This window comes from Talpa europaea (genome assembly GCF_964194135.1).
Source record: "Talpa europaea genome assembly, chromosome: 14".
Taxonomy (NCBI): domain Eukaryota; kingdom Metazoa; phylum Chordata; class Mammalia; order Eulipotyphla; family Talpidae; genus Talpa; species Talpa europaea.
Window position 1 is genome coordinate 35,216,397 of NC_140082.1, and position 288,358 is coordinate 35,504,754.

Below are 288,358 nucleotides of genomic sequence, written 5' to 3' on the forward strand. Positions count from 1 at the left end.
GGTGGTGCGAGGGGTTAAGACACAACCTATGAAGCTATCTGCAGCCACTGCAGCACGAGTTCAATACCCGGCCAATGAGCTACCCACATGGTGCAGCAGACCTCTCTTGACTCGCCCACTGCTCCCCTCAGCAGTATATTTTGGTCAATCTGCCTGTTCTGCTCCCCACTCTGTCTCTGGTGAATTCTCTCACCCCCCACACCTCTGACCTATACCCCAGTTCTTGTATGCATCAATAAATAAATCTTTAAAAAAAAAAAACCAACATTTAAAAAAGGAAATTCTAATATTAGTTCCCAGGTTCAGTTAGCTTTCAAAGTAAGCATACTAGTACTGACATTTTGCTTTGAGAGTGCTATTACCACACACAATCTTTTTAACTTTCCTGATGTCCTCCTTAGAGTATAAACACAGTTCCAGCAGTGCCCCTTTGAATAACCTTTGGTCTGTGTTCTGATGGATGCCCCTCCTGTCCCAGAGCACTTTCTGCAAACACTCTTCACCTCTAACTACAATCATGCTTCTGTGATCTCTGTACATCAGAACATTTCCATTCTGCATATTCTCTAATAAGGCAAATGCCACACAAAAGGTACCTAGTGACTGTTCACTCATTTAGTGACTTGTCTTCCAATAATGAAGTAGCTTCCTCTCTGGATGGAAAACTAGATTTCCAGAAACATTCTAATGAGCCATCTTTGGCCATCCCGCCCCCAAATTCCTCATTTGAAGGACACACAATACCGTGACCAATCCACATTCAAATAACTTCCTTCCTCTTGCCCTTTTATTCTATGTTATTCATGGGCATCAAATAAGGTTTGCCTGGCATACTGGCAAAGTGTATGAAACAGCCCCATCCCATTCTCATCACATAATCCAACTCCGTCTGTAGGGTCAATTCTCTGAATTTTTCTCAATAGACAAACATTAGCTTGGCACTCACCCTTTCCACGCACCCCTGGCCCAATCCCACAGTGCCCTTGCTTTACTCACCAGCCTGCATGCTAAGCTCCACTAGAAGCCTGATGTAGGAGAGGTTAAGGGGAGTCTGCAACAAATGAAGCTATGAGGTCTGTCTGCTCTTGAACTCCGCTTGATTGGACTCAGAGACTAGATGTGGTGAACTCTCTGGGCAAGGCTTTTGCCAACTCCCCCACCTGCCATCTGCATCCCTGAAGTGCTGTATAGCAAAAATGTAAAAATACCAGATCCATGTACATCAAAGTGATATGAGCTTTTTCATCAGTAGTTTCTATAAGAATACCTTATTACAACATCCACCCAGCATCCCCAGGCACTGAACCAGGTACCAACTTTCCATCTCTACCAACTTCCCTCTCCATGCCCTGGTGGCTGTTCAACTCCACTTCTCCCTCAACTCTTTCTGATCCTCAGTTCTACCTGTGGGAAATATGTGAACTCTAGCTATTGTCACTTTGTACTTGACCTTTTATTAGGTTGCCTCCCTGTTTACATTGTGAATCCCAAAATGACAAAGGCACAGGTTATATCTTAAATGTGTGTGACTCATTTTGTCAGGAAAATCTCATTTTTGATACACCAGTTATGGCCCTAGACATTAAGTGTTAGACTCTGCTTGTTGTATCAAGTGAATAGTGACAGAGATATTGAATAAAGTAAGCAAAAAGAAAGTTGGAGAAAGTTCAAAAACAAGAGTGCTGAAGCCAGGTGTTGCACAGTGGTCTGCCAGTGCTACAGTGCCTGTTTAATTGAAATCTTATAATAAAAGTTTAAATACATAAAATTTTTTTATCAAAAGAACACCCCCCCAGGTCCCCAGTCTGATGCACATGGAGGAGGGGCAGTGGAAACTGGCTACCTACAGGGAACGCAGAAATGACAGGTCCAACTCTCATTGGCGTCTTCCTCAAAAAATGCTCCATGAGTGAATTCAGAGTCTCAGGTGAATGAGCCCTCGGCCCCACACTGGCTTTCTTCAAGTAACTGGAGTCCACACCAGGAATTCTATGCTGTGGAGAATGCACCGCTGGGCTTTCAAAAGACCAGGAAGAGCAGGGCTTCGTGTCTGGGCAGCACTATGTTCTCAACGGTGCGTTCCATGGCACGCACCTGCTCAGGGGAGGCTGTCAAGAAGGCCAGAGGACCGATGCGCTGCTCTGCACAGGAGTGGCAGAGGTGGCCACCCTTGTTTTCCTTCCTGTTGCTCTGCAGTGAGTGATAAGAAAAGGAAATAAGGGGAACACTCAAAGAACAAGGATTTTCCACCAAGAAGCACTGATCTGCTGCTATGATTCTGATGTTTTCAGACCTGGGTGAACCCCTGAGTAATACTTCCCACAGTATGGTCCATCTTGGGAAGACTCAACTCTACCAAATTCTCTTTGAGTAGAAGCCAAAATTTATCAAGGCAGGGGAAAAAAAGCCCAGAGGAACATAATGGGACCCTCCAGGGTAAAGAGCTCTCCTCTGAGTGCCAGCCACTGTGATGATGTGCCAGTCACCCAGATGATGGCCCACATTCTGGACTTGTGGTTGCACTGTCTTTCATACACCACACTGCTCATGCCTTCCATACAGAAAGCCCCTAGTAAGGATTGCACAAATTTCTCTTTTATCTCCCTCACCCACAGCCCAGACAAGCAATAAAATAAGCAAGTGCAATAAAAGGCAAACAAATTTTGGATTCAACTCTGCAGAAAGCGAATGCTGCCACCAAGACCACGTACGTAAGTGATGGGCAGCTTCTTCATGGTAAGCACAGTGTCCACGGGGATGGCGTTGTTGCACTGTCCCACGCAGCAGCGGACTACTCCTGTTTTTAAGACATTACTTGTCAGTTCTGCTTGCAAGAAGTACTCCTGAGAGGAAAAGAGTGAGAAAGAGGATAACAGCAATATTTCTGCCACCTTGCCGGGAAACTCCAGTAATTAAGGAGCTATAAACACAAGTTAAATGTTGTATACATACTGGAGAGAAAAGCACTGAATGTCCATTTCCTTGAGTTTCTACCTTTTTCCCCTGCCTATAAGGTATCCCCAAGAAAGAACACTCAAAGCAGTTCAAATGGCTTCTTAGTGAAAGTGCTTTTTTAAAAGAAAAAAAGGCTTAATGGCAAAACATGTGAAACTATTGGTTCTCATCATAATTTGGGATATTTCTGAATTTTATCTTACGCTACCTGTCCCTGAATCATTAAAAAGTCTTTGTATATTCATTTTACAACCCAGATAAGCTAACACAGAGGACCTTAAAAGATCTACCCACATCAGCACTACACAACATTTCTATCCTCCAAATCTCTGGCTATAGTAGTGGCAAACAATTAACCATTTTCAGCTTCAGTTCTTCAGCTCTAAGGGCAGATCACACGGCACCTACACATCATATGGCTGTTGTGAGGAAGAAATACAACAGAACATGCTAAGCGCCCAGTACCTGCAGTGAGCACCCATTCAAATGTTACCTCCCAGACCAGAAATGTCACAAGCACAGAGACCATGTCCCTGGGGGAGTCTACACAGTTCTGGTATACCAGAAGGACCACAAATAACTGCTTACAAAATAATTATGATGTCTTATTTTCTGAATTACAACTGGCTATGTGCTTTTTTATTTTATTTTATTTTTTTTTTTATAGAGGCATGTTTTCTTTCTTTCTTTCTTTATTTGTTTGTTTGTTTGTTTTGTTTATACATGCACTGGGTACAGTCAGAAGCGCGGGAGGGTGAGAGAATTCACCAGAGCCAGAGTAGGGAGCAGAGCAGGCAGAAGGACCGAAGTACACTGCTGAGGGGAGCAGCGGGCGGCAGGAGAGGTCTGCATGCCATGTGGGACCCTCCTCTGGTGGCCGGGAAGCAGCCGGGGATCGAACTGGCTCTGCAGAGGCTGCGGGCAGCTTCGCAACCCAGTGCTCAACCGCTGCGCCACCGGGGAGGCCCTATGTGCTTTTTTTTATAGTCTATGTGTAATAACTTGTTTTTTTTTTTTTTTCTCTCTTATAAAATGTGCCTATCTGCTACAGAAACATCAGAAATAGTAGTGGCAAACCAATGAGTACTGACAATTAACTATGTGAAATCCTTTCTTAAAAAGAAAAGCATACATTTCCTATCCACTCATAGGATTTTTGCGATAAGGAGGGATTCCATTTGGGCAAATGAGAATTACTGTGATGATTCTCTTCATTTCTCCAAAACTTAAAGAAATAAACACAGGGACAAGAAAGGCTTCTGGTGATTAGCTGCATTTTTACGGGGATTAAAGAAAAAGGAGACAGCCAGATGCACTCTTGGTCATAGAGGAGACAAAAATTGCTCATCACTCTAGGCACGGGGGACAAAGGCACAAAGAAGGTTTTAGTGGTTTCAAACGACTCCAGTCAAACTGTCAAGGAAGGTGAGACTCAGGTGAGTCAAAATTACTTCAGGGAAGATGCATCTGATTTCAAACTCCAGAAATATTCTTACAGTCAAATAAACCTGTCCCAAAGAGGTGTGAAGAAAAATGACAAGGGAGATCTAAGAGAACAAAGCGTGATGAAGACGAAAGGCAATTAGCCAGGGCAAGACAGATCTGCGCAGTCACACAGGGTTTTATCTGCAAAGTTCCTCCTCCTTAAGCTCTGGTATTATCTTCCTCAAAATGTAAAGAGAAATCCTATTTTTTTGTTTGTTGTCTGTCTCTTCATCTAAAATATGGGCTCCATTCTATGAGGTCGAGAATTTTTGTCCAAAATTATAACCTCACTGCCTAGAGATATGCTTGGCACATAGCAGGCAGCCCCCAAAATAATCAATTATGAGCTTTAGCGTTCTGTTTTCCTACCACTGAACAACTCTGTGACAATACACCATTTACTAAAAAAAATGATTCCTGCCCCACACATCTGCCTGCCCCTAAGTTCCAAGTCATTAGTAGTTGCAACACTTAGATTCTACAGCTACAAATATTCTTACCTCCTTGAGAAACATGCAATCTGGAACTTCAACTAAATCATCCTGTTTTACAAAATCTTATATATTTTGGCGAGAGCCAAGAAAGAGTACATTAATTTTTACACTTTGAATTTTAAGTTTCAGGCTTAAGTATCTTTGCTTTAAGGAAAGATGCACTAAGTAGTAACTGTTTGCTCAAATTTCTGTTCAAGTTCTGTTTCTGTTCAAGTAGCAGCCTTGAAAAAGACTAAGTGGCTTATACTACAGCCCATGGAAGGCAGAAAAGAAATAGAAATAAGCGAGTGGAGGAGAAGGCTGGTGTGCCAAGTGTTGAGTGACTGCTGATGCTTTATTGCATCTCAGCCAGATGACAGGAGGCCAGATGGCTCCATGCTCATTCTCCCCTGGCAAGGACATATTCTTTCAGGGAAGTCTATTAGTAACAGCAGCTGCAAGTTCATAAAAGACTAGGGAGTGGGAGGGAGGGGAAGTTTAGACACAGAAAACAATTTTTGCTGTTTTTTGCCTAATAGTTTTGAGAACTGATTGAGCATGGGAGAAGACATTGCTGAATCCAGTTGGTATTTTAAAAAGAACTTTTAAAATTCAATTAGAAAAGAACCAATTTTTCTTTCTTTGGTAAGAGCACTTCCTGTACCATGGGCCATGGACTCTCACGAAAGAGAAGTCTTCTCTTCAAACCAGACACCGAGTCAAAGGTCTTCATAAGCCTGCAGGTTGATTGTTTATTCAAACCTAATAAAACCTGACCATAATTAAATTAACTTGTACTCCAGTTCCTCTTACCCCAGCCAAAGTCAAAATGTTCTCCAATGATTTAGTCATAATAAGACGCTTCTTGGCACGAGTTACTGCAACATACAGTAAATTCCATTCATCCTCAGAAAATGACTCTAAAGAAAGTAAAGAAAAAAATACAGATCAACTCCAAAGCCTACTTATAAAATAACATGTTCTTATGTAAATGTTTACCATCCCTCATCCACTCACCCCAAAAAACCATTCAAGACTTGTTGGCTATATATACAAAATTTTCCTACAAACACCATATCCAAAAATGAACAAAAACCTAACAGACTAGTGGCACAAAATACTGAGTTTTATTTCATGCTGCTACAGGTAAATTCCAGGAATCTGGCCATTGGCACTTCAACTCCTGAGAGGTGCTAGGTATGTGCTTATGGTAATCCTCCCAGCTCTCACCACAACCCTGTGTGGCTGATGGAGAAACTGAAGCTTATGAAGCTTAAGTCACTTAGACAAAACAGGCCCCATCTAGTCAAGGGCCCAGGAGCCAAACCCAAGCCTGCTCATCTCCAATGCCCATCTTTTCTCCATTTCCTGTACTGTGTGTCTGACAGTATGTTCTAGAATTGTCTTATGTTGTGACAGGACAACCAGAGAAGAAAAACACATTTACAAGTCTTTCCTGCCTACCTTACGCCTCTCTTCTCTCATTCACAATACCCCAGCACGATGGAAAGAACTCAATAAAAAGCAGTTGATCTGTGAATATACTAAAAGCCATTAAATTGTATATTTTACATGGGTGGATTGTATGGAATGTGAATTATATCTCAATAAAGATGTTAATCCCAAACAAGTACATGTAATGACCAGCAGGGGGAAAAAAAGTAGCAGTATATTAAATACACCCCTCCTCCCCAATAAAAAGCAACTGTTCTCGCTCTACAACCATTTCATTCCCCACTCCATTCCAATACCATGTCTTCCCCTCACTTATGAAGATATTCATCAGATAAGGAATTTTCAGTACTTGTATTTTAAGCTCTCCAATGTATGCTATCCAAATTTTGAACCCATGGTTAACAAAGAGCTTTAAGGAAACTGTTTGTAGGAAAACTTCAAACCATTTTATCCTAATATAAACCAAAACAATAGCACTGATGTTAGTTTAACAACTAGCATTGAGTATAAGTTTATATAGATGCAAATAAATGAGAGTGCTTACTAGTCCACTCATATGATTTTCTGGCCTCTTTAATAAAAAGGAGAATAATGAAAAAAAAAAAAACCAGCTTGTGAGCAGAAAATAGCACATTTTAAAGCTTTTATGAGGCTGGAGCACCCAATGTCTGACGACAAAAATCCAAAGCTGCAGAGTTAATGAAGGTTAAGTTGGGCTACTCTAAACATAACCACCTGCAGAGAGGTGGACCTTGTGAAGTTTGGTTTTTCGTAAAAATCCACAGTACAGGAGTCACAAGTTTAGGACTAGAAGGAAGTTTAGAAGTAGAAGGTTTTTCTGCTTCTAGAAGGATCCTTCCAAAGGTGCTATACTGTGTAACAAACATCCAGGCAATCCAAAGGCAACCCCACAATCAATTCTCAGAGAGGCCCTCAGTGCAGCCTTACCGACTCTGAAGTGGGGCAGTTGTGCGAGGTTGTGTCTGGCACAAGGCACCTTAACAAAATCATCCAGCACATGCACAGTGTCAAACTCCAAGCCTTTGGCTTTGTGCACAGTGCCCAAAATGTACTCTGGAATAAAAATACAGCATAGTTAGATGAGGGAGTAACAGGGAAGGAAACAAAATGGGGGAAGTAGACATTTCTTCCTATACTGTTGAAATTCAAACCACAATTTTCTTGCCTATGTGCAGCTTTGTGGGAAAAGGGGCAAAGAAGAACCTAAATTAGATGAGAGAGAGTGAGAGAGAAAGGGGGAAGTAAAAACTTAGTTGTAGTTAGCATATCTCAGGATCACAATGAATATCTCAGTGACTTGTTAATCCTGCTATTTTACACACCCAGGCTCAGAAGAGGGGTGAATGGCCTGCCCAAAGTGACAGTGGCTAAAAAGCAACAGAAAGAAAGGGCCCTCAGGAAACACTGCAGGTCTGCTCCCTTCTCTTAGGCAAGGCCAAGAAGGCAGCAGAGCTGCCCCTGGGTACACACGGCAGTCATGCAGGCAGAAAGGAAGCATCAGAAGACACATGTCCTGGGCCTCCCTGGTGGCGCAGCGGTTGAGTGCTGGGTTGCGATGCTGCCCGCAGCCTCCGCGGTGCCGGTTCAATCCCCAGCTGCTCCCCTGCCATCGGAGGAGGGTCCCGCATGGCACGCAGACCTCTCCTGCCGCCCGCTGCTCCCCTCAGCAGTGTACTTCAGTCCTTCTGCCTGCTCTGCAACCCACTCTGGCTCTGGTGAATTCTCTCACCCTTCCGTGCTTCTGACTGTACCCAGTGTTTGTATGAATAAATAAATAAATAAATCTTTAAAAAAATAAAAAAAAAAATCAATGTATATCAAGTCTTTTAAAAAAAAAAAAAAAAAAAAAAAGAAGACACATGTCCTTTCCCCTTGGGGGACGTGAACTGTTTCCTTTACCTGCAAAGTCCCGGTCTTCTATATGGCACTTTTCTATCCTCTCCACCAGTTCTGGAATCCTGATATTATACTTCTCAACAACGGCAATCTTTGCTTCAAGCTCCTTGTCCTCGGCTGCAGTCACATACCTCTTGAAGCCACTAAAGCCTTCTTTGTGCACCCATCTTCTAATAAACTTGTCCTTAATGAAGAGGTTTTCTACGGGGATACACACACAGGTTAACATGACACAGATGACATTGGCAGGCAGTGGCAGTAGCTCCACATTCCTAACCAACAGTGTAATCAATAAATGGTCTTCAAGCTGGGAGATCCGGGTTCTAGTCCCAACTACATCACTAATCTGCTGTGTGTTCCTGGGCAAGTCAGTGAAATGCCTGTGCTTTAGCCTCTCCGTCTCCAAACTGAGGTTAAAGAGCCCTACCCTTGAGATCCTTACCTACTTCACAGGGATTTGAAATAGCACAATAACACAAATGTGCGATCAAAGTGTCAGAAATGACCATGTGGGACTCATGCAGAAGGTTCCATGTGTAAAGTTGCCAAAGCAGACAGATGGTGGGAAAGACAAGCCTAAGGGACTAACATCAGAAAGAAATTTAGACGTCTGAGAGAAGGATCTGGAAAGAACTGTCAGTACCTCTGAAAACAGGTCTCAGGCATTTCACAAAAGCTAGCTTCACCCATTTCCAGAAGAAAATAAGAACACTGACTCAGAACCAGCCCCTCCTTCTCCCATCCCTTGTCACAGGAGTGCTTCTGTCCACTGCATCACAGCCAGGAGGGTACTCACGTTTTTTCCGTTCTTCCTCTGGCTGAAGAAGGATCCAAATATCAATGATTCTGTCCAATCCAAATGATTTAATCCCCTGAAAAAGTTTTTTGGTGGGATTTTTGGTTTTTTGTTGTTGTTCATTTTGTGTTGTTTTTGTTGTTATTTTTACAAAACAAAGTAAAGCAAACATAGAGATGGGATTTTGGGATGAGATGATATCTTTAACACAGATCATATTACACCCAAAGCATAAAGGCAATTTATGGAGAACTTCTTCAAGCACAAGCACTAGCACTAGGCTATTCCCACAGCCTGAAAACAGGATTAACAAGTTTGGGCTGCTACTTAAACTCTCCTTATGTTTTTTTTTAAAGGGGCAAAAGCTAGTTGCCCACTACTTTCTTTCAAAAAGGGCAATTTAAATCATCTACCTAACAGGAATATAAAATGATTGCAATGGAAAATATAAATGGCACCAGATATAAAGTATGGAGTATGAATAACTTACCATTGTTTCTTTTGAAGAAAGAACTAAAGGCTTTCTATAGGTTCAGACTTTTTTATGTTTAAAGGTTAATTTCTGGAGAAGAGTGCCTGATTTTGTCACCATTCAGCCTAATTCTACCTAGAAGCATGTGCTGAGCATGGATGTGGGTGCCCTTACAGAAGAAAGATAATAAGGGCTCCACATTTAAAGAATTTATCTTCTATTGGGGAAGGGTCACATAAAACACTAACGTAAAACAGACCAAAATGAGGGCCTCCCTGGTGGCGCAGGGGGTTAGGACGCAACCTATGAAGCTATCCGCAGCCACTGCAGTATGGGTTCAATCCCCGGCCAGGGAGCTACCCACATGGCGCAGCAGACCTCTCCTGTCTCGCCCGCTGCTCCCCTCAGCAGTGTGTTTCAGTCAGTCCGTTCTGTTCCCCACTCTGTCTCTGGTGAATCCTCTCACCCCCAACACTTGTGGTCTGTACCCCAGTTCTTGTATACATAAATAAATAAGTCTTTAAAAAAAAAAAGACCAAAATGAGACAATATACATTATAATTCGAAACCAGATGTGGTCAAGTACAATGGTGTGTGCTACAGGCAATGAGTAGATGTAAGAGAGGGGAAGAGAGCAACTTACTTTATATCAAGTCCAGCATGGATGATATTCCAAAGGCACTGTTTTCTTACAATAATGAAAATGACTAAATTATGCTACATCTACTAGATAAAATATTGTAAGGTCCTTAAAGCAGCAACATGAAAGAAAACATGCCTATGTGTCCAATGGAAAACAGCAGATATTTTTATGTGCACTGTAACTGCAATTATGTAATCTACCTATATATCAGGACAAAGACATAAGAAATTAGCAAAAGTGAGATTTATTATATGAAACATGGAAATTATGGGTGATTTTTTTCCTTTCAATTTCCAAAATTTCTCTAACTTGATTATATAAGCTTTATAAATGAAGAAAAAAAAAGAGAACATCTTTTATTACACTTCATATTGGGTGCGAACACATAGCAGGCTCTTGAAAGGGTTTTTTTTTTTTTTCCATAAATGAATAAATATCTTTTAGTTCTATGACTTTGCTTTGAAGAGTTAAAAATCCCATAGACATGTCAATCCTAACTTCCCCGTGAAACAGGTAAAGGAAAGGCATTAGTTTTATCTTAGAGATGGAGAGAATGAGGCACACAGAAGTTGTGACTTGCCACAAGCCACACAAAGCTAGTGACAGAACCAGAGCTAGAACCCAGGTGTTCAAACTCTATACATTTGAGCCCACCAGCACTTCCCAGCCATGCTGTCATCTCACTTGCTCTTACACTAATGAACAACATACACAAGAATGCTCGCAGGTAGCCAGCACCCTCATTTGTATAATCGAAGATGAGAAGGGCATTTATATCTTTTATAATGGGAAAAAAAAGTTCCTCTGTCATAATTGGGTCTGATTTTATAGGAATCTATGGTTAGTATAATCACAATGGCAGGGGTGAGGTCTGCGTCACGATGCTGCCTGGTCAAGAGTCAAAAACCCACATGTCCACTTGTATAATAATCCTAGTTAAATTGAACATTTTTATCAACTATGTGTGTCTGCTATGTTTCTGGGCATGAAGCAGTCAACAGAAATGTACTCTTACCCCAATCAAATGGATCCTTGCAGGTACTTCTCCATCAGTCACCCGTACAGCCTCATCAAACACATTGGCATTGGTCCGGGACAACAGAGCCACCTGCCCCTTTACATCGCCTCTAATGCCACCTTTTGGAAGAGAACAAAAACTCTATGGCAAGTCCAAAAAAAAGAGGAAACTAGTTTTTGTAGCAAACGAAAGAAGAGTAACCGAAAGCCTTACTCTGATGGTTTCCTCCAACCAAAGTCTTTTTCCTGACTCTCTTGCAGACATCCAAGATAGTGGCTCCCACATACGCTATTTCTACACCAAATCTAAAACTCTGTTAGAAAACAAAAACGAGTTAGTAATTGCTCCAAGAAGAATGTTAGCACATTTTTTTAAATTTTTTTTTTTAATTTATACAAGCACTGGGTACAGTCAGAAGCGCGGGAGGGTGAGAGAATTCACCAGAGTCAGAGTGGGGAGCAGAGCAGGCAGACTGAGGAAGTACACGGCTGAGGGGAGCAGCAGGCAGCAGGAGAGGTCTGCGTGCCATGTGGGACCCTCGCCGGCAGCCGGGAATTGAACCAGCACTGCAGAGGCTGCAGGCAGCTTTGCAGCCCAGTGCTCAACCGCTGCGCCACCAGGGAAGGCCCATGTTAGCACATTTTTATCATTGTCAAGTCCAGCCTTGCAAAATCCAACTGAATATGCTCAGCTCATCCTACCTGGAAAAGGCATTTGGAAATTCCCACTGCAAATCCTTTGTACCTAAGCAGAAGCTTCACGCTCAAAGAATTACTGACTTTATTTCTACATTTTCTGAATAGCATTTTCTATCTTAAAACATTAATCACCTATTTTTCTTTGCCCCTTCCCCCCAAATCCAAATCTTGACAATTCTTCCAGCATCCTTTCTGCTGTTTTTCGTATTGTTGCTACCTGCTCGGCTCAAACAACCAAACCTCACCTATTCGATCTCTTCCCCTCAAGTCTCCTCCCACTGACAAATGAGTCTCTATAAATTCTGTTAGATGAATCTTTCCCACACTTTCATCAAGACATGTCCTTGCTACAAAAACAGAAGAATAACACAGCAGGTCATCAAATAAAATCATCTTGTTAAAAGTCATTTTGCTTAAAGTCAGCTTATAAGAACATGTGAATGATGAAAAGTAAGGATTTACTTACTTTACCAGAGAAAACAGTGATGGGCTCAGGTTCAAGAGCCCTCACAGCTTGGACAGTCTTACCTCCCACTGTTCTCTGAGAAAAACAAACTTTTCTTTTAAGCAAATTTGCCCTTCTTTTCAAATCAAACCTAACAAAGAAGTTTAAATTATATAAAAGATTAAGGGAGACGAAGGAGGGTCTTTCCCCTTGCTTTTCAGATTCCCTTAAAATAATTAAAAACACTGCCCTATATATTCAGCCCCAAGTATAATAATCATTTCCTAAGCATTATTCAGTATTTCTTACCCTCCTTGGCTGGGCACATATTATTTTCTATCACCCTTTCTCACCTATCAAAATTACTTTCTACTCTCAAAACCTGGTTCAGCAAGCTACTTTCTGGAACAACAGAGATGTAAAGAGACTTTTCTCCCTGAAACTCATGCATTTACAACAATAAAAAATGGTATACTTTAGGCCTCCCCAGTGGCGCAGTGGTTGTGTGCTGGGTTGCAAAGCTGCCCGCAGCCTCTGTAGCGCCGGTTCGATCCCCGGCTGCTCCCCGGCCACGGGAGGAGGGTCCCACATGGTGCACAGACCTCTCCTGCCGCCCGCTGCTCCCCTCAGCAGTGTACCTCGGTCCTTCTGCCTGCTCTGCTCCCCGCTCTGGTGAATTCTCTCACCCTCCCGAGCTTCTGACTGTACCCAGTGCTTGTATAAATAAATAAATCTTTAAAAAAAAAAAATGGTATACTTTAGAGAATACAGTCTAAGGAAAACAATACTATCAACAAACATTCTGAGTGAATGAACCATAACCCAAATTATAAAATAAATATCCCTATATCTATACTGATATAATTTAATTTAATTAAATGAGAGAAAACAAATCTCCTTCAAAGAATTCCAAATAATTTATGTAAATTTTCCAACACTATCCTTGTGTGAGGGCTGGGATAATGATTTCTGACCAAAGCATGCTATATAAAAGGTAAGGGAGAGAGTAACTTGGAGAAGCCTATCCAGCACCACTGAGGCAAGGTGATCAATGCAACAGCAAAAATCACCATCATGTTGACAATATGTGTCCTCTATACAATGTGATGAAAATAACACTTTACTTCTGAGATCTTCCTCCCAAGAACCCATTATATCTGTCTAATTAGAAGAAAACATCAGATGAATTCCAGTTTAGGGACATACTACAAAACACCTCGCCAGTATTCTCAAAGTCATCAAAAACAAGAAAGTCTGAAAAACTGTCACTGTCACAAGGATCACAAGAAGACAATGACAACTAAATATAATGTGGCCAACTAATTAAGATCCTGAAACAGAAAAAGGACATTGCATAAAAACTAAGGAAATCTGAATAAACCATGGAATTTAGTTTATAGTAATGTATCATTCCAGTTCATCAACTGTGCAAAAATACCACACTAATATAAGAAGTTCGTAATAGAGGAAAGTGAGTGCAGGGTAAATGGGAACTTTCTGTTCTATCTTAGTTTTCTATAGCTGTGAAACTGAAAGTAATGTCCACTTAAAAAACTTTACTGTGAGGGCCTCCCTGGTGGCACAAGGGGTTAAGCACTGCACTATGAAGCAATGCACAGCCTCTGCAGCACGAGCTCGATCCCCGACTGATCAGGGAGCAATCCACATGGTGCAGCAGACCTCTTCTGACTCGCCTGCTGCTCCCCTCAGCAGTGTAATCTGCCTGTTCTGTTTCCCACTGTCTCTGGTGAATCCTCTCACTCCCTGCATCTCTGGCCTGTACCCCAGCTCTTGTATGCATAAATAAATAAATCTTTAAAAAAAAAAAAACTTTACTGTGAGCTCATGTAACCCTAAATCACTGTAGCACAGAACAGAAACCTAAAGGAACAGTCACAGAATAGGTGACTATAACAAAACAAAACAGAGTTCAGGTTAAACTGATAAAAAGTGGTGCCTCTTATACCTTATAATTAGAAGTGTTTCTTAAAAGCAGCAGTTCTCAAACCTCCTGGTCTCAGGACTTTTCACACTTTTAAAAATTACAGAAGCCCCTAAGAAGCTTTTATTTATGTAAGTTGTATCTATATAGATTTACCTTATTGTTGTATCTAGTTGTTATATCTATATACAGTTGTATCTATATATATTTACCCTATATATATTTACCCCATGAAAGAAACTCTTTCATTTAAAAATTACAATAAGCTCACTATATGATAACATAAAAAATACATTTTTCAAAACAAACAAAAAAAACCTCAGCAAGAAAAGTAGCTGTTTTATTGTCATTTAAAAAAATCTCTTTAATGCCCAGCTTAATAGAGAACAGTTAGATTCTCATATTTCTGCTGCATTCAATCTGTTTATACATTGTTCTGCTTGAAGTATATGAAGAAAATTCAGCCTCACACAAATACATAATGAAAAGGAGGGGAATGTTTAATGACCTTTTGGGACAATCAAAAACACTGTGAGCTGTCATGCTCACAGTGACAGTCACAAATTTTGGTTTCACTTAAAAGCCAGAATTTTTTTTATCTTTGGCAACTATTTGCCCGTTGTACACTAGAATTCATAGCTTTTGGAAAAAATGCCTAACCCAAGAATTTGAATAACCAGAATTGGTCCGACAGCTGTTCTTTCCAGTACAAATGGTACTACAAGAAAAAAGCATTTTTTTTTCTTGTGCTCTTAGTCAGATGACCATCATACTTCCGTATGTTGCAAAAGTACGTAATGTATACTTGCTACTTCCTCACACAGATCATTAACGAGATATATCCAAGGGTCAGCAATTAGTAAAATTGATCATTTTTTGCTGTGTCATCAAGGACATTTTGAAATGAACTGCTTTTTTTAAACTAAGAGTGTTGCAGTAAAAAGCACAAAGACCACTAGTACTGTTTGGTGCAGTTACCCATCAATGCTTTGCATCATCCATGCAAATATCAACATAGTGAAAAAGGCAACCTACTATTAAGACTGCAGATTCCTTGAGAGCCATAGTAGGAGAATCATTGCTAAAAAGCAAGGACTTGCTACTTATTATAAGCCTGATGCAAAACGTCACACACAATAAACAAAATGGGGAATGATAATATTTGCCTATATGTTTCTGGGGGCTCAGAAGCAGCAAACTCTTACCTGTGTGAGATAGAAGACGTGAGTGTGAGGGACTGTAAATAGAGCATTGACTGCACCACGAAAGGTATAGATCTGCTGGTGTGGGTCCCCTACAAAGATCTTCCCACAGGGCTGAGACAGAACTATATTCATGATGGCTGCAATCAAAAAGAGGGAATGTAAGAAGTCTGAAGAAACACCAACCCACGAGCAAAAAGGAACCCTATTTAAGAAAAAAGAGGGTGAATGGAATATTACTCAGCATTCAAAAAAGATAAACACATGCAATTTGCAGCAACATGGATGGTGCTGGAAGGGATCATGCTCAGCGAAATAAGCCAAAAAGAAAAAGAAAAATACTGGATGGTCTCACTCATAGCAGGAATCTAGAAAACTTAAATAAGGGCCCAGGAAAATGAATAACTATAAGAAAGTAAAAATCAAAATCAACAAAAAACTATGAACCAGAGACACTTTTTGGGGGGTGGGGGGCGGGAGGGGAGGGATTGGGGTCAGAATGGGGGGGGGTTGCAATTGTATGGGGAATATAAAAATAAAATTTATTATTTAAAAAAAAGAAAAGAAAAAAGAGGGTGAAACAATTTCATGACACTAAGCTAGGGCACTCTGGACAACATGCATCTTTTCCTGCAGGATGAACACACTCAATCCAAAGAAACAATTTTATAATGCACAAAAAGAAACAATTTCTATCCCAGGAATGAATAACATTATTTTTAGACCTGGTCAATTATTGAATATAAGAAACCACAAAAGCTAATACAAAATAAAGCAACTGTCTTCTCTCTGAATACTGCACCTTCAGGCCCCAAAATGACCTAGAAAGTCATTGTATTTTCTACTAGCCACTTGAAAAAGATTCAACACAAATTGTTCACTCTAAATTAACACCCTTTTCCGATTCAACCTGAATCGAGGCCACTAACATCTGATCTGCTATGATTAGTCCACATTTTAAGAATAAGCTAAGCAAAACATTTAGAGGAAAATAAATCTGCTTTGGGAGCAGGGTGAGTAAGGGTGAGGGGATGAGGAAGGTCAACTGTTGAAATCCCAAGTCTAATAATAAACATCATTTGCTCCTCTTCGTTATGACAAATAAGAACAATCAACTTATTTCACATACGCGTCCTCTTACATAATCATGATGCTGTTTCTATGTATTTGAGACTACTGATGTCCTGAATAGTTTATCACCTGGGGTACAGTCCTGAGCCTCATCCACAAAGATGGCATCAAAAGAGGCAAGCAAAGGTTTGCTCAGCTGCCAGAGTTTCAAATAGCCTAAAAGAAAGGAGCAGCAAGAGTGAGATTTTGTAGCTAAAAAAACAGGTACATTTAACAGATGTCAAGATCTGGGGACTTCATACCATCATGAGTCATCTGGTAAGCCTCTTCTTTGCACTCCCCCAGCTTCCGCATGTTGTCCCAAAGTCGGCTTGCTTCAAGGACACCGTTCTAGAAAGCAAGTGACATGGCAACTCAATATGAGCCCCTGAAAGGGACAGAACTCTGAAATCACACTTTTGTTTACACACACAGAGGTCAGAGCAAAATCATCATCACAGCAAGACAGGCAGCAACTGCTTCCTAACCTCCCTCCAGAGGCCCAACAGTCTCCCAATAGGGTCAAGTGCCAAGGTGAGTGAGAAGCGGGGGCCATACCAAGCCCAGTGATAGAACATCATTCAGAGAGCAATAAACCTTGAGTGAGTTATTCAGTGTCTGTGCCTCATCTATTTAACGGGAAGACCAGCATGAGGACCAAGTGAGATGTCCATGAGTGTTTTTCACAGAAAACACACAGCTATCACGCTGGGCCTACACCCTCCACCTCCACCTCCTGTGAGCAGCTCTGAAGAAATTAAAGACAAACCTAACACTGAACCAGGCTGACTCTTATTTATCCCCAGAGCCCTAATACTACAGATGTTAGACACTCACCAGTTTTTCATTCGGTTCAACCATGACCCTCTGTCCTTGGCTGTTTTTACACCAAATAGGCACATGATCAATCGTCAGTTCTTCATCAGCAGAGGCAAAGAAGTTTTCTAAAGTCTTACACACTAGCTTGGCCCTTATGAATCCACCTTTCCCTTCAGCAAGGACAGAATTGACCATGAAGGGTGTTAACTTGAAGAGATTCAATTTCTTCTTTGATTGGTACCTGTAATGCATATTCCAAGGGAAGAGTATCTGGCTTTACTGGCAACTCTATAGTGTTTCCCACCACCCAACTCCCTTCTCTCTGATGACAGCGCAAGGTCATGTGGGATGGGGGGAGTAAATCAGAGAAGTTGAACAAGGTCCACATAAGATTTGAATTGGCTTCCTTAGGCTTTCAGGAATTCACCTGTAATAACCCAGAAGATGAAGGAGCTTATGGCAGATTAGACTACTACTCCAAGGTGTGGACCAGAGATCCCCAGGGTGGGGATGGGGGTGGAGGGGGACAGCAGGGCACCAGAAGTTCCCTGAAGTTGTCTGACCAAGGGAATGCTAACTCAAAAGCCTAAATGGACCTGGGTCCAGCATACCTCAGCTGTCTTCTCCCCCTCCCAACCAAGAAAAATATAAAACTGCTCAGATTGGTGATATCCTGAACTTCAGACAATTCATCCTGACGTTTTATGCCTCAATTCCAGAGACATGCGAATGCCCCCTTCTGTAAGATTTTGTTATTCATTATAAAAGTACAAATCATTAACTCTATATTGGGAGAGTAATAAATAAAAGAAAAGAAAAAGCACTGAATTTTCTTAGCATTGTGGTGTAAGTTCACATGTGATGACCACAATGTGAAAACTAGTAATTAGACATAATAATGGTGGCAAGGCAATGCTCACTTCCGCCCGACGTGTACATAGGCCATAGAATGAAAGGTCTTGCAGGTGACGTTGCTGGGGAAGACTCGCTCAGCCTGCTTTGCGATACTCTTGTTGAATGTCACATACAGAAACCTGCTCTCAGACCATTTCTCAGCATACTTGACCAGGGTAGAGGTTTTCCCGGTACCTGAGGGAGCCAAGAGCAAGAGTGGTGAGTCTCTGGCCAGGAGAAGTGTTCCGAAGAATACCCTAGCCAGGTCTTCCCCAAGCTCATCTCACCTCTTGCTTGACACCAGCTAGTCACAGGTTTTCCAACACCAATAAAAATGACATAGTAAAAAGAGCAGCCAATTCTAAGGCAGACTAATGTGGGTGGGTTAGGATCTTGGCTCTGGCAGGTTGTAGTACAGTCTTAAAGGGCAATCCACTTGTCCTCACTGAATTTCAATTTGTGCTTTAGTCATACGTGGGTAACACTCACCTTGCAGGATCTGGTAGGATAAAGACAATCTTCAAGGTATCCAACAGAGGAACTTAATAAGTGGTAGCTCTTACAAAGCCACTAAATGCTTCCAGAGCAAGAACATGCAAATGAGTCTCAAGAACTCCTCTGATGCATTCAGGCCTTTGTCTGTCATATCTCTTCACCATTCATTTGATTATTTAACTGTCATTCTTTTAACAAGTATGGGGCTTGCTTTAGCTCAGGAGTTATTTCTACAAATGCATCAACTGTTATTTAACAAGTATTTGTTAAGCACCTAATGTATGTTTAGCTGGATACTAAGTTCTGGGAGTATAAAGAACATAAAGCAAGGTTCTTACATTACAATCTAGCTAGTAATAAAGTACCAACAAAGTGGAAACAATTAGAACAAAAAGCGTATAAAGAGAAGTTGGTATAGTATTAAAGAATAGGTATGTGGAAACAAAAAAAAAATCTAACTTATGAAAAAGGTAATACAGTACCTTCCTATTAGCTCTACCTAACAGGGCTGTTTTAAAGTTTAATGAGATAATGTGCAAGTATTTATAAAACGCTTGCATTGATTATTCATGTAGTCAGGTACCAAATAGTTATTACAAATGATTAGTTACATTAAGAGCTCAGATATCATACAGAATGCAAAGGCTGCAGCTAAGCCTCTATCAGGAAGGGAGAGAAAGATGGGAGTCAATATAGCAAAGAAAGAGAGGGCAGGAGGAAGGGAGCAGGCTTCCAAGACTGGGCTGAGGGAAGGTGAGGGAAAAGGATAGAATAGGTATGTTTGAGGAGAGAAATATACCCAGCTTTGAATTCAACCTCCAAGCTTATTTGCTTATTTAATCCAAAGAAAGTCAGTAAGTTTAAGCTTCAAGTCTTTATGAAAGAGGGATAACTTACCAATCTCAAAGAATATCATTAAGATTAGCACAATCAAATACTTGGGAATAAATCTAACAAAAGAGGAAAAGGACCTATACAAAGAAAACTATAAAACACTGTTCAAAGAAATAGAAGAACATACAAAGAAATGGAAAGACATCCCCTGCTCATGGATTGGAAGAATAAACATTATTAAAACGGCCATCCTACCAAAAGCAATATACAGATTCAATGCTATTCCAATAAAAATTTCAGTGTCATTCTTCAAAGAAATAGAACAATTATTGATGAAATTCATATGGAATCACCAAAAACCCCGAATAGCCAAAGCTCTCCTGAAAAAAAAGAGAAGGGAATGGAGGCATCACACTCCCAGACTTCAAACTATACTACAAAGCCATAATCATCAAAACTGCATGGTACTGGAATAAGAAGAGACACACAGACCAATGGAATCGAATAGAAAATCCAGAAATAAACCCACAGATTTATGGTCAACTAATATTTGACAAAGTAGCAAAGAATATACACTGGAGCAAAGAAAGTTTGTTCAATAAATGGTGCTGGGAAAACTGGGTCGCTACATGCAAAAGAATGAAGCTTGACTACTACCTCACACCATACACAAAAACCAACTCAAAATGGATTAAAGAACTAGACATAAGACCTGAAACCATAAAATAGATAGAAGGAAATATAGGCAAAACACTACGGGATATGCACATCAAAGACATCTTTACAGACACATCACCCAAAACAGTGATAATGAAGGCAAAGATCAACAGCTGGGACTACATCAAATTAAAGAGCTTCTGCACAGCAAAAGAGACAATAACAAAAACTAAGAGAAACCCCACCAACTGGGAGAACATTTTTGCACACAACACTAATGATAAAGGACTGATCACAAAAATCTGCAAAGAGCTGATGAAACTCAACAACAACAAAGAAAATAATCCTGTCAAAAAAAGGCCAGAAGAGCTAAAAAGAAACATCTCTGAAGAGGAAATACAAATGGCCAACAGGCATATGAAAAAATGTTCAACATTACTTGTAATCAGGGAAATGCAAATCAAAACTACCATGAGATACCATCTAACACCAGTGAGAATGGCACATATTAAAAAAACTAGCAACAACAAATGTTTGTGAGGTTGTAGAGAAAAAGGAACTCTCCTGCACTGTTGGTGGGAGTGCAAACTGGTCCAACCACTATGGAGAGCTGTGTGGAGATTTCTTGACCTACTAAACATAGAGCTTCCATATGATCCAGCAATTCAACTCCTAGGTATTTACCCAAAGGACACAGAAACATCAATTCCAAAGAGCACCTGCACCCCTATGTTAATAGCAGCACTATTTACAATAGCTAAGCTTTGGAAACAACCCAAATGCCCAAAAATAGATGACTGGATCAAGAAGATGTGGTACATACACACCATGGAATATTACTCAGCATTCAAAAAAGATAAACACATGCAATTTGCAGCAACACGGATGGAGCTGGAAGGGATCATGCTCAGCAAAATAAGCCAGAAAGAAAAAGAAAAATACCGGATGGTCTCACTCATAGCAGGAATCTAGAAAACTTAAATAAGGGACCAGGAAAATGAATAACTATAAGAAAGTGAAAATCATAATCAACAAAGAACTATGAGCCAGAGACACTCTATGAGGGGTGGGGGGGGGGAGCGATTGGGGTCAAAATAAGGGGGTTGCAATTGTATGGGGAATATAAAAATAAAATTAAAAATAATAATAATAAAATATTATTGTAACATTAAAGCTTAAAAAAAAAAAGATTAGCACAATAGTGGGCCCATGGAGACATTTAATCAATTTTATTGTGGTTTGTAGTAGGGTGTTTAGGTAGGAAAAAAGCCAGATGGAACTCAGGTAGAGAATACAGTATAAGCAAACGTTAAGACAAAAGAATAACCAAGTACTTTAGGAGACTGTAAGTATAACTAGTTGATTGAGGCAGAAGAATAGTAAACAAAATAGTCAGGAATGTTGGTTAGAACTAAATGGCAAAGGGTCTTCACCCTACAGAAGTCAGGAAGCTACTGAAACATAACCAGCTTCTCCATAAGATCCCAGGGCAGCCATCCCACAGACTGATCTCTATGGACTATTTGTCTCAACAACACCAGTGTGCATATTCCGTGGAGACATAAAAGGCAAGTATTCCTTTTCAGATTAGTTATATTAGTTTAATAGTAAAGGTGAAGATACTCTGATAAGTTGCAAAAAAGGGGTATTATGATAAGAGCAAAGCTGACTATTACAAAATACGGAGTTCCATTACCTGCAAATGCCATAATTTTTACCACCTGAAGAGGTTCCATCTTATGGCTCAGAATCAGTTGTTGTTCATGTGTAAGCTGGATGGTTTTCTTGCTATAAACATTACAAAAGAGATGTTAGAAAAACAAAAGAAAACTGAAAAGACCAGATGCTAAACTATCCAAAAACTAAGCAGGACAATTGCATGAATGGAAAATTTAAACCTCAAAATTTGCAGTCCATGCTCCCAATGCACCCACAAACTAAAGAGAGAAAGTGACATAATTTTAAGTGATTTCTAAAACTGGGTAAGAAAAGATATCATTAATCAATAAGTAATGTCTTTAGATTTAGAAAGCACAAAGATTTTGTGCACGATCAACTGAATTTTATGCTATTTTCTTTTTTTAATGTTAGCCATACCTGAGGAAAGCCAACTTGTAGTTTTATGAATAAATTAAGAAAAACCCCTGACAGCTAAGTGCAGCTAGTACAAATGTAAATGCAATGTCTAAAAAAAAAATTAAACAAAACAAAAATCAATACACTGATGGGTCGATTTTATGTAATGTAAACTATACCTCAATAAAACTTAAAATGTTTCTCCTCACTGAGTAGGAGAGTCAAAAATGGCGTACACCTACATACACACACACACACATCTACCTACATACCCTGGCCAAACTGACGGTTCCTCCTTAACTTCTGTGGCCTGAGTACAGGAATTCTCCTGAAGATACAGGCAATAGAAAATGTTGTAGTGAATCCTAATAAGAAAAAAAAGCAAATTTAGAGATTTTCAAATTGCCACAATCTCTATCTTATTTTTCCCTCAGATGTATTTAGACCAATTACCATTGCTAAAAGAAAACACCTACCACACTTTTATGAAAAAAAAAGAACACAAATCTATCTAAAGTTGACCACAATCCTCTGGAGAGCACTATTCTGGGAAAGATATCTTGCACTAGTGTGTACTGACAAAGGGAGAGGCTAGGAAGTGCTCTTTGGGGAATAAGACATTAGATATGACCATAAGAGACAAATAATCACAAAAATAGCTAGGAATCAGTTGAAAACAAATGAAAATTCTGCTTCCTGCCACAGGATTCTTGTCGGACATCAACTTCATGTCATCTCATCTTTCTGCACCTCCATGGCTCTGTTCCCTGCCTTTTGGTAAAGTGATAATGGTCTAGAACAGGAAGAACATTCTCTTTCAAGGTCTCAATGGTAGGGTGCCACACAGATAACAAAATAGGATTACCAGGGACCAGAAAACATGAAGCTTTTTGATGCATCAAGTACTTCTAAGAACACATTTCAATCTCTGATCTTACCATCTCCTAGGTAAAATAGGAAGTAATTAAAAACACAACAAAACCAAACATGTCCTATCTCCCATTCCTCATCCAAGTCCATGTAAACAAAACATGCAGATAATTTGTGGGTCATAGTTGCAAGGACATTATTCATCAGTTGTTGATTTGACTTGTGTCAATTATGTTATGAAGCTCCCTGCCCCATATCTCAATGACAGAATGGGATACAATGTGAACTACATTTAACCGATGGAAATAAACTCAGAAACATAGCAGGTACTCTGACATTTATGGAGAAAGAATGTTCCATCCATGAGCCTCACCATGGGTGGGTGGGTCACATCAAGGATGCCACCAGTCACGCTCCTCCTAGGGTTCGCTAGTTCCAGAGAAAGGAGTCTGGGGCTTTTGCTTCTCCGGGACCTACTCCATCCTCATGCTGCCTGCCTCCAGCTCAGGGGTGGGCCCTTCCGATAGTGACCCTTTGTAATTTGGATTCCACTCTAATGTCTTCGATGGCCTACAACTTCTTCCCTCTTTGGTTGCTGCTGACTTGTCATAATCTTAAATACGAAGCTCCCTCTTATTCATGACATCCTTATCAGACTAGATTCTTCTATCCTTTGTATACACTGATTAATTCCTGTCTCTAGGCCCTCAGATGATCTATTATTTCTCCTGAAAGGCTCCCCCACCCCGCCACCCCAAATCTCACAATGGCCAGCTCCTCCTCAACTTTCAGGTTTCAACTAAGATGCTACTTCCTCAGAACAGTCCTTTCTCATCCAATCTGAGGTTGTTTCCCCACTTACCTCACCATCACCCTGTTTGTTTTCTTTGCAATGTTTATCACTCACAAAAAGGATCTAGTTTAAACATATTAAGTAGTACTCGTCTCCCTCACTAAAACAGTCCACAAGAGAAAGAATACTAATTCTCTCACAGTGGCAAGTGCCTGGAAAGCTTTCTGACATGTGGTGCCGAATGTACATATCCACTCTCACACTACAAATACGTCATCACTCTGGTAAGTGAGACAAGTAAGGGAATTCTGACTGAGTAATCCACATACCATAACTTTTTCACACTAAGATGACAAGGTGGATAGCACTTAACTACAATTTTTATAGCCTATCCTCAAACAGAGAGAAATGGAGGGACCAGATGCCAAGGTATTCCTGGATGACTACAGTCTCTATGAATAAAGAAGGCTTCTGGGGGGGACGGGGGGGGGGATTGGGAGGGACAGGAGGTGGGGGACGAGGGGGGGGGGACACGGAACTTCACCTCAGGCTTCAGTTGTATAGCAATTTACATACACAAAGCACTCTGACCTGCATGTCTGCGCTTCAGCCTCACAATACCTTCATTTTACACATAAAGGAAAGAGCGGAGCAATGTGAGTGTGTGACTAGCCCAATGTTAAGGTCAGTAAGTGGCAGCAAGTCTAGGACTTTTTACTCTATCACAGTCTCTTGCTCTTCCTCCCACTGCTTTACCGATTGCTGATGTTAATTCCCTTCTCCCTCATGGCATAGAGAAGCACAGCAATGCAGTATAAGGTCTCGGTGATGTCTGGCATAGTCACAGTGGAGCTGGGTCTCCTGAGGCAGAAGAGCAGCTGCTGGATGTCATTCACACTGCTGGACAGCAGGACGATGGCTGCCACCAGAGCCCACACATTGACACCCTGTGGAAGGAGGCAGACCAGGAGACAAGACCCATAACGCTGGTTACCATTAATAAAAATCCTATCAGACAATCAGTGAAGTAAATCACATTCATGGTCCAGGTGCCACACACAGATTGTACAATACAGATTGTATTTGTATGAACTGAATTCAAACTTCCCAAATGATGTTTGGGAACTAATAGGAGGGAACCTTTCCTTTTGCCCTGGATTTCTTTCTTCACATCACTTTTGGAGTTGAGTTCCTAGTGCTCATTAACTGGATAAAATATCTAACATACAGGACTTTGCACAGAGATGATGCTCTCATCTCCCACAGCTCCTTTCCAGGTCAGGTGAGTCCGCGCAGGCACAGAGTGTCAAAACAAGCTTACTGTTAACCAGGTAATAGTAAGTAATAACCTGGAAGGCACAAAGACAGCAATACAAAAGAGAAGACAGTAGTCTTTAGGGAGTAAATCAAGACTGACTATTCCCTGGCATTAAGATGTTACTTTACTATTTATTTTATTGCTTAACAATTACTAAATGTTGAATGTTACATGAATTATTGAAAATTCATTATTATGAATATAGTATGTGCCTCCATTTTAGTAAGAAAATGTTCACTAACACAGAAATAGTCAAGACTGACATACAGCTTTATCATTTTTAACATTATTTCAAATGCCTGTTTTTAAAAAAATGCATTCTAAGAAAGGAATTCTTCTATGACTCTATCACTACAATCACCCTATGAAATAAAACTCACCCCACCTGCTGCAGGGGGCCTTGCTGCCCCAGCCAGATAAGACGCTGGCAAGCAGCTAAGGGCCTCACACCATGGGGCCAAAGACTTTCGTTTTTGTTTTTTTTTTTTAATTTTTAATTTTTTTAAGATTTATTGATTTATTTATTTATACAAGCACTGGGTACAGTCAGAAGCGTGGGAGGATGAGAGCAGAGAGCAGAACAGGCAGAATGACGAAGTACACTGCTGAGGGAAGCAGCGGGCGGCAGGAGAGGTCTGTGCGCCATGTGGGACCCTCACTGGTGGCCGGGGATCGAACCGGTGCTGCAGAGCCTGCAGGAAGCTTCTCAGCCCAGCGCTCAACTACTACCCCACCAGGGGAGGCCCTAGGTCGAAGACTTTCAAAGAGCCTCACACGGTAGGGCTGAAGATTCCTTGTGCCTCACATCATGGGGCTGAAGAATAAACATCCCTTTGTTTTTTGTTCTTGGTCATAACAAGAAAAAACTTCTCGGAAAATACATTGGGCAATAAATTATACGTATAAGAATATTGTAAGCCCATGGCACAGAGAATTACCTGCTTAAAAATTAAATGCTGAACAATTTGGCCCACTTGGCAATGGGACACAATTGTTGTACGAGAGCATGACTGACAAGCAACCCAGAGCTGGCCGCAATTTTCCTTTTATAGAAGTTTCTTAGGGAAGCCTTTTAATGATTCATAAAGTTGATTATGCTAGGAGTTTCTGGGTAGAAAAAGTTCTAATAACTGATAACCAGGAAGCAGCTGATCTTTAGCTGCTGGCCATATAGATAATCTTTTATTATTGTAGCCTTGGCAGATAGGAAGGTACCGAGGACTACAGCTATCTTAGGTAATTGTTTAGGCTGAAATAATGAGTTTAAGTTTTTATTATCTATTAACTTTAAAGGTCAAAACACGCAGGCACCAAATGTCCATGGGAAAGGAATGTACTGATTGTTTCTGTTTTGCTTCTCTGCATATGATGATGTAATCTCACCGCTTGCCTTAATGTATAAATAAAGACCTGCCGAGACCCTCAGCAGGAGATACTTGCTCTAGATAGATTGTCTGTGTCTGCCTCATTCCCTTTCCCCTCCCCTCTCCATTTCACGGACACTGTCTCATCCTTTCGGGAACCCCTGACATGCCATTTTGCCGGAGCTGGCCTTCGGCACCCACCATCACCAGTAATCATTTCACTAAAGATAAAAAGGGATGCCCAAGTTGGATTTCCAGCCCTCTGCTGGCTGCAGAATTCAGGCTGAGGTTGCATGTAGTTTCCAACATAAAATTTAACCATCTCTGATCTAGATGAAGGACCACAAGACTGAATCCAGAAATTTAGGACTATTTTAGTTTCTATTAACTCACTGTATGTCTGCAGCAAGACCATTCAGTTCTCCGCACCTTCCAAATAATTCAATTTGTCAACAAGACAGAGGGCAGTCTTGTAATGTAATATTTATTAATCAAAGATGAAAGCTAGATGAAAATTCCTCGTAAGACTGAGAAATCGGACTAAATGCTTTTTAAAATTCCTTCCAAATATAGGAATCTATAACAATGCAACCTTTTATTTCTCTAATGGAATTAATGACAGGAAATATGCTTGAAAGCAGTGGTTAAAGGGAGATTTTGAAAATAAAGCTAAAGGAACCTGCAGCTGAACTAAGTCACCAAAACACTTTCTTCCAATGAGAAAAGATGTCACCTTCCCCAGTAACCTCCACAGACTCTTCCCGTACCGCAGCAGCAGCATAGAGGTCTGGAAGGTGTTGCCGCACGCACGCCTTTGCCTCTGGAAGGAGGAGATGGTCCCTCAGACTCCATAACGCCCTCCCAGGATCCACACTAGGGGAGCATTTAGTGGTGGCTGTGTATCTGTAAGACATTCACAAAAGAGCCCACGAGAAAGATGATCGTGCATGGCAAAAAATGGAAAAAGACTTCAGAAACACTTCCTCCCAGAAGAAAAGGATCTCACCGGATGAGGTTCAGCACACACAAGTCGGACTCTTTCTCGATGCCACAGTTCAACAGGATACCATCCACTTTGCTGACAGCTTGCTCTTCATTCATCAGGTATCGATGATACAGTTTTTTCCAAGGTATGAACTATACAGTTTTAAAAATACAAAATAAAATACAGACAATAGCTATTAGAAAGCACATTAGGCCACAAACACATAGGATATCTCTCAACAATTAAAAAGCAATTACAGCTCACAATTAAAAAGCTGAGAAAATCAAGTAGAAACATACAAATTTTGGTTGGATACCAGGAGAACTAGGTCTTGATCTTGGTTGTCTCAAAGTAACAACACTAACTTGTTATAGAATCTTGGCAAAGCTAGCACTTCAATTTCCCTGTTTGTAATATCAGGATATTAATGGCTTACAATTTCAATGAGGATTAAATAATATGAGAGCTACGGCTATATTCACATCAGACAAACAGACTTAAAGTCAAAAATACTACCAAAAAAGACAGAGATCATGTAGTGTCAATAAGATTTAACTGTCAAGATGATTTAACCATGAATTTTAAGTTTATATGCACCAAACATCAGAGCTCCTAAATCTAGAAAGCAAACACTGATATAATTGGGTCTCCCAGTGGCGCAGAGGCTAACGTCTCAGCTCTATCAAGCTATCTCCAGCCACTGTGGCATGAGTTTGATCCCCAGCTAGGGAGCTGACCCACAGGGCACAGCAGATCCCTCCTGTCTCGCCTGCTGCTCCCCTCAGAAGTATATTTCAGAAGATTTGCAGGTTGTGTTCCCTACTCTGTCTCTGCTGAATCCCCTCACCACCCCTGCACCTCTGGCCTACACCCCAGTCCTTGTAATCATAAATAAATAAATCTTTAAAAAAAATCAAAACACCGATAGAATTGAAGGGAGAAACAGACAGCAACATAACAGCAACATAACAGAAAATAACTCCCCTCTCCCCTTTCAACCAGCTTGAAAATCAATAATAGAGGACTTGAATAACACTAGACCAATTGGACTTAACACCACCATCTAACAACAGAATATACCTTTCTTGAGTGTACCTGGAATATTCTCTGGGATAGATTACAGAATAGGCCACAAAACAAGTCTTAAAAATTTGAAAGACTGATTGAAGTGTTTTTTCAATCAATAATAGAAGTCAAAAACAGAAAGAAAGCTGAAAAGCCTACAAATATGTGGAAATTAAACAGCACACTCTTAAAATCACCAATGGACCAAAGAAGAAATCACAAAGAAAATACAAAATGGCTTGAGACAAAGAAAAATAAAAACACAACATAACAAAACTCATGGGAAGATGTGAAAGCAATGCTGAGACAAGTTTATAGATCTAAACACATGCATTAAAAAAGGATACCTCAGAATTTCAAGCACCATCAGTCCTTCCAGAGCAGCCACTTTTGAGCAGCAGCTATGGCTCTGCACAACTTATGGCCATGGAACAACAAGAGCCACAAGCTGACCAAGAACAAGCTACTGCATGTGCCTTGCCAAGCGCCCCAAGTTCCTTTGGGACATGATCCAGGAGGTTATGTGGCTTTATGCCCTAAGAGCAGTATCCAATGGAGTTGCTCAGAGTCTCCAAAGACAAGTGGGCCCTCAAGTTCGTCAAAAAGAGAGTGAGAATGGGCAAGGGGGAGACACACATCTGTACCAAGAGGAAGAAAGAGGAGTCACGTGAGGTCTGGATGCCACGAGGAAGGTGGCTACCAAAATAGACTACACCCCTGCATAAATAAAATCTTTTCAGAAAAAAATAAGATCTCAAAGTAACAACCTAACTTGATATATAAAAGAACTAGAAAAAGAAGAATAAACTATGAGAAAGACTAGAGCAGAGAAACGAAACAGAAAATAGAAAAACCAAAATAAGAATGAAACTGAGAGTTTGTATTTCTTGAAGATCAACAAAATTGACAAGCCTTAAGTAGATGAAGGACAAAAAAGAGAAGATTCAAAGAACTGATATCAAAAATGAAAGAGGAACATTACAACTGATGTTGCAGAAATAATAAGCATTATGAAAGAATCGTGAATAACTGTGCACCAATGAATTGGGTAACTTAGAGGAAATGAATAAATTCCTAGAAACACACAACCTACCAATACTGGTCATGAAGAAATAGAAAATCTGAACAGGTGAATAATGACTAAAGAGACTATCAAAACCTCCCAACAAAGAAAAGCCCAGGACTAGACAGCTTCACTGGTGAATTTTACTGAACATTTCAAAAATAATTAATATCTGCCTGAAAATTAAAGAGGAAAATACTTGCAAACTCTTACTATGAAGCCATCATTACCCTGCCACCACAGCCAGTCAAAGACACTACAAGAAATTTAAAAGAAAATGAGATCTATCACAGGTTAACTGAAAATAAAGACATCATGTCACTTGGTCATGTCAAAAATAGCATTATTCAAACATTTCAGGAGAACAGCTTCATAAACTGGATATCTTTCCCAAAATATTCGCAAGTAGAATGGAGATAACCCTCACTTACCCCTATTTATGACTATTCAGTTCATATCAGAGATCTCAATTCGGCAGGTAGAAACACCAAGACACAAAACAAAGTTCACCTCTAAAAGCCAAAAAGTTTTATCTCAGAATTCAGGAGACAAGATCCCATGCAACGAATGAAGAAAGAGTGATGTGAAATTTCCTCCAAGAAATGCTTAAAAGAAAAATGTAAGTCTTGATATTTTCATCTTGCACTTCATCCTCTAAACTTTCAAAACTTCAATATATTTTAAGAGAGTCATCTGGTTTATTCCTAATGGCTAGTCTGAGGAATATAAAAACTAAGCAAATCATTCTCCCAACCCTCAGATTTACCTAAGAATCTGAACCTGGGAAGTAAAGAAATACAATTAAAAAACAAGAAATGGTCAGGGAACCAGGCAGGGCAGTAATATGAATAAGTGTAGCACCACGAAGTCTTTCCGAGAGTATGGGTTGCCCAGCTGTCTACCAAAGAACTAATAATTTACAGGAGGAAGGCTTGATAAAGCCATAAAACAGAATGTGGTAAGTCTGTATAGAGGAAAAATTGCCATAGTAGCACAAAGAAAAGAAAATGAGTGATTTCAATGGAATGAAATGGGAAAGAGTAGTTAGGGTAAGACCAAAGCCTTGAGGGCCTCGCCGGTGGCGCAGCGGTAGAGCGCGAGGTTGCGAGGCTGCCTGCAGCCTCTGCAGCGCCGGTTCGATCCCCGGCTGCCGGACGAGGGTCCCACATGGCATGCAGACCTCTCCTGCCGCCCACTGCTCCCCTCAGCAGTGTACTTCGTCAGTCTGACTGTTCTATTCTCTACTCTGGCTCTGGTGAATTCTCTCACCCTCCCGTGCTTCTGACTGTACCCAGTGCTTGTATAAACAAACAAATAAATAAATAAATGAAAAATATAAATAAATAAAAAAACTTAAAAAAAAAAAGACCGAAGCCTTGAAGAAGAGATCAGAAGTCAACAGAGCTATGACAGGCAGGGGGATCAAGCCAATATACAGAGGCTGAAGACTACAGTAAGGCCTTGGAGAACGTTATTTCATTAAAATACTGTTGAAAGACAAAAATTACTGGCCAGGACCACTGTGTGGACTTTGTATATTCTCCCCATGTCTGTGTGGGTCTTCCTGGGGACTCTAGTTTCCTCCCACATCCCAATGACATGCAAGTGAGGTTCATAGGCATGATTTAAATAGTTCCAGTAAAAGAGAGAGAGAGAGAAAGAGAGAGAGATATGAGCCCTGCAGTAGGAGGGTGTCCTGACTAGCCCTTGGGTCCTGACTTGCCCTTGAGTTGCCAGGAGAGGCTCCTTGATGCTGAACTGGATGGAATAAGTGGGTTGAAAAATAAATGAATAAATAAATACAAATGACTGTTTAATATTTCAAGTGTTTGGATCTTTATTTAGAAGTTTGGTGATATTTTTGTGACCAGAGATTTGCCATAGGAACTTAAGTCTCGTTGATATCAATTAACTTATTGTCAAATTAGTTTTGACATGTTTTGCTGGAATAAAATGTTTTGCTGGAATAAAAGAGTGGGACAAACATGGAAGGCCTGAAAAGCCTCTGGAAGTTTGGATATTATTCTGAAGACAAATAGAAACTGCCATTTCTGAAGAAACATGATAATCAGAAGTAAACATTAAGTAAAAGAAATCATACAACTACAACATTTCACATACCAGCGGATCACTGATTATCTCCTTCCACAGATGGCACACCAAGCTCAGATTCCAGTAGAGATCTTCCACCGGAAGGAAGGCAAAGATGTGCCTCAGAACTTCACTGGGCAGGCTACAGATGTGGCTCTGGGCTTCTTGGCAAGAGGAGGTCCCAAGAAGCCCATAGTAGGAGTCAGGTATGGGATCAGGTCCAATGTCCTCCACTTCCTGGCTGATTTCTCCAGGCTCTGAAGGGAGCCAGAACAGCGAGTTATCTGCTTCAAGTCTGGCTTCTCTAGGCCTCGAGCATGAGAGGGACAAATGATGCCGAGGGATTTTCTTAGGAACTCCATCCCACTGACTGGTCCCTGTTGCTTGATTCCGCTCATCCTCAAAGGCCCGAGAGCGCTTCCGTGCAGGCACAGCAGACCCTGGAGAGCCCAGTCTTTCCTCTCCATCATCCTCCTCAGGCAGGGCACAATTGCTGTCTGCAGCAAAGATCATTTCCCCTTCCGAGTCCTGAGAGCTGTCCTGGCCCACAGAATTGCTTTTGGCCATGTCATTGGTGCACCGCTGCTGGCCAGCTAGGAAGAATTCAGTGATGTGTCTTTGATGTCCTTGACCTGTGGAAAGAATACAGTCAGAATGCACAAGAAATGAACAGAAATGAGCCACTATGGATCCCATGAGAAAAGCTAACTTTCAATTATCTATATTAATAGAGGAAAGAGACAGGAAAAATTTATGGGTCAACTGATCATGTAAACAGCTAAACCAAAAAATGTTTGGCAGTTTCATTGTCAGACACATTTTTGGAAAGAAACAGAGATTGGTCTTCTAGTGTCATGACCACATTATACACAAACCAAATAACTTGAAGGACAGAAAGTAAACAGTAGCTCACATTCACACATCCATGTACAAAACATTCACCACTTCTGGCTTGCTCTTACAGTAGAAAATCTAAATTTGCTTAAGCGGAATAAAGCCACTTTTGGTTGTTAGGATTCAGCAAAACCCACTCTACTCATCTGACAGAGTTTAAATCCTTTTATTTTCATTTCCTCATATAAAAGTGACACATGATTTCTTTTCAAATAGAGTCAGAATTCTCTTTATATGGCTAAAGTGGTGTCTACTCTAGTCTATATATTTTTTCAGTAGGCATTTACTGAGCACCTAAAATTCTGAGACAAATGGAATATCTCTTCAGGCACTTACAGGAGCCCAAATGATGGGCTAAATTTATACATCACCACTAAATTTAACCAATAAAAAAAGTAAATGAAGCAAATCCCTTATCAATATACAACAAAACACATGGTTCCTTCCTAAATGGTTATAGCCAGAATCTTCATTTTGGAAGAGAGCTAAACAAAACTAGGTTTAACCTTTAACAAAATTTATGAAGTTTACTATTTTTTCTGAAGTAGGGGGGAAATTATTACTGTGTCTGGGATAATAATAGAACAAAATTTTGAAGTTAATAGGCCTTGGTTAAATCCTGGTATTTTCTAGTTGTGGAACACAATCACTCCAGTATTTATGCTCAGTGCCAGGACTCCTCATGCTCACAAAGTCCTTGTCAGTAAAGAACTCACAACACATAGAAGATGACTTGCACACACACACACAACAAACAAAATATCAAACAACATAAAGCCATTGACCTTAACATGGCCTCAATTGGTTATAGTAGTTCCAGATAGTGATAAATACATATTACAATATAAAGATAATAAGATTTGAACTGGATTCTGAAATAAGGCAATTCAGGTTATACTCACAGGTACTAATAAAAGTAGCATTTGTATGTAATAAATAATTAATAGCAGGTGCTGGCAAGTTTGAATCTGGGTCCATAATAGTAACAGGGAAACAATTTACTTATGTTCTTGGGACCAGCAGTTCCATGAGAGAAAATGGCATGAAGGAATATTAATGTGATGAGATGTTCTAGCTGATCAGGAGGGTTATAGCAGTAGTCCAGGGATGAGTTGACAAAGGGGAGAGTCTATCATGAAAGCAGTGGACAAGGGGACATTTTAGAGAAAACTAATAACACAGATCACTTAGTGGCAGATTCAACAAAGAGGAATACTGAAGAGATAAAAAATCAGAATGCTTCTAGATTAGAATAGTAGTAACATTAGCATGAGTTTTCCACCATGTCATAATTAAGTAAGCTAATGGAATTCATTCAAGTACATTTTCTGGGACTTTAACCAACTGCTATAATATGCAATGGAATTCTCACAGGAAACTCAAAAATAATGGAAAAGGGTTTAACACTTTTACAACAGGACTACAAAATGACAGTGGCAATATTTACAAATACGGGGAAATATTCAAAGGTCACACAGATTATAGATTCTGAAACACAAGATACTTTTTTGGAAAACATACCCCTAGTCCCTCTTTTTGTTCTGGATCTAGGATAGAGACCGTGATTTGGGTCTCTGTTTGTCCATCTTTGAATGAAGGGCTGGGTCACAGTCAAGTGACTCCGAGCTAAATGTTGGCAGTCGATGGCTGTAAGATGCTTCCGCTTAAATGGTCTCACTGTTTTGTACCAACAGGCAAAAGAAATGGGAAACTCGTTAGTTGTTACCAATTCTACAAGCTAGCCAGCAAATTATACTCAGTTTTCAAAAATACAGTGACTGGCCATTCCAGCCAGTCCCTTCCCCCTCTCCTATATCCCCACCAACTTTAAGTCATTTCACAGTTACTTAGCTTTTCTTCCTTAGAATTTAAGAAGGAATCCTGAAATTAGACCGTAAAACGACTTTTTTGCTTATACTTTCTGGAACCCTAATCTTATGAAATGCTCATTCAAAAGAAGCTGCCACTAATGAATAAATTGACATTTGGTATCTTTCCCTTGATGTCAGCCAGGCCATTTATGTTTGCATAATTACCATAAATATTTAAGAATTGGCTGTAACTTTTCAAAAATAAACTCATTCATCATTCCCTACATAAGCCAGCTTCTCCAAGTCTTAAAGAAGAACACAGTAGCTAATAATAGTCACTGTCAATTACATGAGGAGGCCATACAGTGTTCTTCTAAGCTTCCAGAATATCTAGTACTGAGTGCTGACTTAAAAGGATGGGAGAATTGGGGCCTCCCTGGTGGCGCAGGGGGTTATGACACAACCTATGAAGCTGTCCGCAGGCACTACAACACGAGTTCAATCCCTGGCTGGCTAGGGAGCAACCCACATGGTGCAGTAGACCTCTCCTGTCTCGCCCGCTGCTCCCCTCAGCAGTGCACTTCGGTCCATCTGCCTGTTCTGTTCCCCACTCTGTCTCTGGTGAATCCTCTCACCCCCCACACCTCTCGCCTGTACCCCAGCTCTTGTATGCATAAATAAATAAATCTTTAAAAAAATCTTTGAGTGAAGTGACTCAAATCTACTTCACGGATCTTCAGAAGAGGAAATCTCATATTGTCCCTGAGCAACACATTATAGCAGCAATTGTACCTAGAACTCTGTCTCTAGAGTATTATGAAATATTTAGTTTATATCAGTCATTTTCTGTTTGGTAATTTTCATTTTAAACCAACACTCTTCATGTGTCTGTACCTGTTATTGCATGTAAAGTCTAGCTACCTCCTATGGCATTAAATAGAATAGTTGTTTTACTTCAAAATAGAATAGTTACATTAAAAAAAAAAAAAAAAACCCAGGAGAGCGCAAGAACAGATAAAATAGAACTAAAGTTAACCTTTATAGGAAATGGTTGAGAGAATAAGACCAGTTTCTGCCAGTACCACATTTTCACAGGTCCTAAAAACACTAAGGTCTGGGCCTCCCCGGTGGCGCAGCGGTTGAGCGCTGGGTTGCGAAATGCCCGCGGCCTCTGCGGCGCCGGTTCAATCCCCGGCTGCTCCCCGGCCACCGGAGGAGGGTCCCAAATGGTGAGCAGACCTCTCCTGCCGCCCGCTGCTCCCCTCAGCAGTGTACTTCGGTCCTTCTGCCTGCTCTGCTCCCCGCTCTGGCTCTGGTGAATTCTCTCACCCTCCCGTGCTTCTGACTGTACCCAGTGCATGTATAAACCAAACAAACAAACAAATAATAAATAAATAAATAAGACATGCCTCTAGAAAATTTAAAAAAAAAACAAAACACTAAGGTCAAGGGTGGTCTTAAATGCCACAATCTCACTCATATTTTCCTTTAGGCATGAAAATGGCTAAAACCAACATTCTAAGTCTGAGTTTATATTTATCATTATCCACACCAGTCCTTAGCTTCTTCAATACTGATCCTTCCAAATTCCCATTTACTCTCTCAAGGTTTAACAGAAGTTTTTAACACTTCATGGACACTTTGACTTTTAACAATTATTTCTACACACAAAAATAATTCTATAAGCCCCTTTCAAAAATGCCAGTGGTTGGGCCTCCCTGGTGGCCCAGGCATTAAGTCTCAGTGCTATCACCTCGACAATGATCCCCCGCCAGGATCATAAGACCTCTCCTGTCTCACCTGCTGCTCCCCAATTCTACTGTTTTTCAATAAATTCACCTGTTCTGCTCCCCACTCTATCCTGTTCTGGTCCCTACCCTGTCTTCTAGATCCCAGTTATTACATGCATAAATAAATAAATCTTAAAAAAAATGCTGGAGGTCTTATAACCACCTGAATTTAGAGTTAAGATACAGTAACAAAACTGATCTGCCTTGGAGCAGGAGTTAAAAGTGTGCTGTGGGATAAAAGCAGTACAGTATAGTAAGTGGACAACAGACTTTAAGAAGGGAAACTAGGTGGTGGTGGTGTTTCTCCCTCCAGCCTGGAGCTGTTGGATCCCAGGTCACTCAGCCTAATCTAAGTCTTAGAGGTGTTATAATTACTAAATCAGAAATACAGCCCAAAGCATTTGTTAAACAATCAAGCCCTACACAAATACACTCATCTGCTTAATCTACTTAACAAGGCTTACATATTATCATTTTAATTAAACATTGAAATAACTTTCAAATTCCAAAGATATCATCTAATGGCAAGGAAAAAAAGCAGACTGGCAGTCCAATTACAGCTAATTATATATCACTGAAAATACCTTAAAACAAAAACGTCTAATTACTTATTATACACAGAAAACACCCACTTTATTGCGATGGTCTCATAAAGTTTATTCTTTCATTGTTAAACATATTCCTCTACACAGAAAACATTTTTTTTTTAATATTTATTTATGCATACAAGAGCTGGGGCACAGGCCAGAGATGCAGAGGGTGAGAGGATTCACCAGAGACAGAGCGGGGAACAGAATAGGCAGACTGACTGAAATACACTGCTGAGGGGAGCAGCAGGCGAGACAGGAGAGGCCTGCCTTGCCATGTGGGTTTCTCCCTGGCAGGCCAGGGATAGAACCCTTGCAGCAGAGGCTGTGGATTGCTTCATAGTGCGGTGTTTAACCCCTTGCGCCACCAGGGAGGCCCCTACACAAAAACTTCAGACTTACACCTGGACAGGTAAATAAATGAATGAGGCTTTCTGTTAATTTTTTAAATTTTTCTATGTTAAAAAATAAACTAAGTCTTATTCTAGACTTACTTATACTTGCAAGGGGAAAAACTGAATGTGAGGGTTTTCTATATCAAAAAATAATCACTAACCCAGCCTTCTCCAGCCATATAACAATGATGCCATAATTGAAGACAGAGGCATTGGTAATGACTATCAACTACTCAGTGATGTCTTTTTTTAATAATGTACCTAAGAGTCACAGTGTGCTTCATGATGGTAAGGAACCTGTCTTTTCCAATGCTGTACCCTCTGCCTGAAGCATGGTGGCAGACACATAAATCATGTTCAACAAACACTTTAATGGTAAAGGAGGTTGAGGAGAGCAAGGTAAGGCTGTCAAGGCTGAGGGTACAAGAACCCAAGCCTGGATCACTAGGAATTTGATGCAGAACAGCATCATGTGGAAGTTGGCAAGAGCAGAACACACAGGAGTACTTCCTGCAAGTTATACCAGACAGACAAGAGAACATCAAAAATACCCAAAAGAATTGTTTTGGAAAAGTATACATGGATAGGAGTAGACTTACATATTTATTTTGTAAAGTATGTCTGAATCTTAAATTCTTGTTGAAATAAAACTTTGTGGAATTCTAACACAGGCAGGGAGAAAAGAAAGAGCTAACAGTGTTCTGCCTCCAGTGTTCTGATATATTCCAGGGCTAAGGTTAACAGCTGGGTGAGGGGCCCCTAGACAGGACCCTCTGTCTTCTGGGTACTAGCATAGTTGCCTATATATAATATGTCACCTGAATCATGACTGCTTACCTGGGAGGCAGAGCTAATACATTATTGGATTTACCTTATCAAAAATTACCTTCTGACTTCAGCTAGAGATCATAAAAATGACATTGTATGTCATCTGCCTCTCAGGTCACTGAGAAATGAAGTGTTGCAATTCACTGAGCTGGGAACCAGGAGCCCGGCATCTAACTCTGGAGTTAAATGAGTCATTTAACTAAAAGGCTGTATGGTGTATTCAGATTTGGAAGTGCGGATCTCCTCCACTTGGTAGATGTGTGAATCACTAAAAGCTCTGATTCCCTTATTTATAAAAATGGGGGTTATAACCTGCCACACTGAATTCACAGAATGGTGATGTTTCAAATGCCACAGTACAGATGAATGCCACAGTATAGATGAATTCCATGCCCGTGATACTATCCTGAATGTCCCTAAAACTTATCTACGTTTTATTTAATGGCATTAATGGTCTTTCAAAATTATCTTTAAAAGACCAATGTAAAGTCCTAGCCACCCTTCTATTCTTATGAATATACTTTTAAACCATCTCAAATATAACTTTCTCAAAATAAAGATGCTGAGCTACCTCTTCCTTCCATGAGTCACTCAAATCTTGGGGTGTTCCTCCCTCCCTCCTTTAAGCAGCAACACTGTTTAGAGTTAGCAGTGTAACACTGCTTTTGCAACACAGTTAAAGGGGACTTATTGTTCAAAGCTGCTCATGATTCTTCAAGAAGCAAAGGTAGAAAGTGCTCAGTGATGAATGTGCACAGGTAAAGGGATGCAGAGAGGTGACAACCATTTGTGGGCTTTCAAAACTATACACACCCTAAAGATGATACACTGCATTTCCTCTATAAAAAAGAGGGTACTTGCATCCCTCTCGGAGACTCCATCACAGTGATTCACAGAAATGTCATAGCCCTCAGATGTTAGGAGAGGGGGAAAAAAAAAAACTCAGAGGTGTATGAAAGATATCTTTCTAAACAGAATCTTGTCCAGTCCAATGCTTTTTCCGCAATAACTTTCTTAGATATGCCATCTCCCTGACTCCCGAATCCAGTGGTCCCTGAAGAGAATTCAGCAAATTGGCACCTCAGGATCCTGGTCTCTGCTGCCTAACTTGAAAGTGGTGATTATCTGAACTTTGGCCCTTTACCTATCACTGACTCTCTTTACCTTGATGTCTGTTCCTCTAAGACCCCTCTACTAGCACACCCCATGCACTAGTCAGGCCGTCTGATAAGGGGACAGTCTCTTATCAGCCTTCCTTGAACCACATTTATTCCTCGAAGAATCACTATAATGCCCAAAGAGACAAGAAATATTATTGCTGTTATTATTATTACTATTCCTTAAAGTGCCTGGCACAATACCTTGCAAATAATAGCAATTCAAATATTTGTTAAATATGAATTGTTTGGATATGATCCCTCTATTCTGTTTTAATCTTCCCAGCTTCTTTTCTTAATCTTTACTACAAAACAATTTATTAAACAAGTCATAGGAAGTGCAACAGAATGCTTTTACATGTTTGTGACAAAACTGTGGTTCCTCAACTTCCTCAGTGCACAGCTAACCTACATTTATCTGTCTTAGTTTGCAGGCAGACTGGTCTTGACTGAGCTCCTATCAATGAAATGTGAATAAAGGAGTTTATCTCTTCCAGGTTGGCCCTAAAATCTTGCATGCTTGTTTCCCAATTTCTCTTCCCCTTAGAGATAACAGAAAACTGATTCCTCAGGGGATCCTTATAAGTACACTAAAAAAGAATGTGCCACTGGGCTTCCCAGGTGGCACAGTGGTTGAACGCTGGTTTGCAAGGCTGCCCGCAGCCTCTGCAGCGCCGGTTTGATCCCCAGCCACTGGGCGAGGGTCCCATATGGCACGTAGACCTCTCCTGCCACCCGCTGCTCCCCTCAGCAGTGTATTTCATCACTCTGCCTGTTCTACTCTCCGCTCTGGCTCTGGTGAATTCTCTCACCGTCCCGTGCTTGTGACTGTACCCAGTGCTTGTATAAATAAATAAATAAATAAATCTTAAAAAAAAAAAGAATGTGCCCCTGGCAGTCTGGGTCCTTTTGTTACTGCTTTAAAAAGAGCCACTCCTCTCTCACTTTCACACACACACACACACAGACTCCAACCTGGATAACTTAGACTGTTAAGTGATAGGAAAATAAACTTCAATTGTGAGGTCTTACACATTTGGTTCTATTTGCTCCTACAGCCAAGCTTACCCTAATTATTCAGGATCTTTTGAAACTGCTATCAAAACTTACAGGTTAACCTAAATGGACAAGATGAATATAATAAAAGCCCACAATTCCTGGAGAGAAAGATTATTATTAAAAAAACACCTTCTTTCAAAGAAAATCATCCTGTCAAAAATGGGCAGAAGAGCTAAAAAGAAACATCTCTGAAGAGGAAATACAAATGGCCAACAGGCATATGAAAAAATGTTCAACATTACTTGTAATCAGGGAAATGCAAATCAGAACTACCATGAGATACCATCTTACACCAGTGAGAATGGCACATATTAAAAAAACTAGCAACAACAAATGTTGGCGAGGTTGTGGAGAAAAAGGAACTCTCCTGCACTGCTGGTGGGAGTGCAAACTGGTCCAACCACTATGGAGAGCTGTGTGGAGATTTCTGGACCTACTAAACATAGAGCTTCCATATGATCCAGCAATTCCACTCCTAGGTATTTACCCAAAGGACACAGAAACATCAATTCCAAAGAGCACCTGCACCCCTATGTTTATAGCAGCACTGTTTACAATAGCTAAGCTTTGGAAACAACCCAAATGCCCAAAAATAGATGACTGGATCAAGAAGATGTGGTACATATACACCATGGAATATTACTCAGCATTCAAAAAAGATAAACTCATGCAATTTGCAGCAACATGGATGGAGCTGGAAGGGATCATGCTCAGCGAAATAAGCCAGAAAGAAAAAGAAAAATACCGGATGGTCTCACTCATAGCAGGAATCTAGAAAACTTAAATAAGGGACCAGGAAAATGAATAACTATAAGAAAGTGAAAATCAAAATCAACAAACAACTATGAACCAGAGACACTCTATGGCGGGAAGGAGAGGGATTGGGGTCAAAATAAGGGGGTTGCAATTGTATGGGGAATATAAAAATAAAATTTATTTAAAAAAAAAATAGGTCCGGTAAAACAAACAAAAAAAAAAACACACCTTCTTTGCCCCCCTAAAAAATCACAGTAACACTCCAGTACAGGGAGCTTGACTGGAGAGACAGCATTTAAGAACCACAGAGGGCACTTTTACTAACTAAATCTTACCCTCATCTTCTTCGTTCTCTACAAGTCTCCCACTTTTCTCTGAGGGGCTTTGTGAAGATTAAGAAGTAGACACTTTCCCTCTTCTATTTCTACAGAGAAAGGAGAGGTATACTGCAGTGCAATCCTTATTACAAGGACTCAGGTATTTCACAGGTCAAATTACAAGGTAAAGTGAATCAATGAGACTTCCAATTTAAACATAGTTAACAATGTTATTCCCCAACTCCAGTACTGGAGAAAGTATTCATTCAAGTCCAGAAGCACTTTGCAGTAATAAAATCAACAGTATGTCTGAGATAGTTGTAGCAATGATTTGTAGTACTATTTAGTATGTCCCGTGTACAAATTATTACATTATATATTATTAAAAATTGTGCATTAAGGGGCCTCCCCAGTGGCGCAGCCGTTGAGTGCTGGGCTGCAAAGCTGCCCGCAGCCTCTGCAGCGCCGGTTCAATCCCCGGCCGCCAGCGTGGGTCCCACACAGCGCGACAGACCTCTCCTGCTGTGCCTGCTGCTCCCCTCAGCATTGTATTTCATCAGTCTGCCTGTTCTGCTCCCCGCTCTGGCTCTGGTGAATTCTCTCACCCTCCCGCGCTTCTGACTGTACCCAGTGCTTGTATAAATAAATCAATCTTTAAAAAAAAAAAAAGTGTGCTTTAAAAATATGAACATGTCTTCTACACCTGAACTGAAGGCTTTATGGTCTAGTGTGGGGAAGAAAAAGTGAGGCATTCAGCCCCAGCACCCAATGCTCCACAAATAACTGCCAAATAAATGAACAAATGCATGGCTATAGTGCTTCCCTCTACAGAAGTTGAAGTTGTCTTCTTTGGCTCTGAAATGCTAAATTAGCTGCAAGTTCCTAAGTGCGTCATATTATTTTAAGTTCTTTCCCACGTTCTCATTTGATCTCACTATCCTCTGTTCCACAGCTTACCTGGGGCTCAAAGAAGACTTGCTTAAAGTCACAAGAGAACTTGTGGTAACAAAACTTAGGTTTTCTGAGTCCCCAAGTCCAGCATTCTTTCTACATTCTCCCTTCCATATCCAGAAAGATTTAAAACCGTTTCTAAAAACTTCAGGTTTCATTTGTGTCACTTTTTAAAAATCAAGATGCAATATCATCATCAGACTTAATAACAGGCAAGTAACTTAGAAAATGTAACTAGAAGAAATATACTGTACAATCAAAAAGTAAAATTTAAAAATATTTTGTCCCACTAGCTCTAAAAGAAACAAACAGAAAGAAAGAAACACAGTGCTAGTTCCTTCCCAGAGAGCTCACTCTGCTCACAAAGCCAAGTCCCTCCCAGCACCACATCCTGTTTCTCTTAAAATCCAAAAGATCCAGGCTACAGGCTCAGTGTTCCAGGGAGCCTCATACCTCCTTGCAAACACCTATTCCTCCCCTGGAGACAGCGCTCATTTACTGTAATAAACAAGTGGGAGAATGCTTTTTTCTAAGCATGTTTCTCACAGGGAAAAGGGAATGGTGAAAAGAAAGGAAAGAAAATGATCATGATTTGCAGACCAGAATGTATTTTTATGTTTGAAAGACTTTTTCTAATGTTAACCCATTCCACAACCACTTTTAAGTGCCTACTATGTCTCAAATTCTTTAAAACTGACAGCTTCCTCTGTTAATATCTCTGGAGTCAAATGCCATCTTAGTCTGTAAGGATACAAAAATGACTAAGACTTAGCCAGCCCATAAGGCAGCTACCACAACAAACACAAATTAGCATACATAAGAGGCAATATGAGAGCTACACAAATGTGTTCCTGACGTGCTATGGCTGAGAACAGAGAACAGCTAGGGAAGCCTGCAAAAGGCTTTATCAAGAGTTCAGCCTTGAAAGATGAATAGGATCAAGTAAGGCAAAAGAGGTACGTACAAAATGCAGAGAAAGAACACAGTAGTGGTGTGACAAGGAAGTTGGGTTTCATTAGAGCAAGGTTCCTGAGGAAAAGAAATTAGGAGGCACAGACTGTAAGGTCTTTGGTTATTATGCTAAGTCAACTGAATTTTATCATGCAGGGAATTCAAGGAATCATCTACCTTATCAGCAGTGTGCACACTTTATAACAGAAACTCCAGAGTTTGGGTAGAGGACCAGTTGACACAGAAATTGTCAAAACAGAGAGTAAGCACTTTATTAACTGAAACAAGAATTGGTAAAGACCTGAGAGCTGCTGCAGCAAAAATAGGGAGAAGAGGAAGTGAGGACCAATGTCCTTTTTGAAAAGACAAGAAGAGAAAGAACAGCAAAAACAACTGATATTTCTAGCTAGAAATTAATAATGTCATTACCTTGTAAAGGAGAAACAGTATTTTTTGTTCTAATCACATTTTCCTGGAGTGAAGGCAAGATGAGAATTTTCAGTTTTGAAAATAGTTGTTTTGTTTGTTTTAAAGTTATTTATGGAATGTCAGGTGAAGCTTCAGGAGAACTTTGAAATATGGTCCTCAGAAGACATGTAAGTGACAGCTGAAGACATTAGATCTAAGATGCTTTGGTGATAAATTTCACAGCCAGAAGAGCAAAGTCAGAATCCAAATTCAGTCTTCAAATAAAATCAGCCTAGGAAAGATGGAGGGATATGAGAAACAGAAACGCTGAAGAGATCACATCTGAAATGAGAGAACTAAGTCTAACACCAATGTTTGGTATTCACACACACTCAAATGGTCATGACCTCAATGCCCATCGCTAAATGCCACATGACAGGAAATACAATCCAAGAGAAAGGAAACAGTCAAGTAACAAATCACAATGCTAATGGTGACTACATGAGAAAAGAGATCATAAAGGCCAGACCACAACTCCAAAGTTTGCACAAAAGAAACGGGCAGCCCAACTGGAAAATCAGGAAGACCCAGAAACAGCTTCATCCCGTAGCTTAATGTGTATATCCCTCCCCTCTAGACAGACTTTTGCTCTAGAAACTCATAGGAGCTGTAGAGAGATTCACATAGATGAAAAGGGGAGACACAGACCAAAATAAAAAGAAGGCGGGAGAGGTAGCACTGCATTTGGACCACTGAAGTAAACAATCATCTGGATTTCAAATATTCTGTTATTGTGCATCCATGTGTCCCACTTTTGTCTTAAAAATCAGGGAAACTGGGGCCTCACTTGTAGTTCAGGCAGTTGAGTGCCGAGCTGTGAAGCTATCCGCAGCCTCTGCAGCCCGGGTTAGATCCCAGCCGGCTGGCGAGAATCCCACATGGCGAAGCAGACCTGTCTTGCCCGCTGCTCCCCTCGGTGTATTTCGTTAAGTTTGCCTGTTCTGTTTCCCCCTCTGTCTCTGATGAATCCTCTCACCCTCCCGCGCATCTGGCCTGTACCCTGGTTCTTGCATAAATAAATCTTAAAAAAAAAAAAATCAGGAAAACTGGATACATATGTCAAGAAAAGGTGGGGTTATATGTAATTAGGGTGCCGGGAGCATTAGCTGCAAAAAAGTGTGAACCTACCAGGTGTCTCAACCTCCATTTGCACTCACTCCACCAGCAGCAGTCAGAATAATGCTTGTCATGTTCTAAAACTTTATTCAGTTTAAAGCACATATACATCTTCCTGGTTTTTAAACAGAACATTTTGGCAAAGCCTATATTGGATCTAGTTCTGTCCCCAATGACTATATATTTCAGGAAGTTAAACAAATTCAATCTGCTCATCAGTAAAATAGGCTTGTTTTCATGGGCACGTACCAGAAGACTATTTTCATTTTGTCTCCCTTAATTTATGTGCCCACAATGCGGGCACTAGCAGACATTCACTAAGTAGCATGGTCCTTTCTTCCAGTAGGAAAATCACTAACTTCTTTAGGCCTCAATTTCCACTCCTTGAATGCCTCACAAGGTTATTTGCAGATTAGACCATTAATGTAGTGTTCTGTAAACCAGAGTACAATACGGAATCTAAGCATAATTGCTTATAGGCCTGGCAAGTAGTAGCAACACACATTTTCTCTCTAAAGGAACTGAAAACACCACAAGGTTTAAATGACTAGCACCTAATACAATCAGGTAAAGAATTCAACACCTTACCAGTATCTTTCCCACCACTCCATACAGTTTGCTCAGCTCTCAATACCCTCCACGAGCTCAAGGCCTCCCCCTATCCCAGTAATTTTCTTAATATTCAGGTATAGGGGAGGAAGGGTGCCAAGTGGAAAAGACGTAAAGGGGACACAATAAAATGACTCGCCCAAGGTCAAAATTTAGAGCAGAAAAGGAAATCCTGCCTTGCGGGCAGCCGAGACCACATCCCCCGTGACTCCTACAATCACCGAGAAACCACGAGTGCCCCTCTCCTCCGAGCGCAGGACGCAGCGTGGGGGTGCCCCTCGGCCTCCCCCGGGCACGCCCCGCCGAGCCCCCGCAGGCAGGCCGCCCCCTCCACACTGGCGCTCAGCCGGGAGCCGGACCCCCCACCTCCCCCGCAGACCCGCTCGCTGACCCCGAGGCCGGCTCCCCACTCGGAACCCCAAAAGGCTAAGTGTCCACAGGCAGGGCCCCGCCCGCGCTCCCTGCCACGTCCGCGGCCTCACGCACTATGGCGCTCCAGACCAGCGCTCCAGCCGCCGCCGGCCCCGGGCGCCCGGCCTCCCCGTCCCGGCGTCCCCAGGGCAGCGACAGCCAGAACAGGCCCCGGACTTCCTCCGCCGGCTCCGCCCCTGCCACAGCCCAGGGAAGAGCCCGCCGCCGGACTGGACAGACTGCCCCCGCGGCCAATCGGAGCACGTGTGCGGCGGGGGCGCGAGGACGGACTGTTCGGGCGGCCAATGGGAGCGCGCGCCTGGAGGGGGCGCGGCCGCCGGGCCAGCCCCGCCCCGCCCGTGTTTCCGCTGGGGTCGGGAAGGCGAGTGGAAACTTTCCCAGAGTTCCTCCGAGCTCCCGGGGCCCGCGGCGGGGCGGGGGTGCCAGCGGCGGGGAGAGGGGGGGCTGTGGGTGAGGGGCGCGCGGGCCCCACCCGCCTCCGAGGGCGCGCGGCCAGCCGCGGGGCGGGCTGCTCGGGAGCCTGCCTCCTCCCCCCCGGGCGCTCCCAGAAGGGGTGCGGGTTCCGCGGCAGCACCCCCACTGCCCACTGGTCCCCAAATGAAGCCAGTGTAGGCGGCAGGACGCCAGAGCCCCGGGGATGCACGTTCCCAGCTGCCCACAAGGCGTCGCGTCCGCTTGGGGTCCAGCCCTACCCAGTTAGCAAGGGCGACCTCTGCGCGCGCCGGGCAGGGCAGTCGGGGAAGGGTCCCCCACGGGAAACCGAGGTCCCCGAGCTTCAGACCCGCCCACGGCGAGAAGGACAAGACTAGGAGCGCATGACCGCGCCCAGGGACCCGCGGCGGCTCTGCAGGCTGGTTCAGGAGGGCCGGCTGTGCGCCCTGCGGGAGGAGCTGCAGAGCTCGCGAGGCCCGGCGGGGAGTGGGCCGGCCGGGGACACCCTCCTGCACCTGGCCGCCCGCCACGGGCAGCGCGACGTCCTGGCCTACCTGGTTGAGGCCTGGGACATGGACATCGAGGCCAGCAATCGAGACTACAAGCGGCCTCTGCATGAGGCAGCCTCCATGGGCCACCGGGACTGCGTGCGGTACTTGCTGGGCCGCGGAGCCACGGTCGACTGCCTGAAGAAGGCCGACTGGTAGGTGGGGGGAGTTCAGAAAGAACCGCAGCTCTCTCCCTTTCCCTGCAAAGTGGTAGATGACCATGGACTTCGTCCGCTCCCACACCATAGCCTTTCTCAACGGATTCTCAAGATTAGGCTATTTGATTAGGCTCCTGCACCAGTCTTCTGTTAGAGTAGATGGTCTGCGTTGTTCTTACCCCCGCGGAGGTAACCGTTGGGTCCACGCAGTTGCTTTCCTTTGTAAAGCAGAGACTAGTATAAAATATAACCAAACGGAACATAATCAAATAATAAATTGTCTACTATATGTAGTATGAACTCTTTATGGTTTATAACATAACCAGGTTCCAACCGGTGAGTGATTCCTGATCTGATGTAAACACAGCACACAACCATAAAGAGTTAAATAAACTGCATCTTTCCCCGTGGAGTTGGGGAGAAGGCCTGGTTATATTTTGAGGGTTGCACTTTGGCTGTGATTAAGCACTGCACTGACTTACTGGTGCTGCGGTAAATTGGTTTTAAGACAGTTCAAAAGGTACATTACTTCATATACTCCTGAAAACAGTTTTGTGGATAAGGAAATAGCTTGGGAGCTGGGGAAACATTAAAAGGATAGGTTCATTTGATAATGTTTTGGGAGGTATAGACACAATAGCTATTTTTGTCCATTTCCACTTTTCTGCCTTTCTGAAATATCTTCCCTGCTCGATTCATTCCCTCATGTGAAACCCTTCCAAAAGATTCCAACTCTCATTTATCTGTTTCTTATTTGCTATTCATTACTACATTAAATATATGTGTGTATATATGTATGTAATTATAGTGTTGGTGATTAATGTCATGGCAATCTAGAAGATAGAACATAGAGACTACGTAGATATAATAGACTCCTGCCAATTGCCACACACCAAATTCTAAGGCAAACAAGACTTGCTTTAGCTTTCCAGGATGTCAGCTCCCTCGTTTTGCAAACAAGAAACTGGAAGTTTGTAGAAGTGAAATGACTTACACTGATCCTGGAGAAGATCAGAGCTTGGTATGAATATAGTTTATGCTCTGATAATTGTGGAGACAACTAAGTTCAGAAATTTATTATAATCACATGTTTTGCAAACAAGAAACTGGAAGTTTGTAGAAGTGAAATGACTTACACTGATCCTGGAGAAGATCAGAGCTTGGTATGAATATAGTTTATGCTCTGATAATTGTGGAGACAACTAAGTTCAGAAATTTATTATAATCACACTATTTCATTTGCTTCACCAATGAGCAGGGGCTCTTTATGAACAGGTGCTATGTCAAGTGCTCTTTTCAGACCCATTTTCTGATTGGAGAGTATGCAGAAATTCATGACAGTCTCTATGATTTTGATCAACTCTGTCCCAGTTCACTACCCTGCTAAATATAAACTATTTCAGAAGTAGCTTGGCCTCAGTATTCTCCTTTGCAGGCATGCTCTACATTACAATCATTTTCCCCCTTGTTATTTCTCTCAGGGTCCTCACAGCAGGCAGAGAAGTTGCCAGTGAAAGCTCTTTTCCTGCTTTCCAGATTCCCAATACCTCTAGGTTTTCCATCTCTGCCAAAGATTTGCATTTTTCTAAAAACCTAGCTGCACACTTCTAGTGTTTCAGCTACTCTTCCACCTGACAGCTTGTCTTGATTGGCCTTAGGACGCCTCTGATGATGGCTTGTACAAAGAAGAATCTCGAGGTGATCCAGGACCTTGTAGACCATGGTGCCAATCCACTCCTGAGAAACAAGGATGGTTGGAACAGTTTCCACATTGCCAGCCGAGAAGGTGATCCTCTGGTCCTTCAATACTTGCTCACAACTTGCCCAGCTGCCTGGAAGACAGAGAGCAGAATTGGAAGAACACCTCTTCATACTGCAGGTATGACCTTCAGTTTTGTAGGGACACAAGCAGGATGTACAGCCTGTTTCATCTGCTAATGCAAAACAGCACCTAGACTGAGTCATCCGTGGCAAAATGGAGAGTTTTGGAAAATAGGGGCAGGGAACAAGTAGCTTTGATGTACTTTGGCATACATTTAGTTTCTACAACTAATGTAATTTGGTACTTGAAGTACTCTTGTTTCTCGTATTAGTTCACTTTTCATGTTTATCCCCTCTCTGTCTTCTAACAAGTCATTGACCTGGGACAAGGAACTGTCTCTGAGCAATTTCCCTTATCACCAAAATAATGATAAGGATATTCGTATTACGGGGGTGACACAGGGTGTAAGGAGCAGATATATGTGAATTGCTTAACACGGTGCTTGGCACAGTGGCACAGAACAACTGGCCACATTCTTGGTTATGTTTACTTTATTGTTACTGTTGTTATGATGATGATGATGGTGATGATTAAAGGCAGGAGGGAGAAGTGATACATCCTTATAAGTGCTGATAATTAAATATCTGGGCTTGATTGTAATTTATCTTACCTAGTGATAATGTCAAATATAAATTTGGGAGATAGTGCTCATCAGTAGGAGTATATTCTTTGAATTATCCATTTGTAGATTATTTTATTTTATATTAGTAAAAAGCAAAATTGCTATGGTGTTAGATAAAAATAGATCTTAAGGAGCTCTGGATCAAGAAATATAGAAAATAATTATAGAAAATAAATATAGAAAATAATCTTTAACTTTCTAGGTAAGTGCAGTGAATTATAATACAGAATTTTTATTTTCTCTGAAAATTAATACCAGTGATAGGGTACAGTTCAGGAAACCTGCATAAGATAATACTATTAGCTATAGTGAGCAGTTAGGTACCAAAGAATCCTTTTTAAATCTTTATAAGTAGAACTTTCCTCTGCTTATGAAATGTTTGACTAGCTCCCCTACTCTTTTGGAGAAGCAGTCAGCACCCAGTCATTCATACAAACTAAGGGAGAACAGAGAGTCGAAAGAAATTTTTTTATTATCTATGTTTGTTTTTAGTAGGAGAATTAAATTCCTGATTATTTTGTCATGGGATGCTATTAAAATGTTTTTGCATTTTCTGGGCAAAATCTGACACTATGGATTTGCAGCCCGAAAGTAAGGATTAAAAATTTGCAATGAGGGCCTCCCCAGTGGCGCAGCGCATTGGGCACGGCGCTGTGAAGCTATCCGCAGCCTCTGCGGTGTGGGTTCAATTCTGGCCGGCGAGGATACCACAAGGTGCGGCAGACCTCTCCTGTCTCACCTGCTGCTCCCCTCAGCAGTGTATTTCGTCGTCTGCCTGTTCTGCTCCCCACTCTGTCTCTGGTGGATCCTCTCACCCTCTGGCGCCTCTGGCCTGTACCCCAGCTCTTATATAAAAATAAATAAGTCTTTAAAAAAAAATTTTGCAATGACAATATTCATAAAGACAAGATAATCAGATGTTGGCTATGTGCCTGCAAAATGAAAACATTCTTTACCATTTATCCAGCTAAATTTTTATTATATTTCCAGGATAATAGCGGGATATGTAATTTAATTACTTCTTCCTGCAAGTCAAAGCTAAAAGGATGGGGCAGGGAGAGGAAAGAAACATTCAAAATAGACGCTAAAAAGCTCTCATTCTCAACTCTCTTCTCCCAGCAATGCATGGCTGTTTAGAGGCAGTAAAGGTGCTTCTTCAGAGGTAAGAAAAAACAGCAAACTGAGGAAAATATTTGCTAATTATAATAGAGTTAATAGTGATGCTACATACAATGCTCAGATTGTTCATAAAGAAACTAGACTACCAAAAGAGAAATAAGCGAAGGCTATAAGCAGATAACCCAAAGACTTACAAAACAAAAATAGCTAAGCAATGTGAAAAAAAAAATACATTTACATGTTCATTCAACAAATATTCATTCTGTGCTGAATATAAACTAGCGACTATACCAGGTGCAAGGGCTACAACAGAAAAGAGACCTCAAATGTTGTTTTCCCCCTCAGGATGCTAACAGAAAAGACACTGTACAATGTAAGAATAGCATTACAAGGAATTGGAGAGTCCCTGTGGGAATGTCTGACAGAAGCACCTCATTTGGCCTAGGAGTAAGGACTCAACCCCAGTGATATTTAAACTGTGACCTGAAGGTGGAAAAAGCACAATACATTGGAGAATCTGAAAAAATTCAGTATGTGTAGGGAGAATGGTGTGAGATGAAACTGGGCAGGAAGGGCAGGTTTATAATGCTGGGCATATTTTACAACTCCAGCCATGTGAATGATTTTAGAGGTTTTTTTCTATGAATATAAGATGCCACTGAATATTCTTAAACTGTTTAAGTGGTTGGAAAATAGAAAATAATTTGGAGGAGTAGCAACAGCAGGTGCTGCAAAACCAATTGGGAAAGGTAATAATAGGTGGACTAAAGCTGATTGTAGGGATGAAGAGAAAGATTTGGAGCTACTTAAGGAGTAGACTCAACAAATCTGTGGGAGATGGTGAAGGTGGGGTTGGGTTGACTTTTGGGTTTTTTAAGTAGCTGGCAGTGATGCTGGTTTTTTTTTTACTAAGATGGAGAACACTCAAGGAGGAACAAGCTTGGGGGGGGGTGTAGAATACAATAATTTCACTTTTAGACATGTCGATTGCATACGCCAATGGTACATGCAAGCAAAGATGTCAAGCAGGTGAAGACACAGATCTAAATTTCAAAGAAGTATGGATTAAGATAGAAATGTGTACCTCATCAACATGGAAAGGATGATTGATTCCATAAGAGTAAAAGATATTACCTGAGGAAACAATGTATAGTAAGAAGAGAAGAAGGTTTAATGCAGTGCCTGAAAGCATTGTCTATATGTAGTAGGACTTGCCTCCTACAAATCAGAATATTCTTGATTGTCTTCAAATTTATAAATATACTTTCATTATTCACCCAACAAACATTTTTTGAGGATTTCCTATGTGTCAGGTGCTAGGTGATAAGCAAAACAAACATAAACTTTTCTTTAACTACCTATAGTCTAGTATGGAAGCCAAGTATAGACAAATGTACAAATAGATATAAAATTATAAATTAAACTAATACTACCAAGGAAAAGTACAAAATAAGATGTTACTATAGATTAGGCACAGAAGACAGACCTCTTGAGATGACACTGAAGATTTTATTTGAAGGATGAGTTAGAGTTTGCCAAGTAAAGAATGAAGAAATAATGTTCTAAGCAGAGGGGATCAGCAAGTGCAAAGGTAGCAAAGGGCTGGGCAACTGGAGGAAAAGAAGGTAGGCCAGGAAAGAGTTGGGAGCTGAGGAAGATAGGACCATAAAATAGAACTCATAAAGAAAGTAGGAGCTGATAAATATAGGACAATGAGTAAGGTAGAACCAAGAAGACAATAGGACTGGTAGAAGGCAGGGCCAAGATGGTAGGGTAGGTATTAAGCAGGACTGGCATATGGTAGGAAAGGTAAAAGACAGGAGAGGAAGAAAGTCAGACAGGTAGAGGATTGGACCTAAAGTAGGTAGGACCAGAAGAATGTAGGTCAGGTAGAAGATAGGTACAGGGTGGAAGGATTCTAGAGAATAGGTCTGAGAAGAAAGTAGTACTAGGAAGATGGTAGAACCCATAGAAACTAGGAACAGAAGAATGTAGAAGATGATAAAGGTATAAATGGGAAGAGGTAGGACCAAAAAGAAAATAAAACCAAAAACAAGATTGGAGTAGGAAAATGTAGAGTGTATAAGGTAGGGCTTTTAGAAGGTAGGACCCACAAGATGTTAAGACCAGTAGAAGAACTGAAAGAATATAGGATCAGAAGAGGATAGAATGGAAGAGTATAGGATAAGTAGGGTGCTGGACCAGAAGGAGGTAGGATTAGAAGTGGGAGAGGAAAAAGGAAGTACCAGAAGAAGGTAGGACAGGGGAAATGTAGGATCAAAAACAAGGTGGAAACAGAAGAAGGTAGTATTCCTGGAAGGTAGGGCCAAGAAGATTAAAACAAGAAAAAATGATGACGATAGAAACATGAAGATGTAGGACAAGGAAGACAGGGACAAAAGGTGGAACAATAAAGAAGTTAGAACAGAAGGACTTGTAGAATTCAGCCCAGGTAGAAGATAAGGCCAGGAAAATGGTAGGCTGCAGTAAACACAGGGAGGAAGAAGCTGGCAAGAGGCAAGCAGGTGCAACATCCTGACCATTGGAGGTCTTCTTGAAGTCTGTGGGGGTGTGGAGAGGGAGAAATTAAGAGTACTCCAGATTTTCATAGGATTTTGGAAGGCATGTCATTTACTGTAGGTGGTCAAGTCACTTGATTGAGTTTGAAGCGATGACTTTCTAAGTTCTGTTATTTTGGGTTTGGGATCTAGGTGCCATTACAAACCAGACTGCAGAGACAAGTGTGGTCTCACACCATTTATGGACGCAATTCAGTGTGGTCACATCACGATAGCCAGGCTGCTCCTCGAAACACAAAAGGTATAGAAATGGTTTGGTTCTACTCCTTTGGGTCTTCCTGTAAAATTTAGTCATAGAAAAAGTAGGAAAAATAGTTATTCAAATCCTGGGCTTAAACCCAGCTCTGCCACATCCCCCCTGTGGACCCTTTGACCTCAGTATTTCCATCTGTAAAATGGAGACAAACTGAATCACTATAATGCATTTTACAAAAGGAAAGCTAAAAATCAGCAAAAGATAAAAATCATAATACTGCCAATAGATGCAGAGAAATATTCAGTAACATTTATGATAAAAACTCTGAACAAGAGAAAAATAGAAGGACCTTAATATAATGCAGGTCATATTTTATAACTACAGCCAACAGAATACTTAATGGTGAGAAACTGAGAGCTCCCTCTTTTAAGATCAGTAACAAGACACTATTACACTGTTGGTGGAAATGTCAACTGATGCAACTATTTTGGAAAGTGATCTGGAATTACCTTAACAAATTACAAATGGAAAAAAAAAAAATTACAACTGGAAATAACCCATGACCCAGCAATCCCACTCCTGGGCATCTATCCAAAGAATGTAAAACTATGGACTCAAAAAACTGTTCTACAATGTTGCAGCACTGTTTACAATAGTTAGAGTATAGAAGCAGCCTAAATGCACATCAATCGAAGTTTAGATTAAGGTGTGGTATTCAACACTATGGAATGCTATTCAGCAGTAAAGACAGACAAGGGCCTCCCTGGTGGCGCAGCAGGTTGAGCGCCGCTATGAAGCTGTCTGCAGCCTCTGCAGTGCAGGTTTGATTCCCGGCCGGCCAGGGAGAAATCCACATGGTGCAGCAGACCTCTCCTGTCTCACCCGCTCCTCCCCTCAGCAGTGTCTTCAGTCCGTCTGCCTGTTTTGCTCCCTGCTCTGTCTCTGGTGAATTCTCTCACCCTCCCATGCCTCTGACTGTACCCCAGTTCTTGTATAAATAAATAAATCTTTAAAAAAATAATAAAGACAGACAAAATATTTTCATTTACAGCAAAGTAGGAGTTTGAGCAAGTCGGAATGACAAATATTGGACATTATTAATACAGAGTGGGTGATTTGCCAAGGTAAAATACTTATAAAACTAGTGGCCTTTAATAAACAAAGTGAGGTTTTAAGGTGAAAGGGAAGGGGGAGGGAGAAAGGATCAAAGGGGGGCCTCCCTGGTGGCGCAGCGGTTAAGCACTGGGTTGCAAAGCTGCCCGCAGCCTCTGCAGCACTGGTTCGATCCCCGGCTGCTCCCTGGCCACCAGAGGAGGGTACCACATGGCGTGCAGACCTCTCCTGCCGCCCGCTGCTCCCCTCAGCAGTGTACTTCGGTCCTTCTGCCTGCTCTGCTCCCTGCTCTGGCTCTGGTGAATTCTCTCACCCTCCCGTGCTTCTGGCTGTACCCAGTGCTTGTATAAATAAATAAATCTTGAAAAAAAAAAAAAGGATCAAAGGGGACATAAGGCATGGTCATGGGAAAATAAAAATAAACGAAATAAAATGGTGACAAATTTCACCAAAAGGTTACTGTAATAATTAAATCATATGTATAAAGCAGTTAGCAAAGTTAACATTTACCAAGCTACTTTATAGTTTAATAATAACAACAAATTCCCTACTGACTATGCTTCTGACACTTTCCTAAATGGTTGACTATGAACTTTTTTTTTTGTTTTGCCAAAATCCTTGAAGGATCTGACAAAAACAGTATCATCTGCCCAAAAAACTGTTCATAGACAACAGAATTTTGCCAGAATGTCAAAAAAGAGCCATCGACCAGGGTTCTTCTGCTTATTTTTGTTCTTTCTCCAATCTGTTAGGTTTGTGTTTCTGCTGAAGATTCCCTGGGGGCCCAGGCTATACACAGGGCAGCAGTCACTGGGCAGGATGAAGCCATCCGATTCTTGGTCTCTGAACTTGGCACTGACATAGATGTGAGAGCAAGAGCCACCCACTTCACAGCGCTTCATTATGCAGCTAAGGTCTGTTTCTTTTTGTAGCCGTGTCCCTGCTTCCCTGGGCTTGCCTTATTCTGTTGCTGCTTATTTCCTCCTTAGGGCTGTTTTCTTTAGCTCCATCTATAGAAGAAGCTGCCCATGATATACTCTTGAAATGTTCATGATTCTGTAGCCCTGTGTCCATTTAAGTAGAAACCTGACTTTTCTTTTTCCTTTGTAAAAACTATAAAAAATACCTCTACTCCCTATTAATGCCTGAACTTTGTGTTCCTTCGCACCATTTTTTGTTTCCAGGAATAGTGTTGTTTGCAAAATTGCATGAAATTCCTAGCTTTCAATATTTATACTGAACTTCAGAAAGTTTTCCTTAACTGTAGCAAGAATGCATTTACTGGGCTCTTCAGTGTATAAAATATTTAAGACACACAAACAACTTTTCACAAGGATAATATCTGGTCATGTCCTGTCTTACATGCTAACTGCCTTTACTTGTTTTTCTAGTTGCAGGAATAAAGTTTTTCCTGAGCTCCGCTCTCCTGCCTACATTCTCCCTATGAGAAAGCAGGCATATAGATGAGGGTAGGTTAAGAAGATCATCAGTGGGCTTCCCCGGTGGCATAGCGGTTGAGCGCTTGCTTGCGAAGCTGTCTGCAGCCTCTGCAGTGCCGGTTCGATCCCCAGTGCTTGTATAAATAAATAAATAAATAAATAAATAAATAAATCTTTAAAAAAAAAAAAGATTGTCAGTAACCACAGGGATAAAAAAGCTGGTGGGTCCCTCCATATGAAGAGGGAACCTACAATCTTCATTTTGTCTCACCACATACTTATAGGCTAATGGGCTACACAAGAAGAATATAAATTACTTCATAAATAGTAGTGCCAGCTGTGATAAGAACCCCATCCAAGAGAGGTTATAGTCTTCCTAGTTTATTTCGCCCTAAAGATTTTTGCTGAGTATGTTTGCTTTAGAGATTTGAGAACTATGTGTTCTGTATAAGTCACAAAACTATACTCCTTGTACTTACACCCAATTGTATTGGTTGATAGTTTGGCCTAAAAAGTTGATCATCTGTATTCTAGTAACTAAATGTCACCAACATCTTTACTTAAAAGTGATGTAAATACTGTCCTCCTTTAGATGTGAAAATTCAGTTTTAGCAGTTGAGTATTTTACAAAAAGTACCTAATATACATTTGAGTTTGTGTTTAAAGGCTGCTTTTATCCTCATCATCACAGTGATAACAAGTTTATTTGAACTCTCAGGAAGGACATGTAAGCACAATCCAGACGCTCTTATCCTTGGGTGCTGACATCAGCTCTAAAGATGAAAAAAATAGATCAGGTATGACTTCATTTTGCATCTACCTAGTAAACTGAATGTAAACAATGCATGGACTTATATATTAAAAGCATTGGTTTTAATATTATTTCTCTAGTAATTCAGCAACTTTTCCTTAAAATAACATCTCTGTTTGCAAAGCTCTATTATACTGTTACCACAGCAGCGATGATGCCTACTGCTTACTGCTGCTATTATTGCTGTTTTTATTATTTTAAACCATATGTTTCTTAATCTACAATGACACCAGCTATCACAGATTCTTTATAGGTCCTATCTCTTTGGAATGTATTTAAAAACTATATTCACTATAATTTTTTAAGTTTAGGGATGAGAAAGGTATTTTCAGAGTTAATTATTTAGATTTGAATTTTGTGATAAACCCTCTGGTAACACTGTGTGTATGACCCTCTTGCAAGGGTTTAGTGAATATTAGTGGTGCTTGAAAGACTCACAGATAATGGCATGGGGGGACAATCACAGATTTTCTTCACAAGGATCTCAGAGCAGTCCGGCTTGCCACACATCAGAAACCCTCATTACTGATCTTTAACTAGAATGGGAAATTTAGCAGTAGGTTTTTCTTTTTTTTTTGGTCCCGTCATTTTTATTCATCATGACATTTTCACTTAAATAAAGAATTCACAAAACTTTGAAATTTTCAAAGTTCTCTATACCTTTAAAGTCTCCTATTTCTCATCAGCTCATTTTGTTGCTTTAGACAAATCTCTTAAATCCTCTCCAACCGGTTTTGTTATCTTTAAAACATTTCCTCCCCAGTTCCATAGAAAGGAAAAATGTTTTGATCCCATATAGGCGGAGTCATAGGATGAATTGTGGACATATGATATCTGTAGAATTGAAAAAATCAGTCTTTTTATAAGCAGCAACCCACTCACCAGGTCATTATTGTTCTGGGAGGTCATGCGCTTAGTTCCTGTGGCTTCTGTTTCCAGCCCTGCATCTGGCCTGCACAGGGCAGCACAGGGCCTGTGTTGAGTTTCTTCTGCGGACCGGCCTGAAGGACTCTCCAGACAGCACAGGGACCTGGGCCCAGCAACTCACCCAGAGAGCAGACATTCTGCAGTGCTTCGCCCACTGTGAAAAGACACAAGGGTGTTTCTAAAAGAAGACAATAAGAGGGCTTCCTCTGGTGGCGCAGCGGTGGAGCTCTATTAGATCCCCGACCACCGGCAAGGGTCCCACATGGCGTGCAGACCTCTCCTGCAGCCCGCTGCTCCCCTCAGCAGTGTATTTCGGTCCATCTGACTGTTTTGTTCCCCGCTCTGACTCTGGTGAATTCTCTCACCCTCCCGTGCTTCTGACTGTACCCAGTGCTTGTATAAATAAATAAATCTTAAAAAAAAAAAAAGACAATAAGATGCATGGTCATTTATATCTTGCTTCTCATGTCATTACTGAGTCAGTGAAATCTGTCAGTAGCCACATTTCCCTTCTCTTGCCCCTGCCCTCTCCCCTTCAGTTGAGAATTCCCAGACAATTAGGAGACTGAGTTCTGAGCTGTGTGGCACATTCAGAGATGTACAGCACAATCAGAATCTTTCCATACCTCCATTTCACTTTTTTCCCCATTAAAGTGAAATTAGAAATTACCTTCGAGTAATAAATACACCTAAAAATGTACCAAAGATGTTTTTTAAACTTTGCTATTACTTCAGTTGAAGAATGTGGTGTTTTGCTTTGTTTTATTTTTCTTAAACCCACATGCTGTTTTTTGTCCTCGCCCATCAGTCCACCTGAAGCCTGTGACTATTAGGGAATGAAACACTTGACATTGTAACTTAAAAAATACTGTAGCAACTAAAACAAATTGACAATCATGAGTCTTCAAGCATTTGGATTCTTTTCCTGTTTTTCATTTTATTCTTTTTTATAATTTCTCCTGACTTACAAAGAATGATTATTAGTCCAAGTTAATAAGTCAAAAAAAAATTGTGTATGAATCACAATCAAGAGTTGATCCCTTGGGCCTCCCCGGTGGCACAACAGTTGAGTGCTAGGCTCTGAAGCTGCCCACAGCCTCTGCAGCACCAGTTCGATCCCCAGCTGCGAGGGTCCCACATGGTGTGCAGACCTCTAATGCTATGCCCACTGCTCCCATCAGCAGTGTACTTCGTCAGTCTGCCTGTTCTGCTCCCCGCTCTCACTCTGGTGGATTCTCTCACCCTCCCGCGCTTCTGACTGTACCCAGTGCTTGTATAAATAAATAAATCTTTAAAAAAAAAAAGTGTTGATTCCCCCTATTCAGTGTAATCCAGTAAGAATTTATTAGACACCCACCTATTCTCAGCCTTGTGCTAGACTGGATAACCAGCAAGTATTTCCATGTCTCCTTAATTATTCCCAGATGGTTCTGGCTCATTCCTACCCCTAACAACAAAACAAATGTTCTGGTGGAAACACAGCTTGAGCACAGAATGTCCTGTCTTGTGGCTGCTATGTCACACACTACATGTTCCCTGACTGAAGCGGCAGTTGCCATTTTTCTGTGGTTTCAGAGATGTCTTTTTGTTGACGCCCTTTGGGTCTGAAGATTATGTTATGTGATTGTCCAGACTTGCAGCATGAACAGAGATCAGTCTGGGACTGGCCTTTTCTCTCAGTGCTGCTTTTTTGTTTGCACTGACTCCATGCACAATCCATTCACATCTTAGCTTTGCTTCTGCCCTTATAAACTAGCAATGGTGTCTCAGGTCACTCTTCAGTTTCCCAGGAGTTCTCGTTGTGATTTGCCCTATAATAAAAACTGGGTACTAGACACTGCTGCCCCATCTATTTAAAAGCCAGAGAAAGCAATGATATTAATAGTATATTAACATTTAAAAAATAGTATATTAACATTTACTGTAATAATAATGCTAATGACAAAAATGATATTAGTATTAGTCCCTCATTTCCTTATTATAGTAACTTTTCTTACTTCCTTTAGGCCTTAAACGTCACTTTCTCAGGCCTACCAGGTGGCTCAAGGGGTTAAGACACAACCTATGAAGCTTACTGCAGCCACTGCAGCACGAGTTCGACTGGCCCCCACAGCCCTGCTCCCTCCAGGGGCAACCACTGCTCAGTCTGGGCAGACTCCATCTTCCCAACAGGGGCGTCCAGCTTGCGGGCCTTCTCCAGGCTGCGGTCTCAGCACCAGCCACCCCCCATCCCAGCTGTGCACACTCTGAGGTCTGAGACACTCAGCTCTCCTGGGGGGAAACAGCCCAGCCGTAGGGGTACTCAGTGCGGTCCCCCGGCACCAGGTCTCACCGCTGCTGCCAGGCGCCCTGCGCTCAGGCCAGCCCTTTGCCCGCGGCCGGGTCATGGAGACCGCGCTCCCCGCGGGGGCGCTCCGGGCCCTTCTCCGCCGTGGGGCCCCCCACAGGCCTCGTCCCCACCCGCCCCCAGAGGTTCCTTCACCCTCACCCTCGCTCTGAAGCCAACGGGGCTCGCCCACAGGTGCTGTGAGGGTCCGGGGCTGCGTCCCATAAGCTCGGGGCGCCAGCCCTGGGCGCCCGCTTTTGCCTGGTCTGAGCGGCTTTTTGAGACTCTCCTGCCTGCTGCGGAGAACCGCGCCCCCAGGCCTCGACTCTCCTCTCGGGGGCGCAGAGGATCCCCTCGTTCCCACACCCCCGGGCACCACGGAGAAGGCATCGCCCGCCCCAGCCCCCAGCCTCTGGCGTGGCCGAGTCCCCGCCGTCCGTGGGGGCCCCGGATGGGGCGTCGGGCTCGGGGTCCTGGGGGTCCCGCCGGCAGCTCCCCCCGCCCCGCCAGGTCTCCTCCCGCAGCTCCCGGGCCGCGTCCGCCTTCTGGGGTCCGCGGCGCCTCCAGGGTCGTCCTCCCGGACACCGCAGCTGGGCGCCCGGGGCAGGGCGGGCGGGAGGCGCGGGCCGGGGGTGGGGGAGGCTCCCGGCCCCCGCGAACCCCGACTCCCCAGGCTCTCTGCGCGGGCGCGGGCGCGGGCGGGCGGGGGCCGAGGGGCCGGGGCTGAGGAGCGGGGGGCTGGCAGGGTCTTGCCTCTCTACACCCATCATGGTTGTGAAAACGCGGAGCAGGGGGGACTTGACTCGCTCTGGGCTCTCTCCGGCGCTCCCGCGGGGTCGCGTCCGCCCTCGCTGCGGGGCCCCAGCCCGCGGGAACCGCCGAGACGCCGCCTTCTGTGCTCGGGCCCCGGCTCCGCAGGTGTGCGCCCTCCCCGCCCCCGCGCTCCCGCGGCCAGGGCCCAGGTGGTGGCCCCAGAGCCCCTGGCGCGCGAGCCGGAGAGGCTGCCTCTCCCCGCCCCCCAAGACCCCAGCCCTGGCCCTGAGCCCCACCACGGTGCGCGCCCTGGACCTGCTCCGGGCTTCGCTCCACCAAGCATCGCAGTGTCTTGTCTGTGTTTCGGGAGACACCTCGAAAAGTAACTGACGCTCCAGTGACTGCACACGCGCGGGAGACTGTCTCAGGTGCTCAGGTGCTCCCCCTGTCACTCTCAGAACCCTCCTGTAGGGTAAGGTAAAAGGTATCAGGCTTTTCTGCCTTCCCGCCATCAGGATAGATGAGGGAACCCTGTGGTCCTGAATGCATGCCTGATGGCGGCACCTGGAGTGGGTACACCTGGGCTGAGAGACTGGACTTGTAAGGGCGGCGTCACCGGGACGCCAGCAGCAGCAGAAGCCAAAAGAGAAGCTGAGAAAGAAGTAGCAGAAGCCGAGAGAGAAGCAGAAAACGCCGGAGAGCCCAGGTAGAGTGAGGATTTGCACCCCTGCCTGCTGTGTACCGGGTAAATCCCAATAAAAGACCTGCAAAAAGCCACTGAGGACTCTGACTCCTCCTTTACCCGGTCTGCATGGGATCCTATAAAACCTGCACGGTGGTCCTTCCTGCCACTACACCTCCTCACCGTTGTTAACCTCACACGCAGGACTCTGCGTGTTCTCATCACAACCCTCCACTTTGCACTTAACCAAAATATTCCAGGGCCCAGCACATCGCCCCCCAAAATAAATCATCTCGGTTCCCATGCGGAATCCAATCTCCCGGCCCATTTCAACCGTCAACACCTGCTCCCACTGGGTGAGAGCATCTTCTTCCGTCTGATCAACTTTTCTCTTTGGCAACTGTTCCAGACACTGCTCCTCGTTTCACACCATGATGGGTTTAGTGTGTGCCCCTGCCTGCACTGTGGTGTGTGTGTGTTGGGGGGGGGGGGGCAAGCACTGGGATGTAGACCAGAGGTGGTGGTGGGGGGGAGGCACCAGTGAGAGCAGCGGTCAGAACAGGCGGATCTGCTGAAACACCCTGGTGAGGGGAGCAGCGGGTGGGACTGGAGAGGTCTGCTGCGCCCTTTATGCACTGCTTCTGGTCGGTGGGGGATCCATCTGTTGCTGCAGTGGCAGGGGAGAGCTTGACTGCGCTTTCTTTAACCCCTGCGCCCCCAGGGAGGCCCCGTGAGGGTCCTTTCTGCTAGACTCTTACCCTTTGGATTTCATGTCTGTGCAATTATCTATCTATCTATCTATCTATCTATTTATTTATTTATTTATTTCCCTCATGGCTGCTGATCAGTTTGTTTCCCCAGACTTAGGGCTGACTTCCTAGGTGGTGTCCAACCCAGGGGAAAATCAAATCACCATTCCTATGGCGGTTATCAAATCACCATGACAGAAACAGGGCTGTCTGTCAGCTTTCATTCCACTCTCTCCGCCCCCTCCCCCCACATACACACACAGGCCCTATGAACTTCGCTGACAATAACCACATTTTCCGTGTAGGACTTTGGCACCGGAGGTTTGCTCTGCTTGAAGCGCCCCCTGTGTCACTTCATTCACTGTCAAGTAATTGCTCGTCAAGAGACCCCCCCAACCTCCACCCAAGGTCACTCTGCAATAGTGTTACTGAGAGCCAGCCCCAGTTTCCCTCAGCCAATAAAAGGAAACCGAGTTTGAGGAAAAGGAAAGCGGTTTTATTTGTCGACAAACGAGGAGGGCGGCAGACTCATGTCCGAAAGACCACAGCCCTGCTCTTTGGCAGAGTGCAGGGGTATTTATACAAGGGGGAGATCTGGGCAGGGTTCTGCGAAGGGGTGGGGGAGGGGTCAGCACAGAGACGGGTGTCTCATTTTCCCTCTTTTTAAAAAAAATTTATTTATGCATACAAGAGCTGGGTACAGGCCAGACGTGCAGGGGGAAGATATGTGTGTGTGTGTGAGACAGGATTCACCAGAGACAGAGTGGGAAACAGAACAGGCAGACTGGCTGAAATACACTGCTGAGGAGAGCAGTGGGTGAGACAGGAGAGGTCTGCTGCGCCATGTGGGTCGCTCCTGGCAGCCCGGGGATCGAACTCGTGCTGCAGAGGCTGCAGATTGCTTCATAGTGCGGTGCTTAACCCCTTGAGCCACCAGGGAGGCCCTCATTTTTCTTCTTAAGGGAAGGGAGAAGGGGTCAGCACCTCACCGAGACGGGTGATCACCAGTTTGTTTTCATTAAGGGGAGAGGGAAGCTGCAACAAATGGGGAAAGACAAATTATTAATCTTGTTAATGCCAAATAAGGGGAAATTGCAAGAAATGGGGGAAAGACAAATCTGTTAACTGTATCAATAGCACCCCTGTAACCTCAATCTATTTTCCTGAACTTTCCTTCCAAATACCTGTTAGTCCCTGACATTTTTCCCTTTGGCCTTTCTGCTCTCCCCTTTCCTCTGAGCTCAGTAACCTTGCTTGCTTCTTAGAGTCCATTCTTTTTTCTAGGAATTTTACTTTTCCCCCCTCACCTGCTAAGTCAATGGAGGATATTTGTCTTTGTCATTCTCACTTACTTTCCAACAAAGTGTTGGAGGGCAGGGTGAGGACACCCAAGCACCCCCAAACCTGGCTGCTCTCAATAGGTTCTGCCATCCAGCGCATTGAGACAAGACATCCACTGGCGCGTGAGGCCTTCCGTGGAAAGGAACTTTAATACAATTAGTGTGCAACGAAGAAAAGGGGGCAAATACGGTTTCCAAACCCAGCACCCAGAGTTCCCTGGCCCCTGTGGGGAAAGGCCCAGCCCAATAGGGTTGTCCCAAAGCAGGGCCACTAAAGCCCAAGAGCTGCCCCAAGTCAGAAAAGGGTCCAAAAGAGCCAGAAACCCCCACCCTGGGCCCCGGGGCAGAGGTCCCTCCGTCCACCCCCTCCTGTGCTTCTGGGCTGGGTGTTCTTGTTTCCAAGCCCCACGTTTGCACTGGGAGGTGTGTGGGTCCTGCTCAGCTGCTGTCCCTGGGGCCCACCCGCTGCTGCATCTCAGGAGTCACGCAGTGTTCTCTCTCGGACCCGCACAGCACTCGGGCTCCTCTCCTGCCATTCCTCTTATTCTTCCTATGGTAACAATGGCAAAGTGTCTGCCCAGGTCTCCAGCCGTGGGGTCTCTTCTCTGAGAAGTGCCCACCGGGCTCCTTTGCCTGCCGTGTATCGGGGTCATTGGCTTCACTGCTCTTGTGTGTGTGTCTGTGTCAGTGCTGCAGATGAAGCCCTGGTCAGACACGGGGTGTGCGAACACTTTATCCCTTTCTGGGGGTTGCCTTTTGTGTGTGTGATTTTTTAAAAAGATGTATTTCTTTATGCATACCAGAACTGGACTGCAGACCAGAGATGCAGGGGATGGGGACAGGGGTGAGAAGACTCACCAGAGACAGAGTGGGGAGCAGAACAGGTGGACTGCCTGAAATACACAGCTAAGGGGAGCAGCAGGGAGGCAGGAGAGGCAGGCTGTGCCTTGTGGGTAGCTCCCTGGCCGGCGGGGGATGGAACTTGCGCTGCAGTGGCTGGGAGAGCTTCACAGCGCTGTCTTTAGCCCTTGCGCCACGAAGGAGGCCCGCTTTTTAAGTTTGTATGGATCTCACTTGCTTGGTATCCCTTTGGACAAAGAGAGAAAGGAGGGGTGAAGCTAGAAAACTTGCTCCATCAAGGGCGGCAACAGAGTCTGCCCCCAGGCGCTTCTCAGCTTCAGGATTCCCGGGAGCAGTCATGGAGATGTGGCCTCCTCTTATCAGCAAGGCACAGCTGAGGCCCCTCAGCCACCCAGCAACTTCTGTGGAGGCTTCTCCTGCATCAGTCCTTGGCCCCCTGGCCGGCGTTCCCAGCCATACCTCGGGTTCCCTGGCCAGAGCTCCGAGTGGATTCGAAAGGCACCTCCCTAAGGTTGGGCTCTGACTGCTTGGGTTCTGACTGAGGGAACTGGCAGCTCTGACCTGGGGCAGGAAGGCAAAGTTGCAGCTCACAAGATGGCAGCCAAGCAGGCCGCTCGGGGTTCACAGACCCCTGGGGCCTCATTCCATCAGTGGTAGTCTCATCTGGCCCGCAGGTCTCTCATCCACGCTGACCAAATTTTCAAATGTGGTTTCCAATATATTCTTTCGTTTACCTTTATGATAGCTACTTACTTAATAAAAATAGTGATCTGCCTGCCAAGGTGACATGTTTCGTGTTTAAAGATGGATTCATTGATTATATTTATATAGTTATGACTACCAGCTTAAGTAAAGAACAGTTAACTCAATTATTTTGCAGTGCACGATAGGGTTCTCTTTCAAATAGGGTGTTTCCACTTTGTGTAGAATTTTACATTCTTTTCCATTTGGTTTTAGGTTTCTCCATGATACCAAAAGGCAACCTCAGTTTCCCTCAGCCAATAAAAGGAAACAGAGTTTGAGGAAAAGGAAAGTGGTTGTGCAGCAGACTCATGTCTGAAAGACCACCGTTCTGCTCTTTGGCAGAGGGCAGGGGTCTTTATGCAAATGGGAAAAGTGGGGAAGATGGGCGAGGGTCTGCAAAGGGGAGTGGGAGGGGTGAGCGCCAGTTTGCTTTTTTACAACCTCTGCTGTTTACCGCCATTCTTGGAATGCAAGAAGACAGACCTGTCAAACAAGGGAGAAATTGCAAGAAACATGGGAAAGACAAACTGGTTCATGCTTATCTGAGAGACCATTCATTTGTAACTGCATCATGATCCCCACTCTCTGTTATGACCTTCCATTTCTGTGGGAGAAAGGGACTTGGCATCTTCTGGCTGCTTCCTGCTGAGTGGGGTCTTGGTGGTGGTGGTGGGGGCGGCATTTACCATGGAAGGCCGGCACTTGCTGGTGCCACAGTTCCTGACATGATGTTAAGGCTTTGGTGGTGGTGTGGCTGTAATAAGGTGTAAAACATATCATAGTCCTCAATGTAATAGGGACGGCTTTTTCCCTTCCTCGAGAGGATGACATTGAAGGTACAGACCTCACTGAAGAGGACCAGAGACTTTTATAAATAGTGACTGAGACATCATTTTTCTCTATCCTCATCCCAATTCTGTAAAATTGTAAACCAAATCTAATTTTAAATAATTTTACCTATATTTGCATAATCTTTCTTCTTGGTTTGCTCTTCTCAGCTCAGCTCAAATTTTACTCCCAGGAGAATCTCAATCAAAGCCTTGTAACAAAACAGGTTTTTAATTTTCTAGTTTAAGGAGAAATAAAATTCCCTACTGAGATTATGCAAAGATATTGTCCTGAGAAGTACAAATATTGCCTACACATTTTTGGGGATGAGAAAAGAGAAAAGCAAATGTTCCAGTTGGCTCATAAAAGACGCAATTGCCACTGCTAAGATCATAGCCCAGTTTAAAGATAAGTTCTCTAGAGATAAAAAACAAAACATTAGGGGTCTCCCTGGTGGCGCAAGGGGTTAAGACACAACCTATGAAGCTATCCGCAGCCACTCAGCATGAGTTCAATCCCCAGCCAAGGAGCTACCTACATGGGGCAGCAGACCTCTCCTGTCTCACCTGCTGCTCCCCTCAGCAGTGTATTTTGGTCAATCCACCTGTTCTGCTCCCCACTCTGTCTCTGGTGAATCCTCTCACCCCCCACATCTCTGCCCTGTACCCTAGTTCTTGCATGCATAAATAAATAAAAATCTTTAAAAATAAAAGAAAGTATTTGCAAGACAGTAATGAAAATGGGATTACAAGGTGAAAAAGAAATTATGAAGCTCCAAACAAACAAAAAATTGCTATATGAAGGGAACTCAGAAAAGGAGGAGCAGGCAGTGGAGTAATTTAATTGTGATGGCACTAGAACTCACCAGCAGGTGGCAGGCCAGAGAAATTGCCTTTATTCTCACAGGATGATTTCAGACTCATAAAATCAGAAAACAGTAAAGGAGGAAGCAAAAATAACCTATCCTTCCACCACCCGGAAATAACCAGTTTTATTTCCTCTTTGTATTTTTAAATGTATATAATTGAGATGATGCTGTGGATGCAATATATTTTTCCTGACTCCATACCACAAGCATATCCTATGCTTTTCAAAATTTTGTGAACATTTTTTTTTAAAGATTTATTTATTTATTTATACAAGCACTGGGTACAGTCAGAAGTGCGGGAGGGTGAGAGAATTCACCAGAGCCAGAGTGGGGAACAGAAGAGGCAGACCGACGAAATACACTGCTGAGGGGAGCAGCGGGCGCAGCAGAAGAGGTCTGCACACCATGTGGGAGCCTCACCGGCAGCCGGGGATAGAACTGGCGCTGCAGAGGCTGCGGGCAGCTTCACAGCCCAGCGCTCAACCGCTGCATCACCAGGGGAGGCCCTGAACATTTTTTAAATGGCTATCTAATTGTCAATTTTTTTTTTAATAATAAATCTTTTTTTTTTCCATGTATTTATTTATTTATTTGTTTGTTTGTTTATACAAGCACTGGGTACAGTCAGAAGCGCGGGAGGGTGAGAGGATTCACCAGAGCCAGAGCGGGGAGCAGAGCAGGCAGAAGGACCGAGGTACACTGCTGAGGGGAGCAGTGGGCGGCAGGAGAGGTCTGCGCGCCATGTGGAACCCTCCTCCAGTGGCCGGGGAGCAGCCGGGGATTGAACTGGCGCCGCAGAGGCCGTGGGGAGCTTCGCAACCCAGCGCTCAACCGCTGCACCACCGGGGAGGCCCTAATTGTCAATTTTATTATTATCCATATTTATTTGCTTAGGTTGTCTTGTTTGGGGGTGGTTGGTGTTTTGTTTTTTTTTTTCCAAGATAAATTGTAGGTAGGGTTTATCAGTGAAACTTTTTCAAATTTGAGTAAAATCAAAGGAAGGGGCATGAGCACTAAAAAAAAGGTTATTAGGCTTTTGGATTTAATACCAGGACTTGAGCCAGTGTTTGGGAGTCTGAGGAAATCTGAGGAGGCTTGTGCTTTTTTGGATATGCTGAGTAGTAAAGAAAAAGACTTAAGTTATCAGACAGAAAGTGGACTTCTGTCTATCTGTTCATTGTTAGAGTGAGACCACAGAGTGTTCACAGAGGTGGAGATGGGTCAGGTGTGGGGAGGAAATGAAGCCAGAGAGCCAAGGGCTCGTTTATGGGGCAGATGCTGTGAGAGGTTGAGGGATATAGGTCCCAAAGCCATTGAGCAGGCTCAGCTCCCAGATGCAGAAGAGACATTCAAAAATGAAAACAAGGTGGATGAACACGAGGAGAAAATCTCCAGATGGAGCCCAGGCTTGTATCACATTTAGTATCATTGTCTGCAGGGCGAGGACTAGTGGAACATGCATGTCACATTCTCCACAAGAAGCAATAGTATTAACATCAGATCATCTTTAGACTTTAACATTGCTTTCACAAGTCAGCACGGATGTGGCGAAGGTCAAAACCCAATCAAAGGGTGATGTGATTTTTATTTTTAAAAAAGGAGGTAGATGTGAGCTGAGGTCTGGCCTCTGGCCAGTAGCTGTGGTCAGAAAGGATTTGCTTAACCTGCATGACAAGGCCTTATCATAAGGCATTTCCAGTCTTAACTCCCTTCACCATCACTGAGAAAGGCAATCAACTTCTTAATAAGGGCAGGTCCAGACATTCCTGAGAAAAGCCCAGGGAATAATTATGTTTATCAGCTTCCCAACACAAGCATTTTCTGGTCTGAACACATCCCCCTAAGACTGGGTGCAGCCATTCCAACCAGCATGCTGCCTTCCCCAACCTTATCAGGTAGCTAAATCTCCTTTCACAGTGTTTAAGGGCTCATGGTAAGTGTGCTGGGGGCCTATGGAACAACATTGAAAATAGAGCAATGGCAGTCAACTCTGTACAGGACTTCACTGTTGCAGATATTTTCACAGAGAGGCAGTAAAGCTTGTCTACCAGAGTAGATGAGAATCAGACTTCCTGAGATTTTTACTTCCTCACCATGGAAGATTTAATATCTTGAAGCTCTAGAATACAAGTACCAGTACTATCACAAAGGAACCTACCACAAGGATTAAATGAGATAATTCTCGTTTGTTCATTCAGCAAGCACTTGTGAGCACCTACTAGCAGTCAACTTGGAACACCCTAGATAAAAATTGGACTCAATGCAGTTGAGGGAGACAGACTATAAACCAAAAACTAGTCACACACAGAAGATATGAGATGGTGCTAAGTGCTGTGAGAAAATAGAGCAGTGAAGTATCAAAGCTGGGTGGGGATGTGGGGACTTCTGAGCAAAGAACTGTGCCGGAGAAGGGCAGGGGAGGGTGACAGGAGTGCCGAGGAGGCTGTGCGTGCATGTTAGGGAAGGGAAGGCAGCCAACGTGGCCAGAAATGAGTAAGCAAGGAACAGGGTGGGGAGCCAGGTCGTACAAGCCGTTTTGGGCCATTTTACTCTGGGTAAGAAGAGGAAGCCATTTGAGGGTTTTGAGCAGAGGCAAGATTAAATCTGACCTATTTTTTAATTGGATTGTTCTGAATTTTGGGGTGAAGCAAGACTGTGATGAGAAGACAGTGCAGTCATTTATGTGAGGTACGCTGCAGTGTGGGCCAGGATGGTGGGGCATAGGGATGAGAAGGTTAGGGTTTGCTTCACAAATAGACAACAGGATTTATTGAAGAATTAGATACAAGAATGGAGAGTATAGAGTCAAGACTTTGGGCCCAAGGCAGAGCTGTCATTTACTGGGCCAGGAAGGCTGAGTGTGGAATGGCTGCGGAGGAAGGTCGGGAGTTTAGGTTTAGGTATTTGTTGACTGTGCACTGCCCACTCACTATCTAGTGGGAGTCCAGTAGGCAGGTGGATGGATCTGATGTTGAGGCACAAGATCTCAAGTTCACAGTGTTCAGTGCCAGGGTAGTATCACCAAAGGTGAGAGTACAAATGAGCCACGTAGGAGAACAGGAGTGAATGAACCAGGCAGTGATTTTTGGGCTCACCTGGGGAGCTTGTAGAAGATGGCTATTGACCCATGGAGTTGCCAAGTCAGTAAATGTGGGGAATTTGTGAGGGGAGAGGCTGCGTTTCTAACAAAGCCCCAGAGGATGCTGACATGAAGCTTGCTGGTCCAGAGTCTGCTTTGTGGTCGGCTGCTAACATTCAAATCGTGAACGTTAGATTTCATCAAGACAGGGGTCAAGCAAAGGATTATTCCACACAACTAGTACAGGGTGTATGCCCCCAAACCTAAGTTATTATCCAATATCAGAACAATATCTGCCCTTAGGGTCCCACCTCCCAACAGAGAGGACCCCTTCTTTCAGGCCTATAACTCAGAGATGTTAAGTCACTAGCTCAAGGTCATAGATCCAGTTCCGGGAGTACAGCCCCAGAGTCTGGACTCTTAACTCTGAGCTTCCGTTTCTTCATCCATAAAATGGGACAATAAAAACATTACCTCATAGAGTTGTTAGGAACTTCGCTCAAGACTTTGCAGCCACCCAGCAGTCTCAGGCACATAGTGACAAAAAACGATACGAACCTCTAAAATCTCGGATCCAGTTCATCAACAAATCCTATTGTCTATTTGAGGCAGTGAATGCAAATGAGCTCTGGGCACAGTCTGTTCTTCGGATGCCACAGAGCTAGCTAACCTCTTCCAGAGTCACAGTGAGAAGTCATTTCTCCTCTCTTATTTCTGCTCTGCAGTCTAGCAATGGTCACATGACTTGCCTTGTGTTAGAACTATTTATCTAGGAGTTAGTCAAGTTCTCCAAACTGCAGCCCTACAGGGCAGCAGGTTTTATTATCATTCTTCATCTTCTAACCTCAAGAAGGACTGTGCAGGCTCCCTGGGCCATATTGTACCACAGGAATTATTTATGGATTTGAAATTATCTTCTCTGTGATGTAACACTCATGCATCTCACACCCACTGGGGGTTCAATTCCAGACCGCTGCCATAGAGCGAATCTTGCAATTCAGTGAATCACACAAATATTTTGGTTTCCCAGTGCATATAAAAGTCATGTTTAGGGCCTCCCTGGTGGCGCAAAGGGTTAAGATGCAACCTGTGAAGCGGTCCGCATCCTCTGCAGCACAAGTGTGATCCCCAGAGGGCCTGGGAGCAACCCACATGGCGCAGCAGACCTCTCCTGTCTCACCCGCTGCTCCCCTCAGCAGTGTACTTCAGTCAATATGCTTGTTCTGCTCCCCACTCTGTCTCTGGTGAATCCTCTCACCCTCCACACCTTGGGCCTATACCCCAGTTCTTGTATGCATAAATAAATAAATCTTTTTTAAAAAAGTCATGTTTACATTGGACTGTAGCCTATCAAGTGTGTGATAGCATTATAATTGAAAGACATATACATACCTTACATGTGACAGAGACATGAAATGAGTGTGTGCTATTGGAAATGTGGCCCTAGTAGACTTGCTTGATGCAGGACTGCCACAAACCTTCAATTTATAAAAAATACAGTGTTTGCATAGTGCCATAAAATGAAGTGTTTAATTTTCAATGTTTTTATTATAAAAGAAATGATTCTTTCCATGGTGAAACATAATTCAAAGTGCAAATAAACCCTTAATAGCCTCTTCACTCTCCCAAAGTAATCACCTGAAGGGCTTTCCAAGGAGGGATAAGTATATAGATACATCTCCTTTTTGATTCTAAATAGGATCCTATAACACTCTTCTGCAACGTTTTAATATAACAATGCACTTTGGACATTGTTTCTCTTTAGTTTTTATTGATCTACATCACTGTCTTTAACATTCTGTCATTCATGTGTACCATAATTTGTCTAAACTGGTTCCTTTTGTGGACATAAAAGATATTTTTAAGTTTCTTTTAAATTATTGTAAAGTGTGGTGCAGTGGACACCTCTCTTTGTGTCCTTCTGTGAACAACTGGAAGATTGATTCCTAGAAGTGGATGAAAGGCTAGGTCATGTTCCCTGTTACTTGCTGTATCAGCTAGACAGCAGCACACATCCTGGCCAGCAGACACAGAGGAGACAAGACTTGTCACAGGTACCCTCTGGCATGCAGAGCTATTGGGGCTGCTCACCGTCAGCTCTGGGCTGAATGCCTTCCAGTCACCCTGCAGACTGGCTTCAGGAACAGCTGCTGCCTTTTCAGTGACAGGAATCCTGCTGCCTTGGCCACAGATGAGAAACTGGAACAATCAGGAAGTCTCTGTGTGAAAAACAATGGCAGTATGGTTTCCTCTGTGAAATCCAACAATTAGCAGACTCCAACTCACATCTAGAATCTAGTACTATGAAACCCCAGGAAATGTAGTGTATAATTTTCCTGCTTCTGCCAGGAAATAACTATAAAAGGAGGTGGAGACAGATCTTGGGTGCCACACACCTCCCCACATTTGGTATCGCCAAGATACCTTCCAGAATATACCATGTCTAAAGGTGCTTGATTTCTCCACACCATCACCAAAGCTGCCTGCTATCATACTCTTGATTTCTACTAATGTAATCAAGTATCTCAATGTTTTAAATTTGCATTTTTTAAAGATTTATTTATTTATGCATATAAGAACTGGGGTACCGACCAGAGGTTCAGGGGGTGAGAGGATTCAACAGAGACAGAGTAGGGAACAGAACAGGCAGACTGACTGAAATACACTGCTGAGGTGTGCAGTGGGCAAGGCAGGAGAGGTCTACTGTACCATGTGGGTAGCTCCTGGCTGGCCAGAGATAGAACTCGTACTGTAGAGGCTGCGGATAGCTTCATAGTGTTGGTTTTAACCCCTTGCACCACCAGGGAGGCCCAATATTTGCATTTTTTAAAATTATGAATCAGACTGAAGACCCTCTAGACTTGTTTTTGACCTTTGTATCTCTTTTTTTACTTTTAGCTGTATCAGGTAGCTACTACCTCTTAATAAACTGTCCCAAAACTCAGTGATTTAAAATGAGAACTGTTAATTATTTCTCTTATCTGTAGGTCATCTGGATGATTTTGCTGCTCCTTGCTGAACTCCTTAAACTTACACACCCACATAGACAGGCAGGCACATACACACAGAGGGGATGGGGAGGAATAATATTTTCATTCATTATTGTTCCTTCTCAGAGCTTTCACAGCAGTATTTATACCTGCCTTGTTGCCAGTGTTAGAACATAAATTCCATAGCTAAGACCCAAAATAACAATGGCATACACACAAGTTTATTCCTCTCTATTAGAGGTCTGGGCAAAAGGAACCTAGCTTGAGTTAGGTCAGTTAGGGACACCCCTAATTTTGATGTTGGTGATCCAGGCTCCTCCTGCTGGTTTGCTGCAATGAACAGGACCCTCTTCTATGGAGTCCGGGATTGTTTACCAATTTGTGGAAAGGGATAGGTTGAAAGGGAGGGCTCACCCCTTTTTCAAGAGTTTATGTTTATCCTTTCACTCATATCTCACTGGCCACAACTTAGCCATGTGATCCCTAGAAGAGGATTAAAGTTGGGAGGCAGTGAGGGTCTCTTCCTTGTAGACTGTTCGTACAATCACCTGTCCCCACAACTCTATTTCCCCTCCCCATACACACTTTCTTCTAAACCTCAGATTTTAAAGCCCTAGAGCTTTATAGACTTTGCAGTTGGAAGGGAGCTTAGAGATGATCTGCAAGGTCAGTGCTGGGATGAGAAGCAGGCTCTGCAGCCACAAGGAGCTGGGTATGCAAGGCCATGCTACTTCCCAGCCTCATGACCTGCTGCCAGTTATTTAAACTCCATGCCCTCTCTTCCTGGTGAGCACAGGTAATAACGACATGTCCTTCCGGTGCTTGTTGTAAGGATTAAAAGAATTAACATGCGTGATGTTGGCACAGGGAAGCACCCAGTGAGTTTAGGCATCCTTGTTGTTAATAAAAGAGCCCCAGTTTGTCTCTGTCAATGATGAATGGAAGTCATCATGGTAGACAGCTGGGCATCAAGGGGAAGGGCTGAAAGAAAGTCCTAATGGGTCTTCTGTCCCTCCCATGACTATGTCTTGTCACATTTTTTTTTTAAGATTTGTTTATGCATATAAGAACCGGGGTACAGGCCAGAGGTGTGGGAGGTGATAACATTCACCAGAGACAGAGTGGGGAACAGAATAGGCAGACTGACTGAAATACACTGCGGAGGGGAGCAGCGGGAGAGGCAGGAGAGGTCTGCTGCTCCATATGGGTAGTTCCCTGGCTAGGGATCGAACTCATGCTGCAGAGGCAGCGGATAGCTTCACAGTGCTGTGCTTAACCCCTTGCACCACCAGGGAGGCCCTATGTCTTGTCATTTTTATGTACAGCATCTTAAATAGCTGTACTTCTCCCACGTCCACTGTCACCACACAAGTTCCCAGATTACCCAGATAATAATACCACCCACCCACATTACCCAGATAAAGTCTAAAGATTTCAGTCTAAAGAATTCAGATGGGCACATAGGGATGGCTTTCTCTGCCCTGTGATGCCAGCTGCTCTCAGTGGCCTCTTTCTTCACATGGGCTTTTCCTGGAGCTCTCTGCATAATGGCTAGTGTGAGCTCCTCCCATGACAGAGGCTGGGGTCTGGGGTAGATGAGCATCTAGAGAGGCAAGTGAGCAGGCTGGGCCAAAGGAAACCGAGATGGCTTTCATTTCATTACCTTTCTTTAAAATGACCACTCTGTCTCTGGGGAATCCTCTTCACCGGCCCCCTACCCCCACACCTCTGTCCAGGTATATGCAGAAATAAATCTTTAAAAAATGAATTAATTAAATTAAATGACCCCAGGCAGTGTCAAGACTGTCTCAAAAAAATCTCACCTAGTTTCAAGGGGAAGGGAAATAGACTCCGCCTCTTCATGGGAAGTTGTAAAGTTCTGGCAGAACAGGTAGGACTAGCAGTATTTTGTGGGCCCTTTTCAAACTTAGACTCAGTCACATTTCCCTTGCTGGGAGTTAGTTACCACAGTGGTCTGGCAACTGGTTTTACTACTTCCACTTTCATACTTCTTTCATGTAATTCTCATACAACAGCCTGAAAAAGCTTTGATGGGCATGGTCATGTCCCTCTCCAGCTCACAATTCTTCACCTGGAATAAAGCCAAGTGGTATGACTGCTGGCAAGTCCACGTGGGCCAGCCCAACCCTGCCTCCCCCAGTGGAGTGCTTCTTTCCAGGCCACACCCTCATGTCATACGCCTTCTCTCTCACTTCCCCAAACAGACCAAATTGTTTTCCATCTCAGTATCTTCCTGGAAATTTCTCCTCTTGAGTTGTCATGTGGTTTACTCTTATTCATCCTCTGGTCCTTTAATGTGACGCCCCCAGAGAAGCCTTCCCTTGATCAATTCTAACACTTTATAACACTCTTTCTTATAATTATCCACGATTGTTTGAATACTGCCTGCCTTTCCTATAAAACTTTTAAATCTTCAATATCAATGTCCACATCTGTTTTGTGCTTGCCTTAGCACAAGCCCCTGTAAGTATTTTTTGAAGGGATGATGGTAGGGGCGAGGAGACCGCCTTACCCTCGAGTATCTGAAGCTGAAAGAAGAGCAAGAATTGCCACATACCCTTCTGGCAGACACACCACGACAAGGGCCATCAGGAGCTACACAGGAAGGACTGTAGGGGAGAACATAGAGGAAGTGGCATTTGGGCAGGGACTTGAAGGATGGAAATGATTTTCCTTTGTGGTAGGAAAGGGCCTTCTGAGCATAGTCAACAGTGAGGATGTGATACAATGAGATGGTAAGACGCAGTTAGGTTTGAATTGTGGATAAACAATAAGTAACTCTTTAGTGTAAGTATGTCCCAAAAACTGCATAGAACACACTTATACTAAAAAGGGTACTTTTTTGTTTTTCTGAAATTCAAATATTACTAGGCATCTCATATTTCCATTTGCTAGGCCTGGCAACACTACAGGAGATGCTAATTCACATAGCAACCTTGCCTCTTTTTGTTAAAAGGCTAAATTCATTTGCTCTTTGATTTGTTAGCTAAACACAGAAAAAAATGACTTTGAAGTCCAACATCTCAATCCTTGATGAAATAAAACCTCTCAAAATCTCAGTTGCTTAGCCGAGTAAAGATTAATTCCTCATTTGTAAAACATCCATGGGGGCTGTTCTTAGTGGGGGGCTCTTTGGTGCTTTCTGCTGAAGCAATGAGCTCAAGGACCTACGTTCCTCCTGTGAGTATCTCGAGTCTCAAACTGGGAAGATAGACCAAATGAAAAGTCACATGCCCTTCTGTGGGCAGGCCTGTAAATGGCCGGCAGCAAGCCTGGCCACATTCCAGCAGCAAAACCAGACATAAGGAGGGCCAGGAACTGTCACCTGCCATGTGCCCCAGAGCTTGATGGGTAAAGTCCAGAGCAGGGGGGTAGAATGAATGGAAAGAAGATGGACTTTGGCAGCTGAGAACTCTAAATTGCAGCCTTGTCTTTCACTCTAAGACGTGGGACTGAGTTACTCAATTATTTCATTTGTAACAAGGTCACAATAAGCACCTTGCAGTATTGTCAGAATACAAAGTGAGAAGCTGTTACTGTATGTGGTGTTGGTTTTCCCCTACAGCAACACAAAAGACTAGTATCAACATTTTTCATATCTTAGATTTTTATAGTTGAAAAACCATCCAAAACAGGGAAGGCTCAGCAAAGCTCAATAACTCCACTGAGCTCATGGAGCTAAGGGTCTCAGAATGCAGCTGGCACCCTGCCCTCTTAGTAAACGAGTAGAATGATCACCAAATGTCACCCAGACATTTTCGCATGAAGGGGTCAGGCTGCACTTGGTACTTCTCCCAAATGGTTGGAAAGTGCCCCTTCTTTTTCTTTTAAATATTTTTAAAACATCAGTGAGAATTGTGTCTAGGCTAGAATTTCAGTTTCCCACCACAGTGTCTGCCTTGACCAGCTTCAGCACTACAATTACCTTCTCGGCAGCTCTGAATTTCCCCTCCATAGGTTGAACTCGCGTTTTCCAGCACATATGACACCCCCCACAATAATAACTGAACACTTTTACTGTTTAGCTGTCAATCTGAACTGAAAGTGATGGCTAGTGACAACAGACGATTAAACTGGCTTTAACCACAATTCCCTCTTCTTTGCTTTTTGGTTTTCAACTTGGTTTCAGTTTGCCTTGTTAAAGGAACCAGCTAAGGACGCTGAACCGCCAGTGACCCAACAGCAGAGCCCGTAAATCCTCTCCGGTCAGCATCTGTCTGCGCCGCTCAGCTAATTTATCTTCACCATATTTTCCCAAGTGACGAGGAAAAGAGGGGTCAGGGAGAGAGAAGCAACTGTGACATGAATGTATCAGGTTTCCCAGCTGTGTGATCTATTGTAACAGCCTTGGTTGGTTTATTGTGGCGGCCTTGCCCAGCTGCCACTGTCTAAAAATGAGACAGGAGTGTAAATAAAAATTTCTCCAGATCATTGGAAATAATCATTTCCCCTTTTTTCCTTACCCAAAGGTGAGGTGGTACACTCAGGGAAACAATGTCCCTCAACGATTAACCCACTGAATATTCCTGAACCTTTTCTCCTGGACAAGTGATTTTCAGTGAGTAACAAAATACCATTATCTAGTCTAGCTCTTTCCCCATGGCAAATTACAGTACAGATCATCCACCGAGCAGACTGGCAAGGGGATATGTTCAAGGCTGTATGATAAATTAAATATCTAGTTCTATAGTAAGGCTCTAAAACTACCTTTGAAAAAAATGGTTTATGATTTAGCATGTGCATTCAGAGCAAATATTAGAAAGAGGGAGGGCTGGTCCCTTAAGGCAGTGTGCCCTTGGATTGACCCACATACAGGATGAGAAAAGATGGGTAGGAGTCCCTGAGTCAACATCCAGGCTTCCAAATTGAGGGATTCCTAGAACAGCCCAAAACTCATAGTTTGCCCTCTTAAAAAAAAAAAAAAAACAACATTAAAAGCTTCTCAAGGTAAACCTCATAATAAAGACTAAGTCCAATTGAACGATCCCCTCTGAAATCAGTTAGTCATCTTTCTGACTGCCAAGTATAGCTGCACAATATGCAAAGCTCCCCTCTTTAATAAACAGGGTGGGGGGAGGGAGGGAGAAGAGAGAGGAAATTATTACCTATGCAGATGAAATAGCTGGGGTGTGATCTTATTTTTACTGAGGGAGGAAGGAGAAGCTATTTTGATAGAACAGCTGTTCTTTCCATCATGAGAGCTAGATAATTTGGGGAGATTGTAATTGTTTTCCTCAAATTGTATTGATTTGTCCATCATTTACATAACTATAGTTCTGGGAGTACAGCTTCACTCACCGTCCACCAATGCTCCAGTGCTCCATCTTCTTTCCCTAAACCTTCCTCCACACCCTCGCCCCCTCTGGTCTCCGGATAGTTTTCACAAAGTCTGACAGTTATTTCTGTTGTGTTTTGTTTGTTTTGTTTCCTTCGATTGTTGATATTCCACAAATGAGTAAAACCATCCAGTACTTCTCTTTCACTTTCTAACTTATTTCACTTAGCACAAGCGCCTCAAGTTCCATTCATTTTGTCCCAAATTCCAAGCTCTCTGTTTCCTTGTCTGTACAATGGACTTAGTAATACCTACTTCGGGTGGTAATTACATGAATGAACTGAATCAGCATATGGAAAACACCAAGCTAATGCTGGGTCAAAATAGAACCTCAAGGGCCTCCCCGGTGGCGCAGCGGTTGAGCGCTGGGTTGCGAAGCTGCCCGCAGCCTCTGCAGTGCCAGTTTGATCCCCGGCTGCTCCCCGGCCACCCAAGGAGGGTCCCACATGGCACGCAGACCTCTCCTGCTTCCCGCTGCTCCCCTCAGCAGTGTGCTTCTGTCCTTCTGCCTGCTTTGCTCCCGGCTCTGGCTCTGGTGAATTCTCTCACCCTCCCAAGCTTCTGACTGTACCCAGTGCTTGTATAAATAAATAAATAAATCTTAAAAAAAAAAAAATAGAACCTCAAAACAGTACTTTGAATTTCTGTCAGAAGACTTTGAGAGAACAGAATAATGGGCCACAACAGGTGAAATGGTAACGTGAAGATGAGAAGCCAGGAATGGTCTGGTATGTCTCCAGGGAACTGTCTTAGAAGTGATATCAGCATGGAAAGCCTTACAAGGGAGGAAACACCAGAAATAAAAGGCAGAGAGGAGCTCTAAGGGCAGAAGATGAATTGGCACCCCATTTAAATTCCATCAAGCTAACAATATCAGAGACTCCTTCCAGGGACTCCACATCCTATCACGTTCTGTCTGTTTCTCTCCATCAGTCCTGCAGGGATTTCCAGGAAAGCTTTACCAATGCAGGTGGCCTGAACACTTGACACAATGCAACTCAAAGCGCAAAGGACCTGTTGTTCCCCACTCTGCAGCATGCGGCCTAGACCTGAGTGACACTGTTGTCTATGACCCCTCACACACAAAATGAGGGGCTCTGTGAAATAGAAAGAAATCTTCATGCCTTGCTGGGCCAGCAATTCACCCCCAAAGAAAAATGTACTTTCTAACTGCTTTATCCTCACACAGTGGCCGCTTTGTTCCTGCCTGGTAAACTTGTTGCCCCCAGGGAGGCCAGGCAGGCCAGCAGTGATGGGCAGGGAACACGCAGTCCTTTGATAATAGTCCTTTATCCAGGCCTCTACATCAAAGTAACAAACACACTAAGAATGACTGCAGCAAATACAACCCAGACTCCAGGTCTGACCTTGAAATGAAGATCCACCTCCATGGAGAGAAATCTGGCCTCCCTGGGGAGGAGGCTGTATTGAAAAGTAAAGAGGAACTTCGGATTCTTGCAGTTGGGTTTACCTCAATCACTCAGACAAAACAGATTTACCCAGAAAGACTTTCCAAAGATGCACTTAATCACCTCTCCTCTTCTAGCAACTATTTTCACATGCTTTATGTGACTTTTGTGTAACTTCAAAGGCTTTTTTATTCCCTTTTCTTTTTTTTTTTTGAGGTGAAATTCATATAACATGAAATTAAACATTTAAAGCAACAATTCAGACATTTAATACATGCCGAAGCTATGTAAACACCACCTCTACTTAGTCTCAAAATATGTTCATCACTCTAGATAAAACCCCCAAAGCAGTTACTCATTTTTCCCTGCTCACAGCCCCAGGTAACCACCAATCTGCTTTGCTTCTGTGGATTTACCCATCAGTAGCTCTCACATAAATGGAAAATCATATAACCACGTGTCCTTCTGTGTATGACTTCTTTGCCCCCAAATAGTTTTGGTGCAAACATCACTTCATTCCTTTACATGATATATATAAATATAGATATCTATATCTACATATAATGTGTGTGTGTTTGTGTATGTGTATCCAAATTGTTCAACTATTCACCTATGGATGAACATTTGGGTTTTTTCCCTTTCAATATTGTGAATAATGTTACCATGAATACTGGTGTACAGATGTGGGTTTGAGTACCTGCTTGCAAATTCTTTGGGGTAATACCTAGGAATGGAATTGCTGGGTCATATATCTATAATAATTCTGTTTAACTTTCTTTTTTTAAAAGATTTATTTATATTTGCATACAAGAACTGGGGTATAAGCTAGAGGTGGGGGGGGGGGCCGTGAAAGGATTCAGTAGAGAGTGGTGAGCAAAACAGCAGATCTACTGAAATACACTCCTGAGGGAAGCAGTGGACGAGACAGGAGAGGTCTGCTGCACCATGTGAGTCAGCTCCATGCCCAGGGATCGAACTCATGCTGCAGTGGCTGGCGATAGCTTGATAGCGCTGTGTCACCAGGGAGACCCACTGTAACTTTCTGAGGAACTACCAAGCTGTTTTTTGTGGTGGTCTGGACCATTTTACATTCCTATCAGCAATGTATAGGGTTGCAATTTCTCCATATCATCCTAACACTTGTTTTTGGCTGTTCTGTTTTAATAAGATAGCTACCTCATGGTTTTAAGTTGCATTTCCCTGTCACTAATGACCTTGAACAGCTTTTCCTGGCTGGTTGGCCATCACTGTAGCTTCTTGGAAGGATTGTCTATTACTTGCGCTATTGGCTCCATGTTCCTTGGCTTATGGCTTCCTCACTTCAGTCCCTCTATTCATCTTCCTATAGCCTTTTTTTCCTGTGTGTATGTGTCCTTTTCTCTCTCATGTATAGCCGTTCTGATTAGATTTAGGGACCATCCTAATCCTAATCCAGGGTGATCTCATCTTGAGATCCTTAATTATACCTAACCTTAATTACATCTTTTTACAAATAAGGTTATATTCGGGCCTCCGTGGTAGCCATGGGGTTAAGACGCAACCTATGAAGCTATCTGCAGCCACTGCAGCATGAATTCAATCCCCAGCCAGGGAGATATCCATATGGCACAGCAGTCAATCTGCCCATTCTGTTCCCCGCTCTGTCTCTGGTGAATCCTCTCATCCCCCAACACCGCTGGCCTGTATCCCAGTTCTTGTATGCATAAATAGATATATCTTAAAAAAATAAAATAAAAAAACAAATAAGGTCATATTCACAGGTTTCAGGGGTTAGGTCATGGGACTTCAGGAGGCACCAGTCAACCTACTATATAATCCTTGGTGGGGAAAACATCTTGTCCTGCCATGAATGTAGTACTTTGGCAAAAACATGCAGCTTACTATTTTATTTGGGTGTTTACATTAAGTGTTTCCAAACTGTGTTCCACTTTCTACCTTAATAATGTCTCTGTATCATACCCTAAAAAAAAAAGTGTGACTGAACCATAGTATATTATGTCACAGTCATATCCGTATATGCAGAAATGAAATAATCTGTAAGATATATTAAGTGGAAAAAGGAAAGAGAAGAATAATGTTAAATATGCTGCCATTAAAATTGCCAGGTACATGCACATAGGAGTTTAGGCATGGAGTATTTCTGGGAAGACACCTAAGAGATAGAACACTGGGGACTACAGCTTAGGATAGAAGGAACGCTTGCTTCTTGACATTCTATTCTTAAATGTTACTTGACTGTTTAAACTATGTATGTTATTTTAAAATCAAATGTTAGGGGCCTCCCTGGTGGTGCAAGGGATTAAGAAGCAGCACTATGATGCTATCCACAGCCACTGCAGCATGAGTTAGATCCCCGGCCAGAGAGGTGACCCACATGGCGTAGCAGACCTCTCCTGTCTCGCCCACTGCTCCCCTCAGCAGTGTATTTCAGTCAGTCTGCCTGTTCTATTCCCCACTCTGTCTCTGGTGAATCCTCTCACACACACCCCCAAACACCTCAGGTCTGTACCCCAGTTCTTGTACGCATAAATAAATAAACCTTTCAAAAAAATGGGAAGAGGGAGAAGAGAAAGTGTGAGACAGATGGAGACGGAGAACAGAGGATATGTTTTAATTACCCAGGCAAACCAGATGGCCCACTGGTCATCTTCTAAACCCTTTGCCATCTGTTCTTGCCAGTTACTGCTCCAACGCAAAAGAAAGTGTTACCTAAAACAATAAAGGAAATACTGTCAAAAGAAGCATATGGGCCCAAGGACTCATTTTAAAACTGTATTTTGGTTGCTTTTATTGTTGCATGACCTGTAGGATAGCAAGCAAATCACACAGTCATTTGGACTGAGTCTGTTAGCTTGGGAGTCACCCCTCAAGCACAGATGAAGCACACTGACAACTTTGAGGTGGGAATTGTATCTAGAGTCAGAGGAAGTTAAAGAAACTCTGTGGGTCTGCATTAAAATCTTTAAAGCATGAAGCAAGATTTAATAAAACATACAATGTAGACAGGAACCCACCACAAGAGAAATTTACCTTAATGTCTGAGAGACGGTACAGCTATTCAAACTTTCTTAACCATAGGTTTTCCTCATTCATAAGATAGGGTCACTAAGGGAGTCTCTCAGATGGTTTCCATTCATTCCAGAATCCAATGACTCTAAACTGCAGAGAAGTGTAGAGAGGTGAAATGGAACCAGGCCATTTCTTTACTGTGTGGGGAGACTAAAAGTCTTGTGAAGAAACAAAATACGCTCATCTGCAAGTGAAAAATGGCAAGAATAAAATGACTGCATCTAGTTTACAGATGACAGGAGTGGCTTGAAAGCACTGCTTTGGCAATCAACACAGCTTCCACCAGTTCCTGTTTGGAAGTTGCTTTCTTTTCCAGTTGTTTTCAGGTGTTCACCTGAGTAGCCAGGTATTGCCCTCTGGCCACAGAAAACCAGAGGAACCAGAAAGTGGCTGCAGAGCCACAGAGGCCAGATGAGGCCACCACTTAGCAGCACATCTTTTTTTTTTAATTGTAGCACGAGGTCGTCTTTAGAAGATCCTGACTTTCCCTACAACCTAGTTTTTCATCCGCCAAGTACCCTTTGGATTCCTTCTACTTTTTTAAAGTGAAAATGCCATTTATCTTCAAATGGGCTTTTATCTTAAAAGCATTGTTAAACTTTTGGTTGATTTTTTAAAATAAAGATTGAATTTTTTAGAGCAATTTCAGGTTCACAGCAAAATGGAACTGAAGGTAGAGATTTCCCACATTCCACCATCCCCCCTTTGCTCCCCTAAAACCTCTATCAACATCCAAACCAGAATCCTGTTTGTTTGGATGTGGGTGGTTTTCTCTGTGCTTGATTTTCCAGAATCCAGGACCTTCCTGGTTAAAACCACCCAGAGTCAACCACCGTCTTTTGTTGTGTGGAGGGGTAATGGTAAGAGGGGGTCCAAGAACTCACCATTCCTTGTAATACCTACAGTGACTCTCCTGTTTCTCCCCAGATCCTAGCCTGCCCTTCAGAGGTTCTGATTCCCCCTAACTTCTGGTCTTTCCTGGGGTACCCTAGCTTAAATGAGTTTGCTTCTGGGTGCCTTGCCTCCATGTAGACCCTGCAGTTTTTTTTTATTTTCTCTGGAATGTTAAGTCACATTTGATCATCTGCTTTCTGTCTTTCAAAATTCTATCACCTTCTTGCCTTGACTGATATTTTCTATTGTCTTTGAATTTGGGTTTATATCCTTTTTTTATTCTTTTAACGCCATTTTATGTTTTTTAAAGATTTATTTATTTATGCATACAAGAGCTGGGGTACAGGCCAAAGGTGCAGGGGGTGAGAGGATTCACCAGAGACAGAGTGGGGAAAAGAACAGGCAGAATGACTGAAATACACTGCTGAGGGGAGCAGCGGGCGAGTCAGGAGAGGTCTGCTGCGCCATGTGGGTTGCTCCCTGGCTGGCCAGGGATCAAACTTGTGCTGCAGTGGCTGCGGACAGCTTCATGGGTTGCGTCTTAACCCCTTACGCCACCAGGGAGGCCCTCCTTTAATGCCATTTTATTAGACTTTGGGGAGGGAATCAAGTAAAAGACATGTGTTCAATATGCAAAATGTCATCTCAAGTTTGACGTTTTAAAAGAGTGTTGTTTTCCCACCCTCCTGTCCCCTTACATGTATCCACTCTCTCATTGAATGAATGCATTAAAATCAACCTCCACTTGTGCATTTAAACATAAGTATACGGTCTCCCTGGTGGCACAAGGGATTAAGATGCAAACCTATGAAGCTCACCATAGCCACTGCAGCACAAGTTCGATCCCTGGCCAGGGAGCTACCCATATGGTGCAGCAGACCTCTATCTCACCCGCTGCTCACCTCAGCAGTGTATTTCAGTAGATCTGCCTGTTTTGTTCCCCACTCTGTCTCTGGTGAATCCTCTCATCCTTCACACCTCTGCCCTGTACCCCAGTTCTTGTATGCATAAATAAATCTTTAAAAAAAAAATAGGGACCTCCCTGGTGGCGCAAGGGGTTAAGCATAGCACTGTGAAGCTCTCTGCAGCCTCTGCAGCATGACTTCAATCCCTGGTCAGCTAGGGAGCAACCCACATGGTACAGCAGACCTCTCCTGTCTCGCCCACTGCTTCCCTCAGTGTATTTCAGTCAGTCTGCTTGTTCTGCTCCCCACTCTGTCTCTAGTGAATCCTCTCATCCCCCACCTGGCCTGTATCCCAGTTTTTGTATGCAAAAATAAATAAATCTTTTAAAAAAATGAAAAAATAAAAAATAAACATAAGTATACTTTGGGGGCCTCCCTAGTGGCGCAAGGGGTTAAGAAGCAACCTATGAAGCTATCCACAGTCACTGCAGCATGAGTTCAATCCCTGCGCAGGGAGCTACCCATATGGTGTAGCTGACCTCTCCTGACTCGCCTACTGCTCCCCTCAGCAGTGTATTTCATAATCTACCTGTTCTGTTCCCCACTCTGTCTCTGGTGAATCCTCTTACTCCCCACATCTCTGGCCTCTACCCCAGTTCTTGTATGCATAAATAAATAAAATCTTAAAAAATAAACATAAGTATACTTTGAACAATGCATAACAGCCTCATGTAAATCTTATAGTAATGGTATTTTTACTAAAAATCTCATTCTGTTTCTCACTTGTCTCAATTGTTTTTCAGCTCCATACACCTTGCTACATTGTAGTTTGATGTTTCTGACTGCTCCATGGAGGTTATGTACAACTCTGTGCTATCATATATTAAAATTTGAACTTTAGCGAATCTTCTTATACAACAAAAAATTTCTATTTGATATATGCCCAGGAATAAAGTTGGGATATAGGATTCAAACATGTTCAATTTCATATTAAATACTACCAGATTTCTCTCCAAAAGAGATATGATAGTGAAAACTTCTCATAGTCTTTAATATCGTTCTTGTGACTCTCCCAAAGGAGAACATAATAGGTAGCATTTCTCAAACTTTTAAGACCATGGAACTCTTTCCTTGAAAAGTGTTTTGATATTTCTGGGTTCCACAGAATTCATGGGAGATACTAACATGGAACATGCAGGCCTGGAAGAGAGGCACACTGTTTGGAGTGATGGAGATAGGTAGCTGTAAACATCACTTATTTTTAAAGTAATAATCATTCTGTATAACCTTCACTAGATAGTGAATCCTTACTTGTCAGCTAATTCATAACTTATCTTTCTGTTTTCTGAGAAAAGATGTCCATTCTAATACTTTGTTATTTATTTCTGGCGGGAATCAAGACTAAGCTTGGATTTCCACCCCCGCCCCCCTGCCTCGGCGCCCCCTCCCAGGCTGTGAACATTTGAGATTCAGTGTTCAAAACTGTGACTATTCCAGTAAAACAGGGGCATGTGTTCACAAAATGCTGATAAGAATACCAAGACTAACATTCTGTTCTGACAGGCAGATAACCCCACAGTAGTACACAGGAGAGAATTGATTTAAAAACTTGAAAACAATAAAAAATAATAATTAGATTTCAAAGGTAAAAGAAACTTTGAAAATGGAAAAAAATAAAAAGCTTAATCCAAAGTAGGACCATAGTATTGTAACCACCAAATCAATCTGGAATTAAAACATAACCTCTGTGTAGACAAAACATCTACTTAGTTTACTAAAACCTAGCCCAGAATCTAACTCAGAGGCGATACAATAAATAATTGCTGAAGAAACAAATGAAAAATGTCAGATGCGGGACCTCCCTAGTGGCACAAGGGCTTAAGATGTGCAATCTATGAAGCTGTCCGCAGCCTCTGCAGCACAAGTTCGATTCTCCGGCCAGCCAGGGAGCAACCCACATGGTGTGGCAGACCTCTCCTGTCTCGCCCACTGCTGCCCTCAGCAGTGTACCTTGGTCAGTCTGCCTGTTCTGTTCCCCACTCTGTCTCCGGTGTATCCTCTCATCCCCCGCATCTCTGACCTGTACCCCAGCTCTTGTATGCATAAATAAATAAATCTTAAAAAAAAAAAGAAAAAGAAAAATATCAGATGCTTTTGTTTCCAAAGTGGTGTTGTAGGAAGATTTTTGGGTTAAAAAATTTAAGGAATATAGATATGATAAATATATCTCTGAGAAAAAGTTCCCTTGAACCACTACACAGAATATACCATATACAGTCAGACTAGAAGACATCACTTCTAGGGTTAAGGAAGTGCAATTGATACCTACTAGAAGATCTGTTCAACCCGCTTTTCTGGGAACTGGCTACCCCTCCCACAAGTGTAGACTCCTGGCAGCCATAATCTTGCCACGTGCCTCTGTACCATGGCTCCAGTTAACTGGGTGAAGTTGGACACATTCTCTCTCCTGGAAATCTGATATTGAATTATGAAAACACAGACTGCTTGGGGTAGTAGCTCTCACTCAAGGTGATTGGCAATGTCTGGAGACATTTTGATTATCACGATTGGGAAGGGGGAGAAGTTGGTGCTGTTAGCATCTGGTGGGTAGAGGCCAGGGCTGCTGCTAAACATCCTAGAAAGCACAGGACCACCACACCCACCACAATTTTCTGGCCTAAAATAAGGGTGAGGCTGAGAAACCTTCCTGTAGTAGCACCTGAACAGATATTGTATAACTCCCTTGAGAGGGGCTGCCAGCTGTCACTACCCGCCACAGTCAAAGGAACAAAGTCAATTAGGTAGAGAGAAAATAATAAAGAGGTCATATAGAAAGAAGTTGAACTTAGAGATAATTTTCCAATTCCCAATTCTAGTTCTTTCCAGAGACTTTTATTCTTCCTAAAAACTCTCTGTCTATATTTAAGATAAACTGATATTTCTGTTTGTTGAAACAGAAGTAACTTAACACAAGAAACGCTCAAGTGAATGACTTTAAAGTGATGTAAAATCATGAAGATTTGGGCAGTTTAGAGATCATTCTAGTCTTCTAGAATGGAAGAAATAAATAAAATTAGTCAATTATCATTACTTTTTCATGACAGCCATGTTATTTTCCCACAACTTTACAATTAGGCAATAGACTGTGTTGAAGCTTTTTGAAGGGCAAAGGGATCTAGAATATACCTACATCGTGCTTGTCAGTCTTTGGGGAATCATGACACCTGGCTCACCTGCTCTGTCACTATACCCAAGATCCACCCAAATCCACCAACAACTAATCACTGTACACAAAGCATTCCATAGAGATCCTACTAATTATACTTGCTAGTGGTTTCTCTTTTGCATGTTATGTTTGTATTTCCATGCACGTCGTCAGTTTTGGTACAATTTTATCTCTCTATATACAGGAATTCAATAAAAGTTATGATCTAAAGCAAGCCTCTGAAATGGTCTTTGATACTCAATTTCTTTCTGGAAGTTATATTTTTCTTTGTCTAAGTTGTAAGAATATTCTAAATTCACTCCTTTATCCATATGCGTGGTTTCTTAATTATTTAGGTGTTATTGACCTTTTTGGGAATTTGATGGTGAACCTTCTCTCTGAAAAAATGTACATGTGCACTATATTTTACATACAAATGCAAACTGTTTGACACACCAGTTAGCGGTCATTGTAATTATCCCCCAGGTTATGAACCCCTGCAGTGAATATTTATTTAGTGCCTATTATGGTCTATGTGGTTAGAAAAAAGGATAAATAATGTAGAATTCTCCTTTTGAGAGGAACACAATTTAGTAAGCCTACAGAACTTTAATATCCAACTGCTCCCCAGGTGACAAGTGCTATGATAAGAGAAATAGCACTATGGTAACCTGGAATGATGGAGCTTACTCCAGCTCAGGGATTGAGGAAAGATTCCTGGAAGAAGTAACATCTTCCCTGAGAAATCTAACAAGTAGGAGAAAGCAAGATCTAGGAGAACAAGAGTGGAAGAACATTCTAGGCAAAGGAAAAAGTATGTAAACAAGGGAAAGAGCATGGTGAGTTCATGGAATGCAAAAATGTTTACAGCAGCTGTGCTAGTCATATGTCTGTTGGCTCTTAGTCCATTCTTGCTTTTCTCCATATTTCAGGGGCTGAGTCAGCAAATCACACTCTCCAGATCCCTTTGCCAGCTGGCTTCCGCTAGGTTCTGCCAATGGAGAGCATTATTTAAGACAGAAGACAGGAGTGAGGGAGAAGCCAAGCTCCCTCTGCTGTTGATAGCATCTTCTATTGTGGCAGCAGCAGCAACTGGCAAGTGGGGCTCTGGTTGCCACAGCCACAGCAGTCTTAGTGCAGAGGGGTGAGGTGGCTCAGCATGAGCAGCACCGGTATGCTGGGTGGAACCCTTTGACCTCTTACTCCAGTCTAGAGTTTCAGGCACTTTCTAACCTTGGATAACCTGATTATTTTTATCTCCCTTCCAGATTTTGAAAACAATTCCCTATATTATACTGTCTCTATTTAAAATACCTAGAGTGTTTTTCTGAATGGACACTGACTAATACAACAATGAATCAGAAAATGTGGTGAGGGGTGAGAGATCTGGTTAAATAAGTAACTGAGAGATCATTCAAATTTGTCATAGGAAGTGACTAGGATTTTGGACTTGTTCTAAGAACAGTGGAAACCCATTAAAGATTTTAAAGACATGGTCAAATCAGTTACTTCAGATTTTTACAACTACCACTTGGGCTATAACATAGAGAACAGATTTTGGATACCTAAACTCAAGGTCAGGCATCCAATTAGGAAGCCTTTACAATCATGGAGGAGAAAATTTGATGGTGTCATGCTAGGGTAATGGCACTGAGGTTAGAAAAAAGGGACTGGAAGGATTTTTATGAGGTGAAATGGCTAGAACATAACAGGGTATGGTGGCAGGTTAAAGATGACTACAAATCTATTGACACTATTTTCATTGACAGGTGGGGATCTATAGCTCTTCCTTTTGAAATTACATATAAGTAAAACATGAATAGAGGTGGAAAGAAAGTAGCAGAATCAAGCATGGTATCTAGAATTCTGGTGTCTAGAGTGCAGTCAGTCACTACTGAGATGGAGACTAGGAGCAGATACAGTTTGTGGGAGGGAGGGTGTAGGTAAACAATGTACCATGAGCAAATATATATTTTTGGAGTTTCATTAATTTTTTCTAGACATCTTATTCTTTCAGTATTAGCTATTCACGTTTTAAGTGAATTTATATATTATAGATCTTTATCCTTTAAGACCTTCTAAAATAGTAATTTTAGTATCTTATGCTGTAAGAAAAGCTGTGCTTCTCAAAAGTATCAGGAGGAACTGGTACCTATTTCATCACATTTAGTCCTTGTTGACTTAGGGATCAATTTCCAGGTCTCTTATTATCATTATTTACTCATCATCTACCAGGTTAAGCAGCACTCTTCTGTTAAGGGTATAATTGTGCACAAGATAGATAATATAGGCACCATACTATGAAGCAATCCACTGCCTCTGCAGCACAAGTTCAATTCCTGGCCAGCCAGAGAGTAACCCACATGGCGAAGCAGCCCTCTCCGGTCTTGCCCACTGCTCCCCTCAGCCGTGAATTTCAGTCAGTCTGCCTGTTCTGTTCCCCACTCTGTCTCTGGTGAGTCCTCTCACCCCCTGCTTCTCTGGCCTGCACCCCAGCTCTTGTATGCATAAATAAATCAATCTTTAAAAAAAAAGATAGATAATATCCTGCCCTCTTGGGGTTTACATTCTGATTGGTAAATGAGTAGTAGCAGACAGTAAATGAGTACAGAAAATTACCAATTCGATAAAATGCTATGAAAGAAATAAGCAAGGTGTTGGTAGAGGAAAAAAGTTGAGTGGGACCTACTTTAGATAAGGTGGTCTGGGAAGATTTTTTATTTTATTTATTTATTTTTAAAAGATTTTATTTATACAAGAACCAGGGTATGGGCCAGATGCGCGGGAGGGTGAAAGAATTCACCAGAGACAGAGCAGGGAACAGAACAGGCAGATTGACGAAATAGACTGCTGAGGGGAGCAGCGGGCGAGACAGGAGAGGTCTGCTCACCATGTGGATTGCTCTGAGGTCGGTGGGGATCGAAATGGCACTGCAGAGGCTGCGACAGCTTGGGAAGATTTTTTAAACTGAAGAGTTTAAGGAAGTGGAAAGAACTGCTATGAGAAGAGGTGCAAGAAGGGAAGTAAGGGTGGGTGGCTATAGGACCAGCAAGAGTGCAGAGGCCCTTGGTGGGTAAAAGTTTGATCAAATTCTAGGAACTGAAATAGTAGGGTGTCTGGAGTACTGTGAGCAAGAAGTATATCAGGGCCTCCCTGGTAGTGCAAGGGGTTGAGCACCGCACTATGAGGCAATCCACCGCCTCCGCAGCACGAGTTCGATCCCTGGCCGGCCAGGGAGAAACGTACATGGCGAAGCAGCCCCCTCCTGTCTCGCCCGCTGCTCCCCTCAGCAGCGTATGTCAGTCAGTCTGCCTGCTCTGTTTCCCACTCTGTCTCTGGTGGATCCTCTCACCGGCCACCCCCTCTCCCCGCATCTCTGGCCTGTACCCCAGCTCTTGTATGTGTAAATAAATCTTTTTTAAAAAAAGTGTATCAACTTGGAGAGTTACTCAGAGGGCAGATTAAATGATTCTCGATAGTGCAATCCAAATGTAAGGGATTATATATGGTTCTAAATGTAAAAGATAGGTAGAACAATATGATTCACATTTTAAAAAGTCAGGAGTGAGGAAGCTGGTTGAGAAACTGATGTAGTGGATCAGGGCAGAGAAAGACGGCCTGGACTAAGTGTTACTTTTTTCCTTAGACTTATTCTCTTCTTTGCAAAATGCAAGGGGAGTCTTGGTAGAAACACATTAACAACTATTTCCAGTTACCCAAGTATAACAAACACTCATGGGACTCTTGCTATGTACAAAGATTTGAAATGTTTTCAAGATTGATGCTGCTTTCTACTCATCTCCACCAACTACCCACTTCCCCCAAATCTTAATTTTTACTCCATCAGGAACTAGAATACGTGAGGAGATTTACTAGCCTTCAATTCTTTCATCCAATGTCTTTACGTTTCTTCATAACTCCAACTGAAAATTGATAAAATATCCTTCACTTAGCACATAACAATTCATCTGATATGCGTAAAGTCCTCTTCAATATTCAGAGGCTGCTGGCAATGAGAAAGATGCTCTTTATTGTTATTGCTATGTTTTTTTTTTTAAAAAGGGTCAATATTACATGTCATTTCAAAAAATAGCTAACATTACAAAAGCAATAGAGATCCTATAAGGACACAGAAAAAGTGTGAACTCAGAAGTGAGCAGCACCACATGCAGAATCTGCAGATCAAGAACCTTGATCTTCCTAGAATATTAGATCTTCTCAGATCTCTACAGAACTGTAAGAAATCAATGTCTGTAGTTTAAGTACTTAGATCTCTACAGAACTGTAAGAAATCAATGTCTGTAGTTTAAGTATATATAATTATAACATGAATCCTGATTACTTGGAGAGTAGCAGCAGGACCTTCCCATTGGGGGTATCATTTGTTAGGCCAAAAGAAAATTCATTACATCCACTCAAATAATTAGCTGAGTGCTCTAGTAAACTTTGCACTTGATTTCCATCGACTTTTAAAAATTAATTTGGTCACTAATGCATTAAAATTTTATGTCAATTAAAACTGCTTTCTCTTCCCTCTCCTCAAAAAGGATCCATTGTCCAATATAACTTAAACTCTTATGGGGGAACACTGTAAAAATGGTTACAGTCTTTCCTGACTCTTAATTATTTAAATAGGAAGGAAGTCAGCCTGCCAAGATGTGCTTTGAATAGCTCTTATCCAGCTATATTTGAGAGAAAATCTTGAAGGAAATAGCAACTCTTGTCTGCTGAGTATGCAGACCTAGCACAGGCTGAAAACATTAGTTGACAGCATCCTTAGCAAAATCACTTGTCAAGAAGGTTTCTATAGGATCTACTCTGACTGAGAACACTAGACTCTGCTTACACCTGTCTTCACCTAAAGCTGGAGATTCCAAAGAGAATCCTAAGAAAAGGTGTGTTGGGGGAGGGCAGAGAAAAACAAACAGGGATCATTTTGTCTACACTGGTGGCCTAAACCTTTTCATATACGGGTCAGCAACTATATTTATAAGGTTTAAGTTACAGTTCTCCATAGGTGCAGATCAGCATCCAAATCAAAACTCATGTTCCCCTTTATTTTTGCTGAGTTACTTTTTTTTCCTGTTCAGGAAGCATTTTTATTACTGCTCCAAGGCTAGAATTTGCAATGGCAGAAAACTGACACTTTCAGATAATCTCCTGCATGGCCTCCCTCAGCTTCTTAATCTTGATTTTTACAGAAATATTAATATATTTCTCTCCATTATAGACAATCCTTCCACCTATGTTTGATGGATCAGTCATAACTTCTAATGTCAACACTTGGTTTTTACTTAGGAAGTTCTTCGAGGTTTTTAATTTTGGAAAAGGGGCACCATCTAAAGGAGATGTAGAGAGAACTGTGCAGATAGTGGACACTCATGGCAGAAAAGACTCCAGAGCGATTATTCAGCGAAATCATTTTCGGCCAGAAAATTTATCAGGTTGGACTTAAAGGGAGAAAGCCTTTTTTGTTGTTACAGCATTTAAATTTTTCACTTTAATTAGATCCTTCATGTTGGGGGTTCAGAATAGAAATAGCCATTTTCGGTTCCTTCAAGAGTTGTGCTACATTTCAACTCCTTTTCTACTTGTTCCCGTTTACTGTTCAGATGCAGCAGAATAAAGTGCAGTGGCACAGCGACCACAGACACCATCTCTCTGAACAGGTGGCCTCACAACTTGGCCAACACCCTGACCAGAGAGGTACCGAAGCATCAAACTTGCCGGTAAAGCCCGGAAACTGCCGGGCGCGGCCATCTTCGCCCCCCCCCCCAACTTTCAAAAAGAGATGTTTTATTTTCTAAATTTCCTAAGGCTGCAACCAAACAAAAATAACAGGGTGGAAAACAGGATAAACCCTGTGATTTCTGAACCTGTGTTGGTCCATTTACATCAGAAAACAGAACAGAAAGAAAACATTTTAAGAGTTGCAAACACGAAGACCGCAGAGGTGGTGAGGGGCTCGCACGCGACCATGGCCTGCCCCCCGGCAGCAGAAAAAGGGGGGGTCAGGCCACGTTACGTAACTTGGCGGGACGGAGGGAGGTCGCGGGGCCCAGAGGCTGCAGCCGCGTTCCACGCGCCGCACCCGCCCGCACCCGCCGCCAGCCGTTCCGGTCCACGTGGCCGCCACAGGCTCAAAGTCCCCAAGGGCGGCGGCAGGGCACAGGGACATCGGTTCCCTTTCGGCAACGGGAGAAACGAACTTGACAGCAGTTCTCCGTCCGCCGAAACGCTCGCCCCCCAGCCCTCCAGACCCGCCCGCCGCTCCGCCCTCAACCACCGTGGCAGCGGACCCCTCGCAGAACCGGAACTTAAGATGGACACTGGCCACCTTCTTCTCGCGATAGCTGGGACAGGAAGAAAGTGGGGCGGTGGAGGAGACGCAGCCAATGAAAGTGCGCGAAAGGCGTGATCGACGGCCCTCCGAGCGCCTTCTCTAAGCCCCGCCCCCCTGCGGAGGCCCGGGTCGCCGCCCGCCTCTGCCTTCACTCCCTGCCCTTCCTCCCCCGCCGGCCCGGCTCTTCGCTTTCCGTCTGAGGTGGCGGCCGGCCTCCCTGCTCAGCTGTTTTACCTCTCCTCCCGGCTTCCCTTTTCCTTCAGGCCCGGAGACCAGCCTCGGCGCTTCCTCCGCCTCCTCCGGGTGGCTGTGTAACTCCTGGCCCCTAGACTCCCTGGTCTTTCTCTTTCTTCTCTGGGCTTCGGTCCGCGCCCTGCCCGCCATGAATGAGGAGTACGACGTGATTGTGCTGGGCACCGGCCTGACGGTGAGTTCCGGGCGCCGGCCGAGGAGCGAGGAGAGCGCGCGGGCCGGGGCGGGCCGGGGGCCGGGGGGCTGCGGGGAGGGAGGGCTGGAGGGACTGGGGTTCCGGGGTGGGGGGGGCCAACCGCGGGTGCCCCCCCCTCTTGCTCCTCCCGCGTCCACCCTTTGCGCCCCGGCGCCGCCAGAGGCCGGGCCCCCCGGAGCGGCCGCCGAGTTGCGGGCGGGTGCCCGGCCCCGGAGCTGCGCTTCGGAGCGTTTCCCGGTGGAGACAGTTTCTTCGCGGTTCCGGGTTTTGTTCCGAGGGGAGCGGGCGCGGGGGTGGGGCGCGGGGTGGGCGCGCGCCCCGGAGGCCGGGCTGCGGCGGGGACCGGCGTGCTGGGGCGCGCCGCCCGCAGCCTCGGCGAGGTTGGAGGGCGCCGTCTGTGAATGTGGCAGGAAGCAGCGGGAGGTGGAAACCCGGCCAGGGAATTGACGAATCGTCACGAAGAACTGAAGCAGGTGGTGGTGGTGAATGAGAGTTTCACTTTGCTAAGGAAAAGGAAAAAAAATTTTAAATTCCGTACTGTGGGGTACGGATGTCCTCCACCTCCTTCGGAAACCGAGAAGGCCCCAGGCGGGATGGGGGAGGGTGGAAGTACTCAGAGTTGCATTTCCTATTTAGCCAACAGCCGCTGGAGTCAGCTTTGGCGACCAAAACCGAGGAGACGTTTTGGTGACGAGTTAGGGGACAGGCACTGTTTTGTAATTGTTAAGAGAGTTCGTTTGAGATTTTTGGGGAAATAGGAGAATTTAATCGCCCTCTGCCACTCCAAGTGAGATTATTTGCCCGTATCTGTTAACCACCCTCCCGCTTTGTTGAGCATCTGTCGAGCTGGAAGTGAGTTTTCTCAGAAGTTTTCTGCCAACTGCTTTCTCATTTGACCTTTTCTGTCATTTTCTTTTGTTTGGTCTGCTCCTTGCGTCTATTGTCTCTTCTGGATGCTTTCCCCTAAGAGATGGATGGGCGATGCAGCGCTATAAGCTAGGTTCTCTAGCACTGTACTCTCTTCAGGGAGTTGGAAGATAAATCGATAACTACATAAAGAATACAGTCATCATGTGAATGCATGGTGTTCCTAATGTGGTAAATTAATTTTTTTCTGGGTACCTGTCTTCTAAAGAGATCTTTAAATAATGCTGTGCAGATGATGTAGGCAGGTATTGTGTCTGGTAATTAATTCTCTTTGTGCTTTCTTAAAGAAAATGAAATCTCATCTTGCAAAAGAATTCCATTTGAAGAGTGCACCATTTATATTGCCCGGGTTTTTGTTGGGGGGGGGGGTTCATCGTAAAAAGATAAACACTGTTATAAATCTTGTGTATTCTATGTAAAAACCTGACCTCAAAGTCCAGAGTCACTTAATGTAAACCATCACTTCAGATTTGTTGGATTGTATTCTTCATTTGGGATCAAATTAATACTCATTCCAGGTAACACCCAAAATAACTATTTTAAGATTTCTCTACACAAGAGAAAACCTTTGAACGTTGATTTCACTAATTTTTTTTTAGGTAAAAGCTGTTAAGAATTAAAATAGCATTTCTCTGGCTGGCCATTTTTCTATTTATAGTGAAATATGGTGATTTTTTGGAGAAAACCAATTTATAAATGCTTCATTGTGTTTGATCAGTCCACAAAAAGATATGTGACTCCATAGGAAAAAATACCAAATAGATGAGCTTAATTACTCAGAAAGCTACTGGGTCATTTCGAATATGAGGGATTCAGATGAATTTCTTTTTTGATGGTGAGTTTGAAGACTCTTGGATATCCAAATGAATAGACCTAGCTACTACTGCAGGTTTTTTGTTTGTTTTTAAATTTGTACTATATATGAAGAGCCTAATTGGGATTCTGATTGGGTTTAGTAGTTTGTGGTGGATTTTGTCCATTGGAATGGGCACTGTTGCTGCCAGCATATTGTAAGAGCCAGTTCCTTCCACTGTTATTCTGAGGTTACTCCTGACATTTCATATTTGCTCTTGAATAAGGTAAGTTAAAAATGGACAGAAGAGTGCAAATCCATCATCATGCAGAGAGCTACATACTATGTTACTTCAGAAGCATCACTTTTATCAAAGATGGCACAGACTTAAAAAAAGAGTATTGAAACCAAGTTAATAGAATGCACTTTAAATTTTCATTTGTATGAATTGTGACCTTTTGGATGAGTGATGATTGCATAACTAGAAATCACACCAATTTCTGCTGTCATTACATAGTTGTGATAACTTTAATCCTTATCAGTCTGCTTAGATTGTTTTGTGAGATGTTCTTTGAGAAGACAGTAGTAGTGACAGGATGATTTTGATAGTTTCAAATCTTGCATACTAATTCATTCATTCATTCATTCATTCATTCATTCATTCATTCATTCATTCATTTATTTATTTTGTGGGCTCCTCCCTGGTGGCCTGGGATCAAACTGGCGCTGCAGAGGCTGTGGGCAGCCTAGCCTTGCAACCCAGCGCTCAACTGCTGCGCCACCAGGGGAGGCCCTTTTACACTAATATTTAGATACACAAGGACGTATATTATTTAAATTTAAATTAAGAAACTACTAAAGCTAAAAACCCACAAGGTAGAATTCACTTTGAGTATTTGGAGTGAAGATACCATTTAATTTTCTTAATTTGGGGCTTATAAATACCTCACAGCAGGCATGGCATTTATGGTACCAGATATTACATGATGCCAGTGTGCCAAGTGCTTTTAGTGCTATTAACTTGTTACTTTTAAAAGAAAGTGTAAGGAGTTTATCTTTGTTGCCTAAGGTTGTCATTGTATAAGTTGTTACATCTGAAGTAAGGTAATATTAATCTACAAATACTAATAGAGGCTTCAGTGGAGAAGGCATAAAACAATTTGGTTTAAATTGGCACAATATCTTCATTTTTTTGTCCAGAAGAAATGGTATAGTTCACATAATTGAATTTTCTAGGGAATTGAGTATTACCCTTTAAAGAACTACAACTTTTGGATAAAAGCCTTTCCAAATGATGTCCCAGCTTCTTCAATAAACTAAGGCACATAGTTTACTTGATAACTAAAATTTCACATCATGAAGATTAATTATTGTGCTGTGCTGTAATATAATGAAGCCATTGCAACCCAGTAAGCTTTGTAGGAACTTTAACCTTCTTTAGATTATGATCTCAGTCTGCTCAGCATTGTGAGTTCTTTGTTAATTTACTTTTTATTCCTGCTCATCCCTCTTCCTTGTTGTTAGACGGTTAACTTTCACTTTTCTTTGATTTCAGCTTGTATATATAGCTTCTGATAGTCTAGTTCGCTATTTATAGTTAATGTTGGGCTTGGTTGTAAGTAAACTCATGAATCTTAGAAATAGCATCTAAAGTTAAGCACAGTAGCTTTTCGTGGGTCTCAAGGTATTTTTGTTGTTCTGTTCTACATTATTCTAGTAAGGAGTTATGAATAGAAATGTGTACTTCAGTCTAACCAGATTATTCTCAGCATTATATCTTCAATGAAATTGTTATACATCCCGGACATACTTCCCCCCTTTTAAAATTTTGTGATTTCAAAGATGAGTTTTTGTACTTGATTTTAAAATACTGAACTATAAATTGCCTCTTGGTTTTGCTTTTTGAAAATCCTTGCCATTCCTACGTTGAGTTCTGTAGACAAGGACTTTCTATTAACCATAGTAGTGATTATTGGACCAGTATGTACAAATATCTTTGGAAGATATAAATATCTTGCAGGCAGTTGGTATTTTCAATTAGCCATAAGCATTCTGGCCCAGTAGAATAAGGATCAGATTATAGTCATATTTTAGCATGTAGAGGTAGTAGGGAAACATTTGGTTTGAAATACTTTTTGGTAAATTAAATGTTTTGACTCACATTGTAATCTGCAGTTGCCTCTATTTCCCCTCATAGCACCTAATTAAAAGACTCAACTGGAATAGTAACATGCCCAATTTTAGTTATTTAAGCTAACTGTAACTATTGTGATCCTTTATGGGCAATTACCATTAATCTACATGTAATTATTTTTGAGCATTTCCAGAACCAAAAATTAAGCTACCAAGTCATACCAAAAGAACTTGTTTAGAACAAGTGAGTTGCTTTTGATTAGAGTTGAACTTTGTATTTCAGTTGTGTTTTTCAAGACAACATTGAGGAATTGAAAAGACAAGCTACCAAATGGAAGATATTTGTAATACATAATAACCAGAAAGGTCTTTTACATATCTGGAATATATAAAGAATTTTTTTTTTTTAAGATTTATTTATACAAGAGCTGGGGCGCAGGCCGGAGGCACGGGAGGGTAAGAGGATTCACAGGAGATGGAGCGGGGAGCAGAACAGGCAGACGGACTGAAAGCATTGCTGAGGGGAGCAGTGGGGAGACAGGAGAGGTCTGCTTAGCCATGTGGGTCTCTCCCTGGCCGGCCAGGAATTGAACCCGCGCTGCAGAGGCTGCAGACAGCTTCAAAGCACTGGGCTCAACCTGCTGCACCACCAGGGAGGTCCTATAAAGAATTTTTAATATGGGCCAAACAGCTGGGACTACATCAAATTAAAGAGCTTCTGCACAGCAAAAGAGACAATAACAAAAACAAAGAGAAACCCCACCTACTGGGAGAAAATTTTTGCACACAACACTAATGATAAAGGGCTGATCACAAAAATCTACAAAGAGCTGATGAGACTAAAAAAAACAAAGTAAATAATCCAGTCAAAAAATGGGCAGAAGAGCTAAAAAGAAACTTCTCCAAGGAGAAAATGCAAATGGCCAACAGGCATATGAAAAAATGTTCAATGTCACTTGCAATAAGGGAAATGCAAATCAAAACTACAAATGAGATACCATCTTACACCAGTGAAAATGGCACATATTAAAAAAACAAGCAACAACAAATGTTGGCGAGGGTGTGGAGAAAAAGGAACTCTCCTATACTGTTGGTGGGAGTGCAAACTGGTCCAACCACTATGGAGAGCTGTGTGGAGATTTCTGGACCTACTAAACATAGAGTTTCCATATGATCCAGCAATTCCACATTAATTCCAAAGGGCACCTGCACCCCTATGTTTATAGCAGCACTATTTACAATAGCTAAGCTATGGAAACAACCCAAATGCCCAAAAATAGATGACTGGATCAAGAAGATGTGGTACATATACACCATGGAATATTACTCAGCAATCAAAAAAACATAAACACATGCAGTTAGCAGCAACATGAATGGAGCTAGAAGGGATCATGCTCAGCGAAATAAGTGAGAAAGAAAAAGAAAAATACCGGATGGTCTCACTCATAGCAGGAATTTAGAAAACCTAAATAAGGGACCAGGAAAAAGACTAATTAATACAAAGTAAAAATCAAAATCAGACACACAAGCGGGGGAGGGGCAGGAGCGGGGAGAGGAAGGACTAGGGTCAAAATAAGGGGGGGGTGCAATTGTATGGGGAATATAACCAAAATGAAAATGCATACATTGTGCAAAAATGAAAAATGATGTAAGAATTATATAAAATAAAATATTTTAAAAAAGAATTTTTAATATAACAGTAAGAAAAGCACCATTGTAAAAATGGGCAGATAATTTGAATATTATCAAAAGAAGTTACCATAAATTTATCAGTAAACTATTAAAAAAAATGCTCAGCCTCACTAGTTGTCCGGAAATGCAAATTAAACCACATCCTAACTAGAATGACTAAAATTTAAAAAGACAATACAAGTATTGGGAAAGGATTTGAAACAACAGCAACTTCCATACCCTGCTGACGAAAGTATAAATTGGTACAACCATTTGGAGACCTCTTTGGCAGTATCTGCTGAAGGTGAACATACTTGTACGCCTCTTGATGTGCATCCAACATACACAAAAGACATTTTGAATGTTTTCAAAGTATTATTTGTATTAGTCAAAGAGACTGTCCAGATAGTCTGTCCATGGATAGTAGAATGGATAAGTAGATTGTAGTATATTCATGTAGCAAATTTGTTCCATGATCCTCTACAGCTTTGTTGTCTAGAGTGGTCTACGGGTCAGCTGCTTTGCAACACTTGAGAACTTAACTAGAAATGCAGATTAGGCTTCATCCCAGATATATTGAATTGAAGTATATAGTTTAACATGATACCCAGATGATTCTTAGCTTTAATGAAGTTTGAGCAGCACTGCTTTAGTAGTGATTCTGGAAATTGGTCCTGTACTAGCAGCATCAGCACAAATTGTTAAGAAATGCAAATTCACAGCTCCCAATCCAGACTTTGCTGACTCTGGGATCTCTGAGGATGAGGCCCAGCATTAGGAAGTCCTCCATGTGATGTGGATGTAAACTGTAGTTTGAGAAGCTGCTTAGAATTTATATTTCTAACAGGTTTAGATGTGATAGCAAATTGGGAAGCAGACTTTGAAATCCACTGCTTGCAACTTTAGATAAACTTTCTGTAAAGGTCTAAACAATGAAGATTTTAGGTTTTGCATGCTACAGTCTGTCACAACTACATTGCTGCTCTGGTATGGTGAAAACAGTCATAGGCAATATGTAAATGAATGGCTAGGCATGGGTGTTTACCAGTAAAACTTCCTTTACAAAAAATAGCCCACAGATTGGATTTGATTTAGGTGCTTTGTGGGACTCCTGTTCTATAGCCTCTGTAGTAATGAAATTAAGTAAATTATGGACCACATATAAAACATGGATTAATCTTGTAAGCATAATGTTGAACAAAAAGTATCTGACATATTTCCATTCAGTTCAAAAACAAATCTTTGCTCTTTAGAAGTCAGAGACTGGCTAGGAGTTTGAGGAATTGTGATGACTGGAATAGGACATGAGGGCCTTGTGGAGTTTTAATATACTTCGTGTTTTGATCTAACTAAGAAACTATATACCCTCCTAAAGTAAGATTTGAGACTGATAGCAAGTAATTTAAAACATATAAAAATACTAAAATGAATATGGGTATATTATAGAAAAAAACATGAAATATGTATGAATTTTTAAAATAAAAGTTTCAAAGCCAGATTTGAAAGGGAATGAGATTCTTCTTAATCTGGAGTCTTGGAAAATTTGAGAAACACCACGGATTTATAAAGCTACATGAAATTTCCTTTGTCTTTTTCAAAAAATTATGAGCAGAGTATCATTGTTTTACATCTGAACAACTCTTACAATGTCTGCCTTGAAAGACTGTTTTAGCTAAAGTATATGAAAATAAGTCAGGCCTCATAAAGATAGGTAGTTGGAAAGGGGGGGAATATTAATAGCCTTTCAGATTATTGTGTTTATTCTTTGATTTATGCCAAAACACAAGTGGCAGGATTTTTTTTTTAATGATTAATTGAAGTATGGAATCTGAAACCACATTCGTGAACATTTCATACTCTGTAACATTAAAATCCATTATCTAGCCTGCACTTTGAATTCCTCTTTTATCCCCCTGCGTGATTTGATGGCATCATTCATTGATCATTAGGAAAATACTGAATTACTGAGTAATGTAAATCTTGTGAGTTATTGATACATTTCATTATATATTATCAAAAATTCATGCTTATTAATATCATTGTTGATGTTTGAAAAGAAAGTCCTTTAAGTATTAGGGGTCTGACATGCCAGTGGTGGGCACAACATTTTTATTCAAAATTTTGACCTTTTGGGGGGGGCAACACACTGTGTTACACACCTTGACATCTTAAAATTTTTCATTTTTTAAAATGAGGTAATGTTTAGTGCTTCATGAAGGACATTCTTAAGTGAAACTGGCTTTTTTTTTTTTTTAAATCAATGAGTGTATAATGTCTACTGTAGTTGAGAGCTCTAATGCCTTAATTTGTTTGGCCACCACATGATTGGTCTTGCACCTTCTATGTAAATGTCAACACAGTGAAAAGAGTAAATAATGTCTTAACGCAGTAAAGTTAGTTTTAACCTTGAGACCCACAGGCTTCCATAGACCACACTTGGTTGCTTTAGGGCTTTTTCCTTAAATTACATCACATATTTTGCACATACGTGTATGTGTTATTTATTAGAAGAATATTTAATGACACTTTCTTTAAAGTGCCTGTTTGAAGCATGCCGTAGCACTTTCCTTCTTTTAAAGACACTTCTGTTTTCCCTGTAGGAATGTATCCTGTCAGGCATAATGTCAGTGAATGGAAAGAAAGTTCTTCACATGGATAGAAATCCATACTATGGGGGAGAAAGTGCATCGATAACACCTCTGGAAGATGTAAGTAATAAATTTCTCTTTATAGGTTTTTTTTTTAAGATTGATTTATTTATTTATACATACATACATACATACATACATAGAAGCACTGGGTACAGTCAGAAGCGCGGGAGGGTGAGAGAATTCACCAGAGCCAGAGCGGGGAGCAGAGCAGGCAGAAGGACCGAAATACACTGCTGAGGGGAGCAGCGGGCGGCAGGAGAGGTCTGCGTGCCATGTGGGACCCTCCTCCAGTGGCTGGGGAGCAGCCGGGGATTGAACCAACGCTGCAGAGGCCGCGGGCAGCTTTGCATCCCAGCGCTCAACCGCTGCGCCACCGGGGAGGCCCTTTATAGGTGGTTTTAATTTTATTAGTTAGGTTATCTATAGCATCACAATTTTCAGGAGACCTAGTTTGCGACTTGTAGAAGCTTATGGCCTTTGTTGCCACTTAGAGCAGTTTCTCTCTCTAAATTAATAGGATAAGAAAATAGGCCTCCCTGGTGGCACAGGGGGTTAAGCACAGTACTGTGAAGCTATCTGCAGCCTCTGCAGCAGGAGTTCTATCCCCAGCCAGCTAGGGAGCTACCCACATGGTGCAGCAGACCTCTCCTGTCTCACCCACTGCCCCCTTCAGCAGTGTATGTCAGTCAATCTGCCTGTTCTGCTTCCCATTCTGTCTCTCGTGAATCCTCTCACCCCCACACCTCTGGCCTGTAACCCAGTTTTTGTATGCATAAATAAATAAATCTTTAATCGCTCTTCGGCCTTTTGGCTAAGATGAAGTGTAAAAAAAAAAAAAATAGGATAAGAACGGGAGTATAGAGGATTACCTTTGATGAAGAGCTAATGTATGCCAGGCACAATTCCAGTGTTTTGCCACATGACCTAGTTTATTCTTCCAGTCACTCAAAGAGATCTTTTTATCCTCATTTTTTTGATAACAAAGTAGTGTGGGTGGCCTCCCTGGTGGCACAAGGGGTTAAGTGTCAGCACTATGAGGCTATCCATAGCCACTGCAGCACAAGTTTGATCCCCAGCAAGGGTAGTGACTCACATGGCATAGCACACCTCTTGTGTTTAACCCACTGCTCCCCTTAGCAGTGTATTTCAGTCAGTCTTCCTGTTCTATTCCCCATTCTGTCACTAATGGATCCTCTCCCCCATGCCCACCTTTGGCCTGCACCCCAGCTCTTGTATGCATAAATAAATAAATCTTTAAAATATAAAAGCAAAAAAACAAGTAGTATGGGGTTTAAGTCAAAGAGATGGTTTTGAACCTAGGTATTTGACTCTAAAGCTTAGTTTTCTTTGCTGTACTGCCTTGCCTCGTACTTAAAGAACATGTACACCTTCCTTTCCCCCATTTTCCCTCCCTTCCCTTCTATTCCCCACCACACGCACGTACACACACACACACACACACACACACACACACACACACTTTTTTTGGTGACTACATCTCAAGGACTTTAGGAGGTTTCATTGAGTATATGCCAACTTTGCTTATTCTGTTCTATCATAATAGCGATGATGAGTTGAATACTCTCATATTTTAAACTGCATTTTTTTTTATTTAGAACCTCTCAACTATTATTTAATTGAAGCTAATTTTAATTTTTTTCTGATTTGAAGAATCCAGAATTTATTTTTAACTATACATAAATGATTTGCAAAATTAAGCTTCTGTTTTCATTCAGAGGAGAATGAGTTAAATGATTTCTACAAATAATGTGGGGTGTATCAGCAGTGTTTGATAAATCTGCAACATTGACGGATTGTTTTGTGTTTTTTTTGTGTGTTCTTGGCTTTTCCGCTAATAAAAAAAACCCCAGCATTATTTTTTTAGAATTCATTAGTTTAGTATTTAATTTACATATGTATTGGAACTTTGCTAAAAATTCTGATTAAAAACAAAATGTTCAGTGATATTTTACCTGATAAAATGGTGTGTAGTTATTATACCAAAACCACTTATCATAAAACAGTTATATAATATGATGATTGAAAGTTGAATTTTGTTACATTGTGGGAACTTCTGTTTTGATTTTAGTTATATAAAAGATTTAAACTACCAGGAACACCACCAGCATCAATGGGAAGAGGAAGAGACTGGAATGTTGACTTAATTCCCAAGTTCCTTATGGCTAATGGTAAAGAATTCTAACTTAAATTTGTGACAGTACGTTGAATCAGACTTAAAAGCAGAAACTTATCTTAACAGTATTATTTGAGGTATGTGGGAATGGGTTTTGTTGAATGCCAATGGAAAGGGAGGGTCAGAAAAATAAATGCTCCATTAGAGGTGTAAAGTCAGTAAGTTAAGGATGAAGGGAAGAGGGAGATGACTTCTTAGTAATTGATTCTGAAGAAACAATACATACAAAAAGGCAAACCATTTGTAACTGCCTTTTTCGTCTTTTTGATTTTGTGACAGTCTTAGCTAACTGAATCTTCAAAGGCCGTATAAGGTTTTTCTAGCTTATAGGCTTTGAAAGTTTTCTTCATATTATTTTTTTCTCATTTTTAATTATAGGAACTAGGTGGCTTTTAAAATTGCCATGATATTTGTACTTTTTTTTATGAGAGGACATTGAAAAACTAAATTGTTGGTATAAATATTTATGTTCCATAAAATAAAGCATATACCTCTCCCCCCTTTTTATGCTGAGAGTGCTTCAGTGGAAAGGTCTTATTTGAATTGTCCCTAAAATTTAAAGTTAATTAACTGAAGTCTTTTGAGGTAAATTGTGTAAACACAACTTTTCTTAATTTCATTTGTCACATGAACCTGCTTTACTATATAAATCTATTTTATTAGCCTGTTTGAAAAGTAGTGATTGAAATTTACTTTTCAAAATGAATAATCACTCTTTTTCACTCTAATTTGAACTTTTATAATATTCCTATATATCATCTCTATTGTTTTCCACTAATTGGTGAATTAACATTATTGTACATATACTTTAATATATGGCTGCAAAAACTTTCCATACTTTGTATTTTATTTTCAAAGTTTTTTTTTTTTTTTTGACTGTATATTTATCCTTTCAGATGAGCTTTGAAATAATTGGTTTCTTGAAGTTTGCTATTTTTAGTATACCTACATTTCTAAGGTTTGCAGGCTGATAATATTTTCGTTGTACATCAGGTTTGTCTTTACCAGAAATTAATGTTTAGTTAATATGAATTTATTAAATTTGAAACTGAGAAGCCCAAATTGCTGAAAAATTTTGCCAGTGAATTATCTTTCTTTGAGAAATAATAGGAACCTTAAGGAAACAAACCCATTTGCAATAGCATAATCCTGAACCTCATATTTCTAATAATATTGTATAACATGTTGATAAATCATTAACCTTGAAGTTGTGAAATTAAAAAATACTTCTTAACTGAGCAGTTGGTTTGCATTCTAATTTTCCCATTTAAAATACAACTTTCGAGACTTAGGGTTCAATGGACAGTGTTAAACTGCAAGGTAATTATTATCAGTAAATGTACTTTTATTTCTACTAATTTTTGAAGGAACTGGAGGATTTAAGTTATTCAAATTATGTGGTATTTTTATAGGTCAGCTGGTTAAGATGCTGCTTTATACAGAGGTCACCCGCTATCTGGATTTCAAAGTGATTGAAGGGAGTTTTGTCTATAAGGGAGGAAAAATCTACAAGGTTCCTTCCACTGAAGCAGAAGCCCTGGCATCTAGTAAGTTATTTTGTTACATTTTCTCAGAATATGAAGATTTTTCAATGAAAAGAATCTCAAAGTTAAAACCTAAGCTCCCTTATATTAACCATTCATCTGCTCATGCAGTCAGCTAATATTTATCAAATATCTATTTTGTGCCAAACACTGACTAGCAGTTGGGAATTTATTTTAATTATTTATTTTTGAAGCTTAGTAAGAGTTTAAATGAACATCACTATATCAATGTAACTTTTTTTTTTTGCTATCCCAACCTCTCTTTGATTAGCAAGCATTACTAGAAAAGACCTTTAGTTCTTTAAGATGTTTAGTTGTTACGTAAAGCAGGTTGATGAAGGATAAATTTATACAACTAAAGGGTAGATGAGTTTTATTTTAAGTGCCCTAGGAGTTTACAGGAGAGCAAGGTTTGGATGAGAGTAGGAAAAATGCCAGTAATTCTCCAGTAATTATTTTGGCATAAGTGTAGAAAGTTTTCTCACCTCAAAACCTTATTTCAATCATTTTGGCACTTTCTCTAACTCTGTTAATTTACTTTTTGCCTATCCTAACCTGACCAGAATTCTTAAAGGTACTTTTTATTTTATGATTATTGTGTCTTTCAACATTTGTGGAGAAAATACTGAGCAAAAATGTTGAAAGACACAATAACCATAAAATAAAGTACCTCTAAGATTTTGGCTAGGTTAGGATAGGCTGTTGGGGAAGGAAAAAAATGGCTGTTAATTAAATTGAAGATAGTTAATGATGGGCTAAAAATTCTTTTAAATCTTGTGATAGTGTAAATTTAATCCAGATAAATTATTTCATGGAAATAAATTCCAAAATTTATTCCAGATTTATTTGAAATAAATTCCAAGTTTATAAAAACAATTTGTGGGGTTTTTTTTTTGGAGGGGATGAATATTAAATACTTGTTTATTATACAAAAAATGGTAAAAGTTGGAAGTTGAATTCACTGATCAGATACAGCTTGCCAGGTAAAGCTACTGTACTTTGTGCTTAATAGCGTTATGAACTGAGAATATGCAGAATACATATAATATGTAAATTTACTTCTGTAGCAGAGATGTAGATTATAGCTTGGGAAGATAAAATTTGGTCATGTGACAAAATAATATTGTAGTTGCTCAAAGGTTCAAACTTTTATTCTGTCTAAATGTAGTATGATTCTATATATGTGCATTCACTGTGTGCACACTGGTTGCCATTTTATTTATTTTTTTGAAGATTTACTTTTCTTTATTTATACAAGCACTGGGTACAGTCAGAAGCGCAGGAGGGTGAGAAAATTCACCAGAGCCAGAGCGGGGAGCAGAGCAGGCAGAAGGACCGAAGCACACTGCTGAGGGGAGCAGCGGGCAGCAGGAGAGGTCTGCGCACCATGTGGGACCTTCCTCTGGTGGCTGGGGAGCAGCAGGGGATTGGAGCAGCAGGGGATTGAACCAGCGCTGCAGAGGCTGCGAGCAGCTTCGCAACCCAGCGCTCAACCGCTGCACCACTGGGGAGGCCCTGGTTGCCATTTTAATAGAAGCTGCTCTTTAGATGTTTTTAAAATTTTTACATTACACAGGCTTCTCAGTTTTTGAACTTTTGTATTTGATGTGTGTGTTATGTATATATACACACCTAAAAAACCCAAGACCTTGTTTATAAGTAGAGTTGTCATGCCTTTTTTTTTTTTTTCGCTTTAATTAATAATGGTGAATCTCAGTTATTATTTCTCTTACGTGTTTAAGGAACTGTATGTTCTCAGTATACCCACACAGACAGTTAAGTTGGTAGATAAGTCAAAACACTTATGGAAAGAGGGAGGTAGCTAATGGGAATTAGCAACCTTTTTGTCTATATCATTTCCTGTTTCAACAGGCTGCCTCCCTTTGAAATCATATAGTCATGATGACTATATGAAATCATAGCCAAAGATGAAAATTTTTTACTTTGATGCCTAGTTAGCACAGTCATACATTTACTATAACCACCTTCAACTTGGTTTATTAGGTTTTATAAGATGACAAATACCTTACACTCAGTATATAGTATCAAAATACTGAAGAAACATCTTATAGACATACCTTGGGTTTTTTTTTTTTAATATTAAACATCAACTTCTCTGGACTACATTTCCAGAATGGTCTTATTAACATGTGTTATAAACAGACAGCACAAATAGCAACAATTAAGTCTTTTTCCTATATTTATATCAATTACTGCGATTGATCCTAACATAAACTACTTAAGGCAGCAGAAAGGAGATCTATAACACACTATTAAGAGGTAGAACTACCAGAGCATCTTAGTTATAGAGATTATTTTAAGGTGCAGAAAGAAAAGACTCTGGAAGTTGATGGTGGTATGGGTTTTTAGTTGGAGAAATTTAGTATGTAATGCTAAATTATATAGTACTAAATTAATACCATCAAGGGATTCTCAGAGATCCAAAACCTTAATCCATTATCTTTGGATTATATGCCTGCACCGTCTCTACCATACAATGATTATTCCAGGAATACGACCCACCCCACCCCCCAAAAAAAAACATGTAGATTTTATTTTCAAAGATAACAATTTCATCACTCTGTACTCAACATGGCAGCAATTGTGGTCCACTGGTCAACAATGGGTAAGTAGTAGTCACAGCTTAGGACAGCATCATAATTTCTGTTCTTTTGAAGTAATTGCCACCAGTGACATACAAAGCCTTTCTCCCACAGGACACATGCAGTGCATCCCTCAATGACTGTGGTCATCTGTGCCTTCTGAATCTGTCAGTACCAGGGTTGAAGTATATGAACTTCTTTTGGGAAATTGTTGTTATTGATCTCTCCTGAAATAAATATTACTCCTTTGTATACCGTTCCAGCATGACTCATAGGCTCACTCATTTTGTCATCTTAGTTCCATTGGATAGTTTTTTGGTTGTAACATTCTACTGAAGCAATTTACCAGTTGCATTTCCCTCACTGATAACATAAAGATATCCATTCAGGGCACTTAAGTGGAGGAGAGTGTGCTTTTTTGTAAATATGCATCTCACCAATATTGTATTGATGATCAAATCTGAAGGTTGTATCAACTACAATTTTTCCTTTTGTTCATGATTACTCTGTCCACCAAAGAAATTTCCAAATGATGTTAGTGTCATACTGGTTTCTTAGGACATTCATGGGGGCTCATGGTTTCCATTTGTGGGCTTTTACATCATATATGCTAAATTCCTTGTTAACAACCAGCTGCTTCCTCAACACACCTTAACAGCTGTGGACTAGGAAAAATATGGACTAGTAGTAGGAAGAGCTAAGGGTTTTTAATGTGATAGCTGTTTCCTCATCTGTTTTTATAGTGTGCAGAGTGATAAACTGATAATCTAGGACTTTACATTAAAGTGACTAGTAGCCTAATCAGCATTTTATTTTGAGTTCATTTGTTCTTGGTATCTAAGCTTCTTTTCTGTTTAATACCAAGAGTGTATCAGCATACAAAAAAGAAAAGAGCTTTCAGAATTTTAGGCAGTTGACTGAGTATAGATCAGAGTTGTCAAAAGAACAACATTCAGATGGATACCTTTTGTAATAGTTTTTTCAAATCATTTACCTTGTACCTATAATAAGGTATAATTGGACATATTGTATTTAAGTACTGTTTATAATTATGTTAAAAATTAAAATTATTGTAAAATAGACTTAACTGAAGTTATAATGTCATTGTTCATTTTTAAGTGTTGTGAAACTAGAAATCATGTTATCCAGACTACCATTTTAAATTGTAAATTGCATTGAAAAAGTAATTTCTTTTCATGCTTTTCTTTTACACGGTTCCCATTGTGAGTGTGCTTTTTTGAACAATTATGTTTTAGGCTTAATGGGGCTGTTTGAAAAGCGTCGCTTCAGAAAATTCCTGGTGTATATTGCCAATTTTGATGAAAAAGATCCTAGAACTTTCGAGGGTGTTGATCCTCAGAAGACTGCGATGAGAGATGTGTATAAGAAATTTGACTTGGGCCAAGATGTTATAGATTTTACTGGTCATGCCCTGGCACTTTATAGAACTGATGAGTAAGTGTTTTGGTTTTTAGATTAATACTTTCCTTAGCACTTTCACGGAATTTCTCAGCTCTTGAAAGTGGATATTCTAACAATATAACCATGTAACTGTATAACTATGAAAGAAGAGGTTTTACTTGTAGACCCTTTTAAGTAGAATGTTAAGGTAGTTAATTGAAATCTCTTCAAGAAAAAGTATAAAGTGGAAACAACAGTAAAAACTAAAGCTCTTTTCTATATACATTTCCTTTTCTCCAGCTATTTAGATCAACCATGTTGCGAAACCATTAATAGGATTAAACTTTACAGTGAGTCTTTGGCAAGATACGGCAAAAGCCCATACCTGTATCCACTTTATGGTCTTGGAGAACTGCCACAAGGATTTGCAAGGTCAGAATTCATGTTTAATATATTTGCTAAAACTCCATTGCTCCTAACCTTGTCTTTAATGGAAGTATATGATATGGCTGTGGATAATGAGACAAGATAGATCTGTGAGAAATGTTTTTATTTTTATCGCTGTAAAGTTTACATACAGCAAAGCCACAGATGTACAGTGATAAATGAATTTGATAAATGTTGGCCAAACTCCAATCAAGATAACATTTTCCTCACTTCAGGGAAGTTCCCTGTACATCATCTCATAATCACCACTACTACATTTGCAACTTTTACCACTGTAGATTACTTTTGTTTTTGAAATAAATAGTAAAGAAATAATGTAGATACATTTGTGTCAGGTTTTTGCTTAACAGTATTTTGATAGCCATCCTTGTTGGCGCATATGCTGAACGTTCATTTTTTAAACATAAAGTAGTGGTCTGTTATGAGTTATGCAAATATATCATTTTCCTGTGGGTGAAAATCTAGGTTGTTTTCATTTTTGGGGTATCATGAATGAAACCACCATAAACTTGCGTATTAGTCTCTATGGACATAGGTTGGCTTACTTTTGGCATAAATATCCAGGAGTGGAATTGCTGATTAATAACAGCAAGTTGTGTTTAATAGGAATGTGCCAATTTTCCAGAGTGGGTGTACCATTTTACACACTCAGAAATGTATTGCGAGTTTTAGCCACATCTTGTCAACACTGTGTTGTCAGTTTAAAAAAAAAAAAACTTAACTGTCCATGGAAGTGTGAAATGCTACCTCCTTAGGGTTTTAATTTGGATTTCCTGAGGACTAATGTTGATAAACTTTTATATATCTTGTCAGTTATTTGCATGATTTTGTGATGTGTTCATGTATTTTGCACATTTTTGAAGTTTGGGTGTCTTTGTTTTTGGTTTGTAGATCTTGATACATCCTGGTGGCCAGTCTTTTGACAGATAATATGTATTGTGAATATTTTCTCCCTGATTGTAGCTTGCATTTTGATAAGCTGAAATCTTAAACTTCAATAATATATTAAAAAAAAAATTAAGAAACTGTGCCTACCTCAATCCTTATAGTTTTAACTTTGTGTTTAGATATGTTTCACCTTGAATAATGTTGGTGTGTGGAGCAAGGTAGAACTTTGAAGTTTATTTTTTTCCCATACACTTAGTTGTTCTCTCACAATTTGTTGAAAAGACTTCCTTTTCCACATGTCTTGGTGCCTTTATAGAAAATTAGGTCAGGTTGTTAGGTCTTATCTATATGCAGGAGGATTAGACCAATATAAGTTGTTCTAGATACCTCCATTTGGGCTTGGTATTCATAATTACATGATTTTGAATCTTAAAATTGATGCTTTAATGACTTTTAAACTAACATTACAACTGAGGGGAAAAGATTCTGTCAGTTTTGTAACTACAAAAGACAAAAAAGAGGGCCTCCCTGATGGTGCAGGGGTTATAAAGTCTCAGCACTATCAAGCTATCGCCAGCCACTGTGCATGAGTTCGATCCCTGGCCAGGGAGCTAACCCACATGGCACAGCAGGCCTCTCCTCTCTTGCCTGCTGCTCCCCTCAGCAGTATATTATAGTAGATCTACCTGTTCTGCTCCCCACTTTATCTCTGGTGAATTCTCTCACCCCCCGCACCTCTAGCCTACTCCCCAGTTCTTGTATGCATAAATAAATAAATCTTTTTTTAAAAGACAAAACATCTTCAAGGAAATAGGGCAAATATGTATTACCTATAACTCATTAATATGTAAATGAGGACACTAATAGTTGAAACATTTATAAATTATTAAATGTAATTTGAAAATTTTTCTAGGCTAAGTGCTATTTATGGAGGTACTTACATGCTGAATAAGCCAATTGAAGAAATCATTGTGCAGGATGGAAAAGTGATTGGTGTAAAATCTGAAGGAGAGGTAAGTAGCTTTTTTAATTAAAAAAGTGTTTTTGTTTTTGAGGGAGAGAGGGAAAAATAGTGTTCTTATGAAGACATTTCTGTTAATCAGAAAGAACTTAATTTGTTAGGGATATTAATGGTGGATTTCAGATTATATGATTTCTTCTTGGTACATTGATTTATATAAAGGATTAGATAAAGAGGCTGTGCTTCATTTGAAAACACAGATCTTTGGCCTTCCTGGTGGTACAGGGGTTAAGTCTCAGCACTGTCATGCTGTTGCTGCTGTGACCTGAGTTTGATTCTAGGTCAGGGAGCTAACCTATATGGTGTAGCAGACCTCTCCTGATTTGTCCGTTGTGTTCCCCTTAGCAGTGTATTGCAGCGGATTCATCTGTTTTGCTCCCCACTCTTGTCTTTGGTGAGTCCTCTCACCCCCTGCACCTCTGGCCTACACCCGTTCTTGTATGCAGAAGAAAAATAAAATAAATCTTTAAAATAAAAAATCACACAGATTTTTTTTTTCAAAGAATTATTTATTTATGCATACAAGAGCTGGAATGTAGGCCATAGGTGGGGAGGGGGTGGCCAGGGATCGAACTTGTGGTTCAGTGACTGCTGATAGCCTCACAGTGCTGATACTGCACTACCAGGGAGGCCCCCAAACATTTACTTTTTATTGAGTACATTCACAAATAATGACAGCCCTTAAAATATATTCAGTACTCATTTAATCTAACCATTTGAGGTTGGGTAGAGCAAGGGTTTGAACCCTGGTCTGCCCAATATTAAAATAATATTTCTGAACATTATGGAACTGTTTTCCTAATATTTGAATAGGATTTAGAATTTATCTGTGTTACAGGGGAATTTATAGGAGTTACTGGCAAAGTTGATTTTAATGATTATAATTCAATAATTGTAATTAGAAAGATTATATTAAAAGGAAATGGCATTAACATACTGTCTAAAAACACTGTGGACTCTGACTATCATACACTATTTTAATGTTTTGGTATAGATTGCTCGCTGTAAGCAGCTCATCTGTGATCCCAGCTATGTAAAAGATCGGGTAGAAAAAGTGGGCCAGGTGATCAGAGTTATCTGTGTCCTTAGCCACCCCATTAAGAACACCAATGATGCCAACTCCTGCCAGATTATTATCCCACAGAACCAAGTGAATCGAAAGTCAGGTGAGTTTAAAGATCAGCAGATGTTGGTAGAATTTTGCTAGATATAAGGTTTTGTGTTCTACCCAAAATTCTCAAATTTATCTGCTCTATTATAGTGAAGAAACTTTAGTTTACATATAGTAAAGAAAATGTGCAATTGATCACTTTTAAGCTCATGGACATTCTAATCATTACATCGAAATGGACCAGTTATCCTAAGAGTCCTACATTGGACTTGTATTCACTGCTTTGGAGATGTTTCCTCACCTGTAGAATTTAAGAGGGTGAAATAATTACATAAGCAGTTTTTCCTAGGTTCAGTGTTCCGTGCCTCTGAGGTTTATGCTTACTAGTTGACATGATTCCAGTGTATTTTTGAGCTGATGACAACACTGCTTTTAAGTCACTGTTAGCCTAATCTTTCTATTCAATATTAGCTATATGCTAGAAAACAGCTTTAACATTAGGATTTAGTGCTAAATAAAATTGTAGCTCCTAATTTTTGGTTTAATCAGTTTTTACCCACTAGCTTTTCCATCCTCCTTTTTATAAAGTTACCAGCTTTTAAGTAACAGTTAAGAGCTATCTGTATAGGGCCTCCCTGGTGGTGCAGTGGTTGAGCGCTGGGTTGTGAAGCTGCCTGCAGCCTCTGCAGCGCTGGTTCGATCCCCGGCTGCTCCCTGGCCACTGGAGGGTCCTGCATGGCGCGCAGACCTCCTCTGCCGCCCGCTGCTCCCCTCAGCGGTGTACTTCGGCTCTGCTCCCTGCTCTGGCTCTGGTGAATTCTCTCACCCTCCCGTGCTTTTTGACTGTACCGAGTGCTTGCATAAATATAAATAAATAAATAAGCAATAATATGGCTTGCCAGCTTTCCTGTTTAACTGGCAGAGCTGGCACGTGAAATCTTATTTCCAAATCCAACAGTTTACTGCTATACAGACTTAGTCTCTGAAGGCTGAAAGTTGCTAAATATTTGAATACTTTAAGGACCCTGTTTGCCCCCATAAAGAATTCAAGTTTAGAAAATACTGTTCCAAATAATTTTATTTTTCAAATTATGTTTTTCAGGTAAAGTTGTTTTATATTATTTTATCTTTGGGGGTTATACAATGTATATTTTCATACCATGCCCGCTCCACTGTCCCAGTAATCCTCACCATGCTCCATTGGGCCCCTTGCCATTGGATACAAATCTCCAAAGGTATATCTGAAGCCAATGTCATATTTCACCTGTTGTTTTCTTCAGTGTATTTTATAGTTTTGGTGCTTATTATCTGTGTTCCTAGTAACTTTAATTCACACCTCATTGAAATTTGGGTGAAACCTGAGCATACACATGCCTGAAATTTATAGAACTTAACAGTGAACTGGCATTATTTGTTTCTAGATATCTATGTCTGCATGATCTCCTCTGCACACAATGTGGCAGCACAGGGAAAGTATATTGCCATAGTGAGTACAACTGTGGAGACCAAGGAACCTGAGAAAGAAATCAGACCAGCTTTGGAGCTCTTGGAACCAATTGAACAGAAGTGAGTGATGTGTTCATTTATATCAGCTAAAATCAAGAGTAAGGCCTTTGATTTTGGCTCCGAGGTGGTGTGAATCCCATAAAAGTGAAAGCAATGGCTGTTGTGTGGGTATCATCTCTACCAGACTCGTTCTTTGGGCTTTGAACTTCGGGCAGAGAAGCGGGTGGTTGCAAGGTCAGCCAAATTTACTTAATTTTTTTTTTTCCTTCTCCAGATTTGTCAGCATCAGTGATCTCCTTGTACCAAAAGATTTGGGAAAAGAAAGCCAGGCAAGTGTGGTGATTGATTTGAAAAGGAGGGTATGTTAGGCTCTCTTGGGAAATATCCCTAGTCTTAAGTCTTTGTGATTTTTATTTCCAGATCTTCATTTCTCGCACATACGATGCTACTACTCATTTTGAGACAACCTGTGATGACATTAAAGACATCTACAAGAGAATGACAGGTTCAGAGTTTGACTTTGAGGAAATGAAACGCAAGAAAAATGACATCTACGGAGAAGAGTAACAGCGGAACATGTTCTCATCTAATTAGGACAAAGTTAAAATTTGGCAAATAATGCATATTACATGAAATCACTATTCTAAGACCTGCTTTTGTAATCAAAACTGAGATTGCGGAGCACTGTACCAGTAAATATTCCTCCCCTTTCTAATATCATGTATTAACTTGTTTCATGGAGTGGCTATTCAGAATTGATAATTATAATTCTGTTCAGTTTAACCAATACTGGCTTTTTTTTTTCTTCCTTAGTGAAGGATCAGTTTTGGGGAACATCGCAAAACTGATAGAGAACTTGATACAGTATTTGTATCTTTTAATCAGTGCAGCCTTTGCAATTACGTGCTTTTGCTGCTCAAGAGCTGGATCAGTACATTTTGTGTGCCATCTGTCCTCTTGACGTTGCAATTCTAAATTGAAAATTCCATAATTTGGGATAGCCTCCCTAAGTTTTTCTCTATGCTCTTACATTTTGTGTCAAGTATTATGAAAATACCCACATGACACAGCTACAAGTTTGGTTTGTGTGGGTCTAAAATCCTAATCAAACTTGACAATGAAGTCATTTTGGAGGAGGCCTGTGTGCGGTGTTTTAATAAAATTGATGAGCAAAATGGGGAAAGAAACCTATCATAAAGCAGGTAAAATGTAGAAGCTTCTTTTATATCCCAGTTGTGGCTTCTTCAATGGACCAAGCTGCAATGCAGTATTGATTTGACAGAGCCTCTACTTCAGTGATCCGTGTCAAAATGGCTCCAAATGATTTCTGTACTGCAAAATAAAGCCAAACTCTGGAAACCAGTTCCCTCTTGATTGATGTGTTACATTTGAGAGCTTGTAAGTATTGTACTGGCCATGACCCAGATGATCCTTTCCTTTAGTACAGCTAAAACTGAAGCTAGGAAAGAGATGCTGAAATAGAGAGGTGTGCTCAGTCAGCACATGAAGAGTCAAATTTGGATGAGTAAAACTGTTCTTACCTGGTTTCACTGTGAGTAGACCCCAAATTATATTAACACAATGCAACAGATATCTTAGAGCTCTTTTATGTATTCTAGCGTTAGTTTAGAGCAAGTTGCCTTTGATATTTTGCTGATAGCAGCTATTTTAATAAGCATGTTCTGTCAAGTGGACTAGGTGCTCTACTGATTGTTTCAAGTAATTTAGATTGTAGTTAGGAATGGTTTTTACTGGTACCTCCTTTCTCCTTCATAGTTCAGCCTTACTGTATATGCTATAATTATACCTCAGGTGAATGAGGACATCTGTAAACAGTTTTCTCAGGCTGAATATAGATTCTTACAGTTGTCGAACGGCAGACTAATCATCTGTTAAAGGAATTAGGATAGTAATTCAGATTGCCTAAGTTATTTTTAGCTCAGTTTCTCAACTTCACTGTTTGACCAGATAATTTGTTGTGGGGGACTGTCCTGTACATTGATGTTTATTTAGCAGTATTTCTGACCTCTAAACTACTTGATGCCAATAACATCTTCCTAGCATGACAACCAAAATGTCTTTCTGGGACACCAAATAGGCTTGGTTGACAACTACTGCTATATTTATACTATATTCCTTCTCTGTCATCACACTTCAATTTGTGAACTGGTATAATACAAACAGAGGCATTACCTTGGTTAGTAGAAGAAAAAAAAAAAAAAAACAAGATATTTTCATACTCTTCATTGAACATACTTGTGGAACAAACATGTTAGCAGGATGCATTGTATGCCAGGCCATAGATGGCAAAGACATAGTCTAGAGGAGACACAGTATATGTTGTATTAAAACAGAAAAGGTGGTATGGAAATAGAAGGATAGCCTTGTGGGTACAGGAGGACTTTTCAGCAAGACCTTTCAGGTAGAATTTGTGAGAAGAGTGTCAGACATTGTGTGGCAGACATAGAAGCTCAATAAATATCAACTTTCTTTTAGTGACTTCAAATTAAGTGTACTAAAAACTGCTGAAATTTCCAGTACAAATTCTACTTTCAAGTCACTGCAGAAACAGTTAAATGCATTTTTAGTTGTCTTTATTAAAAAATGAAACCAAGTAGTTACAAAGAGTTGTTCCAAATTGATACTGTTCATCTTACAAATGTTTTTGCTTGGTTTTGAGAAATTCTAGTATCATAAATAAATTTATTTTCTTCCCCAGAGGGATGATTTTGTAGTGCTATTTACAAAAGCTGAGAGAGTGAAAAGTGAGTTGTAAATTTGTACCATTCAATAAAAAATGCTTTATGTAGTGTTGCTTGAGTAACAGTCAATAAAACAAGTTAATAGTTTTACAAAGGTGATAAAATCTTTGAAACACCGTATGACATGCATTACATAGGCCTTTCTGACATTAACATGCAAAAACAACGCTACTGGTTAAAATATTTGTTAGAACACAGCAAACATTTCCTATTTTATCAAAGCATAAAAGAAGGGAAAGCTTTCTCCCAAGTTGTATCAACACTGATTTTTCAAAGAAAAAGGAAAATAATAATTTATTGTTGGCATCACAGATGTCTAGGCAAGCTGCAGTTGAATCACCTGGATAAAGACAAAATTGGTAAGAATGCTATCTAATGGGAAAGGATACATCTAGATTAATTCTCTCCTACATCTGTCAAGGTAACTGCCAAGTGGAAAGGCACGCCATTTTTGATAAATAACAGATAATTTGAAGTAGACTGGTTATTTCATTAGTGTAGTGATATCCAGAAATACCCATTTATGCCAAATCAACAGTTCCATGGGTAAAAAGGTGAACAGAACAGACACAAATGTCACTATCTGCTTCAGCTTACATCATGGGAGAGTTACATATGGTATTCTTACCAATAGCTGGTCCTAAATGGAGCTGCTACTTTTTGTATCTTTTCAATAAAGTTATTTACATCTGTAACAAGGATGCCGCTATTTTCAAAGACTTCTCTGGAGACAAGCTTTTCTGTAAAAGAACCAACCAAAAAAACAGAAAACACATTTTTGGAGAAAACATTAGGAGAATTCCCTCTACTCCCATTTTAAGAACAGTTCATGGTTGTGAGAGCAGCTGTCTCGGGTGGTAGAAGGAATGCCGACACCACTGATGATGAATTTAAGGACTGGGTGTCATTTTGTAAAGCTTTGTTAAGAGTCACGTAAAGCTAAAAATTTAGAGAAGACTAAGTACAAGATTAAGTACTTAAAGATGACTAAATTTACTAGATGACAAAAGCCACACACCCCGTATCACCCAGCCCTTTATGTACATTTAAAAACATACTAGGCTAAACAATTTCTGCCTGCCAGTGGGACACATCCACCTATCCGATGGCATCCAATGACTCCATATGGAAGGACACTTCTAGAGTAGAACTATTTTGGTGTTAAGTAATAAAACTTAAGTAGAATTCAGGCTGTATATTTACCTGTTAGGAAGACAGCAAACCTGGCATGGATATGTTGAATTTGCAGATGTAGCAGGCATTTCAAATGTTCTGCTTTTGTTGATGATCGAGAGTCACACTGGTGATAATGAAGCAACTCAATGATATTTGCACTCTGGTAGGATTTCAGTATTAAATTCTTTTTATGTGCAGTTGGATCCACTCTGGAAAAATACATAGAAATAGTAACTACCTTTAGTATATGTTAATAAAGTTAATTTTCTTACATCTTATGTTTAGTTGTTTCATTTTCTTCCCTTCAGTAAAGTTATTGTAATTTCTTTTTAATTTTTGTTTTTTAAGATTTATTTATTTATGCATACAAGAGGTGGGGTGCAGGCCAGAGACAAAGTGGGAGCAAAACAGGCAGATGTACTGAAACACACTGCTGAGGGGAACAGTGGGCAAGACAGGAGAGGTCTGCTGCGCCATGTGGGTCACCTCCCTGGCTGGGATCGAACTCTGCTGTAATGGCTATGGATAGCTTCATAATGCTGAGACTTAACCCCTTGTGCCACCAGGGAGGCCCTACTTAACTATAATTTCTTGTGTTAAAACTTCTATGAGATCCTTCTTTGCTTCCAAGACATCACTGTCTTGTCACATTCCCTTAACACATTACAGGTGTACTTACTACTTTTGTTAATACAGATTAAAACAAAATACATGGGCTTCATTTTGAGATAGAGGGATATCTACACACTTCTGCTCCTTCCAACAATGTCACTGGGCAAGCCTTTCATCTATATAGCAATGGCTCCAAATATTTTAAGTTTCTTTAAAACTTCTATACTTATACTTAGTCAATGATCACCAACTTAAATTCAATAGCAGCTAGAATTTCCTTATTTTCTCACCTCCCTTAAAATCTCTATCTTTCCTTCCACTTAACTTTTAAGTATCTTTACCTTTGCTCTTGAATCCATTTCTCCAGTCTTTTCCATCACTCACATTCTCGCTTGCTTGCTGGAGAAAACCAAAATCATGTATTCCTGTAATTCTAGTGACAAGCACTAGTAACATCAAGATGAACTTCCAGGCTTTATCCTTTGTATAATGTGAGTCTATAATGATTTGGGAGCAACCTATATATAGTTTTATGATAACTTTTATGTTATATTCAAATAGAAACTTTCATGTTTCTACTTATACTGTATTGAGGTATGTTTTTGTATACATTAAAAAATATGTATGTACATACTGCATCCATATGACTGTTCTCATATCTGCCTAGAAATGGGTTTGAGGCTGGTTTCATAGCTTCTGATGGCCACCCAAGGCTTTAAACATCTTTGCTGAGCATGGTTTTTGAAAGTTAGGATTTTTTTGGTTTTAGTTTTATTAAGTTCCCCCAATGGGGGATGAGGTTGAATAATGCGTTCTCAATATTCCTACTATGTGTCAGGCTGAATATTTACCCAAGTTCTATAAATTATAAAATAATTTCTTAATTTTATAGGAGTCATGTAGCATCTTAGCACTACAGTTGAACTTTTTCTTTGTGAACTATTCATCATGACCTTTGATTCTTTCCCCTCACCTTCTGTGCCCATATAATCTGTTGGTTCTACCTTTACCGCTTTTTCTCCTAGATAAAAACTTTTCCTGAAATATCTCTTAGCCAACCATCAAGATCTTGAACAGTTTTACAATTTCAGCTGTTTTCATGCTTATGTGTATTTTTTTTCTTTGAAGAAAGTATTGTGATAGAAGTAACTGTCACTTTTACAGAAAACATTCCAGGGGTGAAGCCAGCTTCACAACTTCCTCCTTGTTTGAGCAGGGTCAGGTTTATCATCCTCTATATGCTTCACTTTTATTAAAGTGATTTTACTGACCTACGTCCTATACAAATAGCGAGACTATGGAAGCAAAATTCTCTCCATTGGCTGAAAACAGTCATCTAATAAATAGCTGTCAAGTCCAGGCTGTCTGAGTGCTAATTCCCATATCTACTCTTCCTTTCCAGTCTCATTAGAACCTGGAGGTATCTTTATTCAGAAGAGGTGTCCCTGGGTCTCTTTAGCCAACAAGTAAAAATACGTAAACATCTGTACTCTGTCGTTTACAGGTAAATTTAAGTTCAGGATACATTCCGGTCTCAAGTTTTCCATCCTTCTTAGAACTGTAGCAACTTAACATGACTGAAAATCTTAAAGACAATGTGGTAAGCCCACATTAAAAAAAAAAAAAAAAAGATTTATTTATACAAGCACTGGGTACAGTCAAGCGTGGGAGTGTGAGAGAATTCACCAGAGCCAGAGCGGGGAACAGAACAGGCAGACTGATGAAATACACCGCTGAGGGGAGCAGCGGGCACGGCAGGAGGTGTCTGTTGTGTCATGTGGGACCCTTGCTGGCGGCCGGGGATAGAACCGGTGCTGCAGAGGCTGCGGGCAGCTTCGCAGCCCAGCGCTCAACCGCTGCGCCACCGGGGGAGGCCCCACATTTATTTTTTATAGTTCATGGTAGCTGCAGAGCCTCAACTAAAGTCTAATTTTTTGAAATCTATTCGTCTAGCAAGTGCCTCAAACTGCTGATTATAGTTCTATTACTTTCTTCACTGTCATGCAAAACCAAAATCAAAAAAAGTGAACCAACCTACTGTGTTTAGAGATGTAGGTGATTCCAGCACAAACCAACCATGTTGCAGCACTTGAGTAACACTATTCCAGGGCACAGTGAACATTCATGGTGAAGCACACGGTATTTTTACCCTTGGCCCATAAGGGGAAGGGGAGACCCCCACACTGTACAAAGGCCGCACTTCACATAAGTCTTCTTACCTTACATCTTCTTTCAGCTTTTTATTTTCCCTATAGTGAAGCAGCCACTTCCATCTTCCATTTCCATTTAGCTTCTCCAGGATTTTAACAATTTCTTTCAGTTGAACTACAGAATAAGTTTGGTAAGAGAGAAGATGTGTTTTAGGGATTGTGGCTTGTCTAGTCAAAGTAATTTTTTTATTACCTGTAAAAAATAAGACCCCGTGTTCGAGTGCATACCATCGCTGCCACTTAGGTAGCTGGGCAGGAGTGCCAGATTGCATTTCAAAGACTCAGCAAATCGTGGCCCCTCAATTCAGTCTTACCTATTCCTACATAAGTAGGAGAGATCAGTATAGAAAAAGCAGTTAAAGCTCTCTATATATCATGTGGATGGAACAAAGGACGTGGGTCAGTGGGGATAACATTTTCCTGTGTCAATTTAGTGCCCTGAGAAATTCTACATGCATGTCCCAGCAGATAATCAGGAAGAGTTTTGGTACACAGTCTTCAGAGTTCCATGATATGAACAGATTGTTGAGGCGATGAGAAGAGAAATGGAAAAGAGGGCTGATTTTAGACAAAACTGAAACATAGCTGACTTGCTTTGGCAGGTAGATGAATCAAATTAAGAAAATCTCAAGTTTTATGAGTAGGCATTTAGCTGCAGGACTGAGGAAGAAACTTAGACACAGGTTTAGTGATGAAGACAATCATTTAAAAGAGGCTAACACACCGGGCATGAGGATTACATCCAACTATCTGAGAAGTGCTCAGCATAGTAAATGGCAAAAATTATGCACTCAATAGTTGGTGACTGACACTATTCTGAGTTGATAACTTCTTTTTGATGATGTAGTTTTTTTTGGGTGACTGTATGAGAAACTAATCTAACTAGATTTCAAAAAAGGAAAATAAAAGACTAACCTAGTGTTAAAGTTTCTAATACTTTGTCATCTGATACCACAAAGCCACCTGTTTGAAATAGCTCTTGGTAGGTATAATCGAGAACATCTTCAGGACTGTCTACTCCCACGAAGACAACATTGGGAAAAAGCTTCAGCTTCAGCAAAGAAGGAATCTGTTAAACATATAAGGAGTGTTACTTTCTGTTCGAGGGTTTCAAGATTCAGAAGCAGGTGAAAATGTCTTTAACCTCGCTTTTAATTCTGCCACATAAAAGAAATATTAACTCAGTTCATCAACGCTCCAAAGTTTAAAATGAGTCGATTAAAAGTAGTATGCAGTTCCCAAAGGTTGGAGATAATGAATGAGGAGAAAATGAAGCCGACATTTTGGAGACCTGTAAAGTAATGAGGCTGTTGAGAAGCTTCATGGACTATTGGTGCTGTAGGGTTTAACTACTACCTTCTGACAGGACTGACTGTATGCTGGTAAATTGGAACCTCCGGGGACATAATTTTCAACTAATAAGTAACAGTTAAGAAAAGTTCTACTTTTCCTTTTAAAGCAAGATTTATTAATGTTAGCTATCAAGAGATGCAGATTTATATCTCAGGTGAGGAAATTTACCACAACTCTGATAATATAATTTGCCCTCGAAATAGCTTCAGTAATACAATAAAAATATCCTACAGGGGCCTCCCCGGTGGCGCAGCGGTTGAGCGCTGGGTTGCAAGGCTGATCGCAGTCTCTGTAGCACCAGTTCGATCCCCAGCTGCTCCCTGGCCACCGGAGGAGGGTCCCACATGGCGCGCAGACCTCTCCTGCCGCCCCATGTTCCCCTCAGCAGTGTACTTCGGTCCTTCTGCCTGTTCTGCTCCCCACTCTGGCTCTGGTGGGTTCTCTCACCCTCCCGCACTTCTGGCTGTACCCAGTGCTTGTATAAATAAATAAATAAATCTTAAAAAAAAAATAAAAGAGTTATCATTTAAAAAAAAAAATATCCTACAGCACCCACTGTCTTCCCAATTCAATACACTGGTGATGCATTTCAAATTCTTCCCTAAATTGTGTTGAATCTCATAATTACAGAATAAAATTCCTGTGAACACTTGTCTTTAAAGATATTTCCAAACCTACTTGATGCAAATGTGATGCTATATCTTCATTTCTGATGATGACTATTAGCGTATCATTCTCTCTCTGAAAAGCTTGACAGAAATGCTGAGGCTCAATTTCCGTATGACCTCCTTTCCTCAGAATATTCTGAAAGATTTACAAACAGTCATTACTAAAATAATAATTGCATAGAACCATTTTTATAGTCTACTAAAAACATCAAGTACATCTTACTTGCTGAATTATATCCTAAGACAACATAAAATGACATTCTGTTTTATTACTAAGCCAGCTTTCATATATAAAATGACGACTCTTTGGTATCAGAACTGTATTGAGATTATTTCAAAGATAAAGCATAATAAACATGCCCAGAAGTATAAAAGGCTGATTTTTATTTAAACATGAGACTAATATACATGACTCTTAAACCTCTGCCTGGGAATTACCGTGGAATGCAAAGGTATTTACTCTACAAATGCCAATTCTAAATGTTTCTAAAACCTTTCAAATAGTACTCATCTATGGATTGCTTTGGTATCACTAGTAGCCACTGATTTTGAAAAGGCAATTGCCCCTTGGCTATTAGGTAATTTGAATACCTAAAGTTATTCAGGCACAGCTTCTTAGAATGTGACAGGAATTGTGAACGTCAAGGTTCACTCCCACACAGAGAATAGCTCTGGGAAGCCTGGATGGGAGGCTCAGTTCCTAGGTCTGTTCTCTGTAGTTACATATTTCTATCTGAAGGACTAGGATGTTTACATTGCATACCTCCATGTTCCTAGTTATGCCAAAAACACTTAGGTCTGACCATCACTTTGTTATTTTCTTTATAACAATAAAGCCTGATTGGTCTCCCTTAGCTCTCACAATGACTCAAATTTTGACTATTTCAGTTCATCACAAAATGCAAGGCAATGTATTTCTCAAAGAAGTACCTAGAGAGTAAGATTCTGTTAACACAGAGTCCACTATTATCTAAATACAAATCTTTAACCCTCACTTCTTTTACTAATAAGCTATCTCAATGAACACATTTTGTGATTACGTTTGACATTTTATGAAATTCAGAGGAGCTCTGGGTTATTTTGTCACGCACTGCAAATTTCAACAATCAAGGAACTCACAAATTTTCTGCATCATACAAATAAACAGTGATGTCAAGCCCCTGTGAATGCTTCAGGACTCTCTAAGACATGTTAGTTTTACCTCTGAGTAAAATTTACTACTTTCTGCTGTAAATAGTGGCCACCTGATATCATGAATAATATACCCACCATTGAAACAATTCAGACTTAATATTGCCATAATCTCTCCTACAGAAAAAGCAGCATCCGTTGTGCTTGTAAGGGTGTGAGAACTAAGACGTTGAACTGCTGTTTTGGAGAAGATGGAAGCAAAATGAAATTAAGTATTTTTGTTGTTCAGTGTGGTAGAACAGGGACATGGTTATGATGCTCAGCCAATCCCTGACCTATTTTAGCATGTGTCAGGGTGTAGTATATATAACTAACCAAACAAAATCAACTTTGATTGAAAATGAAAAAAGTTAACTTCCAGGTTAATTTTGGAGGCAAGATTCAAAAATACTATCCTCACCAGATGCCACAAACATTTTCAGATTTTAATGTTACTTAGTAATTAAACGCTTATGGATTTATCATGGGAAGTTTATCATGTGGCATTCTGGACTTAATACACTAAGTATAGCAAGTGTTGAACTCTGAAACAAATCTATTTGCTGAGGGTGATGGAAGCTGGCTTTCTGAAAGTTGCAGTAGGGAGTTGCAAATATGGCAAATAAGGCTGGGACAACCTGGTGGTGGCATACTGAAACTGGAGGAGTGTACACTGATTTTTGCTTTTTAAACATCTTAGATGGTGTGTGCAAATCCCCGCTCCCCCTGCCCCCCACCCCCACCCCACAATTTACTGTTTCTGTGCTGAGAACATCCAGATGAGAGACCTAGCACAAAGATCATGATTCCAATTATTATTCTCCCCTAAAAAGAATCACATCTTCTTGGAGAAATGACTGACTTCTGCTGGGACAGCCTGTAACATCAAGAATACAGAAGACAGCTTCATAATAAGGGACTCCTGCAAGCTGGGTCTGAGGCAATTAAAAAAGGACCAGATAGTAACTGAATAAAATGTGGAACATGGACCCACAATGATATACCAAGCAAATGAATAAATAAATGGGGAAAAATGGAAAGTTCTACCCTGCAGCAGAATTACAACTAATAAATGTTCAAGAAATAATAGAATTGGAATATTACCACTTGGGAACCATCATATTTTAACTGATTCAGGGAAGAATCAGTGCATGTTAAATCTGGTGGGTCAAAGTCAGATGAGGGACAGGATATTTACAAGAGTCTCAAGTATGCCCCTGCTTACTAACTACAATATGCCTAGTAATTAACTTTACAGTGGAGAACCCTGACAGACACCATCTTAACCAAGTGAAAAAGTTAATACACTAAGAATGGGACTAATCAACATGTGACTCCTGACCAGATTCACTGAGAAAAATACAGCATCACATCTGGGTGTTCTCACCTAAAATACCTAAATCATGAGGGAATTAACAGATGAAACTAAACTGAAGGAAATCCTACCTAATAACTAGTCTAGAGTCTTCAAAATTATCAAGGTCACAAAGAAATGACAGGAGCTATTCCAGAGTGATGGATACGGAAAGAGATAAGCAAACACAACACGTGATGCTGCATGGATAGTGGCCTGTGGGCTGGGCAGGGGCTGTGTTAATGCTGGTTTCTTGACTTTTAGGCAGTGCTGTGATCATACAGCAGTGTCCTCGTACTCAAGTAACACATACTTACATATTAAGGGGTAATGCACAGCATCTGCAACATATTTTTCAAACAATTCAGAATTTAACAGTTCTAGGGTAGTCTAGGTGAACAGTACCATTTCTGCAATCTTTATGTAAATTTGAAATTATCTTTTTTAAAGTCAAAAGGGAGAATGCTGTCTTTCTCCAAAATAGAAGAGAAATTTTGAGAGGTTTAAATGAAGCCAAAGGTGAATTGAGACAAACCTGGCTACTAAATTAAAATTTTATCAGATACACCACTTTATTAGTGAGATCACTAATTTTAAATTTTTAAGAAGTCAAGAGTCCCATCTCAGCTAGCCACACTGATGGAGGGACACTTAAATATTTTAAAAAAACAAAAAACAAAAAACTATTTCAGCTTTGGAGTATGTTTGTGCTTACACTTGAATTATCAGTATGTCTACACTGCCAATTTTTTGTGAAAATTAGTCGCACCAATTCTGGAACATCATTCAAATCTTCAAATGCACTACCACTGTTAGATCCCTGTAACATAACATTTAGTATACAAATAAAAATTCAGTTGTGAAACTCAGATACCATCATATCAGAATTTCTTTCTGGAACCAAGATTGCTACATATATTCTAAAATAAACTAAAATCAGGGCCTCCCCGGTGGCGCAGCGGTTGAGCGCTGGGTTGCGAAGCTGCCCGCGGCCTCTGCGGCGCCGGTTCGATCCCCGGCTGCTCCCCGGCCACCGGAGGAGGGTCCCACATGGTGCGCAGACCTCTCCTGCCGCCCGCTGCTCCCCTCAGCAGTGTACTTCGGTCCTTCTGCCTGCTCTGCTCCCCGCTCTGGCTCTGGTGAATTCTCTCACCCTCCCGCGCTTCTGACTGTACCCAGTGCATGTATAAACAAAACAAACAAACAGACCAGCAAACAAATAAATAAAGCATGCCTCTATACAAAAAAAAAAAAAAAAAAAAAAAAAACTTTAAAAAAAAAAAAATAAAATAAACTAAAATCAGATGGCAAAAATAATATAAACTATAAGAATATTCTGGCACTTTACCTTTGTTCTTACAAAGAATGATTTGTCCTCTGTCTCAACGAGGTAGAATAGGAAGGTACTTTTACAAGCCTCTTTCATAACACTTTTTAGTTTGACATGTAAACTGGTACACAAGTCAGTAATCATGTCTTCATAGGAAGCTGAATGTGGGAAAGATGTACACATCTCCTGCGATGTGGCTCCTCCAGAAACATTTGTCTCTTTATCTTGAAAAATGACTTGGTTGCTGTTCATCATCACCTTATCGAATTCAGCATATTCATTGAGAATAAGTGAAATATCATTCCGGGATTCTTTCAAAGTACTGTTGTATTTCAGTTTGTTGAGATGTAATGAAGCACTCTGATTTCTTTCAGACTTTGTAAGGTGATTCCTATTGTGACCACCTCTCTCCTTCCAAAAGGAAGAACTGTCCAAACTGCTGTGCATACGGCCTCTCACATGTGGACTCTGTTGCCTGGTGCCCGAGGGCATGATTGTCACTATTAGGGGACTTCTGCTCCGGGACACAGGAAGCAGAAGAGGAGACTCGGGTATTTTTGTCAAAGGGAACGTTCCAGCAGTGATTTGGAGAGGCGACTCCTTTGGAAAGATGTTGGTAGAAGAGGAAAAGTGCCGAGAATCACTATTCTTTAGAATTTGTTTTAGTTTATGTGCAAAACGCAGATATTCCATGTCTAAAGTGTCCTGGGTCAGGTCATCTGCTGCCTGCCAAGTGTTTGTCCAGGAGCTGAGCAAGCCACACTTTGCAGTGAGACGAGGGTGCCTCCTCAGGCTGTGTAGTGTCCGAGCGGTGTCCTGGAACTCCTTAGTTATGGTGAAGTTAGCGTAAGTCCTGGGGATGCCATGGGAGTCTCGGATCTGAATGTAATGTGGTGCACACTTGTCCTCTTTCTTTAATCCAATGCACCAGCTTCTGGGAGTAAAGCTGGCCTCTAACACTGGAACTTGGTTAGAGTAACCCCAATCTTCATTACCACCATTGTTTAAACACAGGAAAGCGTCATAAGCATCTTTTTTCTTGGTGTGACATCGCAAAGTACAAGAATCCTCCATGTCAAATTTGGGATTTCTACAATCACAGAAAGAATCTTCATCAGAGTTCCCTGAAAGTGGTTCATAATGGATGTCAGAATTTACACTGCTATCCAGGTCTCCACCCAGGGCTGTAGGGTCCTCCTTGGCCCTGTGCCCCTCATCTGCCATCGTATTTTCTGTCTGCTTTTTCGAAATCCCGAAAACAAGAGTGTCACCAGATTTGGAAACAAAGGAAGCAGAAGGCTCGTCATTGATATTTTCACAAGGGATTGTTGTGTTCTGGTAAGAGCCAGCATCCACGGGGAAAAGACCATCACTCAGCAGATCTTTTGTTTCATATGTTGACATATCTTGCAGCACATGGATTTTCTGTTCACCTTTTGGAGATACGGTGTTTGATTGCGAGTCGACACCTACCTCTATGGATTTTTCATGTAACTCAGCTTCAGTTTCACTATTTTTAAGCAAAGTGGCCATTGTGACTACTGATATTTCCTGTGTTTGAAACCCTGTTTCTCCACTTATGGGTCTGGTACAATGAGTTAACGAAGTACCATCTGAGGAGAAAGCCAGTTTGGAGCTCTCTAAGCCCATGTGTGCCTGTGAAAGATCAATCCCATCAACTGAATTGGAGTTTAAGGACATAAGCTGCATGTAATTGCTTTCATTTGTTTTGAAATCATGGCTCAAGAGATTTTTCTTAATGCTTTTAGGGCTAGTTTGTTGTTTCACTACACCACCTGGAGCAGTTACAGTAACAAATGTGTCAGCCAAAGTCCTATCTTCAAGAATCTTTCTAGGACTAGATGGAAACTCACTGGTTTCTAGGGCAAGATGCTTTAAGCTTGAATTTCTATTGTCTACACTATTTGGCTGCAATGGACTTCTTGACCTTACCCATTTTTCAAGAGAAGGCTTAAAGTCATCTCTGTAATTGGTAGCTGAGGCAGCCTGATTTGACTCTATGTCACAGCAGAGCGTCTTTGCTGAGAAAGAGAAACTCTCATCACACTCACTTGGAATAATTTTCTCAGTTTCTTTACTGGGAAGGGTTAAATGTCTATCTTTTCCTCCTGAATGATTATTGGATAGTAGAGGCATTTCATCAGAAAGCAGCATCTGTTGTACCTGAGTTACATTTTCTTGTGCCACTGGATGGATAGAACTAACAAAAGGATTTTCTTTCTCATTTATGGCCAAATCTACTGATTCAAATTGGAAGAATTTGTCATTTTTCTCACAATGAGTATCAGGAAGTTTTAAACTACAGAGAGACATAGCCTGAGATGGTCGTATTTCTTCAGCTAGTACTTGGGGGTCAGGACTAGAAGCTGGAGACACCTCTTCAATTAAAGAAGCAAAGGTAAAGTCTGAGGGAATGTGAACTTCCTCCATGATCTCGAGAGTACAACTTTCTTTAGGAAGTATTAAAGTAACTGGTTGTGAATTATCACCTTTTCTCCCATTTTCTGATGGTTTCTCTGACACTGCAGGATTTACTGATGTATAACTAGAAGAATTCACCTCTCTATTTTCTCTACATGTTGCCTGTTCTGGCTCAGTGGTTTCCTTAGTCATATCCTGAAATTCTACATTTGTTAATGGAGCCTCTTGATCTTGCTGTATTTTCCCAGCTGGCATTGCTTCTCTGGGGCTGGTTGGTGGTGATATGGTGAGACTTAGATCAATGTCAGAATCTTCCTCTGATAATTCTAGGCTGGCCTCCTCTCTATTTGCTGACTGACTGGTTTGTTTGGTAAATGCTGAGTTAAATGATTCAAAATTCAAATTTTCATTTTTTAGATCACTCTTGCTATTCTTTAATTCTGAAGAGCTTTCTGACATGTTACTGCCTGATGGAATGCAGTTAAGTGAGTAATTTTTTCCCAAGATGGCAGAGGCTGATGATGAGACCACTTCTTGAACCTGTGATGGTGCTATAACCTCTTCTGAAGATATGCCAAAGACACTCTGGGTCTGCAGAAAAACTTGAGAGAGTTTTGTGTCTTCTCTGGGTAACAAGTAATTAGAACTTTTAACTAATGATAATGCCTCCATTACCACTGGATTATTAGATGATGATGATGAGCCTAGAATAGGCTGTAATGAACATGTTTCTTTAGCAAGTATCTCTTCACTTACAGAAGAGGCACAAAGATATTTAGTGCCTTGTTGTCCTGACACTTCTTGAGATGAAATGTCCCTCAGACCTTTTATTTGTTGTGGATTTTCAAATGCGGATGTAGGATGTCGAAGACTTACAGTAGGTGACACCTGTTTAATAAGCTCCATATTAAAGGCTGTAGATTTCTCAGCTCTTTTTATAGTTTCTGCCTGTACTGGTACATAGGAATTTTTTTCAAAAGAGAAAGTAACTGGTTCCAGATTAATCGTTACATACTCCGTATCATCATCCTTCCTTTCCAGTGAAGGCTGACAATCTTTGTTCATGGGGCTGCTAGGCTGGATAAGCTCCTGTAAAGTACCAGAGTTTTCATGCGCTGCTGCATGAAAAATATCAACTTTGCTTTTAAGGGTGCTGTACACAGACTTTTGACAATCCGCTGACTGATTGCTGACCCCATCACAAGTCTTGGTGACTGTGGTTTGTGTGACATCATCATTGTCAGAAATCACTGTGGTGTTATCAAGTGGTTGAAAGGTTTTACCTTCACCGGAAATAGAAGGAATAGAAGCTTCAGTATTTCCAATACTAGTAAGCACAAGACTGGAAGTCTCTAATTTATATGATTCTTGTTTGGCTTTTCCCCCAATTACCTGAAATGACAAAAGGGAAAAAAAAAAATCAAAAGTCTTGGAAGCCTCCCTGGGGTTAAAGTCTCAGCTATCGCCAGCCACTGCAGCATGAGTTCGATTCCCAGCTGAGAAGCTAACCCACATGGCGCAGCAGACCTCTTCTGTCTAGCCTGCTGCTCCCCTCAGCAGTTTATTTCAGTAGATCTGCCAGTTCTGCTCCCCACTCTCTCTGGTGAATGCTCTCACCCTGTTCCCTCCCTGCACCTCTGGACTACACCCCAGTTCTTGTATGCATAAATAAGTAAAATAAATCTTTTAAAAAAAAAATCAAGAGTCAATTTGGTTAGTTCTCAGCATTTATATACAAGTGAAGAACAGATCAATTTTAGTTTGTTCTTTTGAATCTTCTAATATGTAAGAATATCACAGGGTAGAGATAAAACAAATCCCTTTTAAATAAGTTTAAAATAATCTCCAAATAGGAGTTTGTTATACACAGATAAGAATTCCAAAACTTTCTTCATTGCCCAGCCTATTTATTATTTAAAATTGATTTTGGGGAATTAAAGTGGTTAGTCTGCTGACAATTTAAAGACTTGAAAATGCAGCCTGCATGCTAAATAGCATCATTTAATTCACAAATGTAACATTAGAGAATTATTCAATCTTAATTATGTTTTCAGTAAAATTAAAAGATAATTTTTAAAGCAAAGAATCACTTAAACACCAGTTTTCAGTTAGACTGCATCACACTGTCATGTGGAACTTTTCCACAAGGAAGTAGTAAATTAATTATTATCTTCTGTACTCAGAAAACACTGATTAGCAATTCGCCCATTATATCAATTTCTAGTCTGGGAAATAAAGGTCCCTTATCCCTTAGCTATCGTCTTTGCTTATAATTGGAGATAACAATCTCTTTCTCATGATACCCCATTTGACAGAAAACACCATGTAGTTTGCGTTAATAAATTACACCAAAGCTACTGATTTAAAGACTACCAATGATTTAGATTAAGTAGCAGAAATCTGAGCCATACCTTTATTCTTTTTTAATATTATTTTTTTTTAGATTTATTTATTTATATAAGAACTGGAGTACAGGCCAGATGTGTGGGAGGGTGAGAGGACTCACCAGAGACAGAGCGGGGAGCAGAACAGGCAGACTGACTGAAATACACTGCTAAGGGGAGCAGTGGGTGAGACAGGAGAGGTCTGCCGCGCCATGTGGGTACCTCCCTGGCTGGCCGGGAATCACACCGCAGAGGCTGCAGACAGCTTCACAACGCTGCGCTCAACCGGCTGAGCCACCAGGGAAGCCCGCCAAACCTTTACAAAGGCAGGTATTTTGTCAAGCCTTTACTTTAAATTTTGATACAACATTTTTAATTGCTCCAGTTAAAATTTGAAAATCTGGTCTGGCTGAACATCAATTGAGAACAATGGAATGAAACAAAGTATGTTTTGTAGATTTACCAATAGTTATCTACAATGGCTCTACTCTCAGAGGTGTAGCATTTGATTACTTTTTTGATTACTATTATTTTTTTCAAAAATAATTCTAATATATTCAATTGTAGTTTAAGACTAAACGAAACTTTCTAATGTTTATTATTACCACGCTGGATCCTTAAACAATATTCTAAAAGAGGGCCTTCCCAATGGTGCAGCAGTTGAGCACCATGCTGCGAAGCTGTCTGCAGCCTTTGCAGTGCTGGTTCGATTCCCCGCCGACCAGGAAGAACCCCACATGGTGCAGAAGACCTCTTCTGCCTCGCCCGCTGTTCCCCTCAGCAGTGTCTTCGGTTCATCTGCCTGCTCTGCTCCCCACTCTGGCTCTGGTGACTTGTCTCACCCTCCCGCACTTCTGACCAGTACCCCAGTTCTTGTACAAAATAAATAATCTTAAAAAAAAAAATATTCTAGAAGAAAATCAGAGAATGAGCCATTTACCCCAAATTATACAAGAAGTGAGACCATTATGGTTAGTTCCCAGATCATCTGACCACCGTGGTTTTGTTCTACTTCTGTTTCTTCAATCAGGATGGTCAATATGTTATATCTATAGACAATATGGAGTGACATCTATGAAAACTAAGTTTCTGGCATTATAATTTATACTTTTATATAGCCAGAGAGTTCACTTTCCCAAGAGAAACCAATGTCTAAAATTCTGAATGTGATTTTACATACTAAATATGAGCATTTCTTCAAAGACTGTCAGCATTTGTAGTATTCAGCTTCACTTACCTCATTATTACAAGAATAGGTGAAATTCTGGCTTTCTTGGGTGTCTGGATGGTCCGCTCTTACAAACATTTCTTCCTGGTCATTCTGAACCCAGAGTCCCAAGCCTTTTGCTGATGGTAGTTTAATGAGAGGAAGCACAGTGTTAGCTTCAGGGAAGGACACAGTAGTCGTACAAGCTCCAGGTGTGACATTAGTCTCCAATAGAGGGTCTGCAGAACACCTTTGCACACTGGTAGACTCCTCAATTTCACTGAATTCAAAAGATTCTAATGTGCTATTGATAGACACATATTTTGCTGGGTTGCTGTGTTCTACTACTCGTCGGGATGACCTTATGACTTTGTTCTGATTGCTGTAAAACAGAGCTACCCACATATGAAGTAAAAGCTTCACTTCTTCCACATTATCAGGTAAATCAGTGTTCCAGGGCCTGAGATTTTAAAGAAATAACACCCAAAAATCATTTAGAAACAGTTATTTTAGTTGACTATCTTATCATAAGTGCCTTCATTATTAATCTTTGCTTTTGTGTTATTTTAAAAATTATGCAAACATGAAACAATAAGATGAAGCTGATTTAATAAGAGAATCTACAATGAATCTAATTCCTTCATTACAAAGACAAGAGAAGGGAACTGAAAATTAGAGCCCTAAATGGCAGAATCACAACCACAACATAAGGTTCCCAACTCCTGGGCTACCATTTTTCTTTTCTACCACACAAACTCTCTCTGAACACAATACACTTATTGTGGGATTAATGACTTCAGCAATGACCAAAATCGTCATCTCCTTGCTTTTGCTAAGTTGGCTAACTGATTTCTAGTTTTGTGTCGCTCTTCTAACATTTGGGAAAGTCTGAACATTAAAATATCTGTATGGCAATTTAGTAGAACTATACTATTTACGATTACAGTTCTGGAAAATCTGAAATCAAAAAAGGAGATGCCATTTCTGGCCATCTGCCAGGCAAAAGGATAGCAGAGAGGTACAGTGGGATGAGTCAGAGAGGCTACAGAATTAGGACTCATGCTAGGGAAATTATTCTCATGAGAAAAAGGGAATTTAATGCATGCTTTTATGAGCATAAGCTTATAAGTGGATCAAAGAAGTCTGATAGTTTAATGATATATATAGACAATAACAGCTGAATGTTATTTCATACGGCCACCAATTCTTTGCTAGTAGGTTACTGTTTATTAGCATGAGCCACTTGCCATGCAAAATCCTAATTTACCTTGCAACTTCATAATCTAACTATTACTAAACCCAGACTTCAAAGTGTTGGCTATAGACTGTCATCTTTCATTGACATCTCCTGCAACTGTGTTAGAAATGTAAACTCTCAGGCCCCACCCCAAACGGAGTCAGAATTTGCATTTCAGTGAGACCCCTACAGAACTTTCAGGCCACAGAAGCTATTGAGAGAGGATGGATTCAAATATGGTATAATCCATACTCCAAAGCCATGTATTCGACTGCTCCGCTATTGCTACCTTGGCCCATTCTTAAGGAAGTTTTATAAAACAACCCTATGTAAAAGCACGCACTCAGCAAGCTGCAAACTTAACTAGCTATATGTATTTCTCTAAATGTTTCTTTGGGAATTCTGTCTTTAAAGCACCATTTCCATACCTCCCTATTCTATAACAGTAAGATCTCATTTAAATATTATAACTCAAAGACTACACAGGCTTATAAAGGAGCCCCTCAAAAATGGAAAGTTGCTTACACATATAAATATTATCTTGCAGAAGTTCTCCATTTGATCACCAACAGAGGCAAAGCTAGCCTGATATTCTTTCCAGTATACACAACACCTTGACATTATTATATTATTGATAGTCAACACTTTTTTCTCCATGCCCAAAATTTGGTACAAGTGTATCTCGTCACCACCTCTACCTCAATGGAAGTTTCACTCACTTCCATCAAGTGTCACTCATACTTACCCATGTAATGCTCTTATTACAGTTTTCTCCAGCGGGTTGTTGGTATACTTGCTATCTAAGCTGAATACATATTCTGTTTCACATCTGAAAGTGACCTTAAAGGATCCATCACAGCTAAACACAGTATGTGAGCAATAAAAATCTTTTAGGTTGGAAGACAGCAATCTACTCTTGCGTTTTAGCAATGGGCCCTCAGAAAGCTTTTGCAGAGGGGAGGTGCTCTGCTGATGCCGAAATGGCATTACTTTTCCCACTGGGGTTCCTGCTTCAGGGCCTTTTGTGGTGTTCTTGGCAAAGGTAGAGCCTGGTACCCCTTTCTGCTGTAGTTGCTTCTTTGAATGTTCTGCAAGGAGCAGAGCATAGGAATGTTCCAGAGCAACAAAAGAGCTTAGGCTTGTAACAGAAGTTTCTAGTGTTTCCTCAGAAAGTGTAGGCTGGGTTTCAATTGGAGCTGGACTGTGAGAAACCACACTCTCTTCCTCTTGGCTCACAGTGGTGTCTGACATCAAATCACGCTTATCAGAAGAGGGTTTAGGTAACAGTCCACCTTTTTGACTTTTAACTCCTCTATGATATTCATGGTCAGATGTACCTCGTAAAGAATGTTCCTTAGAAAGCAAAGCATCATTTTGTGGTAATTCAGACGAGTTTTTAGGCTCAGATGATGAAGTGGTAGAAGGAGCAGAGCTTAATGCCAGGTCAGCTAACATATTCAGGGCCTGGGAGTCACAGTTGACAATGGAGCTGTCAGGAAGATCTTTTTGCGCTACTGTGGTATTTTCCGGTTGAGCTGTATTTATGCTAGTAACATCTGCTTGATCACTGGATGAAATTTCTGATTGAAGTTGTGAAGCAGTTTCTCCTTTGGCTTCAGTATAAAAAAAAAACAACACAGCATTTGATTTCATAGTATTCTTTGTCATATAATGACTTAGTGAAAAATCAATGGATAAGTGAAATACTTAAAAAAAAAAAACAACCTCTTGATATGCTACATAGGTTTTATATTGAAACCAAGGTCTCTTTCAACTCTCAAATCTACTACAATGTTTATCAGAGAAGCAAGTCTTGAATATATGTGGGGCCTCCCTGGTGGTGCAAGGGGTTAAGCACAGCAAAGTGAAGCTCTCCGCAGCCTCTGCAGCACAAGTTTGATCCCCAGCCAGGGAGCTACCCACATGGCGCAACAGACCTCTCCTGTCTTGCCCACTGCTCCCCTCAGCAGTGTATTTCCACCAGTCTCTCTGTTCTCTTCCCCACTGTGTCTCTGGTGAATCCTCTCATCACTCCCCCGACCCCGCACCTCTAGCCTATACCCCAGTTCTTGTAAAATCTTAAGATAAAATAAAAAAAATGAATATATGTGCACATTAATTTAAAAAGAAATCACCCTTCAAAAATGCTGTACTAGGGGCCTCCCTGGTGGTGCAAGGGGTTAAGCACTGCACTATAAAGCAATCCGCAGACTCCTCTGTGGCATGAGTTTGATCCCCGACCGGCCAGGGAGATTCCCACATGGCGAAGCAGACCTCTCCTTGCTTGCTGCTCCCCTCAGCGGTGTGCTTCGGTCAGTCTGCCTATTCTGTTCCCTGCTCTGTCTCTGGTGAATCCTCTTACCCCCACCCCCACATCTCTGGCCTGTACCCCTGCTTGTATGCATAAATAAATAAATCTTAAAAAAAAAATGCTGTATTACACATAAGACAAATTGCTGACCTAAAGAAAAACACAAAGAAAAACCAAACAAAGAAATCAGGAGTCCTGCCCTTGGAGAGCTTACAATCTAGTGAGAATACACAAATTTCTAAGTTTCAAGTGCACACTTCCTTAGAAACTATTCCCCTTAACAAATATGTAAGAGAAATCACCTAAAAGATTTTTAACCATAATTAAATTTGATATGAATAAAAATTAGAAGTCGTAAAAGAAATCACCAACTCATTACCTTTTAAAATCTCACTTTCTGCACTGAAAACATTTCTATTTGCAAAACAGCAAATCTTTTTGTCTACTGATAATTCTCCTTTTTTCAGGTAATCAAATTTATCACTTGCCCTTAATCAGAAAATTGACATTTCAAGTGGTTTACTTAGCATTCACAGGACATGAATTCAGCCTTCTTAAACGCATTCATTATAAAGGATGACGTTCACAATAATACTAGACAGTGATTCCCTGTAGCAGGTAGATAGATGGATAGAAAAGCCAATGGTGTTCCTCTTTATAATAAATAGTAGTGGGTCTGAAATAATAACCTTCCTGCAAAGGCCAATGACACATATTTAAGGAGAAAAAGAAACTCGAAGTCATCATAGTTTGAGAAGGGTGTGTGTATGGGAGGGAGGGTAAAATTAATCGTTCAACCATTGTCCAGTTTAAAATAAACCCAGGAGCTCAGTGGATGAGAGTGACCCAAAGCAGAGAATCATCCTATTAGTCCCATGCATATGAAACATGAATGCATTTTAGGATCTGATTGTTTATTGATACTAATTTTACTCTATCTTTGTTAATATCATGACCTCCACATTTTTGTTTTACAAAAAAATGTCACTTATGAATAAGGTCTAATATAGAGAATACTGTATTAAAGAAAAAAGGTTCATTTTAATACATGTAGTCTCAAGCAAATCATTTAACTGCTTACTTATTAGAGACTCAAGCAATTAAAAACACAATTCTGATATAACCTCTTTTAAAATATAAAGATAGAAACAATGTCAAATTGGTTCTATTAAAAAACATAAAGAATCAGTAAATAAAAACTATTACTGAAAACTTTAAAAGGGACAGAAAATGATCAGTTTCAGTAATGAAATGACTGCTCTTTCTTAAACTGATAATTCTTCAAGGGTAAGAAATGGAACAGATTTGTATAGGCAATTAAGAAATAGAAGAAATGGAAGAAAAATAAGAGATCATTTAAAAGGTGGTAATCTTAAAATTTAAGCTTGCAATGTGGCTGCACAATATATACAGACATTTGCAATAAAAAAGTCTATTTTTGAATATTTACTTTGAAAATTCATTTTCTGGGTTCACTTTTCTGCCAGTAACCAATTGTACACCTCCTCCCATTAATGAATCAGGCAACAAATCTGAGAGCCAACTCAGTACAAACAATTCAAATGTCATGGCTAAGAATACAAGGCATTATATGTTTGTCTATGGGCATGCTTACAAATTAATTGGAACTGACAGGATCAAGACATCAAAGGATTAGAAAATCTTACGAATTCTATAATGTTCTCAAAGACCCAAAAGGAAATGAAAGGGGAAAAAAGAGATCAGTAAAGATCAGAACATCAGGAAATGCCTAACTGTGGAGGCAGGACTCCAACCTTGACTAGGATCTGAATGGGTAGAGGGCATACGCGCCCCAGCAAGAATGCCTGTGAGGCATGTGTAACACCAAGCGTCCAGCAAGGAAAGTACATGTTAGAAAAGAGCAGGAGAGAAATAGGGATGTGTGGGGGTCAAGATCATATTATGAATTCTCTTGAGCAACAACTGAAGAGTTTACATTTGGTATGGACACCAAAACTACACCATGTGGTTTAGAATGACATAAGAGCTTTTAAAAAATATTCAGTTATAAAACAATATTAAAGAAACTAACCAAGAAAAGTAAGTTCATCCATAATTCTATCAAACCAACAAAAACAATAGTTTCTTTCTCTGATTTCCCACTAAACATGAGATTTGAAAAGAGCTAAAAAAAAATAAAATAAAAAAATAAAATCGATGGAAAAAGTAAATCTTCCTTTAATTTAAACAAAACAACACAACACAATACTGCAGATAAAGTCAAATTTACAGATTTTGCAGACTGAAAGAACTAAACTATGCATGGAAAGAGGAAAGTTAAGAAGGGGCAAGGACCACAGAAGAGCTGGTGTGTGATCATTTCACGGAGAAGAAGTCGACAGTGAGAGCGGAACTTTCAGGTAAAGAGGCTATGTCTAGCAGTGGAAATACAGAACTAGGAACTGTCAGTTATTTATTTATATAACTAAACTTTATTATTCACTTAAGCAAAAAAAGCCAAACTGCTTTTAAAATAAAACTAATGCCTTTTAAAACCAAACAGATTCTGGATTAGTGTTTTGAGCAATCTGTTTACAATTCTCTTTGGACAAAAACTTACGACTTTCTGCATTTTATAGCTGACTATGGTCTACAACAATATTGCCAGATACTATTTGCTTCTGCATTCAGTCATTAAAAAGGCCACTATACTTTAAATTCACACAGTTCAAGTTCAATAGGGTGTATTTTCTGACGGAATGAATCTTTGCACTTTTCTAATTTATTTACAGTAGAAAACCAAGTTAGTCTTGTGACTGTCTGAACTAAAGAATATAGCAAGAATTATTGGTAGATTTCATCTGTTCTTATTTCAATACACTATCTTACAATCTCAATTAGATCTGTATGGTGGTGTTGAAATTTACAGGAAGAGTATTTCTTACCAGGTTCTGGCTGCTTTCTGATTCTGGGATTCTGATTGTCTTTCACTATATTTACCCTCTGTTTGTGTGGAGATTTCTTCACAGATGGCTTAGCCCTTGGAACAGTTTTGACTGGAGATTTCTCTTGTTTCTTTGCCCATTTAGCATTCGTTGCCACTGGAACATCTTTAGAAATAGGAGCGTCTTGGGTTTTCCTATCCAATATGGTAGTCTGTACAAACTGTGCAGTCAGTACTTCAGCACCTTATGTAGAAAAGACACCATTTTTTAAGGGGTGGGGGGCTCATAATTACCATTTTTAAGGGGTAGGGGGCTCATAATTTACCAGTTTTTTCTTTCATTTTAGGGGGGGGTTGTTTATTTTCAGGGAGTATCTTTAGTAATGAGGAGTAAAATGTAAAATGACGTATTTCATTAAGATTTTTTAACAAAGCAAGAGTTAAGATTTCATATAAATATAAAAATATCAACTTGCTAAGTGTCTATCAAGTGAAAAGTATCTGATTAATAACTATAAAAACAAGGCACGTAACAAAAAATAGGGGCCTCCCCAGTGGCGCAGTGGTTGAGCGCTGGGTTGCGAAGCTGCCAGCAGCCTCTGCAGTGCCGGTTCGATCCCCGGCCGGCCGCCGGGCGAAGGTCCCACATGGCGCGCAGAACTCTCCTGCCGCCGGCTGCTCCCCTCAGCAGTGTGCTTCGGTCCTTCTGCCTGTTCTGCTCCCCGCTCTGGCTCTGGTGGATTCTCTCACCCTCCCGCGCTTCTGACTGTACCCAGTGCTTGTATAAATAAATAAATAAATCTTTAAAAATATATATATGCACATATATCTTTTTTTTTTTAAAAAAAGATTTATTTATTTATTTAAAAAAAGCACTGGGTACAGTCAGAAGCGCAGGAGGGTGAGAGAACTCACCAGAACCAGAGTGGGGAGCAGAGCAGGCAGACTGAAGTACACTGCTGAGGGGAGCAGCGGGTGGCAGGAGAGGTCTGCGCGCCATGTGGGACCCTCGCTAGGCGGCTGGGGATCGAACCGGCGCTGCAGAGGCTGCGGGCAGCTTCGCAGCCCAGCGCTCAACTGCTGCGCCACCAGGGAGGCCCTACATATATCTTGATAATCTTTCCTGACTGATGTGGCAAACAAGGCTGAGTATGCTAGTTCACAGCATTGGGAGAGGAGTAATTCAATTTATACCAAAGCAATACACTCCCATAAGGTGACGGAATTAAAAAATAATCACACTATATAGAGAAGAGATTCTATATTCATAAAGATCCATCTTACATCTTTCACTTTACTACTCCTAAGAAATGTAAGCCCTACTACCACCAGAAAAATGACCTTGTAAGAGAATAAAAAGGAAGGTATGCTGAAGAAAGTCTTCACCAGATTTAATTTCCTACAAATCTATTAAAATTGTTCATCTCTCTTTCTGGACCTACTAAACATAGAGCTTCCATATGATCCAGCAATTCCACTCCTAGGTATTTACCCAAAGGACACAGAAACATCAATTCCAAAGAACACCTGCACCCCTATGTTTATAGCAGCACCATTTACAATAGCTAAGCTTTGGAAACAGCCCAAATGCCCAAAAATAGATGACTGGATCAAGAAGATGTGGTACATATATACCATGGAATATTACTCAGCATTCAAAAAAGATAAACACATGCAATTTGCAGCAACATGGATGGCGCTGGAAGGGATCATGCTCAGCGAAATAAGCCAAAAAGAAAAAGAAAAATACCAGATGGTCTCACTCATAGCAGGAATCTAGAAAACTTAAATAAGGGACCAAGAAAATGAATAACTATAAGAAAGTGAAAATCAAAATCAACAAAAAACTATGAACCAGAGAAACTTTTTGGGGGGTGGGGAGCGGGAGGGGAGGGATTGGGGTCAGAATGGGGGGGTTGCAATTGTATGGGGAATATAAAAATAAAATTTATTATTTAAAAAAAAAAAAAAAAAAAAGAGAGAAGCCGAGAAAGAAGCAGCAGAAGCCGAGAGAGAAGCAGAGAATGCCGGAGAGCCCAGATAGAGTGAAGACTTGCTGGGGGCTGGGAGGACTGCCAACCTCTCGGCCCCCCAGTACCCCTGCCTGCCATGTACCGGGTAAATCCCAATAAAAGACCTGCAAAAGCCAAAAAAAAAAAAAAATGTTCATCTCTCTTACAAATGCTCAGTAAAAGGCAGAGGCAAAGAGAGGAAATAGTTAAAGGCAAAGGCAAGTGGGATAAAACTGGATCTATCAGCTTACTAACACAACAGAAAGTATTTCAATCTTGTAAGGCTTAAAAAAAGTTAACTATTCCCCTCTTAACTTTACATAGTTTCAGCTGTTTCCATCAAAAAACTTAGACCCACAGATATCATATAAAATAATCACATATGAATCACTTGCAAATATTTAAAATTACATTTTACAGAAAACATTTCTAACTGAGAACAAGAAACTTATTACTAAACATCTTAAGAAATTGTGATGACTGCTAATGAAATACAGGGGGTTAAGAGAATATAGTAGCTTAAAAAATCCCTAAGATTAATTTCCTTCATGCTAAACTATTATAGATAATAAAGCAGCATATTGGTTTTTAATTTTTTGAACAAGACTTCTCACTCCACTCACATTTTCCATAGTTTTTAGCATAAAGAAGAATATTTAAATCAAGAGGAAACCAGTTAAGACTAAATTAAGAGGAGAAAGATGAGATGATCAAGACCTAGGAAAAGTTTCTACCATCTACACAGGCAGGAAGGCATATCTCTTACAATATAGGTCCTGAAAGGAAAGAATCACGGAGCATAAGGTGAGCCTGGTGGGGAGTATTTTGTTCTTGTGCTTTACACCTAACCATGCTTCTCAAACTGCAGGCAGTAATTCACCAGTAAAGTGTAAATAAATAATGTTAATAAGTCACAACCAGAATGCATTCTTAAGTGGAAGAGAATAGAACAGAAAATATCAGATTCTGGGCCTCCCTGGTGGCACAGAGGGTTGAGTGCAGCACTGTGAAGCTGTCCGCAGCCTCTGCAGTATGGGTTTGATTCCTGGCCAGTTAGGGAGATATCCACATGGCATGGCAGACCGCTCCTGTCTCACCCGCTGCTCCCCTCAGCAGTGTATTTCAGTCAGTCTGCCTGTTCTGTTCTCCGCTCTGTCTCTAGTGAATCCTTTTACCCTCCCGCGCCTCTGGCCTGTACCCCAGATTTTGTATAAATAAATAAATCTTTCAAAAAAAAAATCAGCATCTATTTCACAGTTAAGGTAAATGATTTTTGAAATTTTTGTTTCAGTCGTGTAGGGATTTTCATGTATTCTAGACTATAACATAAACATTTCTTATGTGGATATAATTTAAAACATTTGAGAAACATTGACAATGTATATGTTGAAATATAGATAATTTATCCAACACATTAAAGTAAGCTGGTTCATATAAAGCAAAAACTCAGTATGATAGGTTTGGAATTTGTAAATAATTATATAGTCTGATTACTACTGCTTTATATTGCTGTACGTTCCACCATCCCCCTAAATACACACATACACACACCACACACACACACACACCATTTCTCACACTATAATGGGCCAATAATAACTATTTGTTAAACCATAGGCTCAAACCTTAATTATCTAGAAATCCTGGGGATTTGCATATATTTGATACTTCCTCTTTGAGTACCAAAATTTCTAAATTCAAAATACTCTAGATAAGGTTTGCAAAACTATTTAGGAGCCAGATGATAGACATTTCATTTTTGAAGACTAATTGGTCTCTGTCACAACTGTTCAACTCTGCCAGCACAGTGTGAAAATTGCCAGACAACAGGTAAATGATAGGTTTTTGGCTACCATTGTTTATGGGGAAATTATAAGCACATAGTTCCTATTTTTACACGAAGAAACCTAAATGTAATATGAGATGACTCTAAGCCAAATCATGATTTTGTCATGCGGTTTGACAAAGTTTATCTGACTAGACACTAAATGGCTTGAGACACTGATTCTCACTCAACTTTTAGGGGGCATCAAAACCACCTGTGGACCTGTTTATTTATGTATGTATGTATGTGTGTGTGTATGTATGTATGTGTGTATGTATGTATGTATACAGGTCAGTGTACAATATTTAGATAGGTCTGTATCAGGACCCAGATGACCATGTTTAAAATTCTGATACGTTCAAAGGACTAGAAATTCTGTCTCAGACTGCTTTACATTTGGAGATACCAGGTATTTCCTCCCCCTTCTATATATGCTCAGGCAAGCAATCATAGCAATCATTGCTCTTTGCTGTTACTAGTGTGCCTGATTTTAGAAGACTTCCCCCAAGGAGGGGCTTAGAAATTGGACAGCCTGGATAGCCATCTTTCTTGGAAAAATACAGAAATTAAGTGAAATTAAGCTTACAAGTGAAATTAAGCTTTTCATGAATGGGCTTTTAAGATATTTTACAGTTGTTCATCTGTTACCTACATTAGTGGTTCTCAAACTTGAGCATACAGACAAATCACCTGAAGAGAAATGCTGGCATTTCTAACAAACTTCTAACCAATGCTTCCAAGCAACAATCCATACTGATACAGAGAGGTACAATGTTAGAATACAAGTCATTACAAATGTTCATTTAATATAAATCACGCTTACCTCTTTTTCTTTTCTGAGGAAAATGTCCTTTGACTAATTTTAGAGTTGTTGGATATTCTGAACCCTTGTCTGCTTCAGCAGGAGTTCTTTTGGGGATGGAGAGGCTTAAGTTCACCGTTTTACTGTGTTCCACAGACAGTGTGCTTGCGTTTCTCTTAGGCTGAACTCTCAGATTTGATGCTGGACTTAATGAAACTAACATGCCTTGCCTTGCTTTAAATGTTTCTTCAGAATCCTTTTCTGTTCCAGTTTCTTTTCTGGCTTCTGCCTCTGAGTCAAGAAATTCAGGATCTGGAGTCATAACTAAAGAAAATCCAGCATCACAAATTCCATCAGAAATACAAGGAGACTGAGGATGCTCTGTCAACAAATCTAATGTAGTAGATACTTCCAAAATGTAACCACTAGGATCTGAAAGATATGACTTCAACTGAGTTAAAGACTGTAAAGGGCACTTTTCAGCTGGAGGAACCAAGTCAAAGCCATTGGACAGTTTGTCAAACAATGCAGTCTCTTTAATTTCATCCTGAGAAGCAGCCGTCAATGAATTTTTGTCTGCCTTGTGCAATTCTTGGAAATTATGCCTTACTAATGTGTTTAAACAGATTCCGTCTTCAGTAAATGATTTCTTTGCTTCCAGCAGGGCACAATTAAGGGCAGGTAAAACAGGTACCACCTTCAATGAGATATCATCTTCAACTTGCAAGTCTCTCATTCCTAAAAAATATATACACATATGAAAAATCTGAGGTTTTTATAATTTTATAAAACTGCGTTAGGTTACAAAATTATGGGATAGTTAAATAAGATAAAGTTTAACATGACAGAGTGTTTCAAATGATAACCTAAATGGCAATTAATACAAGACTTACGGGTACAATTAATATGTTTCTCCATTTATATAAATATCTCACACACATGAAAAAGAATTACTCAAATATAATCACTAAGTTAGGATAAAGGTGGAAGACTTGCTTCTAGCACCTTAGGTAACCAGGAGCCCACTGTGAATTCAGTGTGCTGTCACCACAGTACCAGCTTTGAGAGCTGGTATATCTGCTTTCTACTTAATTATTTCCTGCTTTTAAAATCTATCTCATTTTGGGACTCCCTGGTGACGCAAGGGGTTAAGACACAGCACTCTGAAGCTATCCACATCCACTGCAGTACAAGTTTGATCCCTAGCCAGGAAGGTGGCCCACATGGCACAGCAGGCTTCTCCTGACTCAGCTGCTGCTCCCCTCAGCAGTGTATTTCAATCAGTCTGCCTGTTCTGTTCCCCACTCTGTCTCTAATGAGTCCTCTCACTCCCCACACCGCTGGCCTATACCCTTGTTCTTGTATGCATAAAAAAATAAATCTTTAAAAAAAAAAATCTCATTTTATTTGTACTTTACATTAAATACTTCAATTTCTTTTTAGAAGTTACAATAAACATCAGCTAAACTGAAAAAACATAAATTTCTAACCCCCAAGTTTCACAGTTACAATTAGTGTTAATTTCACCACCTTCTTTACCAAATGAAATAAAAAATATTTTTAATTAACTGAACTGAATTGTCTGTATTTAACTTTCTCTTCCTGACTGAAATGTCAACTCTCTGACTTAAATGCTTATTTTTTTTCAGTAAATCAATAACCAAAAGTAAATAGTACAAGAAAAAAAAAGGTCAGGTTACTGAGAACTGGGTATAAAATCCTAAAAAATTTAAGAGCTTATTAGTAACAAGATTCATAAATAACAAAAACCTATTTAGCCTATTAACCAGAATTGTGACTTATACCTTTTTTTTCTTTTAAGATTTTATTTATTTATTTAATTTATTTATGCATACAAGCACTGGTACAGTCAGAAGCGCGGGAGGGTGAGAAAATTCGAGTCAGAGCGGGGAGCATAACAGGCAGACAGACGAAGTACACTGCTGAGGGGAGAAGCGGGCGGCAGGAGAGGTCTGCGGCCATGTGGGACTCTCGCCTGGTGGTCGGGGATCTAACCGGCGCTGTAGAGCAGCTTCGCAACCCAGTGTTCAACCACTGCGCCACTGGGGAGGCCCTATACCTTTCTTTTTAAAGAAAAATTAACTGCAGGTTTAAGAAACATCAAGTTATTCCTTACTAAAAATATTCACACTCAAACAGGCATTAGAAAAAGAATGATAAATAGGAATATACTGGGAAATGTGACTAGACATGAAAATAAAAATTCCTTTCTTTGAAGTTCATCATTAATAAAGTAACAAATGACAGAAAAATTTAAAAAATGTTCTTATTTACTGCTAACAATATTGTAATTTAATTTACAATAGAGTAGTATTTGTCCAAACAACGTCATTATTTCAAGAAAGAATTGGAAAGGCAGAATTCAATGATTTGTAATATATTTTTAAAAAATGTATAGAAAAGAAAATTTTAAGTCCGTTAAAGTACCACTCAATTTAAAACCTCAGTATAAAATAACCTTTGAATAACCCTAAGTAGAAAATCTCAAGGAACAAGAGGACTGCAACACAAGACTCCCAGAGCTGTTTAATAGTAAACAGTGAATGGTACAAGTTCTAATGATTCTTTTTTTTCTTTAGATTTATTTATGCAAACAAGAACTGGGGTACAGGCCCAAGGTGTGGTGGGGTGAGAGGATTCACCAGAGACAGTGGGGAATAGAACAGGCAGATTGACTGAAGTATACTGCTGAGGGGAGTAGTGGGCGAGTCAGCAGAGGTCTGCTATGCCATGTGGGTAGCTCCCTGGCCACTGGGGATCGAACTCGTACTGCAGAGGCTGCAGACAGCTTCACAGTTGAGTCTTAACCCCTTGCGCCACCGAGGAGGCCCCCCTAATGATTCTTGTTTGAGCAAAATCAACTCTTACAGAAGAGGGAGACAATAGGGATGATAGCGAGAAGCCAGCTCGAGAATCAGCTATTAGACCTTGGGTAAATTTAAGAGTCAGTTTCCATATCTTTGAAATGGTTGTAATAAGAATACCTATTTTAAGGGCTGCTAAACAGTACAATGCTAAATAGTAAATGCTTAAAAAATGCAAACAGCTTTTGCCATTATGGTTGTTATAACTGGAAATGTTTTGTTTATTCCAAAGTACTCTTGCCTAAGAAAGTGCAGCTCTTTGCCTTGAGTAACTGAATACAATTAAGAAAAAAAAAACCGGGGCCTCCTGGGTTGCGAAGCTGCCCACAGCCTCTGCAGCGCCGGTTTGATCCCCGGCTGCTCCCCGGCCTCCGGAGGAGGGTCCCACATGGCGCGCAGACCTCTCCTGCCGCCCCATGCTCCCCTCAGCAGTGTACTTCGGTCCTTCTGCCTGCTCTGCTCCCCGCTCTGGCTCTGGTGAATTCTCTCACCCTACCGCGCTTCTGACTGTACCCAGTGCATGTACAAACAAACAAACAAACAAACAAATAAATACATGCCTCTTTAAAAAAGAAAAAAAAAACCACTCTAAAAACCCATTTTTGTATTGGTTATAGTCTTACAAATACTACATACAACTTTTTAAAAATATACATAGTATAACTATAAAACGAAGAAAATTCCCTCCTATAATAGGAAGAAATGACCATCTACTTACATTTTTAATAACTGTTAAAGAAACAATTATTATTTTCTAGATGCCTAGCACTGTGAGGTGGTAGGGATACATTAGTATAAAGGCAGGGGGAAAAATAATGAAAATATTTAAATTATGTTGATATACTTGGGGACTCCTCATTGAGGGAAGAATGGTGGCAGGAATCAATGAAATCATATTTAAAATGAAATCTGGTAGATATCTGTAAGAATAGGCTACATGGGTATTCATTACCCACCCACCACCTCTCCAAGAGGATTTTTAAAAACTTTTCCCCTAATTGCCCTCTGAAATTTTAATATCACAGATATACTTACATCTGCTTATATAATGAGTAATATATTTTTGCCAAGAGTTAGTTTTTGGTCCTGGCAGTCAACACCACTTGATCAAGTCCAAACAGAGGAACCTGCACCTGTGAAAGCTGTAAGACCTACTTACTTGTTAGACTATGAGAAATGCATCTCCTAGCTACTACTGTTCAATAACAAATGAATTCAGTTTGGACATGCTGAGTAAGGACTATCTGCGACATCTAGGTGAAAATGTCAAAAGATAGGTGGATATTTGGGTGTGAAGCTCAATGGAAGGCTAAAATTGTAAAGGTGACAAAGAACAATCATGAGATTAAGGAAAAGAATTACTGAACAGAAGAAAATAGGTGACAGGGTCATGTGCTGCTGAACCTCGTAGACGAGGACTGAAAAAAGCCAACAGATTTAGTGAACTGTAAGTCACTGTGCCCTTACCTGTTGACAGGGATGAACAGAATAAATGCAACCCATGTAGACCCATCTGTTCATCTCCATTATCTACACAAAATAAAAACAAGAAAGTTAGGTTGTTGACTTTTAAAACAAAAATAAGCAAACTGAAAAAAATTTCTTTATTCAAAAAATTTGTCCTTACTTGTTTCTGATATTAAGGCTGATGATGTAAGTAAAATGAAAAATCCCCGATCTTCTAAGCATTTGATGATGGCCTTAAACATTAAAAAAAAAAGTACATGAAAAAAAATTCAATTCCTCTTTTTCCTTTTTCCCTCTACTACATTCTTCTTCAGAGAATTTTGAACTCATGAAAAGTAAAAAAACAAAAACAAAAACTTGAAATGTTAGTGCTTCTGGGAATCAGAAGAGTATCAGGACCTGAAAGTTCTGGGACTTGTTAGGGCAGCATACTAACTAGAACATCAAGGGTTAGTTTTTGGTTAGTATTCAATTATATAATAAATCAATGAGAAAAGACATTTTATTTTTTCATTGAGATACATGCTATTTCTTACTGCTTCTACATAGCCAGTCTGTTACCATTTAGCCAGTACAAAATTAAAGTGAATCAGACCATTGACCAGCATCTTAAGGCCAAGTTTACATAAAACATAATCATAGAATCCTGGAACTAGAAAGATTGAAAAACATCATCCAATAAAAAAATCCTTTCCACACTATTCTAAGAGATGAATAATAATAGGAAATATGACAATCAAGCACTGTGGCAACAAGAAATGCAGAGGAAAATAAATTCTTCCTTTAATTCTATCAGTCTTCAGTGGAATCTTGAGCTCAAAGAAAAAATTATCATGAAATTCTAATGCTCACAGTAACTAAGGGAATTTTCCTCTCAGGTAGCACGGGAAGTTATCTAAAAGTTGTTCTTCTAAATAATAAAAATAACAGCTCTTTTCCACTGTTCACCGTCCCAAGAACCTATACATCCGTAAGATAAAATTCAACATTCATAAACTAAACAAAATACACTTTTATACAATAAAGGAATGAAATCCTTTATTTGAAGAACAGATAGGATATAAGCCTACAAATATGGTAAATCAATCAATTATTCAGCAACAATGAAAGTACAAAAGAGAAACTTCTAATTATATTACAACTAACTTAGGACACAGATACTTCGCTCACAAAGAACAATCATTTTTGTGAGTCTCCACACATTTCTATTATAGCCCCTAGGCAACTGACAGTTTACATTTTTGTCTCTGTCAGTCTTACAGCCCCTAGATAGCAGGGACTATTTATTTTGTATCTTTGCTTTTCACACAGAGTAAGCACTCAAAAAAATTGTTGAATAAACATACCCATAGTTATATATGCTTACAACTTTGGTATGTATTAATTTACAAATAGGTGTAATTTTCATTTGCTTTTCTATTGGTGTAAAAAGTGAAAGTGACAAGTTTTACCTATAATAGTCTGCATTTTAATTTTGTAGTATAGATGAAAAGTAAAATTCTCTTAAAACTATTTATTTCTGGCTTCTAAAAAAAAAATGAGCAAACAGAACAAATATGTAGTATATATTTTATTAGTCTCTCAAACTATTTACCGGTGGGTTCCATTTCTCTTTCAGTCTTCTTGATTCTTCACAGAATATTTTAAATACTACTTCTAGCCTCTTCCATATACACAGAAAAATAGTCATAAATATCCTTAACACTTTTTAAAAAGGAGACCTCTGTACCGCTCTTGATGTTCAGGATCCTAGACACAAACCCATATATGCTTTACTCTAGGGACATTTATTGTTTGTCCACTATACATACCAGGTGTTAAGATGTCAAAGATGCTTAAGACACGATACCAATGAATTCAATGTCTAGCTGGGGAGACTAGTATGTACAATATCCACAATATAATGAGGTAAAAAGCATGCAGTACTGAGGCAGAAGGACCCTATGTGATGTGATTTTCATAAGTAATTATTATTATTAATAAGCAGGTTTCAAAGCAAAGTTCTGTACTGTCTCTAACTTTCAGTATTATAAGCAAAAAAGGTCCACTTATTAATGCTGATTTTGAAAATAGCTTTGGGCTTTCTTTTAATTTTGAAAGAAAAAATGGACCATGCTACTTAGAAAACCAGACTACTACCCTACAGAAGATACTCAGTATCTCTCCACTCCATACCCAATCTCTAAGCCAGGCCACACCTCCTTAATTACAGAGCTAAGTCTTCTGCTCTGGAGCACCACTAAAGATTGGGAGAACCGACCTTGGATCCAGTTCTTGGAGGCAGGCTCTTAATGGCCTGGGTTTATCAGTGCAGTCCACTCCCTTTTCAGTTACTGTTGAGGAATATGTAGATGAAATACAATGTTCTAATGAGACTGCAGTCATGGTTTGGGTAAGGAATATTTCTCTCCTCTGGAAGTGAAAAAAAGTATGTAGCCCTGATTGGCAGCCTCAAGACAAAAATATTGCACAGAGGAGGGTGATATAAAAGAGAAAGAATCCTGCACAAACAGTACACGAACTTATCTTATTACCTAGATTTTAAAAGCAAGCCTGTTTAGTCCCTTCATTTTTCAAGCTGGTTTGATCACACTTAATCACACTTCACAGTGTAGATACATGCTCTTTTTACTTGATTTCTTGCTATCTACTATGGCGATTATTCATCAAATCACTAAAGTGGCCCATCCTTGCTACTAACTATCCCACATTTGCACCATTTCCTTTGGGATGTTTAGGAATCACTCACTATAAAGTTAGCATTTACTCACAATGATTACCCATGGTTAACAACAGAAGTCTTTGGATTATTATATATTTCTCAGTAGAATACTTTTTACACTATGGAAGAAACTGCAGAAACAGCAAACTTTTTCCTCCTTATAAACCTATGGATAGACACGGATCACTTTTAAAGCTGTAGCCTACCAGGACCTCCCTGGTGGCCCAAGGGATTTGTCTCAGAACTATCAAGTTAATTGCCAGCCAGTGCAGCATGCGTTCAATCTCTGGCCAGGATGCTAACCCAGATGGTGCGGCAGACCTCTCCTGTCTCACCCGCTGCTCCTCTTAGTGTATTTCAGTAGATCTGCTTGTTCTGTTCCTGATTCTGTCTCTGGCGAATCCTGTCACCCCCTGCACTTCTAGCTTATACCCCAGTTCTTGTATGTATAAATAAATAAATCTTTAAAATATAATAAAAAAAATAAAGCTGTAGCTTACAAATGGTCCTATGATTAAGGAAATACAAGGAATCTATGTAAATCTGTCATAAAACAAAACAACAAAGGACTGGAGAAAATGGTACTCCTATTATTACAATGGGAAGTATAAATTAACTCATTTATGAACTGTCATGTTTTACTAGAAACAAAAGCAAATGAAAGGATAAAAATGTTAGTCAATAAATATATCAATAATATGCCAATAAATATTAAATGATGAAAGTCCTTTAAGAAAGCTAAAATAATTCCCGGCTAGGCACAGTCACTAAATAATAAGATATCAATTTCTGTATGGAAAAAAATTGTACTTTAAATTGATGGTTCTTACCAATTGTTTATTTTTAATGTATTTTGTTAGTTGATCTATCTTTTCCCCTTGTTTGTTTGATAGTTCCACCTTATACGTATTGAAGCACATATCCTGGTTAAAGACTAGAGAAAATCAGAAAAAACATGTCTTATTTTAAATGCTATTATGCTTTTATATAACCACCTTACTCATTTTGTATGTTGCAAAGATGAAAAAAGAACTAGGATAGGAAAACTATTAAAAAACATTTATTAAAAATGTTTATTAAAAAACTATTAAATAATAAAAAACATTAATTTTTTAAAAATTTAACAAAAAACATTTATTAAAAACTAGGAAAACTATTAAAAAAACATTTAAAAAACATTTATCATTCAATGTTCTTATAAAGCTCCTTAATAAAGTTTCTGTATAATGTATTTGAAACTGCTTTCACTTATATTGATACTACTATAAGATTAATAAAAGATACTATATAAATAAAGACACTGGTGTTCCATGAATTAATCTAAATGACCAAGAAATTCCCCCATGTTCTCTTTATTCTTCCACTAATAAATAAATAACCAAAAAACTGTTCTCCTTAAAAGGAATGGTATGAGTCCCCAACTATTTGGAAGGATATCTAATTGATTCCCCTTAGTGTTCTATTATAAAGCTAGTCTTTGCCACCTTAGATGAAATGACTTTTTATAATTTCTAGTTGGCCTTCCCTGGATGAGCAGTGCATTATTACATTTGAACAGACCTGTTTGCTCCAAGTAATTCTGTTTTTTAAAGACAGCTTCCGGTAGTCTTTCTTTCAAAGATGATACTTTCATTACATATTTAAAATCTAGTTCATGTGGTCTAAAAAATATCAAAACAACAATATTAAACAATGTAATAAACAGTAAAACATCATTATTTTTGGTTTTCTAATAAAAATGCAAGCTAAAATATCCTAAGTACCAAGAAGTCCTTAAAATTTATAAGACTCCAGGTCAAATAATGTGCTTATTTATAATTACAGGTTTTCAAATATATAATCCATAGACCATGGTCTGCAGTTATGTTAGTATTTTCTGAATGAATGTTATTTTCATATAAGCAAAATATTCAGATGTGTAGAAGAACTGTGCATACTGGAATGAGAATTGAAATCTTTTGACAATACTGAATTGCCTACCACTCAGTACAACATAAAGGACCACATCCAGATCTTGTATCATTTCCCATGAATACTTTTCTTGAAACTCATTTTAAACATTTGTAGACTTCCCCCTAAATACTTCCACTTAAATACTTCTGTATCCTTCCCCTTCCCCCTAAAAACTTCTGTATCCTAAAAAATGGACATATTCCTTATAGAACCACAATTAGCAAAATCAAGAAGTTAACAAAGCTATAGTACCATTTTTTTAAAAAACATACAGCCCTCACTCAAATTTTGCTAATTGTTTCACTAAGGTGGTTTATAACAAAAACAAAACAAAACAAAACAAAAACAACAAACCAACCCTGGTTTATGATCCAACCTGGGATGTCACACTGCCATTTTAGCTATGTTTTCTTTAGTTTCCATCAATCAGAAATAGTTTCTTCCTTTCCCTTTATCTTTAATGAGGCTGCTTGTTTTTTTCCTAAGATTATACAGCACTTACTTTGCAAAGTCCCTCAATGATTCCTTCTTCTATTTAGACTGGCAGGAACACCACAAATGACACTGTGCCATTCTCTGTGCATCTTAGTAGGAGGCACATGATGTCTGGTCACTTCACTTGAATAAAATGGCTTCTTCCAGTTATTCCTACTGTATAGTCTCTACTTTCCCCCTTTTGTTATTAATAAGTATGGGGAAACACTGTGAGATATACAAGTATCACCCAACTTTCACCTACTAATTTTAGTAATTATTTATTATCATCATTTCGCCAAAAGGTTATTTTCTAATTCCATCATTTTTTTCTATGCTGAGGAAGAACCTTCCCTTATCTTTTATTTAATCACAGCACTTTATCTTATAACAACCCACTTCTTTAAAAAGGCCAATATCAACAAAATGAATCTGCTTGCACACCAATTAGGCCTCCTGTGTCATGGCTCCATGACATTTCCTCAAAAGTACCCTAACATGAAACCAAGTACAAGGGCCTCCCTGGTGGCGCAAGGGGTTAAGCACAGCACTATGAAGCTATTTGCAGCCTCTGCAGCACGAGTTTGATCCCCAGCTAGGGAGCTACCCACATGGGGTAGCAGACCTCTCCTGTCTCGCCCGCTGCTCCCCTCAGCAGTGTGTTTCACTCATTCTGCCTGTTCTGCTCCCCACTTTACCTCCGGTGAATCCTCTCAACGCCCCCCCCCCCCCACACACACACATACACCTCTAGCCTGCATCCCATCTCTTATATGCATAAATAAATCTTTTTAAAAAAACAAACAAAAAAAATAACCAAGTACAATTGCTGTATTTCACACTACTGCCAACCAGAAAGATGTCAAAACGAAGATATAAAAATATTATGTAAGCTTTAGTAAGGACACAAACTCAATACTTACAGCTGAGCTGGAATCACTGTACCACAAGAAGCCCACAGTGTTATATCACATAGCAAGCAGCCTTGAATAATTAGTTTCCCTTTCCATGGAGAGAGAACTTCAAGAAATGAGGATAAGAAACAGATTTTATTTGTGAACAAAACATTTACTTAAAAAAAAAAAGCTGAAAAAAATAATTAAAATAACTTCTTACCATTTTCACTGATTTCAAGTCTAGGGGCAGAAAAAAAGAAAAACCGTTTTATAAGAGCAAAGAAAACAAATCCAGTAAAACAAAATACAGACACAATTACTTACATGCTTTTATGAGTTGGTGTGGCCATCTTTTTAGGTTCCCTGTACTGAAAAGTTACAATTACATAAGGACAGAGCTGTCTGGGTCGCTCTGTAACAGTGTTGCCTGAAAGCTCATAGAGGTAATACTGAAAGAAGAAAAATTAAGTATTATCAAAATAGCATTAGGGAACTCCATATCACCAGGTTCATTTCAGTCCCACCCTTTCCTGAAATTTAACACATTAGATTCAGAAATGTATCTTGGGGATTATTTATTCCCAGGTAACTATACCTGACTCAATTCATAGGTACGAAAATGACTCGTCTTGTGAGAAACCTTGTTAGTATTTGCAGCAACGTGACAATCATAGCCAGAAGATGGACTAGTATAGTTAGTTGTATAATTTTCAGGCACAAATTTGACTTTCCCCTAGAATGAAAACATAAAAGACTAAATCAGATGTCTTCAGGCAACAATAATCTTACCCTAGGATTCATTTAATTGTAGCCTGATAAGATCACGTATGTTTTTTAAACAGTTCATTGTATTATAAACTATGGCTTTTAGAAAATTACTTTAAGGTCAATAATAGGTTTAATTATCCATGAACTGCTTATTAAAAAAATCTAGTATGTTTGAGCATCTCTTTAAGGCATGTCTAGAGCCTTTATCACAGTATTAAAGGCGTAAATGAAATAACCCCAAATTTAAAGAGAACTGCTTCTTTTTTTCCAAAGATTTATTTATTTATGCATACAAGAACTGGGGTGTAAGCCAGAGGTGCAGGGGGTGAGAGGATTCATTAGAGAGAGTGGGGAGCAGAACAGGCAGATCTACTGAAATACACTGCTGAAGGAAGCAGCAGGCTAGGCAGGAGAGGTCTGCTGTGCCATGTGGGAAGCTCCCTGGCCGGCTGGGAATCGAACTCGTGCTGCAGTGATTGAAAGAGCTGTCTTTAATCCCTGCGCCACCAGGGAGGCCCAAGAACCACTTCTTTAAAAGAAAAACCATACAGTGCACCAAACAAACTGGCACATCAATGATTTAAGACTGTAACTTAAAAGATCACGAGGGAAATCTAAAATTTCAAAAGATAAGTTTCCAAACTGAAATTTAACTTGCTAATTATAAATTACAGACATAGATATTTCTATTAGGCAAGAAGCAAGTAAATTAGCAAGGTACAAATTTGCAGTAAAGGAGCAAATATGCAATAAGTGCTTAGCAGGCCACTGCTCTGACTACTGAACAGCTTGACAGTATTTCCCATATTTCCCATTATAAATTTCTCTTCATCAAGGGTTATGTCTCCCCCAAAAAAGAAAACAGCGGCCAAGTTTACAGGAAATATCAAAGGCAAATGCTGTGTTGAATAATATGACATAAAAACTGCTTACAACATATTGTTAAGTCAAAAAAGAGCACATACATTTATATAAACTCTCCTCCCCTCAGCAGTGTGTTTCAGTGGATGTACCTGTTCTGCTCCCCACTCTGTCTCTGGTGAATCCTCTCACCCCCTCAACCCCCCGCATCTCTGGCTTGTACCCCAGCTCTTATATGTATAAATAAATAAATCTTTAAAAAAAAAGTTTGCTTTTGTTTTTGTTTTGCTGTTTAGGTGCTCCCTCTTCATTTAAATGACCACCAAAGGTAATATTAATAAGCGAAAGATTATAAATAGTACTTCTAAGCAAGCAATTACACTGTTTCTTCGCCCAATCATACATATTATAATGTTGGACATGGCTGGCTATCGGACAGTAATGTAAGGAAGACCAAGAACATTTAGGCAAACACTAAGCAGTAATATCCAGGCAGACAGGAACAAGAAGCCTAAGGTGAGATGCAATCTGACATCAATGGAAAAAAAAAAACAAAAACAAAAACACTAAACTTTGATTATCTTAGCTGGCTTAAAGACATACTCTCTGCAGCAGAACTTTTCACCAGACTTTTCAGACATAATACTTTACACCAGACAAGAGAGGGAAAACCATGACAGGAAAAGCAGTGATGTACTACAGTACACATGCTGCTTTCCCTCCAGTTCTTCAGACAAATTTTGGAGTAAAAGAGTTCAGGGGCCTCCCTGGTGGCACAGGAGTTAGAGACAGCGCTATCAAGCTACTGCCAGCCACTGCATCAAGAGTTCGATCCCCAGCCAGGGAGCTACCCACATGGCGCAGCAGACCTCTCCTGTCTCACCCACTGCTCCCCTTACCAGTATATTTCAGTAGATCTGCCTGTTCTGCTCCCCACTCTCTCCGGTGAATCTTCTCACCCCCCACACCTCAGGCCTGTACCCTACTTCTTATATGCATAAATAAATAATAAATCTTTATTAAAAAAAAGTTCACACTCTTTTAAAAAAGTTAGTAGCGTTGGGTTTATAATCCAAGAAAGTTAAATATAGATAGTAAGATAGTAAAAATGTTAAACCAAAGTGAAGCAAAACAATGAAACAAGACCAGAGAATGTGTCTTCAAAAAACCCACCAACATCTAAAATCAAGATTTTCTTACTGTTTGGGTGAAGATCTAATTGCGTGATTCACTTACACTATGCAATTTAAGGATATTTAAGAACTTGGAGGTTCATCACTACAGGTGTCACAAGAAGTTGTGAACCAAGTCTAGCTATTTGATGGATAAAAAAATAATTTTGTTTATTTTGACTTAAACCAGACACTGGAGGTTGCTTTCAAAATTCATCTTCTGTGTGTTCACATTGTTTTACAAGGAACTACAAGCTTTGCGTTATGTAATGTTTAAAAAGTGGCACTGTAGGACAGTGGTGAGAAAAAGGCATTTTACTTTGTCCTTTTATAAAGAAAAGCAAAAATAACAATTATTTTTTCTATTTTTTCCTAAATTTGTACAGCTATCTTTAGCAAGGACTATGTTTAGCTAATGGTCTGTAAAGAACATTATCACAGACTGATAACTTTGATTTTCTAAAAGGAAATTACATAGACATACATTAGGCTTTACCTTAATTAGATTAAAAATAACCACATAGCCAGACTTCCCATGATACCATGGTCTTGCATGAAGATAATCTGAGTATTTAGAAATGTAGACACCTATAAAAGAATGAAATATAGGATAATTTAGACTTCAAAAAAATTGTTTACATATATACAATTCATACATAGGGCTACCTATTGACTCAACAAGATTATAAAAGACAAAGTAAACATTTGTAAAAATTGAATTGTACATTTTTTCATTTTTTCTTAATATTTTAAAAGTAATTAATTTTTTTTAGATTTGTTTGTTTATTTATGCATACAAGCACTGGGTACAGTCAGAAGCGGGAGAGGGTGAGAGAATTCACCAGAGCCAGAGCAGGGAGCAGAGCAGGCAGAAGGACCGAAGTACACTGCTGAGGGGAGCAGTGGGCGGCAGGAGAGGTCTGCACGCTATATGGGATCCTCCTCTGGAGGCCGGGGAGCAGCCGGGGATCAAACCGGCGCCGCAGAGGCTGCGGGCAGCGTCGCAACCCAGCTCAACCGCTGCGCCACCGGGGAGGCCCAAAAGTAATTAATTTTTAGCTGTGTTAACATCAGGGTAACCCCATCAGTTATTACCACCATAGTGTATCCACCACCAGCTCGCCCACACTCCACCACAGACCATTATATACCTCCCTTCTTCTCTGTTCTTTCTCCTTCCTCACTCCCTCCCCGCTTGGTACCTAAATTCTGTAGTATCTATCAAGAGCTTGTTTTTCCGCTTGTCTTTATCTATTAATTTAGCTACTTTATATTCCACATATTAGTGACACCATCCAGTATTTATCTTTCTCCTTCTGACTGAACTGTACATTTTTAAAAAATCACTATTTGTGATATTCTAGAGATATGGAAACATCACAGCTAAGACAAAACAGAATCCATCTGTTTGACCATCAGTTTTTTAATTGAGTTCAATAACTGAAAAGGGATAAAAATAAATTCTTGGAAAATTCTAAGTTTGTCTATTTTTTCTCTATGCAATCATTCAGTGAAAAGGCCCATGGTAATCAAGTCTAAAGTAATTATGTAATTATGTAGAAAAATATTATGTTTTGAGATGTAAGCAGAGGTGTTTACTTATAGTTTACTTTCAAATTCTCTAAAAAAATCTTTTTTAGGGCCTCCCTGGTGGCGCAGCAGTTGAGTGCTGGGCTGTGAAGCTGCCTGCAGCCTCTGCAGCGCCGGTTTGATCCCTGGCTGGCGAGGGTCCCACATGGCGCGCAGACCTCTCCTGCACCACCTGCTGCTCCCCCAGCAGTATGTTTCGTCAGTCTGCCTGCTCTGCTCCCCACTCTGGCTCTGGTGAATTCTCTTCCCCTCCCGCACTTCTGACTGTACCCAGTACTTGTATAAATAAATAAATAAATCTTAAAAAAAAACAAAACTTTTTTAATCAAATGAAGGGAATAATGCAAAACATTATCTATAAACTGAGGTTATGGGTACATTATGCTATACTATTTTTTCTACAAGTTAGCATTTGTCATAATGAAAAGAAGTGAGGTGAGGGAGAATAAAATGGGGGGGTGAAAAAAAGGTTTTATGTAAAGTACTCTTGGGGTTATGAATTTATTCCCATTCATGTCCTTAAGCTGAGACAAACAGGGCTTCCCTGGTGGCCTAAGGGTTAAATCTCAGTGTTAGCACCATGACCGTCTGAGTTCGATCCCCGGCCAGGTTACTAAAATGTATATGGCATAACAGACCTTTCCATCTTGCCCCACTGCTCCCCTTAGCAGTGTATTTCAGTAAATCCACCTGGTCTGCTCACCACTCTATCTTTGGTGAATCTTCTCAAATCTTGTTCTCAGGCCTACACTTCAGTTCTTCTACACAAAAACAAAATCTTAAAAAAAGTGTTGAATATATTTTTACTAGTTTGTTTTACATAGAATTACCACATGACCCAGCAATTTCACCTCTAGGTATATATCCTACACAAAAACTTGTATATGACTATCCACAGCAGCATTATACATAATATTCAGAAAGTGTTAACAACCAAATGTTCACCAACTGCAGAGTGGATAAATAATAGTGGCATAAGCGTACAATGAAATATTATTCAATCAAAAAGAGAATGAAGTACTGGTATCTGATATAACAGATGAATTTCAAAAAGATTAAGTAAAAGAAGTTAGTCAAAAAAGATCATATGATTCCATCTATATGGAATGTCTGGAATAGGCAAATTCATAGAGGAAAAACATAGAATGCGTGAGGTTTGTGGAGGTGGGGAATGATTACCTTTTTCTCTTAAATCATCAACTTCTCTACCAATCCCCTTTTCTTCTGTCTCTTTTCTGTTAATATATCACAGTAATCTAAGTTTAATACCTTATATTTGATGATTTCCTTTCTCTCACCCCTCACATTCCATAGTTGCCACGTTTGGTAAGTTCTATCTATTCTCTATTCCTACTGCCATTATGATAGTTTAGAAGAGACACTCATTAGCCCTAAATGACTAATCTTGTGACAACGAAAGATACCTCCAGTATCTTTTCTAGCCCAACCAATTTCAAAAACATTTTGCGATCACATAAATCCTATTGGAAAACCTTAACTCAGATTCAGAGCTAACTTTTATGTTTAAAGTACTGATTCTAAAGATTATTTATCACTAAAGAGATTTTTTTTAAACAAGAGCAGCTTTTTTTTTTTTTTTTTAAAGATTTATTTATTTATTTATACAAACACTGGGTACAGTCAGAAGCGTGGGAGGCTGAGAGAATTCACCAGAGCCATAGCGGGGAGCAGAGCAGGCAGAAGGACCAAAGTACACTGCTGAGGGGAGCAGCGGGCAGCAAGGAGAGGTCTGCGCACCATGTGGGACCCTCACCCAGTGGCCGGGGATCAAACCGGCGCTGCAGCGCTCAACCACTGCGCCACCAGGGGAGGCCCCACTAAAGAGATTTTTAAGATAGGTATTTTACAATTAACTAACCACATTTCTTCTTGTAAACAAGAGATTTTTTTCTTACAGACTTACCTTTCGCTGGATCACCCAAAGTGGTAATCGCACTACTGCCAACACAGAGTCCACGCTGACATACCCACTTTGCCTTAAAAGAAAGACATTACTTTGCTTATCATATCACTCTTGGGGGAGACATAACATTATAAGCTATAATCTTCAAAATAAATATAGAATCTCTACACTGTATGCATTCATGGCACAAGAGAAGCTTATATGCAAGGTATTATGCTTTAGTCAATGGTTCAAAGCTTTTCATGAAATTTTACCATTTCACTTAATAAAAATGTCCTCAGTAAAACCAAATTAAACAATCTCAAGGTAAGTCCTCTCTTGAAGATTTCTTTCTCAATTATTCCACTGGAATCATAAAATTTGAAAATGTCTCACTCCCAAGTATCTTTTCATTTTGTATGAATGCAGGGCCTATCTTATTTGGAAGATGATTAAGTAAATAAAATGTTCTGGTACTATATAATACTTAGGCTGTATGATAATGTTATTCTATAAGCAAATCTACCCTGATTCTTAAAAATACATGAACCCAAACAAAATATTACCTCTGAATTATTTTAAGTTTAATAACAGATTTTTGCTATTGTAAAACCTATAGCTAAAAAGTCACACACATCTTTGAAAACATGTATACACACAGGAGTTTCCTTCTCCCATAATTTAGTAACAAGCAATAATAAGAATATTCAAATTTCTAAGATAGGCACGAATCAATTCCATGTAATCAGAATGCTAAAAGTCTTCATGTTATTCCCAAAACTTTGTATGATAAACCTCCATAAGAAACAAAGCATATCTGTAAACAGGGGCCTCCCTGGTTGCACAAGGGGTTAAGTCTCAGCACTATCCAGCTATCACCAGCCTCTGCAGCATGAGTTCAATCTCTGGCCAGGGAGCTAACCCACATGGCACGGCAGACCTCTGTCTTGCCCGCTGCTATCCTCAGCACTGTATTTCAGTAGATCTGCTTGTTCTGCTCCCCACTCTGTCTCTGGTGAATCCTCTCATCCCCCCATGCAGCTCTGGCCTACACTCCAGTTCTTGTATGCATAAATAAGTAAAAATAAATCTTAAAAAAAACAAAACAAAACACAGCATATATGTAAGCAATGGTCCAAAATGGAGAAATATGCACGCACTCCATTAAAAGGCATTACTGATATTTTATTTTTTTTTAAAATATTTATTTATTTATGCATAGAAGAGCTGGGGCACAGGCCAGAGATATGGGGGTTGAGAGGATTCACCAGAGACAGAGTGGGGAACAGAACAGGCAGATTGACGGAAGTACACTGCTGAGGGGAGCAGCGGGTGAGACAAGAAAGGTCTGCTGTGCCATGTGGGTTGCTCCCTGGCTGGGCAGGGGTCGAACTTGTGCTGCAGAGGCTGTGGATTGCTTTATAGTACAGTGCTTAACCCCTTGTGCCACCAGGGAGGCCCATTTACTGATATTTTAAAATCCTGCACTAATAAAATTCTCAGCATGACTGAAGACAACCAAATGAAAATTTGTAGAGATCAAATCTCTCTCCTGATTAGGTTGACTGTCACTGCCACTGCCAACGAGCTACACAACAAAAGAGACTGGTGAAATGGCAGTCTTATAAATCCCTCAGAAATGAAATATTAATATTTAAGATTAAAGTTATCATTAATTTTGTACATTGAAACCACAAAATTAATTTTCTACAATGAAATTCCCTTACCTGATTTTCAGTTTCAAACAGAAGAAACCCGTAAGTTTCTTGAAGTTCTTCCTGAGTATAGTTACTTGCCTTTTTTTCTTGGTAAAAAGTTTTGTACTGTATAGAGACAATAACCAAATGTGATCAACATGTCAGTTTGCCTTGCAGTATTATTTTTAAAAATGCATTCTGAATTCTTCCTACTAAGACTTATAAAATTATTTTTTGATTCCCTATAATACATAATTACTGCCTGCCTTCCAAGTGACACTTTCCAAAACTTTTTTATTCCCTCTGAAAAGTGACAACTAAAGAGAACCAGGCTTATACACCAAATACAATGGGTCTATTTCTTTTAAAACTAAAATAAAATTAGCACACACCGTGTGTACCAAATACCTCACCTCATTTAAGAAAATGTCATTTTTCACCAAAGTCACTTGACTGTACTGAAAGCCATGCTCAGATGCAGAGTCCAAGTAAGCAGTATGGAGAATTGAAACTGCCCTCTGGAAGAGAGAGTCTGAACTCAAGGACACTGTCTCAAAAACTGTAAAACACAAACAAAAACAATGCAACTGTTTAAGATAATGGAAAGAGGGAGTCAAAAGTTTCATCCAGTTCTTCCCTTTGTAACGAAGACATTTACAATGTGTTTTGGCTATCATATCTGCACTATTTTAACTTAAAAGACCTTTCATGTGAAGAAAATAATAACAACCAAGAGTGAATTACATTAAACCAAGATTAAAATACACCCTACCACATCCCCTATGTCTTTTGGTTTAAAGCTGTTTATACTGACAATCTACAAAAGCAGAAAAACTGTAGTTTCAAATTGCTGGTCAGCAATTCCAGAGACTGTGTTTCTCATTTTGATAAACTTTTGATAAACTTACCCTTACATTTTCTCATCAAATGCTCAAGTCTGGTAGGTTTCTTTTAAGTGGGCTACAATTGCACACCCAGCAAACACATTCTATATTTGAAATATAGAGTTAGAAATGATCCTATAGTTGAGGTTTCCTCTCTGCCCAAGACAAATCTATTGAGCATGAGCTCTGATGGGCTATATTATAAAATCACCCTTTAAAAAATTTTTTTTTAAACTTTTTTTTTTTTAAATAGAGGCATGTTATTTATTTATTTATTTGTTTGTTTGTTCATTTTGTTTATACATGCACTGGGTACAGTCAGAAGCGCGGGAGGGTGCGAGAATTCACCAGAGCCAGAGCGGGAAGCAGAGCAGGCAGAAGGACCGAAGTACACTGCTGAGGGGAGCAGCGGGCGGCAGGAGAGGTCTGTGCGCCATGTGGGACCCTCCTCCGGTGGCCGGGGAGCAGCCAGGGATCAAACCGGCGCCGCAGAGCAACCGCTGCGCCACTGGGGAGGCCCCTTTTTAAAATTTTACAAGAATAAAACTATTACTTTTTTTGTAAACTGCTTTTTTCAAACCATACCCTTGTGCTAATCCAGAGATTCTGCCATTCCCATGAGAGGCATGTTTCCTAACTGAGAATTACTGACTTCATCCTATAGTTTACTTCATTGAGTTTTTGTGCCACTTAGTTTTTTTACAAATCTTCATTTTAGCAATAAGCGACCTTAATGTATTCTCACAATATGTAAACCATTTGATTTATTTAATCGCTCCTATTTGTATCCTCTCTTTGGTCTTTTGACAAAGTTTAAGAGCTACAAATGGGTTATTTATAAATAATAAAGAAACTGGAATAATTTACATAACATTAGAAATTCTTGTCATATAAAATAAACACATTAATATGGCTTCCTACTTTTATTAGGACTGTCAATTGCATTAAAATTCAAAAGCATGAGAAAAAAAGCATTTCAATTAACTTACAAATTATATTTACAGATATATCTATATATAAAAGAAACTATGACAGAAATGAAAACTTTCCAGTACAATTTATTTGTACTAAACAATCCTAGTACTTCAGTTATCAAGATAATTTTTAAATGCTTTATAAACAAAAAACTCCCCGAATGGAAACTGAAAGATAATAAAGTGCAAAGAAGGAAAGAAAAAAAAGTGAAATGTTTTTGTTTTACTTTCATTTTTTGGTTTCACTTTCTCCTTCACTATCACTTCTGCCAGTACTATAAAAAATATGGATAGCCTAAGGATTCAAAACGCAAAAGAAAAGTGATATTGCAGCTTTTTTTTTTTTTTTTGCTGCAATACTAAACTCCTCCCCAAACTGGGAAATCTACGCATATGCAAATTAAGCTTACAAATAAGCTGCATTGCTATATCATCTGCAAATTAGTATTCCTTTAAAAATCATAAACTTGAGGGCTTCCCCAGTGGCAAAGCGGTTGAATGCTGGATTGCAAAGCTGCCTGCTGCCTCTGCAGCGCCGGTTCGATCCCCGCCTGCTCCCCAGCCACCAGAGGAGTGTCCCACATGGCGCGCAGACCTCTCTTGCCGCCCGCTGCTCCCCTCAGCAGTGTACTTCGGTCCTTCTCCCTGCTCTGCTCCCTGCTCTGGCTCTGGTGAATTCTCTCACCCTCCCGCGCTTCTGACTGTACCCAGTGCTTGTATAAATAAATAAAAATAAATCTTAAAAAAAAATCATAAACTTGGAAACCTTGTATTTAAGATTTTTTTAAAGAAAATATAAAAGTCTAAGTATATTCTGAGGCTCAAAATTTGATGAACACGTTACTTACAGGGAAAAAAATAAAAGGTGCTAGATTTTTGGTTATGAACATTCTATTGAATGTTTATCACCTTTTTAAAATTCTTAGGTGTAGTAGAGGTAAATATAGATTTTAAGTTTTAAAAGTATTATATATTTTAGTCCCATTTTTGAGTTTCAATGAATAATAACCCGAAAACTGAGAAACAGTACAAAAAAAAAACCCACAAAATTTCTTTAACATAGTGTTTCCCAAATACGTATGGCCAGAGAACACTTTGTTATTGAGGTAAAGATTTAAAACAAATGAGGAGGGGGCCTCCCCAGTGACGTAGAGGTTGAGCGCCGGGTTGCGAAGCTGCCCGCAGCCTGTGCAGCGCCTGGTCAATCGATTCCCCGGCCAACCGGTGAGGGTCCCACATGCAGTGCAGGCCTCCACTGCCGCCCGCTGCTCCCCTCAGCAGTGTATCTCGTCAGTCTGCCTGTTCTGCTCTGGTGAATTCCCTCATCCTCCCAGGCTTCTGACTGTACCCAGTGCTTGTATAAATAAATAAATAAATCTTTAAAAAAAATAAAATAAAATAAAAAATGCTTCCCCTTTAGGTCACCATTCTCCAAATAACAATATACTTATAAGAGCAGTTATTTTATAGTGAGCAGAAGGAAAAGCATGTTGAAGTTGATAGAAAACCATAGTAAATCTTTATTCTTTTGTGACTTCATAATAAAGACCTCAATTATATTCTCTAGAATGCAGAACAGTTATTAATAAGGAGATGGATGAGGATTTTATGTGGAAATTATCCGTTATTAGGTAATACACTTTTATTTAAGAGTCTAACTAGTGTACCAATCAATATGAATGTTTTGGGGTTTTCTTGGCTGAGCAATGTCCATTTAGACATTCATAGTTATCAATGAACATAGGGCTACTCTACAAAGAAACCAAAAAGAATCCCTAAGAAGTAACTTAAAGAGAAAATTTAAGTTCAATTACAAAATGGCTCTAGAAATTGAATTAACATTCTTTCCTGTCACAACCAGCTCTGGGCACATTTCTCTGCTAAAATGTAGTTTTAAAAGTTAAGTAAAGGGCCTCCCTGGTGGCCCAAGGGGTTAAGAAGCAACCTATGAAGCTATTAGTAGCCACTGCAGCACAAATTCAATCCCTGGCCACGGAGCCTCCCACATGGTGCAGCAGACCTTTCCAGACTTGCCCGCTGCTCCCCTCAGCAGTGTATTTCAGTAGATCCGCCTATTCTGTTACCCATTCTGTCTCTGATGAATCCTCTCACCTCGCCCCACCCCCAGCCTGTAACCCAGTTCTTATATGCATAAATAAATCTTTTTTTTAAAAAAAAAGTTAAGTAAAGCTTGACACAAGTTGGATTCTCTGCATCAAGTTCCTGCCTTTCTCAAAAATCTGTCAGACATTCTGAGTATCTGGTTTTAGGCACTTCTTTCTCTTTTAAACTCCTTATAAAAGGGATCAGAAAATTACAAACCACTCCCAGTGCTATGCCATAGGCACCTGCTTTCCATTCTATAAATGTCTAGTCTGAAAGCAGATATGATGAACTAATGCCAACAACTTAGGTGTCACAATAATTCTAACAAAAACTAGGCACTTCCACATCATCCCAGGATTTTGATGACCACATGCATTAAGTAAAAGCACCAATCAAGGATGGAAACATTCAGAACCCAAAAGTATCTGCCATTAAAGTTCCCTATATAGAGATGGATTACAATCTACATCTGTTAATACTATTGATGACTGTATACCTTATGGAGTTTAAGTTTAAGTAGGCCATTTGACAGTTGTTGAAGGAAGAGACCATTCCTTAATCATTTAATCATAAAATATATTATTATTTTATAATTATACTATAATTATATTATAATTATAATATACCTCTACTTTTAAGTGATTAAAAATTGCCAGTTTCAGATAAAGAATTACAACTTCATGAGAACAAATTTAGCAGTACCTAACAAATGTAGTGTGCCTACCAAATAATTATTAATTTTGGGGAATCTACATCTCAGAAACACTAGCAAAAGTGCACAGGATGTACATAGAAAGGTGTTGCATTCACCAGTATCTATATATAACAACAAAAACACTAGAGACAACTTAAAATGCCATCAAGGGGGAAAAAAATCTGTAAACTATGAAATAAAAATGAAGTAAATTAGTATATACTGACAAAGATATATGTTATACACTACTGAGTAAATAACATGTATAATGTCATTGTGATAAACAAAAAAAAAAAAATTAAGTGTTTGAAAGTGTACTGAAAAAGATCTAGAAAGATGGGAAGTCAAATTGTTGTGTTTCACCAACAAATGGATACTGAGATTGGGAAGCAGATAAAAGGGGAATTTATACTTTTTACCTTATACATATTACTACAATTTAGTTTTTCTTACACAAGCATGGATTACTTCTATTTAACACATTTCAATTCAAAAACAAATAAAATGACCCATAATTTCAAAGAAATGCAAATAGAGGAAAATGATAATTTCCCTTGGACATATGCCTTTTATGATGCAATCTGAAAACTTAATCACCTATCAATTTTGGACTAGTGACTATAAGAAAATTGTAGCTATTGGAAATTACATATTTTCAAAAGTGCTTACATATGTAAATTAAAATTCTAAAAAGTGCTTACATATGTTCTATCCTGGATTCATTAGTAATAACTTATAATATTTAGTTTAATACCCACTCTTTTCTGATATGAACCCTGTCTTGGTCTTCTCTAAGAGAGAATGTAGCTGGGAGGGTGGTCTTAATTCATTTTCACCAAGTATACCCCCAGAATTCTTGACATAGTCCTGTTCTCTGTTTATGTCATAAATGCTAAAATGAAAAAAGAGAAAATCATAAAATCAATAGTTAGTTCTCTTTATGGCATATCTATTATAAAAACAAAAGTTTACCCAGTATCTAATCTGTATTAGGTATAATTCTGTACTGTTTACATCTCTTGACAGGTCGTCAGGCTTAGAGGACTAACTCCAAGTTGCTCTATATGTGTTGCTCTATAAGTAGCAACACATTTAATGTGAAATCTTTTCCCTCCAATATTCCCTAAGTTCTAGAAATTTTGTTCACAGAAATGAATTATGATTATGGGAGTCACTTTTGCCTCATTGGAAAAATAATCTTCCAAAATGAAGAGTAGAGATTTTACAATCATATCCAAGTTCTGCTGGTTGGAAATAATAAAGTCAAATAGAACACAGTTAAATAAAATTTCCCTCCCACTCCCAAATTAGTAGTACATGGCTCATCCAACCATTAAACAAAACTTAATGGTGATTATTATTTATCTAAATATGGAATTTATTAAGACAAACGAGACAGGTTGTACTTTGAAAGAGATCTTAGACTAGTAAAGAAAAACCTATAAAAGGAAACCAGTACTATAAATGTGTAGGAGAATCTAGAACAGGATTTGGCTGGTGCATAATGGCATAAACAACCAGTTTCACTGAGACAGTTCTACGCAAAGAAAAGCTTCATAGAAGCACTGATACTTGAAAGTCAAATAGCACCAGCTAATCAAACCCTGTTTCTAGCCTGCCAGGATGTCTATTTCCATTCCTTTTAGGTGACTACATTTTAAACTTTTAGTTTCATCTTCTGGTATAACTCCATGTTCCTAAATACTTTCACAAACCTAAAGTATTCCTTCAATAAAAAACACTTCCCTCCTTCCCCCACACATTAAAAACACACTTTCCCTTCCCATCCTCTCAGTTATATCACTGTTTCTGTTATAGTCAATACATTAAATTTTATACATCAATTATGGGAGAGCCAAACTGAGTAGTCATTTTCCTTCTTACACAATTTTTTTCCCCCCCTGAATTTAAAATTCAGATACCAGGCCTCCCTGGTGGCGCAAGGGGTTAAGTCTCAGCACTATGAAGCTGTCCGCTACAATGTGAGTTGGATCACCTGTCAGGGAGCTAACTCACAGAGCATAGCAGACCTCTCCAATCTCGCCCACTGCTCCCCTCAGCAGTGTATTTCAGTAGATCCATCTGTTGTCTCTGGTCAATCTTCTCACCCCCATACCTCTGGCCTACACCCCAGCTCTTATATGCATATATAAATCTTAAAAAAAAATAATTACAGTACTCCCCCAAGAATGAGACGGCAGTGCTCAGACCCTGACCTCAAGGAGAGTGGGGCCGCCATGTGAATCCTGTGTCTTAGGCAGAGAAGGCCTGGTGGGGCCCCTTGCTGGTAGGAAAGAAGGCTCCTAAGAAACCACTTCCCCAGAAGCCCTGGGGCAGGGAGGACCTGGGATGAGAGAGAAGGTCCGTAGGTGATGGAAGAAGAGGGGGTGACTAGGCCAGAGGCGGAGGCAAGGCAGAATGAAGGAAGGAAAAGGGCAAGGAATTGCCAGGAGCAAACCAAAGTGAAGGAAGAGTGATGAGAAGCTGCCTCTGGGGCCACCCCTTGCAGAGGGGGAGGTCTCACAAAAGCTGCTATGGGTGGGGTGAAGGGCTCAGGTGCTACATAGCCAGTGTTTGCCTTTCTTTTAAAGTGGGGGCAGGGGCTCCCCGGTGGTGCAGTGGTTGAGCGCTGGGTTGCGAAGCTGCCCGCGGCCTCTGCAGTGCCAGTTCCATCCCCGGCTGCTCCCCAGCCACAGGAGGAGGGTCCCACATGGTGCGCAGACCTCTCCTGCCGCCCGCTGCTCCCCTCAGCAGTGTACTTCAGTCCTTCTGCCTGCTCTGCACCCCGCTCTGGCTCTGGTGAATTCTCTCACCCTCCCCAGCTTCTGGCTGTACCCAGTGCTTGCATAAATAAATAAATAAATAAATAAATAAATAAATAAATAAATAAATAGAATAGAATAGAATAGAATAGAATAGAATAGAATAGAATAGAATAGAATAGAAAAAGTGGGGGCAAAGGGGGAGAGAACCAAGAGTGAGGTTAAGTTCTCCTCCCAGCCCCAGTCTGTCCATGGTGGGTTTCTGTTTCCAATGTGGTGGGATCGTGAGTCATTCCCCTCCCCTTCAGGCCTCCTACCATATTTGGGGGACAGGTCTGGTTTCTGGTGTGGCTGGGGTCCCATGAGGGTGTGGGATCCTTCAATAAAGGATAGCAAACAGGAAAAAAAAATGTTGATGTGGTATATATATGCAGTAGAATATTAATCGGTTATAAAAAGGTGAGGTTGCCCTTTATGACAACAAGGATAGAACTGGAGATTATGCTAAGTAACTCAGGAGAAAGACAAGCACCACACAACTGCACAAATATGTGGAATACAAGGGTTAAAAAAAAAAGAAACTGAAAAATACTAAACCAAAACAAACTCTAAAAATATGGGAGGGAGAGTTGGGAAAAAATGACGGAGCCCAAGGGTCTACAGTAAAGGACTATGAGTATTTTAATGGTGGGGGTGGTGTGATGACAGACATCTGATTAGGTGTGAACCTATTCTCCTAAACCTCCCAGGAGACTTCTTCATCTTTATTATCAAATTCCTGTATTGATTTTTTTTAAAGATTTATTTATTAGGGCCTCCCCGGTGGCGCAGCGGTTGAGCGCCGGGTTGCGAGCCTCTGCAGCGCCGGTTCGATCCCCGGCTGCTCCCCGGCCACCAGAGGAGTGTCCCACATGGCGCGCAGACCTCTCCTGCAGCCCGCTGCTCCCCTCAGCAGTGTACCTCGGTCCTTCTGCCTGCTCTGCTCCCCGCTCTGGCTCTGGTGAATTCTTTCACCCTCCCGCGCTTCTGACTGTACCCAGTGCTTGTATAAATCAACCAATCAATCAACCAATCAATAAATCTTAAAAAAAAAAAAGGAAGTTATCACAACCTTCAAATAAATTAAAAAAAAAAGATTTATTTATTAATACAAAAACCAGGGTACATGCCAGATGCAAGGGAGGGCGAGAGGATTCACCAAAGACAGAGTGGGGAACAGAACAGGCAGACTGACGAAATACACTGCTGAGGGGAGCAGCGGGCGCAACAGGAGAGGTCTACTTGCCATGTGGGTTGGTCCAAGGCCAGCAGGGATTGAACTGGTGCTGCAGAGGCTGCAGAGAGCTTAACAGCGCTTCGCTCAACCGCCTACGCCACCAGGGGAGGCCCTTCCTGTATTGATTTTTAAAAATTTTCTGCTCTGTCTTGTTTTCTGAACAATTTCTTTGAAAAAAAAAAACTACCTTTTCTTTTCTCATGGATGTATTATCTTTCCTTTTCTAAAGATATTATAGTTTGATCTTAGGCATTTTCCCTTGTTATCTGCAGAAAATCTAAGTACAGGTCTGACACACCAAATGAATGATACCTGGCTATCCATTTATGATGGTAAGCACTTGAAAGCTGCAGGAAATTTGGTATGTGAACAGTGTTTCTTGATCAGCAGCCCTCTTTAGGGGTGATTTGGTGATGTAGCTATTTAATCAAGTGAAATCAGTTTTTTGTCATGGGTTGGTCAAGTCCCAGAAATGGATTCTTTATTATCTTAAAGAGGTACCAGTTTGAGTAATAGCGCTGGTAGCCATGCAGATGACAGATCTGGGTTTCACTGTTTAGTAAGTCAACTTCCACTTAATCTTCCTTTCCATTTAGTTGTCTATCTCAGATGCGTAGAGCCTCTATGCCTAGTTAATGTCTTCTGAGGGTCTTCAGACCCTCAGTCGTCTGTCAGAGTGAAGACAAGCAGTTGTCTGAAGTAGTTGTATGGTGCAGGAAAGGGGAACCAGGCAACAAAATTCATCATAAAAACCATCAAGCAACCCTTCTATTTCCACCATAGTCTGTACTACTGTCTAGAGAAGTACTTGGTAACTCCAACTCTGCAATGGAAATCAGCAGGTTTTTATTGGTTTTACCTTTCTTCAACTTTTAGCATTCTCTAATACATTGAGTTATTTCTTACTTGCCCATCTCCTTTCTACTTTCCCAAATATTGATTATACCTCTCCTCTCATTCTCTTCATCTTTGTGGCTTTATATTCTTATTCTTTTAGAATAATCATAGTGGGATTTCCAGAAGAGTGACTGAACATGTTAAACTAGAAGTGTGTACTCGAAGTCTTAAATTCTTCAATTAAAAATTGTGAAATATTACCACGTACTATGGTGGCTCCTTACTTAGGTATTTACTATAAACCTAGTTACAAATCAAATCTTCCATATATATTTGATTAATTTTAAAACAATTAACTTTTGGTGCTACATACTCAATAACCATTTACTCAAAAACAAAATGCACAAACTAAAGTATAATAGATCTTCACAATGTCAAAGCACTCTGCTCTTTTCTTTCAGAGAACTTATGATTTATAATTACTTATCTATAATTACTTCACTTCTATTTCATAATAAACCATGCCCTATGAAGATAGGGCCCATTTCTGCTTGTTTGATCTTTGATTACCTACCATCCAACCAATAACTGGCATAGTGGGTGTTTCATAAATATGTATTTGGCAACTGAATGAAAGAATAAATATTTATAACATTTAATCTATTCCAACACTCAGAAGAAAAAATAGAGTTGGCCAGTTCTTTTTTTTTACCAAATCTTAAGCTAATGCATATAAAAAAGGAATCTATAGATCTCTTATTAATAGACACTAAGGTCCTATTACATGTGCATTAACAAAGAAAATCCATCAAGATACTAAAATAACAAAAATCAATTAAGGTTTTTTCTAGGAATGCAAGAAGTGATTTAATAAGAAATTAATAAATTGAACTTAATATATTAATAGATCAAAGAAAAAGCAAAGAGGGGCTAGATTCCTGGGGTGTGGGGTTGAGATAGGAAAGCCATATTGTCAAACACTCAAAAGAAGTCACTACACAGTTCTTCCCTAAAAGATGCCTTATAACATGTAAATTTGTTACTGCACAGTGCTTTTTACCTTTTATATGCTATAGTTCTTGCCATGTTTAATCTAAAAAACAAATTAAGATGCTTCCAAATAAAAGAAAGCTGTTTATTTAACAGTAAGGAAAAATATTCTACAAGAGGCATGCTGTGTGCATATGTTCATATAGTCTTAAAGGAATCCAAACCACAATTTAACAAATGGTCTTGTTATAGGGCAACCTTTTATACCACACCTGGCTGCTTAACCCCACCCTCAGGTCCCAGCCACCTTCCCTTTGGTGGTGATGGGATTTGGAGTTCCCAGTGTTTTTTGGCTTTGGTCTGGAATGGGGGGTGGAGTCTACAAAGCCTGTATGGAATTAGCTTTAGGACATCCTTTTCCCCCTAACAGTCTTTTTTGCATAACAGTGACCAATACCTGATATTTTTCTTATTTGATTGTCCACCTCAATTACTAGCTTCATGAATACAAAGAAATTTTTCTTGTCAATGCTCTATCCCCTATGCCCACAACAGCACTTAGATTAAAGTTTCAATAAACATTCAATGGCTTCTCAAAACACACTGTACTCTCCCTGCCATGGCCATGTAAAATATGGCCTCTGCTACCTTTTACATCTCATTCTCCCCTTCCCCTGAATTACTGATAAGTTCCAGCCAAGCTGATCTTTCAGTTTCCAGTTCTTTTCTCTTCCCTGGCCTTGGCACATGCTGTTATTTCTGACTGCTTTCCTCAGTTCTGCCCAGGGCTTAGCTCCTTCTCTCCCTTTAGTGAAATCAATGTATTGCCTTAGAGGTATCTTTTCTAACCATCCCAAAGCAGAGCTGCTTTCTTTAAAGCACTCATAATATTGCCATTTTTTTTTAAATTTACTTTTTCTACTTTCCCCATTAGAATGTAAAGTCCTCATAGTCCTTGACACCAAAACCCCCAGTGTCCAGCAGAGCTCCCAACACCACAGTAAATTCTCATACTCCTGCTTGACATTTTACTGCTTGATGTATGTAGGGTAAATGATTTTCAGGCTTTTCTGTCCTCCTACCATTAGGATTGCACGCCTGATGGTGGGCACCAGCATTTGTTACATTGTTATAAGTTGTGTTGTTTACTTCTATGCACCCTACTGTAGTACTGAGATATTAGTGTAGAGAAGCAGACGCAGGAGACCAACGGGAGAGAACCAGGAGGGAGAAGGGGAAAAAGAACGCCAGAGAAGCCCAGAGTGAAAACTTGCCAGGGTTCCCAGGCCTCCTGCCCCTCCACCCCACCCCCACCCCTGCCTGCCGTGTACCTCGTTGCTGTGCTACATGTAAAAGCTCAATAAAAGCCGGATAAAGCCACTGAGGGCTCCAGGACTCCTCCTTTACCCCGTCTGCATAGAATCATACAGATCTTGCCCTGTGCCCACCCTGCCCCTACAATGTATTAAATGAAACTTTAAATAAGTATAAATGTAATCTGAGGGGAAGTATAGCCATTTTCATTTTGGAAAAAACAGATTTCCCAGAGTCCTGAGTAGCAGCAAGTTATTTTTTTACATGAAGAAAAAGTAGAGAAAACAAATGGAAGCAGCAGTCACCCTAAGTCAAAACAATGACAGATTCATAAAACAAAGCAGCCCTATTAAAATACTACAGAATGAGAAATTATGATTTTCATTAAAAAATTTAAAATACATGGAAGTTTTTCAATGTATAAAGTTTAAGTGTTTTCATCAAGACAATCATGCACTAACAGAATAAAAACTAAGTGTAAATCCATTAGGGAGACATTTCAAAATGTCTACACACAGAGAAACACACACACATAGGACATTCCCACAGCCATACTCACGTAATCCAAAAGGCACTCTAACCTACAAACTGCGGGTCAATACCTGGCTCAGTGGCCCCACTGAAGTTTCACTCCCTAAATCCCCCATGGAACACCTAATCATCCCTTCTCCCAGACGCCTCTGCATCCAGTGCGCCAGTTGGCAGCCTAGCAACTCACTGGCCCGGGTGGGTCTAGCCCAACACAAAAGTCTCCCAGGCATCGGCAGCAGCCCGGAGGACAGGGGTCTGGGGGCTGGCCCCTGCTCCTCACCTCATGCTGTACGGGGAAGGCGGTTTGTTTCTGCCCAGGAGGCCCCTTCAGCTCCCTTAGGTCAGGGAAAGCCAGTGCGTTAACCCAAGCGGCACGCGCCCGTGCCTTTTCAACGAGTGCACCGACCACGAGATAGCTGCACACGGGTCGCTGCCCTGAGAGACAGACCAGGGCGCCGTGGATCGCGGGAAGGGCACTCTGGACCTCTGGCTGGGGAAGCAAGCAAAGGGCTTCAGTCGCCAATAGAAGCCAGGTGGACGGTTTTATTTTACAGTGATAATTTCAATTTCCAGAGGGACTTGCCTGCAGGCAACCTGTGAAGATGTTGGCTTGCAATCCCAAATGTAATCTGAATCCATGTCTTCACTACAGTGACCCCCAAGTTATTCATAATCATTGCCCCTATACTTTAGATGTCTGTATAAAGTAAATGACCTTTGTTCTGGCTCCTCATTGAACTGGGTTAACTATTCTGTGCTTTAGCATTAAATTGTCAGCCTGGAATGAGACTGCTGCATTAAACACATAACTATTTATTAAAAATATATATATATTTATTAAAAATATATTGGTCAGTAGGATTTTCTTACAAGAAAATCCTAAGAATAAACTTCTCTAAGGGACAATTTAAGATCCACTTTTGATTATTACATGACAAAGAAAAAGTGACTTAAGCCAGGCCAAAAGTGATTTTTTTCTTTTAATTGATAACACCCCTAGATAAATGCCACCCCAAACGCCTGGGCAAAAAATAGATCTGTTCACAAGGTGAAGAGGTGCCTCAACTGGTCAGATCAGGCAAGTTTAGGTCGTAAATAATCTTTCAACTAATGAGGGAACAGGTATAAATGCAAGATTCTAAAAAGGTTCTATTTCATCATGCCAAGGAGGGTTGTAAAACGGACTATATTTGCATGGGATTTAGTTTCTTCAATTAATCATTACTAAAATCTTATTAAGAGAAAATAAAATACATCCCAGGCACATTTCTTATGATAAAGGTAGTAATTAAAAAGACGTCAAACTTAAAAACATAAAGAACAACTAAGTTTATCAGCAAAAGCAAAAGCAGATTCTTTAAAAACACAACGTAGATAATCTTGTAGCAAATATAACTAAGGAGAAAAGAAAAATTAGCTATTGGGAACAAAAAGGAAGGTGTAACCACAAATAATAGAGAAAAGATTCCTAAAGTTATGAATCATCATACACAATTTATACCAATAAATTGGAAAGTCATAAATACAATTTACCAACATTGGTTTAATGGAGGAAACATGAACAAACAATGACACATGGAAGCATTCTAGTCCTATCCCTTCTCAAGAAAGACCAGTTCAAGATACTCATCAGTAAGTTTTATTTTTCACTTCTCAGTTAATCAAAAACCTACAAGTTCAGGGCCTCCTAGGTGGCGCAGGGGTCAGTCTCAGTGCTATCAAGCTATCACCAACCACTGTTGACAGGAGTTCCGTCCCAGGCTAGGGAGCTAACCCAGCTAAGGGCGCAGTAGACCTCTCCTGTGTTACCCGCTGCTCCCCTCAGCAGTGTATTTCAATAGATCTGCCTGTTCTGCTCCCCCCTTATTTCTGGTGAATCCTCTCACACCCTCCATCCCCTGCACCTCTGGCCTGGACCCCAGTTCTTATATACATAAATAAATAAAAACAAAAAGACAAAATATATGAACAGTTAATAGAAACAAAAAGGGGGGAGGGAGGCCTTTAAACATATGTGAAGACGCTCAAGTTCAGTTAAAGTTAAATATAAGTTTAAAATAGAGATACCACTTTTCACTATGAAACCATGCAAATCCCTCTGACGGAAAACAGTCCCCCTAGTCTAACTGCACCTAAGGGTGCAAAATCTTTTCAAAGAAAAGCACTTGGCAGTATTTATCAAAACTTCAAAAGCATTTATCTTTCAATCCAGTAATCACAGTTCTGGAAGGTATACATACAGAAATACCTTTTCTGATACTACAAATAGTTATCCTAAGCACCATTGTTTTTAACATCAGGACTACAAATAATTCTACTACAGACTAATTAAAAAAAAAAAAAAAAAACAAAAACCAAAAAACAGTTCACTCACAAAATGGAAAATTTATAGAAAGAACATCCCATATATTGATTTGTGAAGATTTCCAGCACTGAAGAAATTAGAATAAGAAGGAATATAAAAATATGTATTGGGGAATACACTGGATACAGAGATTTTTTTCAAGTTATACCTCTATTTTTTAATTGTTTCAATAAATGATTCTAATAATTTAAGCAATAGGAAGAGTTAATCAAAAGAGTATATCACATATTGGGGAAACAACTGGATAGGTACAGAGGAAAAATTCTTTTCAATGTTCACCTTCCCATATGCTTTAAACACCCAATAGAAAAAGTGCAAAAAAAAAAAGACTAAATATTATACAGGAAACATTCAACTGGCAAATAACATATGAAAAGATTCAAGAGTGTCAATTTCTTTAATCAGAGAAATGCAGTTTAAAAAACCAGTATCATTTCACATTATCAAAATGGCAAAAATTAGAGTTGGACAATGCCATATTGTCAGGAGGTAGAGAGGGTAGTTTCCGTTTACTACTGGTAAAGTATAAATCAGAATTACCATTTGGGAAGTTATTATCTAATGAAATTCAACATGTACATATAATTCCAATGGATCCAAAAGTATTGTAGATACACACTTGGAGACATGAACAAGAACCTTTAAGGCACTAATTATAACAGCCCTATGCTGGAAAAACACTAGACACCCCCACTTTAACGATACTAATTCACACTATAAATGCCATCACATAGTAAACACATTATAATGTGAACCCAATAATATACTGATAGTGCAATTTATTCTAAAATGTCCTAACTTGAAAATTTTGGCACATTAACTAAATTAATGATTTACTGAGACAATAAAACAAAAATAGTGAATTTCATTTATTGACATTAAAAAGATTAAAAATAAGTAACACAAAATTGGAAAAAGTTATTTCAAATCACTTAATATTTGTTAAAGGAGTGGGTGGGAAAAACCAAATTCTCACTACAATTCACTAACTTTATTACCGTCATTGTACTTTTTATAATCTCATTCCAACTGAAATTTTCGATTCTATTTATATGCTCTTTAGGACCTATAGTTACAGTTTAGTATATCTTTTATGTAATTCATCAACTACTTATATGAAAGGACACATAAAGACAAAAAACCAAAACATTTCCATGCTTCAAAAAAAAAAAAAAAAAAAACAACATGGATTCCTGTGACAAAGGACTGTCAAGCCAATAAATATGCCATAATTGGCTCATATGCTAATAGTCCAATGCCCAACTGACATGGTATAACTGCCAGCAATGCTAATGTGAATATTAAATGTAAAGTGATTTATATTTTGATAGGATAAATTCACTGTAAAGTGATCTGTTCATTAAGTGAACCATTGTACAGAAGGGGTCTACCATAACTTACCTTCATAAAAAAGTAAAGTATATACATAATTTGTTCTTATAGACCATTATAGTAAATGAAAGTAAATATAGCAGTGTTCTCAAAGTGGTAATGATTCTAATGTGTGATTTTAAAAAAACACTGAAATGTCTCATCACTTGAGAGATCTAACATAAGTATTTCAGTGAACAAGTATCTTTCACATGAGCAACATGCATAGATGAAAGTGTCCTTCAAAATGTAAGATTTTTAATGTCACAGAGTATGAGATGTTCAAAGACATGGTCTTCAAATTCCACACTGCAGTTAACCTTTAAGAAATTATTAGGTTCTGGGGCCTCCCTGGTGGTGCATGGGTTAAGGACAGCACTATCAAGCTATTTCGCCAGCCACAGCTTCATGGGTTCAAGCCCCAGCCAGGGAGGTGACCCACATGGCACAGCGACCTTTCCTGTCTCACCCATTGCTTCCCCCAGCAGTGTATTTCAGTCAATCTAGCTGTTCTGTTCCCCACTGTCTCTGGTGAATCCTCTCCCCCCCCCCACCCCATTTCTTGTATGCATAAATAAATAAATAAATCTTAAAAAACTATTAGGTCTCACTAGTATCAAAAAAACATACAGGCTTAAAGAGTATTAAAATATTTCCTCTTTTTCTAACTACAGCTGAGTGAAGCAGGATTTTGTTCAGATACTTCAACCAAAACATGTTGCAACAGACTGAATGCATAGACTTCAGTCATAAAGATATTTGCAAAAATATAAAACTGTGCCACTCGTGTCAGTTTAATGAAAAAAAAAAATGTTGTTTATGCTACGATGTAATATGTCTATTATTTTTAGAGGTACCAATAATATAAATGTTGTATATGTTATAATAAGCATATTAGTTTATATTGATTTATTGATATACATATAAATACATCAAGATATGAAATCTATATATTTAAATTGGTTTTAATTTTTTTAAGATGTATTTATTTATGCATTTAAAAACTGGGGTACAGGGCCTCCCCAGTGGCGCAGCGGTTGAGTGCTGGGTTGCGAAGCTGCCCGCAGCCTCTGCAGCACCTGTTCGATCCCCGACCACCAGATACATCTTAATTTTTTTAAGATGTATTTATTTATGCATTTAAAAACTGGGGTACAGGGCCTCCCCAGTGGCGCAGCGGTTGAGTGCTGGGTTGCGAAGCTGCCCGCAGCCTCTGCAGCACCTGTTCGATCCCCGACCACCAGGCGAGGGTCCCACATGGCGTGCAGACCTCTCCTGCCGCCCACTGCTCCCCTCAGCAGTGTACTTCCTCAGTCTGCCTGTTTTCTTCTCTGCTCTGGCTCTGGTAAAGTCTCTCACCCTCACGCGCTTCTGACTGCATCCAGGGCTTGTATAAATAAATAAATCTTTAAAAAAAAAACAGACAAAAAAAAACTGGGGTACAGGCCACAGGTGTGAGGGGTGAGAGAATTCACCATAGAGAGTGGGGAGCAGAAGAGGCGGACTGATTGAAATACACTGCTGAGGGGAGCAGTGGACGAGACTGGAGAGGTCTAATGAGCCATGTGGGTTATCTCCCTGGCCGGAAATCAAACTCAAGCTGCAGCTGCAGTAGCTTCGGACTGCTTCATAGTGCTGAGGCTTAATCCCTCGAGCCACCAGGAAGGCCTCCTTAAATTGGTTTTAATATGTAATTTGACAAAATCCACATAAACAACAGAGCTCCTGAGTCCTCAGTCTTCAAAAGTGTAAGGGAATCCTGAGAATGAAAAGTTTATGAATTACTAAACTACAGGCACATGCTTCAACATGGATGAATCTCAGAAAATAATACTTAACAAAAGGAATTCACAGAATATACTATATGAGTCTATTTAAATAAACTTCAAAAATAGGTAAAAGTAACAATATGTTGGTTATGGACACATACGAAAACTGTAAAGAAAGGCAAGGAAATAACAAAATTCATGGTGATGGGAGTGGCTAACAGTTTGCTTCTGGACAAAAGCACACAAATGGCGTACATACAAATGACTTATGTGGTGTTCTATTAAGCTGGGTCCACAAATAAACTTTTAAAACAGAAAACAGTGCATATAAATGGTTCATTTCACAACAAAAATTTTAAAAGAAGAAACAGGGAGACATACCTATTCTCCTAGAAGGAAAAACTCAAAAGAATGTATCTTCTCAAATTAATCTATAAATTCAATGCAATCACAAACAATATCCCAACAAGATTTTCTATAGAACTTGAAAAGATGATTCTAAATTTCATCTGGAAGAAAAATGCAAAAGAAGAGCCCAAAGCTTTTTTCAAAAGAAAGCACCAGAATATATATCAAAACTACAATAGTTAAAACAGTGTGATAACAGCTATATGGGTAAAAAAAAAATTAAGCTTCAGAGGTCAATTAAAAAAAAAAAAAGTAAAGGATATGCAAGACCTGACTGAAGTTGTTTAAAATTTCTCATTAACCACAGAAATGAAATGTCATTTTCAACTATGAGAAAATTAGTAAAATATTAAGAAAATACTGTTACCATCCAGTGTTGGCTGGCAGAGAGGTAAACACTTTTTCAGAGAGTGACTATAAAAGAGTAGAAACATTTTAGAGTAATTTAACAGCATTATTATCCATTCTCATAAGGAATGATTCTACAGAAATACTATCGTGAGCACGGGGAAGCATTGTTTATAACGGCAAAAAAGGTAACCACAATGGCATTGTTAGGTCTAGGGCAAAACTTGAAAATAACAAACATCCACCAACAAAGAAATGACTCATTTGATAAATAGATGCCATATCGATTTACTTATACTAAGTAGATATGATACTGCATTTATTTAACAAACATTGTCTCAGGCAAGCTTTTCAGATACTCAGAGGATTTTAATTCATTTGAACAACTATGTTTGGAATACAGGACATGCTCATGATACATCTTTTTAGAGAATTGATTACATTTGGGCAGATGTCCTGAAAACAAAATTTTACACACAAGTCTTTCTTAAAGTAATTATGTACAAACACTGTCACTTTTTATTCTTCTCTAGCCTGGCTTATTAATGATGTACTGAATAGATTGTACAAATCTATCCAGTTCTAGAAGGCAGTTTTTCAACAGAAAAGTATTAGGCTATTTCGGGATATCCGCATGGTTGGTTATAAACCACACCGTCTCCTTTTCTAATGCATTTTCAGAGGAACAAAGTGGGACCCATGATCATAATGTTACTACATACACACCATAATTTTGTACATCACTTATGTTTAAAATATATTTTCATAAGTCTCATGATAATTCTACCTTACAGAGAAAAAAGAGGGGTGAGAGGTGTACTTAAAATTTTTGGACTTCAATTAGACAAGGAGTGATTAAAGGAAATGAGGATTTTTCAAAGTATCGTCCTCAAATTCTGGGGTTAATCTGCCATCTTCTCAGCCAAAATGATGCTCAGTGACACCTTCAGACAAATTGTTGGGCTGCATAGAGCAACCTATTATATTTCTTATTCTCTGCTAAATAACCCTCCCTATGGATGGAACTTTTCCTTTTATATCTACTTAAAAAAAATACAAAAATCACGCACTGTCTGAAGTCTCTACAGAAAGAAACGAGGTGCAGACTTCATTAAGAACCCTTAGAAAGCTTTCCTAGTCAGCCCAAACCAAATGAGCAAACCTTGAGGGAAGTATATTATGTTCATGAGCATGAAGCTGTCCGACAGGCAACTCAAAGGAAATGCTTAAGCCGAGATTTTATGCCTCAAAAGAGGAGACATGAATTCAGAAGCTCGACCTGAATTTGTAACAGAACTTTTTGTATACAAGATCCACGTGTTCGCAATATTGAGCATGGCAACCGGTGCGAATATAAAAAGCAATATAAAAAGCAGCAAGGCAAAAAACGATTCTGAAAACCCCCAAGCCCACCCACCCCCGCTCACCCCTGAGCGGGACAAACAGGCAAGAAGGTGCTAATCATTCCTCATCCAAGAAGAGCATGCAAAGCCACCAGAATGGAAAAAGAAATTAAGTTGCAACAGCGAAGCCCCCAAAGCAATCCAGCAAGTCCAAGCAACAACGTCGTGCACTTAAATCATGGAAGGCTGGAGCTCCTCCTTCCTTCCTCCGGGCGTCTACAAAGGTGCCAGCCGGGCGCCCACACCGAAGTTTTACCTGTCCCTTGTGCTGCCGCGGCCCCCGACGACTTGACATAATTGTGCAATTCCGTCCACATGTTCCCGCCGCCGTCCGCTCCTCCAACACCTGCTCTTCCCTTCTCTGTCCCTCGTGGCCAAAAGTGCGAGATGTTCGTCTCCGCCTCCTTCAGAGCCAGGGGAGGGGGCCCCTGGGCCGCTTCTTCTTTTGGGGAGCCCCCCTATCCACCCCGTCTCCCGTGGGCGCCACCACCTCCCGCTGACACTGGCTAGTCCGAGGCGCGCCGGACCCTCCACGTCGCAGCCCGTCCTTCCTCTCCGCCCTTGTGTCAGCGGCGCGGGGAGCGCGGCCGGGTCTCGAGGGGCGGCACCGAGGCGCCGGCGGGCGGGACGTGGGCCCGGCGTCCAGGCTCGGAGCCCGCAGGACCCGCCGCGCGCGTCGGCCTAGCGTTACTGCTCTTCAGAGCGTCGTCGGACAGGACCCGCCCCGAGATGCCCCGCGCTCGCAGGGAACATGTCGACTTTCACAGAGACGGGCGCTGGAAACCGGAAGTAAAACCCCGCGACCGCAGGAAGCGAGGAGTGGAAAAAAAAAAAGAGAAAGCGAAAACGGAACTGTGGCTTCCCCTAGGAGGCAGGAGCCAATCACAGAGGAGAAGCCGACGCGCAGGCGTGGATTTCAGCGGGAATCCACGCGGCGCTCTCCTCCTTTCTGCGCAGGCGCAATGACGCAGGACGCCACGGCGTTGGGCAGCGGAGTCCGGCGCTTGCGGCAGCTCGGGGACCGGAAGTCCCCCAAAGCCGAAGCGTTGCCGGATACGGAAAATACGCAGGGGCTGACGCGGAAGGTCCCGCCATGACGGGCTTGGTAGTGCAGCAGGGGCTTCCTCTGTAGTATGGAGAATGTGCATTTCCTTGCCTCTGGCCCTGCACCCAAGGCGATGACACTCTTTTTTAAATCCCAAATGCGACATTTCCGAAAACCCGTGATTTTAATGAATGTTAAATCCATGTAACCATCACCTGCGTGCTAATTTCATGGGAAAACAACGCTGCAATTTTGCGTTATGTGCAGAGCACCTAGATGTCCACAAGCAGAATTAATCTGACCAGAGATGTTAAGTACTACAGACACGAACCAGGCTCATGTGCTGTGTCATGGGAATGTGAAGAGATTTGCTCATCCAATGCTAACTTACTGTTGCTCTAGCTAAATGCTGTGTTAGGCACTGGCATTACAGACCTGAATGAACTGGGAAAGGACTTTGTACATAACTTACAGAGGTGGATAACAAACAGTAACAAGCCATTGCCAGAACAAAAAGGAAATTGCACATAACTGTGCTGTGAAAACAAGCTGCAAGTGTCAGAGGATGGCCTTAGGAGGCGAGGGGCCGAAGAGGTACGTACAATGTCTAAGTGAATAAGTAACATTTGAGTTCAAAACTGAATAGGGAAACCTTAACTAAAATTGGAGTCGGGAAGGACTATAGAGGGATCTGTTATAACTCACAATCCTTTGCGTGCACTTGTCTTCATTGCATGCCAAAGAGGAATACCCTTTCATTACCAAACGGGGAAGTCATCTACAGCTCCAAGAAAGCTGATTCTGCACAGCTACATTTTTTGGGTTTGTTTGTTTGTTTTTAAAGATTTATGTATTTATGCATACAAGAACTGGGGTGTGGCTGTTGGGGGGGGAGGAGACAGGGAGTGAGAGGATTCACCAGAGATAGAGCAGGGAGCAGAACAGGCAGACTGACTGAAATACACTGCTGAGGGGAGCAGTGGGCCAGTCAGGAGAGGTCTGCTGCGCCATGTGGGTCACCTCCCTGGCCAGGGGTTGAACTCATGGATAGCTTCATACTGCTGCAACTTAACCCCTAGCACTACCAGGGAGGCCCTGTGCAGCTACAGTTTTAACAAGGAAAAGTGACTGCAACCGAGCCAATGAGAAGTCATAGCCACCTTGAACTCTCATACATTGACCTTTCATTCAGAACAGCCCCTTCTCTCTCCCTCCTTTCTTCTATGTTAAGCAAGCTCTCTTCATCTATCCAGCAAATCAGTCTTTCAAAAAGTAAGTTAGGAGAATAAGTGACATTTGAATTCAAAACTCAATTTTATTCTGCCTTTCCCCCCAAATATTGGTTTTTGTTCCTTTTGTGCCACTCTTGATTTGATAGTTTCTTCCAGAAATGAGTAATAAAGAACTTTTTAAGACAACAAATGAGGGTACATTTTATTGTCTGCACTATTCATGCTGAGACTGTTTCCCTCAGTCTATTCGCATTCAGTGCCTGAGCACACTGGAGGTTCTCCTGTTGAGCTAGACCTGTCCAGTGCAGGATTCCTTTAAGGAAATCTTCGCTTGCAAGTTCTACATCAGCCTTGTTGATGCTTTCTTAGAAATTTGCAGTAGTCTGAGACTCCCGTGCCCAATTCTGCCTCCCCCTTTTCTAGTCACAAATACCAAATCTGCATCACCATGTGATGACTCTCCCCACTAACTCCTATTTCTCCCTTCATTGTCCCTCACATGCATTTCCCCTAATAAATCTCTGTATTTCTACTTTTTGCAAAAGAACCAGTACTGGCCTCCATGGTGGTGCAGGGGTTAAAGTCTCAGGGTTACTGCCAGCTACTACAGCATGAGTTTGATCCCTGGCCATGGGTGTGTTAGGGGGAAAAGGATGTCCTAAATCTAATTCCATACAGGCTTTGTGGACTCCACCCCCACCCCAGGCCAAAGCCAAAGACACTGGGAACTCCAAATCCCATCACCACCAAAGGGAAGGTGGCTGGGACCTGAGGGTGGGGTTAAGCAGCCAGGTTGGTATAAAGCCAGACACGTGGGCTTTGACTCTCCACCAGCTCGCAGTGTCCGGCCAGCTCAGAGAGTGCATTTTGGGTTTCCAGGTCGTCGGATTGGGTAGGACGCATTAAAGACTTTATTTCCCTATTTTCTCCCTGAATTGTACATTTTCCTTATTTCCTTTTCCCTTGTAAATAAACCTTTTATTAACCTTTTGTGTATGCCTGTAGTGGAGTATTCATAAGTCCCTTGTAAGCGCACGGGTGAGGACCCACAGCCAGGCAACCCATTCAATATCGGGGCTGCTTATAACAGGTGCAGCAGACCTCTCCTGTCTTGCCCAGTGCAGCCTTCAGCAGTGTATTTAAGTAGATCCCCCTGTTCTGCTCCCCACCCTGTTTCTGGTGAATCCTCTCACCCCTGCCCACCCACACTTCTGGCCTAGACCCCAGTTCTTATATGCCTAAGTAAATAAGATACATCTTTAAATAAATAGAGAAATGAACCAGTACTGATTCAAGTAATGCTAAGAATGGACCAAGAAAAAAGTTAGATGGGGCTTGGGGATTGAGTCACTTACTCTCCAGGTGGCAAGAAGGAACACATTGCAAGTGAAATTTCAAGTACAGAGCAGTCCCTGGCACACAGTGGTTATGACTCAGTTGGTGAAGATACATCATCAGTGGTAACCTAGGAAATGAGATTACTCTGCAGAGCTCATAGTAGAAGAGGTGTTCACAAAGGGTCACAATTACTCTGATAACAGGCAAAGCTGGAGTGGCAGGCCAAGGGCATTTGTCTCTTAAGGAGTTGTGAAGAAGGTAAATAGGACACCATGTGCAGAGGCAAAATACATCAACAGCTAATGAATATTCTAATTAACATCTATAGCCAGAAGGGAAGAGAGAGATACTGAGAATTGAGATAGAAGCAGGTATAGCCCCAAGTACTACCATTCCCAATGACCTATTAGGAGATGTTGTGCTTCATATTATCACAGCTCTTGGCCCTGCAGGGCTTGAGATTCTGGCCTCCAAAGGGGTTCACTCATGCCAAGGGACTCAGCATATACCCTTTAAACTGCACACAAAGGCTACTATCAGGAGTCTTTGACTTCTTGCACCTAGAGAGTGGCAGATGAAAAGAGCCTTTATCTTGATGAACAGGAGGTGGTGGGGCTGTTTTTACACATAGGAAGGAATACCTGTGTAAACAGGTGAATGACCTGGCTGTGTCTTGGTCCTCTGTCCCACTTAACTATGATCAAGCATATGCAGCAATTCCAATATTTGAATGTATAAAATATATGATTACTATTGGTCCAAATGTTATAGGGCAGCCCCGATATTGAACGGGTTCCTGGCTGTGGTTCCTCACCCGCGCGCTTACAAGGGACTCCACTACAGGCACACACAATAGGTTAATAAAAAGTTTATTTACAAGGGAAAAGGAAATAAGGAAAATGTACAACTCAGGGAGAAAATAGGGAAATAAAGTCTTTAATGCGTCCTACCCGATCCGCCGACCTGGAAACCCAAAAAGCACTCTCAGAGCTGGCCGGACACTGCGAGCTGGCGGAGAGCCAAAATGGGGGACCCCTCCAAAGCCCACGTGTCTGGCTTTATACCAACCTGGCTGCTTAACCCCACCCTCAGGTCCCAGCCACCTTCCCTTTGGTGGGGATAGGATTTGGAGTTCCCAGTGTCTTTGGCTTTGGCCTGGGGTGGGGGTGGAGTCCACAAAGCCTGTATGGAATTAGCTTTAGGACATCCTTTTCCCCCCTAACACAGATACCTCAAGAATCAAGTTTTGAATCATATCACAAAGACCTGTTGACAATGACAGCTGAGAATGAAGGGAATTTAAAAGGTAATAGAGGAAGAAGAACATGAATTCCAATTGAACTGTGAGACTAACTGCAGAGACAGAGACTAGTTTACCTGACTAAACTTTTTCTAAGTTTCCTGTTGAAAGGCCCTTAGAACCATGGAAGAACTGTTCCCCAAATATGTAAAGGATCTATGTGGAGCAAGAGGTAGATTGTGGTAACAATGGAAGTGATCTCTTTCTGTTGTGGGAAACGGATGTCTTGAACAAACTCCACAGATAAGTTTTATGGACCCCACCCCTACCCCAGACCAAAGAGATGCAAAACACCAAGGACTACAAATCCCATGATGTCATCACTATGGAAGGGAGGATTGCTGGGGACTGAGGGTGGAGTTAAGCAGCCAGGTTTGATATATAACCAGACATGTGGGCCTTTGGGGGGTTTGGTTTTTCGCCCGCTTTCAGAGCGCTATTGGGGTTCCAGCTCAGTGGAACTAGCAGGATGTATTCACCAATTTATCTCTCTTTCTCCCTGAGTTATTCCTTTCTTCATTTCCCCTTTCTGTAAATAAACCCTTTATTAACCGTTTTGTGTGTGCTGCAGTTGAGTCTCATTTGTAAGTCCCTTTTTAAAAATTTATTAATACAAAACTGGGGTACAGGCCAGAGGCACGGGAGGGTGAGAGGATTCACCAGAGACAGAGTGGGGAGTGGAACAGGCAGACAGACTGAAAACACTGCTGAGGGGAGCAGTGGGTGAGACAGGAAAGGTCTGCCTTGCCATGTAGTTATCTCCCCTACTGGCTGGGAATCGAACTGGCGCTTCAGAGGCTGTGGACAGCGTCACAGCACTGCGCTGAACCCACTGCACCACCAGGAAGGCCCACATTATAAGTCCCTTTTAAATGCGTGGGTGAGGACCCACAGTCAGGCCAATTCATTTCATATTGGGGTTGCCCCACACTTGAGGGCATGACTCACAGACTCCACTGCCACCTCCACTGTAACCCACCATGTTTTCTCTAAAATGCTCCCAGATGGTAACTAACCAGTGGCATGCTAGTGATGGCCCGTTCCTGCTTGACTCAGTAAACACTTTTTCTCAGGCAATCTCCAGCAGCCTAGTCAGACCTGAGCTGCCACCTGAGACTCCTTCCATGTATAATTTCCTTAGCGCTCCTCTTTCACAATTGTTAGGATTACGTCTTCATTTATAGTTTCTCCCTACCTACTCTGTGTTCACCCAACTTATTATTCATAGTACAATCTTGTGCATATCTATCTCAGAGTCTGCTTTTGGAGAATCCAAACTGACACAGTCTTCAGTAGACCTTTTGCATCCTGACTAACTCATTTTAGCATTTGCTTCCCAGAGAATCCAACCAGTACATTTGTAGAATTTATTAAAAATGTGAATGCTGGTTCCCACCAGTGGAGTACTTTTCATTTTTTAATTTAGGTAAGGGACCAAGAAACTGATTTTTCTTACTGGCATCTCAAGTGCTTCTGTTGTAGTTGAGATACTAGACACTATCTTGTCTAAAACATTACTCCAAAACCATCAAGATAATATAAGAGCAATTGAAATTCATTTTTATTAAAAAAAATTTCCAGCCAAAAAAACACATGCTTTAATATAAAAAAAGAACGCAATGTTTAAGGGCTAAAAATGAAATGAAAACACTGATGGAGGGCCTCCCTGGTGCTCAAGTGGTTAAGATGCAACCTATGTCTATCCACAGCCACTGCAGTGCGAGTTCGATCCCTGGCCAGTGAGCAACCCACAAACCTCTTTTGCTTTGCCCACTGCTCCCCTCAGCAGTCTATTTCAGTCAATCTGCCTGTTCTGTTCCTCACTCTGTCTCTGGTGAACCCTCTCACCTCTGGCCTATACCCCAGCTCTTGTATGCATATGTAAATTAAATAAATCTTTTTTTTTTTTAAAAAAAGAAAAACATTCTGTCATTCTTTTAAACAAATTCTTTAAAAGACAGTTGACTGGATAAGCACTTTCAGAACAACAGAGTAAAGACCTCCATAAATCTACTCCTGCATAAAAGCAATGAGTACACTGGCAAAAGTTACAAAAATCATTTTGTCAAAACGCTGTAGTTTAACCAAAGGCTTACATAATCTGAGGTGATTTATTTAAGAGAAGTTGAATCACAGTAGGAACAGTAAGCTTTGTGGCATTTTAACTTAATTATCGCCAAAGTGGAAATAGCCCAACTGGTGAATAAAAAATGTAATACATCCATACCATGGTGTATTATTTAGCAATAAAATGAATAAAGGGCTGACACATTCTACAACATGGATATAACTCAAAGGCATTATGGTAATGAAAGAACTCCAAGTTAGGGTCTCTGGTTAATTTTCTAGCAAGCCAGAGGAAGGGCTTCTCAAAATTGTAGTTACTTTTGGAAAAATAGTAGAGAGAAAAAAGTAAAAAGACTGACTTTTGGCAGTTATAGTACTAAGGATTCTTTTTTTGGTGGAAGACAATATATTTTGCCTTAACTTTCCTGTCCTTAATGTTCATGTTGTTGCCACACAATACACTAAGGGTGTTTTCATATATTCATGCCATATCTCTATGCCAGTTAGGCACATTCTAGTCAGTAACTCTCAATGTTACATCAAACACTATAATGGCACCCTGGGTCTGGATGTTCCCTTGGGGCGGCAACTTTGGGAGCTATGCAAGACCAAGGAAAAAACACTCAAGTGAGGGAGAGGCCTAGAGGGCCTTACACCTAAATAAGAGCAGCCCTGATCTGTGGGCAGTCCTATATTTATTTAGAACAAGGTTCAGAGAAGATGGACAAGTACGTGAAGGAATGTGCATGTGTGGGACGCCTTATTGGGGATACATTATGGTCTTGTGTAAGCTAGGGTGAAGTGATCAGGGAGCTATTGCTTGGGCAGGGGTGGGAGGGCTGCGAGGGGCTCCATAGGTCCCGCTAAAATCCCTATTCTTAACTAACTTTCTGCTAATCTTTACAAGTAAGGCATTCAAACTGATCTTGCTAATCTGGCTAGAATGTCTGCCTGCTGTTTTTAGCAGACGCTGATTTCCCAGTATGTCCCTCATACCAGGACTTTTGCCCTGGTGAGAGGCCCCCAGCCTAACTCTGCATTTTAGCTTGACAAGCAGGAACCCTGAGCACCATGACAACAGCCTTGATAACAAAGAGGGCTGGGGATTCCACAGGGTGTAATAGCCATCTCTCAGTCTGCCAGATTTCTCCTGGCCAGGCGTATCCCACATGTTGAACTTGATGGGTCCTCTGTTGGTATGGATCATGAGGGGATGGACCTTGACACCAAAGGTAGCTACTGTTGTGCCCAGCATCGACCAGTGCAGCCCCCAAGGACACACAGACAACCGCTGTAAGAACACAAAGGAGTTTATTACGGGCTCGAGACCGGGCCCTCAACTCGCACCGATGTAACGGTGGAGGTCGGGAGCCCTGAACAAAGGAAACAGGCATCTTATATAGGGGTACAAGTAGATTTCTAAAAATTAAATCATGTTGGCAATCATTCATTAGTTACATAGGTACATCATTCATTGATTACACAGGTGCATTAATTAACAACGGTGGGTACACAGTTATTTTATGGCTAGTTTGACCCCATTAGTGGCCTGCATTGCTCAGTTCTATTTTATGGCCAGTTAGACCCATTACTCGGCTCCGCTGTGGCTGGTCATCTGAGACAAGACCAGAGTGGGGTGGGGGTCATAAACCCTCTTTGGAATGCAGGCTATTTAGTCTTGAGTAAGCAAAACTTGAAATACTAAGATGGCGGTTATACACAAGATGGAGGAATAGTGGCTAAGTCTCACAGCTACATGCTTCTCAAATTCACTTGTCAAATGACACTTCAGAAAAGTAGTTTTCCCATTTCCACCATCACCCACCCACAGAAGTTTGAACTGGATTGGGGCTCTCCCTGTGGGCATTGAGTGTTCTTCCAGAAGCTTCTCCTCGCCTGTCTCATAATTCCAATATCAATGAGAATCTTTACTCTCACCCATTTAGAAGAATAAAAGTAAATAAAGGCACTAATGTTTTTAAAAGGAAAAGGTAGACTTCCCAAGTTAGAAAATTTTAAAATTTGTCACACTGGTTTTAAAATTACAAACATATTGCTCGTTTTTGTAGTTAACATGAAAAACAGCCAAAAGAATACTGTGATATAATCCTGTCAAAGAAGAATCCCACCCAAGTTACTATTAACAATATGCTGGTTTATTTGCTTTCAGAATTTTTTCTTTGATGAAGTATTATTTAATCATTTTGTCTTTTTGACTTTTCACCTAACCTTATAATTTTTCAAGTTGTTTTATATTGTCCTCAAACACCGTGGACTTGTCTGAAGATAAAGAGTCCAGTCCTTAAGGAAGTCTTGCCCAGGAGAGCTCAGAAGAAGAGCTCAAACTATCCTCTCTGCAAGGCTAGTGTTATATCCAGACCATGTGATTCTGGATATTGTTTTACTTTCCAGATCAAAACAAACGTCTACATGTAGACTCAATACAGGTCAGGAAGGGTGAGAAATTTTGTGAGGTTGAAAACCTTTGGCACTGTTAAATCTTCTGAACTTTCTAAGTCGCCTGCAAAATTAAACAAAACACAAACGCCCACCCACACACGCACAGCAAAAACCAAAACGTAACAAAACAGCTCTCTTACTCAATTGTCAACTTGGCATCATTCAGAAACAGGTTCTTCATTCCTGCCCTTCAGAGTTCAGCTTTCATCTGCTAACACTGTGAGGGGAACATTCAATTTAAAAGCGTCTCTAAGCACTTGGAGAGGCTTTAAAAAAAACCTTTAATGTGAACGATTTGGAATTTATGATTTATCTTGCAAGAGGAAAGGAGCAGGAAGTATGAATAACAGGTGCGGTAGGATGTTCTCATTGGAAATAAAATCTTGGCGAAGTCCCAGATTCCCGGGGTGCGATCAGTGTAAAGAATGGATGTGAGTTTTAACAGGGGCACATTCTGCAGACGTTCACGTTTTGCAGCTGAATACGTATTACGCGTGGACACCTATTCTGCACACTCACACGCTTGCCCAGCAAAGCCCGTGACCGCCACAGCAGAGTAGGACGCAGGTGACCGCCGCGCAGCGCCGGCGGCGACAGCTCAGAACTACAACTCCCGGCGCGGCCCCGAGTCCCGGCTGGCTCCGCCCCGGCCCGACCGGCCAGCGGCGAGGCCGGGTCGCCGGGGAGTCAGCGGCATGGAGCCCCGGGCGGCGGACGGCTATTTCCTGGGCGATGTGGGTACGTGCGGACCGTGGAGGGTGCATGCTGGGGCGCGGGGCTGGAGGCACCCAGGTGAGCAGCTTGCTAGCGCCGCCCCAGCCGCTCTGGGGACTGAGAGGTGCCTCTGATTGACATTCACCCCGAGATCCGGGACGTGCCGTCCGAGTAAGTCGTCAGGGCATTTGGAGGGGCCCTGGTTGGCGGGCACTGCCCTTAGGGCGTTGGGTGATCCCTTGCATTTGAGATGTGGTTCCGCGGCGCCCGCTCCTTGTTTCCAGCCAGCGCCTTGCAGGGTAGTCGTCAGTGTGCCGCACCGGTTGTGGGGTAATAGAACTCGACCCACCAGAGCGTCGTGCACCTTGTGCCTAGTCCTTGCCAAGTTCTGAGGCAAGACCCGGAGAAGTATTCAGGTGGGGCCATTTCTAGGGCAGCCCCGGCAGGAGCCAAGTTGAAAGCTGGACCGCCCTGCGGAGGGTCGTGTAGCGTGTCATTAGCATCCTATAGATAGTTCCAGCTGTGACACCAGAAAGAGAATATGCCCTTGTGACTTCATGTCACAGTGTAAAAAAAAAAAAAAAAAAATACCATCTCAGTCATCTTCTTTACCATTTGGACAGTGGAAGAATAAAACGGATTGGAGAGCAAAGGGACAGTCTTTGGGGAAGCAACATTTCCTGCATATGAATACTAGGATGGATGAGATGAATGGTGTAGCACTTTGAAAATCTGAGAGGTGGGGAACGGGAAACTAAAGTATTTTTTCACTAGTAAAAACAGTATGCAAATAAAAACAAAAAGTCTCAAGGTTTAATTTTTTAAAATTTATTTATTTATGCATACAAGAGTTGGGGTATAGGCCAGAGGTTGGGGGTGGGGGCGGGGTGAGAGGATTCACCAGAGACAGAGTAGGGAGCAGAACAGGAGGACTGACTGAAATACACTGCTGAGGGGAGCAGTGGGGGAGACAGGAGAAGTCTGCTGGGCCACATGGGTCAGCTCCCTGGTCAGGGATCGAACTTGTGCTGTGGTGGCTGCCAACAGCTTCACAGTGCTGAGACTTAACCCCTTGCACCACCAGGGAGGCCCCTTAAGGTTTAAATTTAAGAGAAAATTGCAATCACGGCATGTAAGTATATTTTAAATGACTTTGCCAAACAACCACTGTCAACATTATCAAAGGATTTAATAAGCATCTGTTTTAACTTGGCATTGCACCCAGGTTCAAGACTTTGACCTGCTAGTGTGGCCTGTGTTTGATTGGTTCAAAGAAATATGGCAGGAGCAGCTAACCACCCAAGCCTCTTTAAGCACATATTTTTAATGTTTGTTCATGTAGAATGTTCAATAGCGTACATAGCATTACTTCTTGTGTTTCCTGCATAGTTTGTTAATGAATGTATCTCCAGAAGAAAAGCACTTTCTAAACTAATGGATGTACAAGTTCTGGGTTTCCTGGGTATTTTGGCCTTATCATTTTTAATTTTAATATATGTCATTTTTATTCCTAACACTATTGAGTAAGTGGAATGTGTTGAATCCAAAACATCACCATTATTTTAGCTGAAGTGGAGGCTGATTGTGGGATCTTTAACCCATAGTAACATTGTGGTCTCAAATTTTCTATATGTGATGTACAACAACCCTCAGCATGTAAGTGTATTTTAAATGACTAAAATACAACACCTCACAGAAGTAAAGATTACATTATGTCCTGATCCATAAGTACAAGGAATTCAGGGGACAGTCACATCTTAAAGTGAATTGAATGTCTATGATTTAGCAAATGTAATACACATTGCAAATAGACCTTGGGTGAATGACAAAGTTAAAAATATATGTTCCCATAATTAGCAACCATACTGAAGAGTTTCAAACTTAGAAATAGGGGCTGGCAGAAGATGAAAAATTGCCTTAGAGAGTAGAGCTCTAAGCTAGGTGAGAGCTGATACTCTTCTGTTATCCTTAGTCGAGAATTCTTAAATAGGACCTCCCTGGTGGTGCAAGGGGTTGAGCACAGCACTGTGAAGCTGTCCGCAGCCTCTGCAGTGTGAGTTTGATCCCCGGCCAGCCAGGAAGGTACCCACATTGTGCAGTGGACCTCTCCTGTCTTGCCTGCTGCTCTCCTCAGCAGTATATTTCAGTAGATCGGCCTGTTCTGTTCCCCACTCTGTCTCTGGTGAATCCTCTCACCCCCTCACCTCTGGCCTATACCCCAGTTTTTGCATGCATAAATAAATCTTTTTTTAAAAAAGAATTCTTAAACGAATTCATTGTCTTGTTGTGTATGTATGTGTGTGTGGGGGGTGGGATCAGAAGTGAAATGGAGAGAGAGAGTGGAAGGGCAACTTCTGGGACTGGTGAAGAATCTGTAAGGTTGTGGGCGGGCACTAACCACAGCTCTGTGGACAGTTGCAGGACTGTCCCCATTACTGACACTTTATAGGTGAAACTAACATAACCACAAAGCAAAGCTGAGGTTTAAATCCAGGTGGGCTTCCCACCCCCCCTTTTTGTTTTTTGGTTATTGTTTGTTTTATCCTTAAAATAGGCTCACACTCTTCTCATGAAACATGAGAAGACACGCATAGGGTGACCTGAGTGCTGGACTGGTTTTATTACCTGGATGGGTGAGCCCTTTCTGCTGTGGGTCTCTCAAGAGATGTTGCATGGCTTTTACCACCTATCAATATTGGCCATCTCTACATTTTATCATTTCCTCCTTCCCTCTATAAGGGATGAAGGGTCCACAGTTTGTATTCATTCTTTTGAGTCATCAAAATAAGATTTTTTTAAAGATTTATTTATTTATGCATACAAGAGCTGGGGTACAGGCCAGAGATGGGGTAGGTGAGAGGACTCACCGGAGACAGAGTGGGGAACAGAACAGGCCGACTGACTGAAATACACTGCTGAGGGGAGCAACAGGTGAGACAGGAGATTTCTGTGCGCCATGTGGGCTTCTCCCTGGCCAGCCGGGGATCGAACTTGCACTGCAGAGGCTGTGGATTGCTTTTTCATAGAGTGGTGCTAACCCCTTGCGCTACCAGGGAGGCTCTAAGATTTTTTAAAAGTACAATTGTATTGAAAGTCTTGGGAGAGATGTAGAGAATTTCTGGCTGGGAGATAAATGTCCTTAAAATCTTCTCACATGAGTTTATGTTTTTGCCTTAGAGAAAGCTGCATGCTAGAAATCTCTAGAAATTTCCTTTTAGTGGAGAAACTTCTGGTCACTATGTTATACTTCTAATAAAAATATCTGGAGGAAATGAAAAGCAAACCCATTTAGAATGATTTAACACCAGTTAAGATTCTGAGACTGTTATTGTGGCCAGTAGAAGCTGCATCCATATCAGTACTAATGAATTTTTATATTTTGGTGTAACTTTGCTGTCTTGCCGACTGGAGAACGGTTGGAAGTTTCTTAGTTGGAATTGAGGGACAGTAGATGAGAGCAAGGAGTCTTTGGCTAGGCCACAAAGATCTTTCAAGAGGAAAAGAAAAAGGACATCTGCTCTCTGAAGCTGGTTCTAGAACACAATGGAAGGTAAAGGTCATGCTTTCCAGTGATAGACAACCAATTGAACAAGATTCTCAACCTTGGCCACATGTTGCAATGACTTGAGTATCTTTAAAATAATACTAGTTCTCCCCGCATATATTTTCTTTCCAAGCATTTTGATTTAATTGTTGTGGGGCACATCCTGGGTGCCATGTTTTTAAAAAGCACCCCTAGTGATTCTAACATGCAGCCAAGGTTGAGAACCACTGAACTAGAGAAAGCCTTGGCCTATCACGTCTTATTAAAATCTGAGCAAGGGTCTCCCTGGTGGCACATGGGGTTAAGTCTCAGCACTATGAAGCTATCAGCAGCCACTGTAGCACGAGTTCGATCCCTGGCTTGGGAGCTAACCCATATGGCACAGCAGACCTCTCCTGTCTTGTCTGCTGCTCCCCTCAGCAGTGTATTTCAGTCAGTCCGCCTGTTCTGCCCCCTACTTTGTCTCTGGTGAATCCTCTGACCCCCCACACCTCTGGCCTGTACCCCAGTTTTTGTATGCATAAATAAATCTTTAAAATTTTGAGCAAATCTGGAATGTTCTATGGGAGCAGGGAAGAAAAAGGTGTGAAAGTGGCATAAAACCAGGCACTTAGGCGCAAAACAGGTACATTTTTTGGTACAGAATTAAATAAGTAAAATAAAACTGGCTGGAATAGAACAGCATAGTAAGATTTAAGCTTCTTGATGAATGACAGTCATTTTTGATTGACATCCTCTATAGGCCAAGCAGTGCAATGAAGAGTTTAATAGTTTTTTATTCTGTACAAGCATGCCATGGAAAAGTTACCTGGTTGTCATGAGGACACACTCATCTTGGATCTTCTCCCCAAATCCTTTCATTCCATGCCTTCAACCATTTTGTGTATGAGTTGCTTCTATGGCTACCTTATTACCCCTACTTCTTCAATAAGCCTTATTTAATAAGAAGGCAATCTTTTTAAAAAGAGTTTTATTTTTATTTATTTATGCATTTAAGAACAGGGGTGCAAGCCAGAAGTGCAGGAGGTGAGAGGATTCACCAGAGACAAAATGAGTAGCAGAACAGGCAGATCTACTGAAATATATAGCTGGGGGAGCAACGGGCCAGATAGGAGAGGTCTGCTGCGCCATATGGGGTAGCTCCCTGGCCAGGGTCGAACTCATGTTGCAAGAAGGTCATCTTATTCCAGGTCCTGGGAGTAAACTCTGCAGCCCACTCTGTACATTCTCAAAATGAATTTGGGGCATAAAAGGGCAAAGTCATTAATTTGGGGTATGAAAGTGTAATATAATAGCTATTAAAATTAACAGGCAAGATAAGAATCATTAATTTATTTTCTCTCCAAGATTTGTACGTTCAGTCAATTCACAACTCCTGAGATGTGGTACCATTGTTTGTGGAATTCTAGCTGAGCAATTTGTGTCCTTTCCCTCCCTTGCCCCTTGGGTAGCCTGTTCCTCAGGCCATTGGCAGGGCCCTTGGTAGGGTGCAACTCAGCCACCGTCCTAAGACTCATCTTGGAAAGTGGTATACACATTTTGATTTTAAAAGATTTCCTTTCTAACTTGTATTGGTGAAGTGGAAACAGACGGTGCTAATGTCAAACAAGAATTGAATTAGTGATAGAGTCAGAAAATGTTTTCTATGTTCTGTTTCTACTTTTCTAAAGATTTGGCTATCACCAGAACGCAGCATTGAAGCAAATGAATTAGCAAGAGCAGGTTGAAAAGTAGGTCCTTTTGAGATGCACAGATAACTGGCAACTATTTTAAGAAGCAGAATTTGTAGCATTGTCAAGAGAATTTAAATTCTTCCTTGATGGACAGCGTAGATGCAGATGGAGATTAGGTTATTAATAGGCAAAAACTGAGAAAACACTGTTAAATATGTGCTCTGAGATTTGCCTTGCTGCTCAGTATTTTACTAAACATTTATATTGACCCCTTCTGCCTGCTGCAGCTAACAAATATTCAGAAAGTAGAACAGAGCCATTCATCTGTTCTGTCATGGTTGCGATTGTATCAGCATATTTTTAAGCACAAGCACAGACACAAGCATCTTACTGTGAAATAATGTGGATTTCCGAGTGGGTTGGGTAGTTTTGGATCTCATTCAAAGGCTCTTACCATGAGTCAAAGACCAAAAGGGCCTTTTTACTAGGAGTTTGCCCTGTGTGAGGAGAGTTTTGTTACTCATTCCAGTGGATGGAATTAGAAGAGGGCGCTACGGCTCATGTTATAGTCATATCTAGAAACCCCTGCAGTTCCAGAAATGATGGCCTGCCAGGGCGGGCTTGGGGGTCAATGAACACTGCGCGGCAATATGAAGGATCACTTAGAACCCATACGGAAAGACCACAGGGCGAAATGTTCATCATGCAAACCTGAAGTCACCTTTGCTCCTGTATCTAGATTAAGAAGCAGTGGAATCCATGAGATGTCTGTGAGTGATCAGGCTTTGAGAATTTGCCTTCCATGAGTTGAAAAGGCAAGGCCAGAAATAATAATCTTCTGTTTGGGCTAGAATTTAACTTGCTTCTTAGGAGCCAGAGCCAAGAATCCTTACTGATGCTGAATGGCCCTGAGTGGTTGTTGGTTTTGCTTTGGGACAGGAAATGCCACAGGAGTCCTGATGGACAAGTTTCTAAACAATGGCCACACACCCAAGCATGCACATACCAGCCTGGGAGGTGGGGAGGACTGGCTTGAGCATCATAGATTCCTTTGGCTGTGTGATCTCAGATAAGACTTTGCCTCCACTCCAGTTTTCGCAAATGGATTAAATGAGAGATTATAAAGGATGTCTTATTAGATTTAAATATATATATATTTTAAAGATTGATTGATTTATTTATACAAGCACTAGGTACAATCAGAAGCGCAGGAGGGTGAGAGAATTCACCAGAGCCAGAGCGGGGAACAGAACAGGCAGACCGAGGAAGTACACTGCTGAGGGGAGCAGCGGGTGGCAGAAGAGGTCTGCGCGACATGTGGGACCCTCGCCCAGCAGCCGGGGATTGAACCGGTGCGCCACCAGGGAGGCCCGATTTTAAAATATATTTTATGGGCATAACACTATATGCAGTTTAAAAAATTGAATAGAACTTGTGAAACATTGTGAATAGAACTTGTGAAACATTGTGAAACACTTGTGAAACATTTCTGTCTTCTTCCAATCCCTCCTCACTTCTCCATCCCCACCACCAGAGGCAGCTCCTTCCTGGTAGCCTTTCACCTCCCTGTGTCCAATCCCTGTGGTGAGAGTTCCATTTTCTGACATTTACTTCACACTTTACACTCCCTGCAGACATCCTGTCAGGGGAGATGAAGCCTGAGCCCACTTGTGCTCCTCCACTTGCAGATTTATTTCCCTCTGGGGTCCTCCACTGTAATTACATTTTTCATTTAAATCGGTATTCAGCGTTTACATTACTATGACTGAAAATCCCCACAGCTCTACTACTTGCTATGCTAGGATTACATTTCTCTCCTCAGGTAACTTTTTGCTTTTCTTGGAGGTGACATCCATTGTTTGTGCCTGTGTGGTTTCTATATACACAGTCATGACTTTATCCCTCCATCCAATAGCCCTCATCCACTTGAGCACTTCAGGTAACCCAGGGATTCCACCATCTTTCTTTTCTTGTGGATGAATTGAGGACCTCCTACCCACCCACGTAGCCTGGCTTCTTCCCATCTGCACACATTGCTTCTTAGGCCTGATGCCCTCTATCACCCCGGAGACTCCCTTCCCTGATGGATCCTACATCCTGAATCTCCCTCTTTCTACATCTATTGCCCTCATTTGGATGGAACAATCTTCCAGGAATGTTCCAAGAAAGGGTGGAGAGGAGGCAAATTATCTGAGGTCTTGCTTATTATCTCAAAAGATTGATTCCACCTCTACACATCATTGCCAGTCTGGCTGTGTTTGGCATTCTGGGTTGGAAATTTTTTCCACGGAATTGTGAAGGCAATGCTCCTATTCTTAGTTTCCAGAATAATGTTAAGAGGTCAGATGCCATTCTTGTTCCACATTCTTTGAATTATTTCCCCCTTTCTTGAAACTTTTAAGAGTTTTCCTTATCTTTGGTGTTCTGAATTATACAAAGATGTGGCTTGATGTGGGTCCTTTTTATTTACCACCCACACTATTCATTGGAACCTCTCAATCTAGAAACTCATTCCTTTCAACGCAAATTTTAGTGTAATTTCTTTGAGAGTTGCCTTTTCTTTCCGATACCCTATTAACTGGATCTTAGCTTTCTGGGATGGAAACTTTATTTTTCTTACTATTTTTTACTTTCCATCTATGTCTTTTTCTGAGCTTTATTTCCTAACACATCCTATTGTTTTGGCATTTTCTTTCCTTCTTAGATATCAAAAATAGTTTGGTTTTTTTTTTAAAGCAGTTTTTGTTGGCATTGACTCTAGTTCTTCAGAATTCCTTTTTTAAAAAATTTTTAAGATTTTTAAAATTTATTTATACAAGAGCTGGGCTACAAGCCAGAGGTTCCGAGGGTGAGAGGATTCGCCAGAGACAGAGTGGGAAACAGAACAGGCAGACTGACTGAAATACACTGCTGAGGGGAGCAGTGGGTGAGACAGGAGAGGTCTGCCGCACCATCTGGGTGTCTCTCTGGCCGGTGTGGAATTGAACTGCGCTGCAGAGGCTGCAGACAGCTTCACATCGCTGCGCTCAACCTGCTGTGCCACCGGGGAGTTCCCAGAATTCCTTCTTTTCTGTTTCTTTCTGATTTTTTCTTTTTCTCATATAAACAGCTTTGGAATTTCATGAGAGAGACACAAGAAACTGTAGGGATGGTCTTCGTCTGAGGCAGTTGTCATGCACGGAGTTTGGGAACAGCATGTAGGGACCTGTCTTGGCACTCTGGTTCTTGTAGAATTCAGTGTCAGCATCTGTTTCTCTTCTGTGCCACAACCTTTATTCTCAATGTAGTGGGGTCTTTGGAGATGGCCCAGCGTAGTATGTCTGCTCCATCTTCTGTGTCTCACTTGAAATGACCCATCCTTCTGAGGAGGTGGGGAGATGCAATAGATTGGTGATCTATCACCCAAGAGGGTATTTTCTTATGGGTGGAGACAGTTAGAGTGTAAACCTTACCTTAAAATTGGACTTCAGCTGTAGAATTGAAGCTCCCAGGGGGGAGGACAGAGGGCAGGGAGCAAAGAGGGTAAGGGGCCCAGTAGACTTGGTAAAAGACTATGGGTGCTTTGGTGGTGGAGGTGGGGTTGTAAAATGCATCTGAAAAGGTATGAACTTATACTCCCAAATTATATACATTGTTGTAAGGCATTCTTACTGCAATATAAATAATACAATAAGAAATTGGACTTGGCGGATGACTTGTTAACAAAAAATTCCTGTTTAGGGTAGATGAAGGTATTCAAGGAAATTACATATAATGGGTTACCAACACTCAGCACATTTCTGGGCAAAGTTGTGTAAGTTTCTTATTTTTTCCACAAAACAGCCCAGTGAAATGTTATCTACAATTAAAAAAAACCTGAGGCTTAGATGATTTCAAGTGAAAATCTTCCCAAAATCCCTTGGCTCAGACAGGGACTATATAGGTTTACAGTTCGGGTTGTTAGGGTGTAACGCCTGAGTGCCTATGGGGTGTTTGTGCTCTGGGAATTAGGAACCAGGGGGAGGGTGAATTGATAATGAGTATCTTGGGGTGGACCAAGGCAAGGGAAGGGGGAGGTAGCAGGTAATTGGAGGAGCACTCAGGAGGGGCTCACTGTAGAGTGAGAAACAAGGTTGGAGCTGAGTGTGTCTAATTAACTCTATTTAAAACGTCCCTTTCCTGTTTCCTGGCTGATTTCACTTTTGTCTTTCTCTTTTGCTTTCACTCAGTCTCTTTCATTTTCTTTTTTATTCTCTTCCTGAGATTTGGTTGTTTTTTTTTTCCCTCTAAGAAGGTAAATCTTTTCTATTTAACTTTATCCAACTTATCTTAAAATCATATGGTATGCCATTTAACCTCAAGTTTACTCTCAATCTTTTGGGCATTTATAATTAAAACACTGAAAAAAGATCCCTGAAAAATATCTTAAAAGCAACAAAACATTCAGCCCCAATTCCTATGTTAGGGTTCTTATATGTAAACATAAAGATTATTTTCCCTTGAGAATTGAGGCCCTAACTTCAGGTACCTGAAGGACTTGAATTCAGATGCACTGTTAAAAATGGAGGTCACAATAAACACCACCTGTTAAGTACCCATGCTGTGTCAGCTGCACATAATGTGTCTGGTTCTTAGAGCATCCTGGAGAGTACATATTGTCATCCATAAGTGTCATCCTCTTTGTCCCTGGCTTATAACTTTTTATTTTATTAGTCCTTTACTATCAGAAAAATGGGTATAGCTATGACTTCACGCTCTTCTTAATAATAAACTCAGGGGTCTCTCTGGTGGCGAAGCGGTTAAGTCTCAGCGCTATCAACCTATGGCCAACCACAGAGGCATGAGATCCATCCCCCGGCCAAGGAGCTACCCACATGGCCCAGCAGACATCTGCTGTCTCACCTGCTGCCCCCCTCAGCAGTGTATTTCAGTAGATCTGTCTGTTCTGCTCTGCACTCTGTCTCTGGTAGATCTTTTCACCCCTTGCCCCCAACATCTTTGGCCTACATCCCAGTTCTTGTATGCATAAATAAAAAAAATTTAAAAAAAAATAGGCCCAGAACAAAATTCCTGGCCCAAGCTGTATTAAGGTTTCCATTGCTAATATTTCACCTTGATTCAGAGCCAATGTATTGGCTCAGTTTGCCCTGAAGGTGTTCACGGTGTTTTATAAACACTGTTGGGGGTTTCCCCCTGCAGCATTGCTGGATGTTATGGCTGAGGTGTGAGCCGAGGCAAGCTGGTCAGCACTGGCCAAAGTCCTGACTGGATGGTATATAGGGAATCAGGCTCTGGGTGGGAGGCTTCAGGTACTGTGCAGGCAAGTGGGGCAGGGATTCAGCAGGTGCTCACATAGAATCCAGTCACTAGAACTGGGTTCAAGGTGGGGCTTGTTAGTAGAACAAGGCAGAGTAGAACAGGAACACCAGGCTTGCCTAAACAGGTCTGACAAAAGTCGGTATTAATAACCTGTCATAGTCATAGCATCTGTGCTATGATGGCCAATTGGCTGGGCAAAATAATGTCCTGCTAGTGTCTTCACAGCCACCCTGTGGGGGTTGACAAAAGTAGCTCCATTTTTGAAGTGAGACAACTGAGGCTTTGAGAAAAGTAACTTGCCAGAGGTCACAAAGCTCAGTGCAGGTGACAGAGATTAATGTTGAACTCAACAAGCTGGTGGTTCCTGCGGCCGGTTACCACCCACCCAGCTCCTCCAGGACAGAGTGATGCTGAGGAAGTGTGGATTTTATTCTGGAGAAAGGAGCAGTGGAAAGGTCCTGAGCAGCATCCCCTCCCCTAACCCACTGTGATTTAGCTATATTTGGGCAGGGGTGGGGGGGGGGAAGTGAGGAGGGACACAGAAAGAGATGGTAGGAAGAGGGGAGTGATAGGGAGGGGGCAACAGGAAGGGTTTTAGGAGGCAAAGGGGTTTGCAGGAAGGAGGGGACAATAGGGGTTTTTTGAAGAGGGTATTGTTCAGCAAAAAGGAGGGGTGATGGGAGAGGGGGTAAAAAAAGGGAGGGGGACAGGTGAGAGAGGGCGACGCTGGGAGCCCAATTATGTGGCAGAGCTGGGATTTAGGGGAAACTCTTCTCCCATAGGGAACTTGCCAGAACAGGCGGGTCTCAGGTTTCTGAGGTAGCCCCTCTCCCTAGAGAGAGGATACAAGAAGGGGGTGGGGGAGTAGTTCCTTACTCTCCTTACAGCTGGGATCCAGGCACAGGGTGGAAACATACCTAGATTCAGGAGTGGACTGACTACAGTGTTTTCCTGTGCTCCCTTCTCTAATTGCAGCAGAATGTCTTTTTGCTTTAAAGCTATGATGGCGTGGTAACTCCTGTTTTTTCACTGACTTCCATGGGGCCAGTGCTGTTCAAGCTGCCTCTGAGGCCCCATGTGGCCCCCACATTCTTTAAGCAGTGATAGCTCTCCCCTGCACTTGTCTCTGCCTTGGTGTCATCCCTCTGTCCTCCTGCTCTGGTTACCCCCCATTGATGATCGCCTGTGGTTGGTACCACTTGTGGGTGATAACCTCTTCTACTCTGAGGTCCATCTTTTTGTTACTTTAATGAAAAATAATTTCTAAATTTTTAATTGTAAAAAAACCTATTTTACCATTGTAACCACTTTTTAAGTGTAGGATTTAGTATTAACAAAATGTGCATTGTTTTGCAACAAATCTCCAGAATTTCATCTTGAAAAACTAAAACTCTGTACCCACTGAACAACAATTCCCCATTTCTCCCCTCTGCCCAGTCCCTGGCAACCCTGTTTTCTGCTGGATCAAATTTGTTATCTTATCTCTAAATACCTCATGTAGACGGAATCATACAGTATATGTATTTTTTTGATGTCTTACTTATTTCACTTATCATAGCGTTCTCAAGATTAATCCACGTTATAGCATGTGACCGAATTTCCTTCCTTTTTAAGGCTGAATAATATCAATCTTAAAATAATTGTATGGAGAGACTACATTTTGAATATCTGCCCATTTGTTCATGGATGCTTCAATGAACATGGGCGAGCAAATATCCCCTTGACACCTTGCTTTCAATTCTTTTGGATACATACCCAGAAGTGGGATTCCTGTATCATTGGTAGTTCTATTTTTAATTTTTCGGGGAACTGGAATACCAAATATACCATTTTATATTCCCACCAACAATACACATGGGATTCAATTTCTCCATATCCTTGCCAATATTTATTTTTGGGTTTTTTTAAAAAGATTTATTTATTTATGCATGCAAGAACTGGGGTACAAGCCAGAGGTGTGGGGAGTTAGAGGATTCACCAGAGACAGAGTGGAGAACAGAACAGGTAGACTGACTGAAATACACTGCTGAGGGGAGCAGCAGGCGAGTCAGGAGAGGTCTGCTGCACTATGTGGGTTGCTCCTTGGCTGCCTGGAGATCAAACTCGTGCTGCAGAGCTGCAGATAGCTTCACAGTGTTGTGCTTAATCCCTTGCGCCACCAGGGAGGCCCACAGGGTTTTTTTGATAGTAACTATCCAAAAGGGCATGAAGTTATATATGTGTGTGTGTGTGTGTGTGTGTGTGTGTATAAGCCCTTTACTGATTTCTTTGAATTGTTTTTATATACTTTAGTTGAGTTATATGTATAAACATATAGGGTTATACATTCCCGATATTAACCCTTGCTAGTGAAAACTTTCTCCCTTTCTGTTGGTTATCTTTTCACTCTTGGTTGTGGCCTTTGATATACAGAATGTTTTTTAACCCACACATGCTGCTTCTGATCCTTGCTTTCAGTTGCTGCTGCTCACACTACTGCAGATGTTTATTCATTAGAAAATATGATTACCAGTAAATTGCATCTTTTCTACAGACTGGTCATAAAGAAATAAAATTAGATTTTCTTTTACAAATTTTATGTGCAGTCTTTATAATTCACTTTAGTTTTTCCTTCTTTCCTTCCTTCCATTCACTCACTTATTTATTTGACAAACAAGTTGATATGAGCCTCTTGATTGAGCCATATCCTGTGCAAGTGCTGGGGTCCACTGAACAAGATATGCTGGTCAAAGCCTCATTGTAGCCACCTCTTCCATGGAGCTTTCCTGATGTGTGCTGGACACTTTGAGTGCTCACTTCCAAGTTCCATAACCTAAAATATTCCTCCAGTATCACAGTAATCATGTCATTTTGAATTATTTGCTCATTCCCCTCATCCTTGACTATGACCTGCTGATTGTTACATGGTATTCAACATTGACTCATGACTGTGGAAGATGCTATATCTACCAGACTCACTGTTGAATAGGCATTTATGGAACTTTACAGGCTGCTGTGTTCATCCTGGGCCTCTTACCCACAGGTGAACTTTCAAAAAATTGAGAAAGGAAATAATTCCAAACGCACTTCATGAGACCAATATTACTCTAATACCAAAACCAAATGAAGACAACACAAAAAAGAAAACTACAGACCAATTTCCCTGATGACCACAGATACATTCAGATGATTATATACCATATCCAAGTGGGATTTATACCAGGGACACGAGAATAGGTTGACACCCAAAAATCAATCAACATATTTCATTATATCAAAAAAGGAATGCTAACCATATGAGCATACCAATAGATGCTAAGAAAGCATTTGCTAAGATTCAATATTCTTTTATGATGAAAACACTTGAAACACTGGGAATAGATGGAATATACCACAACATAATAAAGGTCGTATATGACAAATCCACAGCTAAATCCTTCTCAATGGTGAAAAACTAAGTTGGTGGTGTTCCACCAGGATCTGGCATAAGACAAGGATGTCCACTTTCACCACTACTACTCAGCATAATATTGGAAGTCCTAGCTAGAACAATTAGGCAAGAGAAGGCTATAAATTGAATGCAACTTTGGAAAGGAGAAGTAAAACTATCATTATTTGCAGATGACATGATAACACACCTAGAGAACTTTAAAGACTCCCCTAAAAAATTATTTGAAAATAAATCATTTCAGCAAAGTGGTAGGCTACAAAATCAATACACAAAAATCAGTTGTCTTTCTATAAGCAAACAATGAGTCAGAAGAAGAAGAAATTAAGAAAACAATCCCAGTTACAGTTACATTGTAAAGAATTAAATACCTAGGGTAAATTTAAGAAAGGAGGTGAAGGACCTATACAAAGAATACTGTAAGGCATTGTTAAGAAAAATAGAAGAGGACACAAAGATATGGAAAGATATCCCCTGCTCATGGACTGGAAGAATTAACATTGTCAAAATGGCCATTTTATCCAAAACAATCCACAGATTAAATGCAATCTTTATCAAGGTTTCAATGCCATTCTTCAAAGAAATAGAACAAACGTTACTGAAATTCATATGGAACCATGAAAGACCCCAAGTAGCCAAAGAAACCCTGACCAAAAAAAGCAAGAATTGCATTGCACGCCCATACGTCAAAATACAAAGCTATAATAATCTAAACAGGATGGTTCTGAAACAAAAACAGACACATAGACTGATGGAATAGAATCCAGAGCCCAGATATAATCCTGCACAGCTATGGACAGTTAATCGTGTAGCTAAGAATATAAATTGGAAAAAGGAGAATCTCTGCAACAAGTGGTGTTGGAAAAACTCAACAGCCAAATGAAAAAGAATGAAACTAGACCACTAATTCTCACCATATACAAAAAATCAACTAAAAATGGATGAAAGATTTGTATGTAAGACCTGAAACCATAAAATACATAGAAGAAAACATAAGCAAACCCCTCCATGATATAGGCTTTGGGATGTCTTTGTGGATTCATATCTAGCAGCAAGGAAATAAAAGAAAATATAAACAACTGGGATTTACATCAAACTAAAAGCCTCCTGCACAGCAAAAGAAACCATCACTAAACCAAAAAGACACCCTACTGTATAGGAGAAAATATTTACAACCCATACATCTGATAAGGAATTGATGTCCCAGATCTACAAAGAACTCATACAATTCACCAAAAATAAAAAAAAAGAACCCAATCAAAAAAGGTGCAGAAGAGCTACATAGGTATTTCTCTAAAGAAGACATACAGATGGCCAACAGACACATGACAAAAATGCTCATTGTCACTTATCGTCAAGGAAATGCAAGTTGAAACCACAGTGAAATACCATTTCACACCTGTGAGTGTGGCTCATACCAAAAAGAATAGAAACAACTAGTGGTGGCAAGGATGTGGAGAAAAGGGAATCTTCATACCCTGCTGATGGGAATGTAGATCCAAACCCTATGGAAAAGAGTATGGAGGTTTCCCACAATATTAAAAATTGATCTATCATATGACCCAGCAGTTCCGCTCATAGGTGTCTACCTGATGCATACATGATCAGTAATTTGAAGGGGAACATGCACTCTTATGTTCATTGCATCACTATTTACAATAGCCACACTATGGAAACAACCTATGTACCAAATTAGAGATGAGTGGAGCAGGAAGATGTGATATTTATAAGCAATTGAAAAAGATAACCTTTTGCCATTTGTGACAACTTGGATGGAACAGAGATTATGCTAAGTTGAGATAAGTCAGAAAGAGAAAGATAAATATCAGATGGTGTTCCTTATATGTAGAATATAAAGAAACAAAATAATTGGCCGGATAAAACCAAACTGTCAACAAACCCTAGAAATCTGAGTATAGAACTGAAGCACCAGAGGGAGAGGGGAAGGAGGAAGAGTGGAATGAAGTTTGATGGGAGTATAGTGGACTGTAGGGGGCTAGTTGTGGTGTAGTAACAACACCTGAAGGAAGAGATCCTCTAACTCTAAAACACAAATAAGGATGTGAACCAGTGTTACCTCAAAACAAAACAAAATTTTCAGTGCTTGTCCTTTCACACATTTCTCTTTGCATCTATATACAATTTGTTATTGTTAATTTTATCTAATGTTCAAACTATACAAACTATTCAAAACCATATTTTCAACCTAGTAAACATAATGATTGAAAAAAAAAAGAAAGAAAAGGAAAAGTCTCCAAGCGGAGTCACTTGTGCTAAAGTCCTCGTCATCAAACCAAGCTTATACCTAATTCCAGCTTAGGTGTCTCCAGGGATGTTACCTTTAACTGGGCAAACTGGAATTACCTGGTCAACACTAGTGAGGTCATTGGCCCCTTTTGTTCCCTATAGGATGGTCACCCTACTTGAAACGATCCTCTCTTTACTAATAATTTCCTTTTGTCACCCCCTTTCTGTATACAAAGCCTTCCATTCTGTATAGCACTTCAGTGCGCCTTTCTGCTTGATTCTGCCCACTCTGTGAATCACTGAATAATGCTAATTAGATCTTTGAATTGACAGTGTCAACGAATTTTATTTTTTAATGATTACAGGACCATATGTACCATCTTTGCTTTCATGAGGCGTCCCTGGAATTGCATGTCTATTCATGTATCCTGGAGAGAAGTGGCATCGTCTTAGCACTAAGTCTATTTTCCTTCCCAGGTTTCTGGGTGGAGCGAACCCCAGTGCATGAAGCAGCCCAGCAGGGTGAGACCCTGCAGTTGCAGCAGCTTATTGAGAGTGGCGCCTGTGTCAACCAGGTGACAGTGGACTCCATCACACCCCTGCATGCGGCCAGTCTGCAGGGCCAGGCCCAGTGCGTGCAGCTCCTGCTGGCGGCTGGGGCCCAGGTGAGTGGACCACAGGACAGACCTCAGACTGGCTGTGACTACAAGAATGGATGGGACTAGCTCAGGAGAACATGTGATAGAGGAAAAGAAGTGGACGGGGATGAGTGTTCTGTGACTGGTAAATGCACGGAAATTGAAAGAACTTCTGAGGGAGACTGAAGGGGAAAGGAGGAAACCAGCATGGGGTGTAGAGGCAATTGTAGGTGGGAGGGCTGGTGGTCTGCTCAGCTGCATGTGAAGACCAGTGAACATGCTCATGGACTTGGCTACTTGATTCCTATGGCCAATGACAAGGCAGTTGAGCAGAATGTTGGAGGGAGTGCTCCATTCTGCATGAGGTCAGGGGCCATGTACATTAGACACAGACCGGTTCCCATAGGTGCTGGCAGGGCCTGGACTCAAGAGCTACTAGTTGGGCTCTAAGAGCAGTTTCTGGTCTCAAGTATGATGCTGGCAAAAAGGGAACAAGAACCAGGATGCTGCCATGGGCTATAGGAGTTGGTTGGGCCCCACCTGGACGGCGTACAGAATTCAGCTCTGGGTAGGAGTTCAGGATGAGGGCAAAGGGAAAACTGAACCATTTACCCTTCCACAAGCTTAGTTGTGAAGGTGATTCAAGATACCTGGAACAGGCTTCAGCATGTGCCAAGCAACAGCTGAATCTGGACAAATTCTAAGCAAAGACTGCCAATTTGGGGTGTCAGCCTTTTCCTGCCCTGTGATTTTCCAACTAGAGGTGGCATCTTTAGCAGTTTCAGCACTTTTTAGCTGAGGCTTGAGTTAAAAGACATTAATGCCCTGCCTTCCTCAGCTGGTCCCCAGGGCACTTCTTGGCTCTGTGCTCCTTAGGTTCTTGGGTGGTGGTGGGAAGGAGACTGAGTTGATCCTGCCCAAGAGTGATGACCCTGCCCTGAGGAGGCTAATCACACTCCCAGTCTGTGATCCTTTTCACTCTTGAACCCCCTTGTCTGATGCAGCGCCTTAGCACAGAGTAGAAAACCTAAGCATTTCTTAGAAAAGCTAGAAGCATCTTTGCACAGGTATTTGTGCATCATGATGAGAAAGTGAGCTGTATGGTCTTTCTCCCGTGACACTATTTCTTCCTCCCCTCCGAGGTGGATGCCCGCAACATCGACGGCAGCACTCCTCTCTGTGATGCCTGTGCCTCAGGCAGCATCGAGTGTGTGAAGCTCTTGCTCTCCTATGGGGCCAAAGTCAACCCACCCCTGTATACTGCCTCCCCACTGCACGAGGCCTGCATGAGCGGTAAGTTGGCAGAAGAAAGCAGCGAGGCAGGAAGGGGAAGCCAGCAGCTGGCGGGGAGAGCTTCCAGTCTGTTTTGAGCTTTCGGTCACTTCCCAGGATCAAGTCATGTGCCCAGGATAAGGGGTGCCTGTATCTGTGATGGGATTCTATTTTTTAGCTCCTGTGCCTTTCAGTTGTTAACACTGGAGATGGCTCCACTCTGTAGTTACTCACTAGTCCTTGCTGTTGCTTTGACCCATGGGTTTTATTCTAGTGAGGAAACTAGATCCAGACACCTCCCTGAGGATACAGGGGAGTTAGACCTGGAGGCTCAGGGAGCAAGTGGGACATCAACTGACCTCTAAGAATGGACAGATCTCAAGACAGCAGGACGATAAGGCCACTCCAGTCTCACTGTTGAGGGGTGGCAAAAGATAAAAGTGAAGACTCAAGTGAAACAAGTGGGTGAAAATTCTTAGATGGCAGACTAGGGAGTTTGGTTTCTACTCCTTTAAGCAAAGGTTGCAAGCTTGTGGTCAATATTTTGGTTGACTGGTGCTGAGTTTTTCTCACTAAGTTTGATCAGGGTTTGGGGTGCAGGCTTCTCCATGAAGGGCCTCTGTTCTGTTGCTTCACACCCTAAGCCCCACAGTTAGGTCATCTTTGCCACTCATAGGCACTGGGGATTGCTACAGCAGCTTTTAAAGGTTTCCAAGCAGATTGAGTAAGAGGAAAATTATGTTTCAGAAAGGTTATTTTAGTGCCATCCGTGTACAGTGTACTGGAGGAAAAAATAGTTTTTCCTCCTCCTATCTTTGGAACATTTACTGGGGCCTTGGAAACTGGACTGACAGAGACCAGATTAACAAGAGAAAAACAGAAGCTGTCAATTCCTGCACCCAGCATACACATGGAAGAAGTTAGTGTTAAGTAACTCAAGGGGGTGGTTATAGTGGATGCTTATAGTGCATCTTAGCAAAGAATAAAAACTTTGCAGGGAAGTGATCAGACAAAAGAGTTTCTGGAATGGTAAATTATATAGAGTGGAATGTCAAATCTATAGAGAAGAAATTAATGGGTGATAAGGACTGGTTAGCAAGGTTCGTTGAGTAGATCCTCTGATGCCATTTCTGAACTGATGAGGGTCTAGTACTGTCTCTGGTAATTAACCTGTCCTTCTAGGTGGTGGTGGTGTGGGGGGGCTGTCTTTACAAATTATATCCTGATTCTAGGCAAATTCGGGAGGCCAGAGAACTTTTTTTTGTATGTGCTTCTTTTTCAACTGTCTTCAGCTCAAAATAATCCTTGTGGCATAGTGGCATGTTTTGGGGTGGCATATTCTGCCATACTTCAAAAGACAGGTTGAAGTGGTGGTGGTGGGGAATATCCTGGAATATCCTGGAAATGGAGAGATGAATCGGGGGCCATCTCAGTGACCCAAATGCAGAGCTCTTCGAGCCCAAGTAGGGTGGCATATGGGAAGTGAAGGACTCATCTGGAAACCTTTAGGGAAAGATTCAGAACTGGGGTAAAAATGACCCTGGGTTGAACAGGGAGTGCTGCCAATGGCTGAGACAGATCTGGCAGGAACAGGCACCCAGGGAGGGAGAGGGCTGTGTGTTGGTCATCACACCCAAATGACAATGCCCAGGAGATGACTGTAGAGTTTGTTTAGCTGGTTTTTAGGGCTAGAGATGGAAAATTGGTAGCTACCAATAAGGAAAAGTTGACTGAGTGATGATTGAGTATGAAGTCTGGAACAAAATGAACCTTCATTCCAAGCCCAAGTTGAAGACTGGAAGAGGCGCATGGGGAAGACTCAGGAAAGGCTATGTTTAGGAGAGGAACCTACCGTGAAAAAGCTTGGGGATATCTATTTAGGCATCTTAGACTCAGATACCTAAGGCTTTATGTTTTCACCTCTAGGCTTGGGCTCTGTGCTCCAGCTACAGCCTAGGGCTCTGAGCTCCTTCTCTTCCACCAAGGAGCCAGGGAGCAGTAAGTCTAGCTATTTGGGGTACAGTTTCCAAAATTTAGGATCTTGCAGCAAGAGGACTGATCATTATCCAGCCTTCTCCCACTCCAGCTTTCTCAGGAGAAAGGAAACTACCCGTACTTCTTAGGACCACACAGGATCGTGAGCTACTCTGAGCTGGGGTGTAGTCCTGTTCCCCACTCTCACTGCACCAAGCATGGGGCTTTCCTGTTCTAGCTGCTCATTATTTCAGGTGTGTATCTGCGTCAGTGTATTCATCCTCTCCATTTCTTCTAAGGAAGTTCCGAGTGTGTGAGACTTCTTATTGATGTTGGGGCCAATCTGGAAGCACACGACTGCCATTTCGGGACCCCTCTGCACGTTGCCTGTGCCCGGGAACATCTGGATTGTGTCAAAGTGCTGCTCAATGCAGGTGGGTTGTGTACAAACCTGTGCTGCTCAATGCAGGTGCGTTATGGTCACACCTGCTCGGCTCAGTGCTGTTGTGCTTTTTCCTGCCCTATGTGTTGGCAGAGAGCTGGATAGTGGGGATAGTCAGCCAGGTTGGAGGCTGACTCAACGGCCAGCTGAAGCCCTGGTCCTCAGTTCTATATTTATAAAACTGGAAAAATAAAGCCTGTTTCTCAGAGTTGTTGGGAGGAATGACAGTAACATTTCCGCTGTAACTGATTCATCGTAGATGCTCAGCAGGTGCTGTACACTATACCTGTCTAATAAGGTTTTTGCCTCTAAAAGGGGGGTTAAGGGAAAATGCAATTGGTCATTGCTCAGTGTTCTGAAAAGACTCAGGGTCAAGAAGTCTCCCCCACCTCCAGCCCACTGACTAACAGTTGTAAAATGCAGCCAAAATGGGTATTGGCAAAGAAGTTTTTATTGTGAGCCCACATTGTGGAGGGAAAATTTTAGTCAGCCATCTTATGGTTCTGGATAGAATTTAGACTAAAAACCAAAACTTTTCTGAAATGGAAAGATGATGAATTCTCTCCAAATGACAAGTCATTTCAGTAAAATTATATGTAGTTTCCTATTATTAAATCTTGTTCACTCGGATATGCCACTTTTTTTTTTAAAGATTCATTTTATGTAAGGTTAGTTATTGGAGTATTTTTAATACTTTTTACAATGATAAAATATCTAGATTAGAAGCAATTATAGGTTTTCCTGCCAAGTTGCTCATCTGATGGTTGGACCCCAATTTTATCAACCTAGTTTATCAACTCTTGAGCCTTTTAAAAAACCTTTCACTGTGCCTGCAGAGTGCCTGGGTGTATGTGCTCCACACACCTCAGTTCCAGTTTTCTCTTAGTTTCTTTTGTTGTGGCAATAGGGGAAGGAACGAATTCATATTTTTAGCCCCCACATCCTTTCTGCATTAAAACTCTAGGGTAGTGATTACTCCTTTTTAAGTAACAGAAAGCCAGTTCCTCTAGGTGAGGGATTTCTGTGCTCAGGTATTTGAAAGGATCAAAATTAGAGGAGGTTGAAAGGTGAGTTTAACTGGGGCTCCAACAATGACATCCGAGAACTCACTTTCTTTGAATTTTGCAGTTCTGCTTTCCTGGGGTTCTCTGACCCGACTCTCTGGGTCGGGTCAGAGAACAAGGAGTGAAGACAAGGGGTGAAGTGACTGCAGCAGAGTTAGGCTTATCCAAATACTTTCCTTCGTGAGGCTTTGTAACTTTCATAGAAGAGTGAAAAATCTCTTCCCCAGAGGTCCTGCATACTCTCTTCTTTTGTCCCATTGATCGGAATTGGGCCACACATCCAAATCTAAACCAGCCCCTTAGACCAGACTGATGGGTCCAGACTTAGGTGCGGGAGAGAGAGGAGATCAATCAGATCCACACCAGAAGTGGGAATGTTGCTGTAATTTCAGGTTTTCAGGTCTAGTTCCCCAGCCAGGAATAGATCTCAGGCTGCGGGGGCAGCGCTGAGTCCCAGCCACTAGACCACCACCCCTTGGTGTCTCAGGAAGCTACAGCAGGAACTTTGCTGATGCTCAGGCAAATGAAAAGAGGCAAATTTGTTTAGAAATATAGATATAAATACAAGGACAAGTTTATTTTTATTTATTTATTTTTTAAAATTTCTTTTTTTAATTTATGCATACAAGAACTGGGGTGTAGGCCAGAGGTGTTGGTGGGGTGTGTGAGAGAGAGGATTCACCAGAGAAACAGAGTGGGGAACAGAACAGGAAGATCTACTGAAATACACTGCTGCAGGCGAGACAGGAGAGATCTGCTGCACCATGTGGGTGACCTCCCTGGCCGGGATCGAACTTTTATTACAGTGGCTGCTGATAGCTTGATAGCACTGACTTTAATCCCTGCGCCACCAGGGAGGCCCTGGGCAAAATTTATTAAGGAGAAAAGGAAAAAGAAACAAAGTGGGACTCCCAGGCCTGCGGAACCAGGCCAGGGAGAAGCAAGGAAGCCACAGTGGAGTTATGCCTCAGGGAATATACACCTTCTTTCCCGAATTATTCTAAAGCCCCATGAGTCTCTCTGTGGTTGGTTAATTCTTGGTAGTTTTGTTACAGGGCAGGGAGAGGGGCAGCCCAAACCCTGCAAATCTGCCTATTCTAAATGGGTTCTGCCATCTGCCGCATCAACACAAAACAAATGAGACTTTAATGGGAAGGAACTTTAATACATCTAGGAAACAATACAGGTAAGGCAAAGAATCTAGTTTCTAAATCAAGCACCCAAAGTTACCCGTCCCCTCGTGGGTAAAACTCCATCCAAATGGGATTGGCCCAGAGCAAGGCCCCAAAGCCTGCCACAAGTCTAAAGCATCTTCCAGTGGGGACCCACAGAAAAGGGTCAGAAACAACCAGACAAGCCTGGGAGGAAAAGAGCAAAATCAAAATCAAGATAAAAGCTGCCATTGTCACCTCCCCACGGGTCTCTCACCCACATCTGTGTCACCCAGTCCACGACCAAAAGGCAAGCACAGTTTCTTCACATGTCTCTCCATTCCATGTGCCTCCTCCAGGTCTCCTTCTGGCTCCATCCTGCTTCCCTCCTTCTCAGTCTCCTCTGCAGCTTCTTCTCTCCCTGCTCAGCTCCACCCTCTGTTTGGGTGGGGCAGGGAACCTGGAAGGGGGACCACCCTGTTACAATCTCACTCACTGTCTTAAAGTCTCCTTGCCCAGAATTACATCTTGCATCCCAGCCCTTATCTTAGAGTCCTTTTTCCTTTTTTGTCCTTGTCTGGGAATGTCCTGTTGCCCCTAGTCCAGGGGGTGTTTGATTAATCCCCTTTGGAATTTGGTGCCCTTCTCTCTGGAGCCTTTCTTATTCCTCCAGGGCTTTTCCTATTCTATTCTGAGCCTAAAAGCTATCTGTTTGCCCTTTGACTTAGGAGGTGGGGCATCCCACCCACCCCCCAGGCGGGTTTTGAAGGAAGTGGGAGGCAGCCAGGATGTGGCATTCCTGAGTATGGGTCAAAGCCTGATAGTTTTAGAGGGAGTTTCCTACACCTGGGGAGTGGAATGCTGCATGAAGGGAGTGTTCATACTGGGTTATTGTCAGTCTTTGGTGTTTGTTGACCACCATGCAGTCAGCTCTAGACTCAGTCCCACTTGTGGGTCTAATCTGCTCAGATGACCTTGTTGGACCTTCTTGTTCATGCACATGCATTCTCTCTCTCTCTCTCTCTCTCTCTCTCTCTCTCTCTCTCTTTTCCATAAAGAGAACTATTTTTGAACTCTGGGAAAGCTCCAACACAGAGAAAAGCAGAGAGGACAGCACTTAGATTCTTTGTAAAGCAGCAACACTGAATCTTTTGGGGGTGGGTCCTCTTGGAAAATTTAATGAAAGCTACTGACCACTTCTCATGAAAAACAACAACAAACAGTGCTTTTGGCTCTGATTTCCGAGTGCCCAGGTCCTGCTTGAGGAATGGGCTGTAAGCAGGCCCTGAGGCTCACTCGGAGTGTAGGGGAGACACAGAGGCTGTTGGACTTTGTCAATGGTGAAGCCAAGTCCTCAGAATTTTGTCAGAGAAGGGGTGCTGGGGCAGGTGAAAGTCCACTTGTTAAAGTGAAGTAATTCTAAACCTCAATGCTGGCAGTCAATATTTAACTCTGCTGGAGGCTTCGGAGGGGCTAAGTGAGGAGTCAATGCATCCGTCTTCCAGCGCAGGCATGTCTTCCCATGTTCTCTGTTACGTCTCTGTAAGCAAACACGAGGCTGAGGTGCTCCCTGGTGGGCCCCGGTCCCATTGCTTATGCAGGGTCCTGAGGTGCATGACACTGTTTCTTTGCTGGTTAAGGTTTTGCTGAGGCCACTGCATCCTATTTTGCTTTGAAATCAGGATTTGGATAATGGGCAGACTTTGACCCCTCTCCTCTGAAGCCAGAAGTTGGGAATTTTTAATGCTCAGATGACTTCAGTTTAGTCGTTGTCATCTCTGTTGACAGTGCATCACCATCATTAGCCCACACAAAGCCATATCCCGCCTTTCACTCAGTCCTGTCCCTCACCCCACCATTGTAATGAATTTTGTCAGGAGAGGTAAAAGCTGGAATTTAATTGCTCCCCTGGTTTCAAGAGAAAGAACAGTGGAGATGTAAATGCAAAGGCTGTTTAAATCTTTACTCTGCTCCTTGTCATTAATGGGGGTGAAAAGACCTGTTTGCCTGCAGGCAGATTTTTGTATGGTTGCTTCACAGAATCAGGACAGGAAGCCAGTTCTGATTTAAAAGTCACAGGAGGGGGGGTGTCCCAAAATGTTTTACATTATGTTCACAGTGTGTGTGTGTGTGTGTGTGTTTGTGTGCACAAGGAGAGTTTGGGCAGCTCAACCTGAGCTTCCAGGGCTCTGAGGACCTGAGAGACAGGCTGCAGAACCTTAGAACTTCTTCTTAGTGCACAGTGTTATGTTTGTCTGCTTTTTGGGTCTATTTTTAGTTACATTTTTTTATGACTGCTACTTGTCTTTAGCTCTCTTTTCATAAGAAAAAAGAAGTAATTACTGCTTTTGGATTTTGAAAAAGGTTTTGAAAATGCTGTAATTAAAGTCTGATTTTTTTTTTAAAGATTTGTTTTATTTTATGCATACAAGAGCTGGGGTGCAGGAATACACTGCTGAGGGGAGCAGTGGGTGAGTCAGGAGAGGTCTGCTGAGCCATGTGGGTCACCTCCCCGGCCAGGGATCGAACTCGTGCTGCAGTGACTGAGGCTAGCTTCATAGTGCTGCGTCTTAACCCCTTGCACCACCAGGGAGGCCCTAAAGTCTGTTTTGATCTAGTTTCCTGTTGTTTACTATGCAGAACGAAAAAGTACAAGCTAGTGTTTCTCTTGACTCAATATTCTCTCTGATGTATTTGCTCCCACTTTGGCCCTGCAGGGGCCAATGTGAATGCAGCCAAGCTTCACGAGACAGCGCTTCACCACGCAGCTAAGGTGAAGAACGTTGACCTTATCGAGATGCTCATCGAGTTTGGAGGCAACATCTACGCACGAGACAACCGGGGGAAGAAGCCCTCTGACTACACCTGGAGCAGCAGTGCACCCGCCAAGTGCTTTGAGTACTATGAGAGTGAGACTTGTTTGAATTATGTGGTGTATTTTAAAATGGCTTGCGAAACCACTATGCAGGAAACTGCTGACACTCTGTCAGATCACCTTATGAGTAGACAGCCTCAGACCAGGCCCCTGTGAGGCTGTGAATGCGTCATGGCCCCTACCCCTCATGCCTCAGGAAACAAAGTACAAGTAATCTGGCCATGGACAAGATTTCTTCTTTCACTGCAATTTTTTTAATGAATTCATGTAGGGTTACATTTATACAAGGTTTTCAAACACCTGTCAGGGGAAAAAATGATCAGTTTATTCCCTTTTTTGGCAGCCCAATCCAACCCAAATCTTATAAACTTAGGGTAAACACCTTCCATATCTGTCAGTTAAATAGTACCCAGACGAAACTTCTTTCTATGCATTCTAACAATTCAGGCAGAAGAGGTGACCTGGGAAAACGAATTTCACCTGTAATTCTTTTTTGTTCTTTCAAAGAATTTTTTATTATAATTTTTCATAAATTGGGAATCCTTGCTGTGGTTGACTTATATTTTTATCAAACACAGATCATTCTAGGAGGTGGTCCTTGAGAGCAGGCTCTGTTTGCAAATGTTCCTCTGTTTCTGGCTGCAGGGGCTTACGTCCTGGCTGTCTTCTCAGCTGCTGGTTTGCTGTCCTTGAGCCACCACTCCAGGCTCTACCTTTAGTCCTGAGGTCCTGGCCCTCTGCAGCCTGGGTGTGCATCTGAACTTCATCTCTGGAGCTGTTTTATCACTTGTCATAGTACTTCTTGGGTCCTCTTAGAATCTTCAGCAGCAAGAGATCAGCAGCTGGCACCTAACCCCTGCCCAGCACCAAATCTTGCCCTGCCTCTTTGTTTGTCTGGAAGTCTGTCAGATGAACCTACCAGCTGTAGATTCGTCTTTTGCTGACAAGTCTGTGTGCTGATTTTAACATTATGGCAAATAAATAAATAAGTATAGTAAAAGTAAGCCCCCAAAAGCCAAAAAACTCACAAAATGAAATCTCAGTGGCCATACCCAAATTTCATTCTTGATCTGCCTTCTTTGGTCCCTGACCATCCTTCCCAATTGCTTTCCAGAGCCAACTTGCAGGCATGTCCTATTTCCAGGAAAAGAGAGGCATTTCTAGCTCCTCTATGGTATTTTTTTTAAAAAAAGATTTGTTTATTTTATGTATACAAGAGCTGGGGTACAGGCAAGAAATGAGGGAGTGAGAGGATTCACCAGAGACACGCTGGGGAGCAGAACAGATGGATTGACTGATATATACTGCTGAGGGAGCAGTGGGTGCGACAGGAGAGGTCTGCTCTGCCATGCGGATTGCTCTCTGGCTGGGGATCGAACTGGTGATTGCTTCATAGTGCTGAAGCTTAACCCTTTGCACCACCAAGGAGGTTTTTTTTTTTTTTTAAAGATTTATTTATTTATTCATACAAGCACTGGGTACAATCAGAAGCGCGGGAGGGTGAGAGAATTCACCAGAGCCAGAGAGGGAGCAGAACAGGCAGAGTGATGAAATACACTGCTGAGGGGAGCAGTGGGCCCGGCAGGAGAGGTCTGTCATGCCATGTGGGACCCTCACCAGCAGCCGTGGATCTAACCAGCGCTGCAGAGGCTGCGGGCAGCTTCGCAGCCCAGCGCTCAACCACTGTACCACCAGGGGAGGCCCAAGGAGGTATTTTTTAAGTTGAAGGATGTTTTGCTACTTCCTTAAGCTGACCTCATATGCTTCCTATTCCTTTTTCCAGAGACTCCCCTGACGCTGTCACAGCTCTGCAGGGTGAGCGTGAGGAGGACTGCTGGCGTCAGAGGGCTGGAGAAAATTGCCAAGCTGAACATTCCCTCTCGGCTCATCGATTACCTATCCTACAGCTGAGCAGGCTGGCGACCCCAGCTGCTGGCTTTGCTGAACTCAGCATCCAGCTGCAGAGGGCTTCTGCTTTGTTGCCTGAAACTGTACAGTTATTCTAGATAGAACAACATTCCCTGAGTTCCTTTCAGCCTCCTTTGCAGACTCCTGGAGACTATTCCAAGCATTGAGAAGACCCTGCTTCAGCTTCTGCTGTGACCCCCTGCCGGCTCTCCTGGAACCTCACTCTAACTCCGGCATGGTCCCAGCTGTCCAGTTCTCTCTCCACTGACCTTCCTTAGAGGAACTCTCTAGAAAGATTTCTGGGAGCTCTAGGGAACGACAGGCAGGCTGAGGGCCAGGGTAATGCTTTGGATTTCCATATGCCTTAGGTATGCTGTAGAAGTCCTCAAGGGCCTCAAAGGCCTATTGTCCATCTGATTCACCCTATGGGGGGGCCTTGAGTTTTCAAAGTGGGGACCTTGTGCCTCAGAGGCTAGGCCTGGGGTTGTCAGGTCCTGACCATGTGGCCTGGGTTGGCTGTTTTGCTGACATCCTGCCACTTGAATGCTATTTTCTGGAGTCATGGTTGGCACTTTTCAAGGCCCAAGTATACCTGTGCCCAGGTATACCCTTCCCCAGGGAGCTTTATATAAGTCTTAGTGGGATGAAGCTCAGGTTTTTAATTCCCCACAATAAGCACAGTGTTTCTTCAGTTTTAAGTTTCAAGTCTTTAAAAAAAAAAAAAAAACTTTGAGAGGATATATGGGTTGTACTGCTTAGGTTTTAGCAATAAGTCTTTAAAATAAAGAATAAGATGAAAGTTTATTCACACATATTACCATGAGGAATTAATGCGGAGGACTTGTAGGGAACTCTTCAGGAATTACTCACCTGTTTCTACAGTTGCCAGATGAGTTCTTGTGCCACTCTAAGTTTTGGAAACTCCATGAAGCTCCAAAATTGGTAGATGAGGTTGACAGCACTCAGTGGATACAGCACCCATTGATTCACTCATTTTGTAGATACGTATGGGGCATTGATTAAGTGTAAGGCATTTCCACAAGTTTTGAACTGGATAGGAATCAGACTCATCATCCTAGGCAGGGAGAGAAAGGTTTTGCAATCTGACCCTATAATAATAGAAACAAGTCATTGTACATTACAAACCATGAAATGAACTATTAAGTAGTATAGCCAGAATGCATTTGCCTGCCTATGATTCTATAACTTAAAAAAAAAAAATGAGGAAGTTAAATTAGAGGACTTTTGTATAATTAGTTTGGGTACATTTAATTTCTGGGAACATGGAGGAGGCACCACTTGAGAACACTGTGGTGCATCCTGTCCTAAGCGTGTCCCCTGAAATGTGAACATCACCAGATTCTCACAGGTGGGCCTAGACCCCTCACTCCCAGAGTGTGTGGAATCCAACAGTCCTGAATTGTCCAGAGACGTCTCTTCACAGGGTTCATTTGATGGACCCCAGATCTGGTGACCGTTTCATCCTGCCTGCTGTGGGTATTTCCCATCTGTGCTGTTTCAGCTGTGGTTATGGTGGTGCTTCATCTTACGTTGGGAGTAAGGGCCACTCCAGTTGGGTTACAGTCTTAGATACAATTCTGGGTAAATTAGTGTTTCTGCATGTACAAAGAATGGTGAAAAGCAAAGTGGTGGGTTCTCTCCTTTCATCTTTCTAATAGAAAGTTGCCTCCAGTGATGGAAGCTGGTTGCATCTCCATACCCTGTGTGCAGAATCTGGGCCCCACATTACTGCTCAATAAAAGTTGTTGAATAGAGTTCATTCTTGTGTTTTACTTGGAACAGAAACACTCTGGTGGCTTCTTCCTGGGTGAGTGGAGAGGGAGGCGCCTGTTATCCTCCCTGTGTTTTGGAAGGTTCAGTGGTGGAGATTCTCCTGTCACGTTCTCATCTTCCTTCCTGTCTCCTGGTGCTGCTCACAATGCTCTCATGTGGACTCTGCTGGTGAGAGACACTGCCTTAGAAATCAGAGGACTAAGATTTTAGGGCCTCCTGTATCTTCTCCCCCATCTTGACTGAGCTATAATTGACATACAACCCTCCTGTACCCATCAGAGGGCTATGAATGTGGACATTTTTGGCCAGTCCACTGGCCTGGATCTTCCTAGCTGCAAAAGATGATTAAAGAGTCAGACTGTGATGATTAAAAAAAGATATGATGAACAGCCACTGGATTGTTCAGATGAAAAAACGAGGCCCTGCTGGTTGCATGTTTTTGTGAGGCTGAAATTAGGTAATTATTTTTTTAAAGATTTATTTATTTATGCATACAAGAGCTGGGGTACAGGCCAGAGATATCGGGGTGAGATGATTCACCAGAGACAGAGTAGGGAGCAGAACAGGAGGATTGACTGAAATATACTGCTGAGGGGAGCAGCGGGCCAGACAGGAAATGTCTGCTGTGCCATGTGGGTCACCTCCCTGGCTAGGGATCAAACTTGTGTTGCAGAGGCTGCAGATAGCTTCATAATGCTGCGTCTTAACCCCTTGTTCCACCAGGGAGGCCCCTGAAATTAGGTAATTAAAAGATGTCTTGAAAAGTATAAAGTGCTCCCTAATCTAAAAGCGATGAGGTTAGACTGTGTTATGGTTTTGTTGATGTTCATGGCTCTTAGTTTTCAGCTGTAAGAGGCTGAAAACAAGGTTCCACTCATGATGACCAAGTGTAACCTGCCCATAATTCAAACTCAGCACATATCCTCTTCTGACTTTGGGACAGTACCACCTCTTTTAGTAGTTGTCTCTATAGCAGAAGCTCTCTTTATACTCTCATACTTGGTGTGCAGCAGATAGATTTGGAGAAGAATTTGCAATATGTATAACAAATGATTGGTAATCAAAATAAGATCTTTTAAAAAAATTATTGAGAGGGCGTCCTTGGTCGCGCAAGGGCTTAAGCACCTCACTACAAAGCAATCCACAGCCGTGCAGCATGAGTTCAATCCCCGGCTCTCCAGAGAGGAACCCATAAAGTGAAGCGGACCTCTCCTATCTCGCCCGCTGCTCCCCTCAGCAGTGTATTTCAGTCAGTCTGCCTGTTCTGCTCCCCACTCTGTCTCTGGTGAATCCTCTCACCCCCTGCATCTCTGGCCTGTACCCCAGTTCTTGTATGCATAAATAAATCTTTTTTAAAAAAAGGAGACATGAAGCTGGTATGAGAAAATGCTATCTGTGTTGGTGGTAAACAGATGGTTGTGTGTTATCTGGTAATTTTTTCATAATAATTTAAAATATACTGAGGAGAGACAAAGGGTACAATTTTTTTTTTTTTAAGAGAGGTGGAGAGCTGTGTGATTGTTATGAACTGTTTTAAAATATCTTGCAGCTTCCCACTGAGGACAAGGTCACGTTTTTGGTGATCAGATTTCCAAGTTGGAGCTGATGCTCTTTTTGGACTGCCCTCTTTTTTGAAGGAGGAAACAGGTTGCTGCTGTTTTCCTTAGCTCCACGACATTAAAAGCCCTGAGATGCTGTGTGGCTCACACAACATGCCTCCTCTCCTTTGAAAGGAGCTGAATAAAACCCCTTTGTTAGTAAGTACCTCCTGCTTTGGCAAGACTCACTTCCTAGATGGTCATGTATCTTAAAGTTGTGGCTCAGGGCAAAGTCCCCAGATTCAAGTCCTACAAATTTTGGCAAGATCAAAATAGGTTTCTCTAAATTGAGGAGCCATTTTATGGAAAGTAGACGTAGCTGCCTGCCAGGGAGGGGTACAAAGGAAGACGGGCTCTCCAGCAACTCCTACACTGTCCTCCTCATCTCTGGGGTCCCTCTGATCTCCAGGAAGGAAGTGAAGTCTCCTCCCTTCCTGCTTCCCTTGTTGATACTGGCACAGAGATATTCCTCATGGTAACCCCTCCATACTGCGGGTGAGTCTGCCTGAAGCTCTGAAGCTGTTTGGGATGAAAGAAAATGCCTTTGTATGCCCATTTCCTCCCCTGGACTGCTTGGTTAGATCTGTTCTTGCTTTCTTTCCAAGGGGGCAACACCCTTCACTTTTAAGTTGTTGAGTTTCATTATTCTTGAAAACCACCCTAAAACTGAACATAAAGCTCACCAGTTGGCCCATCCTGTGAACAGCTGTGCCGTTTTACAGACAGAGGCTGGTTGCAAGGGTGCTGGCAAGCTGTGACTCTCCCACCCTCTCGGCAGTGATGAAACATTTGCTCTTCTCCCTATAATGGCCAGAAAATACATCCAGCCCCTGGAGGCTCTGCTTTTTCTCTTGTCAGTGTTGCTAGCACATGCCACTGACAGTGAGGTACCAGTTCGTTGGCATTAAAGTCTTATGCTCTCTGGCAATTTGAATGAAATTATGACTTAAATTGGCCCACCCTAAATAGGGTGACTCCTAAAAGCCTTGTCTCTCAAAATCATAAAGACAAAAAGATGCGTGTCAGGTCTTGCTCATAAACACACACACACATACAGACAGAGTTACTTTCTAGCAGCTGGTCTCCAGGTGTGCAGTTCTTTTGGGCCATAGACTTCAAAGCTGAGAGGGAAATTGTAACTGAACTCTGAGTCAGTATGTGCAGTTAGTTTAGCCCTCTGCTGTCTTGGGGATCAACAAAGAAAACCCACTTCTCTGTTAACCCAGATCCTCAGGCTCGTTCCACTTGCTGTTAAAGACAGAGTATTACATGAGGCAAGATGTTGGATGATACTCTTATTCCTTGGTCCGTCCATCCATCCATCCATCCATCACTTTTTATTTTTCTTCTTTTTTAACCAGTTACTCTAATTCAGGTTCTCTGCTGGATACCAAGAATACCAGAAAAACACAAGAACAAATCTTGATCCTGATTTCAGAGGCTGCTTCTCAGTGAGCAGACCCAGAAACAAAGCCATGTTAAAAAATGCTACAGCAGGAGCATGAGCCTCCAAGAAGAGAGAAAACTTACTCCAGAGGCCACTGGGCATGCTCCTGAGGACTGTGTAGGATCAGGAGAGGAGATAACCTTGACTTTGGCTCTCAGGTTTTGGCTTAATGCAATTGCATAAGAAAAGCCTCAATCTTATGTTTGGGATACTGTGTAATTTACAAAACTATGTAAGGACCTCAATTATCAGCAGTAGTACTTTTTGAGAGTGAATGTGAAGACTCATTGATGCAGCGTCTCTTGTGTTTTTTAAAAGATTTATTTATTTATGCATACAAGAGCTGGGGTATAGGCCAGAGGTTGGGGGGGGGTGAGAGGATTCACCAGAGACAGAGTAGGGAACAGAACAGGCAGACTGTCAAAAGTGCACTGCTGAGGGGAGCAGCGGGTGAATCAGGAGAGGTCTGCTGCTCCATGTGAAGCTCCCTGGCTGGGGATGGAACTTGTGCTGCAGCGGCTGCGGATAGCTTCCTGGGTTACGTCTTAACCCCTTGCGCCACCAGGGAGGCCCAGCTTCTCTTGTGTTTTATACCTTTTTATACCAAGGACAGAAACAAGAGAATGCAGTTTAATCCTGTGGAATTTGACATGGGTAAAGAGTTCACTGTAATCCTCGCTTATGGCTCCAAAAGAGATGGGAGAAACTTTTACAAAGGACCAGATCAGGTCAAGCAGGGAGTATGAAGATGATGCCTACGAGTCTGTAGGGATCTAGAATTTGCAGACCACTTCTAGGTAATTTGAAAAAAAAAAAAGAACTGAAACATAGGGAAAAAACCCATCACACGCTACCTTGAAAGAGTCTAATTAGATTCTTTTTCTTTTGACTAGGGAGCTCAAAGAAGTGCTGTGCTTCTTTTTGTGTTTCTTTTTAAAGAGGAGATTATAAAATTTTATCCCAGAAATAAAGCAAAGATATAATTGAGTTTCGTGTAAGAGCCAACTAGAAATGGGATAAGAAGTTAGCAAAGGGAGAGGCTAGAGGAAGTGAGGTCTGGAGGAAGGAAACAGAAAAGGGTGTGCTCACAAGCTAATGGCCAGCGTGCTGACCCATGCTGGTAGTGTTTGCTAAGTTAGCCAACTGCCCTTTGTGGCACCACCCCAGGGAAAAACAACCAGAGCACTGTAGTGGCGGGATTTTCTACTACCTAACATCGTAGGTAGGACAGGTTTGGACAAATACGGCTCTGATCAGAGCAGTATTACTGGAAGAGCCAGATGACATGCAATCACATTGGCAACTTCCAGGCCCAGGGAGCCCAAGGAGTCTACCCAACAGCTGATGAGGCCTCCCCAGAGTTTCTGACCTAGTTCAGGGGTGAATTCTGTACGGTGCTAAACCAGAGCCACACTCCTGCCAAGATTGGAAAAACCTGAATGACATTCCTTTTATTTATTTATTTATTTATTTATGCATGCAAGAACTGGGGTACAGGCCAGAGGTGTCGGGGGTGAGTAGATTCACCAGAGACAGAGTGGGGAACAGAACAGGCAGAATGATTGAAATACACTGCTGAGAGGAGCAGTGGGAGAGACAGGAGAGGTCTGCTGTGCCATGTGAGTCACCTCCCTGGCCAGGGATCAAACTCATGCTGCAGTGGCTGTGGATAGCTTCATAGTACTGATGCTTAACCCCTTGTGCCACCAGGGAGGCCCTGACGTTCCTTTTAATATGGAAACTACAACGCAGCACAGGGACCTCAGGTTCTTATTTCTTCCCATAAACAAATACTGTAAGCACATTTTGGGTTCCTAGGCAAGCCCGCAACACTATTTCTATGCATTCAAGAAACAGTTAATTGGTTGCCTATGATGGTTAGAGCATTCTGGGAGGTTCTGCCCTGGGCACAGAGGGATAAAACCTAGAGTAGTCAATTGCCTATGTGCAAACATGGGGCTCTGCTGAGGGCTGTTGAGAAGGTCCTTACAGTTTCTGATTCAGTGGGTCTGGGATGAGGCTCGAAAGTCTTCAGTTTTTGTACATTCCAGGGGATGATGTTTCTGGTGGGGTGGAGGGGAGAACCATTGCTGTAACCTGTTACCTCATCTCCAGGCTCTCTCATTTTAGTTTTTAGTCCAGGTTTAATGATGCATCCTTGAAGACTAGTATTTTAGGGAGATTTACAGTGTCTCGAGAAGCCAGGCACAGATGAGGCCCATTTTGAATTGTGGACCCTACTCTGCGCTTCTGGGGTAAATCACTTGGAACCAGGTTTCTGAGGTCAGAGCTCCTGGAGGCATGCTTTGCAGATGTGGGTACAGGGAAATGACTGTGTCTTTCTGTTACCATTTTTAAGACTTCCATCTGCTGCAAACATTGAACCTCAGGGACTGAACACTGTAATTATATGTACTTTGTGCAGACAGAAGACGGATGATTACCTCAGCCCAGGTGTGAATCATTATTTTCCTTAGACTGTTGAAGGAAATGATTGATGAGCAGAAGAGACCAAAGACATTAGATAAATCTCTGTCTCAACAGTGAATAAGGATGTGCCACCATTAATTGTGTTTCCTCTTATGCTTTTTTATTTCCTCTTATGTTTGTTTCTAGGCCATTTGTAAAGGTTTGCCCTTGAGGTAAAGGAGAGGGGTTGCCACCATTTTCCCTATTGATACACGGAGCAGCAGAATAAAAATCTAACTTGGGAAGTGACCATATTAAAATATATGGCAGAACAAGGATAGTTTCTCTCCCTTTTTGAGAATTTTCCAGACTGAGTGCTTGGGGTTATCCTATTTTCACAGGAGATTCTTTCCTTTTTTTTTTTTTTTTTTAAGATTTATTTTATTATGCATACAAGAACTGGGGCACAGGCCAGAGGTGCAAGGAGGTGACAGGATTCACCAGAGACAGAGTGGGGAACAGAACAGGCAGATTGACTGAAATACACTGCTGAGGGGAGCAGTAGGAGAGTCAGGAGAGATCTGCTGCGCCATGTGGGTAGCTCCCTGGCCAGGGATCAAACTCGTGCTGGAGTGGATGCAGATAGCTTCATAGGTTGTGTCTTAACCCCTTGCACAACCAGGGAGGCCCCTAACCTGTAGCTTCTTAAAGGATGTGGAAAGACGTTAGGTAAGGGAGAGGCATTCAGATAGTAGAGTGCCCTGGCCCCAGAGTGGAGATGCCCAGGGCTTGGCTTGGGAACAGTGAGCAGAACCACCTGTTTCATGGGAAAAAAGGATATAAAAGAAGCAGATTTGAAGATGGATTCTGGAGCTTTATGAATTTGAGGCTAAGAGCTAAAACTTAAATTTGTAAGCTAATGAGGTGCTTGGGAGTTTTGGCAAGTGTGTAATAAGGTGAGACAGGATTTTAGGAAGATTATCATTCATGGTGGGTATGAGAGGTGTGGCCAGTGTGGACATAAGAGAGACTGGATATAATCAAGGGTGAAAGATTTTGTGGTACTTCACAGGAGATTCTTTTGCCACAACTGGGACACCTGGTCCCTTGTTCATCTGGGTAGAACACTGTCCACATTTTCTCTGTGTGGAGCTGACTGAGAAATCGTAAAATTAAAATGGATAAAGGAAACCTCACTGGTGGTGCAAGGGGTTAAGTCTCAGCACTATGAAAGCAGTTCTCAGCCTCTGCAGCACGAGTTTGATCCTGGCCAGGGAGCTGACCCACATGGCGCAGCAGACCCCTCCTGACTTCCCTCAGCAGTGTATTTCAGTCAATCTGCCTATTCTATTCCTCACTCCGACTCTGGTAAATCCCCTCCCCATCACCCCTGGCCTACACCCCAGCTCTTCTATGCATAAATAAATAAATCTTTAAAAAAATAAAGAAAATTGATAAAGTGATAAATGTTCCAGAGTTAGAGGCCATTAGGAGAGTAGAACCTATGCCTAGTTTCTACACCTTACTGGGGGAACTCAAATCTATAAACACACACATCACCCTTGACCACCAGCACACCAGTACCTGGCATCCGGGAGTCTGGAAAGATGGCGTCAAGTCTTCTCAGATTGATAAATACTTCCAATCTTGGCTTCAAAGAGGACAATCTTTTGCCTCAACTGACGTGCAGCTCTCTCTCCCTTTTGCAAGTTTTCCTTTCCCCTGTTAAAGTCCTTTATTAGTTTACCTGTAGGAAGCAGTTTGTATGACTTTGGATTTTTCTTCCTACGTTGGGACACTCACATGGCCTTGCAACTGGTACCTGAGTCGCAGTTCCCTATAAACCTCCAGTGGGCGCCTTGTGTCACTTGCAGATGAAGATCTGACTCATGGCTGAATTATTCTTTAACATCTAATTAGGCAAATGCTAACACTTCAGGAGAAGGGAGACCAGGCAGCAGAATGTTCCCCAACTGAGCTAAGATGGGGAATGTGAAAATGAGGCAAAGAAAATGTCATCTTCCAAAAATATTCTCAGGAAATCAAGCATTAAAAGAAAGGCAGGAACTTGAAATCCAACACACTTGACCTTGAAAAGATTGGGCAGCAGAAATGAACAGAGGAAGAACCCCAAACGGAGCCTCCTCCATGTGTTTTTCTTCTCCAAATAGATGAGAGTCATTTGAATGATTTAGACCAGAGGGAAGAAATTAGAGCGAGTCTATGCCTGCTTCTTAAATAGAGCAGCAATCAAGGAAAATGTGGAGAGCAGAGCAGCACCCTGAACCTGGGGAGGGGCCAGCCACAACAGCCTGTGACGTCCTTGCCTTCCAGGCTTTGTCCAGGCCTCACAGTGAAGCTTTTGCTTTGTTATGTTTGCCACTCTAGGACACAGGCTGAAAGTGTTAACAGCTAAACTCCTTTTCATCTTTTAAGGCTCAGCTTATTTATGGCCTTTGTAGACTCTTCATAAATTCTTCCTAACTGTAACCTCATCCCCTTTCTGGGTTTCCAGGTGTGTTGCTCATAACCCTACCCAAAGCACCTTTGCTTTTACTGCTGTGAAAATTCCTTTTTTTTAAAAGATTATTTATTTATTTATTTATTTATTTATTTATTTATGCATATAAGAGCTGAGGTTCAGGCCAGAGATGCAGGGGATGAGAGGATTCATCAGAGAGAAAGTGGGCAACAGAACAGGTGGATTGACTGAAATACACTGCTGAGGGTAGCAGTGGGCAAGGCAGGAGAGGTCTGATGAACCATGTGGGTTGCTCCTTGGCCAGGGATCAAACTCATGCTGCAGTGGCTGTGGATAGCTTCATAGTGCTGTGTCTTAACCTCCTGCACCACCAGGGAGGCCCCTGTGATAATTCTTAATGTGTTTGTAAATTTCCTCAAACTGGGTATGTTGCGGGACCAGGTCCTATTCATGTCACCTGTAGTCCCAGCACCCAGCAATCAGCCTGGATCAGGGAATGGGTTTCTTGAGTTTGCCGAGGGGACAGGAAGAAGGGTGCTTTTGAGAAATGTGTGTCCTGGGCCCACACAGGTGAAACCTTGTGATGTGAAGGGATCTACAAGAAAACCACATGGCTGGGGCATTTCTAGGTCAGTAGCAAAGGGAGAGGCTGACTTTTAGTGGTGTTTGAAATCTGAGTCTGGATTTGAGATGCAATGTGGGTGTTTGGGTGAATAAGTAACTGAACTGGTCCATTAGATGAGATTTCCAGAATCTGCCAGAAATAAACAGTCCAGACATTGGTCAACACCAGCTCCCTAGAATTGCCGCAAATTCAACTGCCCTTTGGCATTTCTGACTTTTGACTCAGCAGTGACCAGGGTGCCCTGGCAGAGAGCCCATGACCAACCCACAGTGCCCAGAGGGTAGATACCACTGCACCTTATCCTCAGGTCAAGACTTGGTAAAAGCAGGTAGCTTCTACTCAGAACCATCCTGTTGAGCCAGGTAGTAAGTGATGGACTATCACTTCCTGTGGTTGTTCTGGACCCTTCTATGTGCCTCTCCAAGGCTAGTTCTCTCTCCTCCAGTGATCATCCTGGGCCTTCCTCCTTCCTCCTAGCACATCCCAAGGCAGTGCAAGGGCCTGGTCTTACATCAGTGTGGGCTCAGCCACCCCACCTGCCTGCCTGGTGCTGGGTGTACCCTGAAACCTGAGCAGGACTGGGTGCCTCCAGAGTGCATCTGTACACCTGGACAACAGGCTTTGCTCTGAGATGGCAGTGAAGCTTACTCAGTGGCCTTTGCCCTGCCCTTGGGGTCAAAGAGAACAAGTCTACTTTTTCTCCCACTTGGCAGTCCTGTAAATGATAATAATCATGCTTTGTCTTAGTCAACTTAGGTCACCATAACAAACACCATAACAACAGATTGGAAGCTAAGACAACAGACAGTTATTCTCATAGTTCTGGGGGTTGGAAATCCAAGAACAGGGTAATAACTGATTTGCTTGCCGGCGAGGGTTCACTTACTGGCTTGCAGATGGCCACCTTCGCACTCTGTCGTCACATGATGGCAAGAAAGTGATCTTGCCTCTTCCACTTCTTCTAAACCCTAGCTTCATGGCTTCATCTAGCCCAAGGACCTCCTAAAAGCCCCACCTCCAAATCTATCGCACTAGGGTTAGGCTGCAACATAGGAATTGGGGTGGACACAAACTTTCAATTTGTGACATTATTATCTATTAAGCTCCTGTTTCTTGAGCCTTGATAGCTGCAGGGGTTAGAACTCCTGTCTTCTCTGTTTAACAGATGAGCAAAGGACCTCCCTGGTGATGCAGGGGTTAAGTCTCAGCACTATGAAGTTCTGTAGCCACTAAACACAAGTTCAATCCCCGGCCAGGGAAATACCCACCTGGTGCAGCAGACCTCTTCTATCTCTCCTGCAGCTCCCCTCAGCAGTGTATTTCATCAGTCTGCCTGTTATGCTCCCCACTCTGTCTCTGGTGAATCCTCTCACCACTCTGCACCTCTGGCCTGCACCCCAGCTCTTGCATGCATAAATAAGTAAATCTTTAAAAAACAAAACAGATGAGAGAAGATTCTGAGAGTCCAACACAAAATTTCACTCTCAGTATGAGATAGGGGGGCAAACCTGGGTATATCTGACTTCTAGTTTCTTCTTGCTGCTTCAACATCCGTGGGAAAGGCTAGCACAGCCCTCAGCCCATCTTCCCCACTCTCTGAGCTTCCTTCTCTGTGGGTCAACATCTCCTGTCTCCTCAATTCTTTTTCACAGGACTTAGCACTGTCAGGCCATGTTCCCTGGGCTGACCGCCTTATTCAGGATATTGATGAACCGAACAAACAGGAATGGGCTAATTGCATTCCTTATCTCTGGAAATAGACCTTTTACCTTAATAAGAGTTTTCTGGAGGCATGGCACCCTCAGACCCACATAATGGCTGTCAAGGCCTTTTTGCTTTCCTGGTCCCCTTGAGATTGGTGTGGGCCAGCAGCACTGTGAGAAAGAATTTGGCCCTAAGGGTCTCAACCCTTGAAAGTGGGCAGGGAATTAATCACTGTGATGACTGTAAATGGGCTTCAAAGAAGGACGCCATGTTTCCTGGATTCTGGAATTGCTGAAGGCCAGAAACACAGGGGAGGCTCTTGAGCTTAGCTTTGTAATGTTGCCTTTAAGCTCCTTTGAGCCTGAGGTCCTTTGCATGTCGTCAGTACACATTTGGGGTTCACCCCCAAATAGCGATCATCCACAGGTGGAGCTCAGATTGTTGTCTGAGTGTCCACATGCACAGACCTCCTTGGTTTCACTGGTCAACTTCCCTTGGGAGTGATAAAAGCTGGGAGGAGGGGGACAAAGTAGGAAGAGAGGCCTCTGAGGTTCTGGTCTGCAGCATGTGTTTCAGCATTTGGCCACATGGGGGCGCTCACACACCAGCCTGCTGCCAGCCGGCCCAGGCCAGGTTCTGCCTCTGGTGCCTGTTCGAGCTGTCAGGCCCACAGCTCAGGTCTGGCCAGAGTTCACTGAGCTGTCTGAGGCCTTGCCCAAAACTTTACAAGGTCCCTCTCTCCCTGAGGCCCTTAGTAACTCCCATAGCTCCAGGGACACTGAAGGGGACTCAGTTCCAGTTAAACATTGATCTCAGAGATGAAAATGTGCTGCCCCTCCTGTGTTGCTACTAAGGTGTGCGGCCTTGGGGAGGAAGCTGTCACCTTTGTCACCTCTCTGGGCCTCTGGCTCTTACCTGAGCCACCCAGGGTGGCCTGTAAAGATCTGTAAGGCATTTCTGCTCTCCAGCTTTAATTTAGCAGAAAATACACGAGGAAGGAAGTGTATGCTGCCCACACTGATGGTCAAAAGTAAGGGCTTCTGATATCTGCTCTGCCATAATCTGGGCTGGGTGACCTTAGGCAAGCTGCTTGCCCTCTCTGGTTTTTACTAGCTTTGTCTATAAGGAAGCGGCCTTCCAATGGGTCTCCTCCAGTCTTTGCCCCCTCCCTCCAGGTGCTGGCTGAGGGAGGCCCTAGCTGAGCAAGACAGCTGGACACAGGCCAGAAGATTCCCTATACCTGGAAACTAGAACCTTCTATTTTCCTGCTGCTGATGCCTGGAGGAAATGCCAGGCTATGGGGTGCAGAAGAGCCAGGAGACAGATTCCACCCATTCATCCACAATAGTGTTCCAGGAAGAGCTCTCATGTAGCTTTATATAGACTCCACTGCAGCGAGTAATGCTGATTAGTTGCTTTCTATTCACGTGCCCTCACCGTACCGTGAACTTCTCTTGCATTTAAATACTGAAGTGTCTCTAGCTCCAGCCCCAGTGGCTGGTAGCAGCACCCCACAAGTGGTACTGAAGTCTGTGGGGAATTGGTTATAAATACAGATTCTAGCTGCTTCTCTTGAGATTGATTCATAGATCTGGAATCGGGCCCAGAAATCGGCATTCTTTTAAGCAGCCACCCAGGTGAGGTAATACCATAGAAAAGCATTGAAAGAACAAGTAATATTCACTAGGAAGTTTCTATTTTTTTCCTGATCCTTCCTTCTTGTTTTAAATCATATCTCAGTACCTTGGAATTTGGGCAGGGGGATGTAAAAACGGCCATTTTTCAGAGCCAGCCCTTCACAACTCATGTTTAGTCTGGGGCAGCGTCCTCGGTCTCCCAGCTGTGGTCCCTGTGGGCTGCTGGTGGCGACACACACCCTAGCAGCTCCTCACCAAGAGCCCGCAGCCACCAGAGGGTCCCCTAGCAGCCCCTCAGAGCTGGCCGGCAGGGGGGGGGCCCCCCCGCACTCCTGGGCTTTGTGCATCCTGGCAGACCTAGGCAGCCTGGGCCTGAGCTCTTCCCTCCAGTGACCCCATATGCGTGAGAGACACTGTTCAGGGGGTGGATGATGAGAGCTCAGAGCTCATCTCACACACAAGCGTGGGTTACTTGCAAGGAGGGGTTTCTCCTTGGGGATTCACCCAAAGTTTTCTCTCCTTTCCTCTCACTTGATGCCCTCCTAAACCCCAAACCACTTTCTAGGTGGTGATGTCATTGCTCCTCTTTCCTGGCCTTTAGCTGGGGACCCAGACCGACCTCTGACCTCAGCAGGGCAGTTATCCCCAGGGCACCTCCAGGCAGCTCTCCCCTTCGGGACTCCTTCCTCCCCCATAGCCTGCAGCCTGTGCATTCTCCTCCCGCGCTGTCAGCCAGGCTCCCAAACCAGTCATAACAAGTTCACAGAGGAGAGGGGGAAAAAGTTAAAAATGTATCTTGGCCTCAAAACCCAGAAAAGGATTCTTTTCCAAACCACTTAAAACAACGATGTCAGGAGGCTCTTATGTGTGGGCTGAAGGGCTCTACTTTAGTAGGGTCTCCCCTCCACCCCCCCCTACCCTGGAGAAAGGGTCTCCACTGGGGGGAGGGGTCTTGGGACGGGGACTGCTGGGGGAAGGGAACCATCCCCAGATTAGAGCTGAAAGCTTAGCCTCCTTCCCACGTGGAACTCAGGGGAGGAAATGGGTGTCTGGAGAAACTGGGTTAATTGTCAGGGCTGTATTTCCATCCCCTCCCTCATCCTCCCTTCCTTTTCTGGCCCCCAAGACAATCCAAGCCTCTCCTGCGAGTGTCTGGCGCGAGGATTTCCTGTGAGCTCCATCCATATGTGTTTCTGCCCCAGGCCTGTGCCACTCAGCTCTCTCCTCCCCACCATGCACCGGCCAGGCACCCAGGCTCATCCTTGACCCTGCCATCTCCTTCTGGAAAGGTGTGCCCTTTCTCTGCCCACCTTTTCCAGGAGGCAGCAGCTGTGGCAGTGGTGGGCTCTGAGCTGGGTTTGGAGGCCCTGTGTTGGGTTGTGCTGTGTGTCAATGAAGTGTGAGTGGTCGCTCACAAGGAATGATCTGGAAGGGGTGGCAGTCTGGTGCTGCTGTGGTTGTGAGGCTTGGGGCCTGGTTCTCCATGCAGCCGGTCCCTCTTCTCAGCACTGTACTGGAAAAGCAGTGAACTACACAGCAACTGCCCCCGTAGGGCCTCTGATCTTGGACGAGGGAAAGGACTCATTCATTTGTACATCCACTTACTCAGCTAGCATTTAATGAGAAGCCTCTCTGTTCTTGTCTCTTTGGATAGACAGAGGATGCCTGGGGCATCTAGCAGGAGATATTCAGCCAGGCTGCTAACCACAAGAGGATGTGTAGAGCTAGAACCTTGTCCTGGGGCCCATGATGGGTAGAGCCAGGCACGGCAGCTGCCACTGGTTACCTGGCCTGCACCAGGCTGCCAAGGGATCAGAATGGGAAAAGTTGATGTCTCTTGCCACTTGTGGACAACAAGAGCAGGCCCATGTGGTTTGATGGGACCAGCAGGGTCCCGCTCCATGATTGGGCCTGGGTAGCATCTGCAGGGACTCAGTGCCTCAGGAAGTGCTGCCTGTGTTTTTTATTCTCTTTTCTGGACCCTGGAGATTGTGAGGTTCAGGCCAGCAGCGCCTTGCTTCTGCCATACTCTGATGAAGAGTGGGGCCTTCCTTCTAACGGACCTTGCCTCCCCTGTAGCTGTGAGTTTCTGCACATTAGGGGGACAACTGTAGTTCCCACCTGCAAGGTTGTCAGAAGGCTCATTATTACTCTATTTTGCAAAGACAGTTTCAAAGCAAAATGCTGTAGAAACAGACCATCCCACCAGCTCATTTTACCGTAGTCTTACAATGTGCTGGGTGCTAAGCTAAGCCTTTACACCTATTATCTTGTTGATTCCTTAGACTCTCTTGGGGGAGATAACACTATCATCACAGTTTGCTAGGGAGCGAGATGAGGTCCAGAGAAATTAGGAAACGTGCACAACGTCACACACTTTTGCGTGGGAGAGCTGGGATGACAGGCTGGGGTTGGCTCCAGAGCTCACTCTTGCGCTGCTCAGATTTACTGAGATGTAATTGACGTGAGTTCACAGTGCTGCTCACCTGCCCCGACTTACCTGTGCAGCCTCCTCTTTCCTGGTTGCCTGCTGTCATTCTGTATAGAATAATCACCCCAAGGAGACTTCCCTGACCCCTATCCAAAGCACCCTCCCCACCTGCACCCTTCCTGAGCTCATGTCCCACTAGTCCCCTTTGGGTGGTGGTGTCCGCTTAGACACCTTCACTTCCACAGAAAACTGTGGGTGCTCAACAATGCAGGCAACCTCATAGATGAAAAGGTCAAAATCAGGATGGAAATGTATTTTCTATCAATTCCCAGGGGGATCAACATGAGAAGCGCAATTAGAACCCAGTTCTGTAGTGTCCAGGGTAGAGTTGTGTAGGGAGTGACAGGGTTTCCCTACTTATGTCCACGCTAGTGCACTAGAGGGGAGACCCACAGAAAAGGGACTTTCCACACACAGCTGAGGGCTGACCAAGGGCCCCCAAAGCCTGAGTGAGGCCAGGGTCTCTGACCACAAGAACCTGCCTTCTTCCCCAGATTCCTATATCCCGATGGAGTAAAGGCAATATAAAAATGAAAAAGCAAAGCAAAACACAGAACCCCCAGGTCCCCAGACACCTGATATTAGAGTTATCTGAAGGACTAAATAACTGGTGGAGACCACACAATTTCAAACCCCGGGCTCATGTGCTATTTGCACCTGGGAGGGGAGAAATCCGAAGCAGGAGACCAGAGAGCAAGCAGATGGAAATTTGGCAGGAATGCAGGCTGCTGTTTGTGGGGCGGCCAGACAAGGAAAACTGAGATGGTGTGAGCAGAAATGGCTGGAAGGAAAAACCTTTTCCAAGAAATGACAGAGGGCTCTCCTTGCAAAGGGCTGGGGGCCCCTGCAGACATGATCTCATTGCCCGAGGGGGGGCTGAGGACTGGGGTCTCTGCCTAGTCTCAAATCCAAAGAAGACTCCCTCCGCCCCCTCCCCTAAAGTGGCCTGGACCTGACGTTTGCTCAGTGACGAAGGAGGGACCACAGAGACTCCTGCAGCCGATGGTGGCCGAAGACTCCTTAAGCTTTACGTGTCCTTGAAATCCCATAAATCACGACAAAATGACTGGGGAATAAAGCAGTTATTCAAAGAGAATTGTGTCTGCCCATGGCCTATGCAGCGCCGGTTCGATCCCCTGCTGCTCCCCGGCCACCGGAGGAGGGTCCCACATGGCGCGCAGACCTCTCCTGCCGCCCGCTGCTCCCCTCAGCAGTGTACTTCGGTCCTTCTGCCTGCTCTGCTCCCCGCTCTGGCTCTGGTGAATTCTCTCACCCTCCCGTGCTTCTGACTGTACCCAGTGTATGTATAAACAAAACAAACAAACAAACAAACAAATAAATAAATAAATTAAAAAAAAAAAAAAAGAGAATTGTTTCAAAGGGTAGACTGTCTCTATTTTCTCTATTTGCTTTGGCAAGAGGGAGGGATAGTCTCCAGAACATTAGTGAGGGTTCTCTGAGAAGCGGAACCAACAGGAGATGTGTGTGTGTGTGTGTGTGTGTGTGTGTGTATTATGTATATTGTATATAATGAAGTATTAGCTCACGTGATTATGGAGAAGTCACACGATCTGCAAGCTGGAGGTCCCAGAAAGCCGATGGTGTGTAGTTCAGTCCAAGCTGAAAGAAGGAAGATCTTGGATGTCCGAGGGCACAGGTGGACGGCCCTGCCTCATTGTTCCGTTCGGGTGCTTGACAGACTGGATGATGCCAGCCTGCACTGGGAAGGACAATCTGCTTTACTTGGTTTACGGATTCAAATGTTGATTTCTTGGAGAAACTCTGGAACGAACACATCTGGAATGATGCCTTACTTTTTCTCCGGGCATCCTCAGCTCAGTCAGGTTGACATGTGAAATCAGCCACCAAGATAGTGGTGAAGAGCGTTCGAGAAATTGACTAACACTTCAGGGCCTCGCCTGTGCTGCTCAAACTTTATTAGCCCTTGGGGCATACAAGGATGAGCCAGAGGGAAACTTTACGAACAAATAGCATGTTCTGTGCAGCAGGAGGAGGGGGAAAGTTTTCTTTAGGGCAGAAATACCCATATTTGGGAGGGTTGGGAGGAAAGGGAAGAAACGATTTCTCCATGTCTCCCTAATCATGGATCTGTGGTCTGAGACAGACAGGAGAATATGACATTTCTAGTGCAGCCGCGACTCATTCCCTTTGCTGCCAATCTACAGAAACTCCAGGAGGAGTCACAGCTGGGGGCCAGGGAGGCGCCCTCAGTGTGGTGTGCTGCTGAAAGGCATGTGGGGCATGGGATCTCCAGAGGGGCAGACTCAAAGCAGCTACACCCTCCATCTCCTTTCCCACCCCCTTAGTGTTTATTTTGGCTCTGGGCAGCAGCCCCCTCTGGGGACAGACACCTAGTGGGACATGGCAGGGAGGGGATGATTGAAACCACAGAATTAATGATGAGACCATGTAAAATAAACCTTGTAAAACACTGATTTTAGGGTGGGTCTGGCTTGGTGGCTGTCAGGCTCTGGTGCAGATCTGAACACACCCAGATTCCTGGTTCCTGGCAGCCCTGGATTTCCTGAAAAACCTTCCACAGAGTGATCCCAAATCTGTACCTAATACCTTGGTCACTCCCTCCCCTTCTCCCCATCATCATGAACTTTGAGGCTAATGAGTTGACACACGATAAACAAGGCTTCCAAAGAGCCAGTGAGGTTTTTGCTCACCTTCCCAGCCTCCATGAGGCCCCCCCTGGGTCATGTGGGCCCAAGTATTTCATGACCCTGGCACAGATGGGGCCTGAGTTTGGCTCCAACGTTCCCAGGGATACCACCCAAGCCCTCAGATTAGCTGGAGCTGTAGATCCAGCACCTTCAGGGCGATCCTCCCAGGGCCTGGAGATCCCTTGTAGTTTTAATGATGGAACAAATCCTGTGGTCATAATCGCCTGGACTGGAGCTTCCAGACCGTTCTAGTAAACCTTCCTCTTTTGTCTCATTTTGATTGCAGGAAGGTGAAGGGAGGTGAGTTCTCACTGAACAGCTATCAGGTTTGGGGTCAGGTGGGGTGGGTAGTGGAGAAGCAGTTTCAAGGTGGGAGGGGCCATGACCATTAAGGGCTGTTCTCCTGGGAGTTTCTGTTTCCCAACTTAATTTTGCTAGAACTAGCAATGGCTCTGCAGTGGGATTTTCAAAGATCACAAGGATTGCCTATTTGTGCTGTTCCATGATCAGCAGGACTAAGGGGGTCTGTCTGTGCCTGGCTAACTAGGCCTCTCAACTGCCTGTTCACAAATGTGAGCTTTGGGCCTTTGCAAATTTACCTGGGTAAAAGGCCAATAGTCACCCTCTGTTGTTTTCAGGCCACCGCTGTCCCTCGCCTATGAAATAAAACAAAATATACAAGCAAACAAACCCCCCAACTGCCCAGATCTTGCCTGACAAGAAGGAAAACTCTAGTGTAGTTAATGGAGAAGCTGCAAGATTCAAGGTGATGGTGAGCACAGGTCTCTCAGCTTCCTCATGCTGGCTGCCATCCCTTGGGATGGTTTGGCTGGTGGACTTTAACAAGGAGCCGGCAAAAATGTCTTGGACTAAAAGTCTAAGTTAGACTGGGCTCAGAACTTTTATGGGCCTCCCCTTACATTTTCCACACTCTATGTAAAGGCCCCAGATCTTTCCAGATCAACCTGGCCTGATTTCATCGCTGTGTAAGACCAATTATGTGGAGGCCCTTTCTCAGATGCGAGAGATAGTTGCTTCTGGGCGACCATGGTGCATGTCACGAACAGGCCAGAAGTGTTGGGGACTGCTTCCACCTCATAGCCAGCCCTGGGATAAACCAAAGTCATGAAGAGGGAGGAGAAACCACGACGGAGGCATCCAGTTACCAGCCTTCACCTGGAGGAGCAGAGACAGGCTTTCTTCAGAACTGGGTATGGGTGCTTTCTGGTTTTGTTTGCTTTTTATGGCAGGGGGTGGGAAATTCCCTCCGATCTTGATGGCATGTGACCTCTCCGTTCTCTGCTTCCTTTAGGCAGGAAACGAGGCGGCACTGTGTTTCGCTCTGTGTGAAGTCCCGCTCCGTTTCCTGTGCTGGAAAACGCCTATCACTGGGTTATGGATAATGCTTTGGCTCCAAGGGCAGCCGAGGTCTGTGCTCACCCCTGTATTCCATACCATCGGGCACATGTTTGTTAGGCAGGTGGCTGCCTTATCAGAGGGGAGCCCTTCACACACTCTCAAACACTTAGTTGAGGTTACATAATGGCCACTTGGAGGCACTTGGGTTGGGGGTGGGGGGGAACTCCCTTAGCAGTAAGACCCACTGGTTCTGACCTGGCTGGAGCTGTGAGACTGGGGTCTATAGGGTCTGGATATTGGACCCCAGAAGACACTATTGATCAGATTGGCCTAAAGGTTAACCCAGGAAGAATAGAATCAGATACTGGTGATCCAGGAGGATCCTAGAGATCGTCTGACCCCCTTCTTTGGGTTTATTGAGAAGGACACTGAGGGAGTGAAGCCAGAGTGAACACAGGCTACCTCACAACACTCCTGCTCTTCCTGACCTTCCAGTGTATTGCAGGGATCTCACCTGTGGTCTGAAGTCAGAGAGGGAGGCAGGAGAGGAGAGGGGCCTCTCCTGTTGTTAGGGTTCTATGACCCCATCCATTGACTCTCTGGATCTCAAGTACTGGGACTCGGGGGATCTCCCCCACTGTGTCTCTACGGAAATCTTGCCTTCAGATGCTTTAAGAAAGTGTGAGAGGGCCTTCTTGGTGGCACAAGGGGTTAAGATGCAACCCATGAAGCTGTCCACAGGCTCTGCAGCACGAGTTCGATCCCCAGCCAGGGAGCATCCCACATGGCGCAGTAGACCTCTCCTGTCATTCTCGCTGCTCCCCTCAGCAGTGTATTTCAGTCAGTCTGCCTGTTCTGTTCCCTGCTCTGTCTCTGGTGAATCCTCTCATCCCTACCCCCGTGCCTCCGGCCTGTGTCCCAGTTCTTGTATGCATAAATAAATAAATCTTTTAAAAAAAAAAAGAAAGAAAGTGTGAGAGTGTTTCTGAAGCAGCTAAATAAAGAGGTTAACATCACTTGGTGAGGTCTTTTGGGAGGCATCATGAAGTCATGGGATTGACATTGGGGATATTGTGGGCACCAAAGAGGATGACAAAAGAACAGGGGATCTTCCCAGGTCTGCCTGACTAGGGCTGTGCATGCTGGTTGGCCCCATTTTTGTTTTGTTTTTGAGAGCAGGAGCACAAGCTTTCCATTTCCCTTGCTCCTTATGCCTTGTAAAACTGTGGACTTGTTAAAAGCTGCAATTTTAGGTGAAGGTGAAGGTAGATATTGCTCATTAGGCTTTATGAGGAATGGGACTGCATTTGGCTGATGCTTATTCTGGGAATTTATACAGTATTTTCAACAGTTTTGGGAATCCAGCTGCCTTGGGAATATGATTTGGAGCCCATGCTGGTTCTGGGCAGCCCCCTCCTGCCTCAGTTTCTACCTCACATTCCAGCTCTTTCCTGGTGATGTAGCACATGTAAATCCCCAAGACAAGATCCGTGGCACTGAGGCTAGTTCTCAGACAGCTGGGCCCTGGTGGAGGTGCTTCCCTGCGTCTGCGCAGCCCCCAGTGGGATGACCTGTCCCGAGGGACCTGCATTAGTTCATGGCATCAAGTTTCTTCACTTGCCTGAACCCAAAGATCACACTCCACAGAATCTTCAAGGGTGGTTCACTTCAGAGGGCTGGGTTGCTGAGGCATGGAGACTGATGAACATCTCCTTTCTGGAGTAGAGAATAGGTTGTTTCTGATTTGGGACATTAGACATAATTTTTGAGATGACAGGAAGGAAGTCATCCCCTGTAGAAGACCAGCTTTAAAACCTACAGAAACCTCCAACATTTGAAGAGTAGTTTGCCTGTCTGGTGTCTTCTCTCTTCTCTCTCTTTTTTTCCACTGAAAAATCTGCATTTATTTTCTTCAAAACCACACTCTGGAGCATGATTATATTTAAAGAGTGATCACCAGACCCTGGATTTGGTGAATCATCACAATAACCACATTCCTTAAAATCTTCATATATAAACAACTTTTTCTAAAATCATACTTAGGCAAAAGCTGCCTGGAACAGGTTAAGTGCAATGTATACAAAGACATATAAACCTTTTCTTAGCATAAAACTTTCAAAAAACACATGGGGAGTATAATAATTTATATTTATAAAGAACCTCTGTTTATATAAATAGTGTTCTAAAGAATACAGAAAACTCAGAAAAAAGGTGATGAGCATGTAACTTCTCACAGATGGGCAATTAATGCCACAGCATCTCAAAACCCTTTACAAAAGGACACAGCTTGGTAAGTTCTAGTTCGAAGTTCTCTCCTTTTTCCATTTCCATTAAAATATTAAGTGTAACTTCTTCAACTGCAAGATCTCTTCGCTTTATTCACTTTTCCCTTGATGGCAGTCACATCAGTTTTAGTTTCAGTAGAAATTTCCTTAGGCATTTACAACTGGTTTTCTTTAGGTGGAATAAAAGGTTTGATTCCTCCTGCCTCTTACTGAGAGCCTCTGCTTGCTTGGCCTTTACTTTTCCATTTTCTGTTTTTTTTTTTTTTTTAAGGTTTATTATTTATGTTACATGAACTGGGGTACAGGCCAGAGGTGTGGGGGATGAGAGGACTCACTAGAGACAGAGCGGGGAACAGAACAGGCAGACTGAGTGAAATACACTGCTGAGGGGAGCAGTGGGCGAGGCAGGAGAGGTCTGCTGTGCCATGTGGGTTGCTCCCTGGCCGCCTGGGGATCGAACTTGTGCTGCAGAGCTGCAGATAGCTTCACAGTGCTGTGCTCAACTCCTTCTGCCACCAGGGAAGCCCCCCATTTTCTATTATTGTTTTGACCTGCCTTCAAAAAGTTCATCGCTAGCCAATTCTTTATCAATGTGACATAATCAAGGTTATGTTTTAAGACACTGAGGGTTAGGATGTCAACATATGAATTTGCGGGGTCGTGGGGAGGGGCTATAGTTCAACCCATGATACAATTTTAGTATTTCTGGATACTAAAAGATACTGGAAGTAAGGTAAAATATTAAGGAATATTTTCAGTTTAAGCCAGGCAAAGTTAAAAGGCAGCATTGAAGTTAGGGCATGGGAGGAGGAGTAGAGGGCATGGGAGGGAAAGGGAAACTGCAGGATGAGTCTAGGGTACTGGTCACACTCTACTCCTTGCCTGGTGGTGTGTTAAGGACTAGATTTTTGCATCTCCCCCAAATTCACACATTGAATCTATTCTATCTCCCATGTGATGGTATTTAGCGGTAGAGTCTTTGGGATATAATTCAGATTAAATGAGGTCATGGGGGATAGCCTTCGTGAATGGGATTCATGTCTCTGTAAGAGTCACAAGAGAATTTTCTTCCTCTCTTGCTCTCTCTCCCAAGGGAGGACACAGTGAGAAGTTGGTGGTGTGCAACCAGGAGCAGGCTTAACCAGAATCTGGCCATGCTGGCACCCTGACCTCAGACCTCCAGCCTGACACATGGCACATCCCCTTGCAGAACATGGTGGAGTTGGAGCAACTTGATCTTAGCCAAAAGCCGGAAAAGCGATAAATGTCTTCCCCTCTCTTTCTGGATCACGGTCTCTTAAAACCCCTGCTGACTCAGGTCACTGTAGTGATCTTCACCTTCATGAATGCACCAGATTTTGTGCTCTCTTAAGCGCCCTCTCACCAGATTGTGCTCCTATTCAGCTAGTACACAGCTGGGGAAGAAAATGCCAGTGCCCCTGCTTGGCAGAAGCCAGGACCTGAATGACAGTCACTTGGCTTTAAAGAAAGCACTTTCCATGGGTTAGAGGAAGAAAACCTCAAATTGTGGCCTTCCTACAAGGTGACAACCCAACTTCCTTCTCTCCACAGTCTTTCACTTTGGATGGAGTGGGTGTGGAGAATCAGAACCAACAGGATGTGTATGTATATAAAGAAAGAGATTTATTTTAAGGAATTGGCTTACTTGACTATGGAGGCTGACAAATCCAAAATCTGCAGGGTGCCAGCACCTTGAACACCCTGAGAAAAGATGATGTTGCTGTTCAAGTCCAAAGGTTGTCTATTGCAGAATTCCCCCGTGCTCAGGGAAGGTCAGGTCTTCAACTGATTGGACAAGGTCCACCCCACATTAGGGAGGGCAATCTGCTTTACTCAATGACCACCTATTTTAATAATCTCACTCAAAAATACCCTCACAGACACATTTAGAATAATATTTGAACAACTATCTGGGCATATTGTGACCCACAACCCAGTCAAGTTGTCTCATACAATCAATCATTACAGCATGTCACTTCCAGACTGAAGAATCTAATTGCTAGTTCTCAACTCCCCAACCCCAGTCATGATGAACTCTGAAGTTTTGATTGTGATGTCAGTCTCATTATGTGGTAAATTCTCCGTGTATCCAGACTTGGAGTGACTGTGGTGAGAATAAGTATGGTTTTCCAGCCCACACAGGACTCATGTCACAAGCAAGAAGTTTGTTGCTTAAATCAACCAGACTCCTGGATTGTTTCTTTCTGCAACCAACCTAGCCTGTTTATGTGAATAATCCCTTGGGTAATACATGCAAGTTGCCTCCATTTTCATTGACCAGGAAATGGGGAAGCATGTGCTCAGTCAGAAGCTGAGAACTCATTTGGGCCTTGTTGAGGTGAGGTGGTGGGGGCCTTCTGGAAGATGAATGTGGCAGTCAGAGCTGCATTTTCTCTGTCTGTTCAGCTGTGCCCTTTATTTTGCATTCCAGGTATCAACAACATAAGCAAAATTTGATCAGGCTTAGGTCTTGCACACATTCTCTTTGACATTTGTTGGGGGAGTAGGTTGGCTTGAATCTGGTGGTGAAAGGCTCGTTAACAAGATCATGACTTTGGTACTATTCCTTTCATCCTGTTTGGTTTAATTTTGCTCCATAATGACAGCCTGTACTCCAAACTCTCTCAGACATTTGCAAATGTGTGTCTCAGTCCGTTAGGATTGTCATAACAAAGTACCATGGATTGTATAGCTTACTAACAACAGAAATTTAGCTCCCATAGTTCTGGAGGTTACAAGTCTGAAATCAGGGAGTATGGTTGGGTTCTGAGGAGGACGTTCTTCCAGGTTGCAGACAGCTGCCTCATTAAATGTCCTCAATGGTAGAGAAGTGAGAGGGGAAGCGTGCTTTCTCATGACTCCTGAGACACACTGGTCTCACTAGTCTCTCCAGAGAGACCGAGAGCTGTGCCAGTATCACTTTGCTCAGCCAGCACTGAGATGGGATCTGGCATCTAGTGGTGACTCATCAATGTGCTGAAGCTCCTGGGTCTTAAGAGCCAAGGGAGGGAAGGGGCAGGGTGGTGCCACCGCCTGCTCATGTAAAGGGGAAAACTGGCAGCAGGGCATGGGAGCAACTTCTGATAGGGATTCGTCTGACTGCATGTTGCTGCTCTCCTTTACAGCGGCAGGCAGAACATTCCCTGTGGCCCAAGGGCTCTTGGGAGAAGTGTCTTATTTCCAGTTCTTGCTCATCCTAAAATGCCTCTACTGATGCCTCAAGTCTGTTCCTCCAGTCTTTATTTTGGCCTTTTTCTTTGTTTCTAGTGATCCATCTTGCCACCTGTTGTGTGATTCCCCTGGGATTTGGAGGCTCCTTCCTAAATGGTCACTAGCATCTCGATCTTTATAAACCAGGTATCACAGCATCACAGGAATATTAAAGACTAGATGTGTTGTTTTACTGAAAGATTTCAGAAGAGCTGGAGAGCAGAGATAGAATCCTCCTCTTTTTCACTTTCCTTCATTCTCATTTTCTTTCTCTGTCTCCCTCTCTTTCCTAATTCCTCTCTTCTCCTCTTCATTCTTTGCTCAAACTACAGATAAGGTGTAAAATGGAAACAGAACCCTATAATTAGACATATATGACCAACAACTCTGCTTTGGGCAATGGAAAGATAAACCATACCCACATTGCTATTTTCCCCACGATCTGAAGAACAACCTTGGCTGTTTGGGGCAGTTGGCTATTCATGGGTACATTTCAGAAATAACTCATGTTTATTTATTATTGGGTATTTATAACAATGTTTCAGCACAGATTTCCAATAACCCCAAAAGGAGCATGGGCTCCAGCATAGCGAGGGTCAGGACAGACAGGGGAGTTGCCACATAGCTGAGTGAGGACTGTGAGGACCGTGAGGACCGTCACTTCACTCTCCCCTTAGCATTTCTTCGAGGGGGTGGCTGACAGAAACACAGGCTCGGAGCTTTGTTTCTGCACTCAGTCTTCCCTGAAAAGACGTCAGCATCTAAATCGGATTAGTTTTAGCATTTGATGGAGTGTGTTCTCTCTCTCTGTCTCTCTTCCTCCCTCTCTCTCTCTCTCTCTCTCTCTGCTTGGGCAGAGATTAAAGGTGACATTTCTGGAAGCACAAAAGCCTGGCAAATTCCTGAGCAGTCAACACAGACCTGAGCTGCCCAGGAATGCTGAGGCTCCTGTGTGCTGACATCATCCCCCTCCTCGCTTGGGGAGGAGTCCTCTGACCCCCAGGTCTTAGGGCAATTATTTTTAGCCAGCGAAACCATCCTGTGGCATTCCCATGGTGTATTCAAGGGAGCAGAATTTCAGGGAGGGCCCCTTTGACTTTACTGAGTTTCCATCCCTGCCTCTTGACTGTGAAATTGGAGATTTTTCAGGATGGAAGGGCCCTCACTTGGTAGATGAGGCTGGAGGGGTGGGGTGATTCGTTCAAGGTCAAACTACCAGTTGCAATCCCCCCTTCTTCCCCTCTGCCATTCCTTATCCTGCTCTTTGTGACAGCACTTCCCAAACAATTCTCTCAGGACCCCTTTGCACTCTTCACATTATTTATAGTTTATATCTATATCCATGCAGATACAACTATGTATCTGCAGATATGTTCCAGCTAAAAATCAGAGCCAAAAAATTTTAAAAAATGTATTTATGAATTCATTTAAAATATATGAATAAACCCATTACAATGTTAACATAAAACACTTTTATGGCAAATAGCTGTGTTTTCCAGAAAAAAAAAATTAGTGAAAAGTGGAATTATTCTGCATTTTGCAAATTGTTTTAATGTCTGCCTTAACACAAGACAGTGGGATTTTCATATCTGGTCTGCATTCAATCAGTTACAATTATCACACATCAGGCAGCTTTTGGAAAACTCCGCTATGAGAGAATAAGGGTGGAAAAGCAACTTTGGATTATTATGGAAAGGATCTTGGACAATCTATATATAGTCCTTGTGTTATAGGGCAGCCCTGATACAAAACGGGGTGCCTGACTGTGGGTCCTCACCCGCGTGCTTAAAGGGCTTATCAATGCTTTACTGTAGGCTACCACATTTTGAGAACCACTGGTCTACTAAATATCTGTGTTTGCCTCATTAATAATACTCTTAAAATTCTGGCTCATAGGATTATTCAGTAAGTATTCATCAAAGAACTACCAATCTGGAAATTTGAAGACAAATGTAATGTGTGAGTCTCAGTCTAAAAACTCTGTTAGAAAAAAAACAACCATCTTTATTTTCTACAACAATGTAATATCTAATTTCACATCCACGTTCTGCCTGACTGCTGGGAAACTCCTCTCCCCAAAGATTGTGGCTTATTATTGGGTTCTTAAGTAGTGTAAAGCTTTGTGGGGGCCCCATGGCCCTTGATGCACCGTCTACACAAAGCACTGGAGACTTTCAAGTCGTGGTTTGATGTCATTACTAAATTTAAAAATCAAACCCCTATTCCTTGCCCAGCAGGCAAGTTTGGGAGGCTTGAATGGATAAAGGGAGTGGACAGGACTGCCATGGGAACCTGGACATTAAGTTGATGATCCAAAGAGTTGATGTTCCCTTATGCTAATTCACATTATCAGTCAGGACACACCCAAGACTAGCCACCCTAACCAGTCAGTGATGCCTGGAGTATAAATAGAGCCTTGGGACCCTCAGTCTTAGCGCAGCAGACCTGTCCTGTCTTGCCAATTTCTTCTCTCAGCAGTGTATTTCAATTAATCCACCTGTTCTTCCTTCACTCTGTCTCTGGTGAATTCTTTCACCCCTGTACCTCTGGTCTACATCTGCATCTCCCCCATGACAGTCCATCATCCAGATGGGTGACCACAAGATCTATTACTTCCATGTAGACTGGGTGTGGGGGCCCTTGTGTGTGGGTGTGTACACCTGCCTTCCCTTCAGGGTCCAGCTCTGTCTTCCCCAGAGATGCCAAAAATGTGGGCACAGACCCTCACCCCTCTTCTGGCCAGAAACCACCATTGTCTGTTTTCCTTTTTCCTCTCCTTTGATTCTTTCCTTACAGGCCAGATGAACTTTGTCAGGAGAAATCTTTCACCATCTCTCCCTGATTCTCCCAAGGTCTTAGGGTTTTAGACAACAAAAGTGAGGAAAACATGCAGGCTATTTCTCTTTCCCACTCTGTTTCACGCCTCCTTTGAGATTAAATGAATTAATAATAAATGTACCCAGGCACACACTGAGTACCTAATAAATGTTATATTAATATGAATATTTTTGCTATATTTACTTGGAGGTATTGAGGCACAAAGTTTGAAAAGCGAAATAGGAAAGGGGAAATTCAGGAGGGGCAGACACCTTCAAGGTCCCATTTCTATCTGTCATGTGACGATGACACCTGGTCCTCCTGTGACTGAGCCACATGCCTGATTCTGGCTGCCCTGTCTTCCTCTTCCTTGTAGCCAAACCAGAGAGGTGCTGCCTCAGTGGACTTCCCGATGCTGAAGTGAAGGCTGAGATGTGCTCACAGCTTCCTTCACCTCACAATCACTCTCCTCTCTCCATTACCCAATGTATTTTATTTACAAAGAAATCTGCTCCCAGGTCACCCTCAAGCACCCATGTGGTGGGATCCTCATGAACTCTCAGACCCCTCTAGGGACGGACAGATGGACACCTGCAGGGACTGCCCATTCTCCTCCAGTGCTCCCTCTCAATGGCGTAGCTGTTAGCTCAGTGTCTCCTGGAAGTGCCCTGTGGTCTGATGGGGACCTTCTGGGTCAGCTTCAAGCCATTTCTTTTTTTTTTTTTCTTTAAAGATTTATTTATTTATACATACAAGAGCTAGGGTGCAGACCAGGGATACAGAGGGTGAGAGGACTCACCAGAGACAGAGTGGGGAGCAGAACAGGCAGATGTACTGAAAGACACTGCTGAGGGGAGCTGCGAGTGAGAAAGGAGAGGTCTGTTGCACCATGTGGGTCACCTTCTTGGCCGGGGATCGAACTCATACTGCAGTGGCTACAGATAGCTTCATAGCGCTGATGCTTAACCCCTTGAGCCACCAGGGAGGCCCCTCAACCCATTTCTGTGGCACAGGGATGCCGTGGTGGGTCCGTCTAATAGCGAGTATGTGTGGAAGGACAGGAGGGTGGGCACAGGCAGGTTCCTCTGCAGGCTGAGAGCATCTTTGAGGGCTGCACGTGCACTAGCTGCCTCCTCTCCGAAGATGGCTGGAATCGGACCCAGGTCTGTCTTTGCTGTGGCTTATTCATTTATTTCAGTCATTGTTCCTTTGCCCGTCTTGATGGGTCTACTAATGCATTGTCACTACTACTGGACATGTGTGTGTGTGTGTGAATGGCCCACAGGCTTTCTGTGTACCAGTGCTACTGTCCACAGGCACACAGCAGAGAGAAGAAAAGATACAGTACAGAAAGCATCCCTCCCTCCCTCCTTCCCTCTCTCCCTCTCATCTTTCTTCTCTCTGGGGCTGACAGTGGGAGTTCCCTCCTCTAAGTCTTGGGAGTAAGTCTAGAAAGAAAGGGGGCAACTGAGATTTTTTTTTGAAGTGGAATGTACCCTCTGCATATTTTTTTTTAATGCTTGCTCTTCATGGCTGGGTGGTTAGAGCTGCTGTTGAACTCCGTTAAAAGCTCAGAACGAGGGCTCTATGGCTGAGTCATGCTACTATGAGTCTGGCCTCCTTATCCTTCTGCTCCCTGCAGTGCAAACCAGAGAAGACTGGGGTTTATTCCGGGCTGTTAAGATCAGAGAAACAAGATCAGAGCTCAGCCTCGCAGCCCCCAGACCTGGGCTTCCTGCACAGCTCAAGCCTCAAGACAAGAATCACAGCAGATCACAGCCCAGGAAAAATCTTTGCGTTGTCTGTGTGGGGTGACTTGTGCGGGTGAATCAGAGGTGAGTAAGTGCCTGTGGAGGAGGAAGTCACTTATCAGGCAGGGCTTTCTGGCTAGGGCACCCACCAGTCACTGCAGAGAGCAGACAGTTTGCAAACTCCCAGAGACCAACTTTCTTTTTCTAGGATCTGGTGGAAATGCTATGGCTGTTGAGCCTCCGCAGGGCCTCAGTGTCTTTTGATCAAGTCAGGCCATGTGAGGTGTAGGAGTGCCCTGCAGGCCATTGCTGCTCTCGGAGCACTTGCTGGGCTTCCCTCCCCTACAGCACAACCTCCACCCTTGGCATGACCCAACATGATTGCCAGGGAGCTGGAGATCCCCTTCACAGACCGTCATGAGCAGAGTTTTGTGATTTAGAGCCCAATTTGTCCCATGCCCAGGGATTCTTGTTATTGCAGTGATGCCATCTCAGAGTGTCAACTTAAGGCCTTTCCATCCAGAAGGGGCGGTGTCCAGTCCAGCATTGGTCATGGCTGTGGGGTAGTGAGCTCCCATCACAGGACTTTATCAGTTGATGATTTTATTTCTGCATCTAAAAAAAGGTGCTAGAGACTTAGATATGGAGGGAAATTCAGATAACCTACAACTGACAGAGGAGGAAACTGAAGCTCGGTGTGTGTGACATGGCCAAGGTCATGGAGCAAGTTCATTAAGAACTAGGGCACCCCAGTTTTCCTCTTCGGCTGTCCACTGATGTTTTATAGTCTCATTGAGGCTAGTTATTAACAACTAAAATTTTTATATGCTGTTTTAATAATAGCCTTGATGATGCGTTGTTTCTTTAACTCTGGAGCAATTGCTCCTTAAATTTGGGTTGTCGGTTTTCATTGCCCATCACACATAGTCAGGCTTCAATGCAATCCACGTTTCCCAACATAGTGACTTGCTGGTAGTGATTAGACATTGGCATTTGGGGGGTTGATTGTCCCTGTAGCCTAGAATCTAGATTTTCCCTTCCTCCTTCTCACGGAGAACATAGGGCTCCTTCTCCATATAATCTGAGAACTGTCTCGCCATGCTGAGCATGTCATCATTTCACCTCGCACCCTCCCTCGGTACCACAAAGACTGTAATTGGTGTGGTTCAGAGACCCTGTCCAAGGAGTCAAAATGAATCCCTTATGACAGTCTGCAACAATACAACGGCCCTGGCGTCTGGCTTTAATGGGAGCGGGGAAATCGCTACCAGATGACGGGAACCTTCACAGGACTGAGCCTCCGGCCTTCCAACTCAAACCATTTTTGATGGCAGCTTGTCCCCCCACATGTGCCATGCAGACTTGGGTTATTTACAGGACGCCGGAGCCAGCAGTGCTAAATGTATAACAGCAGGGCTGCGTGTGTACTGGCTGAGGTCATGGTTATTCATTTCAGGCTGTAAAGACATTTGGTTTAAAAAACCCCGAGACTCCACTGGGATTGGTTTTCAGAGAAGAAAAACAGCCCCGAGTCTTTTCCTGTCCAAACACCGGTGGGATCAGCACTTACATCACCAGCTTCCACTTAACCCCTGGCGGGGAGGAAGGTTCCTAATCCTATAACATCCCCTAAGTGAAGAAAGTGTGAGTCACAGTGATTGATGATGAACTCACTAAAAATGTGTCTGCACATGCATGTGTACCCAACCTGGAAGGCACAAAAACTGCTAAGAAATTACAGGAAGACTCAGAAACAGACATCTCGGGGCTTTCATTGAAGTCTGTTTCAGGGGGATCAGTTTCCTCATCTGTGCAGAGGGGAGAGGGACAGACTATTTCTACATCCCTCTTCAGCTTGTTTGCTCTGCTTGCCCATCAACATACTCCATTGTGTTAATGACTAGGTATACTCTCCCAAGTTGGATGTTTCCTTGAAGTTAGGGGCCACTTTGGGGGGCAAAGGGCTATTTTTCCACAGCTTCCTGCATCTGTGGGTTCGCTATTCTTGAACTGAAAAGGTTAAATGGGAGCAGGGAGGTTGTTAGAAGTCTTTGAAATATGCCTCTGTCCTCACACCCGTCCTGCAGACCTGAGCTTTTGAAAACAAAATAGAAATGGTGATGATAGTGTAACAAGCAGCAGTTGTGTGGGGAGGAGGAGGTGGCAGATGGAGATCTTGGCTTTTTCACACAAAGACATCCAGGTTAATGACAAACCCAAAGGGTGGTCTGACAAATAATGGTCACCGGTTCCAAAGAGCAACTGCTTTCAACCCTACTGCACATTAAAGGAGTGGTCACTGCAGTCACATTTGACCAGAGAAAACAATAGCACAATCTAAGGTAAACATACCTCCATTCAGTGCTTTCCTTAACAAGTTAAAATTTAACAAAACTTCGCTCATGCGGAGAGGAGTGAATACACATTACCAAGAATACACATGATCTGTATTTTATTCTGCTTGGTCATTCGTGTTTTCTAAAACTGCAGCACAAACACAGATGAATTACTGCCGTAACAAGGAAAAAACCTTAGTCCACATAATTGGTAATTCAGTAATGATGAGGGGGGAAGGGAAGCTTTTTGAAGTGGGCTTCCTGCCCACCATGTACGTACCAGAGGGATCCAAAACAGGCATTGGAAGACAGTCAGTGACGATGCAGTGTAACTACACTCCCTCTTCCTTGGGGGCTGGGCAATTTTATTCACTCCTCTTCCAAAAGCAAGACAGGGCCTCCCTGGTGGTGCAAGGGATTAAGATGCAGCCTGTAAGGCTATCTGCTGCCACTGCAGCATGAGTTCTATGCCCTGCCAGGGAGGTGACCCACATGGTGCAGCAGACCTCTTCTGACTTGCCCACTGTTCCCTGGGGCAGTGTATTTCAGTAGATCTGCCTGTTCCGTTCCCCACTCTGTCTCTGGTGAATCCTCTCACCCTCCATACCACTGGACTGTGCCCCAGTTCTTGTATGCATAAATAAATAAATCTTTAAAAAAAAAAAAAAAACCAAAAGCTAGACAATCCTTCATCGCACGACTCCAACCTACAAAACATTTAGATTTTCCTAATCTGTGGTTGGATAACCCCCTTCCTTTCATAGCTTTAGCTTCTGTAACAAATCCATGGGCACTGAGCTATGTTATTTCTTGTGCTGTCCTTTCCATAGTTCAGGTCCATTTTTCAGGCTTCTCTAAATCTTCAAGCAGGCCCTGAGAGTAGCAAATGTGTCATCCACCTTTTTAATTTTTTTTTCCCCTTCCAGCTTCTGGAGCTATAATTGGCAAATAACAGTGTGTAAATTTGAACTGTACAGAATAGAGATCTTAAATATATTGCAAAATGATCACCACAATTAGGTGAGCTAACACATCCAAAAAAAACCCTAACACTTTTTCAAGTTTGTGAGTCATCATGTGCAGAGGCCATGCTCATCTCTTCGGTTTGCTCCAATTTTAGTATGCTGGTGCAGCAAACACTTAAGTTCTTTCTAGTGGCCTAGCTTGAATTTTCATATATTAAGCATCAAGAAATTAAGCAAAATCCAGTTGTGTTTGAGCTGCGCTAATTGCATCCTGCATACATTTGGAGAATCCGTAAGACAAAGACTTCAAGGCATCTCCAATCAAGTTTGTTAAATATGACAGTGAAAGAGAAAGAAGTGTCTGGAACATCAGGGATCTGATAGCTGTGAGCCTGCAAAGTATGTAGGGAAAGGGCATGGAACCTTGGTTGTCAGGGTCACCTGCTTGCATTTGCCTCCTGGGTGGCCGGAGCAGTTGTTGCTCATTTGGCCTGGAGGGGGTCCTGGAACAGAACCTGATGGAAAGCACAGCCGCTGGCCTCCTCTATGCAGGCTGTGCTTTCTCTGGGCCTAGAGAGATTCACTTATGTAACAGAGAACGGGAGGCGTCTTCCCAGAGACCTGACCAGAGGGAACACTGCCCATAAGCTCAGGTCACCCTCAGCTCCTGCAATGGTAGCATCAGGACTGGGCGGCTTTGAGGGCTGCTCTAAGAGGCTGCAGCTTGAGTCTCAGTCACTTCCAGAGGAAATGCTTGCACACAGGCCACACAGCAGGGCAGCCCGCCTTCCCTGCACCGCTGGCCCAGTCGGCTCATTCATCTCCCACAGCTGTCAGGGCAGCGAGCAGCAGGTGAAAGCAGCCACTCATTGTTCCCAGGAAGCCTTTTGCAACGCCTGTCACCCCACCGCCTGGCGGGTGGGCGCAGACCTCCAGCTTAGAGCCTTTCGTGCTGGGAGGCCAAGCTCTCCAGCAAATGGGACCCGGAAAAGTATGATTTCAGCCCAGCTGGAAAGTTCCCAAGTCTGAGGCTGGAAGCTGCCTTGGGGCCTCTTGAGGGGCTGGGTGAAATGCAGGGACAGGTGAGAGCAGCCTTTCCTGGGGAGCAGAGTAGGGAGGGGAGGGGAGACCTGATGGCTGCAGGTCAGAGAGTGCATTCCACCTCCAGGTCCTAAGCCCCCTGTCACCTGTGTGGCAGCCTGGTGCACTTAGTATTTCAGGCCTATTTGTCAGCTTGCCTCTCCAAATCTTCAAGGAGGCCATTTGTGATTTGGGTGAGATCTATATCTATGTATCTGCATTTGTCTATACATACATACATATATATATATGTATATATCTCTCCATATTTAAGAAATAAATGCAAAGTTAAATTGTGTTTGAACCACAGTTATAACATCCTGCCTAAACTCTGGATTCTGTGAGACAAGGACATTAAAATAGTGTAGATGAAGTTGTCAAATATGACAAATAAAGAATTCTGAACATCAGTGGGCACTAATGAGGTAGAATATATAGGAGAAATAAAAAGTGTGTGTGTGTGTGTGTGTGTGTGTGTGTGATAAATTGGAAATAATCTTAAAGCCAAGGGGAAGACATCTGGTCTCCTTCATATGAAGCTTTAGGACTCCTGCATAATAGTTTTTTAACATTATCAGTAGAATCTGAGTTAATTAGCACAAAGAAACTGGAGGCAACGGAATACAGGACAGATAAACGTCAGTGGATGGGCAGAGTCAGGTGGAATTATGGGGGCATTTCCTGCAATATGGCAGGTCCCGAGTGGATGGGAATGAGGCTCATGGAGGTGTTATCACATCTCAGGAACTAAAACACACCCACCCAGTTGGGAACAGACAGGGGCTACAAAAAGGTGAGTCATCTAAAGTGGAAGATTAGAATCTCAGGGATGGGGCTGAGGCATTGGGAACTGTTACAGATATTGGGAACTTTTACACTTAGTTATTCTCTATGGGATAGTGCAAGTCTGCACTTAACGACATCCATAGGTTTTTGGAAACTATGACTTTAAGTGAAACAACTATTAATGAAAACAGGTCTTCGATAACATCTTTCATTGAATGTGGGCTGAGATCTTTTTCTTATCAACGTTATTGCATAACAACTTTGAACGAAATGATGTCATTTGACGACCTGCTGTTCTGCGCCAGAAACCTCTATAAATGTGAAGCAGGGCTGGTGTTTGGCACTGCCAAAGGCTTTAGCCAGTGGTATGGGAGGTGCCAAAGTGGCTCAGCTGGGGATAGGTGACCCTCCGGGGGAGGTGGGTGCCTGGGACACTTGAGCTCATTTGGATACAAAATTGGAGATGTGACTCATCTTCCCCCTGCCAGGTCCTCAGTCTCGTGAAACGCATGTCTGCCTTCTCTCTTGTCCCTGCTGCACCTCTAAGTGTTCCTCTTCCTTCTGTTCCCACCATTCCTGCCACGGGCTAACCTGGCATCCCTGAGCTATCCTCCTCATCATCTCCCAGCACCCAAGTACCTTCCGTGTCACCAAGTAAGCATGCAGGACCCATTCTGGCAGCCCAATAAAATGGCTTCAAAATAGTTTTACTAAGCCCACTGGGGACACCCAGTCTCCCTGGCCTCTGCTCCCCCATTTCTCTGGCACACGGTCCCAGCTGTGCCATGGAGAGACTGTCACTCAAAGGCCTATTTTTAGGCAGTTCCTTGTGCATGACAGTGTTCTCTAGGGTCCCAGGAGTGTCCAGGAATCTAGCAGGGGAGATAGAATGAGCATAACAAGGCGGTGATCTCCGTAAAGAGGAAATATTTGCTAAGTTTGGGGCAGGCTCTCCTTGGAGTAAAGAGATTGGTGATCACAAGTCCTGGCCATAATAGCTGTCTCTAGTTCTACAATAGAGGGATCCTACAAGGCTGGGACTAGGATGAGGCAAGCAGGGCTTCCTGGGTTCCAAATCTAAAAAGACTCTCTCAAGAATGTGTGATTCCCCTCCTCATCCTGAGCTCCACGTGTTGCTCTTACCCCACAGTTGTGTGTTAGAGTGAAATGTACCTGGCCTGAGAGTCAGGGAGGGTGTGTCCCATAGATCCCTTCTCTGCTCCTAATTTTCTCATCTGTAAAATGGGCACAATTACCTCATCCATTTGCATTGGAGTGCTATGATGAAAACATTATCTGAACCCCGATGCGAAACACTCAGCTATGTTCACTGCTTCTTCAAAATAACCCAGCTTCTGGGAAGGGGAGCAGAAACAGTCTGACAACAGAAGGAAGCAGCTTATTTGCTGGTGGATTGTACAGACTCAGGAGGAAGGCAAATATCCCCTTTTTGTTTTTTTCCAAGCGGGGAGTCACATGTCTGTCTCTGCCCCAGACTCAGCTGGTGCCTTGGAGGAGGCCATGCAGCCCCCAGCTGAAGAGTTATTCTGCAGTATTCTGCAGTGTTCTTTTTTATGAACCTCGAGGACTTCCCAGATCCCAGCTCCCTGGGTGTGCTGACTGCCCCCAGTAGGAATGGGGTGTGGAAGAAGGCACACCTGGGCTGAGAAATCACCTTCCACCCTCTGTAACATGTGAGAGCTGTCATGCTTCCTACTGAAACTGGCCAAGCACAGAGCAGTGCCTAGTCAAATCAGGCAGGCACTATTCATGGGAATAGAGGCTGTGTCACAAAGGTGTCCATGAGGGTCGCTTAGAGTAGGAAATTTCTGATGGAAGATTCACAAGGCCAGAAACTAGAGGTGGGAGTCTAAATGATTAACATTGTCATTAAAGTGGCTATGGAAATCCTTAGGCACTACTATGGAAAATCTACAAGCCTAGGCCAGAGTCGGGGAACAGAGAATTGTCTGTCATGACAAAGAAATAGCAGTCCTTATAGATGAACCCAACCAGGCCTCAGGAGCAATAGATTTCACAATAGATGAAATCCCACAAAGGAATGAGTTGCCTGCCCCAAAGAATACTGTTATAAAGCTACCCCTTACTCTGGCAAAATGCATTTCTCTGTTCACCTGTGTCTATGAAGGTGACTTTTTTTTCCTTTCATTTTTCCTCAGCTCTTTAAATGCAGCCTCTTCCTGTTTGTGTCTATACATATATATTTTCCTTGGTAAACCTGCTATGTGCCACTGGATGGGAAAGTGCTGAAACTTTTCTGAGGTAATCCAAGGACCCCAATCACTGTGAACCCCATCACCTGAACCCCATCACCTGAACTCCATCACCCAGGCTGTCCTTTCCCAGTACAGCAGTTTTGGGACTCAGGCCTTGCCAGGTATTGGGACTGTAGCTGGGAGCCACACCCTCCAACTTATGGAAGTGTCTGGGTGATGGTCGCTCACAGAAGAGAGAGGTGCGTTCCCTGGGCTGCCAGGGGGCCAGGATCTGCAGGGTGTCTGTCTGATTACCCAGGCTGAGCCTGCCAGGGCACCTGAAGAAATGCTCTCTGTGCTGCTGCCAAATGTTCTCAAAGAACAATAAAGAGGAGGTGCTACTTTCCAGTTGGGGAACTGACAGGGGCATGGTATGGTAGTTACATGTTTTGGAAAGTCCAAGCAGTGTGCCCCGCAGGAAGCTGCCTCCTGGTAGAGCCAGTGAGCTGTCGAGAATGGTGAGCCTGCTTCAGTGGCCAGTCCTTCCCACGGCTCAGGAGCACGGTCAGTGTTCTCAAGGCACTCGAGCAAGTTGTAGGAAGGAGCAGCTCCCCCAGTAAGAAGCTAGTTTCTGCCACTTCCCAGGACTGCAGTTTCTAATTAGTAGCATGGAGGTAAATGACACTTCTTGGTCATTGTCACTACTGTTAACATCATCACAAGTCTCTTGTGGATTGTGTTTAGTACCTATTGTAAAGTGTTTTTATACAGATGCTCTCTCTGGGGCCTCCCTGATGGTGCAAGGGGTTAAGCATCAGAATTATGAAATAATCCGCAGCTACTGCAGCACAAGTTCCATCCCCGGCCAGGGAGGTGACCCACATGGCGTAGCAGACCTCTCCTGTCTCGCCTGCTGCTCCCGTCAGCAGTGTATTTCAGTAGATCTGCCTGTTCTGCTCCCTACTCTCTCTCTGGTGAATCCTCTCGCCCCCCCACTTCTGCACCTCTGGCCTGTACTCCAGTTCCTGTATGCATAAATAAATAAATCTTTAAAAAAAATGCTATCTCTGCCTTCTAGAAGATTCCAGGTTACTTATGGAAAACATGGAGCTGCATGGCAGAGTGAAAACTGACCATGGTGGCTCAGGACCAGGGATGCTGGAGCTTGTTGCTAAGGTTCTGATGATGAATTGGTTACTTACTGGCTCTATATTTTGGGCATGTCACTCATGTCGCTTACCCTCTCTATACCTTTGTTTCCCCTTTGAAAATGGGAATGAAGATAGTAACAGCATCTCCTTTACTGAGCTGTTATGAGGATTAAATGAGTCACTGTTTGCAAGCCCTTGGAATAGCATCTGGCATTACACACTTAACAGCGTTGGAGAAATAACATATAAGAAAAGTAAAAATGTGGTCACAGCAAATGGGAAGAGTCCGTATTCGGTTTTTAAGATGAGGATTGGCAGTTTCCCAGCATAGGCTTTGTTTTTTTTTTTTTTTTTTTAAGCCTAGTTTCAGTTGCTTCAAATCTGTTTTGGGTTTGTGGAAGAAGCAAATGGGAGGAATGTGATTCCAAGCACAGAGTATTTCACACAGCAGTGAAGAACACAGTGTCTGTCACTGCCCCAAAGCACAAAAAAGTAACCTGCATCTTGCAAAGCTTCTCTAATAATTTTGGGTAGACAGTGAGGGCTCCAGGCACTTCTAAAATCAGTGCCGCCATTTTGATGAGGAGAAATTAGGAATGTGGACACCTGGGGTGAGGTCACAGTCTTCTGATGTCTGACATTGTGTGTAAGGTTGCTTGTAGATAAATCACTAGGCATGGAGCTAGAGCAGGGTTTTCCTTCTCTGAACAAGTAAATACTTATATAATGTCACATTTCCATGGTTGAATAGCCTTCCGTGACTTTGTGCTAAAGGAGATAAAAATGGTGGCTCCATAGGCTGGGTGTGGAGTTGGGGGGATGGCATGCTGTCCCAGCACCCAGGGTTTCCTCAGAACAGTAGTTCCTTGTGGACTGCCAGAGGAGAGATGGCCCTCTCATTAGTGCAGCAAAGTGGGCTGGGGCAAGGCTACCGGATGTGGGCCTCTCCCCTCTCCAGAGTGGTCAGCCACAGTCTGACAACATCAAGGGTGACAAGAGTTTGGCAGTTGAGTTGTCCAAGTGTATTAATACTGCCAGGCATTCAGAGTCTAGGGCCCTCCAGGCAAAAATAACTCATCTCCCTCTTAGAAGCACACAGCTGAGTGACTAGCACCGGTAGTAACCACTTATGAGCATTTACTATATGCCAGACACACTTCTGAGTGCTTTATCTAGAGTCACTGGCTCCATTCTCCCTAAAGCCCTAGGAATGTTATTATCTCTTTTTGTGTAAATGAATTAACTGGTATAGATGTATTAACTGGTATAGAGAGAGTTAAGTAACTTCCTCACTGACACAAAGCTAAGGTTCAAAGCCAGTTGTTTTGACTCCTGAATGTGTGCTCTTAGCCTCATTAAACAGCTCCAGAGTTACACAGTTGCACACTTCATTTTAAATACAGTACTGGAGTGACAGTGCAAATCACATCAGCCACTGGTACTTCTGAGATCTATACACTTCATTTTAAATACAGTACTGGAGTGACAGTGCAAATCACATCAGCCACTGGTACTTCTGAGATCCCTTTTATGAGGGATTCCCAGCCAGTAGGTGATATAGGGGAAGAGGCAATAAGCACACAAATGTGTTCCACCTCCATCAGCTTTCTAAGATCTCCTGTCCCTGTTTGCTCACACAGATTTAGAACCCTCAAGCTATTTTCTTTCTTTCTTTTTTTTTAAAGATTTATTTATTTATGCATACAAGAACTGGGGTATAGGCCAGAGGTGCAGGAAAGTGAGAGGATTCACCAGAGATAGAGTGGGGAGCAGAACAGGCAGACTGACTGAAAATCATTGCTGAGGAGAGCAGCAGGCTAGTCAGGAGAGGTCTGCTGTGCTGTGTGGGTAGCTCCCTGGCCGGTGGGGGATTAAACTCATGCTGCAGAGGCTCCAGATTGCATCATAGTGCGCTGCTTAACCCCTTGTGCCACCAGGGAGGCCCTAGTCCATTTTTCTAATCTAATAAAATTTCTTTTTATGAATACCAATTCAGTCATCTGAGGCTTGCAAACTTCCTTTAGCTTTGTATCAACTATGCATCTGCTCAGCAAGGTTTCATTCCAGTCACTGGTTAAAATGATGAAGGCAGAGGGAAGGCAAAGACACTCTGTATTATTATTATTGAATCAACTACAGCTCAGTCCCACTGTGAATGCTCATTCAGCTCCTGTGTCTGAAAGGGTGTCACAGGAAAGTTTCACATTCCTCATTCTTTTGCTGCTTCTCTCTTAGTTGACCTGCTTCTGTGGCCCCCTCTTCACCTTTCCTCCCAGATCCTGTTCCCTCCCCCTTACAGGAGGCACAGGTTCTGAAACCAGAGCTGTTGTCTGCATTCCCGCTATTGTCTTCAAAGCCGGCAGAGCAGAACAAACCTGCCTGAGAGTTGCATTACAGTGGCAGCTGTTGCCAAGGCAACCAGTGGTGCAGAAAAGAGTAACAAAAAAGAGCCTAGGCCCTGGATGGGCCTCCAGGGGTCAAGGAGTTGAGGGGGAGGGCTAAGAGGTTGGGCCCAGGTCTGCTGTTTAGGAGCAATTGTTCCAAATGTCAACTGCGGCTCCCTTTCCTGCTCAGGCCCTGCCAGCCCCCGCAAGAGCCCTTCAGTGCTCCTGTGTGTGGCCCTTGCAGGCGCCACCTGGCCCTGCCTGAACTTTCTCTTTCATACATGTTCCCACTCCTGTTTGGCTGTGTTCAATGCCTTCCTCCCTTTCCAGCTATGAGAACTTCTGCATCAAATGACTGAAAAAAACAACATAAAATAAAGATCAAATCAAAAGACATGGGAGGGCTGGCTGGTGGCCACACTGGCAGCCTGGCCTGCAGCCTCAGCTTCTGGATCTACCACAGGGGACACAGGCCAATGATCTGTGGCTGCACTGCCACAGGTTTCCCGCAGCCCCTTCCTGCCTCCACCATAGTTCCCTCCCTGGGGGGGATCATGAGGACTTTTTCCCTTGAAGCCCTTGAGTGATGTGACCAAAACTTTTCCTTGCTCCATGGCATTCCTCCCTGATCTGTCTGTCCCACATGGTGACATCTCAGGAGGCAGCCTTCACACACCATGCCGAACTCCAGCGGCTTTTATTTCTGGAAGAGTGGAGCAAACTTGCCCCACTTGTGCCCAATCCTTGCTTCTTCAGCCATCTCTGCTTCACTCCCTCCAACCTGTCGTGCGCTTCCAATTCCTCAACGAGCAAGACTTTATTTGTTTACCTTTGTCTTCCTCAATGTATCTCGGACACTTAGAATCATGGGTTTGGAGTACAGATGCCTAAGCCCCTGCTCAAAACTATGGAACCAAAAATTTGGGAATTTATTTTGGAAGGATGACCCCAAATGATTTTCATGTTTGGTAGGGTTGGGGGAACCTCAGTCAAAGCCTACCTTGCCCTCCTCAAGTTCACTTCCTTAGGGCCGCGGATGAATTCTCCAGCTGCAAGGTGGAGGTGACGCTCAGGGCTCAGCCAGCAAGGAGAGGTGTTGGAGGGGGTGGCATGATGAGGGCAGCAACCCCACTGCTGGCCTCATGCTGTCCCAGTGAATGTCTGCTCCCTGTTCTAGTACCATCTGATTGCTGGGGATCATCTGGCACCCTGGCCTGCCTCATAGTAGGTCTTGTGTTGGTGCCCATCAGCCTGTGGCAACTTGTGCCCCAGAAGGAACAGGTAGGAGAACTTTAACCCCATCTCACATCTGCTGGCTGCAGGAGCTGGACAGGAGGTGACACGCGTTTGCCATGAGCTGCCACTGCTTTATGCATCTGCCCTGTGAAAACTCCACAAGTAGACTTGTTGTCATATTGTACATGTGAGAAGCATGGGTTGTGGAGCCAGCTGCTCTTGCTTATCGGTGAGACATGGATAATCATGAATTCCACAAGGTTGCTGAGATAGTTAAGTGTGTAAATGTCCAGCAGCATGCTTTACAGAGAAGCTCTCAATATTTCCATTTATTTTCTCTTTCTGTTTGAATACATGCTGATGGATTAAGCCTCTTTATCTCCCCCTTTTGACCCCATTAAAACAGTTCTAAAAATAGATCAACATACAAAAAATTAATTCTATTTCCCTATATTAACACCAAATGAATGGGAAACAACAACTTACATACTTTTTTTTACGTTAGAGAAGCAGTATTTATTTTAGTATTTCAAGTGACATACCCAGAGAAGCAACTTTTGTTACTTGCAAAAGGATTTTTACACAGAAATATTTACAAGAAATTAAAATTTATTATTTTATTTATTTTTTACAGTTTTATTGATTTTCCAATCATTTAGAAAACGATATAATTTTGAGAAAGGACAATTTAAAAACTAATTTCATTTAAAATATTGTCAAAACCATCAAACGCTTAAGAATAAATTTAATGAGAAATGTGAAAAATTTTAGTACTAAAAACCATAAACATTGCTGAAAAAAATTAAAGAAGACCAAATAAATGGAAAGCAATACAATGTTATGGATTGGAGAGTAAATATGAGGATGTCATTTCTCCCCAAAATGATGTACAGATTCAACACAATCGTAATTATGGTCTCAAACAGGCTTTTTTTTTTTCTTTTTAAGTGAATTGACAAATGGGTTTTAAAATTTGGTGTGAAATTCAAAAGCCTAGAAATAGCCAAAAAAAATTATATGAAGAAGAAGTTGAAGGACTTATACTACCTGACAGTAAAATTTACTTCAAAGCCATTGTTGTTAAAATGGTGTGATATTGACATAAGATGAGATGAACCGAATAGAGAGTTCAGAAATAGATCCATACAACTGACAATTGATTACTGACAAAGTCATCACAACAATGCAATGGGGGGGTGACAGAGGGGAGGGTGTGTGGGATGAAACTTTTGACAAGTCTTTTGAACAAATGGTATCAAGATAGCTGGATAACCTCTGGGGAAAATGAACTTGATCACTGCCTTACCACACACACAAATTAGTTCAAGATGGATCATAAATAGAAATGTGACTGAAACACTATGAAGCTTCTAAAGGAAAATATGGGGTAACATTTTTCTGATGGTAGGCAAAGATTTCTTTGCGAGAGCACACACAAAAAAATTAAAATAAACAACCAACGAATTAGACTTCACAAAAATTAAAAAATTCTGTTCATCAAAGCAAATTCTAGAATAGACAAGCCACAGTCTGGGAGAAAATATTTGTGAAACATTTATCTGAAAAAAGGGTTTATTGTGAGATGATGTAAAACATTCCTACAACTTAGTAAAAAAACAAACAACCCAAGTAAAAAATGGGCAAAAGATTTGCTCAAACCTTTCATGAAAGAATATATTCAATTGGCCAACAAATATATGAAGAGATGCTCAACATTATTATTCAATAAAGCAATGCAATTAAACCATAATAGCACCCATTTGAATGACAAAATAAAAAGACTGATATCAAGTGTTGTCAAGGATATGGAACAGCTTGAACTCTCACATGTTGCTGGGGTGGAGGGTAAAATGGTCAAAAACACTTTGGAAAATGTTTGGTAGTTTCTAAATAAAGTTGAGCAGATATCTATGCAATCCCACTGCTAGAGATTTATTGAAAAGTGACATCTATAAAAATACTTGTACAAGAATGTCCAATAGCAGTTTTATTCAGGAGAGCTAAACAAGCAGAAGCAGCACAAATGTCCATCAAAAAAGAAATGGATGGACCAATCTTGAATTATTTATGTAACTGAATGCAGTGCATAAAGGCAGTCTAGATTCTGGACCAAGAAATAAAAGAATGATCAAGGACATTATTGGACCAATTGAATAAATTTAAATATAAACTATGGATTTGATAGCAGTATTGTATCCACGTTGAATTTCATTTGTGTGTGAGTATGTCATGTGTGGTGCATTATAAAATCAGGAAATATATGTTTATATACATAAAAATACATACACACATATATATATATACATACACATATACAGACATATATATGTGAGAGAGATAGAGAAAATGATAAGCAAAGGGACCAAAACATAAGCAATTATTGAATCTGGGTAAAGAGCATATTGAGCTTCTTGAACAATGCTTGCTACTTTTCTATAAATTTAAAATGATATCAAAATTAAAGTTTCTAAAAGAAATGTTCTGAAAAGCCACTTTAAATTTCTTGAAGATGATTAGAGCCAAGTTAATGTGCCAACCTTATTATTTTCACTTCTTTAATTGGGGGTGGGACAGGACTATAAGGATAGTTACTCTCCCTGTCACTACATGAGCTTTGCAGTATGTGAAGTCTTCTCTAACAAACATTGTTTGCCTCTAGCTGATAAGTATCCCTGAACTTTGCAGACTGCCCTCTACCTCTATGACTGTGGTCTTAGTGACATAAATCAAGGTGACCTAAGCCTAAGCCAGGCTGTGCTCACAGTTTTTGTCCCAGGATTTGGATCAGAGCGACAAAGCCCTTAAACAATGGCGGTGGCTTGTTCATCTTCATGTCCTACAGAGGTTATTCATTGTGTCTTTGGGGTTTCTGATTCTGTCCCAGCCAAAGACTGAGTCTTAAGTTTTCCTGTGAATCTATCTGCTTTCCCCTAAACCCTCCAAATCCTAACAGCCTCTCTTGGTTTCTGTTTTGTGTAATGTTCAGGGACACATCAAAGTCACCTGTATTAAGTTCATCTCACCTGAGGGTGGCTTCCATTCCAGAGATAAAAAGACAAGGGGCCTTAAGGTCCCTTAAGGTCTGATTGGGCCCCAGGGCTCATGAATCTCCCCACCTCCACAGACTACAAAGCGGGGAATGGATTTTGCTTTTCTTTAATTTTCTTTTAAGGATCATCCAACAGTAGCAGCAGTAGTTGGTCTTTTAGTTTTGTTTTAATTGAGGCATAATTGGCATCAACCTATTAGCTAAATACATAACATTTGTTTTTTTTTTTTTTTCTCTTTTTTATTTTTTATTTTTTTTTATTTTTTTTTATTTTTTTTTTTATAAATTTTATTGTTATATTCCCCATACAATTGCAGCCCCCCATTCTGACCCCAATCCCTCCCCTCCCGCCCCCGCCCCCCTAAAAGTGTCTCTGGTTCATAGTTTTTTGTTGATTTTGATTTTCACTTTCTTATAGTTATTCATTTTCCTGGTCCCTTATTTAAGTTTTCTAGATTCCTGCTATAAATACATAACATTTGTATCTATGTTTGTATCCATTTCAAAGTGATCATCACAATTAGCTACCATCCATCACCACACATAATTAAAAAAGTTTTTCAAAATTTTTTTCAAAAGCTTTCAAAGATTACTACAATACTATTGGTAATAGTCCCCATGCTACAGGTCACGTTCTTATGCTTTATGTCTGTTTTGAGCAGAATCTTCTAAACTGGAGGGGTTGTTTTATTTTATGGGCTCCCATCAGCCTACACCTCATATAGGATAAAGGCAGGTCCAGATTAGGGGTGGCAGAATATTTACGGGTCCAGGTAGAGAAAAGGCCTGTGTGTGGGAAGGTGGCAGGACACATATCGCTCCATGGCTGGCTCCTCCTAAGTCCCCAGGTCTGGTCCTCCTGCTGGACCCCATCAGGCAGCGCTGAAGCCTCAAAGTATCTCCTCTGAGGATTTTTGCAAGTCTAGGGGGACTAGATGTGTTCACTGCATTACGACAACTCAGGTGACATTAATGCCCCGTGAGCTGAGAGTGTAAACTTGAGGGTGATTTCAAGAACAAGTTAGGGGGCCTGGGTGCTGCCCTTTGGTCCTATCAGTATTGCCATTACTGTTTTCATTACAAAGGTCATTCACCTTGGCTTCATTCTTCAACACAATCCTACGAGGTGGGGTCCCACTTTTCAGCTCAGATGCATCTTCTGTGACTCCACCAGAATCCCTGCGAAGATTCTCCTGGGAATCAAGACTCTTTGTGGCCCCTACTTGGGGGTCATTGCTCTGCACTCAAGGGACAGGACCTGCTTTCTATTAAGTCAACAACTGTAAATGTAGGGCTTGAGAAATGGAGGAGTTCCCCCTTCACGAACGATGCACAAAAGTAGGTGTAGGGTAAAGAAAATATCAGGCTTTTCTGCCCTTCGCCATCAGGATAGATGATGGATCCTTGTCCTGAATGCATGCCTGATGGCGGGCACCTGGAATAGGGTGTGGGCATAGGTAGATGGGATTCAGCTGAGCTGAGACTGTGCTTTTAAGGGCGGCGTCACGGGGGGACGCCAGCAGCAGAAGCAGCAGCAGTAGAAGCTGAAGCAGAAGCCGAAGAGAAGCCGAGATCACCAGAGAGCCCAGATAGAGTGAAGACTTGCTGGGGGTTGGGAGGCCTGCTAGCCTCCCAGCCCCCCAGCCAGCACCCCTGCCTGCCATATACCTGGTGAACCCCAATAAAAAACCTGCAAAACCGCTAAGGACTCTGACTCTTCCTTTACCCGGTCTGCATGGGATCAGAAAACCTGCACTGTGGCCAGTTCCTGCCCCTACAGTAGGTTTGTGAGTCAGCTGCCCCAAAAACTTACGAGAGAGGTAAGTGAAAATAATCTCATAAAGATCAGCCTTTCTTCTCTCCCCTTCCTACCCAGGAGAAAATGGCAAGCCTTTCTCTCTGATTATGGAAAACATCAGGTGTTCCTCCACTTTTAAGAGTGTGGCCATGTGGTGCCCGTATGTCATTAAGAAGCAATGTTTTCTACTTGTGTATTTATCCTCTTTCTTCCTTACTTAGCACAAATACTCAAAAAAGTTCTCTACTGAAAGAGACATTACTGGCACCTCCTCTGTGGTAAGCACCTTGGAAATGATGTGACACTGTCCCTGCCCTCAGGGGCCCACCTGTGGTGTAAGGACCAGGCCAAGGAACCCAGGAAGAGTAACCTGGGGCATACTATCTGCTGCAGACACAGTTGCGCATCTGATTGACAGTCATCGAGTTTTACAAATAAGGAAATTGAGACACAGAGTGACTTAGCTAGAGTCCCATGGCTGTGACCTAGATTTGAGTTCAGTCATGTCCCTAACCACCCCTTGTGGGTATAGATATGAAGGTTCAGAGAAGTTTTCTCAAGAGGAAGTAGTGTCCCTGTGAGGGCCACTGTGGGAGGCATCCTGTGAAAGGCAGGTGTGGGGCAGGGGACACTGGTCATCAGACGTGGGCAGTCAGGAGGGTGTGTAGGATGAAGCTGGTGACAAGTGTCATGTCTCTGCAGGAGTTGGCCATATGTGTGGACGTGGCTTCAGAAGTGCTGCGTCGTGTCAGGACGTCGGGTTGCAGGTGTTTAATGGCCGTCCATAAAAAGCAGGTGTTGGTGAGCCAGCAAGAACCTTGGGCCTTAGAAAATATCTCAGTCATTCACAGGCCTTCTGTCTGGGGAGGCCAAAGCTTTGTGGGAGCAGGCACATCATGGGCATGACAGGGAAGAGGTCTAACTGGCTGGTGTGGCCTGAGGCAAGCCTCCTCCATGCCTCAGTTTCCCTCTATGTGGTCTGTGTGGTGAGTTCTGGTTTCACAGGGTTGCTGAGGGAATTGAAAGAGTGAACAGACCTGTGACCTTTGGACCTATCAGTATTGTCATTACTGTTTTCATTACAAAGGTCATAAAGCTGGTTCTAGGTTTGCTTCTGCTCTGATCCTTAGGGTGGCTTCCCCACAGCCTCTCTGTGCCTCAATCTTTCCCAAGCCTCCACTGCATCCCTACTTTGTGCCAAAATGGAGACTAGCCCAGATGTCTCTTCCTCAGCTGGCCTCATCGTAGCCATGTGGTCCAGCTACGTGATTGGCCTTCTAGGCCGGCAGCTCCTACCTGTGCACCCTCCCTCTGCAGCTTGTGTGGGCAGCCTCATCAGATAATAGCATTCTTTGTATATTTACCAGGCACAAGAACATGGAGTGCCGCCCACTCCAGAGGCAACAGCTGCATTTCGTCCTCTTTCTTGGACTGACCTCAGAGCTGGGAGGAGGAGGGCTCCCGGGCAGGGTGATGAAGTCCCAGGCTGCGCTCGTGTGCAGTACGTCAGGGCTGCTGGAAGGGGATGCTATCTCTTTTTATTTTATTTATTTATTTTTAAAATTTTATTTATTTATTTTTACATTGTTGTTCATTTTTGTTCAATGTTTGATCGGATGTTACTGGCACTGAGTTAGGGCTCATGCCAGTGATGGAGTCTCGGAGGCTGGAGAGAGGTCAGATTTGCTGTTGGGAGCAATTTAATGTGCCCCAGATTCAGGAAGCAAAGTCAATTACTAGAAGTTCCTGCATCCTCAGCACCACCTCCCAAGGCTTCTGAGAACTTGTTACGAGTGTGTCACAGAAGCCTCAGCACAGGCCCTGACTCAAGCTCTTGGTGGAATACTCATTGATCTCCCTTCTTTCCAACCAGGAAGACTCAACTATGTGGACTTAGATGTACATATTCCACTGGCCTGAGTCCTCTCTCTTCATGTTTTTGATAAATTGTCACATGTGCTCCATGAAATACCAGTCACAAATTGCAATCATCTCCAGTGGAGTTGTGTTCTTAATTAATAAGAGGACGAGGCAAAGTCACAAGTCTTAGTTTATTCTTTGGCTCAACGTGTAATTTCTGTCAGGAGACCTGGCCTTGGGTTCTATCTTTGTTCAAACTGTTTCTAAGGTGACCAAATGACTCAGTGCAGTGTTATTTCTTGTCCTTGACTATGAGTTTAATCTCCCTGAACTTTAGACGCCTTATGTCATGATGCGGGCAGGGAACAGCTAATCAGGCCCTACATCTGTGACATACTAAGTCACATGCAAAAGGGCTCTCAAGGCACGTACCATGCAGAGGCAGGAGGATACCTGTCAGTACCCTTCCATTGCTCCAATCTGATTTCAGGAGAGAGAAGGGCAGCTCCTGGGAATAAGAGAGAGTACCCCTGACCTAGACCAGGAACATGAGGGTCAGGCCCTGCCCTCCCTACCATGAGAATGCAGGGTTTTTGGCAGAGCTAGCTTCTAGCCTGCCCTTTCCATGTCCATGGCCTGAAGGGGGGAAAAAGACACGTAGAAGGAAGCACTTTTAAACATATCATTATTTCCCTGTCCTTTCTCCCAGAGTCTACTATGCAGGCTGCATCTGCCCAACTTTGAGAATTTAAAAAATTTCTCCAAGGCCCCAGGTGTGAAACCAGATATGACCGGGTATGACCACCTCCATGCGTGTGCAACAGGAGTAGCTCTTTCTTCTTCACTCCCGAGTCCTGCAGGGATCGCAAAAGCTCAGCCGGATTATGGCCAGAGCTAGATGTCTTCTTCCTTTGCTTCAACAATCCCAGACACAGTAAGAATGCAGCACATTGTGTGGATAAATATCAACTTTATATAAAAAACTCGAACCAATGGCTTTGGCTGCCTGACCTCATCCTTATTTACCTAGAAAATATTCAAAACATGTACCTGGTATGTGTTAGGTACTCAGTAGCTGTTTGTTGGGTGAATCCTTCTCTAAGAAGATGTCTCCTCAGCTCTGCCTCACGAGAGTCACAGCTGACAGTTACCTATATTCCTGTGGCCCTGAAACAAAGAAGTGACCTGGCAATTCAGAGTCCCTGCAGACAAGAACCTGGGACTTTTGTGCTGGGGGTACCTTATACTGGGCCTGGAAGGATTTTGGCTTGAGTGTTTAAGTCCCAGAGCACATATCCACTCAGAAAATACCACCCACATTAATAAGCAAAGCACAAAACACACTGCATTGTGTAAATGCAGGAACAAAAATGTAAATGCACAAGCAAATTGCAATGTTATCTAAATCATGTTTTCATTAGCAAGTAGAACTTTATCTGCAGAGTGAGGGTTTGTGCACACCTCTTGTACCTGCTGAGCCTCTGCCTCTGCGGTTCAGAGAGGTCGAACATTTTGTCCAAGACTTGAGAGAACTGAGATACCTCATTGACTCTCCCTGGATCAGATGGAGACAAGAACGATTCAAAGTCCTCTCACTTATTCACGCTGAGAACAGAGGTTGCAGAAGGAAGAAAGGAGGGTATGGCAGCTAGCCTGATAGCAATAAACATGTAGTCTACCTGGACATACAGAACCAAGTTAACCTCAGCCTAAGGGGGAGAGTGTTTTGCAAATGCTCATTTCAGCGCTGAAAGTCCAGTGCATACTTCCCGTGTGCAGGAAACCAGCTGAAGCATTTCCCTCAGCTGGGACGTCCCACCATTGTGAACCCACAGTGAGAGAAAAGCAGAACCTCAAGGTCCGAGTGGCTGGTGCTGCCCAGATTCCTACAGCTCTTATTTCATAATGTCTCTGGTTGGTTTTGTCTGCTAGAGGGAACGTTCACATGGCCTGGGACGGAAGAGGAAATTTGTGGGGAGGTGGGAGAAAGGATTCTTGGGTTGAAAGCTGGACACTTGGGGTGGGTGACAGGGCCTGCCTGGCTTCTATTTATTTTCTATGGGAATGGCAGTTTCCAGGATTTTGTTTTTCAGGTTTCCATCTTTTGGGATTTTGACCTTTGGGATTCTGGCCTTTGCAACCATGTCTTTTGAGATAATGATTTCAATGCACAGCTGACTAAGCTGAGAATTTCGTACAAAGAAATGCAGAGAAGACAGACAAAGATGAAGATTTCACAATGCTGTCTTACTAAAAGGAGGAGAGGACACTGAGTCTCTCTCCTCAACTTCCACAGAGAAAGCGCTCACTTCTGGTGCTGCAAGCCTTCACGTTTTGGCGGCTAGGTCCACCTAGTTAAATATTACCCTGTTGAACCTCAGAAATTCTCAGCAGAGTGGGGAGATGGCTGGAATTTTTCAGGGGCTATCTGGGCAGTTGGAGGTAGAGCAATTGCATTTGGACTCATATTTGGGATCCCACTTCAACTCAGATGAGGCACGTCAAGTTTGGCACATCCAAAATCATGCTCCAGGTATCCCCTGCAGACCTGCCCCTCCTGTGGGATTCTCCATCTAGTAACTGGCAACACATCCTCCAGGTGCTTTGGCCAGAAGCCGTAGAGTCCCTGACTCCTCACAATGCTCTCTTTCCCCCTACATCTAATATTCCAGCAAAACCTGCCAACTCTACCTTAAAATACATCCTGGGTGTGATTACCTATTTCCACATCCGCTGTCACCACCCTGCTCTGAATCACTGTCTTGACCTGACTGGTGGATCACTATAGCCTCCCAATGAAGTTCTCTCTTCCTTCGTCCCTTTCCCACGTGCAACCAGAGTAACCCTTTTCAAATACAAGTTTTAAAATATTTCGAATGTAAGAGTATGTTACTCTTCTGCTCAAAAATTTCTTTTTCTTTTTTTTAAAGATTTATTTATTTATTTATACAAGAACTGGGGTACAGGCCAGATGTGTGGGAGGGTGTGAGGATTTACCAGAGACAGAGCAGGGAACAGAACAGGCAGACTGACGAAATACACTTCTGAGGGCAGCAGCGGGTGAGACAGGAGAGGTCTGCTGCACCATGTGGGACCCTCGCCAGTTGGCCAGGATCGAACTGGCGCTGCAGAGGCTGTGGACAGCTTCACAGCGCGGCGCTCAACCGCCTGTGCCACCAAGGGAGGCCCTGCTCAAAATTTACTAATGGCTTTCCATCTCACTCAGAATAAAATGTGATGTGGAAGTGGGCCTGCAAGATGGCACCAGTGATTCTCATCTCCCGTCCTCCTTCAGTTAATAGACTCACCAGTACCCAACAGTTTCCGAGGCCAAGTTATGAAAAAAGAGGCAGTCCCACCTTGCTCTCTGAGAGGCACCATGTTGGCAGCACACTCAAACAGCCCAACAGGGAGGTCCTCATGCAAGGAAATCCTCAGCCTTCTACCAGCACTGACTTGGCAGCCACTCGCTTGAGCCATCTTGCAAGCAGATCCCCCAACTCCAAATCAGATCTTCAGACAATCATGCTCTGGTTGACAACTTGACAGCAACTGTTGAGAAATATGAAGCCAGAACCACCCGCTGAGGCAGTCCTGAAGCTGTGACCTCAGAAACTGTGAGCTATAAAAAGGCTTGTTTTTGTTTTAAACTGTTAAACTTTGGGGTCACCTGTTATGCAGCAATAGATGACTATTATACATGGCCTACAAAACTGTATAATCTGACCTCATGTCTTTATTACTTCTAGAATTTTCTTTTTTCACTAGCTCTTACCCTGCCCTCTGCCCCTACTCTAGCCACAGTGACCTGTTTGTTGAACATGCCTAAGATCTGTACACTTGTATTCCCTCTGCTTGAAATTAATGAGTATACAATTAATACAAACGATCTATATCTAGCCTTAAGTTATATAATTTTGGGAGCAGGAGATAAATCTCTCTAATTGTGTGACATTTATCATCCCTGAACAGGCACAACTTAAGAACAGGAGAAGGAAGTCCTGGAGTGTATGGATTTATCCACCTCTATAATTCAGGAAGTGACTAATTATAAATAAATAGTTCATTTGAAAACATACATATAAGGAAATAACAATTTTATTGTTTAAGTTTAAAGCAACAATTCCAAGGTAGAGTTCTAGAAAGAAATCTGCACTTAGGAAAGGCTGGCCTGATGGCTTCTAAGATACTCCCGGTAAGGCTACATTTTGGCATCCAGCCAGGCCTTGTGCAGTCCCCTCTCCAAGGGGGCACCAGATGGACTAGTGACTTGATTCATATGCATCACAGCAAAATGAAACGCTGCATCTGAGATTGAGCTACAGAAAGACTGGATATCTCTCTTTTCCTTCACTTGTTTTCTCTGATAAAAAGTCAGCTGCTGGGGTCTCCCTGGTGGTGCAAGGGTTAAGATGAAGCACTGTGAAGTTATCTGCAGCCGCTGCAGCAGGAGTTGGCAGGAAGGTGACCCACATGGCACAGCAGGCCTCTCCTGTCTCACCTGCTGCTCTCCTCAGCAGTGTATTTTAGTAGATCTGTCTGTGCTGCTCCCCACTCTGTCTCTGGTGAATCCCCTCACCCCCCCACATCTCCAGCCTGCACCCCAGCTCTTGAATGCATAAATAATAAATAAATCTTTAAAAAAAAAGTCAGCTGCCATGTTGTGAGGTTCTCCACAGATGGGCCCCCATGAAAAGGAACTAAAGGGGGTGATGAAGAGTAATTGATTCTCTTGATCCAATAGCACATGGGAAATTGCATCTTCTCAACTATCTTCAGTTCAGCTTGGGATCAGCTGAGTCTTCTGATGACTTAGCACCATTTGACATCTTGACTTAGCCTGTGAGACTTTGTGTGACACCCAGCTAAACCACCCCGAATGTGAAATCCACGGAAACTTTGAGTTAATAAGTGTTGTTTCAGGCTGCTAAGCTTTGGGTAGAGCAATAGATAACTAAAACATGTGGTGATGTAATAACCCCTTCGGGTTTGGGATTTTTTTCCTTCCAATTGTTCTTGCCATCAACACCATCCTCACTGTCACATGAGCCATGCCCTTTAAACTTTGGTCAAAGCAAAGACCACTGGCTTTTTACACTTGGCTGATCTTTGTAATCATCTGGGGAACTTTAAAATTAGGAAAAAAAAACCACCAAAAAGATTCCCAGTTTCTACCCCAGAGATTCTTAATTAATTGGCTTGGAGTGTGGTTTTGAAAATTCCCCAGGAGATTTTTTTTTTTTAAAGCTTTTTTTTTTTTAAAGATTTATTTATTTATGCATACAAGAGCTGTAGAACTGGCCAGAGGTGTGTGTGGGGTGTGTGTGAGAGGATTCACCAGAGACAGAGTGAGGAACAGGACAGGCAGACTGACTGAAGTACACTGCTGAGGGGAGCAGTGTGCGAGTCAGGAGAGGTCTGCCACGCTGTGTGGGTAGCTCCCTGGCTGACCGGGAGATGGAACTTGTGCTGCAAAGGCTGCGGACAGCTTCATGGGTTGTAAACCCTTGTGCCACCAGGGAGACTCTCCCCAGGAGATTCTATATAGAAAAATGTTTGGTAACCTTTTGTATAGGCAGTAGCTTAATTCTACTCACCACAGCTAAACAAAGTGGAAACTCACAATAAAATGGATCTTCGTTATTCACAGATTCCATATTTGTGCATTCACCTGTTTGCTAAAATTTACTTGTAATCTTTTAATCAATACTCAGAGAGATTTCAGATTCATTCATGAATATGTAGAGTTGCAGAAAATCTGAATTTTCTGCCAATAGGCACATTCCCAGCTGAAATGGAACAAGGCAACCCTCTGCTTTGTTGTTTCCTGATTCACATTGTAAACAAGTGTCCTTTTGTGAGGCTTATTTGATACCAGACCTTTCTCATGTTTGTGCTTTTTGTTGGTGATTTCATGTTTAAAATGGCCGCTCAGTGTAGTGGTGAAGTTTCTTAGTGCTGTGCCTTAGAAAAAATGCAGATATTAGATTAGTATTCAGACATAAGTTATAACACTGTTGGCATGAGTTCAATGTTAATGAATTAATATGTTCTAAATAAGAGACCTTTAGACAGAAACTCACAAAACAAGGTTATATGTAGATCAGTTGATGGGCATGTGATAGAGGCTCAGAGGAACCTAACCCTGTATTTCCTCTAGGAGCCATGGTTTATTATCTGCTAAGTCAATAGTCGTGGCAGCTTTACAGAACACAACTACCGTGAATAACAATAATCAACATTGTTTTGTATAATATCAAGTGGGAACTAAGGGGAATAAATGGAGAGAAGTAAAAAATCATAAACCAAATTGCAACGTCTGCGATTAGCTAGCTTTTGTTTACTAACGACTTAGTAACATATCTCCTAGACCTTAGATATTGGCATCATTCCAATAGAGGTGTCTCCTGGATCTCTGTACTCCTCCCTTATAGCCTCTGTCCACAATTTGAGGGAGGTATTTTGATATTTGTTTGTCTTTGGCATTCCCTTGGATTATTTTAATCTCTTTTTCATTTTCTAAGAATATGGAACCATGTATTGAAGTGTACAAAGCTCTACAGGTTGATGATTTTTTTTTTTAAAGATTTATTTATTTATTTATTTATTTATTTATTTATTTATTTATTTATTTATTTATTTATTTATACAAGCACTGGGTACAGTCAGAAGCACGGGACAGTGAAAGAATTCACCAGAGCCAGAGTGGGGAGCAGAACAGGCAGACTGACGAAGTACACTGCTGAAGGGAGCAGCGGGAGCGGCAGGAGAGGTCTGCGCGCCATGTGGGACCCTCGCCGGCGGCCTGGGATCAAACCGGAGCTGCAGAGCAGCTGCGGGCAGCATCGCAGCCCAGTGCTCTGCCCCTGTGCCACCGGGGAGGCCCAGTTGATGAATTTTTATACATGGCCACATCTGTGAAATCTCTGTTCTCAAGGTTTAGAATGTTCTTCTGATCACTGTAGATCTGAGCTACTTACATTATTACACCTGATAAGTAACATTAGGGATGACCTCATCTTCCAAGAGGTGTGGTCTTCTAGTTAGGCTAATTACATGCCATATAGTAATAAAATGCATGTGATAGATTTCATATCAGAAAACAAAGAAAAACATACACATGTATTGGAAACAGAGTTATTCCCTTGATATCTAGAGGGGAGAAAAATGGAATTAGTCTATCAAGTGATTCTTTTAAAACTTAAAGGAATACAAGATTTGAACAACGTAATATTCTCTCTTATGCTCGGCAAATATCTATGGACTGTCACTGACCCTAACAGAATATTTTTTTTTTTAGTATTTTATTTTATTTATTTTTTACATCATTTTTCATTTTTGTACAATGTATGCATTTTCATCTTGGTTATAGTCCCCATGAAATTCCCACCACCCATTCACCTGTGAACTATCACCACTATCTCTTGTGCTCTTCCCACCCCTCTTTTAATCCTACTCCTTTCTCCCCTGCTGCAAAATGTCTCTGGTTTATAGTTGCCTGTTGTTTTACTTTATTACAGTTACTTTTTATCCCCCGATCCCTTATTTGGCTCTTCTACATTCCTCCTATAAGTGAGACCATCCGATATTTTTCTTTTTCTTCCTGGCTTATTTCACTAAACATGATCCCTTCCAGCTCCACCCATGTTGCTGCAAATGACATGAGTTTATCTTTTTGGATTGCTGAGTATTATTCCATTGTGTATATATATATACCACATCTTCTTGATTTAGTCATCTATTTTTGAGCATTTGGGTCAAACACATATGTTTAAATCAATACCTTTGAAATACTTTTTGGCTACAAATATCTTGATAATGTATTGGTACGTCAAATGTGTGCAACATGATTGTTTCCCTTGAGATATCCTCAAGGCCTGTGAGATGTCTTCCATTCAGGCTTGTCTTCTGGAGACGTTGGGCTAGCTTTATTTTTGAGCAAAGTCATGTACCAAAGCAGTTTGTGATTTTGAGTGTCAGTGGGTTTTGATATAGGGAATATATAGCAGTTTCTTTCTTTCTGTTCTTTTTAAAAAAGATATATGGTTTGTGATCTTCCAATCCTGCTTAGGATTCTAAGAGCAGCCCCCAACCCCTGACCCATTTTATCTTTGTAAAAGCCTATTTCTTGCCCCCAGGAAATTTTTTGCCCGGAGGACTTCCTTTTCCTCCCTAAAGTTTGATGTTGCCCTGGCTACAAAGAAACAAATGAAGAAGTACTCATTGTTGATGGTGATGGGAGGTTGAACTTATCCCCACTTTGATGAAAGAGGAAGACAGGGACAAGCTCCTGCCTGTAGGCCCATTCCTAAGAAGAATTTGTCAGAGTTACCATGGTGATGATCAGTCAACATAATAAAGGAGAAAAGAGAACTTTGCTTTAAAATTTGAAATATGTGGCTTAAATGGAAAGAGTGTGGATACGGGAGAAGGGGGAAAAGAAAGGTACGAATTTTGAAGACCTGGAGACTGAGGGCCTATCACATACATAGTTGTGGAAATGTATCTTTTAAAATAGCTGGTCTTGGGCCTCCTTGGTGGCGCAAGGGGTTAAATATCAGCACTATGAAGCAGCTACTGCATTCTGCAGCTACTGCAGCATGAGTTCGATCCTTGGCCAGGGAGGTGACCCACATGGCACAGCAGACCTCTCCTGACTCGCCGCTGCTCCCCTTAGCAGTGTATTTCAGTATATCTGCCTGTTCCGCTCCCCACTCTGTCTCTGGTGAATCCTCTCACTCCCCTGCACCACTGGCCTACACCCTGGCTCTTGTATTAATTAATAAATCTTAAAAAAAAAAAAAAAAGCTGGCCTTGGGCCAGAAACCATGACCATCAAAGTGAGTCAGTGTGAAATGGCATCCTAAAGCACAGTGAGAATTCGCCTGGCATGTCCCCAACTTCTGCATGAGGGTTCTTGACCATTTGGTCTGGGATGGGATTGAATATATGTTTCCATTTTGTGACATTTCTGGAGATGTGAAAGGGAAACCAATCTCTTGCCACATAGATTCTCACAATTGCAGGTGGCGTGTTCTGTTTTTTTTCTTAGACTTGAGATTGCCTGAGCTTCCTCATCTTCTAAAACATCTTCTTAAACATAACTGATAAAGGGAAACCATCATTCCAAAGAACAGTAGATTGTCATGGCTGCGTCTTCCATGTTCTTTTCCTCTTTCTCCTTGGGGTACTGAACTGTGAGAAGCTTGTACGGGAAGAAGGCCGGGGGACACACAGATGTCAGAATGCTGAGTGCAGAACCTTCTAAATGTTCTGGTAAATCAGGGTGACCCCTTGGACTCCCCTGGACCTACTGATAACTGGCTAGTGTCTCAAAAATCTCATCAAAAAACACCCAGGCTCATTTACATACAGAAATCATTCCCGCAGGCTTCCAACCCCAACCATCACCAAACGCAAAGAAGGAGGAAACTTGTTTTGGCACCCACCAAGGACCCTGTTAAAATACCGTCATGTTGGGCCTCCTCTGGTGGCGAAGGCAGTTGAGCACCACACTGTGAAGCTGCCCGCAGCCTCTGCAGCGCCAGTTGGATCCCCGCCGGCTGGCGAGTGTCCCACATGACGCAGCAGACCTCTCCTGTCGTGCCCGCTGCTCCCCTCAGCAGTGTATTTCGTCAGTCTGCCTGTTCTGCTCCCTGCTCTGTCTCTGGTGAATCCTCTCACCCTCCCACACATCTGCCTGTACCCTGGTTCTTGTATAAATAAATAAAATAAATCTTTAAAATAAAATAAAATAAAATATTGTCATGTCGATTTGTTAAACACAACCACTCCATCAGGCTGGTGCAGCAGAGGCTGTGTGCAGCACTTTTCAAAACATTTCATTTTATACATTTCTTGCTCCCACCTTCCCTGTTTCTAGCTGGAGGCCATTAGCTGTGGGGCTGAAGTGATGAACACCACTTCTGGGTTGACTCCAAACAAGCTGAGCAATCCTCTCTGCCTTCTTCCTTTACCCTCAGGCTCATTGAGTGCAGACGGGCCTGTGGATGACCAAGGCTGTAGGGCTGGGCAGAGCCACGGTTTGGGAGAAATATGGATCCTGAGTTTTGACAAGTGTCACCCAAGGGAGTAAAAACAGGGCTAAACCTCAAATCTGCCAAACTTCAAAGTCTACCCCCATTCAGAAATGCTGAGATTTCCTTTGTAGTAAATGGGGAAATGCAGATATAGAGTTAATGTTGTCCGCAGCCCTTCTTCCTAGAGCTCAGTCCATACATACATGAAGGTGGCAAAGAGCAGGCTGTACAATTTATTTTATTTTATTTATGCATCAAGATCTGGGGTGTAGGCCAGAGGTGCAGAGGGTGAGAATTCATGAGAGACAGAGTGGGGAGCAGAACAGGCGAATCTACTGAAATACACTGCTGAAGGGAGCCAGCAGGTGAGACAGGAGAGGTCTGCTACACCATGTGGTTTAATCCCTGGCCGGGGATCGAACTCAGACCGCAATGGCTGGCAAAAGCTTGATAGTGCTGAGACTTTAACCCCTGCGCCACCAGGGAGGCCTGGGAGTTTACCTCTTCAGGATGATCTCACTCCTTCAGGGAAACATTCCAGGAAGGGAGGAAGAGTGAGGAATAGTTTGGAGGATATGACTCTCTGAGGGATCTGTGGAGAGCCAGAGAATATCTGGTTGCAGCAACACATGTGTTTCCAAGAAGTAAGCATAAGCATTGCTGGGAAGCCATTTGGGGCTGGGTCTCTCCACTGGGCATATGATCTACACAAAAAACTCCCCACATGCTGGTGCTGATTTCCGTTTTCTGAGTACTACTGTGCATGGGAATGCTGTGGCAGATGAAATGGTGTGACCCTCCAAATATGGTTGGGTAACCAGGTGTCTTAGTTCACTTGGGCTGCTACACTAGCACACCACAGACTGGGGGGCTTGTAAGCAGTTTTGGAGGTTGGTTCCAAGATCAAAGTGCTCTCTGCCATGGCTGGACCCTGCTCTTCATGTGGGTGTTGGTACAGAAGTGAGGTCACATCTGACCCTCACTTAAAAACCGAAGGGAAACCAAAGGGTCACATTACCCCAAGAGGGCTCTAACTAGGTGAGGTGGGTGTCGAAGACCCATGACCCCTGAGATTGTGGGAGGCTTTCAAAGGTGGTGAGGACAGGTGAGGGGATGGGGAGGGAGACCCCAAACAGATGGGCTGTCCCATGTAGAACCTGTTTGGAGCCATTTTCATTCTCAGAGTTGACCAATCTTAATCCAAACTCAAGCTTGTCCCAAGGTCAGCAGCATCATTCTTGAGAGTCATCCTGCCAGATCTGTGAATGAGTGGCCAGGCCTGGACCACAGGAAACTATAGAATTAATATGCCTTGGCATCCTTAGTGGCCTGAAAATCCTTCAAAACTAAGCCTCTAGATATCCCTCTGGACTCTTCTGTTTGAAGGTGGACACTTTAAAGACTCAAGAGAGAATTCCTATATCCCCATTTTCTCAACATCCCATTTCAGCACCCTCTGGCAGTCTGTTATTTTTGGCATCTGCACTTGGCAGGTCACCTCCAGGACACTGCTCCTCCGAAATGCCTTGCAGACCTCACTGTTGACGTCAACATTTCGCTGACTCAGAAAAGTAGGAGACTTGACACTTCAACTCTGTGTCTAGACCCAGTGCAGTGGCTCTGACAAGGTCTTTGCTCATGGCAGACCTGGGGAGCCATCAAACTGAGGACTTTCTGGATGGCTGGGGGTGGTGGTGGGGCGAAGGTGCATCTACCTCACAAACTTTATTTTTTTTAAAGATTTATTTATTTATGCATACAAGAACTGGGGTACAGGCTAGAGGTGTGGGGGGTGAGAGGAATCACCAGAGACAAAGCTGGGAACAGAACAGAGTGACCAAAATACACTGTTGAGGGGAGCAGCGGGCGAGACAGGAGAGGTCTGCTGCACCATGTGGGTAGCTCCCTGGCTGGGGATCGAACTTGTGCTACAGTGGCTGTGGACAGCTTCATAGGTAGTCTTAACCCCTTGCACCACCAGGGAGGCACCACCTCACAAGCTTTAATTCCAACTCTGGTTTTGTAGAACCAGGACCATACAATCAGTTAAGTCCCCTGCTCCCTAATAGGTCATAGATTATGTGGTGAAATGAAATAATGAAAAAACCACCAAATGGTGTTATTGCTTGAACTTGAAATTTTTGCTCCATCAAATTTTTAAAAATTAAACAGAGAGGGGTGATAAGCTTCTGATACCATCACTGAACACCACCATCACCAACATAATCAACTCATAAACAACATTATTTCATCCATATCCCCTTATTTAACCCCCTACTTCCCCCCACCCCAAAATCTGAATAACACATCACTCCATTCTTAAAAATTTCATATGAAACTCAGATCAAAGTTTTTTTATAGAATTTCTAGGAGAAAATGAAGTGATTTAAGTTTTTCTTTTGACTACTAAAATTTGAAGAGAAAAAAAAAGAGGAGAAATAGATATTGGCAATTCATGATGAAGACTTGCATAAAAATAAGGTTTCTCAGGGGTGGCAGAGTGATCTCTGTTGAGAGTAAATTGGGAGTGGAACCTCAAATAGCCTCACCCCTTCCTCTCTGCCTGTTGATGGTAAGAGTTTGCACAGAGTTTGCTATAAGGTAAACTTCAATTTATTTAAGACATATGTACTCTTTTCTTCTTCTTTTTTAATCTTGGAAATAAAATGCAAAATTTTAAGAAAAAGAAAAGAAACCAGAAGAGTTCTAGACATGAAGAAATTGACGGCAGCACATAGCATGCATCAAATAAATCTAGAGAGCAAGAAATGGGAGGGGTATGAAAACAGGACTGGAGTCATCAGCAGGCAGATACCTGCTGATATGAGATCCTAAGGAGGACAGGATGAAGGTGGCCAGTAGTTGACCTTATAACTATTGCCATAAATTTCCTTTTGAGCCTTAAGTGAGGAAGTTTTATGTAGATGCTAAATGAGCTGCTGCATGAAGGATGAGAAAGACTAAACATTATGCAACCGAAGTGTTCACCAGAGATTCTGCAAGCAGGCAATCCTGGTCTGGGTCACCCCTATGGTGGGCATTAGCAGCAGTTGTGGTGAGATGCTTGAAAGACTATGTGAGCAGATGACAGACAACCAAGGGCTTTGGGAACAAGATGACAAAGATGTGACATCCTTGCTGCTGACGGAGGTTGATGTATGTACTAGTTAAAGAGAGCGTGTAAGGTGCTTCTAAGAGATTCTATCTCTTTGAGACAGGGGTATGGTAATCACACTGCTTTCCAATCCAGAGAGGTAGCGGTGATGAATATGACCCAGTGTGGAGATAAAGTGGAGTGGAGCATTAGGACAGAGCATTGGAGTGGTGGCCATGGTTGGGCGCAAAGAGAAGGCAACCTGAAGTGACCCTGAATTTTGGAGGGGATCTTCGTGGGCTCTGGAACCATATCCTGGGTCTCAACCTTTACTCTGTCACTTTGAGCTGTTGACTTTGAGAAGTTTCCTTAACCTTCCTGCACCCAGGCTACCTCTTTTGTAAAATGGAAGCCTCTCCCCCAGGGTGTTTATGAGGATTAAGGAGTAATTCATGGACAATGCTTAAAATAATGCTTTGCATATGTTAAGCACCCAGGTAATAGATAATGTTACTCTTATTACTGCGATAGTTGCTGAGATGATGATGTCAAGCAAAAGGAAACATCAACCTCTGAGTCAAGTCCAAAGTACCTGTAAAATTCCCACCCACTCTGACTCACCTTTTTATCATCTCCTAGAGGTAGTGTTCACGCACACTTTGCCCCTCTTATGCCTCCTCATCACGTAGGATTTTCCTCTCCTATCTGCCTGCTGATACTCCAATCCTGTTTTCATACTCCTCCCATTTCTTGCTCTCTAGATTTATTTGATGCATGCTATGTGCTGCCGTCAATTTCTTCAAGTCTAGAACTCTTTTGGTTTCTTTTCTTTTTCTTAAAATTTTGTATTTGATTTCCAAGATTAAAAAAAAAGAAGAAAAGAGTACATATGTCTTAAATAAATTGAAGTTTACCTTATAGCAAACAAGATGTTTGTAGGAGAAATAAAGGCATGCTTTCTCAAAAAATCAAAGTAGTACTATTTACAGTCTTTCTGCAGTTAGTTCCTGAAGTTGGTACTATTCTAAAAGAACATCAGGTTAAACTCAGCAGGTTCTGAATGAGTTCAGCAGTACTTGTGGTCAAAGCTAATTAGTCAAATATGTTAGGTCTCAGCTAGTGACAATCATGCCTTCTTTGCTGTTTCTCTCCTCTGACAAATCTGGTTAAATTCAACACCTAACCTAAGCATCACCTCCTCTGGAAACTCTTCCATAATCTCACTGAATCCTTTTTCAAGGACTTTCTCGTATGCCATGTTTTCCACGGAGCATCTCAGTAAGAACAGCTGCTCAGAATTTCCTTGAACCCCCACACTCTCTGCTTTAACAACTGACTGCTGTCCCTGGACACCCATACCTTTAAGGACTGGGGCTAACTATGGTATAGGATTGTAATTCCTGAAGATACTGACTCAGTGTTATTCATTCATCAAACACCAATCAAGTGTCTGCCATGTGCTGGGCCTTTGTGTGTTGAGGACTCAAAATAAGACATAGCCCGATGGAATGTCCTGTTCAGAAAGCAATGGGTCAACAAAGACACAACTCAGGATGGTTGGATGAAAACAAGATGTGGGCAGCATTCTCTGGGAATCTGGAGACGCATACTCTTCATTAATTTTCACATCATCCAAAGGTCCTGTAACGTATCAGCTGATGCTTAATGAACAGGTTACAAAAAGGAGATCTAACCCAAAGTAGAGTATATCTGACTCTTTCCAAATGGCTGTTTATACTGTAATCCTTGCCTCTCTTCATTCGGTCCTCACACTGCTGTAGCTCTGAGAAGGGTCTGTTTGAATTTTTTCCCTGGGTCTGCAGAGGCCAGGGTCAGACTTTCAATGAGAACAGATGCATTGAATTCTGATGTAGAACATGGCTTGTAACTCCCTACCCTGCCCCGTCCTCTGGGACTATCTTACTTGGAAAAAAGGTGGTAATTATCTTGGTTGTGCAATGTCTCACACCTTGTAAGGCCACTGAAGACATTCTTCAGTCTCTCCTGGGACAGTCTGGGAGCACTTCTGACTCATCAGGAGTCACTTGCTGGGATTTGGTGTCCAGTCTTGGAAAGCAGATGGCCCAGCTCCACCCTTCATAAGAAAGCAGTCCTTTCTGACTATGATTGAAAAAAACCAAGACCAATGACATGGTGAGGACGATGGTTGGAATGTGTGTTAACCAGGTTCTACCCCAGACCTGTTAACAGGGTAGTTATTGTGAACCTTTTTTTTTTTTTTTTTTTTTTTTTTGTGGATATCTTTCTCCACTGTCTCTGCATTGCCCTGATGCCCACCCACAGAGGCTCTCTTGTCCCTGAGTGTTCCTGAATTTAATGACTGTGCCACTGATTGGCATACCCCATGGTATTGTGAAGAGCTACTTATGCATGATATTAATAACCCACCTTTATAGAGGATTTGCTCTGAGTCAGGTCCTTTGTGTACCTTCCATTCAAACTTTAAAACAAAGTTCTGAGGTAAGAACTGTTGTTGCCCCACTTTACAAACCAAGAAACAGCTCCAGAGTACAGCCTCTTGCCCAAGAGACAGACAGCCTGGGCCTGGACCCTCTGCATCTTGGAAGCTGAATTGTGAACTCTTGAAGAGTCAATATTAGGATTTTTTTTTTTTACACAACATGGCAGACTTACACAGTACTTTATTATGCATTAGATGTTACACAAAGAGTTGTTATTGATAAATAGTTCATCCTGTTCCTCCCATTCTCCTAAATTCACCCTTTGAAAACATTTGGTCTAAGTTAAATAACAATGTGATAAAAATATATGTATATTTTAAATAAATGCAATGCTGAAAAGTTAAGTAATAGAGTGCTGAAAATTGACGAACCAAGGTAGCCCTGAGTAAATATGGAGAATTTTAAAAAATTCTATCATTCTTTATTGAGGTAAGTTTGGTTGCAATACCGTGTGATTTAGGGGTACAGGGTGACACTTCCACAGATGTATGTTTCCACATCACCTCCAGTGCCAAAGTACCCATAATCCTCTCCCCTAATCCCCTGGACCTCATCCCCCCATTTGCTCCCACATCCTCCTCTCTAGGATCCTCAGCTCTGCAGTCAAATTTCTAGGGTTTGTTTTGGTTTAATTTTGTCTGTTCCTTTATTTTGTTTCTTAATAGTCTGCATGTGAATTAAACCATCCAGTATTTGTCTTTCTCCCTCAGACTTATTTTGCTTAGCATAGAATTTTTAAACTTGAAGGTATTTTAAGTGTTTCAAAGATGTAAGTGGTGAAAATATATTTTTAAAAATTCTTTTGACTTAAGAGAAATTGTATTTTTTTTTAAAAGGGAGGCACCATTGAATTAAATCTTGCTCCTAACTACAGAGATTTGGCAAATGTACAGGAAATTAAAATAATTGGCTTGATCATTAATATAAAGATTGGACAATTGTGTCTTGAAAAAGTCTTGACATTTAAAGGTCATTTAAAGTACAGACTTAAAAAAACTTAACAAAAGCAAATTTCTTAAAGGGCCTTCTAATTAGTTTCCTGAATCTCATGGAAGTAATTTATCTTATATCCTCTCTCTTTTTTTTTTTTTTTTTGTAATTTAGAGGCATTAGAGAAAACCAACACATTCAATTTTTATATTTTGGTAAATGTCACTCAGAACTGGCTTGTTAAAAAAGGGTTATTTTCAGTTTGTGCCAATTAATTAATTAATTAAAAATTTTAAATCAAATTTTATTGATTTATCATTTGGTTACAATTTCAGAAGTACCTGACATGTGCACATGCTTCACTCACCCACCACCAAAATCACTAAACTCTCCATTTGTTTGTCTGCTATTCTCGGTAAACAGCCATGAATGGAATTGCTTGACCCACAAGCTTTCTTTTAAGGCATCTAAATCCCTTAGGAAAAAAACTTTTAACTTGTTTCCAAAGAACCCTGGACAAGTATAATCTATTATTCCTTGACCTTGAGGTCATAAACCCTCCCCTAACCCACCAGGCTGACCCTTTCCTATCACAAATACACTGTCTGGAGACAAAGCCAAGAGTGCCAAGAGATAGAGACAAGACTCGGTGGATTTCAGATAAGGTCCTCAAGTGACTGGGTGGAAGTTCTGCAGAGGACACTGAATTTAATTTTAGCTGAAACACCAATTCACCCCTTATGCCCCTCCTGTGAGTTTGGGTTATATGTCATTGTTTAAAGTTTAAATGTTCTTTGCATTTTTTCCCCTAAGACTGCAATTAAATTAGAAACCTGCCCAAAGACAAGATATTTATGGATGTGTGTGCCCACTGATTAGGCCTGGCTGCCTGTGACTTTTTCGAGTCCCAGGGAAGGGGCACTTTATATAGCGCGTGAGTGGATGTGTGAAATGTTCTCTGAGTAATGATGGCCAGGCTCTCAGAGGAGACTTGACTTTGTTTAGACATCTATTTCTTCACAGTTTCCTCCCTGAGAGGACTCTTGGCTTTCTCTCCAGACAGTGTGTGTGGTAAGAAAAAGACAGCAAGTGGGGACCTGGGGGAGGAAGCTGAGACTGCACCATCAGGGAATAACAGATTTTTATTATGAGGGAGATAGCATTGTTCATACTTAAAATTCCCGAGTTTAACAATTTGATAAAATATTTATATGATCCAG

The 288,358-nt window shown here is 42.0% G+C and overlaps 5 protein-coding genes across 5 annotated transcripts; 3 read left to right on the forward strand and 2 right to left on the reverse strand.

The window, feature by feature from the left end:
• Positions 1 to 1,708: 1,708 nt before the first annotated feature.
• On the reverse strand, positions 1,709 to 32,502 carry FBH1 (F-box DNA helicase 1; the record flags this gene model as incomplete). Its single annotated transcript, XM_084253788.1, has 19 exons — positions 1,709 to 2,190; positions 2,712 to 2,843; positions 5,727 to 5,833; positions 7,317 to 7,442; positions 8,289 to 8,486; positions 9,082 to 9,157; positions 11,212 to 11,333; positions 11,428 to 11,527; positions 15,505 to 15,641; positions 16,702 to 16,788; positions 16,875 to 16,962; positions 17,449 to 17,671; positions 18,351 to 18,519; positions 22,007 to 22,098; positions 22,659 to 22,751; positions 24,806 to 24,996; positions 27,499 to 27,634; positions 27,738 to 27,868; positions 31,966 to 32,502. 19 exons carry the CDS (start codon positions 32,500 to 32,502, stop codon positions 2,020 to 2,022), a joined length of 2,916 nt encoding a protein of 971 aa, XP_084109914.1. The 3' UTR covers positions 1,709 to 2,019.
• Positions 32,503 to 46,871: 14,369 nt separating this feature from the next.
• On the forward strand, positions 46,872 to 58,213 carry ANKRD16 (ankyrin repeat domain 16; the record flags this gene model as incomplete). Its single annotated transcript, XM_084253560.1, has 7 exons — positions 46,872 to 47,191; positions 48,853 to 49,073; positions 50,758 to 50,800; positions 53,469 to 53,577; positions 55,398 to 55,559; positions 56,803 to 56,881; positions 57,835 to 58,213. The coding sequence occupies 7 exons, from the start codon at positions 46,872 to 46,874 to the stop codon at positions 58,002 to 58,004; spliced, it is 1,104 nt and encodes a 367-aa protein (XP_084109686.1). The 3' UTR covers positions 58,005 to 58,213.
• A 36,392-nt stretch (positions 58,214 to 94,605) lies between these two features.
• On the forward strand, positions 94,606 to 116,128 carry GDI2 (GDP dissociation inhibitor 2; the record flags this gene model as incomplete). Its single annotated transcript, XM_084254342.1, has 11 exons — positions 94,606 to 94,650; positions 102,796 to 102,903; positions 104,936 to 105,035; positions 106,453 to 106,587; positions 110,444 to 110,642; positions 110,889 to 111,020; positions 112,837 to 112,936; positions 113,939 to 114,110; positions 115,477 to 115,621; positions 115,836 to 115,890; positions 115,982 to 116,128. The coding sequence occupies 11 exons, from the start codon at positions 94,606 to 94,608 to the stop codon at positions 116,126 to 116,128; spliced, it is 1,338 nt and encodes a 445-aa protein (XP_084110468.1).
• A 2,819-nt stretch (positions 116,129 to 118,947) lies between these two features.
• TASOR2 (transcription activation suppressor family member 2) lies at positions 118,948 to 184,058 on the reverse strand (the record flags this gene model as incomplete). Its single annotated transcript, XM_084254020.1, is given in 26 exon segments — positions 118,948 to 119,063; positions 119,527 to 119,708; positions 122,331 to 122,436; positions 123,237 to 123,390; positions 124,353 to 124,478; positions 128,215 to 132,030; positions 134,260 to 134,689; positions 136,212 to 137,079; positions 140,684 to 140,926; positions 145,343 to 146,059; positions 149,674 to 149,736; positions 149,834 to 149,906; positions 153,226 to 153,329; positions 153,956 to 154,056; positions 155,746 to 155,842; positions 155,939 to 155,958; positions 156,043 to 156,167; positions 156,314 to 156,451; positions 159,016 to 159,107; positions 162,034 to 162,106; positions 163,740 to 163,835; positions 164,123 to 164,268; positions 169,126 to 169,230; positions 169,233 to 169,245; positions 169,249 to 169,259; positions 183,998 to 184,058. Coding segments are annotated over 26 exon segments (8,076 nt in total).
• A 9,820-nt stretch (positions 184,059 to 193,878) lies between these two features.
• Positions 193,879 to 221,413, forward strand: ASB13 (ankyrin repeat and SOCS box containing 13; the record flags this gene model as incomplete). Its single annotated transcript, XM_084254021.1, is given in 7 exon segments — positions 193,879 to 193,921; positions 210,564 to 210,751; positions 211,867 to 212,017; positions 214,270 to 214,410; positions 214,413 to 214,439; positions 219,345 to 219,536; positions 221,286 to 221,413. Coding segments are annotated over 7 exon segments (870 nt in total).
• Between the last annotated feature and the right edge of the window lie 66,945 nt (positions 221,414 to 288,358).